This window comes from Oreochromis niloticus, linkage group LG12 (assembly GCF_001858045.2).
Source record: "Oreochromis niloticus isolate F11D_XX linkage group LG12, O_niloticus_UMD_NMBU, whole genome shotgun sequence".
Classification (NCBI taxonomy): Eukaryota; Metazoa; Chordata; class Actinopteri; order Cichliformes; family Cichlidae; genus Oreochromis; species Oreochromis niloticus.
In genome coordinates, this window is record NC_031977.2 from 27,340,018 (window position 1) to 27,583,810 (window position 243,793).

Below are 243,793 nucleotides of genomic sequence, written 5' to 3' on the forward strand. Positions count from 1 at the left end.
CCACCAGGAAAACACAGCACATCACAAAGCTCAGATCATCTCAAACTGGTTTCCTGAACATGGCAGTTAGTTCATTGTCCTCAAATGGTCTCCACGGTCACCAGATCTCAATCCAATTGAGCACCTTTGGGATGTGGGACAACAGGAGATTTGCATTGTGGATGTGCAGCAATTGTGTGATACTATTGTGTCAATATGGACAAAAATCACTGATTGTTTGAAGGAATTTGTTAAAATCTATTCAGTACTGTAGACAAAATGGAGCTAGCAAGGTGTACCAAGGTGTACCTCGGTAGCACTGGGTAGGGTCCAGTGAGTTCCACAGCTTATCCATATTTTATGGTAGGTTTTATTAATGTCCATTAATTCAAAGGGGAGTGACAGGAGACTCAACACACCAGCTTTTTATTCTCTTGTTAGATATCTGAATTTATTTTTGTTTTTATAAAATGTAGTTATCATGATATTACAATACCACATGCACATATAAGTACTGGCATCTGTAATCTACAACAACTGTTTATTACTGATAGCATACATTATAGAATATATTATTTTTTACAGTATGATATTGTCAGTGGTTTGGTTGCCAGCCATTATTGTCATTTGCTACTGTAAATAGTTTATTACTTTATCGTAGCTTAATGTCCTCGACCATGCAGCCTGAATTCATTTCTTGTCTTGATTGAGTGTTATCAGCTTTGTTGCAATTCCCCTGTCATGGTTATTCCCCTGCTGCTCATGGTTGTAAGAGACTGCTGCATTCAACATTTTAATAAACAGCCTAAACAATGCTGGCTGGGTGTGACTGATCACTACAGGAGTCACAGTCATGGTGGCCAACTGCTAGCTAAACCATAGGACTTAAAACCACATCACATATTCAAAATAACAGTGAAGCCTGAGGAAATTATCACAATGTTACTAAATTAATAGACTAAACTTAATCCTTTAGATTCCCATGATTCCTTGTGCTTACTACAGGAATACTGTATTATAGTGTAACCGTTTTTCATAACATTCTCACACAGCACACATCTTGAGCTACTAGTGCATTTTTTGAAACTAGTGAAAATAAAATGTAATTAGTTATATGTATGTAAATAAATGTGCAAAACAAAAATATGGTTTGTTTTGCAAGTAAAATTATTAGCTATTATCACCTAATATTGATAACTCTTCTGGCTTATTATAACTTATAACTGTAACTTATTTTGTATTTTAAATCTGATGGCAGAGAGTGCGTTTTTAATATCATCATATTTCATATCTCCAGGTAAGTCCAGTGAAGCACGCAGTGTTCTCTGAAACTTCAGGTTGAGATTTATGAAATAATTTGCTACCATAGGTGCACATGATTGTGCACACATGCAACAGTGTAAGGTAAATTTTGACTTGCATCAATTTGAATCATAGTGTGTGTTCTTAATATAAACTCTAATTAATTATGTTTCTGCTACGATTATACTTGGTAATATAAATAAATCTATGTGAGAAAAAGTGTGCCGTCATTATGATTTGGCATAAACGCTTTTTAAAAACCTGTTGCCTATTTCCTATCATTTTTTTAAAATTCCATAATCCATGATTAGCCTGGTACACAAGATTTGGAAATTGCCTGCAAGCCATCAGCCTCAAGTACTAAACTGAAATGAGACAAATTGAACATGCATGAGAGTGTGCATTCATCCGCTGCTGACACTTAAAAAGGAAGTAGGGGTCTAATTATGGAGTATTTAATGACATCTATGCGCATTGAATACAAATAATCTCAAATCTGTGTCCCATGAACACTTAGGCCATGTTACCCTAAGATAAAAGTGAAAGCTGATGTATCATCATATAGACATCTTGGGTTCCTTATAGACACTATGTTTCTGAGTGGTCTGAATCTTTTACATACTGATCAGTCAATGTCACTTTAAATTTAAAGCAAGGAGGATTTAACGGGTGTCCTTAATACAGGGGTATAGAAGGGGGAGAAAACTGTCAAAACAGGGTTGCTCTGAATAAGTAGCTTCACATCTCTGATTTGGCTCCGCTCTGCTCCTCCTCCAGATTCCTGTCAGCACATACTGGACCCAAACACATCAAGCAGACAGCCTGGCAGTCTGATGGGACCAGAAAGGTCATGCTACATTTCAGATGCTGTGTAGAAAGGGATCGGCTGAATGTTGGAGCTGTGAGATTTAATAAAGTCTGTAGTGGTATAGGCAATGTGCAGCCCCACACAGACGTCTGTGATAAAAAACTAAATGATGACTGTCTTTTGAAACAGTAAAAAGCCCGGGGTTGTTAGAGTCCTTATGATGCTTGTAGTTTAACAAGCAATAATATTAGGAGTTGTGAATTAGGAGCCTCAACCTTGACTGCTGCTAGTCAGAAAGAAATACAACTCTTCATAGTCAGCACTCTGTGGTTTCTGTTAAGATGCCGACTCTTTCAGTGCGTTTTAAAGTTTCTCACATTTTTATCCAAATTAACAGCTAAAAATGGAGTCTTATATAATCAGTATTCATACTTTATGTCCTGTAAAACATCAAGTATGGGTTTGCAGTGGTGGGGGAAATTATTGAGATTTTTTTTTTAAGTAGTGATCATCAATATTTTCATAATAACAGTGTTTGAAATGACAAAGTACAAACAATGTGCAAATGATCAATAGAGCATTATCGCTTCACTCCCTCAGCTTTATTGAGGGTTTTTTTTCCAGTCATAGATTAGCTTTCTAGCCTGCAAAATTACTGTTTGTCCTCTGACAAATAATTTAAATGCCAGCAGTTTATGTGACTGTGGGTTATAGCAGCCATGATAGTTAATGACAGGAAACATTAGGGAATTAACAAAGTCTACACAGAGAGGAGAGCACGATGAATAGTTGGTTTTTAAACCATTGGAGTTGCGGTTTGTACTGTTTTGGCTCCAATTTGAACATACATGCTGACCTTTTACCTTTAAAATACAGTTTTTGTATGCCTAAAACTAACCAAAGCCAAGTATATATTTTAGGAAATTGCTCTCTGGATTGTATTGACAAACAAATGGCCGACAGTCATGTGAAAAATTTTGTAAATATCTTAAATTGTTTGCCCTTTCCACATGTTATAACAATGTAATACTTCCTTTGATTATTAAATTGTGCAATGCTGTACCAAACATAAGGTTTATTTCTGGCAGTTTATCAAAACAAATAGTTTCAATTCAATTCAGTTTTATTTATATAGCACCAAATCACAACAACAGTCCCCTTAAGGCACTTAAAATTCTAAGGTCCCTACAATATGACAGAGAAATCCCAATAATCAGACAGTCGCCTGTGAGCAAGCACTTAGGTCATAGTGGGAAGGAAAAACTCCCTTTTCACAGGAGGAAACCTCCAGCTGAACCAGGCTCAGGGAGGGACAGTCATCTGTCGCAACTGGTTATGCAGAATAATATTAACAAACATATAAGAAATAATCGCACCCATTTATATATGAATTGATCATAAATTCAAAGATGAAAAAATTGATAAAAATGGATGAATTTATCAATTCATAGTCTGGGTTGAATAGGTGTCAACTGAATGTTTTTTTCACGGAAAGTTTTTATTCAAAAATATTTGCAATTCTGTAAATCTGATGATTTTTTTCCTAGTGGGGGCTGTCCAAACCATCCATCCATCCATCCTCATCCGCTTTATCCAAGGTCGGGTCGCGGGGGCAGCAGCCTAAGCAGAGAAGCCCAGACCTCCCTCTCCCCAGCCACCTCCTCCAGCTCATCCGGGGGAGGCCAGCCGAGAGATATAATCTCTCCAGCGCGTCCTGGGTCTGCCCCGGGGCCTCCTCCCGGTGGGACATGCCCGGAACACCTCACCCAGGAGGCGCCCAGGGGGCATCCTTGTCAGATGCCCGAACCACCTCAACTGGCTCCTTTCGATGTGGAGGAGCAGCGGCTCTACTCTGAGCCCCTCCCGGATGGCCGAACTTCTCACCCTATCTCTAAGGGAGAGGCCAGCCACCCTTCGGAGGAAGCTCATTTCTGCCGCTTGTATCCGCGATCTCGTTCTTTCGGTCACTACCCACAGCTCGTGGCCATAGGTGAGGGTCGGGACGTAGATCGACCGGTAAATTGAGAGCTTCGCTTTTACACTCAGCTCCCTCTTCACCACGACGGACCGGTGCAGCGTCCGCATCACTGCAGCCGCAGCACCAATCCGTCTGTCGATCTCCGGCTCCCTTCTCCCATCACTCGCGAACAAGACCCCGAGATACTTAAACTCCTCCACTTGGGGCAGGAACTCATCCCCGACCCGGAGTGGGCACTCCACCCTTTTCCGGCTGAGAACCATGGCCTCAGATTTGGAGGTGCTGATCCTCATTCCCGCTGCTTCACACTCGGCTGCGAACCGTTCCAGTGCGAGCTGGAGGCCCCCACCCGATGAAGCCATCAGAACCACATCATCCGCAAAAAGCAGAGATGAGATTCTGAGGCCACCGAAGTGAAAGCCCTCCGCCACTTGGCTGCGCCTAGAAATCCTGTCCATAAAAATTATGAACAGAATCGGTGACAAAGGGCAGCCCTGGCGGAGCCCATCACCCACCGGAAACGAGTCCGACTTATTGCCGGCAATGCGAACCAAACTCTTACAACGGTTGTATAGGGATCGACCCCATACTCCCGCAACACCTCCCACAGGACACCCCGAGGGACACGGTCGAATGCCTTCTCCAAGTCCACAAAACACATGTAGACTGGTTGGGCAAACTCCCATGCACCCTCAAGTATCCTCGAGAGGATAAAGAGCTGGTCCAGTGTTCCGCGACCAGGACGAAAACCGCATTGTTCCTCCTATATCCGAGGTTCGACTAACGGACGAACTCTCCTTTCCAGCACCCTGGCATAGACTTTCCCAGGGAGGCTGAGGAGTGTGATCCCCCTGTAGTTGGAACACACCCTCCGGTCTCCCTTCTTAAAGATGGGGACCACCACCCCAAACCGTTCTATCTTATAAGTGAAATATGGAAAGATTTAATGTCATGGTTTGCACATGGCTACATTTGGAACAGGCTCATTTATCATTACTGATTGCGTCTTATAACAAAAACAATGGTCCAAAATCTGTATCCCGTGCATAACATATTTACTGTTGATGTAAACTGGAAAGTGGTAGACAGACCAAGGCAGTCATCATAATTAAAGCCAACTGAGCATCCTACCAGCAGATGCAAAAATAGGGATGCAGCAAACATCAACTAAAAACAGCAGCATTTAGTTAACTTTTAGTTAAGACAGTGCACCACAGACTTGTGTTATCATTGCATCGAGGGACAAAATATTAGACTCCATTCCTTTTTATTTGTGTTCCTTTCATGTGTTCCCTTACTTTTGCACATCAAAAAAGAGGACATTAAAATTTCTGTTTGTGCAATGACAAACTGTGCGCAAATAGATGCTGTAAAAGCGTGATCTCCCTGTCATGTTTTGATCTCAAATTTTAATATTGAAAGTAGCTGAAATTCCTTTGTGCTGTGAGTGTACTTTTAGAAAGCACCATTTATAGAACAGATGAAGACCTGAATGAAATCGCACCTAAATGTACAGTTTAAAATGTTCTTATGAGATAATCATTACAATATAAATATCCAAAATTGCTTAGTGGACCCCTGAGCTGAGATTATTGTGTTGCACACGCCACCAAAAATGAACTTTCATTCCAAAATATATCAACCAGCTCTCACAATGCTGCAACTTTTGTACACTCTGATATCATTTAGCCCACCGCTTTCATTTCCATTTTTAAAAGCATTTTGCTGTTAGACTCTAGCTTTCCCAAAAGTTCTCCAGCGTTATAATTGCAGTGGAGCCACAAATATCCCTCTGGTTTTCGGGAGTTATTTCATATCATGAGAGACATCTGTCCTCCCTGTTGCTTCCAGAGGTGTTATGCATTATGCTAAATAGTATCAGCACACCACATGCTGGCTGTGCCAGCTGTTGAGTGTTGTGAAATTATGAAAATCACTCTAAATTACATGATTAAAAGAACTAAACTTTGCTAACAAACTTTGTACCTGTGAGGCTGTCATTCATTAGTGCTTGTTGTACATGTTTTTTTTTTTTCTTTTCTTTTCAAAGTCGGCAGGTGTAATTAACCCCTTCGTGCTAAACTATGTCCTGTTTTTGGAGACTGTGATCGCATATATCGGCATTATTTGACTCCTCTTTTATTTCTTGAGTCATAGAAGACAATTTATTATTTACTGTTTAAAATTCATCCTGGTGGATGGGTTGACTCCTACAGGAATCATAAAAATGAGAAGATTAAAATTAGTATGACAGATATGGGTTTTTTTTGTCTCTCACACCCTCAGTATTTTTGGGGGGTTTGGGTTGTTTCACAGCTTTTGAAACATGAGGTCACATTCCTTCAAATTACTTGATATTTTAGGTTTTCTTTTAATTTTGTTTTTAGACTGATTTCGACAGTCTAAAAACAGTCTTTTACACACTTTAAATCTGTCAGTTGACTGACCACTTTCGTCCAAATATCTGTGAATGAATTCAGTGATATATACAATTTCTGAAAACTGCAGCTTGTTTGCAGTTTTCTGGTATTGAATATCCTATGATTAAATGATTAGATTAAAGCCCTGTCAAATTATTCCAGTGATGATCTCTGTTAGACTTTTAGTACAGTTTCAGAAATAAGATCTCTCAACACTAACATGCATGCAAACAAAACACTGGGAATGAGGAAATACAATGACAAACAGTAAGACCAGAGATTTCTTAGCTTAGACCTATAAGGTCTAACTGTTTACAAGTAATACATGAGTATAAAACAGGCTCTCTGGCAGAAAAAATAGATTTATAGTCACTGGGAAGCAAAGGGAGGGAGAGAGATATGAGAGAGAGAAGAAAGCCACTAGATTGGAAAAAGAGTACCCAGACAAGATAGATGAAACCACAAAAGATATGTGAGCCTAGATGTAATGTTTTGGCTTAATTTTTGTGACTGATAAGACCCAGTCAAAAAGTGAATGTAAGTGGCTGCATCATTTTTTCCCCCCACAAGTCTAAAACACAGAGTTTTCAAACTAAAACTAGGTCAGTGATGGTTCCAAAAGTCTCAGTTTTACAGGCCTTTAAACACCAGAGAAGTGTAGCTGCTTAGTGTAAACACTGCATTAGCTCCATGTTTTAAAATGAAATCCCTAATTGTGCTGTTAAATCCTGGCTATTTTGCTGCCTTCCTTTATTGTAAATCTGTCACCCTGAAGTCCTTGTTTGATTTGACCCCATCCTGTTCATTTGTAAGGTTGGGGAGGTAGCCTACTATGATTAACTACAGACTCTTTCACTGTGATGTTATGTACTTTCCTCAAATGTGCCACATAAAATTTACACTCAGTGATTTTTAATGGTGTATAGACAGTGATTTGAGTAACTGTGCTGTACGTCTGGTGTGTGTTTGTGTGCTCCTGCTCCCATGATGCTACCAGTAACTATGGCTTAACAAGCTCCACAGCCAGCATGCAGTTCCACTCCTGTGGAGAAGAAGACATTCTGATTGGCTCATTCTTTGCTATAAGCCCACAGTCTTCCCAATTAGGCGCTCAGAGTATTGCAGTGGGAGGTGAGGGACAGGGAGCACAGGAGGTTGGGTCAATCACTGGGTTGAGGATGGTCAGCTCTGTATAGCTTGTTGCTTGTTTCTGTGGGCTGCTCAGTGGAGAAGATGATGTGTTATTGTTATACAGTAGTGTGGAAATGAAATGTGCAAGTGTTTTGCGAGGCAAATTTTGCTGTCTTTGACAGTGTGCAGCTGTTTTGGAAATCAAAGAGACTCACACAGTAGATAATCGCATTTCTTTTATTTTATTTTTTAGATGTGGACAAGTGCAAATGATGGGGTAGTACCAACATTTGCTTAAGCTGCAACATGGATCTCTTTTGAAATTAAGACAGCAGTATATAAAACTCTGGCTCCATTTCCCAGTGTTATCTCACACAGGCCTCGATCATCTTGTTCACCTGGAATTAGCTCTCAGGGATATTGATGCTGTTTTTCAGCAAAGTCATTTGCTGAGAGGGTGACATCTGCTTAGGATAAGCAAGGGGAAATTAAGTCGGAAACAATCCAGAACAAGGTAAGTGGTTGGCAGGGTTAAAAATGAAGCCAGAATGTGTTCATTAATAACTGAGTGAGGTGAAGCAAACAGTAAAGTTAAACTACTGGAAAATTTCTTACAGGCTGTGTTAGCCACCCTGTACACAATGATTCCCTTTGGCTTCAAACACATCGGTTTACATATGTGAACGTGACACAAAATGTCCTTTTATTTAACCAGTATTTATATCTGTAAAATCAAATCTAACAGAGTTCCTCTCTACTCAAATCCTTTGACTTATCTAAGTTTCCCAGACTGACTCTTTTGAATACATTTTAGACTTTGTAAGATGTAAAATTATCTGGAAATCCCAACAAAGTCCTTCACAGTAATCAACAAAATATCTCTTGCAACTCCCCTTCAGCATGTTCTAATGTTGTTATCAGAATGGCACAATTTGCCATTTTTAATTTGGCATTGTTTTCAGAAGTGGTAAAAATTAATAATGAAGAATAAATCTGCACTGATCTGGCAGTGTGAAGATTGTATTAAATTTAAGGTTTAAGTTAGAAAAAGCACAACTAAAGATAGGGGACCTTTGCAATTATCCTTACAATAAATGTTTAAGCCTGATATAATTTATTTTAACATGAAAGATTTTCTTTCATGCCTGTATTATACTTGTAACCCTTCAGATTAGTCTTAAGACCCCCTTGGGGCATGGTGAGGCAGAAGTACTCCTCTCTGTACCAGTGGTGTGAGACAAAAAGACTCAATATTTCAGTTGCAGGGTGGAAATTATTTAAAGGCAAGGGTCATTTTACCAAGACTATTAAATATACAGACTCGTTTTTATCTTTGTCTTGTTGTCATGCTGATAAGAAAAATGCTTGATTCTATTTTTCAGTTGTGTCACCTGTTTGCATGGACAAAAATGTTTTACTCTGGGGTTGAAATATGTGCTTCAACAAGAAATACTGTTTTAAAAATGTGCATGTGTTTTTCCAGCATGGACTCCTTTGGCTATAGAGACAACAATTTGATGAAAAGAAGTAGCGTCAGGTAGAGAACATTTTGGTGCTTTACTCTGATTTCCTTTGTGCAGATGCGCACATCAGCATGTTATTAAAACAGAATGAGACTCTATAAAAGGTCATGCATCCAGTACAAAACACATATTCTTCTTATTAACTGTAGCTGCCAACAACAAAAAAAAAAACAGCCAGTACATCACAGCAGGCATAAATTTTTGACCCTATTTTATTAAAAGAGAACATGAAGTCAGAGTCGATCGTTGTACTTCATCTGCAGTGGTAATGAACGCAGGTGTGACCCAGAGATGCATTCTTAGTTCCCCTCTCTATTCACATTTCACCCATGACTGCACTGAAAAATATGATAGGGACCACATCATTAAATTTGCAAGTAGCAAAGCTGATAGAGGGAATTCAAGATAATGACGAGTCGCTTTTACATTGAGGAGTTTGTGTGACTCACAGGGTAGTGAAGTGAAAATAAAGTTGATTTAAATGCCAGCACGATGAAGCAAATCATTACTGATTTAAAGGTAACCAGTAGAAAAGACACTCGTAAAGAGTCTTACATGTCTTTAATGTACAGACACTCCAAAAAAGTTTAGAAACTGAAGAAGATGGTGCTGACAATCATTATTTCCATATCACAGCCTAGTGAGAAGATATACTGCTGAAAACAGAAGGCCTATAGAGCAGGTTGTTAAAAACAGGCGCATTAAACAGCTCTGAAACACAGTTTCCATCTGTTGGTGTCATTTCTGTACTGATCGAGTGATTGTGACAGATGCAAAACCACCATGGTCACAGACGGATCACTCACTCTCATCAGGTAGATATTAATTCTGCAAAAGCTACTTGGAAATGGAGGTATTTTGCTCACAGCTAAATACACTTTACTCCCACGCTGTCCGGGTTTCAAGTTTATGTCACCTCTTTCCTTAAGTACAACAAGCTATTACCCTTTATGGACAGTTTAAGCTTTTGATTCATTTTATATTTGTCTTCCTGCTTGCGTGTTTCCTAATTTCTTCTTATTTTTAAGTCAACATACGTGGTTAGAAAGGAGCAAATGACTGAACCTTGTAAATCACATATATGTGCATATCATTTTAGATCACTATATATGATATATGGTGTATATATAGCTACAGGATGGTTACTCAAAAAAGTCATGTAATACACATTGTTTGTAGCTTTTTTTTAACTAATGCATTATGCTACTCAATTACTCGTAAGAAAAAGTAAATTGTAACACTACCATTTACATTACTTTTGCAGTACTCTATAATTTGTCACATAATTACCAGTGAACCACAGAAACCTTAGCCTGCAGTTGGGCACACTGAATCCGTGTCCTAATGATTATATACAGTTGTGGTCAAACGTTTAAATACTCTGATCATGGACATGAATGTAATGGTAAGTTTGGCCTTTTTTTTACATTATAGATTTCTTTCAACTGTACTTTTTCAAGGTTTCAATGCTTTCTGCACTTGAACTAAAATCAGCTGATTGGAGCTGAAGTGCACAGCAAGAAAAAAGAATGCCTGATGGTTCTTTCTCTCTAACCACAATTTATGCAGATAATGGAAGAACCAATGTTACCAATGCAAGTAGTGACAGAAGTGTAACTGTAATGAGACTACTGAATTTAGTACAGTATTGTTACATCACTGTGATACCAAAAAGTATAGTAGTGTATATAGTGTATATAGTGCAGTACAATGATGTGATATAGCACTGTTTGTTGCATGTATGTACATTTTTAATTATTTTTTATCATTTAAAGTGAGAAGAGTTTCATTCAGCTCATTATGTTTCACTGTGGCTGAGTCAATGGATTCAGTCCACTGTGAGCAGTTTTTTAATGTGTTCCTTGCCTAAGGTGCTAAGTTGATTGTAAAACCTGAACCAGCTTCTTTCATGTAATGCTCGGTGTTGTCAGTTCAATACTGAGCTCAGACTCCACTGCCCCTGAAGCCCCTGTAGAATAAGCAAAGACAGATAATGGACAAATCCCAAAATGCGAACCAGTTCACATCACTAGATACCTACAATTAGGAAACATGATCAATAGTGGCAGAGCCTGTCCTTGTGCTGAAAACCACTGCATTGATGAAATTGCTCTCAAAAAAGCAGTGCCAATGTGTAATTTATGCAGTACATTTATTTGTTATTAGTTAGATGACTAATAAGAAATAAATGTTGAACATTGAACCCTGATTTTTCTATGAGTCACACAGGTTTTTCACTTGAGAGGCAAACATATATCACTCGCTTGAAACACAAAACATTGCATGTTTCACAAGAAGCTGCATTACATAAGAGTAATGGAGCCAAATCAAGCTATTGTGGCTCCACAGCTTGTCATAAATAAATCAGTAAAAGCCAATCATTTTCTTCACAGGAACTAACCTTTTAAAGTGCTGCTCCAGAATTTCGGACCAAAGTACTGCTTTTCACATACATAACAACTTCAAGCTTGACAAGGTAAATGGCAGATTGGAAAGAGAACACGAGAGTGCTGGATTCATTTCAGGAGTAGGGGGTTCAAAAGGCAACAAAATATTAAAGTGGCCATCAGGAGTCACTAAGGCCAGGACTGCTTATCTTGCAAAGAAGAGTCAAATGCTCTGCTGCATTTGCTACAGCATACAAGATACACTTGATTTTCAGTGCTGGAAATTCAAGGTTATCTCTTCTCGGTGCAAAAGATTAAAACACACTGACACAACAAAATGTCCCTAAAAGTGTTGTGCGGTCAATTTAAAGTTGTGTCATTTTAGTTAATGATACGGAAACATAATTGCTGGAATAATTTCATACATTTTATTCCAAAATGCCATTTTCCCCATTCTGCAAGAATACACTGTAAATTAGAAGTGTCTAACACATCTCCTGTTGTTATTTGCAGGGTAACTATCTGCAGTGAAATAATGGCTGCAGCAAGTACCTACATTTATGTTTGACTGTAAATTAATAGCAGACCTATCATTTAAGAAGAGTAAGCCTAATGCTGTGCTAGCAGCTCTGTGAATTCATGATCCTTTCACCAAGACAGGCACAGACCATTAACACTGGGTATTTATTCAGAAACCAAAATTTTAACAAATTAAAATTTTGACCCCTTATTGGTGCCGATTGGCTTACCAGTGTTAATTGCTTGTCCTGAAGTATTGGGAAGTGTGCCAGTTTTCATCACAATGCTGCAATTGTAATAATTATGTTGCAGTCCTAGTTTGTGTCCTACTTATTTAAAATTGTATCCCACTAAATAACTTGCATTTTCACCTTTTTGGATTCATATTCTAACTTCGACTTTGTATTCCTATTTTAGTCTTTTTTTTTTTCACAGAATTGCAGACTTTCTTAAATCTCACACCAGCCAGTGGTTGTTGAGGTATTTCAGCCCTGACTAACTTAGGAAGGAATTAACAGACAAAACAACAGAGATGCTGTTAGCAGTTTGGCTGCATTATTCAAGAACAATATTATCAAACATTTTCTGTTTTTAATAATTTAAGGAATAACTCTCTCAGAAATCTGACTAATAATCCTTTCTGGCAATCACAGAGAACACCCACTGAGATATTCGGTCTAGATTATTGTTTGGCAACGACTTTATGACAGCCATTTAGAAATTCACTCTAAAGAAAATTCAATGAGTCTCAGTACTATAGATTGTTTCTGATGTTTATTACCCTTGTAGAAGTCTTAGTGTGAGAGCTACATGTAGTTGGAAAAAAAAATCAAGAGTTCGGTTACTTTGGGCAATAAAGTACCTGGTGCTTTGGAGCGTAACTGACTTCTTAAACCATCTTGGGAAAATAAGTGTGTGGATGAGTGGGAGTGGCGGGACTTTCTAGGTCAAGGAAAGTGAATCCTGGGAAAGCTTTTACTTAGAGCAACATGACTTGCTTATCTTGAGTTGCCAAAGCCATAATCACATTGTTACTCTGCAAGGCTCCACTATTAATAGGCTTTGCTATTTATATAAACAGCAAATTACCACAAAAAGTAATCACCTTCCAAAGTCATAAAGGCCAGGCCATTAACCTTGATGCTGTCCTCCTTCTTCTTCTTCTTTCTTAAAACAGACACTTCTCAAAGATTTGAGTTGCAGTATATGGAAAATGGAGACACAGTGACTCAATGGCTGTGCTGCATTTTAATATTTTCACTTGTGTGGATACCTTTTGGAGTTTGTCCAAACACATGCAAGCCGTTTGTACTGAAAATACAATTTGGTCCAAAAGTGAGAGTTTGAATGACTGTCTATTGTTGCCAGCCCTGTTATTAACTGGCAGCCTGCCCAGTGGTGATATACTTCAGGCCCCTGCATAAAAACAAGACAATGAATAATTTACAGTATGGAGGTTTACCACAGACATACCACTGGTATTAACTAAATAATATCACTGACGTGCTACCCCCGCCCTCCGTCTGATTCACTTACCATTTTGTATTGATAGAAAATATTTTTTGCATTTATTTACACACAAAACCAGACTTGAAATTCTGAAAAATCCACAGCGCCTCCTACACACTCTTTCATAGACAGCTTGCACATATTCCACTTCACTGTGTTTTGTTTTGAGGCCAGGATACTCCTGTTCAAGTAGTCTGTGAAAAACAATTGCAGTTGCCTTGCAGCATGTATTTGCTTTCACAGAACAAAGAATATGTTTGCCAAAGAATCACATACAGTGTATATATATGTCTGTGCTCCTCATCAGTAAACAAACGGTATCAAGGTTATGCGAGCCATATAGGAAGCTGCAGTTGATAAGATAAGATAAGATACGATAAGATAACCTTTATTAGTCCCACATGTGGGAAATTTGTTTTGTCACAGCAGGAAGTGGACAGTGCAAAAGTTATGAAGCAAAAATTAGAATAAAATAAAATAAGAATAAATACAGTACACAACTGTACAGAATAGAATAAAATAAAATACTATATACAGTAGAATAAAATAGAATAAAATATACAATAAGATAAAAATAGAATACAAATGCTATATACAACTGAGTAAAAAATACAACGATGCCAGGAAGATTATTGCACTTAGTGTTATTGCACATGTGTGTATGTGTGTGTTTGATCAGTTAAAGTCTTTGTTGTGCAGTCTGACAGCAGTGGGGAGGAAAGACCTGCGAAATCTCTCCGTCCCGCACCGTGGGCGCCGCAGTCTCCCACTGAAGGAGCTGCTCAGTGCTGTCACAGTCTCATGCATGGGGTGGGAGATGTTGTCCAACATCTCCCACCCCACGATCAGAAGAGATGTTATTTTCTCTTAAAGAAGTTCAGAAAGCACTTTAGTCTGAATCAGGTATTTGAATATTATATGGGAATAAGACAAGGTTAAAAAATATTGTAATTGCAACTGAAGCTAGCATTTGGTGGTGTGGGGCAGAGTTTCTCAAGAGGTTACAGTGAATTTAACATAATGATATGGTTTGGTAGGGTTGATGGCATAAGGTTTTCATTAGGAATCCTTTGTGCCTTTGCTCTGCAGTTTTACTGCCCACCTAATAAGTTCTTTTTATGAAAAGGGATAACAAATAGGCTTTCCTCTGAGCTTATTAGGGCTTCAAAGCTCTCCTACATTAAATCAAACAGCTGTTCTTCGAGTTTGAGCTGTCAAATCAGTTAAAATTGCAGGACACCTAGCATGATAACACACAGCACTTAGCTAGTGTTCTTCAGATTCTCTGTTGTAGAGCTGAATGGACAGTCTGTAACCTTCTGCTTTATTGGATTTTCTAAGTGTCTGTGCCAGGCATTAGGCTAAACAACTTCTATTTCCCCCCAAACCCTGTAATAGTGTTTAAGGACCTCTGTCTGCCAAAGGTCAATGGCTGTCAAAGACAATGGCAGTTAAATTAGAAATACGCCATTCTTTCACTCACTTGACCGCCCATGGTAGTAGTCCCATCAGGTATATTAGCCAAAAAGCAGTCACAGACTATGTCCCTCAAAAGTGGTTCAGCGTGTAATAGCATTTTGCTTTATACATCAGGGGTCTATTGTGAACAAAGATTGTGACCTTGTCTCAAGTCCACAGAAATGAGACAGTATATAGCAAAAAAAAAAAGTTTTTCTGTTTTCTGCATTGCGTGGTGCAAGCAAGAAATATAATTTTTCATACTTTATGTCTTATACTCGAGGGTCTTTACAGAAGGGCACTCCACAATTTCTCCGAAGAAAGAAATATCTCAAAATGAGAAATGGAGGATGGAGAAATTTTCTATCAAGGCAAGTAATGATGATGTGTTACCAGTTACAAAAGAAGGTTGGAGTAGAGGACAGAAGAGAAGGTGAGACTCCAGGGAGCATTGGAGGTCTGGGCCTTTAGGGTGCAGAACATTCCAATTTTCCAACTGACAATTTTAACATTGAGGCAAAAAGGATTTCTATTGTCATTACCAAACTATAAATGGTAGAGTAAAATAAATAAAACGTGACATAGAGTTATTATTGAAGTATTAAATCCAAAGGTATGCATGGCACAAATAAAACAACAGTATTGTGTGTTGTACTGCAATACAAACATTTGTAAAGGAGCATTTTACAATGCCAGGGTGGCTCAGATAGAAAACTGGATCATCCATTGGGCTTGGTGGTTGAAACCCTGCTTCTTCTGCACTTAGGTAAAAATGTTAATGAGAAGTGATTCATCTAATAGTTTACTGTTTTTAATTTCTGTCACAGTTTTTGAACCTGTCACAGTATCCATTGTTTTTGGCTTTTTAGTTTTAGAAGCTATGCTTAAAAAAATATTAATATTTCTTCAAGGGAAGATTCGAGAATTCAAGAATACCACAGTTTAGCTTGTCGAAATTAACTGAATTGAACTTTTCAAAACGGTATGTCAGTTCACAACAGGAAGTCAGTGTCTTATCCAATGAAATACACCTCCAAGTGTTTTGTGTCATGCTTTGGATGCTTAAATATAACTGGGATACATTTTATTGATTTTACTCACATTACTGAAAATAATGACAAATTACATTTTGACTAAATTAATTTTACAGTGACAGGCTGTATAAACAACATATTAACAGGACATTTGTGATATACATAATCCAGCATCTGTAATGTTACTTTGTTTTTCTAGAAACACAAGCTGAAAAAAGGATGGCAGTGTTTTGTATTTTTTTGCACTTCCTGCTTGTGCTGGAAAAAGAATTCTGTTTCAGTAGTGATGCAAATGGATCTTTTTACTGGACCACTGAAAGCTATTTGCTATATTCAAAAGATGTTAAAACATAGGTCCTTATGTCTGCCAGTTTCCTCTTACAAATACATGAATGAATTGTTCTTCTTGTCGTGCTCGGCTTGGCTGAGCTGATATGTTAAAGTTGTTTGTTGCCGAGAACACAAGCACAGAAAAGAAAGCGCTCATACATTGCCAATTTCTATCTTCCAGATTGAACTGTCACAGAAATCAGCATCTGTCCATGGGATTTACTGAAAAGAGGCAACTGCAGCAATGGGCCCTGCTACCTTTTTTTTTTGATAATTTAAGAGCCAGTGATTGTTATTGTAAATGTATTCATCTGCCATGAACCATTTTATCCAGTTAGTATGTGACTGGGGTCCCGCTGAATGGTTGCTGCGTCACAGCACTGAGCACTTCAAATGTCTTCTCATAGCCTCCCTCAATGGAGAGAGGTTCATATTTGGTTACACAAATAATGCAGAATGCCAACATTTATCTTCTCTGTCAGTTTGTTTATCATAAACTGATGTTTAAGAATACCATCTGACACTAAATTACAGTTGTTGAAGCTTTCACTGTGACCTCATTAGTGTTTTCCAATATGATTTGTGTGATTCAGGTGGCGTCACATTTACATATTTGTAAAGTACTAATAAGTAAATAAAATTTGACAAATTTGAGAGCCATAAGTGGTTACACTTAAACAACAAAGGCTGCTTTTAGCGCAAACTTTTTACTTCCCTAAAGCGCATACAGTATGCTATAATACTACTTTCAAACTAACTAAAAGTAACTTGCAAATGTACTTTCATAAAGGTGTTCTTTGATCTGCAGCAGCTGTCTAACTGGTTATCAGACAATGGTGTCACAAGAACGGAAAGCTCTAAGGTAATCTTTGTTATTCTGCTAGAAGTAGTGTTGCCCACAGGGAGAGGATTCCCAGACTGTTTAATCAGCCATATTAATCATACATTATTTATTACAATTACAAGAGCTGTTCTGTGTGCAGCAGTAGCCCTTGAAGGCAACAGCATGAAAAAAGAGTGTGTGAATAGATTAAACCGAGCCTTTGGCTCTTCTCAAAGAACAAAATGTATCATTCAGGACTGAGTGAAAAGACATCTTTCTATCAGCCCTACATGTTGTCAGTCCAGAGGCAAAAAGGAACGACACTACATTTGTAGTATATCAGACAAAATGTCAGAAATGCCCCAAACGCCTGCACTTCGTGGCTTTGACTGTTCTTCAAGAAACCAGGTTGGAGCTTTAAAGTTGATTATCTCCCACAGATACAACATACTGTGGTAGAATGCAAAAATTAAGAGGTGGGTGAAAAGCTTGAAAATGTAAAAGAACATGACTCCGTGGTCTGTAGTTCTCCTTCGGTTCTCTACCATACTTTTTGAGTGAACACCTGCTATGCCAAACAGAAAACATTGCACAGAGCTTGCCATTACAGGTATTTCTCCAGGCAATCCATCATTTTGGCGTAGCGGTGCTGAGGTATGCTTAGGTGAGCCTGATTAAAGCCAAGGATGCCTCCTGACCTGCTCCAAAGGAAATAAGGAGGGAGGGAGGACTTTAAGCCCCGCTCCATCCATCTCCCTACTGCTTTATTCATGTGCTATCTGGTTCACTGGCTTTTGGTTCGTGTTCCCCTTCCATTACTAGGATTCTACAGCAGGTGCTGGTGAATTGTGCATGTCTCATTTTATGTTCCACAATACCTTCCTCGCTGCTCTTTGTGAATAGATTATTGTGCCCTGGAAGATCTGTTTCAAAAATAAGAACAGAAAAAAATCATCAAGTTTTTGTTTAGTTATATGGGAGAAAAATACCACAGTTGCTATCATGCTGATCCTATTTAGAAAATATAGTTCTTTTTTATTTTTATTTTTATTAGAAAATACGAACCTTGTTAACACTATAATAATATTATTATAATGTTGATAATATTAAATATTGTACTTAAACGTCCATATGGATCTGAGTTTTGCTTATTCTAACTCTTATTATGGATATTATTGTAGATAAAATATCTTTCTTCAGCTTATTTATTGTTGATTATAAATTGCTACCAGGAGCAGTACTTCACTGTACTATTGTATAGTCCTGCATTCATTTTTTTATTAATCCAAACATAGTTGAAGAACCCTAAGAAAAAAAAAAGCACCCATGCAGCATGACCCATTCATTGCAGAAAAATTACTGTACACCATTCTGTTAAATTATACAGAAATTATTGTGCACTTCACTTTAATGCTGCAGCTGTTAAAGGTCAAGCTAATTATGCTATGTACTGGTGGGTAGCCTATGAAATTACCCCAAGGATCAGTGAAGTCTAATTTTAACACACAAATGATTATAGTTAATAAAAAATACAATAGGAAATTCTTAGAATAAAGCAATGCATGTAATAAATGTCCTTAAGTACAGTACTTTAATGAATGGACTATCACAACTAATTTTAACTGCTAATTTTAACCTGATGGGGAGAGGGCTTGGGAGGGTTGAATCTATAGGGCGGGTACATAGGTCACAAGTCTATCACGGGGCTAATTTGTATTTAATAACAAAAGAAATATGCAGTTTTTTTAAATGGAAAATGGAAAAGGCATCTTGAGTTTTGACATCTGGGGCAGTTGCTAGGGACTAACAGAGGGTTCAAATAGAGGCTTGCATGATTAAAATGTCTACTGTGTGCCTCAGGACAAGATTAAAGTGTGCATTAAAAGTAACCAATTCTAAGTGGTCTCCGTGAGGAAATGGCTAAATTTGAATGGTGGGATTTGATCTTCTTTCACAAATTAGAAACTGAAGTGGGGCATGCGGGGAAAAGATGGAAACTGAACAGAAAACCTGAGAAATGTTAAAAACACAAATTATATTAGCATGGCCTGCATTGTGAACTAAATTAGCAAAAGGTTTTTGCAAAAGTACTGCATTTTACTTTCTTTAAAAAAGGGGAAGGAGACAGCTTTGCACTTTTTCTGGTATTAACATCATCCTTGATTGCTATATTTTGTTGTAAATTCAAAGCATTTAGCAGCTGTTTACATGCATATTATATTTGTTGATATCCAGGGGTTTGTAACTAGAGGAATTCCCTGAGATTGTATTTAACATGGAAGGTTGTAAACAAACCGATGAATGATATGAATTACAACACCCACTGCTACTTTATTTTATTTTAATGTGCCTGCTCTGTTATTAATAACATAAGAGCAGGTGTTAAAAAGAAAAATGGTAAACTTTTCATTTTCAGTTTGCGAGTGAATTGTTTTAGATTGTACTGCATTACTTCAAAACCTTCTTTTTTGTTTTCATGATAAAATGAAAAACAAACAACTGTCCAGCCGCAGTCTGGAGGTGCAATGATGGAAGGAGCTTTTCACTGCTGACGTGAAGTGTTGGCAGTCATGACAGACAGCTTTTCACATTGATACATCATCTGTGAGCCAGTCAGCTGGAAGATATTTAGTCACATTTGTGATTGACTGCCTGCAGTCGATCAGGGATGGATTGTGCTGCAGGAAACCCGCCAGGAGAAAAGACTATCTTGAGACTCAAGATAGTCTCGAAAACAATTTTATCACATATCTTTAGCACAGAAACTAAAAACATAATGAGATCATTTTTTACTGTTATATTTTAAGGTCATGCGGGAGCAAGTAAATAATCTAAAGCACAGGGAATAAGACTGAACCTTGATGGGCTCCACATTGTAATGTGAGATTGAACAATTTCTATAGTGGGTGAGACTGTGGTAGCATTAACAAATTGTCAACCTCAAACCTTAGGAAACTCTGTATTCTGAAATGATTTACTAGATAGATAGATAGATAGATAGATAGATAGATAGATAGATAGATAGATAGATAGATAGAACACAGCTTGAGCTCTCTGAGGCAAGCTTTCTTGTAATTTCTTTAAGTAGTTTTCAGGAATAGTTCAGGCTACGTGAACAACATTCAAAGCCCGTCTTTTGATGTTGACTGCTTTATGTTCTCTTTTCTGTCAAAATGATCCCACACGGCTTCAGTGATGTTAAGGTGTGGGGAGGCCAATCCATGACCAATACTGATTCATTGTGTGTATTTTTCTATTCAGCTTTGCTTTTAGTGCATTTGCAGTGTCTTCATCATGTTTTGTAGATGAGTGTACTATAATAATAATGTTATTGTATCACTCTCCTGACCTCCACTATACATAATGACAATTATTTGAAACAAAAATTTTAAATTGATATTTTTAAGGTTCATGTTCTTGTGTATTTTGACATACATCAGCGTTTTCTCCCTCCCTCTCTTCCTTAAGAATGGCTTCTTGACTTTCATCTGTCTACGGAGACCATTTCTGATGTGGCTTCAGTAAAACCATAGATGACTCAGCTGAAAGGCCAGGGGCATTGCTTGATTCCTGTTTCAGGTCTTTGCTGATTTTTTTCCCTATGGCTTTGAGATATTTCCTATCTGCTGTAGATTGCTTTTTTTTTTAGACCTGCCACTTTTCCAGTTTACTCAGATTTTTCAAGGCCACACTGTACACAAAGATATGCCACATTTTAAGCTAATAGCTGTTTGGAAATCATCTTGTTGTTTGATTGTTGGTCAGACTGTAGTTTGGGCATTTTCCATGGATAGGTGATGTGCTTTTATAAGTGCCTAAAGATACAGTTTAACATTGGTTCTTTGCACATTTATCTGTTATTTGTAGAAACAAATTTCTTGTTCATTCCTTGAATTGTGTGTCTTTTTATGTTTGAATGAGGTTTGAATAGGTCAGTCACCAATTTCAGAGGAACCGCTCATCTGAAAATGGTCTAGTTCAAGGACTTGAATTTAGGCAATTCAGTGAATTTATCCAGTGAATTAGAACTAGTGAAAGGAATTTGTAAGAGGAGAAATCACATTGTCACATTGTTTTTAAAACTGACATTTGATATATTGTTAACATAAAAAGTATCTGTTATAGCCATCTTAAATTGATGGTTTTGAGTTTCAGGTTATATTTTATAGTGATTCCCATTTAGACAGGGTAATTTTAAATCAAAGTTTCCATCGACAAAGAGAAAGATTGCATATTTTTGCTGCACCCATGGGGAAGAAAATAAAATATTCCATTTCACACTCTCTATAAGAATGTATGAGCTTTCTGGATTTTGTTGGGTGCTTTTCAATTTGTTAAATGAAATGAGAACTTGTGCGATTATCACTTCTTACCTGTATGGATCACTGAGGCTTTCTTATGCACTGCTATCCAAAGACGTGGGAACGAGTCAGAGAAGGAGCTTAGGTCGACTAAGTTTTTTTTTTCTTGTTTTTATGCTTCTAATGAGCTGTTTCATCTCAAGAGGCTTATCCAGCTATTGGAGTGAATAAACCTAGGGTAATATCTGTTTGGAATTCAAAATGAGTTTAAGTTTCTTTCAGTGTTGTGTAATGTACCTCTGGTTAGGGGATCTAGGTCACAAAATCCAGTAGAATAGGAGAGAAGTAATTGTCCCTGCCTCTTTTACTCTACTTTATAGTAAGTGTCGCAACATTAAAACAGCCAGAGACATTGTGTGATAAGCTGTGCATGCCCCGCTTTGCAGTGACATTCAGTGAATGTCACAGATTCATTTTAAAGATAACATGCTAAATCAAACACACGAGTTAACAATTGTGGTGACCCCTTGTGAATAAGGGAGCAGCCAAAAGAAGCTTATTATCATTATTATTATTATTATTAGTACAAAGGAATAATTTCCTGGGTAATGGGTGAATTTTCAGATTCTAAGCTGAATGTTGATAAGATAAAAACATGAAAAAATATTTAGCCTGTTTAAGCGCCTGCAAAATATCACAATGAAAGCTCTTTGCTTCTGTTGGAGGGGGGGTCATCCGCATATTAACAAACGGAAAATGTAATTTTTGTTTAAAGGAGCATTGGTCCTTTGAGTACATCAGGATTCGTTTGGCAGTGGCAGAGGACATTAAGTCCTCTAATGACAGTCAGGCCTGGCTTGGCTCACATATTACTGTGAGGAGGTAGTAGCTACAGCAGATCCTGTTAGTTTCAATTTGCTTACTGCTGCTGAGCCAGCAGACTGAACTGAATGATAAGGGACCAGATTCAAACCTAATCCTTCTATCATGCTCCTTCCCTGTCTCTCTCCCTCAAACAAACCGCTACCGGTTGATCTGCCATCACCACTGGCTGTGGGAGGAAGCCAAATGTTCCCTTTGGGTGTGATGTAATGTACATTTTATTGTCTCTCATATTGACTGATTCTTATTTCCAACTAAAAGCAATCGGGGAAAAAATGAACTTAACACCTTGAATTTTCTGCTTCTGGTTTTCCCCTTTGCACAGGATTTAGAAAAGGCAATCTTCCTTTGGTGTATTTGAAATGATGTTGCAATGCAGAGATGGCAGACTACAAATAGCAAAATTTCAGACGTCTTTGCACCTGTCTGGCTTGTCATGTCATCATCATGGTCTGAAGAAATATCGCACACAAAGATTCGACTGTAATTTTAATGGGATTGTGTGTGGTTTATTTACAGAAAAGGTTATGGTCATAATGGCACTGGTGATTTGTCATATGCACGTATACCTGTTCAGCTGCTTTTTAATTTAATCAGCCTTCTAATCACATGGCACAAAGTCAGTGCATTTAGGTATGTAAAACGTCTTGATGCATTCTCAATCATCCAGGAAAGTAAATCTCCAAAAGTTGAACTTTTGGAGATTTAGGTATGTAGACATGGTCAAGATAGCCCGCTAGTTTGAACCAACCATCAGAGGGATTTTGAAGGGGACAGGGTTGTTGGTGCCGGGGGCTGGATTTGCCACCGAGTTGTCTTTAGAGTTTACAGAGAATGATCCAAAAAACAGAAGTGCCACTCAGGTGAGAAAAGTTTGCAGCACCTTGTTGAAACTATGCCATAAACAATTTAGGTAGTTTTGGAGGCACTAAGCAAGTTGTACCTAATAACGTGTCTGGTGAGTATATTTCGATGCATTCACTTGCTATAAACAGACACAAATGATAGGCTGCACTTTAATATAGCAATACATTTCTTACCCTCATACCACATCACTGTTAAGTAAGGGAAACATTTTATAAGAGTGATTCACCTTGAATAAAAACAAGTGGAGCTCAGTGCCGAGACACTTTTGATAACATATTGTTATTCCTTCTCCTCTGAAAAAGTGTTTTTTTCCTCTTGTTTAGTGTGCTTCATTTGACTGCTGTCAGAAACGTTTCATGTGCGTCAGCATTTGAATTTCAACTGAAAGGAAGAACCTCTGTCTGAACCAGAAACTCTGCAGGAAGCTCCACAGAGGAAGACAAATGAACCAGAAACAGACCTGCATATGAAGGTCTCAGTGGATGCATATGTTTGTGTTTTGCAGAGGAGTGCGTAAGAACAAGCTGATGTATATTAGAAGACCCATTTCTACATATGTGAGTTCTGTTCATACAGTATCGAGAGCGATAACTTTTCCTAATTTTGAAAGAGGTGGAGACAAAGACAATATGTGTATAATGTTTTTGTTATGGTGAGAGAGGGCAGGCAAAAACATGTTTTTAAGTGCTGGTCAGTTTTGATATTTTAGGCTATTTTCATCCCACTTTTCAGTCAAACAGTGGAATGAAAATGTTAAAAAAATATTTTAAGCTGTTGACTTTACCACTTATTCATATTAGTGCATATTTAGTGAGAGCCTCATTTCCATAAACATAAAATTTAGGAAATTTTGTTAATACTAAACTATTGTCTTAACTTAAGTAATCAACTTTTATTTGTTTCTCATTGCTTATTTAAAAAGATTTAGAATTATACAATACACACATATTTTAGACACTTTTTAACATCTTCCAGGATCTCTTGTTTTATTCTTGTCTGTATTTTGGCAGTTTTTATAGAGGGATTTTCTTATACCTCTCAAAGCCTAGTTTTATAATATTATTGCCTTCCTAAAAACAAGGGCAAAAAAGATATCTTTCTGTCTGTGTTTGACAGTAAGACTGTGTTTTCTGATATATGAAGTTTATTTGTTTATTTGTTTATTTATAAGGAACCCCATTAGCTTCCACAACAGTGGTTGCTAGTCTTCCTGGGGCCCAAACCATCAAATACCATCAAATAAAATGTTACACAATGAATTGGATGCAAAATATCCACATAATTTGGCTCTTATATCGACAATAAGGTTTTACAATCCTGAAAATATAAACATGTAAATATAAAAACAATATATAAAAAACACTCAAACAAAATACACAATTTCCATTACAAGTGACATTACCCTCTTACAATATTTACAAAAAAATTAAAAACTGCCTAAATAGGCTTTTAGGTGGTTTTTAAAATGATGAATAGAAGCCAATTCTCTAATTGCGGAAGGCAACTTATTCCACTGAAAAGATGCTCTAAATATAACAGAGTTATTCAAAAAGTTACTTTTAACTCGAGGAGTTACTAAATTGTGGTTAGTTAGAATCGTGTAGCATGATTATGTATTTCATCTGGATACTGCAACTGAGCATAAAAAAAGTGTGGTGTGTTTACCAGTATTGCTTTCTTTAAAAATACAAGTAAGCCATAGTATAATTTAGCTTGTACAGATAGCCAAGAAAGTTTATCGTGCATTTTATCAATATTTGTATAATATGAACACCTTAACACTAATCTGGCCGCCCTATTTTGGACTAACTGAAGCCTGTTCAGATCTGTCTTATTAGCTGCTGACCAAATGATTGAGCAGTACTCTAGATGAGATAATACTAGTGCATTAATGACACCTTTCATAATTGAAGAAGTAATATAAAAGGAGCATTTCCTAGCTATAGCTATGCCCTGTCCCATTTTCTTAATAACAGAGTTGATGTGCTGAGACCATGAAAGGTGGTGGTTTATGGTAACACCAAGTAATTTAATCTGGGTGACCTGTTCTAATACCGACCCAGCTATGAAAAGATTTAGTTGTGGGCAGTTGACTAAGCATACTCTACTTCCTATTAACATGGATTTGGATTTAGACACGTTTAAAATCATGTTGTTTTTACTTATCCAGTCAAACACGTTCAGCAAATCTTGTTGTAATACACTGGTCAATTCGGAGTAGCTACTGGCTGAATAAAACATGGTGGAATCATCAGCATACATTACAAGATGGGATTTATCCAGGACGAACGGCAAATCATTCGTGAAGACTGAATAGAGAAGTGGACCGAGGCAGCTGCCTTGGGGTAGACCACAGTTCATTTCACAGCCCTCCGAGAAATAACCATTGTAATAAACCTTTTGCCTTCTTCCAGACAAATAGCTTTCCATCCAGCACAAAGCAGCTGGTGAAAATCCATAACATTTTAGTTTATCTATCAAAAGATCATGATTTATCAAATCAAATGCGGCACTAAAATCCAAAAATACCACCCCGACCAAATTCCCATTATCTAAATATCTATACCAGTTATCTGTCATGTGAATGAGAGCTGAACTGGTGGAATAACCAGGTTTGTAAGCATGTTGAAACTGAGTAACTGATTTTCTGTTAGGTAATATTGAATTTGTTCATAGACAATCCTCTCCATAATTTTACTTAGAACGGGGAGTAGACTAATAGGTCTGCTATTGACACCATTAAAAACGTCATTCTTGTTTTTAGGAATGGGAATTATTTTCGATTCTTTCCACGGCAATGGAAACAAGCTGCATGCCAAAGATCTATTAAATATGTGACATATAGGAGGGGACACAAACTTGGCTGCAACTTTGAGTAGTTTACTGTCTATGTTATCAGAGCCGGAGGATGTATCGTCACTAAGTGATATCAATAAGCGCTCTACCATCTCCGCATTCACTGCCTCAAACTTAAATTGGCATTGCCTATTATTCATGATAACATCCTGTATAAGACGACGTGATAAGGTGGAATCGCCTCTGCTCATATTAGATTTTAAATTTGTTATTTTATTACTGTAGTAATTCACAAAATAATTGGCTATGTCCTTAGCTTTACTTATAAACGTACCACCCGTGTAGATGTGAGACACCACCGAAGCAAGATCTCTACCCATTATATTATTTAAAACTTTCCACACCTTCTTGCTGTCCTTATTGGCCTCCTTGAGCTTAAGTTGATAATATTCTTTCTTCTTGCGCCTATTCAATTTAGTTACTTGATTTCTTAACTTTCAATATCTTGCCCACTGTTGTGGACTGACAGACTTATGTGCTTTTGCTTTTGCTATATCCCTTTCTGACATTGCAGCCTTAAGTTCATTATCTAGCCAAGGTGCGTAGTTCTTTTTAACAGTAAATCTTTTTAAGGGGGCATGTTTGTCAGCCAGGTAGCAAAAGTTTTCAATAAACATAGATAATGCCAAATCAGGGTCATGCTCGAGGCAGATGTCAGTCCAATGAATTTCTTTTACGTCATTAATATACTTGTCTGCATTGAAATTTTTGTATGATCTATGAAAAATAATCTTTTGTGCAGTTTTCAGTGGTTTCATTTTCTTGGTCAAACCTACAAGATTATGGTCACTATAACCAACTGGAATAGAAACAATATTAGAGCAATGCTCAGGAACATTTGTATATATGTGATCAATACATGATGATGACCTATGACCTCCTGCGTTGACCGTGACCCGGGTGGGAATGGTGATCATCTGTTGCCCCGCAACAAGCCGACGCTGATGAACTTATCTTTTTCCTTAAAGGACAAGAAGGAGCTGACCAATTGATATTAAAATCTCCTAATAAGAACATGTCTTTGTTTTCCTCAGTTACTCTTTCCAGCATTTCACAGATTCGTTCTACATACAACATATTACTACTTGGGGGTCTATAACAGCAACCTGCTAATACAGGCCTGCCATAGAGCGGGTGTAACTGAACCCACACAATTTCCAGATCGTCAAACATTAAGTCCATTCGTAGTTTGCTTGCTATATTATCATTAATGTATAGGGCTACGCCCCCTCCAAATCTGTTTCTGTCTTTCCTGTACAACTTATAACCGTTTATTTCAAGTTCATTATTCTCAAAGGCATCGTCTAAATGAGTCTCGGAAATAGCCAGCACACTTATCGTATTTGTTGACAACAGTGACTGAATTTCCTGAATCTTATATTTAAGGCTACAAATATTGACATGAGCTACTGAAAAATCTTTACCGGAGAGTCCGGGAATAAGTATAGGGTCAGACATTTGCAGACCGAGCGATCTCAACAGCTACAAATGACAACATTGCTGAAGTCTAAATATTAATTCCGGTGTTCTGTGACCTCGGTTTAACAATTAATTTGTCATATTTCAGGACGGCAATATCACCTCTGAAGTGATAAAAAGAGATTTCCAAACGCTAAAAAGACATGCTGACTTTTTGTTCTGGAAAAGTTCTTGGATTCATAATGCCTCATTTTAGTATTTGTGGTAAAAAAAAATAAAAATCTGGAAACTTTTTTTTTATTAAACTAATGAATCTGTTACCTAAACCGTTTAACCTGTAGGTTCTCCCTTTAAAACAATATAAATGTGAGATCAGCTGATGAATCACAACATCAAAAGTACCTACATAATATTTCTGCTTCTCTTGTGTAGGTCATCTCCTGTTAGCAATGAATGCAAATGTGAAGATGTTTTGCAGTCAGCTGTCAAACTGGATTCTAACACCATCATCCCAACTTGTCAACTTGGATTTCTGAACTACAGTGGAGCTAAGAACATCACTGCATTTCCACGTAAGGAAAGGTATTTAATAACCTTCTATATTGCTTATTTGGTAATAGATTACCATAAATTAAACATTTTTAATTGACTTGAAAAATGTTTGGCAAAAACATCAGAACATTTCTATTTTGTCAGTGACTGATTTTTGGTGGCAAATTATGTTTCTCTGAGCTAGCTCCAACTTTGTTTTGTTAATTGACTTTTGAATACAGATAGCATGATTTGGAAGAATACTGTGAATTTCATTGTTTCTAACTTGCTAAATACCATATGCAGATTTTTAGTAATGTCTATATAAGAAATACAATCACCCGAAGCACAAAATAAATGTACCCTGATATTTCAGTTATGGCACATTACAGACTCTAAAGGATAACTAAATACATGAGTCAGTCCATTTGCACAAAGTTAATTGAGACAGAGGAAGTTAGGAAAAAATCTCCATAATAGGTAATATTTAGAAAGGTCAACATTTACATTATGGTAATACGTGCATTATGTGCAACAGCAGCAGATTTCACACTCACCTATATTTGTTTTATGTATTTGAACTGTGGGAAATAGCTGTATGTGTTTACTGTGGTGTGCTTTCAAAAGGGGGAAAAACAGCTACTGTCCCTTGGGCAAACATAAATACTCAAGAAACTCATTCGACTTATAATATAATATAATATTAGGGGTAGGATTTAGGTTAGGAGTTTATATTAGACAATAAATAAATAAAATAAATCATTTCTGGAAAATTAAGACAAGTCAATATAAAAAACCCCTGTAATCTAAAAACAACCATATATATGGGATAATGGTGTTAGAAGCCTGAGATAAGGCCTGAGGGAATCAAACCATCCCATAAGGGATTCTGAGGCAGATGGTTGTCTGCCTGGTTGTGGTGGGCAGCGAATCCTCCTGCCCTTGTCTCTGACCTGTGTCATCCTTTTCCAGTATGAAGGGGAGCTGAAGGCCAGTGATTTGTCACACTGGAGTCTGCCCTTGAAGCAGGAACACAGTGGGCTTTTTGAACCATGTTGTAAGGACACTTACTGAGCTGTAGTGTGAAACCTGGATATTTCTTTCTCATGACCCTCATTAAGTGGTCTTAAGAGATATTACCTTCTGCAAGTTTGAAAACATCTTCCAACACCCTCAGCTATTCTTATAAGCTATCTCAATTTATTCTTTGAACTCCAGATTTTACCTCTTTATTGCATCACAGATACAAGGCTTTGTTTTGTGGATACCGCCTTAGGTAAGAATTGGTGAGATTGCTTTAACTGGCCTTCTCTAAAATCCATACATTCTTTTATGAAGAGGTATTTCCCATTACTGTCCAAGATAAATACTTCACTTATGACATGCTACAGCTGAAAATGATGATGTCACAGATTATGTGTGGAAAAAAAATAAATCAGGGTCAAATAAAATATTTATGGAGCATTCAGAACAAATCCCATCATGTATTCACCTGTGCCATTTCCCTTTAATGTGAAGCAGAGTGAAAGGCACAGAAGCGCTAAGCCTCAGTCTCTAGAGAGGCCTGGAGACAAATGCTGGCAATATCAAAACCGCAGGGAGGGAGGTGACAATGTCGTCTGCTTAATTGTAAAGGAGTGCAAACTGCAGGCAGGCAAACAGTGTTAGAGGCTGACTGGAGGTGAATTCTGGCTTAAGGTTGTCCTTTGTGAGGTTTCTATACTGACACCTAATGGCTAGTGATATAAAATATTCAAATAACTGTGGATGTAGAACATAAATTTTATCATAACTGCAGCAGGAACTTCCTGAATAAATCCACTATGTGAAGGTTTTGGCATGGCCATGTTTTTCCTTTAACTCCTTTACTCTGTTTCATTTTTTGCACTGCTTTATTTACAGACAATGAGTCTGAATACTAATTAATTTAAAAATAAAATACATATGTGACTTTTGTCATAGATTCTTGTTTGTTTTATATGTTTTATGTATTTTGCATATTTCAATACTTGTAGCGCATGGGCACGTTTCCATTTTGCTTCAGAAACATACATCAACCACACCACTCTGAGTCTGAGTTGGAACTAGACCAGTGTTCAAAGCCCAAAACAGAGCCAAGAAATAGAACATGGTGCCTGACTTTTCAAGTGCTTGAAGGTTAATTATTCAAGACTCCCCTCTCCTCACAACAAGCCAAGAACAGCAGGATAGTGCGGTGAGCTGCAGCTTCTTCTTTATTCCCTTGGAGAGTGTCAGAAGTTTAAAACCACTGTTCAACTATAATTGAAATGCACACGTTGTCTGATGTCTGGTACCTTCAAGCAAGGAGAATGAAATATAGGACAAGTATAACCTCAGATACTTGGTAAGCAGAGCAATCAGTGAAATGATACCAATCAGCAACAAGACTAATCTGTTCTTTGTTATTGTGATTATGCATGCATTGTGAGCGTAAATTATGTGCGATTAGTTTGCTCATCTGTTTAAAGATAAAAAAAAACACATACAGGTACTTCATAATGAATATGTTGGGTATGTGAGCAACAACATAATGAGATTAAGGATTTTAATAATTAGGTTTCCTTAGTTTTATAAATCAATTAAAGCCTGCATAAGATTGTTGTATTACAAAAAGAGAGAGAGACAGAAGTTAGGTACAAAAAGTGAAAGTAAATTGCCTTCGAAAGTTACATTGTGAAATACCCACCCCCACCCCCAAAATAAAAGCCTCCTTTCCTCTTAAATACCTAAATACCTCATTTCTCAACACTGTCAAAATCTTCAGCAAGAGAAAAAGAAAAAATTTCGCTTAATTCTGATTCAATTCAATTCAATTCAATTCAATTTTATTTATATAGCGCCAAATCACAACAAAAGTCGCCTCAAGGCGCTTTATATTGTACAGTAGATAGCACAATAATAAATACAGAGAAAAACCCAACAATCATATGACCCCCTATGAGCAAGCACTTTGGCGACAGTGGGAAGGAAAAACTCCCTTTTAACAGGAAGAAACCTCCGGCAGAACCAGGCTCAGGGAGGGGCGGCCATCTGCTGCGACCGGTTGGGGTGAAAGAAGGAAAACAGGATGAAAGACATGCTGTGGAAGAGAGACAGAGATTAATAACAGATATGATTCGATGCAGAGAGGTCTATTAGCACATAGTGAGTGAGAAAGGTGACTGGAAGGGAAAAACTCAATGCATCATGGGAATCCCCGGCAGCCTACGTCTATTGCAGCATAACTAAGGGAGGATTCAGGGTCACCTGGTCCAGCCCTAACTATATGCTTTAGCAAAAAGGAAAGTTTTAAGCCTAATCTTGAAAGTAGAGATAGTGTCTGTCTCCCGAATCCAAACTGGAAGTTGGTTCCACAGAAGAGGGGCCTGAAAACTGAAGGCTCTGCCTCCCATTCTACTTTTAAATACTCTAGGAACAACAAGTAGGCCTGCAGTGCAAGAGCGAAGTGCTCTAATGGGGTGATATGGTACTACAAGGTCATTAAGATAAGATGGGGCCTGATTATTTAAGACCTTGTATGTGAGGAGCAGGATTTTGAATTCAATTCTGGATTTAACAGGAAGCCAATGAAGGGAAGCCAAAACAGGAGAAATATGCTCTCTCTTTCTAGTCCCTGTCAGTACCCTTGCTGCAGCATTTTGGATTAGCTGAAGACTTTTCAGTGAGTTTTTAGGACATTCTGATAATAAAGAAATTGAACATTTAAAAAACAAACACATTTGAAATTGTAACAAAAGGCATAAATCTTCAATATATACCCAAGTCCAATATATACCCTATCATTTAGAAACCACCAAGAGTTTACAAGCAACAATGTGTGTGGGCTCATCATTCACCAGGCTAAATGCACCTCACATAAAGATGAATAAATGATAGCGGCTGACCTTTTTACTACAAACAGTTGTAAACTGTGAAAGAGAACACTAGTGCTGTTTAAGAAATGTTATGTCTTAAAGGCGCTGCTAGAAGAGTTGTTACTTTGTCCATCAGGAATACACAGTCAAATTAGAAAGGCATCATCTTCTAACAGCTAGCCAGCTGGATTGCCTGTTTAACTGTGAACTGATTGCTCACAAACAAGCAATTACAAAAACTGCTATAATAACACTGGAAAACAATTCTCTGATAAGGTCATTGTAGGAGTGGATAAAATGTGTTTGTCAATATTTCCTTGGCCAAAGAACTGACACAATGCTGAATGTGACTCCATTAGTTAAAATGCAATAGTGGAATAGTAGTGGTTGCTACTGGCAACTGAATGTTCAAATAAAACCAGCTGCTTGTGGCAGAACAGAGAGTATTAAGACCTCCACTTCCCCTTTTGGTTTTACACTTGATAAATGATTTTATTTTTAAAAGTAGCTCTGTCAGAATATAACTGGAAAACTTGATGAAATTGTAGCTGTGAGCCTCAGGGCACATGGGTGGGTGCATGAAGAATTCCCGTGATGCTGAACAAAAGGAAAGCACATTTCACACTAAATAGAAGAAAGGATTTCAATCCAAATCAACAGTGGTCTAATGATGCCTATGCGCCATGTTACTCATGTCCCTTCTGGGCAACCATGTCAGCCATAATTTCCCAGTATTTAAAATACACTAACAACTCCTTAAGAAAAAGACAGAACTTTTTATTCAGCTCAGTAATGTTTTTATCCAAAGTGGTAGTAAGCCTGTGGTGTTCTTTAATTATGCAACTAAACTTGTTTTTATGTCTATTCATTAATTTCATTTTATTTTGCAGGAAAATCTAAAAGCCCACAGTGCAAAGACATCCTTGTTAAGGGATTGTCCTGATTTTGCCATAATTGTATGTTTGAGCGTGATGTCAGGTGTCAGGTCAGGTGTCAGGTCACCATTCGCCAGAGAGAGACAGCCGTCTCTCTCTGGCGAATGGTGACCTGTCCAGGATTTGCCCTGACTCTCACCTTACCTGACAGTTAGCTCACTGGATGGATGGATGGATGGATGGATGGATGGATGGATGGATAATCCAGTTACAAATGTTTTTATAGCACATATGATAGCAAAACAAATTTAGATACCTGTTTGTTCAAATTGTATTCAATACAATACAGCAATGAGAATGTTAACATACTCTTGTTCAAGGTGTCTATTCCAAGTTTCATTTAAACAGCTTGGAATGTAACTGGCACACATACATTTTCACCATTTCAGATTAAAATAACCACCCTTGTCAATAACTCCAATATGTTGGGCAAGAGCATAACAAAACAAGCAATGACCCAGAATCAAGATATCACCAAAATTCACCTGTTTATTTCCCTGGTCTCCACAAAAGTCAACATCAAGTCAACAACTTTATTTTCAGAAAAATCTATTCATTCTGCCCACACAGAAGTCACTTTGACTGTTTTGCTGGGGTATTGCTTATTCCAGTCATTATTACCAGTGCTATTACCCAGCAAACTGAGCTCATGTCTTGAACCAGTTCTGGACTTTTAGGCTGCTATCACTAGTTTTGGCCTTTATACCTTACTTTATCTATTACATGAACAAAATAAATGAATAAATAAATAAAACATAGTTATAATAATAATGTTATTCCTTATAATCTGAAGGCCTTGTGACACAATTTAGAGAAATTAAAAATAACAGTAAATTAATAAATCTGAAACTTGCTTATATCTATAGCAATTAGAAAGGTCACATTAAAACACTGATCCCTGTGGTCAGAACATAAGAAAACATTTCACAATGTTCATATTGACCTCATTAGAGTATGCCTTTGTGGTTATAAATTCCACTCTATGGAAAATCATTTTTTGATGCTTTTGTGTGTATGCTCAAATAACAAATGTACAAACCTATTGTAAATGCTTTGAACTGGGTGTTTTCTGCAAAGAAGAATCCACCCTGCTTTATGTTAGAAAAAAAGAAAAGAGTTCAGGAAAGGACAAATGACATCACTATCCTGTCTTGAAATTTTCTTTTTATTGTATTGAATACAAAAGATAAAAGTGCAGAAGAGCAGAACCCATTATGTCTCTGCCTACAATGTTGCATCAGAGTATCTGAGAAAAGTCATCATTTCTCGGATATTCTGATGCAACAATATACATTTATTTCAGTACTCTAAAATCCTTGAAACACAATTAAAGGAAATGGAAATTGCAGTAAATCCATAAATGGAATGTGTGTATGTGGTGCATCACACACTTGAAAACCTAAGATGAATTTAGACTACAGAAATAAGAAAGATCATGTGAAAAATTTTACCAATCACTCCTAGAGTCACAGTGATAATAGTGGCTCATCACAATGTGTTTGTGATGAGCAAACACATTGTTTCGAAATGTTCATAAATTCTATTCTTTGGAAAGTATTTCAGACTTATGTATACACTTAGCTTTGTGTAAATGCCTTGAGCCAGACATTTTGTTTAAATACTTTACTTTAGAAAAACAGTTTGGGGAAGAGCAAATGATGTCATTTTATAAAAAACCATCAACTTTATGTTGTTGAATAAATAAGACATACAAGAACAAAAGAGCAGTCTCAATTATACCCATTATATCTACAAATCTATCTATGTGTTTTTAGTGCACAATGTTGTGTCAGAATTTCCTGATGCAACATTATATACATAGACTATTCTGGTAGTGTGAAGGTTACAGTAAGTCATTAATAAAATGCGAAAAAGGACAGATCATAGTGGCCTCATCACAACGTGTCTTCGTGTGTGTGTGTTTGTGATGCTTCTACATCACATGCTTCATACAAGGTGCACTGGCCAAGTGCATTTCTTGAACCAGTCTCACTGTGGAAAGGGAAACCAACCCTATTTTTTGTTAAAAAAAAAAAAAAAAAAAAAAAGTTCAGAAGAACAACTTAAATCGAAAATCATTAAAAATAAATAAATAAATAACAATCTAGCTTGATATCGTGATATGTGATTGAAATTCCTTATTGAAACACATAAAATGAGGTTTGGCATTAGACTTTTTAATTAATAGACACAAACTTTGAAACAAATATCATGTGTTACATCACCCTCCCCTCACAGGAAGCACCGCCTGCAAGCTTGTATCAGAATATCCGGGCAACGTCATCAATCCTTACCCGGCACCTTGCACCGCTTGCAGTACATATAACTCAGACTTTATCTCTCGGTTTAAAGTGGGATAGCTGTAAACTTCTTATGGCTGAAAAGACTGTCGTGGATAAAATGAGCGAATTACAAGTGGACGAAGGCAAAAAGGTGAGACTTCAGTCTATGTTTTGAGTCATGTAAGGCGGTTTGCAGTTAGCCTAGCCTATCGTTAGGACCATGCTGTCATTTAGCCACTCAGTAAGAACTTTTCGGCTAGCTGGCTTTTATGGGGATTTTTGTGTTGGCTTTACTGAAATTTGTTTATCTTAAGGGAACTAGCGAAATTTTTCCATTATTTCATGTTTGTGTTGTGAACTTTACCACAGCACATTTAGTTAAGTCTATTTGGCTAAGTTGGTTTGGCTAATGTAGCAAATCAATACAAGTACACTAAGGCTTAAGCCGGACTATATTCAGAATTGCGACAGTTTAATATTTCTTTCTATGTTGGTAGGTTCACACACGTCAGACCAGCTTAAGGTATTGAATGACTAGCTTGGGTTCTTCTTCTAAATCGGCGCACCCAAGTGCTTTAAGTAGTTGTAACACAGCAGCTTGTGCAAGGTTTCGTTATGTTTTGATCTTACTGAATATGCTAAAGTAGCAAAGAGAAAGATGTATTTAACATTAATTAATAACCAATATGTATACATTTTTAATTTGCCCAATATTATCTGCATTCGTTACTATTATTAAATGAGCAGTTGGTAGGAGTGCACCTTTTACATTTGCATGGAAACTTTGTCCACGAGACCCTTCAACAAACATGTTTTTCACCTAGTTTCTTTTTATAAAAGTTAAATAATTACATGGTGTGATATGTGTACAGGAAGGAACTGGAAGTGGTAAAGATGGAGGAAAGAAGAAGGGTAAAAATGCTGCTGGAGACTCTGGAGGCAGGGCTGAGGTGAGTTATTATATTGTCAGGAGAGTAATGTTGTTTTGCTATTATTAGATCTTGTTTTTCAAGAACATGAATCATGTACTTGTGTAGATCTGTGTCATCTCAAAGCAACCACCCATTGGTTTCAAGATTGTGTTTTTGTTTTTGTTGTTGCTGTTTTTGTTTTTTTGTAATGACATTAGTACAGTCAAAACACAGATTCCCACACAGATTAGACCTGTTGATTGTTACATAAAAAATAAATACAATTAAAACTGCAGTGAGTGGACAAAAGAAATGACAATGAAAGACTTACTTATCTACTCTCTGTTACTTTTACTTTTTTTCAGCTGTCGCCACAGCCTCAGTACATTGAGGAGCGTCTTACTTTGTACACAAAGCTGAAAGCAGAGCATGATGCTCTGATGGCAGAAAGAGCTGCAAAGGATAGCAAACCTATCAAGGTTACTCTGCCTGATGGAAAGGTTGTTGAGGCCGAGTCCTGGAAGACCACGCCGTATAAGGTGGCCTGTGGCATCAGGTCAGTGCTACCGAATGTATTTTTTCAAAGATGACACCCTTTGTGTAGTTCCTGTAATCATTTTTAGTTTCTAGAGGCTTCACAACTCTAAAGGCAAAATTGGACGCAGCTGGAAATAACACTTGTCAACTTTTGACTGTCTGCTGAAGACAAGAAAATAATGTGGTAAAAAAGCAAAACTTGCTTTGGTTTTGTCGGAATGTTATCCCTTAGTACCCAATGTAAAGTGATTGTAAAAAGGGGTACACATGAACATAAATTTTGGCAGCTACATAACAATCATTAGGGGGGAAAAAAGGATAACCGTGTGTTTGGGGGGGGGGGGGTTTGGTGGTATTGAGGTTTGGGTTTTTTTCCCCATTTCATAATCTTTTTATAGATGACAAATGTCTCAGCCCCAAGACTTAAAAAGTAATTTAAGTATTAGTTTTCTTTAAATTGCACTGGACTGTCAATGGCATTATTAGCACACAGTGTATATCCCTGTCAGTAAAAAAACACATTGTAAGGCCAATATAAATACATTTGGAATGATCAGTTCTCAATGTAAAACAAAAATATTTAGGTTCTGTGTAGGGTGTGTAAATATCAGAATTTACTGGCAGTACACTTCTCATTACTAGTCATAGTGAAACCACCCAATGAAATCCACATATAATGAAACTTAAGTCTTTTAGTCCTGCTTTTCATAATACTGCAAACGTGTACATATTAACTACATCATTAACTATACAAAAAATATTGAGACATGCTTCTTAATTGTTGCATTCATGTGTTTTCACTCAGCCTTTACAAAGATTTGTGGGAGGAAACAAATGTTCTAGTTAGCTCATTAAATTTGAGTGTGATACTGTTGCAATAAGATTGTTCATGAAATTTCTTCCCTCTGAGATATTCGACTATCAACTGTGCCATTAAGTGGCAGAGCACGTAAAATTACAGACTGGGGTCACAGAGTGCTGAGGTGCATAAAGGTTAACAACATACTGTTGATTCAGTAACTGCAGAGCCCAAAGCTTCCTCTGGAATTAACATCATCACCAGGAGCTTCCTAGATTGGGTTTTCATGGCAGCTTCTGTAGTTTTGTGTAGGTGGCCCAGTACTTTTTGTAGTATGTCATTTAATATAAAAGTTTGCATTTCATCATATTTGTCTGACGTAACCCATATAATGATAAAATATGTGATGTTTTTGTCCTCTTGTTGGCCATTTCTCAATAAGGTAGAGCAGGAATTCTGCTAATCACAAGGGTATGGCAGAGCTATTCCCAAACTCCCTGTCCACATGTCTGAGTGTGAGAAAATAAAAGGCAAATTGTGTTGTGCTACGTAACTCCAGGCATTTGCCATTTTATTTCTGTGTCTGCACATTATTGTGATGTAGAATATTTGTGTCTTGTGGTTCAGTCAAGGCCTTGCTGACAACACGGTGATTGCCAAAGTAAACAATAGTGTATGGGACCTGGACAGACCTTTAGAAGAAGACTGCAGCCTTCAGTTGCTCAAGTTTGATGATGAGGAAGCTCAAGCTGTAAGTCAGATTTTTTTTTTTTTTCTCTTCTCTCCCCCTGTGTACTACATAGTTTAGAAGCATAGTATTGGAAATTCATTCTCAACATCTTCTGGATACACAGTGTCATGCTCGTTAAACATCAAAGCTTCAGTTACCTTTTACTTTTGCTTTGTAAAAGCCATATTTATATACTTGCAAATCTTCTTTTTTTCTTTTTACACAGGTGTTTTGTTTTCAAAGTATGTAGTTAAAGCCTCAGTTCTGAGTGTATCAATTTAAAATGTGCATTTTTTGTTTTGTCTTCTTTGTGCTTTTCCTTAGAATTCAATGACTGGTGTTCTTGGTGTGAATTTGATACGCAGTGTCACTAGTTCCTTGTTTCTAAACTGGTTTTGTAATACTGGCTTCATTCTTTTGTATTGTCAGCGTTTGGAAAAACAAGTCACTTTTTCTCTGCTCTTTGTCTTTAACAAGGAATCTGTTCAGTGTCACAACCTTGACATTTCCCCTTAAAAGTCTTAGTAACACAAAGGGTGTGAATACTCCTGTTTTCTAAATTTGCCAAAACTTCTTTATTTTCATTAGGTTTACTGGCACTCCAGTGCTCATATCATGGGTGAAGCAATGGAAAGGGTGTATGGGGGCTGCCTCTGCTACGGTCCCCCTATCGAGAATGGCTTCTACTATGACATGTTCCTAGAAAACAATGAGTGAGTTTCGTATGCTCTAAGTTCAGAGTTTCTGTCTAATTAGTGGTGTTAGTCTGCATCCAGTGATATTTTTGGTCTGTACCTCAGGGCTTAGCAGCTGTCAATCTGGTTTACTGTCTTCAGACCAGAAGCAAGCACAAAACAGACAGATTGTAACTACACTAATACTGTCTAGCTGGGGCTATGTGTGGGGACTGAAAAACATCTTTCTACATATTTCTGTTGGAATAACAAGTCTATTCAAATTAAACAACAAGAAACGACTTAAGGGAAGCTTTGAAAGGGGGATTGAAACACCTTCAGAAATTTCAACAAGTTTTCCTCATAAACAACTTCTTAACTTGACCTTTTTGGATTCACGTCTCTCTGCTTTAGGCTGCAGGAAAGCTTGAGCAGTGCTGTCTAATTAATTCTACAACCTCCTTAATGAAGCCATTTTATGCTAATGGCATTCTTGGAGACTGTTTTCTTTTTTACAAGGATATTTTGACATTGCGTAAGCCCTAAAGCCGAGGACTTTAAAGTAGTTGCCCATCCTTGGATGAGGTTATCTATATTACGAAGACTTAAGAATTATTCTGATGGACAAAAGTCTGTTCTCATGGTTAAATATCTGGTCACATCCACGCTGCCCTTTGGAAAGCGTGGCAGACTAAATTTAGCAGTGGAGGCAGTTTGCATATTAATGTGGGGTTTTAAGTGAGAAAGTGTTCGGTGTGCAGTTCTTGGTGTGATTTCTTGATGTTTTGGACAGGGGTGTATCGAGCAATGACTTCCCCTGTCTGGAGAGTTTGTGCAAGAAAATCATCAAGGAGAAGCAGCCATTTGAGAGGCTCGAGATAAAGAAGGAAACTCTCTTGGAAATGTTCAAGGTATCTTTAAACAACAGCACACGAATATAGAACAAAAATTAAATTGATTTCATAATTTTTTTTTTTTTTTTTTTTTTTTTTTTTTTTTAACACAATCTTTTGTTTTTTCTAGTACAACAAGTTTAAGTGCCGCATTCTGAATGAGAAAGTCACCACACCTACTACCACAGTCTACAGGTGGGTCAGTGAATGTACTAGTATTCTGGTGATATATTCTTTTTTTCTTTGTTTGTTTGTTAATCTCAAGCAAATTGAATCAAAAACCAGAAGCAGCTTATTACTGGTGCCTCAGACCTCAACTATCATCCAAAACTATTTTTAAAAAATACTGTAATGTGACTATGATATGACTATATATTATTTATTTATCTTTGAAAGAGATATTGATTTAAACTACTTAATTGGTTCAAGATGCTGTGGTTTTTTGTTTTTTTTTTTATTTCCAAGAATAAATCTTTATATATTTTCTTTAGTTTTTTCTGTCACAGACTGGGTAGACATTTCGGTGCTACGTTCAAAACACAACTGGTTCTCCTATCAGTATTTATTTTAAATATACAACAAAACAGCTGAGTAAGTGAACTAAAGTTACAATATTTTCCATTTCAGATGTGGTCCCTTAATTGATTTATGCCGGGGACCCCATGTGAGACACACTGGAAAAATCAAGGCACTCAAGATACACAAGGTTAGACTTTTTGCTATCAGCCGTGGAAATTTATTGAACAAACTTGCAGTTAACTATATATGTGGATATAAGAGAGATTTAAAATACTGGAGTCTGTGTCCTGAATGTCTGGCTGTAAGCACATTTGTCCCTATTTTTAGAGCAGAGTTACCCTTTGTTTTATCCCCAAGGGATTTGATGGACCCAAAAGAATGATGAAAAAGCTTACGTACTCCCTTTTGTGTGCTAGAATTCATCCACATACTGGGAGGGAAAGGCGGACATGGAAACCCTCCAGAGGATCTATGGAATCTCCTTTCCTGACCCCAAAATGCTTAAAGACTGGGAAAAGTTTCAGGAGGAGGCCAAGAACAGAGATCACCGCAAACTGGGCCGGGTAAGAATTGAAATGTAAATGAGCTGTGAGTTAGGAAAATGGTCTCTTACAGGTTTCATTGTTCTCAGTCTCTTGGTATTGCAATTGAAAGAAAATGTGAAATGTACAGAGTAAAGTACTCAAACTAGTTTTTGAACAGTGTGAAAACATGTATGATCTTTAAATCGGTTAATAGCATGTGTAATACCTGTTTTGTTTTGTTTATTTATATATATACGTTTTATTTTGTGAATTGTTTGGTAAGCTCATAAACTGATTGTCACATACTGACATTAATATAGCATGACTGAAAAATATCCATGAAGTAGATTTTAGTTTGCTGCTTATTGAAAGCTAACCCATAATAGTCAGCCCAGAGTGTAGGGTGATGTAGCCATATTTTCAGTGTGATGAAGGCGTGGAAAAGGGCACATACCTAGACAAACCCTATTTAAAGCTTAAGTATGTCATGAGGTGTCTTCAAATTAAAACCAGTGTGACTTGTTTGGTGGCTCTTTTTAATTTTCTGTCTCTAACAAACCTTATTTTATTTTTACATTCAGGAGCAGGACCTGTTCTTCTTCCATGACCTAAGTCCAGGGAGCTGCTTTTTCCTGCCTAAGGGAGCGTTCGTCTACAACACCCTGATTGAGTTCATCAGAGTAAGGCTGAGTTGTCAGACCCACTGATAATTACTGTGATCTAACACTGAGCTTGGAGATGTAGAAAAAGAGAAGGTATTAGGCAGAAAGTTTACTTTTGCAGGAAGAAGTAGTTCTGCGATGATGAAAATGGCTTTATAATGCACACAAGAAAAAAACTCTCCAATTTAAGCCATGTGTCATATACTTTAATACAGAGAACTAAAAAAGGATTGGTAATGTTTTGATAATACAGCATTAAATCAGTGTCTTAAGCAAAGGGCAAATGAATAGGAAAATAATTCATGTTTTCTTTCCACACCAGTAATGCTGTAAATGGAAGCTGACACATCCAATTTATGCTTATTTAATAAAATATTGTTTTGGCCAGGTAATAGAAAAGCATTGCTCAATGTGATGTTTACCTTCTGACACACAAATTCACTTATGAATCTCAGAAGAGCTTATTATTATCCAACATTTATTTAAGATATATTGAAACACTGACAGCATTAAAGGAAAGCTTTATTTACACCTGTTCTATTATACAGACACATAAAAGTCAATCTTTTTCAAAGCATTTATTTTCCTGGGTTTCCAGTCAGTGCAGTCATAATAGAAAACACATTCAAGGCAATTTCACTTAAATAGATTTCTGACTGAGCAGATTTGGCGTAATGAGATTTGTTTTGTTCAGAAAACAAAAAAATGGTTCTGCGTTCTGCTTTTACAAACAACAAAACACCAAACACATATCAGCAGATATCAAGAGTTAAAATAAATGACAAATTATTTTATAGTATCATCTGTCTTTCTGATTTGAACAAACCAATCAGCTCAAGGTGAATTAAAGCAATACAAAAGTGAATACCCTTATATTTCAGTTTTTCCCCAAAATCTTCATAATATATGAACAAACAGGAGAATGCAAATATGCAGCAGTATAAACATGTCCCAGTGTTTGCTTGCAAAGTTGTTTACCATTTTATTTATGCATACGTCCCTTATTAGAGAGTCTCCAGGTGTTGACAGAAACCACTTCAGCCAGTTGTTTGTAGAGGTGATGGATACACAGAATTATGAAGCTGAGCTTTTTGGAACAATTTGTAACACTTTGTGAGAAAACATTGTCATGTTCATTGCCAGAGTGAGTACAGGAAGAGGGGCTTCCAGGAGGTTGTGACTCCCAATATCTACAACAGCAAACTCTGGCAGACATCTGGGCATTGGCAGCACTACAGCGAGAACATGTTCTCCTTCGAGGTTGAAAAGGAGATCTTCGCTCTCAAGCCCATGAACTGCCCTGGACACTGGTGAGACTTCTGTTTCCTCACAATCAGAGTTGTTGTCAGGTATAGTTTTAGTTTTAAAGGGCAGCTACAAAAGAAAGAGTAAGAGAAAAACACTCCTTTTCATGCACAGTGTAGCAAGTGTTGCCTATAGTGTGAAATATTTATTTTTTAATACTTGTAATCAGAAATGACTTCTTGTTGGAGGAAGAACTGTGTATTACATACATGTCCATTACCATTAAATTAACTCGGACTGCTGTCACAAAAGAAAATGCTTGTCAGCCAGTTCAGCTTTTCAGTTGTTGGCATAGGACACTCGCTGCTGCATTGCAGTGCAAAGAAGCAGACTGCAGCTATTTGTGTTCACATCTTTTATCTCTTCCCACTTTTTCAGTCTTTTGGCTATCCACAAAGATGACCTCTTTGAAAATCACACTGTAATCAAAATTGATCTTCAAAGTGTTGAATATCAGTTAAATCAAATATTACACTCAGGTTTTCACAGCAGAGCAATTTTTAGGTATTGTGATTACTCTAGGTAGAAGTTGGCAGTTGCATCTTTGTATTTTATACATATGTTTGTTTTGTTTGGCACCAGTTTGATGTTTGATCACCGGCCTCGCTCCTGGAGAGAGCTGCCTCTTCGCATGGCCGACTTTGGTGTCCTGCACAGGAACGAGCTGTCAGGAGCTCTGACTGGCCTCACCCGTGTCCGCCGCTTCCAGCAGGACGATGCTCACATCTTCTGCTCCATGGACCAGGTGAGATGTGCATTGAAATGTGTACAACACACATTTTGGCCTTATATGAGCCCAATGAGACCAGTAAGGATTTTTTTACACTTAAAAATCTGTTTACAGTCTTGGCGTTTCCCAATAGGTATGTGGGGCGAAAAAATTATTTAAAGGATACGTAGGATACTAATTTCCGATTAGTAGAGTAGCTTTGCATCCTACTTCAGTATAATGGATATTTACGCAATACTGGGCTTTTGTGCAGGCTCTCAATGGATGAATGGATGATCGGTTCACTTTAAAGGCAGTTGTTACTGGTTGAGTGCGAAGCCTTCAGTTGAGACTGAAGAAAAGTAAAATAAATCTGTGAGTGTCGCATACACCCCTCCTGAACTGTCAGCAGTTGGGTTTCTTTTAACAAAAAGGAAAATGAAGGTAGAGTAAAAAGACAATACCCCTGACTCTGCTATATCAACCTTTGTTCCCTCCTTTAAAGCATGGCCATGTTCAGTGTTATTTGACTGAAATACTAAATTATTTCATTATTCTTTAGAAAAGGATACCATTCATACCAGTGTAATATTTCAAGTCACATTTATTACTGAAATACTTTCTAAAAATCTTTTGACTTTTTAATACATTTCCAAAGAACGGCACAGTTATAACTGGTGCAAACAAACAATATTTGGAAAGACCAAAAAAGTTTCTTAATTTTTCGGTTCATAAGTCTTATTACAGCAGCCGTGATCACACTGATTAATTTTCTCTTTACCCGTGAAGGCACTGGATTGGATGTTTAATTATTTTGATTGCACTTGTGCACAAATTATTTCATTTTTAATTTTTCTCTTTCATTGCAGCAGCTGGAAAGCACTGCTTGTAGTCGTTTTTGTTTGTTTTTTTGTTGCTGTTTGTGGTGGTGTGGTTTTGTTTTTGTTGTTGTTTTGGTTTGTTTTTTTTCCCAGTTTTTACAATTATGTAAAACAGACTGCAGGAGATATTCTCTTATGTTGCATTTGGCATTAAATTGATAATCAGTGACTTCAGCACATGGTTTACATCTAGTAAGAAAAGAAAGCAATCATTTTCCTTTCAGTTATTCTTATTGTGTTTTGTCCTTCACCTTCAAAGCACTCACTCGTTATTATTTATTTTTTTTAAATTATGATGAAATCTTTGTGGTTGTTCGTTTTTTGGGGGGTTTTTTTGCTGTTTTTTTTGTTTTGTTTTTTTTAAATAAACCAAAAGTTGAGCATCTTATCAAACAAAATAATTAGGGTTTCATTCTCTAGATATCCTAACACAAACAAACATGAAATCAGCAGCAGAAATTAAATTTGTAGCCATGTCCAGATGGATGATGCAAACACTATTGCTTTTTTGTTTTCTTTCTTTTATCACTGACCTCAGATTGAGTCGGAGATCAAGGGATGCCTGGACTTCCTGCGGACTGTTTATGATGTCTTTGGCTTCACTTTTAAACTCAACCTTTCCACGAGACCAGAGAAGTTCCTGGGAGACCCAGAGGTCTGGGACCAAGCAGAGAAGGTATTCAAAAGGCCTCTTGCTTCACTACATATAGAAAATAAGAAGACGCTCAGTCAGTGTCTCACTGGAACATTAAGATTCTGATGTGAGATATTGTTAAGATGGAAGTTCTAGAGCCACTCCACTGACAGCGAATGGAGAAGTGAGACTTGCAGACCCTAAGTACATTTATATTTTAATGAGGTTTTTTTTGTGGACTTGCAATCATGTCTGAAGAAGGGGGGGGGGATAGTTTTTTACGCTTTGAAACCGTCCACGTATTGTTGCTTTAACTGTCTGCTTTTGCTGCCAAATCAAGTTCACAAGTTCTGTATTTTACATCTGTAGTTCGGCTCTAATTTGCTCAGCTTGTCTTTTAAACAAGCATAAACAAATAATAGGAGTGAGTTGGACTGAGTCATAATTAGGCTTTATTGCTTGGTGTTTTGGGTAACAGCATTGCAGCTTTTCATGAATGACATCGAGCATCTCTGCTGGGACAACTTGAATTGTAGGAGATGAATCTGTAGAGACACTGTTAAGTGACAGTTACTAAATGCCACATATATACTGCATTGTTGTTCCTGCAGCACTAGTCCATGAAGGACATAAAGTGTTTATTTGTCTGGCAAGCCTTTGCTGGCTGCCTTTGAATGGTTGAAAAAGTTTGTTGACTGATGTAAAGCATATGTTGAATTTAACTTTCACACAGCCTTTACTCTTCTCTTTATCTGATTGTAGAGGTATTTTATTTCAGCAGTCAGATAACTATTTCATCTGCACATTGCCACACTTGATTCATGCCACAAGATGTTCAATTATGTTTTCCTCTAAGTGTTTTTTTTTTTTTTTTAAACTCTGTTGGAAACTCTCATCTTGCAGAATAAGCTGATACATTTTGTACCTTGTTGTCACCACTTCATTGATTTTTATCATGATTGTTTTGTTTTTTGGTGGTGGCGGGTTTGTCATTATAATCTAGTGCAGTCTTCTTGGTGGCGGTTCAAGATACATCCTCTGTTTTTTTTTTTATAACGGAAAATGTTCAAATGTTTCAAACCCATGAGCCACTCGAAAAAACGGTTTACATTTTTGGTCTCAGGCACTGATAAATTACCATGAACTGTAGCTACACTCATCCTTGAATAGATAGAACATAATAGCAGGGTAAAAGAAGAGAAAAGCATACTTACTCTTTATTACTGGCTCTGTCTGCCCTTCTGTTTTTCAATTTATGGGTATTGTATAAACCTGAAAGAGTTCCTTTTCCTTTCTGCTCCCTTTTTACAGTCACTGGTGTCATCCTTCAGTTCTCAGTCCTTCCGTTTTTAATTTAATTTTCAAGCATATCTTTTGTCTGCTGGGAGAAAAGCATTACTGATGGAAGTTATTTTTAGGCTATTTCATTATCAATAAATTGATTGGTTACAGTTACTATTAAAGTTTTAAAGACTATGTAGTTTGCTGATAAGTAGCACACTACAAATATAATTCAAATGCTACAGTATAAAAATTAAATGTACTGTATCTTAGTGACTGCACATGTTAATTATGGCCTGCCGCTATCTTTTTCTAATTAACAGTTAGTCACAGTTCTTAGAATAGAAATAAAAGCCATAAAAAATATCAGCCTGCAAGTTGAACAGCTGTCTTACTTAACCTGTCATCTGAGGAAAACACTCTTTTTAAATGCAGCACTGACTTTTAATGATTAATGTGTGCCACACAAAGGTGGAAAATTATACACACAAAAGTGACTGGGGAACTTGGCATCGTGCTTGGAAGAGAACTGCTGCATATTTCCCTCAGCTCGTTAATTCCCACAAGCAACCATAAAATATTATTGAGACGTTAGCATTTCTCAGTTCAGTGATTAGTTCCTGATGAAGAAAAGGTCAGGTCTAAAGGAGGAGCCTTGCTTAACACCTCTGTTTACCTGCACGTTTGTCAGAAACTGACATGGTAACAAAGCCGTTATTGTTTGTATTTACAGCAACTGGAGAATAGCTTGAATGAATTCGGAGAGAAATGGGTTCTAAACCCAGGTGACGGAGCTTTCTACGGACCCAAGGTGAGCTGTGCGCTGCACTAATGATGTAGCTAAACTGTGAAACTGCAGAAGGGTCGCTTTTGATCACAAGTGTTTTGTCTGCAGATCGACATTCAGATCAAGGATGCCATTGGTCGATACCATCAGTGCGCTACTATTCAGCTCGATTTCCAGCTCCCAATCCGCTTTAACCTCACATTTGTCAGGTAACTACAAGTTTTATATGTTGGGGAATTAATTTTATGGCTTATGGGATAAGCTAAAGTGTCGGTGAGAAAGCAGGAAATCCAGTAACCAAATAGCAATGAGTAATATTCTTAATATGTAAATAAAACACCCCGACTTGGAGACAGTTAACATGTCTGCCAAAAAACCATTACAAAATTATCTGTCTTCATTACAGCTTTATGACAATACCCAGTAATAAAGCTTATAAGTGCAAGACCAACAAAAGAGGAGCACCACCATAGCAATTATCTGTTTCTCTATATAGTGCTTAAAATGTATAAAGTCTAGAAGCAGAGCTCCCCCTAGTCTTTTTCTAACAATAATAAATTATATTTCTAGCAATAACAAAATAGTAGTACTTTCACTTTGCCTCAGTCTGAGAACACCTCAAACAGCTTCTGTCATTGTCTGTACAGCAGGAAGGAACAGCCAAGAATTACAGCTGTCACAGGTGATGAGCTCAGAAGTGACAGGAAATTCAGAGCTTCGTGCGACTGGCAATGTCAGTCTATGACCTATAAATGTGATTTTCACTTATTACCATAGTTCATGTGTGCAATATGATCATACTCACGTACACAGTAATGCGTACTCTTTTCCATTAATGGCATTTTAGGGAAATTTTACCAGTTATGCAAGTCTCGCCTATTATTACACATCTCACAATTCAGGTCATATTGTAGTCTTTTCAAACTGTCTTTAATTGGTCATTTTTTTCACTGTTGTTGCATCACTTCATAAACTGTTTGAATTACATTAGGTGATGTTTGTCAGTCGCTAATTAAATGATCTGTTGCCTTGAAAATTCGCCTTGGTAAATAATTAACCTGTAAAGCATAATTGAAAGTATTAGTAGAAGCTGGCAGTTTGAGTTTGAGTTTTACACATCATCTTGTTGCATGAGTGCCATCTTTCACAAAAGGGTAGTGACTGCATGAAAATTAATTTAGATGTTTTATTTCTGTCTGGGGGGAGGTGAATAAAGTGACATCACAATATAAATATGAGAACTAGATAAAAGACTCTCTAGTAATTAAATAGCATAAGCTGTCCTCACCTGTGTGTTAATTGGCCCTCCATCATTTTCTATTGATTGCTTTGTGTAAGTCCCTCACTTAAAACAAACATAAGTCTGAGTTTTGTCCTGTATAGATGGTTGTGTTTGCTGAGGTGAAAATTTCCCTTGATGTAATTTTTTTTTTTTTCCTTTCCAACAACTTTTGTAGCCATGATGGTGACGACAAGAAGAGACCTGTGATCATCCACAGAGCAATCCTGGGATCAGTAGAGAGGATGATCGCTATTCTCACTGAAAACTACGGGGGCAAATGGTTTGTAAGCAATCAGTTTAAAAAGGTTGATTTGTGAAGTAGCACCATTCTTGATTTTGACATTTTTGGTTTATTGCTGTTCTTTCAGACTGTTCGCATGATTTCTTGATTAATGAGCTAGAAATGGAAGCATGACAGCTCAGTTGGGGGGGGGGGTGACATTTTTTTTTTACACGGGTTTCTGGCAGACGGGCAGGTTTCTGGCCTGTTTTTTTAATAATCAGCTAAATGCAAATATGTCCTCCTCTGTTTCAGGCCTCTGTGGCTCTCTCCTCGTCAAGTGATGGTCGTACCCGTGGGACCAACCTGTGAAGAGTATGCTGAGAAAGTAAGAACTGACCTTGGCTACTTCCGTATTTACATTTAAAGGACATTACAAACAGCACCCTCAGGCTGTTGAGCACTCTAATTTAACTTTATGCAGATTTTAAAGCCTTTACATTGATATTATGGCTTTGGTTGGATCAATGTATGTTATCACAGACTGCAGTCATTTAAGTACTGCAGTATTTAAGGATCATTAATTCTGTCTCTATTATACTATTGCATGCTTTGCTGAAATTCAGCCTGCTTTGTTGCCTCAGCTTTTAAGTATATAATTTTTTAATATTTCGGAACCAAGTCATGCAGGTTTTCGTGAAGCTGTCACACAATGTTTTATTTAAAATTAAAATGAAAGCAATGCTCTACTATTTAATTAGGATGTTAGTTCATAAATACTAATGGATTTTTCTTCTGAACATTTTTTGTTTTGATTACAATTTAATTATTTGACACTGGCCTACTCATGGAGAGTACAATGTTATCACACCTAATAAAACTGACTATCAGGGCTATGAAAATAAAACTCAGTTTGTATTAATGTTTGTTTAGCTTTTAACATGTGTTGGGGACATTCTGGTTGGATATCGTTGGTGCTAAACACATTTGTAAAGGTGGTCTATAGTCCCAATAATGTAATGGGAAGAGAGAACAGCCCCACAGTCCACTGTGATTGTAATGGTTTCTGTAATATGAACTTTATTCTGTTCAGACTAAAACGTGTAATATCTACAGACTTTTTCTTGTAAGCAAATGAATTCATTTCCAAAACATTCCTGGACTGTTTTAACTGTTTGTTTTTTCTCTCATTAATGTGGCAGGTCAAGCAGGAATTCCACAGCAGCGGCCTCATGACTGACGTGGATCTCGACCCCAGCTGCACCCTGAACAAAAAGATCAGAAATGCACAGTTGGCGCAGTATAACTTCATCCTGGGTCAGTGGCAACACACATTTGTTTCAGTCATGTCTGTTATTCCTATCCTTATCGCTTTCTCACTGACCATCTAGATATTGATTTTCCTTCTCTCCCTTTTTGTCTTTGCATGTTTCCCTGTTTGGAAAGTGGTGGGAGAGAAGGAGAAGACAAGCAACACAGTGAACGTACGCACCCGAGACAACAAAGTCCACGGCGAGCACAGTGTGGAGGAGTGCATCAAGCGCCTCAAACAGCTCAAGACCTCCAGGTGTCGGAACGCCGAAGAGGAATTCTAAGAAATCAAAAGACAGTTCCTTGAGTAACATGATGGTAAAAGGTTGAAATATGTTTTTGATGGGGAATAAAACTGCCTTCAATGTTTTGTCTTTGCTCTTAAATGATTTTTCCATTACAACAATTGTCTTTTTTCTGGTATCTTCCTTTTGCTATTTCATTTCACCGTTTTCAGTTGTCAAATCACATCGTTAGTATAATTTTCCCTATTCATTGTTCTTAGACAAAATCCAGCTAGTAGGACTGTAATGTGGGGATGTCTTTGAAAGGTTTTCAGAACACTGCTATGAATAAAACCAGAGAACATTTTCCAAATGTAATGAAAAGAAGAGGATGAAATGGCTTGTACCTCAACTGTCAGTGTGTATCACTCATTATTTCTTCAGGGAATTGTACTTTAGTTACAATTTTGATAATTAAATCAAATATCCTTGACAGCTGTGCCCTGTGGGTTTGTTTGTTTTTTTTTTTTAAATAATGTGGGAGGTATTGTAGAAGCAGATTGTTGTTGGCCCAACAGTCACCCAGAAAATGTACAAATTAGACAAGTTTGAGTTCAGAAAAGTAAAAAAAAAAAAAAAAAGATCCAGCACAAAGTTACAAGTCAACAAGAATCTAAATTTCAAAGCTGAAATGAGATGGCTGAGGATGATGGTGGGGTGGAAGTACGGAGATTGTAAAGGGAAAGTATCCATGTGTTAAAACTAGATCCTTATCACCATCCTCCACTCGTGCATCATACTTTAAGACGGGAATCAGCAGTGTGCTGGCAGGTACACACCTGATGCTATTTATTACACGCTTGCCGAGCTTTGAGACCATTTACTGTGCCTGTCTGTGCTGTTAGACTAAAGCATGAGTGAAGGAGTTTTATTTAAACACTGGGAAATGCTTCCAGTTACCTATAACCAGTGTGATAATACATGCAGAGAGGATTAAACAAATAAATGTCACTTCTGCACTTTCACTGCATGTTGATTGTGTTTGCTGCACAATCTGTATTGCACCCAACTTGAGTTTTGGGATCATTATTATTCCGGCCACTAGTGGGTGCCATATCTGTGTTTTACTTACACAGCTGGAACAGACAAATGAAGACTTGTCTAAAAGTATGTGCTTTGTATCAATCCCAAAGTATTTCAATTGTAGAAAAAGTGGCACCAAACATTATGCACAATAATCTAAAAATACTTTCATTAACCGTTGCATTTATTTGTTCACTTAGATTTTGTGTTTATGAAGTACTTAACAGGTTTAGCATTTGCCCTTCTTCCAGGAATGAATGTAACTGTTCCTTTGTTTTATTTGGGGGAAAAAATGCTTAAGTCATACAAACATTTTAATTTAAGTTGGAAATAAAGCATGCACTAAAGTTAGAGTGAACGATGGTCTCATACTTGCAGAAGAGGTGGGCAAACTCTGAATACAGGCCAAAGAAAACATTTAATTTGGCTGCTCCACAAGTTGAAGGTAATTAAAATGTGAGAGAAGCCATAAGTTATTTTGGCCGATTTAGACTTTCAGCACCAAATAAAATATGTTCACAGGCTATATTTCTTGTGTAGAGCTTAATTTCATACTTCATGCACACTGATTGTTTAAATATCTGTTTTTTGTATATCCATTTTCTAAGTGTAAATGCATGAAAAGGGTCCTGTGTGTTCTGTGCAAACACAGTCTTGGCCATGACATAGTAGTTATGAATTATTAGTATTTGTTTTCATCTCTCCAAGGTGAGATAGGAGGAAAAAATACAACAAAGAAATCAGAGGATAAGGAAAAAAAAAGTGTGTCTGTGTAAAGGCACCCTCCTATCAAATCTGACCACAAGGGGGAACAGCTGAACCAGGATCTCGTGGGGGGTGAAAGGGAAGGGGTCTAATGTCAGTGGAGTGTGGGAGAGAAAAACATTTTGATAAGGGGTTAATGAAAAAGTCAATGGAGTAGAAGAGTGTCAACAGACAGAGCGAGACAGCTAGAAATCTCTGGGGATGCAGCTCGGCTGTTGACTCTCAGCTTGCCTGTGAATCCTCGCTCCCTCTTGGATCCTTCCTGTATGCTTCACTGACGACCTGGCCATGAAGGGTCACAATGCTTCACTGAACTGAGCAAACTTTTCTTTCTCATGCCATGCATGCATTTTAAGCTATTGATTCACATACTTAAAGGTCCCACTGCTGCTCTTTCCCTAGATAATAAAGTGATTCTATGAAAACCTTACAAGTGGTCTTATTATACAGTACTGTTTTAATACTTATTTTTTATTTTAAGGGTCCTGAAGTATTGTTTGATTATCATGTTTCAAAAATGATAAAATTCTCAAATTAATTATTTGAGAAGATAAAATCACATTTAGCCAGCAATGTGATGCTCAGACTTGGCACTGCTTAACAAACTGTGATGTATTCAAAGTTGAGCTGGCTTCAGCTGTTTTCACTGCTGCAAAGACATGATGATTTCAACCTTCATAGGCTCCTATGTTCACACACATACACACTCAAGTCTGTCCACTAGACTAGAGCAACACTTCAACACCGAGTGTGTGACAAAGTAGGGAGCACACACTGTATATAAAACATGGGCATCTGCTTCTTGAACCCAAATGTCACAAGTGCAGAGTAGATGTGACACAGAGGGATGCTGCATGCTCATACATAAAGAATTGTTACAGTTTTTTCTGAATGCTTAAACCCTAACTGTGATTTCCATAGCACAATTTCTAAAACTATTAATACTTGTAGCAAAACCACTCACTGAGTTTGCAAAACTAAAAGCACAAACACTGCTTTGCACTCAGTTTGCCATTTTGTAACACACACTTTGCAAAACTGTAGACACAACTCACTGCTTACACTCAATTACCAAATTTCCAACACACTCCTAGCAAAATTATACACATGTATGGCTATCATTAACACTATTTTGCCAACTGTCTGGCACACTTTCACATGTGAAAACTGTCTTAGATAATTAGTCCACTTTGCAATCAGCCTAAGCACTATAAACAGGCCACAGGTAAGCTGTCTATGTGGAGTACAATGGAAGGAGCAGCAAGAGTGAGAAGAGTGAGAATCAGAGGAGGCCGAGGGAGAGGACGTGGAGGTGAAGAAGTTGGAGGAAGAGGACGTGGAGGTGAAGAACTTGGAGGAAGAGGACATGGAGGAGCAAGAAGAGGACGAGGAGGGGAAAGAGGAAGGATAAGAAGAGTAAGAAACAGAATAACTGATGACATCAGAGCTACAATAGTGGACCATGTCATCAACCATGGGATGACCCTGAGGGAAGCTGGCCAACGGGTTCAGCCTAAACTGAGCCGCTACACTGTGGCAGGCATCATTAGGACATTTCGAAATGAGAATCGGTAAGTACTTTGTAGTACTGCCATACTCTAATGAGAAACACAACAGTACCATACATGCAAAAATACTGAAATTGTTACTTCACAGAATTGCTAGACGTCCAGCTGTTGGGGGCAGAGGCAGAATGTTCACTCCAGAGCAAGAGACCCATATAGTGAACATGGTGATTGCCAATAATGCAATAAGACTGCGCGAAATACAGCAGCGCATAATTGATAATGACACCATCTTTGAAAATATACACAGTGCAAGCATTTCTGCACTAAGTCGTGTACTTGCGCGCCACAGAATAAGAATGAAGCAAATTTACAGAGTTCCTTTCGAGAGAAACACAGAACATGTAAAGCAACTGCGATATGACTATGTGCAGGTAAGCTAGTGTCATTGGTTCTGAATTTGGAAGTGCATACTGTAGTGCTGTGCATGGGCCTGATGTGTTGCATTTGTTTTGTCTTGTCCAGAGAGTGATGGAACTAGAAGCAGATGCAATGGGACATGAGCTACTTTTTGTGGATGAGGCCAGTTTTAACTTCAGTAAAACCAGGAGACGTGGCAGGAACATTATTGGACACCGTGCCATCATCAATGTCCCAGGACAACGTGGTGGTAACATAACCATGTGTGCAGCTATAAGCCAAAATGGTGTTGTTCACCATCATGCAACCATAGGCCCATACAACACTGCACACATATTGCATTCCTGGACACCTTGCATGACATGCTCACTGTTCAGAGACCAGAGCAGACCCGATATGTCATCATATGGGACAATGTTAGTTTCCATAGGGCTGCTTTGGTCCGCAACTGGTTTACAGACCACCCATCCTTCATGGCACTCAACCTCCCTCCATACTCTCCATTCTTAAATCCCATCGAGGAGTTCTTCTCTGCCTGGCGCTGGAAAGTGTACAACCGTCATCCTCATCAACAGGTAGCCCTTTTACAGGCAATGGAGGAGGCATGTGGAGATATTGACCAGGCATCATGTCAGGCCTGGATACGGCATTCAAGGAGATATTTTCCCCGGTGCCTTGGACTGGAGGATATCGCATGCGATGTGGACGAAATTTTGTGGCCGGACCCAGAAAGACGACATGATGTAGGCTGATTGTCTTATTTTTCCTTTTTTTGTGAAATTCCTATTTTGTGTTCTGACTTTGTCTTGGTTTTGATGAGTGTGAATAAACACCAATACTTGAAGTTTGGATCCTTGTATGTTTACATGACACTATGACAAAAGTGTGACCTCAAATTGACATCTGTACACAGAGAAAGCAAAAGCCAGATGTGTTTTGTATTCATACCATCAGTGTGCAGGTGGCGCATTGTGTGCTTAGTAGATGATGGCTTGTGTTAACTGTTTGATACGAAAACACCATTTTTATGAAGGTGTGAAGAGTTAATCTAGCTGTGTTCGCTTTTGCAAGAGAATTACAATGTTTTGATAATTGGGTGACAGGTTTTCTTATTTGTGTGTAGAGTTTTGCAAAAATAGCCAATAGTTACAAACAATGTGCTTAAGCAATCAGAAAAAACTATAATCACAAGCTCTAAAGTAATGCTTTATTACATGGAAACTAATGAAAGCCATAATTTGCTAAATGAACATTGACCATAAACTCCTCAGAAAAGTGAGGACATGGTTCAAGGTAGCTGAGGGCTGATTCCCCATAGAAATGGTGTCCTGAAAAACTCGAGGTGGCTATGTACATCTTTTATATACAGTCTATCATATAGTAAATGAAACAAGTTTTGAAAATGCTGCTCTTTTAAAATAGAGACAAGTTCATTACAGAGCGTCTAGGCAAGTTTTGCTGTCTTTGGAATATGTTTCCAACCTGTGTGCTAAGCTAAGCAGAAGCTACGCTAATGTAATATTTCACATGGATGTATAATTGTGGTATCAATGTTCTTATCAAAGAGCTAGAAAGAAAGTGTATTTCTCAAAATGCTAAACCACATAATTTATGCCGAGACTTCTCATCCCATCTGGCTTTTTTTTCCACAGTAACAAGTTGTCATACTTGCTTTTATGTTTATTTTTCCTTGTCACCATGACAACTGAAAGCAGTTGTAAAGTTAGTCTGTATGATGCATGTCAGAGTTTTTTCTTTTTTTTTTCCTGTACTCCACCCCCTCCCACCCTTAAAAGTGACAATCAAAAGCCAGAAAGCCTCCCCCGCACTCATGTTCCTACCTACTCTCTGCCCTTTCATCCTCAAGACATGTTGTTTCTGGGCCAAACGAATGCATATTTGAATGCTTACCAACCGTTTTCTTCTCCAGAATACTTCTCTGTCTCTGGAGCAACTCCTATCAACCCTGCCACACACACACACTCATGCACACAATCTCCTACTGCACCATAACCCCTCTGCATAAATGCAACAGAACCCAAAATTATGGTCAGCCGCTCATGAAGTTAGTTTTGCTTGGGAAAACCAAGCTGCCAGCTTTAATATCATAATGTTACCAAATTATATGGTTCTAATTGGGAACTGTTTGATCACACTTTCTGGCAGCTGGAAAGCTAGCGTGTGACCATAGAAGGCTTTTTTTTCTCATCTCAAAAGTATGACCTCTGTTTCTGACCCAGCATAAATTAAGGAAACCACTTTACACCAAGGAGAGGCCTTTGGCACCAGTCACACCCTGCATGCAGCCAACAGCAACAGTTCACTGTGAATATCTGTGATGTAGGTCTGGAAGATGTGCAAACACAAGACAGCTGCATGTCAAGGAAAACTAAGCAGCAGTAGTTGGTTCAGCTTTAAACAGTACAATAGTATATCAAAGAGCAGAGATGAAAAACAAAATTCAATAATCAGATTTGATTTAGTAACTTTGTAACAGATTGCTGTTTTAGAGAAAACCTGTTTATTAATATCTATTAAGTGATATTTCAGTATATATTAATAGATTTTAGATAATAATTGAACTTCTTATCCATAACCTTTAACTTAAAGATTAAAAAATATCACACATTTGTTATTGTTGTACGCAGTGCTCACAGTTAAAGTAGATTTAATGCAGTCTGCTAGTACAACTCATGGGTTGGATGAGCTAGAATGACCTCAGGTGTGTGTGCGGGATGTTGTGCAATCTACTCTTGTGATAATAAAATTAAATAAAGATCACACAAGTATTTTCTTATCATTGTGAGTCATTTCATTAAACTGCTGTGCTGTTTGCCAATATATTGTATATCTATATGATTATCTTTTTGGGAATCACTGAGCTAGACCACTACGTCTTATTTCCTTTCAGGTCTATCTGATCTTTCTAGCAAACTCAGCCCAGCAATTATTTTTTAACAGGTGTTTAATAAAGTTTGACATTCTTGAGTTGCAATTGCGGTAGAAGCAATTAGCCCCCGACACTTAAAAAAGCCCCGACGTCTTTACCACAAATCAGAATTTTAATCTTAAAGGCAGCACCTTCAGCATCACATTAGCAGATGGAGTGGAGTTTTTTTTTTTCTCCTAATATACTCCTTATGGTAAAGACTACTGTAAATTAACCCCATCCACAGTCCACCTTTCTTTCATTCCTGTGTTTGTTGAAATTGGCTCAGAGCACTGGTCCAACATGAATTTAGCAACCTCATTACAACCAACCAAAACCCATTACTCTGCTCTGCCCACGGGGAATAACACCTTTTTCTTCATCAAGCAGCAAATAAGAGGTTTTACCCGCAGTTTCCATTACTTTAAACTGCACAACCTGATGCAAAATACCTCCAGACTTACTCTACTGACTAATTTTCAACACATTTTCCCCTTATGCACCTTATATTTACTCATGCAAATTAGCCTAGCAGTGAGATTTAATAGAATTTCCTGATGTGTCTTTTCACACAACTTTTTCCTGGTAACATTCGACCTTAAAAAATCTCATGCAGTCTCTGACGGTTTCCCAAGTAGCTGACCTGTTAGTTGGCTGTTTCACTATGAATTCCTCTTTTCTCTCCTTGCTTTAACCCAAACACAGTCTCTTCCTTATATGTAGCCAGCCAGATGTTTAGGCTGGACGTTCTCCACAGAGGAGGCCTCAGTGTTCTGCATGGTTGTTATTTATCTACATACTATTTTTCTCTTAAACAGTGTTTTTTTCTTCCTTTCAGCTCTCGGGGGTGGTTTACTCTAGCCCCATAGTAGGAGGTGCAGCGGGACTTTGGCAGCATACCCACAATTCACCAGTGGCTGACGGTGCTGATGAAGCTACATAAATCACTAGCTCATGGTGCTAATAGGTGGCAGTATAAAATCAAACAGAGACCACCCATGCTGCAGTGCAGGAACAGGAGCATCAAGTCATGTCTACCGTACCGTACTGCACTGTACAGCCATCCGAAACACTTAACCCCCCCCCCCTTGTTTCAGTCCAAGGGGCTCTCTTAGCAACACAGGAAAGGCGCGTCTGGCATCCACAGTGCAGTGATTCATATTTGGCACTTTCATAAAGGTTCCAAGCTGCTGGAGTTTTTTTCAGGCCTATTGTCAAATGTTTAACTCCTCAATCGTCTTTTCGGAAAAACCTATAAACTTTCCAAGACCAATCACCGATTAGGAGCCTGTGCTTTTTCCTCTTTCAGATGAAGATTTCAGTACATCACGCAGTCCCCCCCCCACAATTCTTCACAGTGAGGAGAAAGGCCTGCACACTTACCATCACCCGGATTTTTTTGTGTGTAGTATATTTCCATGTATAAATGGAGAAGGGCTTGAGCTCATTCAGCAGAGCTGCTAAGAGGGGTGTGAAGGTGGCTGTTTGCAGGGCCTCTTTCTTTGTGAAAGGGGAGATAAAACACAAGCAGCGCATGAGGGGTGGGCCCTCATTGAAAAAAGCAAAGCATATTGCTCAATCACAACGCTGGGATCCCCAGGTCAAGCACAACAAAACTTTATCTTGGCTGAAAGGCCCCCATGACCATGTATAAAGCACACCCCCTCTATTCTCACATGTTTGAACTTTTGTTGTGTTGAATGATTATCACATATGAAGGGTGTGCTTTGAGATTCAAGAGTATGCTTCATGGAGTGCAAATAGCATAACAATATACATAAATCAAGTGGATCACCCTATTCGTGTTTTTGTCCATTATAACTCTACGAGGCGCAATTATTACGTACTCAAGGCAGACTTGGCTTAGAGTCAAAGTTTAATTGGAAATATCTTGCAGGCCTGAATCAGTGAATGAAGAAAAAACAAACATATTGCTACACAGGCCAAACTTTTAAATCAGTAAAGCACAGTCCTGCATCAGTAAATCTGGAATCTGGAATATTAAACTAATATTTATTGTTCACTAACAAACATGTTGTATCTTGTGCAGATTGTTTTATTTTTATGAAGCTGCAGGCCAGATTGAGAAGGTCTGGGCATGTCCTCAGACCTCTAGCCGTATTTTTTGCCCGGTTATGCTCTTACACAAACCTTGGGCCACATTTTTCGAAGCCATTAAGTTCCATTTGACACGTCTTTTTTCTTTACTACCCATTCACTTCAGCCTCATCCTGAAATCGCTCACTCTGATGGACTTTAGCTGTTACAGGGTGTCCTTTACAGCCTATAAATAGCTTGAGGTCATCTGTCATTAAACTAGAGTGTGCCACAAAATAAATCCTGGCTGTGCTTCCCCCAGACGATAAAGTCCGAGTGTTTATGGCAACTACCTGTACTCCACTCTCACTCTCTGTCCAGGTGGGCTGATGAAGGGAAAAGAAAATAAATGATGTCAGTATTTGTAAGGTTGAAGGCTGGCTCTGTGGTTTATGTTACTGGTTAATATCCAGGTTTTGCAAATATGTGCCTTGCTTAAACGGTCAGTGCGTTCAGTTTTTTAGAGGGAATTTGCAGTTTTGGATGATTTTATGAATAATGATCTGTGATGGTTTTACTTGTGAATGAGAATTGGAAGGTTATATGTTTGATTATGTAACTAGATAACCTTTAAATGTTGCACTCGTTATGATCAAATTTAAATTACTTTTTTTTAACGGAGCATTACCAGGAAATAATGTTTTACTGTGAACTAGCTAAGGTATGGCTGTTAGGCTGACCAGTGACCACAGCTTAGCTGAAATGATAAAGGGTTTTTTAATGTAGTGGTTATTGCAGACTATGATTATTTGTTTCTATAAAATAATATAGAAACAATGCATGTTAGCACAGTCAACTTAATTCTGGAATTAAACGGCTTTTGTTTTTCATCATTTTTGTTCTCAGGATTTTCAGTGGGCAGGAAATCATAGCTTAAATCTCTGTTTGAGCCATTTTAAAACAGAGATTTTTCCACTTAGGCAGGAGTTGTTATTGCAGTATACAGTTTCCTTGACTATGTTTTTACCTCACAAACACAGCTTATACAACAAATACTGACACATATTGATGGACTGACGACCTGTCCAGGGTGCATACCTCCACTCGTATGGGATAAGTTCATGCCTTCCGGTGAGCCTGAATTGCATAAGCAAAAGAAAACCGATGGATGGATGGAAGTTCCTCATTGATGAAGAGCTCAGATCATGGTCAATAGCCGCCTTCACGGGTAATCAGCTGTTACTGGTGAATGAGAACCTGCTAACATCTGCTAACGCTGTTGGCAGTACATGCCAACCAATGAGTATAAGCTGATTACAGGACAACGCCTAGAATCTGGGGTAGCAGCATATAATCAACACTATGATTACAGTGCATAGTTTAGTCTAAAGTAGCTATACAAAAAAAATGTTGGCAGTGAAACCCTCGGACATGATTTTAAATCATGTAACATATAGTATCCATCTTCTGTGGGTTTGGTATTAGGACCTTCAGTGAACACGCCGCTAGCGCATTGGAGCAGAAAACACAGCTCAATCAGCCGATTCATTGTTTTGAAAACAAATCAGGCCGTTTGAGTTGCTAATTTGCTCGTGGTGGCGCATTTATAGTAATCATCGCCATGTCTGCTTTGGAGTAATTTTTGCCTAAATTTTTCAAAGCTGGAACTGTTTCCAGACCTATCTATGTAAACGCTTGTTTCCAAAAGTTGGCAAAATCTTGAGCAAATATTTCAGTTTAGTTAAGTAATCTTCAGGATTTCAACAAACGAATTGCTACTCATTACTTTGCCGTCAACGAGACGCCCTGCTCTAATGGAGTCTGATGTGACGTCCCACCCGAGTGACATCATCCCATGAGGAAATGTTACTTCATCCAGTACACTGAAGCGAACCTATCAGGCTGCCAATGACTTTGGGCATATTTTTTTAAATGTTGTCATGGGAGAGGTGACTGCATTTGCAAGAGCCAAACAAAAGGGCCCTTTGTCCCTCCACATACATCTGTCCGAAACCACCTCCCCTAATTACCAAGGTTAGTCTTTGGAATTGACAGCATAAATATTAAACTGTCAAATTCTGTCTGTTGGCTGCACGTTCCAGCATGAGTCACAGACTGCAGAGGCCGAAGGAAAACAACATTCTCTTTCTCTCTGCTAAGCACGGCCGGTCAGTGGAGAAGAAGAGAGCGCTTCACTTTTACCTGTTAGAGTACTCAGCTATAACATTTGTCAGTGGTTTTCAAACCACCCTACAGTATCTTCATAATCAACCTTTTTAGGTGCAACATAAACAAGCTTTAGATGTTGCAGTAGGTGGATTTTGTTACAAGTGGACATTGCCAGGGCAATGATACTTCCTCGGTCCAGCTACTGAGGAGGTGTCCCACATTCTCAAATTAATAGGTATGCTTTTGAAATGTGTTGCATCAACTATTACATTTATACAGATTAGCATATAATACGCATATAACTAAGAAATAATTACATGACTTAAAATACATTTTTTTCTGTAGTACCTATACAAAAGACTAAACACAAACTCAGTCACTTGGATTCTTGCAGGAGTTTTAGGCTTTTTCTTTCCTTCCATTTAGGGAGAAATAGACCATTAACCTTAATCATTTTCCAGTCAAAGCCTGGATATAACATCTGCGGAAATGTTCTGTCTACAAATCTATCACCAATGATCTTTTCAGATGTGAGTGATACCCTGAGACAGAAGAATACAGCTCTATTGATGGCATAAAACCTAAACAAACTATGCTGTCAAGAAAGAGAGCTGCGCAAACAGAAGATTAGAGAGGAGATGAAAGAAAGAGGAAGCCGGTTCATTCAGTTGTTGCCAGCAGTCTGTGGCTTTCTGCTACTGTATCCAGTGGAGGGTTTGAAACCTGAACTCACTGGAATCTGGAATCTTAAAAAAAGGTCCTTTTTGTCAACATTAATAAATATACAGCCATGTGTTTTGTTGATAGTGAAGCGCAGAAGTACTACTTGTTCTAATTAAGTTATTATGTTTTATTTATTTTTAGAGCTGCATAAGAACAAAACTCTAATCAGAACATTTTGTTATAAAGAAAAGAAGTGGCAGAGTAAGGAATTCCTAAGAATGAAAGCAAATCAAAAGTCTAAGTCAATAAATTCCTCTAAATTCAACAACAAAACATGTTTATCCATGCCCTCCGCAGTGGCACATAGATGTGTTTCTGATCTCATGCCCGTATCGGCAGGGCAACTTAAATGGTGTAATCGTGTTAGAGATCAATGTGTGTTACCATGTAAAGATGTGATAAAAGGTTTGTTTGTATGTAGGAAAAGGTGTTTTGTGCAAACAAATACTAGGGTTCATTTGAATCCTTTTTCTATATATACATTGCCACAAAAATGTCAAATAGCCTATTATTTCTGAATTTCTACTTCAAATCTGAGGTTCTGGCTGGACTCTCTGGGATATAAGTAGTATAGTAATATTAAATCTTCAGTTAACGTGTCCATGAAAGCCTCCTCAGGCAACAAATTTGCCAGAGTGACAAATTAATAAAATTATGGATGTCTCCTCTATGTTTTTATTTCATTTTAGTCCATTTTGCAAGGTCACAAAATCATTTCAGTTAGAATTATTTTTTATTTGATGTTCTTTTGTTTTTGCAAAAGTCTAATTTTCATTTTTATTTTAATTAACCAAAATATTAGACCCTTATGAAGAGAACATCGAAGGAACAGTTTTCCCTGCCCGGGATAGGGTTATCGGGGCCATGCCCTGGAGCCAGGCCCGGGAGGGTGCCTGAGGCGAGCGTCTGGTGGCCGGGCCTTAGTCCATGGGGCCCGGCCGGGCACAGCCCGAAGAGGAGACATGGGCCCATCCTCCCGCAGGCCCACCACCCGCAGGAGGCGGCATAGGGGTCGGGTGCATTGTGTGCCGGGCGGCGGCCAGGAGTGGAGGCCCTGGCGGACTGATCCCCGGCTGCCAAGACTGGCAATAGGGACATGGAATGTCACCTCTCTGGTGGGGAAGGAGCCTGAGTTAGTGCGTGAGGTTGAGAGGTACCGGCTAGATATAGTCAGGCTCACCTCTACGCATGGCTTGGGCTCTGGAACCAGTCTCCTGGAGAGGGGCTGGACTCTGTCTCAGTCTGGAGTTGCCCCTGGTGAGAGGCGGCGGGCTGGGGTGGGTATTGTAATATCCCCTTGGCTTGCTGCCGGTACGTTGGGGTTTTTCCCGGTGGATGAGAGGGTTTGTTCCCTGCACCTCAGGGTCGGGGAACGGGTCCTGACTGTCATCTGCGCTTATGCGCCGAGTGGCAGTTCAGAGTACCCAGCCTTCTTAGAGCCCCTGGGGGGGGGTGCTGGAAGGTGCCCCACCTGGAGACTCTGTTGTCCTGCTGGGAGACTTCAATGCTCACGTGGGTAACAACAGCGAGACCTGGAGGGGCGTGATTGGGAGGAACGGCCTCCCTGATCTGAATCCGAGCGGTGTTTTGTTATTGGACTTCTGTGCAAATCACAGTTTGGCCATAACGAACACCTTGTTCGAACATAAGAGTGTCTATAAGTGCACGTGGCACCAGGACGCTCTAGGCCGCAGGTCGATGATCGATTTTGTAATCGTATCACCAGACCTGCGACCATATGTTCTGGACACTCGGGTAAAGAGAGGGGCTGAGTTGTCAACTGATCACCACCTGGTGGTGAGTTGGATCAGGTGACGGGGGAGGACGCTGGACAGACCCGGTGCACCTAAACGCGTAGTGAGGGTGTGTTGGGAACGTCTAGCAGAGGCCCCAGTCCACGAGATCTTTAACGCACACCTCCGGCAGAGCTTCAACAGCATTCCGAGGGAGACTGGGGACATTGAGTCTGAATGGACCATGTTCAGCGTCTCCATCGCCGAAGCTGCTGCATTGAGCTGCGGCTGCAAGGTGGTTGGTGCCTGCCGTGGTGGTAATCCCCGAACCAAATGGTGGACACCAGAGGTGAAGGGAGCCACCAGGCTGAAGAAGGAGTCCTATCGGGCTTGGTTAGCCTGTGGGACTCCGGAGGCAGCCGACAGGTATCGACAGGCCAAGCAGAATGCGGCTCGGGCAGTGGCTGAAGCAAAAACTCGGGTGTGGGAGGAGTTCAGAGAGGCCATGGAAAAAGACTTTCGGACTGCCTCGAAGAGATTCTGGCAAACCGTCAGGCGTCTCAGGAGGGGAAAGCGGTGCTCTACCTGCACTGTGTATAGTGCTGGCGGAGCGCTGCTGACGTCGACTGAGAAAATTGTCAGGCGGTGGAAGGAATACTTCGAGGACCTCCTTAATCCCACTGACACGTCTTCCGAGGCGGAAGCAGAGTCTGGGGATGAGGGGAATGACCCGCCAATTTCCGGGAGCGAGGTCACTGAGGCAGTTAAACAACTCCTTGGTGGCAGAGCCCCTGGTGTTGATGAGGTCCGCCCCGGGTTCCTGAAGGCTCTGGACGTTGTAGGGCTGTCCTGGTTGACACGCCTCTACAATGTTGCGTGGAGATCAGGGGCAGTACCCCTGGACTGGCAGACCGGGGTGGTGGTCCCCATCTTTAAGAAGGGAGACCGGAGGGTGTGTTCTAACTACAGGGGGATCACACTCTTCAGCCTCCCTGGGAAAGCCTATGCCAGCGTGCTGGAAAGGAGAGTTCGTCCACTAGTCGAACCTCGGATACAGGAGGAACAATGCGGTTTTCGTCCTGGTCGCGGAACACTGGACCAGCTCTTTATCCTCTCAAGGATACTTGAGGGTGCATGGGAGTTTGCCCAACCAGTCTACATGAGTTTTGTGGACTTGGAGAAGGCATTCGACCGTGTCCCTCGGGGTGTCCTGTGGTAGGTGTTGCGGGAGTATGGGGAGTCTGGCCCATTGCTACGGGCCATTCGATCCCTATACAACCGTTGCAAGAGTTTGGTTCGCATTGCCGGCAATAAGTCGGACTCGTTCCCGGTGGGTGATTGTCTCCACCAGGGCTGCCCTTTGTCACCGGTTCTGTTCATAATTTTTATGGACAGGATTTCTAGGCGCAGCCAAGTGGCGGAGGGCCTTCACTTCGGTGGCCTCAGAATCTCATCTCTGCTTTTTGCGGATGATGTGGTTCTGTTGGCTTCATCAGGTGAAGGCCTCCAGCTCGCACTGGAACGGTTCGCAGCCGAGTGTGAAGCAGCGGGAATGAGGATCAGCACCTCCAAATCTGAGGCCATGGTTCTCAGCCGGAAAAGGGTGGAGTGCCCACTCTGGGTCGGGGATGAGTTCCTGCCCAAAGTGGAGGAGTTCAAGTATCTCGGGGTCTTGTTCGCGAGTGATGGGAGAAGGGAGCCGGAGATCGACAGACGGATTGGTGCTGCGGCTGCAGTGATGCGGACGCTGCACCGGTCCGTCGTGGTGAAGAGGGAGCTGAGTGTAAAAGCGAAGCTCTCAATTTACCGGTCGATCTACGTCCCTACCCTCACCTATGGCCACGAGCTGTGGGTAGTGACCGAAAGAACGAGATCGCGGATACAAGCGCCAGAAATGAGCTTCCTCCGAAGGGTGGCTGGGCTCTCCCTTAGAGATAGGGTGAGAAGTTCGGCCATCCGGGAGGGGCTCAGAGTTGAGCCGCTGCTCCTCCACATCGAAAGGAGCCAGTTGAGGTGGTTCGGGCATCTGACAAGGATGCCTCCTGGGTGCCTCTTGGGTGAGGTGTTCCGGGCATGTCCCACCGGGAGGAGGCCCCGGGGCAGACCCAGGACACGCTGGAGAGATTATATCTCTCGGCTGGCCTGGCAACGCCTTGGTGTTCCCCCGGATAAGCTGGAGGAGGTGGCTGGGGAGAGGGAGGTCTGGGCTTCTCTGCTTAAGTTGCTGCCCCCGCGACCCGGCCTCGGATAAAGCGGATGAAGCTGGATGGATATTTGTTCCCATCTGATTTTAGTTTACCATTAGTTAACTATAATAATCTTGCAACAGAAAGTAACAAATTTGTCATTTTTGCCAATTTGTCATAGCTAATTGGCTTATGATCACAAAGAGATTGGATATAATTGCTAATCTGGCCTCATTTGACCACAAACTGATAACAGACTGACTCACTTTTATTGCAGTTTTATCACAGTCACTTTGAAGATGGCAAGTAATTGCGAGTGACCACAGACCTGGTCCCCATCTTCAAAGCAACCATTTCAAAGATAGCGAGATTACAAGTTTACTGCATGTGGCCACAATAATTTTGGTCATGCCACCGTCTCCAACCACTGTTTTCCCTACTGTTACTGTGGCATAAGCCAAATTTCTTCTCAGTGGATGTCCTTCCCAAACTGGAAGTTTAAACAGCAGATGACCAGAACTTCCATCTTCAAGATAACAAAATTAGGAATTTCTCTCTCTTAATAAAGAGCCTAAAACAATCTGCCTGAAGCTGAATATTTAGAGTAGTCTGAAGCCTGAGCTTTTGAATCAGAAGGATTACTTGTTCATAAGGTGAGGTCACTTCAAACTCTGGCCATGTCTAATATGATGAGACAATTGATGTACAGACAGAAAATAATAAAAGCATAATTAACCAACTTAAATCTTACTGAATCACAGCCCACGCATGATACTACCAGCACTGGATCTAGGGCAGCGTCATGTCAACACATGACAGTACATGCAAGCTACAGCTACACTTGTAAGTCTATCATAAATTTTGGAGGATGTCAGAATTGTATTTTTTAGGCTCTGGTAGAAACCTTCAGCTGGCAAGAATAGGCTTGAATAGGCTTGAATAGTCACATCAGAAAATGTATTCACAGTTACTTTGATAAATAACAAATTACTGTAAGCATTTTCGTGTTTGCTTACTTTTTCTTACTATTTTACTTATTTATATGACATTATTACCAGTTCTGGTTTAATGTCTTTGCATAGCATTTTCCATCATCATTTTCTGCAGTGTTCTCAAAACAATATATGATTCACTGACTGTACCCAAACATTACACCATTATCAGATCAAATCTGAAGTAACCAGTTCAATATTATTTTGAAATGTCTTCTAAATACTTAAGTTTTTGACAAGTTTTTTTGTGTACAGTTCTACATTGTATATTGCGTTTGTGTGTATGTGTACACTTGGTCTACTCATGACATGGAGGCACTAAAGGGCACATTGTGGGATCTCCTGATAGCTCCTCCTCTTTAGCACAACAAAAGCACCCATCGTGTTGTTTGGTTAGTTTCGCTGTAACCCCCACATCCATTGCTCCATCACACAGCACCAAAACACAAATGAACAAACACTGTCACCCACAAGCGGTTGCTAAACAACCAAGGTAGGCATCCTTGGAGAAGAGCGGCACTGCCCTCAGTCTTTAGGACCCCTAGCTGCGCCGTGGGCTGGCCATGCGTTGCCTGCAGAGAAGTGTGACAGAGAGACCTGACAGTTCTGCTGCCTTGCCCAAGGACACGCTGTCACCGTGGCATAATAGGAGCGGACTGAGTGGCCCCCGGCCGTCAACAACAGCACATCCCCCGCTGGACGATTAGAAAGAACTTTTCAACAATGAGAAGGCCAACAAAAGGCCCATGTTAAATTAGGCATTTAATTCAAGACTCGGTCACAAGGGCAAAGTAATCAGAGGCAAATCAAAAGACATATTAAGGGGACAAGAACAGGCATAGTGTCAGATAAGCCCACAGAAATGACTTAGGAAGAAATCTCGAACACTATACCTGGTTGACTAAGTTCAAAACCAAGAGCTTTACAAAAGTAAAAACAAGAACGCGACATTAGTAAGACACAACACAGGCTTAAGACTCATCACATAAGAGAGTGAGGCTGGATTTTACATTTAAGGATTTCTTTTCTCGTTGATCTTAGTTACTGGGCCAAAGCCAATTGTGAAATTAAAATCCCAGCAGTACAAAATGAAACAGACAAGCTCGTGTCAGAATGTCAGGGTATAATGCTAACTTTTATATGCTGATCATTGTAGTAACATTAAAAAATGTGAAAGCCTGAGCCAGCAGGGCTCTAACGAAACTGTGAGATTGGTCTGTAGCTGTTAACCTGTTGAAACCTGTATTGTCCTAAAGTGTGTCACATTACACAGTGACAGGATGCTCGTACTGGTCTGCGTCTCACTATTTAGTCTTAGAACTGAAGGTTCAGTGCGTGCACAATAAAAGAATGATATATGACATAAGTTTAAAAACTGACATCAATAAAGTCATCTGGCATGCACCCGTTTCCTCAAATCACAGTGTTATAGCTCTCGTTTTGAAAATTCTGAATTTGCAGTTGTTGTTATTTTATGATTTAATTACAAGTGTAAAGCTTTTGAGGTTAAAGGAGAGCTGCTCTCTCAGCCCTTGTTGAGCTGGATAATTATATGGAGGGCAAACCTCGTCAGAGTCAGAGGAATCCACTCTGATTTGCAAGAGAGAACGGATTTCTTGTAAGCCTTAAATAAAATTTAATTGCAGTAAGCTGTCTAACACAAGAGACCCCCCAATCCCCCCTCTGGGAACTTTGATTACATTACAAAGAGAGAAAAAAAGGAGTATTAAGGAGCCCCGGTGGCCCCTATACTCACATAAATCACTTCATTTATATTTAAGGAGTTTTGCTCAAGTCCAAAACACGTACCACTTTCAGCTCAACACGGTGGCATGGCAGCTTACTAATTTAACATGGAAATTGATGTGATATATCAGCAAATGTTTTATAGGTCTAACAGAAATTAGAAGCTTGATTTTATGTGCCATACATGCTGAGTTTAAACACAAAAGTAAATTAAAAAGAAGATGAAACCTAATTGCCCTACTTTGGAATGCATGTTTCTGATATCCTTTGGCCTCCTGCCCTCATGTCTCACTTGTCAAGTCATGTTGTGGTATTTATAGATTTGATTATCCAGCTTTGCTCCTGCATTCTATCCTCTTTAAACCTTTAACGCCTTTGCCTACATCCTGCTTTAATGCATGAGTGTGTGTTTGTTGTGGCTTTTAATTGTCTGCAATTACTGTTCAAATTACTTTTGTTTTTTTTTTATCACTTCATAGGTACAGAAGGATGCTGTATAAATATCAGTAGTAATTTCTAATGTTTATGGCAAATTTCCTTCCAATTTCCTTTTTTGGTAACAACTGTGCAAATGATGTTTACTGTGAATCTTTATCTCAGGTCTGAGATGCTCTGTGCTTGATCTCTCACTGAACCTCAGATGCGAAATGCATTATTACCCACATTATTAGCAAAATGAAAACACGCAGCCTACTTTATATATACTGTTGTAACAACAGAAACAAGCAATGATAGAGTCAAAGTTTCCTTTCAAATCAAAACTGTAGCAACCAATTGCCCACAGAGACAGGGATGTACAGAGAGTTAGAAAGTACACTCTGATTGTCCCCGAACATGGTCAGTAAAAGTGTTAAATGAGCATTAGACAGGTGTCACTGGTCCTTAAAAAAGACAAATTTGCCCAGAGCATCTGGTATTAAAACTACACAGTATAGAGGAAAATATCTGGAAAGACAAGGAGAAACATAAAGATGAAATAGATGAAAATACTAATCTATAAGTACTGCTTTCCTTCTTTTATTTCCCTGATTTCAAATCTTTTGTCTTCTTTATATATACTTCATATGTTAGTTTGGTCAGTATTACTTTTCTGCGTTACAACTAAGAGAATGAGTGTTTTATTGCTATAACCTGTTTGTAGTTAAATAACTTCTAATATTGTGTATCTGAGCTCACTGAATAGTTGGGAGAGCTTGAAACTTTATGACTTAGAGAGTTACCACTTTGTTTTTTCCACGACCCCTGCACAAGTTGAAGCTTGCTGCATGGTTTCCAAGCCCAGAGGAGGGAAAAGAGACGCTAACTGAGCTGGAAGGCAAGGAGGGTAGGAGTGACATTCCTGCTGTGAGTCCAAAGCAAAAGTGTGTTCCTTATTTTCTAACTGGATCTTTGAGGATTCTGTCCGAGAGAACTTTGGGGGGATATCATCCAACTTTAAAGATCAAGTTCACCTTTTTCATAAATAAAAAAAAAGAAAGGATAAAGCGAGCAGCATAACATATTGGGTTTGGATGATCACCATTCAGATCCAGATATTCCTCCTTCATACTAGCCTACAGCAATCAGTCTATTATTGAAAGTAAACAGCTAAACTATGTTTTAAAAGGGTTGTATTTGATTTTTTTTTTTTACTTTTTGGGTGGTAACAACGTAGTCCTGCATGAACAGAACAACTTTAAGAACCGCCATCATTTTACCAAAACTAGTTAAAATGTGTCAAGCAGTCCCAGAAGTCTGAACATTTCCAATAAAGTCCTCTCAGCAGGCAAATTATTCAATACAGTAAAAAAAATCTAAAATTTAAACTGTGACATTTGCTCATCAAGATGAGATTATCTCAGTTGAAATTGCCCTTGAGCCTGTCAAAAGGTCTCTAGACTGCTTCTTTCTGTCTTCAGCAGCTCTGATGACTCAGCGGCTTCTCTCAACAGAAAGATCATTCTTCAGTTTCTCTATCCTGCAGGGTCACAACCTGCTCCGGACAGAAAAGAGCCTGCAGGCTGTTAGTCACTTAGTGGAAATTCCTGCATCTAACTGAAAGTTACCTCTCTCTGCAAGTCTTCCTTCATATACTCCATATCCATTTACTTATTATGTGTGGCTCTTTTGTGTGTTTTGAATTTCAAATACATTTCTGCTTTTTAAATGACGACAAAAACTCTTGCATTAGGCAACTTAACTTAACGCTACATATTCCTGGTCTTATGCAAAGAAAAGTTTCATTTTAAGAGAGATTTGGATTGGACTTTGCAGTCCTCGTGATGAGACGCGTATGTAGGTAACAGTGGAAGAAAAGATGAAACCAAGAGAAAGAGCAAACCACAGGCATCTCTGTGGAAAGCCTTAGATTTCCTCTTTCTTGATCCCCTCCACAAAAGAGAGCTTTGATGGGCTGATGTGCTGGCTTATAATGAATATCACTGACAACATCTTCACACCTCCTTCTATATAACACTGAATGACTCAGGCAATACATGCTCTCTAGTACAAAGTCAGTTCTGAAACAACTATATATACGATACAGTAAATGCATACGATATATAAATTTAGCTAACTGACTACCAATAATAGAATCTCAAAACATTAGCCACCTTTTTTTTTCCTTTTGCAAATGTGGCTAATCATAGACGGAAACCAGTGTATAAAGGGACAGAAACGAAGATTTATAGCTGGAGAATATTTAAACATGGCAGTAATACTTTGGTAACAATTACACAACCTGTTAACAATAAAGTTATTATATTGCAGCAATAGTTGGATTTAAAATGGAACTAGAGTAATAACCTAATAAAAAAGAGATAAGGTGATGATTTACATGATTTTAGGCATCCGTCAACTCAACACCTAACATCATATAACATTTCCCAGAAATCAACATTTGTTAAATTGTTATCCTGCAATATAATATATAAAGATCTGCATGGTTTGATTTTATGTTTGTCTATTTTATACCAGCCTTCCTGACGGCTTTTCTTCACAGCTATAATTGTCAATGTTGATGTTAATTAAATTCATTTTGTACTAATGTAACAGCACATTCACCTTTCACTCTCTTCCCGCACTGCTCATGAGAGGCTTCTAATGGCTTTGCTAATTTTCTGCTCATTCATGATGGAAAGACTGTTGATACACTTTTACAGGGATAACCCAACATGTCACTCACCTGTCAGGAAAGGCAGTACATTAATAGTCACCCTCCTCTTTGTTTTTTGTTCTTTTAGTTTCTAGTGTTTCTAGCTGTGTGAACTTTTGATGGTCGATTGCACAATTAGAATTTCCACCAATAACCGCCAATTTTATAACCTCTTAAAACTACTAACACAGCACCCTTAACCACTTACTAAAAAGCTACTAGCCAGTGGCCAGTGTGTGTGGTGTGGTAATTTTCACAATACCTGTCTGCTGTGAGAGTAACATAAAGCATTATTTTTGCAAATTAAGTATTCAGTTATTAAGTTAACTTGTAAAAATATCTACTAATAACTTATGTTATTACCTGGTTTCATTTATTGTCACAAAAAAATTCAATTTTTTTATTGTTCCTTGTAGGTAACTTTTTACTAAAATGTGTCCAGTCTCACTGTTGTGTCAGTGAACATGTGCAAGTCAGCTAGGGAGATGACAGAAAGGACAGCCTGAACATTGTGGAGGACTAAGCCTTATTTTTTGCGAGAGTGGTCAGTGGTGTCTGCAAAGAGCTGAAGAAACAACTGCAAACTCAGCAGTGTCACAACACTGGCACAGAGGCCATTTGAAGAGGAGAATGATGCCGGTGTTACAGCTCTGAAACAGAGCCACCATGCAAAGGTTAATTAACAGGCTTCTGAGGAGAGAGACAGAGAAAAATTATTAGACTGCAGCGTTTTATATTTTTTTGGGCCATAGGACTTTATGGTGGGTTTTAATTGTATTTATTTTGTATGGGACTCCTCTTGCATGTCAACAGTGCACATTACCATTCTTTGTCACTATATCAATTAAAGCAAAAACACACAAAAAAAAGTAGATCAGCAGGACCTCAGGCAATCGCGTCTTTTAACAAAAGCAACTTGTTCCGTGAGAGGCACAATTAAAGAGTGGGAGGCAGGAAGATTACACACAGACTTTATAGGCACCTCCAAATGACTCAAGAGCAGACTATTCACCAGCTGGTAAATTATCCACCATTGTCACGAAACATTCAAAGTCAATCATCGCCGGTAATGCACCCATCTCTTGCTTTTCCCATAAGAATAGGCCAGCTCTGTGGGGGTTGCAAAAGTGGAAGGAAGACTAAAAAAAGTTCTGACATTTTTGCATAGTGAGAAAAAAAAGGTCAGTCTTGCTGCTGTCAGAATAGATAAAGTCACAACAGTCTTAAAAACTCAGACACATCAAGCACAGTAGAATAGCGCTAAGGAATTAGGTAATAACTTCAACACATGACATCTACTACTTTCCAACACATATGATACTTCAAAGGGGGAATATGGTATTTATTGATGGGCCCATAATTCAGTTCTCTTCTAAAGTGGCTCCAGTTTCATTGGACAGGGCAGAGCGAATAGAAACCAGATGATAAGCGCTCTGGGCCTCAGCTTTCACTTTAGGCCACAAGATTGCCAGGTCAAATCTCAATAGGGGAGAGTCCCATCTTCTGAGAATCAGGGGTTAAAAATATGTAACAAACCAAATGTCCTCACCTTTTTTAGTCTGATCCACCATATCTCATTCACATGAGACTAAGCAACACAAACAATGTGTTGATTTCTAATTTGTTTTAAAGTGGGTGTCAAGTTCCACTAAAACCAGTAAAAGCGGGTATTGAAAAAGTATTGGTTTTCATACACCAGTCATGTTTTGGTCAAGTTTGGTCAAGTTTCAGTAGAAGCCTATAAACCTACATATACTAAACTCTTTATCTATTACTTTTAACTACACATTTTATTTACTTTAATCACTGGCTTGTTTTCATGGTCACTCCATGTCTGTTTAAACTTGTGCTTGGAGGCCCAGTCAGTGTAGCACCACACTTAATATATAGTTTTTCCTTGAAAATGGCATCACACACCAAGACTTTCATTTTATCTAAATACACCATCACTGCTCTGGTTAATATTGTCTGATATAAAACCTTCCTTCTTAATGAACACCATGAAATTAATAACCCAAACATGGATCTAAATCTATTTCACTTACACCACCAAAACCATCACCTCTTTTATTTTGTGTACTGTTTAGCTCTTTAATGCTAAATGAGAACGCTGATTTATTCAGTTGTGTACAGCTTAATGTTTACTTTTCAGCACCATCCCAGTAGCTACATATTTTGCTGAATACACACAGCCTCTAACGACACGACATGCAACACGTCACTTAGAGGAGGGCAACTGGCTTGTGTGAGCCATCTGTCCCATCTCACTCTGCAAACGCCAAAGGGATTTCCACAAAGCAAACACTGGTTAGCCTCGCTATTTAGTGTGGAGAGTCACCGCAGCCAACAACTTCACTTTCAGAAAATAGCTCAGTCTGCCCCTGAAACATCACCGATGTGAGTGGAGGAGTGTGTAATCCATATGATTCTGCACTGGCCCAGATACTGAAGCAGTGAATAATTCTCTGGCACAGATCCAAACTGGATGTGGTTTGACTATTTGCTGTAGATTTTCTCCCAAAGGGGGGGGATGGTGGTTTGACTATCAATTACAGTGGCTGGAGCCTTGCAATCCAAGATCCTCTGTGATTCAACCATGCCATGCCTGCATATTTAACTGATATTCAGGTTTCCTTGCAGTAATCACCCTACAGATAAAAAACAACAAAAGAAAAACAAATTCTGTTGTCATTTTACTTCCTGCTGTTACCTTTTTTTATTTCCAATCACAGCCACTGACAAAATCTAAGAACATATAATGAATGAAGCATTTAAAACAAAACCAGTTTCTCAACTACTTTAAGAGTTTCTTTTGGCCTGCAATTGGTTAAATACAGCTGTTTGTAATGTACTCTGCTTTTATACAGTGTTGTACTTTCCCACAGATAAGTTAGATGATGTAATGCGATTTGAACATACCGTATGCCCAGTGCAGTTTTAATGGAGTTTGATTGTAGAGCATTTCACAGCAAGCTAAAACATCTGCATTAAGTCCTAATTGAATTCTTCACAACTGAGAAAAAAAGGACTTTTGCAGAGACTCTGGATTTTATAGTGATCAAGAAACACAGAGTAAGAGACAGTGAAGAGACAATTTGGCTTTTGTGACAGAAATGTCCCCAGAAAAAGCCCCTGGAGTAACAAACCCAACGTTGGATCCTTGCTCTGGTTGAAAGTGAAAAATGTAAAAATACTTTTTGGAAAGTGATGGAAGAAGCATCGGACCTGACGGACTCCAAAGCAGATTCAAATAACAGCTACACACTATATTGTCTGTCACTTTGCATTGATCAGTTTTACACATGGATCCAATTATTCAAAAGCAGTGCTCTGCTGGTAAACCTGCCGTTCTGGCATTCACGTCTCTGTCACTTTAACACATAAAAAAATTGCTGCAGATCAAGCATGCCCTGTACTTTATTAACATTCGCCACTGGCAGCAGCTTGAGAATATAACTCGCCGCAACACAAACACTACTCAGGAACAGGACAAAGACCTTAAGGTGCCTTCAAGTTCCACAAATCCCAATCCTACAGAGCATGGCCTGGAACAAGTCCCATCCTTACACACTCAGAAAGCTAAAGGATCAGTGCCAGAGACCAGAGGATACCCCCAGAGGTCTCATGTCCATCCCTTGACGGGTCAAAACTGTTTTGGTGGCATGAGAGGACCTGGCTGGTTGATATAATTTATAATATTTAAGTCAAAATGGGTTTTCATTGCTGCTTAAAAAAAATGTAATTCTTCATTGTGAAACCAGGGAAATCCTGAAGCTATAGTGATGTGCAAGCAGCTTCATTTACATCACTCATTAGAGACCAGGGAGTGAGTAACCCGCAAAGAAATGTCAGTAGATGGTCTGTGAAACAGTCATTCAGGGAACATTCTTTGATTGCTCATTGGACAAATCGACATACAGCAAATAAAAGAGGGTCTTACGTGCAGACATTAATGCGCACACACACAGAGAGCTTCCCGTTAGTGTGCGGGCCTCTTATTGTGCAGCTCAGCCATCTGTCTCTCAGCAGTAGGTCCTTGTTACCTGTTGTACTCTTTCTTACCATGCTCATTCACCAATCCACGCTCAGTGCCAGCAGTCCCTTTCACCATCTCATTTAGTAAAGAGATCTCAACCAAAATTCCTCCCAGAAAGAAGGATCCAAGTGTCTTACAGTTTGACAAAGACCAGAAAAAGAAGCCTATCTGTGCTGCTTGTTCAAACTAAGTAAGTATTAGTTATTAAAGCTTCTGACCTTTTCAATTATTAAGGATTTTTTTGATCTGTATGGAACTAAATAAACAAGCAAACAAAATTTTTCAAGCTGTGTAACATTTCAAACATATGTCACCTCACTGTCAGAGCCTTTAGCAACTGGTGTGGTTGATATTGGGAGCAATGGGGTACAGATGCTTCTCCTGAGAGCATGTGAGGGGATTTGCCTTTGGCCCCCGCTCAGATGAGATGCAAAGTTTATGCTGAACTAGTCTGCAGTAGTCTTAGAAGTCAGTTGGATGTCCAGACCTGTACCATATGGAGCTAGTTAGAAGCAAGCCTTGGGCCCTTTTTGTCTCTGTACGGGACCAATCATTGCAGGCAGCGTGAGGCTTCAAAGATTATAGTCAAAGTTTATGTTTTTTGGACGCAAGAACAAAAAAGCTGGCATCTAATAATGATTCCCGAGAAGTGCAATGAAACTTGGATGGAATGTAATTAATATTAAAGTTAACTGGATTGCTGTTTACCTTATACATGCATGGTCCTTCATGCATTATTTGTACACTTTGTCAAATTCCGGCCACATCAAAACGTCAAATGGGAATGAATCAGTATGCTTTAGTTCACATTTAGAGATGCATTCCAAACAGCCAAAGAGGTTTTTTAATTAGCAACAAAAAAAACATTTTCATATAAATGTTAAAATAAATAAATACATTTATATATATATATTTTTTTTAAAGTCCCAGCAGCTGTTTGTGTGCCATTCCTTCTAATGACCTTTAGTTAACTTTGCACCTAACATCCTAATGTGGTCATTATCATTGAATAACAGGAAGTTAATTTTCCTGTTCCTAAACTACCCAACCTTTTCTGACCAATGACCTCTCAGAATAAGGGGCCAAGGCCAATTATAAGCAAGCTACTTATTGTGCTTTAGTGAGTCCAGATGTTGTTGCCCAGCTTAGTTAAAGTCACAGCAGAGAGTAAATGACCACAATGAGTCAAATCCAAACTCAAAATAACCTGAAAATAAAGACAATGTAAAAAAACAAACAAACAACAAAAACAACAAAAAAACCAAAAAACCAAAATGTGATTTAGCTACTGTTTTTAAATGAGCCTCTTACACACTATGATATGCAGTCTTCATTAAGTTACTTTAAGTCAATATTTTTAACAGTTGACTCCAGGCTTTTGACATTTCACATTTTAACTACTTACCATTTACAAGTCCATCTTAACACAAAACTCGTGCACACCATGTCAACTTAAAAACCACGGTTTCTATAGTAGAAAAAGCACAGCATTCTTAGAGGATATCCAAATTTCATAGGAATGCAGTCTCTTCCATTTGCTTATCTGTTCTTCAGCACTGTCCAAACTTACACTATTCTGGAAACAAAATAACTAAATAAATTAGTTTTGTAAAGCTATTAAACACATGTGCTTGTTTCACCATTTGAGGCAAAAGCACACCCTTGAGTACAACCAGGCTTGGAGGCACATGAGGGAGATACTAGCAGCTGGTGATGTGCGAACTGAAAATGTATAGATTATTTTTATGCACTTTCTCCATATGACCACAAGAGCAAACAATGAATGGAAATTGCTAGAGGGCTCACATGGCTTTAAAGGGGAGGTTTAAACAACTGGTTAAAAAGCTTTACCTAAAGTACAGCACTCAAGATGTGACAATATGTGAAAATATTAAATTATGCAGGTAACTAAGGAGTTACAAGGTTAACTTACTTTAGTTATTGTTATCTCATACCTAAAATTTCCAGGGAGAAACACCACTGAAGCTACCTTAGTGTTTGCATGACTTACGCATTCTCACTGTATATAATGCTGTGTCACTTCTATTGCACTATAATCTTGCTGCTGCTGGCACCTTGTTTCAGTAGATAAACACTGTGAACTGGGCTGTCGTTGGAAAGCTCATTGGAAAAGAAGGATGGATAATGCTCTTCATTTTGTTAGCATTAACGCTGCTGGCTGCATGCTGCAATAAATAATCGATAAAACACTGCTCGGTATTTCTTTTTATGACCATAAATATCATTATTGCAAAATTGGTTAGAAATCATGATGCAGTCTTACGGCTATATTGTCCACCCCTACTGTGGCTAAAAACAGAGACAGCTCATTATTAATATTGCAGTCTTGATAAGTGCACCGCTTTGCTGGCTGATGCTGTGCTAGCCTTTATTACACACGTTCAAGCTTAACAAGAAGGGAATTTTCAAAAATCAACAGCCTGTTTCGGTGGTGTCTAAACACACATCACATTTTCAAGCTTGTGTATTTTAACATTTCAGAATTGTGACACTGCTGCAGACACATTCGCACTAGAATGTAAAGTTGACATTTTAATCATCTTTTAGAGACACACTTCACAGTAAGTAACACAGTGCAGAAAGTTGTGGAATGACTCCTGCTGAGTGTCTGGCTCTTGTCAATCCACATACCAGACATGCAATCTGGATTCTGTGTTGCTGAATTTTTCTTTTTAATTTCAGTATGTACAACCTACAAAGATGCTGTGGTTTAATAAAATAAATAAATAAATAAATAAAAAAGAGCCAACTAAAATCAATCACTGTATGTATGTCATGTAAGAGGCTTGCTTCTTGCTACAGAGCTGCTTCTAGGGTTTGGGGTTTCCGAGGGTAGTCCATGAACAATTTATGTGCTTTTTTGTTTGTTTACTGTGGTTTGCCGGCCATAAAAATAAAGTCAGCTGAAGGAATCTCTCTTGCTTGCGTTCCTTCTCTCCCTGTGTTTTTCTCTCACTCAGTCACTCTCTTTCACTCTTGGCTGGCTGTCAAACCCTCCGAGCGATTTGGAACGCCACACCCACCGTTGGCCAGGACTGAAATTAATTGCTGACTAAAAAAGCGCCTAGCAACTCCATCGCCATGCAGCAAAACACATCAACAGGTTGTCACTTGTGATATCAGGCGTGTTGGCTCCTCTGAATTATAAGAGCTGACACCAGTAAATGATACACCAGCAAAAGAATTTACATGACATCATGGAGCCCAACATCTTATAGGAAAGAACATAAAGTACAATGGCTCTTACACTCATCATTTTTTCTTTTTCAATCGTTGTTCACCAGTTTGCACATAAACCTTAAGCTACATGCTCACACAGCGGTACAAACCCATATTCTAACACAAATATACCAAAGAGTTGAAAACAAGTACAAAGAGCATGTCACAGTAAAATGCTGTGTCCACAGTGATTGTGCTTTATAAATAGGCACAGGTAGAAATGGAGGCTACACACCTGACTGCTCATCACCGCTCTTGTTACCAGATTAAAATCAAGCTTTAGTACCTGCTTTACTTTACTTTGTGTAAAATGATGAAACCTTTTTGTTCACAGTGATTCTTTTGTTCTTTTCCATGATACCATTTTAGTTTGTATAAACCATTCATCACGAACAACTCCAACAACATGCCATGTCCCCTACAGTTTGCTGAGTGTACAGAAATGTTCACTGTAGGAAATTGAAAAATAGGAATACAAGCTGGGGCAGCGGAAATTAAAATAATGAAGTCAGGCATTTGGAGGCCTGCATTCAAAACCTGAAGGAGTTCGGTCTGAGACCTTTTTATTAACCTGGTCTTTGGTTAGAGGAATGCTTATGAAGTGCAGCTGGCAAACAGTCCCCAAGGCAAAACATGTTTATAATAGACCATGATAACCCTTTCCTTCTCTGTTTTGTTTTTTCTTTCTGAACACTGTGCATCACAACAAAATTCAGATCTTTGAATATAATATCTGTGATAGTTTTGATTAGTGACAATGATGGAAATGCACAATAAATACATTTAACAAAGGCAGCTCACTTAATTCAAAACTCACTACAGAGTCTACAGCTTATTCTGACTCTATAAATGCTTAACACAGTAAATTCCTTCAGTGATTTTCTGCCTCTAATTTTCACTTAAAAGACAACATGCATGTCATGACAGTTTTTCCTTATCGTTCCATCTCTTGCTGGTACCGTCTTCCACTTATGGCAAAGAATGTCTGCTGCGTTGTCAGAGTGTGCAGGTGGAGGTTGTACAAGCAAGAAGACACAGAAAAATACGCTGACTTAAAAGAGGGCTGACTTCAGACAGTCTGAAATCTCAGTCTGAAAAACTCATTGATTTCAGATAAGATTTTGCAAGTGGGTATATTTTTGCATCCACTGTTTCGACCGATCAAAACGTTAATATTAATGCCATGTTTGATTTTTAAATTGTCTTTTAGATCATAACTAAGAGTTAGCACATAATTGTTTTGCACCACCAACTGCAGACTACTGCTACATCAAACTGCAAAACAGATACATTTATGATCATCCAAGCTTCATTCCTTGTAAACAGGGAAATGTAGATAAACAGTTGTTACTATGCATTATGCTGGATGTCAGATGTATGTCTGAGCATATTCCAAAATGTCGCCAAATACAGTAGTATCTCAAGCAGCTAGTATTTGCCTTGTTTTTATACTGGACTTCCAAAACGGCAGACAGTCATCATACACCCCCTGGACACGGAAACCGAGGCCACAATTTGCACAAGCTCATGAAAAATGGACAACAGAAGGGGGAAAAAAATAGAAAAACATTGCTTGGTCTTACAAGTCTTGATTTGTGTTGTAAATGGTATGGTCAAATTTGGCATAAACAACATAAAAGCATGGATTCATCTTAACTTGTATCAACAATTCAGGCTGGTGGTGGTGGTGGTGGTGTAAGGGTGTGGGAGACATTTTCTTGGCACATTTTGGACCCTTTAGCACCAACTGGGCATTTTTAAAAGCCACAGCCTGCCTGAGAATTGTTGCCATTCACCATGTCCATCCCTTTATGACCACGGTGTAATGATACAACATGTCACAAAGCTTCAACTGGTTTCAAGTAATCTGCAGAGTCGCCAGATCTCAATCTAGTTGATGTTGGGATTGAGATTATAAACGGGAGATTTGCATCACTGATTTGCAGACAACAAATTTGCATCAACCATGTGATGCTATCATCCACTTTGATGATGAAGTATGCCATGATGAATAAAAGTACTCATGAAGGTAAAAGGGGATCTAATCCAGTAGAGTAAAGTGTACCTAGCAAAGTGGTTAGTGAATGAGTTGGACCCAACAGTATAAAGCCAGATTCAGATTCATCAAAACAGGTCTGAGACAAGGCTTGAGTCTTGCAGGATAAGGCCTAGTAATGTAAGTGTTTTCTAAATTACATACATTTGTCATTTTCACACATGCACTCAGCTTTTCTTGACATTATATGAAGGAACTGCATGTAAGAATGCAAATAATCAAAATAGTCAGACTAAATTGGTTTTAAGCTGCAAGTACAAAGTCTTAATATTTTCCAGGTTTGCTCCTGAGTAAACAAGATACAAACCATGTGAGTGGACACCATTTGCTGTGCCTCCTGCACCTTTACTTAGGCACCACCCCTCACCTAACCAAATATTGTATTTGGTTAGGTGAGAACACTTCCAAAGGCAGACTGTCCTGCACTGGTGTAGCTCTTCATCTACACAGAGAAAAGGTTTATGAAAATTCAGCTGATATGGATGCTGGAGACACTCACTTGTGTGCAATCTCATAACAAGCCAACGGTATGTCAGCCCTGGCTGATGACACTGAATGAAGTGTCATATGTGACAAACAAAATATAATCTTTAAAAAGATGGTACAAGCAAAAATGACTTGTTTAACAAAATTATAAGAATGCTTATTTCATTTCTAAATTAATCATACAGCTCTAACATATTTTAAGAGGATAATCCATGCAGGACAGTGAGGTTTGCTACTGAATACCACATAGAATGACTTTACTTGTGAATTAACTTGTCTAGCTCACGCTCACCATAATTCTTCCCCATTTGTAACACTTCCAGACATAATTTCCTGCACAGCTAATTGTCATAAAAGTACAAAGACTGAATTGATGTCAGACTTCTAGACAAGTGAACGTCTCAGCCCTCAGTTGACCCACGGCTGCTCTGTGTGTTCATTAAAATACTTTAGTAGCTGGAAGGCCTGAATGTAATTCTGATAGTTCAGGGTAGCACCCAGGGAGAGGGACTACGCTCTAGGGTATCATGGGGGAAAGATTTTATCTATGGCTCCATTCATGGGGAAATATTTCTGTCCATTTGGCAGAGGATTGCTCTCTCAGTGGGCTGAGCCAGAAGATAAGAGAGATGACTAAGGGCAGGAGACAAGCTAATGGGAGGGAGATTTCCCATGGATGGCCAAACCACTAGCAGCTGGCCATCTGCAAAAACACTACAAAGCATGAAGACATAATGTCCCCCACAAGTTAAGGCTATCATCAGGATCAGATTCACTTTTTAATGTTTTTTTTAAATACTTCTGAAATTATTGTTTCTGTGTGACACAAAACACAATTATTTGTCACACATTTCCTGTTGTGGATTGAGCCAAAACTTCGAGACACTTTGGACAAGACCCCTTCTTTGTCTTTAGTTCTAAGAACTTGAGTCAGATTTTCCACATGCCTCAGCAGTCACCGTTTTCAATATTAACTGATTACGATAAAATAGGCATGTTTTTACTTATTTATTATGACTTCCATACCAGTGTATAAAGATGAGAAAATGCTTGCAGTATGAATATGCTCAAAAATATGCAAAAAAAGATGCAGATGATCTACCGATTTACCTTTAACAGTTAAATGCACAACTCGCAAAAGAATCACTGCTTAAATTCCATCAAAATCGTGCATAAATTACTCACATTAACAATAAAATACACTGTTCAAAACAAAACTACAATAAAATGCCTTGCCAGTGAGCAAAAATACATTTGATCAGCGTACCATGGTGTGTTACTGCAGGTGACTTTCTAACTCATGAGAGTGGACCACAAGAAAAGATACGCCCTGATTACTAGCTAATCGTAAATTTGTAATTAGCTTGTTCCCCCAAAGCGTGCTATACTTAAACATCAAAGCCCTCCAAAACATCTAAACATACAATTAGAATTAAAATACTGATTGCAGTAAGATTTAGGGTGGAAAAACTCTTGTTGGGAATCGCAGACAGACACACACGCACTCTCTCACGGACACATCCAAAGCCACTACCGGAAAGCCTGTGGTCTATGAAAGAAAAAACGTCCATAAACACGAGTGTGGGTTTGCCTTGGCTAGAACATGTTACTGTCTCCCTCTTCACTGGGTGTGTAAATCTTTTCTGCCTGGTGTGCTGTGAATCTGTGTATAGCCTTCAGCAGTGCTGTATGCCAGCATGTTTTCCCCCCCCCGACAACTTTGCGGTGCACAATCGCTTCAGTGTTTCACATTTTTGTCCAAGGCCTCTGGCCAACACAAGGATGGAATATAGAGCCATACGCCAGCCAGACTAACGGCCATGGCCATTTCCTGTGGTGCTGCACCATGCACTGGGATTGATCATCAAGGGACTCTCCACTCTGAGAATCTTTCTGTGCTACATCAGGGTTCATATTAGCAAACTGCTGCAGACCTGTGCTCAGTTTTCACTTACATCTGCTTCTTTCTCTGTGCTCTTTCACCTCTCCCCTGCCCCAACTTCCTGTCTTACTCTGGCTTGCTGAAAGGACTTGAATATTTCTGCTTCAGAGCATGAATTTTAAGTGGATTTGAAGCTGCGGTTAATCAGTGGTTTATCATTTCTGTGACCAGTGATAATTTTGTGGGAAAACTGACCACAGCAAAGTCCACTTTTAAAAACAAATATTAAGATAGGCACAGCTCTGAGTCTTTTTGTCCAAAGAAACCAGACAAAAAATGAACTCCCAGGCTGATGAAAACTTATTTCTGTGCTGGTTATATGGGGACACCAGCAGGAAAAAAAAAACAAAAAATGATTGTAAGCCATCTGGTTTTCTGAGCTGCAGTTATAAGGCTGAAGTTTTAAGAAGATTCTAATAGACTGGCCTTCCAAGAAGAATAGCAGGATAAGACTGAGAAAAACATATGTTTACATTCAAGTAAATTTTTTTAGTAGCAGTATTGATTATGACAGGAGCCAAAGAGGAAGACACATGATACAATAAAGCAGCATAAAAGTTTACGTTCTTCTACTGTAGCATTAATAGTGCTTGGATAAATAGCAACAGCAGTTGTGTTTATAGTGATTGTAAATCGAGTGATGTTCAAAATAAATGAATACAGGTGGAATGATCGTCTCATCATTCTGAAGGCATTATCCATGTGGACTGAGTTATGATGTGTTTGGGTTTTTTTTAATACAGAGACCTCATTACTTCTGGCCACACGTCATTAACATCAAAGTCAAAATTCTAAAACATGTTTGCAATTGTTGTGACTCACATTCATTTTCTGACATTTTAATTCATGGTATGGCCCCATAAGATAAGGTGTAGGATCCAATAAAGCATACGTATTTGCACTGAATGGAGAGCGTGTTAATGGGTCATTGTTCCTAGCCAACACTTGACTCTGTAGAGTGCAACTTGGGGAAGGATATTTCTAAAATTGTTAATGTGAGGCAAAGGGCCATTACTTGCAGAGGACACCGGTGGGCTGACACCACTTCATCCACACTATTTTCAACCAGGGCTGTGCAGAATGTATTGCACTAATCAGTAATATGTAAAACCTATATACTATACTAAATAGTAATTATTTGCTAAAGCAGTAAATATGACTGAAATCATGATGCTCACTTCACCATTCTTCACAATTTTGTTACTTGTGCATATTGCTTTTTTAATCCAAACATGCATTTTTTTTAACAGGAATTTGCATTGACAAATAAGCAGGATATTATTGTACTTTTTTCAGCTTCATGCTTCCATCGTGTCTCTTCTAAAGATCTTCTAAAACTTGTTGTGATAGTATCGCAAGGCATGGGTCAACCAACCCATGAGAAGACTCACACCCACTTCCAATCTGATCGATTCAGCTGGAACACTTGACCCATATTAGCCTTTAGAGAAATCCGCATCATCAATATTTACATATTTTTCTTTTTACTGCCAGGAATTAATTTGATTACTATAGATGCAACTTGGAAGAATTTGAATGAAAGAAAAATCTAAAATTTCCAAAGGCTGTGTGTCACAACTGTACTGCACCCTAAGCTGAAATAACATGACAATAAATGCTGGATTTTATGTGCATGAGAGAGGAAAACAGAGCATTCATCCACACATCTTCTAATGAACAAAATGAGTAAGTGTTGAAATGCTGTGTTACAAAAGACGCCTAAAAGCACCTGGTTGCAAAATGTCTGCACACTTTCTTGCACAAACAAACCTTCAGGGTCACCTGCAGCAAAACGTGTTCTCTCTTTATGAGCCAGCTTTGGATAATTGCATATCTTTTACAGTACAGTTTCCATTTAAAAGTGCTTCACAAACAAAGAGATTTACTGGGATCTGGAGGGTGCTGCTACCATTAAAGGTGCATGAAGAGAGTAGTTTATTTTGGCTAGTGCGTAGCAGAGCACAGTAAAGCAGGGATTTGAAAGGAGATCAGAAGGTTTTCCCATCGTGGTCACTTTGTTTGATTGGACTTAATTCCTCTGAGTGCCACTAACATGTTTTCCTTTGTTGATAAACCGAGTGACAAAAAGCACACAAAAGCTGCTCATTAGTTGATAGTTACTGCTGATTGAAGGCATTGAAATCATTTTAATCCATGTCATGCTGCATGTACTAACCTGAGGCATCACCAAATAGAAGTTATCGCTAGTTTTTGAATGGCTGTGAAACCCAAACACAAGACAATTACATCAAGAATAAAAGGATAAACACAGCAACTAAAGGTCTTTTTTAAGAGGGGCTAAGATTACACAAGCAGAGGGTTAGAATGGTAAATGTGGCTCTGTGCCCTTTGCTCTTCTTCTTGAGGTTTTGTTTGTTTAACAGTGTTAGATCCTGGAAGCTCTTGAGGTGCTAAAGAGGGAGGGCAAGCTGAGTGTCAAGGATGATGTTGTGTTTCCAGAAAAGAAAAAAAAGCAGCATTTGTGCTGTAGGTTTGTAGAGGAAGTTGAAGCCGTTTCTTAATTTAACTTAGTGCTGGAAAAACTGACTTCAAAGATTCACTAGTTCTATCTTCCCTGACATGAGGATGTGTTGCTTTTCTTCAACAAATCTCACCGGAATGTGACAAAATGTGTACATTTCTTTCTGATATATGCCAAACGATTCTCTGAAGAAGACATAAGCATAAGAGATTGAACCATTTATGCAAGAAACCATGTGATCCTTTAATGGTGACAGTCTTCACTCTAACTTGAAACACAGCTGAGGCTCATGGCAGTTTCATTGATTTTGCCACAAACTAAAACATTCTGACCTAAAAACTGAGCTAAATGAAACAGAAAATAACGTTCACATTTATCTGAGATGCCCATTAATGTGGTGACAAAAATCAATTCACCAAACACTGAAACTGCTAATGCCAAACTAAAACTAAAAATTTTACACACTTGGTAAGAATATTTACACTTACTGGGCACTTCATTAGTTATACCTGTTTGAGTAATAGATAAGATAATCCATAAACCAATCACACTGCAGCATGCCAGTGCATGTAGGTAAAACAACCTGCTGAAGTTCAAACTGAGCATCAGAATAGGAAAGAAAGGTAATTTAAGCAACTCTGAATGTCACATGGTTGTTATTGCCAGATGGGATTTCAGAAAGTGCTGATCTGCTGGGATTTTCCCACAAAATCATTTCTAGAGTTTACAGAGGATGGAAAAAGAAAGAGAGGAAATATCCAGTGAGGAGCAGTTCAGAAAATGCCTTGCTGATGTCAAGGGTCGGAGGATAATGACCAGACTGCTTCGAGCTGATAAGAAGGCAACAGTACTTGTTATGCAGAAGAGCATCACTGAATGCACAGCACACTAAACCTTGAAGTAGATGAGCCACAGCAGCAGAAAGCCACACTGGATGCCGTTCCTGTCAGCTAAAGACAAGAACGGTGTTTTCTTGACACACTTTTGGTCCCCTAGTTCTAACTGAGTAAGGTTTAAATGGCACAGCCTCCATGAGTATTGTTACTGACAATGTCCATCCCTTCATGACCATAGTGTCCCATCTTCTCATGGCTGCTTCTGGCAGGATAACACATCATATCACAAAACTCAAATAATCTCAAAATGACTTCTTGAACACAACAGTGAGTTCATTCATGCAACAATGTGATTCATACAACAACCATGAGGGCTGTTTGCAGCGCCTTGCTGAATCTATATCACAAAACATTAAGGAATTGAGGTTTACCAGATAAAGAATACCATGAGTGTGTATATGCAGTAAAGTAACATATTCTTTTCATTTTCTGAGTCACGTTAAAATAATCAGACACCTCGTCAGTTGAAAATAAAACACAGGAAAAAAATCCAGCAAATTCTGGTCCCATGTTTAGCATCTGGTTCTCAATCATTTAAATTATTAACTCGTTTAAACTAAGTGAGCTAACTTTTGTAGCTCCAGTTTATAAATCATCTATGTCTGATTGAAACTACAAAGGCACATGACAACATATTGAGAAGATCAAGATAACTTTGTATAACTTCTAAATTTCAACACAGCAAAAGGCAACCAAAAAAAAAAAAAATCTAGAACTGAGCAATCTGCACTGTGAAGCACAAACATCATTAAAAATTAGCTTTTAATTAGCTTAGCTTTTAGGTGGTTTCAGGAAAGCTTTGATGACAAATCATGCATATGAGCTTGATCAGCAAACAATTGGAAAATCAGCAATGGTACAATTATTTCTGAGATGTTGTTCATCTGTAATGCTTCACTTGTCACATAATGCAAACTGTGCCATGTCAGACAAAAGATAAATTGGGAAGGATTTTTCTATGGCCAAATTATGGCTTCAACTTCAGCTCTCAGCAAACGTAGCATGTCAGCACCTTACAACCAACAGAGCGAAGAATCATGCAGAACAGCTGATAGCAGCCAGCTGGCATATTCACACATAATCAGAATAAGTTAGAATTTTAAGATGCCCTCATAGGAGCATCTCAGATCTATTAAGTGAAGACACACTAAATTAGAGAGAATTACTGTCATCATTAGGTTTAGATTAGCATCCTGTTAAATAAACTGGATCCAGTCATGATGGTGGCTTCCAAGATACACGAGCACCTGCACTTTAATCCTCGACAGGCATTTAACTAATTTTCACACTGATTCTCAAAAATAATGGATTGTATTATATATTTTATATTTTATAAGATTAATAAATATTATATATTTTAACACAGGTCCAAAAATGAAAAGATTTTTACTTAATTTAATGAAATGCAAAAAAAAGTTGCAAGTTCCCAAATTATAGAATCTAAAGTTTTCATTTCCTATTAATTTTCTGTTGACCAAAGTGTGAGTTATTGGGCAAACTGCTGCAGCCTTGGTGTTTAAAAATGACCAAGAAAAGGAAAGTTGTGACATTACAGAGCTACAAAAATGGAAAAGAAATAGAAAAAAGCAGAGACAGAAATGGAAATTCAATTTGCAGAGCTTTTATGAGGCAAGCTATCTAGCCAGTTCAACTTGAAAATCGCTCAACTAAAACACACATGGCATCAATGAAAATGGGCTTTATTTCAGGAAAATTGCCCCTTATATTTTAAGACAGACTTTTCTGCAAAAGCATTATTACTGAACGCACCAGTGAGTGTATTTTTACAATATCATTAACTTACAGTATGTTTTTTTCCCCCCTCAGGCTGAACAAATGTTTTGGCTAAGCTCAGCCAGTGAGTATACACAGGTATCTCATTAGGATCTTTTCTTTGGCTGGTTAACCACCACCAAACATACACAGCTTGGCTCCATGCCTGCTAAAGAGGTACTAATGTTAAGATTAAACATTGTGGTTTACCCCTAAAATGAGGACAGAGCACGTGCGTGTACTCATGTGCACACACACACACACCAAAAAACACACACTTCAAACAGCTCTGCTACTCAACCTGCCCTATAATGCTCTGCAATTAGCTTGTGTTTTGTTTGATGATGATCGCGTCTGCCCCGAGGCTGTTTGAGATACATGATGAAAATGTCCAACTAACCTCATCCTACAATTCAATCATCCAGCTGCAGCCCTCACTGTGACATGCCACATGTCTTATTAGCTGGCACAAAAAAAGTTGCATTTCATCACCATTTTATTACAGTCTACCGCAACACAAACAAGTTACAGGTTCCCAGGTTGTATAAAAGATCATCAGCTCTCCGTACTTCTTCTGATAGCCAAACCACAAACAAATGAATCAAAGGATGTTTCTCTACAGTGTTACACACTACTGTTAATTAAATTACATATTACATTAGCATTAATTAGAGTTAATAATATTAAATAGAATTTGGAAGTGAAGGTTTTCTGTTAATAATGAATTATCTTTTTTCTTTTTGTTTGATTTCACTGATTTATGGTGAAAAGAAATAGCAGTCCCAGCCTTCCAGGGAGTGAATGAAGCACAGTCTTCTATTCTCCTAAAGCCTGAGACACAATTGCAAAGTACATTACTCTTTTTTAAAGTTAACTTCTATGTTTTTGTTTATTTTATTTCCACATTTAGGTATTCTATTACAGATTTTTGTACTTGGTCTTCAGGGCTATTTTTGGGAATCTGACCCATATGGAAAAGATATATATAAATCTTATAAAGTTTGTACCTGTCTTGTGTGAAACTTGTATGAAAAGCATACAAGAGTGAAAACAGATATAAGATCCCTTAAAAAATTATATAAATGAAACTTGTATGTTTTGGATACTTACTAAAACAAAATATGAAAGTAATGAGAAAGTGGCCACTTTCATGAGTAAATCATATAAGCCTTATATGATTCACTATATGAAGTAGGCCACATCTTATGCAAGTCTTTTATTTTTGCAAATTTTTTAAATTTTTTTTCCATATGGGGAACCTCTGATTTAAAAAACGGGATGTTACATATTTATAAGTTTATTTATAATGAATTGTAAATAAATATGTGTTGGACTTTGTTGCCATCTTTATCAATGATTGTTGCTCATTTCATTGTGAGTATGAGATGCTACAAAATTAAATATGTAAAATTTCAAATGAAGTTGTCAGAAGTTTTGCTCCAGTGTAACAGAGCCACCTGTCTGAGAGGCCCACTGAGAGGCTGAAGGCCAAATCTCCAGCAGCTTGTCAGATTCTATGATTAACATTCCTGGCCGGGACTCATTTAACAGCTCTGTCAACAGGTGGACACAGAGAAAGAGGCAGAACACAGACAGAATAATTGGAGGGAATTCTGACTCTGTCCTTCATCACCGCTAATAATGAGACAGGTGAAAGAAGGAGCTCAACCTGTGAGTTTTCCTGCCTCTCCACCCCCTCCTCTCTGCACACAGAGAACACAATAATTTCCAAGTGAGCGTCCCCATATGGAAAACAAATAGAAAAAAAGTGTAACTTTCATCTACAAGTCTAAGATAATAATCATTTTCATAGATTGTCTTTCATGCTTAATGTTTATTATTATGTTGCATGAAAAAAACAAAATGTTAAATTGGGTTACTTTCTTTGTTAAATATCCTGTGTGACATACAAACATGTACATTTACTGTATATTTTTTTTGTATTTCTTTTCCATAAAATAAAGTGTGTAGGTGTCAGAAAAGGAGACAAAGGTCTAACTGGTGGGATCAATTTGGAGCCGTTTCCTTGGCAAGGGGATTTTTTGCTTTTTGTTCAAATTTTTATAAAAGGGAGGGTTTTTTTCTTTCCAAGGACCCGGGGTTACAAAATCCTGTGAAAGCAACAGCTGTTGTTTCCTTTTCTCCAAACAAAGGCCAAGTACCCAGTGGAAGCTGATACGCCATTCAGGGGCAGTTGTAAACTGAAACGGGCACAGAGAAATGAGTCAGTTCTTCTCAAAGCCATGATAATTTGCTGCTTCGGGCAAAGACGGTTCAGTGTGAAGAGGATATGAAACGGCACCCTTTTTCGTTTCAAGCATTAATCGGGGGGGAACAAAAAAAGTTAAGAAACTTGCGTGCAGAATCAGACAGAATGCTTAATTTATTCAGCTAGGCTGCCAACAAGGAGGCACCAAACAAATGAGCGAAGAAAAGCACAGAAAGTGAGGCGCACAAATGAGAATTTCCCAAATTGTGTTGTGGTCGTACTTCACAGCTAATAATTTGGGGGGTGAGGGGTCGGGGGAGGGGTTGTATGTCTCCAAACCAAAAGGGTGCCATTTTCATTTTGCAAATAAACAAACTTTCTTTTTTTTTTTCAGAGGTTGGCATTGCAAATCTGGAACTGATTGTCTGGTTCATAAATTCCACTGTAACCCTTGTCATAAAGCATTGAGAAAGATATTTTACTGCTGCAGCAACACTGCCTTGACTTTATCCTGATTGTTCAAGACAAACTGTGAAAAAATAGCTTTACAGCATAAATGATGCAATCTCTCAGACTTCTGCCTGAGGTGCAGCCGTAGGTCAGACACTAATCTAAATATTTATATTCTTCTCTCTACAAATCCAGTTTGGGGGAGGGGGTTGTTTGACTGTCTCAGTAAATAATTATGTGGCTCAAAGTCAAACAGAAGTCCATAATTCTCTACTGTGTTGCCATGTCGGACCACGCCAGCTAAATTAATTTTTGAACCCGACCACAAGCTTGACACAAGTGTTGTAATAGTTGTTTTTAGTAGAGGAGTCCACGGGCTTTCAGAACAATAGACAAATGTGGCGGGTATTTGAAGCTGCACTGTGGAATTGAAGGGAAACAATATCTATTCCTACTTGAGAGAGAGAGGGAAGAAATATTTGTGCTTCTCTGGAGCGCTTCGGGGACGTCTTATCACCTGTTTCAAACAACTTGGGCATTCTCAAAAACACGAGTGCCTAGGATAGATGCCACTGACTTAATTCAGCTGACAGTCGCTTGATAATGTACTGGGTTATCTGATTATCTTATAGAAGCGTATATGTCTATATTGCTTTCCTATTTCCATATATTTTCTGGAAATATTATGACATTTTGAGAAATGACTAGCATTCTTGCCTGGATTTAGACAGGGATATTTTTTTCCACTGTCATGCAGATACTGCATCGTGTTTTCTCATAGCACATCATATTGACACTGACTCCTAAAAATGCTGCCATTATGTAATTCTGTCATATTTTGATCACATTGTAAGTAAAGAAGTGAAATTCTATTTATGGAGCACTTTTCACAGACATGTAGTCACAAAGCACTGTACAATCAACATGATAAAGACTATATTGATATACTTCAGTCATAACTAATATACAGAGTTGAGTATGGATTTATGCAGGCCTGAAGAAGAAAGAGAAAGTACATAAACTGTGCAGTGAATTCTCATGTAAAGCAGACGGATGATTTTTTAAATTTAAAAAAAAAAAGCCACAGTCACTGTCAATAAAAAGCAAATGCAAAATAAATAAAGTTGAGTGCTTGCTGGACCATAATCAAATGCATCAGGGGAAGCTGCTGCAGAGGAAGTACGTTGGAAGGCTGGACCCTGGGCACTGGGATTACCATCATCATTTCAGTCAAAGTTTCTACAGTTGAAAGACATTTGTTTCCTTCGAACAAATTACCAGATGTCAACAAAGTGTTGGACTCCTCAGTGGTGCGAGCATTCACATTAACAAGAGGAAACCCTGCAATAAGCCTGTGGTGGTCATAAACATGCTTCTAGAGCTCGATGGAGGATTCCACGCTGTATGTTTAATGTTATGTTTTTGAAAAGATAGACCACCGACGCTGACAGCACTGTGCTTTACGGTATAGAATGTAAATTATTTGTTACTGTAGACCCACCATGAAGTCAGCTGGTGTTCAACAAGACTGTATCCTCTCACCTACATCGTTCAACATCTTCCTGGAAAGGATAATAGCAGAAACCCTGGAAGATCACACAGCACTATTAGCAAGGGGAGGGTAAATCACCAACTTGTGGTCTCCTGATGATGTTGCTAGAATGGCCAAAATTGAACAAGAGTGGGAACTGATGTCAGACTCAACCTCAAACATCTGTAAAGTTTGGGATGAAAATAAGGAAAGGGAAAACCGAACTGACGACAAACACCAAGTAGGATAGTGAACATCTAGTTCCAACTTAGAAATTGTATCCTGTGAACCACTTTAAATACTTATTCTCTGTCAGAAATTCTGTCAGAAATCTTAATTTGTCTTTGACAAAAATGGTAAAAATGGTAAATGGCCTGTATTTGTATAGCGCTTTACTTAGTCCCTAATGACCCCAAAGCGCTTTACACTACATTCAGTCATCCACCCATTCACACACTGGTGATGGCAAGCTACATTGTAGCCACAGCCGCCCTGGGGCGCACTGACAGAGGTGAGGCTGCCGGACACTGGCGCCACCGGGCCGTCTGACCACCACCAGTAGGCAATGGGTGAGGTGTCTTGCCCAAGGACACAACGACCGAGACTGTCGGAGCCAGGGCTCGAACCGGCAACCTTCTGATTACAAAAGACTAATTAGTGCAAGATTACAAAACTGCACAAACAACACGATCCTGGGCATATCATACACGGATCACATCATGATGATAATAATACTGAGGAGTTGCCATGGGAGACCTTTGCAGAGACTTTTTTTGCAAGTCAAAATCCATTATTGACACATACTAAAATCCAACTCTTTCTCACTCCCAGGTTTTCACATACTGGCACAATTAATTATGTCTGAAATCCTCCTAAAGTTTGTTCAGTTTTATGATAGCAGCTACTTTAGCTGTTAATGAGAGGAGGAGCACATGGCTGGTGCTGTGCGAAATTGTTTTTGCAAATTAACATTAAATCTGAGAACATTTTTTAGTCTCAATTAGTGTCTGGGAAGCCCCTTTTTTTCACAACCCTACTAGATTTAGCAGTATATTTATGGACAAACATGAAAGCATGTTATACATTTAATTTCAAAAGCAGCTTTAAAATGAACATTTTTCTGCTGCTAGAGTGGAGCCACAAGCTACTTTTATTTTTGTTTTAAACGTGTGACATGTGTGTTCAGGTAATTTGTTTTTTAAGTAGAGGGTTGGAGGGCTACAGCGGATTTTGCCCTCTCAGAGGTTTAACGGAGTGTCTACCTTGAGTGCCGCCAGCTCTGAACTGTTTCCTGCTGTTTGTTTAATCCACACCAGGGGCCTCAGTCCTGAAATAACATTATCATCTCATTACATATAAAAATAACACATTTAAAAAAAAAAACCAGTAGTTAGCGGTTTCATGATTTTTGGCATTATGGGAAGGCCAAGGAATCAAAGACTTATTTTACCTGTTAAATTGGGGCTTTTTTCATGTGTAGTGCTTTGTATTAGAAGATATAGTTAGTTTAACGTTGTTTCACATTTTGAGAAATGCGCTTATATTCCACACTGAATGAACACACAGACGCAGCTCAGGTTACCACAGTGTTTAAAAAAAATGTGGAAAAAAGGGAAACGGCTTCCTCACGAATAACAAAATCATCCTGGAAGTAACAATTCACAATTCATGTGAAATGTAAAAACTAATTGTGGTTTCACACAAAACAAGACCCTTTCTTGTTTTATGTAATGCTTCTGTCTCACTAACTAAAACTCACACTTCCATGCCTTTTCACTTTCCGTCTCAATCTGGCTTTCCCAGCAATACCCTCCCCCAAAGCATGCGTACACATACCCACACACACAAATGCACACGTGCACACGCACACACACGCCTTTGTTTCTTGCTTTACTCTCTATTGGATGCCCCGCCTCCTCCTGCCGTTTCTGCTGTGTCCTTAACATGACATATGAGCAGCTCAGGAAAAGACTCAGTCAGCTTTCTGTCTTCACTAGGGAGCTGCTAATCTGGATTTCCATGTGATGAGAAAAAGCCTTAAAATGAGCCAAGAAAAGAACCGTGGTAGAACAGTTCTAGCTTTTTGTTATGCTACTTTTACCTACATGACCAGTTTCCATTTAAAGTTCATAACCATAAGCATTTATGCAATCACCATATGTTTCTGCATATTTGCTTAGACTGCCTTGTTAACTCGGAGTGCATTGTCACAATGTTTAGCAACCATTAGGCTTGTTGCAAATGAGGATTATCTTGTCTGTAACCCTTCATGCTTTAGCATTGCTTTGTTGTGAGTGCTTCTATTATGTTGAAGCAGGTTAACAAGCTTCATGAGTGCACTACCCTAAACACACGGAGAACAACTCAAATATATGCCAAAACAATGAAGACACATCTGAAAACCTTCCTGTTACATCATGAAGTGAAGAACAAAGAGTGCTCTATAAATGACCCTGAATGACCAGTCGTGCCCTCAGTTGGTTTGGTAAAGCAGACCATTGTGTTTACAGCATTTGCACATCATTATGTGTTTAACTCATGTGAACCCAGTTTATTGCAGACTCATCGTCTTTTCTCTCTTTTTATACCTTCAGGACACAATTTGAGTTCGAACTACGGGAAGAGATATCAATGCCGTATGACTCATTTTCTAAAATGAGATGATAGTGTTGTGGACATTAATAAGAAGTTTAAGAACAAAACAAAAAAAAAAACCAAATCCTCGTTTGTTTACTTTGTACATTTCCCTTTAATCGAATAATTGTTTCCTGTTCCAAGTTATACACGGCACTTCTTTTGCTCCCACTTGTTGGACTTCAAACAGAGACGTCCTCTGCTCTGAACCTCTTTGAGCTGGGGTGAAGTGCAGCCTGCTGAAGGCTTTTGGGTGTGTTTGCTCTTGGGATTTCACTTGAAGATGTTTACAAATGCCTCTGCAGGAAGCACAACAGGAAGAAAAGAGATCAAACCCTGTGTTTTCAGTGACACACTGAGCTTATATGGATCATTTCACTAATCTGTTGGATAAATAAGAATTTATTTTCACTGAGAATTGTTTGTATGCAGACAAAATAAATATATCAAGAAGCTAAAATGCATCGTGATACTTCTGAGATATTGGATGTTATATAAAAGAAACACATTTTTAAGCTTATATACTATCACTACCTTTCATGGCTCCCTCTCTCCCATGCCTGGTTTTGCATTAATTACTCTGAAGCCTCCTGTTTGTATTCTAGTTAACAAAGCCACATCAACTCACTCTGAACAATATATTTATGACCTACAGTCTGTACCGAGGTTGTTCTGCATGCGCCCGCACCGCCGCCTTCACCCCTCTGTGAAAAGAGGGGGAGTATAAAAGAGGAAATGAATGTGTGAGGGATGAATACGTGGCCCTGGGGGTCAGCTTAATGGAGTGAGACCCCAGCCCCTATTGACTTCCACTGCCAAACTATTAACTCCTCACAACTCCCAAGCAACAGCCTCATTATTCATTTCAGTGTGAAAGCAGATTTCCTGTTTATATATTCTGTGATGTATATTTGTGTTTTGTTAGCAGAGGCATCATTTTGCAGAGTAGCACCAATATTAATATATTGGCTTTGAAAGCATAAAAACTGGTATAAAAATCCGTTTTAAAATGGCACATCACTGTGGGTTTGAACAACTATGGTCACACAAACTGTCCCACTCAAGTCAAATTAACTATCACTGAAAACAACTGCTTCACAGTCAAGATGATGATGTTTCTCACTAAAATTGATTATGTCTGATATAGTGAATTTTCTTAGTGCGGGATTAAATAAAGTCCATCTCTGTCTATTTTAATTGCATTAAAAAAAAAAAACACTTCCAAATTCTACTGTCACTGATGGGTGTCTTAGGGGTGTAACTGATACTTAATGTATTATTAAAATTTCTTGGTTAATTGCTTGGCCTATATCTTTCAAACAAAGACTGGTTTCCAATGGAAGCTTTGTTAATGTGGTAAGATTACACATTGCTAAGCTCTCCACACTTGTTATTTTCTTGTCAGTCAGACTCTGACATTACATTACCTTCGCTGATACTCAACATCACAGCAGCAAACATGTCTCAGCTGAAAAACATGTGTGCCTCCAAAGCACTGAAGTGCTCTCAGCAGGACATTTTCTTCGTGTTTTCAGCTGGCGAAAAACACTTTGGTGGCCAGAGTCCCCTAACATCCTGGTAGAACATAAGATTTAATATAGCACTACATCTTCTAGAAAAAAAAAACAGTAAAGCTCCAGTCAGAACTCCACTCTCCTTCAGACATCCACTAGATTGGATATGACTATGTAGATGGGACTTTGAAAAGGAACTGTGTCAAAAGACCTTTTCAGTGACGGTTTCATCAGTCTCTTAAATGTCTGTCAGTCAGACAAACTTCACATCATTTTTTACACTAACATTCCTCACAGCCTCATTCAGACATACCCACAACACCATGCACAAAAAGCTTGTTGCAATAAGGAAAAAAATGAATACACTTCTACTACAAGTGCGGATACATAGGAAGCAGAGATTTCTCTGCAGGAAAACAACTTCAGACACTGTTGCATTCCTAAATCTTCACATGTCATGCCTCCTAAGATGTTGCAAGAGATAAGAATCCCACCAATTTATGTGTGTGTGTGCGCGCGTGTGTGTGCCGTGTGTGTGTGAGAGAGAGTATATGGGGTGTTATCAATAACAAGTGAGAAGGGTATGTTTCTTTAAGACAAGCCCATAAATGGTGGCCCGGTCACCACCTCCTTCATTCTGAAGGGGCTAGCTGCAGTTTGAGTTTTCCTTGGCGGGTCAAGCCTGCCATTGAAGTCTGAATGGGCTGCCATGGCAGATTACACTGCACAGCTGTCCCCCTACCGTGGAAATTAAGTTATGCCCCGTGTCAGCAAGTTTTGTATTTTCCACTCTAGTCCCCGCCCCTCCCCCCTTTCCTCTCCCTGTCTCCGCTTCTTCCGTAAATTGTGGGGGCCCCTAAAAAGTGCATAGCTTGAGGGTGCGTTTGGAGGAGTGGATAATCATGCAAGGAAAAAAATATGAACAACCTCTCTATTTAACAAGGAAACTGAAGATTATGAATTCCTCCAGCATACTTCCACTAAGAGACACACTGTTGGTTGCAAATGAAAATATCTGCATACACACCCCACCTACACGTGTGTAAACAAAAAGACAAGCAGGCAAACAGAGCCAGCGCTGACTCGTTGTCTCAGTGCTTCTTGGACTGTGTCCTGCTGCACTTGTGGCCTCTGCCTTGTGTTTTGTTTATTTGTGGGTCAAGTTGTTTGTGTTGTGGTCAAAGTGAAAGGCAAACACTTCAGCTCCTCCAGTGATGTGTGAACATGCAAGGAACGTCCCCCTAGCCTGCAGAGCAGCTGGACCCGCTAGCTGAAGAAAGCTGAAGGGCCACTGGAGCCATACAAACAGACAGTAGTAAACTGTTAAATGTGTCAACTAGAGAGCTATTACTGAGTAATTAACTCCACAAATCACACTATATTTGAGGACAGTTGATGATCATTTGTGTCCAGAATTGTTCAGATAACAAAAGAGTGCCCCCCCCCCCCCCCCCCCCCCAAAAAAAACAACATTGCTTGAAGCTGCTTTCCAGGAGCAGTTAAACACAGAAGCCTTTCCAGATAGGCAGAAAAGAAAATCAGATTTAGTTTTATTAACAACTCTATAAGGCTAGGCTACAATGCACTTGAATGTGTTCCAATACACTGTATATAAAAGGTAGATGTAACCATCTTAACATCACCCACTGCACTCTGACTTTATCTTCATGGATACCAGTAGCTTGTGTATTTGATAACCCAAAGGAACCATATTTGGATGCGAGAAGGGCTAAGTTATCAGATAATGCGGGTAACCTAGATTACTAAGGCACATCCACAAAGCATACAGATGCACTGCACAGACAACCAATCATGTTAAGTCTAAGATGATTCCTCCAATAGGCCACAAGCTCAGTAAAGTGGTGAAGTTCATTGACTTGAGTTAGCTGAGGTGCACCTATCGGCTTCGGCCACTTGAGTCAGCACCAACTTGTCACCCAAAGTGGCGAACCCCCCAAATATTTGGGAGATTTGAAGCCAGCCTCAAGTGGCTATTCAGGCAACTACAGGTTTGGACAGTCCGGCATGGACTTAAATTTTATCTTCCCAAGGGTTTTCGATTGCATACGTCCTATAACCGTGCATGGACTTTTCTTCTGAGATACTTGATATTACTTTTAGAGCTTTTTCATTTGCAAATAAACGTTGAAATGACAGCTGCTGATTTCTTGTGAGGACTTTCTGACTATACGTGTGGCAAGAGACTACTTTTCGAATATTTTATTTCATTTTGTCAGTGTCCAAACACTAATGTTTACTCACATTATGTCTAGACTTAGTAGTAATACCATATCCAAAGCAGTTTTTTTTTTTACAAAGTAACAACAACATTGGTATACTCACTCTATACTACTTTACGACTTTACTTTGACAGTGACTCATTTTCTCTACAAAAACCATGAACATTTCATTGTTTCATTGTAATCAAATGTTTATTCCAAGACATTTTAGGATCCTTCCAAAATCTTATCAGTCCTGTTGAATACATAGGTTTTGGGGTTTTTTATTCATTGCATACTCAGTGGATGTGAGTTGTGTTCAAAGCACTTCAAGCCTTAAAAACACATTGAAACCATCCAGTGGCTTTCTTTTCTTTTGCAGCTAAACCACTAAGGGTGTTTTTTTCTTTTGCATCATCTTTTAGATTTTTCCGACACTACACCAGCCTTATACCTACTGCAGTACAACTAACAAAACCAGTGTGAAACACTTTGTGACCTTCTTTTAGAGACCCTCAACAGCAACATATTAAACAGTGAATATATCAAATGGCTGCCACAAATAGTCAGGTAGCAAGGCGTTCTCTTGGTGACAGTGGGATTAGTGCTGCAGGTTTTCTCTCAGGACCCAAGGAGCTGCGCGGCAGCTTGAGTAACTGGATTACAGGCCTTTTTCTCATTTCAAAGGGTTGTGAACTCAGCAGAGGTCTTGCATGATGAAATCAAAGTGGCAGCTGAAATAGAACAGAGAAAAATAACAAGGGTTTCCTGAAAGTCTCCTGGCATCAGCAACACAGCTAATGAGAGAGATGCAAAATCAATGATCTTTGCTATGCTATGTGACTGGCGTCTCCCGCAAAGAACTTGAATTCAGAGAATCCCCAACCAAAGGCAAAGACGAGAGCATAACCAGGAGAGCTGAAATAACTTACAGCACAAAAACAAATTCCAAGTAAGGATGAAAAGGGAACAACTAACACCTATTTTAAACCATCTTTTCAGCAAATGCCTAAGCTTTGGCTGCAGCACAGAGGGAAGTCAAGGTGGAGTCCACTCCATCAGATACCCTTTGGTAACTTCAAGGGATTATTTCCAAATCCTTTCAAATGAACTTTCCATCTCAGTGCCTCCTCCTCTGTCTCAGCCATTCCGACTGTCCAGCCGTTTCTACATCACTTTTTGCACAAACTTGTATGGAGCCAAGACCAAACCAAATGCCTCTGAGAAAAATGGTGAGGGGACATCCGGAGGAAAGAGCTCGCTTCAAGGTTTTAAAAAGCATTAAGCAATTGTTTTTATCGATGTTAAAATCAGGCACTAGGACTTTTACAGGTACCAGCATTTTTATGGATTTTAACTACTGGCAATTTGTTGGAATACAGTCAGTGTTAAAAAAAAAAAAGAAAGAAAAAAAAAAGAAGGAAGGATACGCTTCAGACCTTCCAAACCTTTTTATAAAGACCGAAAGAGTTGTTAAAGAAAAAAAAACACACTGACACATCTTGTTTTTGATTTAGGGTTTTTAAAGGTGAAACTAAACAGGCTGCTTTCAGGTTTTCAATTTTTCTCTCCATGAAAAAACACAACCGGTGCCAAGAATCAACTGAAAACACTGCTAGGAAAAGTTGACTTAAGGTTGACTTAAGGTCATATATATATATATATATATATATCCCTAAGAGTTGTAAAGACTTATTTTAATTAAATGTATAAACTTATTGCTAAAACAATTAAAAAAAGGGAAAAAAAGAAAGGACAGCATATATATATTCTAAGAATTATTATCAGTTTTATTAAAGGCAGCCAAACATCAAATCTCCAGCATCAGTGGTTGAAAGACTTGCTCCTTGTAAACATTGTGCTGTGATAAGCGTGAGGTGAAGGGGCGAAGGGATCTGCATGGGGTGTAGTGTGGGCCGTTTTGTTCAAGAGGCCAAAGAAACAGAGCTTGGAAGTGAACTGAGCTCACTGAAGCAAAGTTGATGGCAGAGATACCTTACACATTCTCAAAGAGCTGGAACACAAACAGCCACAGTTTGTAAATTAAACCCAAAACCACCACCACCCCACACCCAACACACACACACACACACACACACACACACTCTGCTCTATGTATGCGGAGGACGAGAGAGAGCAAGAGAGGAGTGTTTAACGACAGAATCAGCTGTGATAACTCTCCATTTCTGAGGCACTTTTTGTGGCTGGTTAATTTATTTAGTTTAACTACAATAATCCTTTAAAACCACAGAAAAAATAAATAAACTTTGGCTTGTGAGCTAAACACTATGAAATATATTCAAGCCCTCGTCGTACATCACTTCCATTTTCTGACAAGCAGGCAAGTTTCGTGAGATTTTTTGCACTTCATTCATCCATTCACACACACTGCACATTATTATAGCCTAATCAACGCATGCTGCGCCTTTTCTAAGTGCTGAAACTGCCTGAACAAATGCGAGAGGCAAAAGAAAGACAAGGAGGGGGAGGAGGGGAGGACAGGCTGGGCTACAGAGCTATTCTCCTGCCTGGAAAGCTTCATGCACGGTGGATCACATTACCGGCACTGCAAGAAACTGACAAGGTATTTCGTTTAGGCGCTACGGGATCTGGGGAACTCTTTGCAAGCAGCAAATATATAGACAGCATATTTTTTCTGCCTAATGTCACTTTTCTTCTGTAATATCTAAAAGATTGCAAGTAATCTTTTCTTGCATTAATGCTGTATTCTTATAATTTACTTAAAGCTTAGGTATCAAAGTAAACAAAGCAGGTAAAAAAACAAAAAAAAAAAAAACACCTTCAAAAATACACAGGGCACATTACATGCATATTCAAGATAAAACACCCCTCACTAGGCCTGTCATGTGTTTTCTTCTGCTGCTGTTCTTCTTACAGTGGAGGTTTGAGACCCAAGCAGCAGCAGATCGTTCCCACATGCTTCCCCGTCGTTCGGCTCTCCAGAGGTGTCAAGCCAGCCTGAAAGAATGAAGTGCCTCCCCATTGTGCTACCCAACTATTATGTGCTTAACATTTCCATGACAAAGATGCCACTCGACTTCTCCTCCATCCATTCAGCTAGAGTACCCTTGTCCCCCCTCTAATAAAACATTTTGCAGCAAATCATTGATTTAAAGTCCCCAAAGCTGACCGGAGAGGCATGGCAGATCTGCAATATCTCTTGCAAAAAATATTTCTGCAAATAGTACTACTACTAATGATAATTGAGCTTACAGTGCATACCCCCACACGTGTGATATTCAAATTAAAAGGTCAATAAGTATAATTTCTGCTAATTTTGTGGAACTGCAGCTAATTAATGAATAGTCAATACGCTTTCTCTACATGACTTAAATATGCCAGTAATGTCACAATGACATGACTGTAAATAGAAAATAACAACAGCATAATAGTCAATGTTTCTGATATGGTAACGTGTTAGTTTTTTTAAGCAATGCTCAGGCTTGAATATAATGCTAATCTAAAACAAAATATATGACTATTTGTAAACTGTCCTTAGTAGAAAAAAAGAATATAGACTGTGATTTTAACAGCCAGTAAATTCTGACACCTGAGTTTAGTGCCCTCGGGTGTTGTTGGAGGGAGAGGGTGCTTTGTTGATTTATGGCGACAGTTGCTTTTGACAACAGGCAGCTAAATCAAGACATAGCAGGTCATCAGTCAGCAGAGGAAGCTGGCCTGCATTTAGATGAGTTTACCGTCATCTCACAAACTGAAGTTGGGAAACGTAGGTTTGTTACACATTTGCATTTGGTTTTAAAATGAAACTATTAAGGTTTGATCACTGTTATGAGACAAAAATCTTTAAAAAAAAAAAATGTAATCAGCTCAACCACAGCCCTGAGTTTTTTTACCAAATCACTTAACATTTTATTATTATACCAAATAAACTGAATACAGCTTCTTAATAGCAACGTATGTAGCTATAGATCAATCTCTGATCAAAATGTGCCCTTTCAACCTTTATTATTATGCAAAGGTGAAAAGGATTTATAGAAATAAAAATACCAATGTGCAAAATAAAAATTTTATTTACTTATTACAGAAAAGTAGGCATCAAGCAAGTCACTCCAACTGATGTAACTTAAAGGTGGAGGGGTGTCATCTGGGGATTGTTTTTTTTTAAAGAACTGATACTTTTCTCTTTTCATAATGGATTTTGGGTCATAAAATAACACTGTTACTGTTCAATCTGAAACTGATCAAAGAATTGTGTGATAACGGTCACCAGACTCCATGTCACTTTTATCTGAGTTAAGGCACAATACCGTATAGGAAGTAATGTTGCAAAATTAACACTCACAGTCAAGAATGATATCTTCAAGTTTCCTTTATGCCTTCTATAAAGGTATATTCATTAAGGCAGTCATACAGTGGATTTAGACATTTCTTTCTCTGGGCTATAAACAGTGAATAAATCATCTCATAGCCTAAAACATATAAGATTCTCTGGGGAAAAAATCTATATAGGCTATACAAATATATACAATGTACACTATATTCAGTCAAAAACAAAAAACAAAAAAAAACAAACTTCCCTTTAAAGCTGGAATTCTCTGTGTTTATTCACATGATGGTGATTTGGATGTAACTAGGTGGTATGTAATAAATTAGGCTACAGCTTTACTTTAACACCTAATCTATTTACACTGGATTCCAACATTAAATATGTGTAAATCAAATGAATCAGCCTGATGCCAAGGGGCAATGGCCTGTCCTAAAAAATGTTCACACACACACAAAAAGATTGGCAGTGCAAAGCATATATTGATTATACTGATACCATTATACTGTTACCAAAACAAGCCAACTCTTTCTCTTTTGTGACAACTTTACTATCAGTCTGTGACAGAGAAAGTGGGCATTTCTATTTAGCTTATCACGCAAACAAAACGCAGCTGCAGAGTCATAAGTGGTGTGGTTTGATAAGAGAAACAGTTTAGATATCTTTCTGGCCTCATTTGCATAGAAATATCCCGATTTGATATCCTCCAGAGTCTTAAACTCGTTTCAAAGAAGGTTTGCTTGCGCCAAAAGCACTCCCCTTTAATCTTTGAGGCTCTATACTTTCACTATAGAAGCAGGTCAAGGAGTGACAAAAGTTTAGATTGCCTTTTATCCGGACAATAGACGGGGCAGTTTATGAAAACGGGGATTAAAAGAGGGGTAAAAGAGCTAAAATGGGTGGCAGCAGGGTCAAAACATACTGGGCAGCTGGGAGAGAGGCTCCGCTCTCTGGTTCTTCTGTATAATCCGTATACCCGTCTTCGTCATCTTCGTAGGACCCACTAGCCTCATACCTATCGGGCCTTTCGAAGCATAACGCCTTCATGCTGTTCTTGACAAACTCACAGATGGCCCTTTCTGTGCCATCACACACACACGTTTCCAGCTGCTGACCCTTCGGTATTTTACGCATGTTCGCGATCACATTTAGGCATGCGTTTGTGCACACTGCCCCGCTGAAAAGTTTCCCGCAGTGTTTCAAATACTCGGTCATTGCCGAGCTGCACTGAGGGTCTCTCTCGCACTGGTGCCGGGCTTCCGTGCAACCGGTGCTGGTAGTCCTTGGCAAGCAGGGCTCTATGGCCCGTTTGGTATTTGTGCACATCGAATCGCGGCCGCAGCTGCAGTCCTCCAGAGCCGGCCCACTTTTAGTCAGATTGAGCTGGATGAGCGAGGCGATGCAGTGGCTGGGACACTTCTTCTTTTCCCCACTCAACACTGGTTGACAAGCGCGAATGTAGTGTTCGTACGCGTAGTTGCATTCAGCCTCGCTTTGGCAGTTCATGATGGCTTGCCAGCATATCAGTCGCCGACCATGGGACGGCGAAGCCAAGGATAAGTAGCCAAAAAACAAAATCAAGCAGCCAAGAGGCCAAACAGTTCTGCAGACGCTCTGTACCAGTGCACCATTGTACCAGTTTGCCATTGTTATGGCTGCAAAGAAAAAAAACGATAAAACTCACAGCCGTGTCATATGTGAAACTTCTACACTACTTCCATGGATATTGTCTTCGTTGGAGAATTTTATTATATAATGTTATTATTCTGAGGCAGATGGTGTGTTATAGGCCCGTGTGTAGGCGTTCAACAGGCTGGCAATGCGTAATCCGGGCTCCATAAACCCGTCAGTGCTTATCCACTTGAGCCGGATTCTTGAGCGAACTGTCTGTTATCCGTACATGATTGGGATGGAAACTGAAACAGTTACTCAAAGTAAAATACACAGCAAAAGAAAAGTTGTCCATAAGAGTTTCTGCAGCGTCTCACTCCATGGCAGTGATTCGGGGCTCAGCGATTCCCCGTTGCGTTCCCTTGCGGATCTCCACCAACAAGCCAAGCGAAGTCCCGAGTGTCCTTACGTGGAGTGCGCCGGGTCCTGAAGCAGTCCGTGTGCGCACGGAAGTGCAAACAAACACTGCACGGGGAAAACAACAATCCTTGTGGGTCGCAAAGTGGTCCTCTACTCTCTCCCCTTTTACCAATTGTCCTTCGGTTATTCAGCCCCCTACATACATTAGCGAAGTGGCTCTCATTGGCTCGCCACTTGAGGGTTTCTACGTAGCGGTGGGCGGGAGCTGATGGTGGGAGGAAGATGGTCTTTGAGAAAACTTCAAATGCTTTGGAGAGAAGATTTAGTAGAGGCAACGGTGTTCTCAATTATCCAGGGAAATTATTTTAAGACCCTTTTTTATGCTCACTCAACTTACAAAATCACGTGACAGCAACGTCTAAAGGAAAAGCAAGTTTTTCAGGGAAATAATATTTGTTTTATCAACAACTTTGGTTAGTCTTTTTAATTTCAAATTTCCAGTATATTGGTACCCGTGATGGTACCCCATTAGGACATGCAGAAAAATAAAATACATCATTAAAAAAGGAGAAAAGATTTGGACATATGTTGAACAAATATTGTTTTCAGTATTTACATATTCCAATTTAAAGACGGAACGAGGGGAAAGGGTGTCGTTTCTTTCACTTTGTAAAGTGATAATAAATTTCAGCAGAGAGAAGCTGTATAATACCACAGTAACTAATTTACTTCTTTCAAATAATTTTGAACAGTGGTTACTGAGTTTTAAGTGGTAATATTGTTTAATTCAATATTTCACTAAAGGGTTTTTATTATCATTTATTTTTATTTCTTCCAAAAGAAAACCACAGGGTGAAAATGAGAGGAAAGAAAGAGGGTTGTAATAATAGTATCCTTCATGTGCTTCAAACACCAGACCATCATAATGTCCCAGCTTGCCCAACTTCTTATGCTACAATATCCTACACATAAGAGGAAATGACAGCGTGACTCCCCTACTAAGCATCGATAGGCCATGCAACAAGTCCATGCCTGCAGTGCTAATTATCTGTGCAGCATCATCACTGATTTAATCATCCTCATCCTATAAACTCTCCCTCAGAAGTGCAGTTGAGTACAAATTAATTGAGGTATAATATGACCCTCATTGAACATAATTCACTCTAATCGTTCATTATGGACAAATTTCTTCATGCCATTGCAGTAGCTCATATCAGTCTTTTTGCTGATGAATCAGATGATTGTCTCTTATATTAGCAGTGTTATACATTAATAATTACATCAGTTTAACCTGATTGGTTGATTAATGTGAACCTCAGGCATATTTCATCAATCAGTTCAACTTTGTGATGAAGTTACAGCTTGATCATTTTGTGCTTTTTTCTTTCATTAGTGAGGACTGTGTCAAGTTTTGATTATTCATATCCTTTATTTCAACAGCTTAATAGTTTAAATTAGATATCAAGATGTGGGTAGGCAGAAACACAAGCTGTAGATTTTTTCAGTGAGTGCTTCTACTTGCATGTAAATCACAACAAATATCTTCACACAGCCTTGCAGTCTGGTCAGTGGTGGATATTTGTGGCATATCTGGAAACCTCTGTTTCCTCTGTGATGGAGTTTTCATTGCTTAAATACTTAATGGTTCTCCAAATAAGAGTCAAGAGTGTCTGTGGCTTCTTAACTCTGAGGGATGAAGACCAAAATTTGAAGACAGCTATAAAGGTTTGAGAGTTTGAGAGTTTAAACCTTTCTTCTATGAAAAGCTGCATGCATGCTTTTATTAATTCATGAGCAAACAACAAAGCAAACCCTGAAAAGCAACATTTACACAAAAAGTTGCAAGCCCCTTTTCCCCTTTAAAGTAATGCTTCTTTAGTCTTTTTAATTATAACTCTCTTTTTTTTTCCATTTCACAGTAAGGTAATGTGATAGCTACATGGGAAAAAAATTACATTTTAAAAGTTTTTTTTTTCTGGAGTTAAAAGTCTTCTGTTTCACAAGTGACAACAAATTTACAGAATTAGGGTTAATGCATTAGGTTAAAAAACACACACACACACACAAGTTCCTGCATTTGTCTCACACAAATCTCTGGTTAAAAGTGGGGACATTTCTACATATTTGTTGGTACTGACCAACCTCAGCCCAAAAATGACAAAAACAATTTGGATCATTTTTAGTTAATATTCAGATTACTAAATAAGACCAAGAATTGGACCATGAAAACAAGGAAACTGCTACAATTGAGGGGAAAAAAAGACATTTTTGTTTAAAAATAATTTAATTATGTAATGAATCTGTGACTAATCTGCAATACATGTGAATCAAGACAAGTTGGGATTAAGGTTTCCTTTGTATCTTCTGATTCTGGTCAAAACGAGCAACATCAATCAGCAAATGTCAAAACATATATATTAAAGATGATGAGATGAACAGCTAAAACTGATGCTGTAACGTCCAAATTTTAACATCTGCAGACCGTTTTAAGGAGCCCTGAATGTGAAATTTTAAAATGTTGATATTTTTTATGACTTTATTGTAATCATCACAAAGGTTTACAAGAACAATACAAACCGTTTATGTCATAAAGGCTTTGCCTTTTTTCCCCCCAAAATCTTAGATAGCTTTAGAAAGTTATCTGCGTGGACATCATCAAAATGACACGTGTGTGTGTGTGTGTGTGTGTGTGTGTGTGTGTGTGTGTGTGTGTGTGTGTGTGTGTGTGGGATACGTGCATGGTTGTGAGTGTGTGTGGGTGTGAGTAAAATGATAGCCCACATGTTGACACATGAGCGAGAGGCGGCAGTTTAGTTCTTGAGGCTTGATGTGGATGAGGGAGTCAGGGAAAGAGAGCAGTGAGGGCACAAAGGCTGTTTGTGTTTCAAACAGCATTCTGATCTCAGGAATGTACCTTTAGGCCACAGCCATGAGCTCCCACTGCAAACAATGCACTCAATGTCAGTTACGGCTGGCTAGCACAGCCGCTGCTGGTGCTACTCCAAGGTCCTAACTCGTCGAAAATGATGGATACAGGGAACTCAATACTTCAGGAGTCTCTCTCCTCTTTTTTAAAAAATGTTTTCCCTAAAGCATGAAGAATTGAAACATTGTTTATTGCAACACAAGCTTTCCAAAAACTAATATCTTTACTGTTTCGTCACTGCAAACTCTAATAGAGGAAAAATTATTGAATCAATATTATATATGTTTTACTGTACTCATGTAACTAAAGACACGACTCTGTGGTTCTAAGTCCGTAATGTTGACAAGGGCTTAAATGTAAAAAGAACTCATTAAAATTTCACCAAGTACATAAAAAATATTTCATCTGAAACACTTACAATATGAAAAAAAAAAACAATGTATTGAATCATCAAACACTTTTGTCTCTGCCAGCAGCTGTATGCTTAAACCAGATGTGCTGCACTGAGAACTGAGCGCTATTACTTTGAAGGATCAATTAAACCCATATTCTTGCCGCAAAAGTCCAATTAAGGGACAAACCAAATGTGTTGCTCAGAACGCGGAGCAAATAAGACCAACGCTTTGGGGAGGCTCGCATGAGGCTATGCAGTTGGCTGAAATCATTTTTTCCACACAGCACCCAAGGATTACCGGTGTTGTTGAAGTTGTGCTTTTGACAAGTTTGAATATATTTCAGTAAAACTGATGTGAGTGCATTTCAGTAATTTGTGTTTTACCTGATGGTTCGAGGACTGAAACTTACTATCTTTTCACAGAGTTTACAATTCATTATAAATGTCCACAAGACTATTTTAGAATCTAAGGACCTTCTTGAATTCTTGAAGTAGATTATTGCTTCTATGTGCGGTAATGTCCCTGTGCAAAAATAAATCTAGAAGATAAAATGTGTTTTTGATGCCAGAGAACAGACATTATGAGAGTTCATCCACTGAACGTTAGCTCATTAGTGGCCACAGGATTTCCGTTGTTGGGGCGAGTTGTGTTGTTGTGAAGATTTTTTTTTTTTTTTTTAGTTATTGAGTGAGCTAAATCCCAGCAGGTCAGCAGCAGTGGGCCTACGCTGTGCTTTCCGAAAAAGGAAATATCAGAATACAGGAAATGAGTTGGCAGGAACTATCCATTCAAATTGCTTCCTCTTTGGGATTTCAGAGAAGTGATAATGGCAAATGATAAGTTATTTGGAACACTTCCAAATAAGATTACAGATTCATTTCCTTCCTCATGTCTGCCTATTAATTTGCCTCTGTTTTGTCCATCCTCTTCCGGGGATTAGTGTTGCTTTTTTTCCTGTTAAGAACTGCAGAGTGACACAAGTGATTAAACTCTTACCACTTCACAGATAATGGCAGAAAGTCATAAACGCAAGACCCAGCTTTACCATTTCTAGAATACCATGGCTGCAAATGTTGTAAATCCCTTGAAATGAAATAGAAAATCCCCAGCAGTACTAAACAGCAATAAGTTACAATAATTACATCACAGTGTTCACTATGGACCTTCCTATAAACCTAAACAGCAATACATATCTTTAGAACTTGTAGAAGTGGGAGTTGGAAATTCACATTTTTCTTTCCTATTGTGCTTCAAAGTATCTAAAAGGAGAAGATGGATCATGACTTTGCAATCTGTCTAAATGGGCAAATTTTAAAATGAAGTGTTATGGGGGTATGCTCCTTTAATCAGTAAAATTAAAGTCATCCATCAAGTGAAATAGGCAGAGATCCTCCTGACCCTTTTCACACAGTCCACTGCACTATAATTTCTACAGGACTGCACACATTGGAAGAAACCAACACTCAAATTAAGACTTCATCCATACCTTCTCTCCATGATTTTTAGGACTTAAGACAGCGAATGTTGTGGATTACATGCAATCTTGCTGATTTTATTGTATCAGTTTGACCAAAACTAAAATATACTGAAAGCCATTTTGAAACATGATTTTGAGTAAATTTTGGGAGAAATGACTAAATAACACAGCAGGATATAGTCCACATCTGTGTAGTTTAAGTAAGGGGCCTGCCTGGATGGATCATGCAGAGGAGAACAGACATGACAGCAACCTTATAGAGGTGAATGTACTCGTGTATTGGCTGTGCTATTGCATTAGGGAGGTCACAGATTAAAGTTTGCGAGCTCCAAAGACAAAAACTATTCACTTCTACAAACCAAGCAGCAGGTAAATAACTGGTGGTACCTTCCAGAGGAGGAGGTGGTACTCCAGTGGAATCTGCAAACAGCCTTGACGGATTGTGAGGTCTATCATTTGACCTCCTAACAGACTTAATCACCTTAACCATGATGGTATTTCTTATCTTGAACAACAAGTAGACCACTACATACAAGTAATAACATTTCGATCTGTAACTGCACCCAGGTAACATCTACAGTATTTACCCTGAAAGACCTCTCCTCACAGCCTCCAAACACCACACATCACACAAACAGCTGTTGCAACACATGCTGCTCAGCCATCAGCTTGTACATGCGGCTGTTTAAACAGGCCTGAAGGCCTTTCATATCACTACAGACAAAGACTAGCACATATGGACCAACCAATAAAGCCCTAACCTCCGACACAGACACATGACCTTAATCTCCCAAACGCGAAGTGCAGCAGGAAAGAATTTAACAATGTAAAAACACAACAAAGCAAACTTACACATAATCACTCTCACCACAAGTTCTAAACATTCCTGATCTGCTGTTGATGAAATGCTTAGCTTTGTTGCAGCAAGTGATAAACTTCAAAAGACACACTTCAAAACTGCATTATTGTTGCAACCTAGTCAATCCAAAATGCTTCTTTTTGATTTTTTTGGTTCAATAAAAAAACAACAACAACAAATAAATGAAAAGGAAAGAAAGAAAGTAGAAGAAAACAATGTGACTGACTGCAGGTAAGCAAGTTGTAAATGCACACTGAAAAAAACTGATAATAATTTCACTTTTTTCAACTCCTGTATTCAAAAGTAACTTATTAGTTTTAATGTTTTAATGTCTTTACATCAGCAAGTGCACAAATGTCATGCCCTGACATTTGTCTCCTTTAGATCAATGTTTTGTTTCCACCAACTTACTTTTAAAAAAAATCATAGCTGTTGACAGAGAAAATTCCTGCTTTTTGCTCCAGAATTTCAGAATGAGAAGTGTTCAGCAACCACAAACACTATATAAGCTGCCACGGTAATGATGCTGGTCAGAGCAGCGAACCATGAACTAAAACCATTTATAAAGTTTCAGAAAGCTGATGTGGACTGCAGACTTGTATAATAATGCTTTAAGTCAAATTCGACTTCTCTTCAGTACTGACATAGGGGGAGAAGCGTGTACACTCTGGACAGAACGCCGCTCCTTGCAGGGCCAACACACAGAAACAGCCATTCACATTCACATCTGTGGTCAATTTAGAATCACCAGTTGACCAAACCCAATGCACTTTTTTGCATTGTTGTAGGAAGCCAAAGGGCTCATGGAAACAAGTCCACACAGAAAAAACAAACAAACAAACAAACAAACAAACAAAAACAAAAAAAACGCAGAACCTTCTTGCAGGCAGGTTATAGTGCTAACCACCACACCACTGTACCAGAGTGGTGATCATATGAGCAACCAGTTTCACCTTGTTACACACTGTATCCCACTGTCCACTGGCATTGGTAAAATTATCATCAGCCTTTGAGCCAAGTTTTTGAAATGCTTTACCTTGACCAGATCCTAAAGGTATACTCCAGTATAGTTGCTCCATCCTACTACTGTAGAGATGCTTGAAACAGAGATTTATTTAATATCAAACATTATTCTCATTTGACTTTAAAAGCATTTTTTATATATATTAAGTAATTTACAGTACTAGATTGGGAAATTAATAAAAACAAAATCAACTTCACTGTTCATAAATTACATTTAGGTTAGCCACTCTTTAAACACATAGTCAATGCAACGCTGTAACACACATAGCTGTATATCTTCTCATCATTTTGTACAGTTTTCCATCACCAAACCCAATGCAGTTCTTTGGCAGGCCTCCAAATCATGTGGTCCAATTTAAGAGATTAGACCCACAGAAAGCACACAAGACCAAGACAAATGGCCCCCACCTGATCTCCCCCTGCATAGCTTTTGGCATCGCAGTCTGCTATAGAGACGTCAAGTAGTGCGAGAGGGAATGTGAAACCTTAGCATGTTCCCCATTTGGCACGTTCCTGAGGCTCCAACGCAGTTATGAGGCCACTTCATAGGAGTGTAAACTGTGTATTTAAAAAGCCGTCATTGTGGGACTAACACTGGCCCTGGTGTAGGTTGTTAGAATAACTGAATGACACAATGGTTTCTTTTCTAAATAAACAGATGTGGGCAGGCTGTTAAAACCTTCATTTTTTTCTCTTCCTCTGCATGTCTTTCTCCCCTCCTCCATCCCATCTGTATGTTGCCCCCCCCACACACACCCCCGCTCACTCACTTTCTCGCTTGGACTCTCACCCTCTCGTCCACCCTCCATCCATATGTCTAAGAAAGGCAAAGGGCCGGTTTCCTCATGCAGCTGTTCAGTACAAGCGGCCCTCTATTCCAGCCTCCACAGTGAAGTGATACTAGTCGTCTGCTCAGGCTGATTAATTGCGTGTCATTCTTAACTCCTGCAGGACCACTGCGGCTCTGCAGTTCCTTTAAAATACCCCACCACTCCACCTCCTTCCCCCATGCTGCACATAGAGGAAATGAACTCACCACAATCCTGCTGCCACTGGACTTCTATCAAATCTAATTCTCAGTGAAAGATTACTTTGTGGATATCAAAAAGGTTGAGGCTGGTCAAAATTATAATAAGTTCTCTAAACGGTTGGTGAAAAGCAGTTTACTCTACAACAACTCAGTTTCAGTTTCAGAGAGGGAGAAATCCTGATAATACTGCTTCAAACTGAAGCTGGAACTCAAATCAATATCAAATTCAGTCTCATTTACTTTCATTTCATTTTTTAAGCCATATTCTGTGATTTAATAAAAAAAAAAAAAAAATACAATATCTATGCACATACACTTGTTAGTGCATATCAGTATAAATTTTCAGTGCATCTGTTTTCCATCGGTCCTGTACAATATAAATCAATAAATCTTAATCTAAACTTACCTCAATGTACAAATAAAAGTGAAAAACTGTCAGGACCTTAGGAAATAAATATATTGCACAGCAACATACCAGCAGAAAACTGTACTGTCCTAAATACGCAGTCCCTGAACAGTTTCAGAAACATAATGTATGAAACACAAAACTTAGATTAGCCACTCTTCATGATTTAGTCAACAACATTTTCAGTTCTCTACCGATATTTTCTTTGTTCCTCCTCCTTTTGGGGAAATTAATTACCAGATGTAGAAAACTTTGCTTGACCTGATTTTTTTTCAGTTCTGTAGTAATTCATGACCTACTCCAGACAATCGCGTTTTTGAAGCAAACGTACAAACTGGAGCAAATAAAAGCAGAAAAAAAAATAAAAATTTCTTTTGTTTTGGAACTTTGGCTGGAAATATACCTGTAACTGAAAATAAGTTAGGAGCTTGAAAACTACCGAAAAGATAAGCAAACGTATTTATGAAAACTAAGCTTGAAGTGTGCTTTAAAAGTCACAACATTACAACCATTGTTTGCTAGTGTCCCCATAGTGCAAGAGTGCATTCCCAGCTGGTTCTGCTATGCTGATAAGGCAGTGCTGCTGCCTGGTGACCAAATAAAAAGCATATGTCTGACATAGCATCAGAGACGCATCAATCCTCTGTGAACTCTTGACTCTGTGGGGATTACCGTGGATAAGAATGATGATCAGTCCACGTACTGCATACTTTGAGGAAACACTAGAGATATTTTGGAGTATCAAAATCCATACTTGTACTTTGTAAGTTGATTTTATTTCTCATTAAAAGCCATAGCCTTTCCTTTAGCAGAATGTTTTTGGGCGTTTTTTGTTTTCCTGTTTTAGAAAAACTGTATTCAAGCTTTAGTTACTGTGGCTTTAAAATTACAATGAAAATTATACACTATTTTCAAAATAATAAACTCTGTCCGTTCTCTTGAGTCTATGCATTACTCCCTACATGTGGTTTAAGCAGCCATTTAAAGGACAATCAAGATACTATTAATTGCAAAGTTTCTGCTGAGCTGAGTTGTGGCTATTTGAAGTACACAGGATTTGAATCCACAAATTCCCTTTTTTCACCTTCCTTTTTTGTTCTTGATAAACAACTTGGCCTTTGGCTAAGGGTTTAGTGTAGACAGCTCATCAAGATGACATGTTTTAGACAAGAGCCGTAGGAAGAACAGAACAAAAAAATTGTAAAAAATACTCTGCTGAACCAAATGTCAAATACAGCAAATCTCTAACACGAGATTGTGTTCGCACAGCACCCTGTGAGATGTATTTTGGATTGTGAAACAGCAAAGGGACAAAGCTCTGCAATCATAACTACATCAGTTTTTGTGTTTTTTTAAGAAGACATACAGTAATGTGAAATTCTTTCCTCAAAATGTAATGTCTTGGCAAAAGGAGATTTCAATATTAATGCAAAACAGTCTACACACACATTGTAATGGACTGGGATTTTCAAAAGTACTTTATTAAATCATTTCTCAAGTACAGGTTCAGCACATTGGTTGTGAAATCTAAAATATCTAAGATAAGGTGGATTAAAATCCAGTACATCAGGATGAGTCATTCGTATACCCTGAAGGCCCACTCATAGGTTTCTCAGCATTTTTCTTCTGAGTAGGAATTCACACTTGCAAATGTTAAACAAAAAACACCTCAGTGCTGATGTTTTGTCACAACATCCTCCGTCAGTATCTGCTTTCAGCCGATAACAGCCAGGCAATAACTCTACAGGGGCCCCCAGATGGCTTTGGACAGATTCATCACAACTAACACCCCAGGTCAGCTGCAGGTAATCCATCAGGGCACGGAGCTAATTCAGCAGTGTCAGGTAGGAGCAAAATAAGTCTGACTTTTTCCTGCACTCAGTTCAGGCAGAGGTTATCTCTCTTCTGATGCAGTTTACGGCTTCTTCCAAGTATTTAGCCCTGTGCACACGTTGTCCCTTGATAAAATAGAGTTCAGTGAAACCCTTAAAGATAGATAAAGGTTTGCGTGAAAGTATGTGTAATCTGTAAAAGAGGTTACACACATGAATGTTTAAATCACTGCTATTATTCTCTTACAGCACCCATTTGCTCCCAGGAGAAAATGCTCTCATTTACTCTCATGAGTGCGCTGTGTGATGTGGTAATGGACTTCAATATCAGGAACAACTGACAAAAGTAAACCACTCAACAGCTTCATTACTCAGCACTCTGGGCAACTCCTAACATGGCTGTTAAGTGAGCCATATGAGCTGAGGAGGATCCCATGCTCTTGCATCTCAGTTGCTCACAGCAACTCCTAACAAACAAATCCCACAGCCTTCAATAATGATTGGAAAGAATTAGGCAGCAGTTCAATCTAGAAAAAAAGTCTTCTGTGAACCTTTACATCAGTAGCAAGAGAAAAATGACCAACAAGCCATATTTAATCTTCTAGCAAGAAAGTTTTTTCTCAAAAGTTCACCTATTATTCCTTATTTTTGGTAGTTTATGCTACAATGGTAGATGCACATATTAAACATAGCCAAGGTTTCAAATAATGAGGTCAACTTGCAATCCCTATGAGCCATAAGCTCACATAAGACACAGCTCCCAACAGCTTTTCTATTCTTAGATCTTTATGATGAGAGAAAGGGATACCCTTAATATAGCCATCTTCTGCTTAAATCTGTGGCTATGATCACATCAGCCTAGGAAGAGAAACTGAAATGACGTGTGAGAGAGAGCAGATGCACTGAGAAGCTGCACCAAAGCCTTAGGATAAATAAGGATTATTTCAAACTGTGAATCATACAAAGCTACTCTAGCACAATCCAATGGAAAAAAAATATTTTTTTTGCACTGTTGCAGGATAAACACATGATCATAACATATAATCATTAGGCATGTGCAAACACAACTAATGTGTTTTGAATTATTTTCATATTTCATGCTAAACTGCTTAAACATTCTTACTGTAACCATTGCTACACTGATTTATATTTATTTTCATTTGTACTATATAAACATGTGATAACAAGCAACAGTCTCAAAGACTCAAGCACAGCTTAACAAGTGAATACAGAAGGTAATGATTTCTGTCACCCCTGACAATTACATTGTTAGCTATATCTGACTAAACTTCACTTACATTGTCAATGTAAGCAGGGGTTAAGAGCTTTAGTAACAGTCACTGCACAAAACAGCTGAAGTCCTACTGAAAAATACTTCTATGACTATGAGCTTTATTTCTGCATGCATTTATAAACAACAAAAAGCAGAAAATATAGACTGCTATGCCACATTGTGCCATTAGAACCAACATATATTAACATTTATCATTTATGAACATGCTTTATAGGGATGATCCTGCAAGATGAGGATATTATTATTAAGATGAAGGGCCAGATTACTCAATGGGCACGTGCCCAGAAGCCAATGTACAGTTGAGAGCCAAATGAAATAAAACATTTCCAAAACTGTATTCTGTAGAATTGATCTTGAAACCATATATTAACAAAACATAATCAAAATGTATGATTGACAGAATACAGTCAAATACAGGAGTATGTTTATTTTTTCATCCAGTTCAGGATAAAAATGCTGCACTTAACTTTACACTTTCAGTTAACTTTGCATGCCGTCTTACTGAATGTGAACTAATCTGGTAGTTTAGCTGTAGCAGCAGCTCACAACTGCAGTGGATTTATGACTTGAAAATTTATTTGTATTTAAATGAAAGGGTTAGGCTGCCCTCACCAGTGAAGACCTGCTGGACCTTACAGTTGAAGAAGTGGCACTCTATTTTTTTCTATGAAAGGGGGGGGGGTATTTCTGTACTAAGTGGACACATCCCAAAAGTGCTTTTCCCAAGAAAAGCTCTCCGAGCTCTGCTTCATTATTGTTTCAACACTTATCTGGGAGCGGGACTGTGGTACTGGCAAGATGTGCTGAAAGAAAGAAAATAAGACAGACAGAGAATGAGAGCAGAAGAAGATAACAGGTGTGCATGTGCTTTGCACAAAAACATACACTAATACTGTATTATCATTAAAAAAAACAGTTCTGACTGACTCCATTTAAGGTTCTTAAAAGCATTTAGGGAAGTTGCACTATGACGGTATGACATTCCTGTATGTCTGATTACTGAAGAAAGAAGAACAAAGCAAAAAACTGAAAAGATCCTGGTGAGCATTACGCCAGAAAGAATAAAGTTTTTCTGTGTTGAGAGGGATGTGTAACAGCCAAGGTTTTTCAGTTAAAGTGAATACCCTTTATGAGACAAAAAGAAAAAAAAAAATGAACCACTACCTATGTCTCTGGGAACAAAGTCTTTAAATTAAGTCAGCAAACTCTTTAAATCACTATTTAGAACTATTAAAAGTAAATCAAACACCACATAAAAGCTAAATTAGGAGTAATAAGGTCCAATGGCATGTGTTTAGTTCAAAAGTTGGCAACACTAAAGAACTGTACTGGCCTGGATTGAAAGAAGAAAAAACATAGAAGTGCATCATTTGCACAGAATATGTAAATATCAGAAGGATATAGTTCTTGGATTTAAATATGAGTTAACCACAAGCCTTATTGTTTAACTGATAAGGCTTGTGATTAACTGATGAGAGAAGCTGAAACCTGAGGTGGAGTAACACTCTTGCTACCAGAGGAGCTTTTTCCTTTAAGGAACACAGCCTAACTCAATTGGATTGTTAAAATTCAGGGCCAGTCTTAACATTAATATTAAGAATGGACTATCAGACATTTTCTAGTAAAGACTCTTGGGACAACAACAACTGATAGAAGGATGCAGACTAATGGCGAGGCCACATCTCCACTCTATTAAATACAATATCCATCATTACAAGCGACACTGAGGCAAAGGGGACATTTGGCATAATTGTGGCCATTTCCTGGACCCAACCCTGCACCCTGGCTGTCTCTATACATGGAGTCTGGCAGTCTGGGCCCATATAGACAGTGCAAGCACACACATCCATCCAACACACAGTAGACCTCTAATCCAACTGTGAGAGAAGCTGAACAATCTGCTCCTTCTTCTGGCGTTCCCTGTCCAGACATATTTTCTCCTCCAATCTGTCCACCCCAAATGAAGATAAAGGGGAACACCACAGCCTGATTTATCAGTCAACATGGAACTATCTGAAAGTCCCTTCTAAATATTCCTGGATAATGTCAACTTGAAGACCCTTCTCTACCCCCGCTGATTTCTTTTAATCTATCTCCTCCAGACATATTCCTGACAATACTCAAGAGCACTAATGATAAGGCCAGAATTTCAAAGTTAGTACTCAAGGGTCTCTATTGATGTTGTTACTATAACAACATGGCTAACTGTGGACTTCAGATTACTGCAGAAGAACCTGTGATAATAACTATAAAAATAAGCTGACAGTTTCTTCTTAGAAGATGCCTGAAGGGATCTCTCATGTGAAGAATGCCAGAGAGTCCACAGTCAGGTTGTTTAAATTGGAAAATAATACAAAAATCGCTATAGGCTTCAGTTAATAAAGCTGTTTGCAGTGTTAAAATCAAATTTTGCCTGGGCATGTTTGCTGATCAATACAAATAATTTTACAATGATATCATATAATAAAATGTGAAATACAGTTTTCCATTACTTTTTACCAGAGGGCCACAGATCAGCTATCCAGTGAAGAGCTGATTTTATTTTTTTACTTTCAAACTCCACAGACGTAAACTTGTGCAAATTGACAATTAAATTTGTTTTAGTGACAGTGGCCCAGTAAATAACACAATATTTATGATGGACCTTTATTTTTTATTTTTTTTGCATGTATGATACATGCACAAATTTATCACACACAAGGGAGAAAATGAAATTGCTAGTTGTCACATTAGCCTAATTGATGTCAATCAGCACAGTTCAGTCCACAAAAATGTGATTAAATAAAGCTACCCTGATATTACTCGTAACTGGCATCAATTCTTCTTCATGCTAGAGATGTGTTAATGTAACATCCGATATCTGCTGAATCTCACAAACGTGTTTTGACAAATCTGGCATGCAGTGGCAGCTTTTGTTTTGTTTTGGAGTTTTTTCCCCAAGCACAGTCAGCAGATTGATAACCATGTAATCGGTTTAATCTCCTTTACGAAACATGCACAAGACAAAAACACAAAAAACAGGTTAATGTACAACAGTCGGAAACTGTCACAATTTGTGTCTTATCACTTGCTGAAATAGTGACAGTTCATTTCTGCAAATGGATGTTGCTGATTTCATTGGAGTATTGCATGCTTCCAATTCACTAACAAATTGGTCCACAAGCTTAAAAGACAGTAAAACTGAACCAGCAAAATTAACTAACTGTATGTTTCAGCTGTCTTCAGGTTTGTTTGTTTTTTTTACAATGATCTATCTACACTGCTAGGCAAAAACCTTGAGCCAAGCACCATTTTTTACATTTAGCCAGGAAAATGGGAAATATAAGCAGTGATTTATTGAAACATGAGCAAACACAAATGAAAATACATTACATAAGACAAAAAAAGAGTTTTCGTTGGCTGTTTTATTTTGTTTTCTGTCAGGGACAATTTCACACTGCTTTGATAATGTTGAGAAATACTTTAAGATGCCTTTTGTTCAAGACCACTTTAAAAAATTCTGAGAAAGCAAAAATACAAAGAAATAAGACTTTTCCACATATGCTGAACAAACACTCAACTGGTGAATAGCCTTAAGTTTAAAAAGACTGGTTCTACTTCAGCTAAACACTATAATCAATTCCTCCTTACACAGAAAAGGTCAGCATGCCTGGTCCTTAAATCTTTGATATGCACCACACTCAGGTCTTATCATAAAAGCATTTTCTATGGTTTAGTAAGTCTGCTCAAAGAGGAAGAAAGATACCCGGACTTTGCTTTGAACTTCAGATAACATGGTTTCCACATGTGTGCCAAGTGTGTGTGTGTGTATGCGTGCACTTCTACTTCAAAATAAAATTATGCATAAGAAACATTTGGCAGTTAAGCACAAAGCACTTTTCTAAATGTTGTTTTTTTTTGTCTTATACAGGCATTATGGAAAAGAAACACGATTAGGTACACTGTATTTTTAATTTGCTCGGCCACAGATGTTAAGCATCAGCACACTCACATAAAAAACATAGTAAACATTAACCAATTTGCCACATCGTGGTGCAATTTATCTTGATTATAATGCTCTTCACAATCTAAAATTCATTCTACAGGGCAAACTTTCCTGAATGAAGATTTCAGAGCCTAAAGCATTCTTTCTAAGTGACCTGATTTTTCCATTAGCCTCCACTCAACTTTCTGTTTTAGAGTTTTAGAAAAGCAAACCCTGATTCACACATCTTCCAGTTTCCCTACCTGACAGGAGCAGCTGCACCTCATGACATATAGACGATGTCATTTCCAAAATTCCTTCAGTGCTGCACTGCTCTCACCATTTCTGTCAACGCTCAATATGATGTTCTAATTTTACCAAGGCTGGTACACCTGTGCACACTGAGCATTCACTCTGTTGGTCTCTCCCCTATATTATCAGTTGAAACTGGCAGATCCTAAACGGTTGTATCTATGTATAAAAGGAATGTTTACTAACTTGACAAATTTAGTAGTCACTTAAATCAGGAAAAGACTCACACATATATATGCAAATATACATAGACAGATAAACCTACAAGTATTATACAGACACAGAGAGTGGCCTGGTACCAGATAACACAGGGAACCCCTTCGGAGTTCCCAACACCATATGCAGAGAACCAGAACCTAACATTTTGGCTGCACAAATACCATACATATAACTCACTGCATGAACAAGGAGCAAAGTTGCCAGTGCAAAATGCAGAAGTTGGACAATCCACAGGACAAGGTACTAAGATGAGAGGTAAAGGAATGACACTGGGGACCAGCACAAAATCAACCTTGACGAAGCCTGCAGGTATCTAAACAGAGTTTGTTATAAATAAATAATATCACTATTCAAACTTGTCTTCCACACAAACTAAGCAAAAGGGTCACCGACTCTGACACAGTTTGCAAACAGAAGACGTTATGGCTGACAAAGAACCAAATAGTCCAACATCCTGAAATTTCCTCACAAGATGGGAAGCCAGAGCAGGACGCAAAGACTTATCAGTACAAACCTTTGTGTTGCCAAGATGGTTTTGTATGCAAGAGACCCATGCACGACTAATTTGATTATGACATAAATCTAACTAAATCAGAAGTATAGTGATTTGCATCGTGGATTGTGATTTGACCCAAAAAAGATTGTGATATGATCTTTTGGCCAGACTGCCAACCCCCTACCTCCAAGGTCTTGTTAAGGACATGGAATGAGCTGTACAGTCCTTTAGGTAATGGCCTGGGGATGTGCTGGAAAGGAACTCTACCCTTCTTGCCATTCCAGGCAGAGCACAGCAGGACATGCTCAGTATCAATGGCAAAAGCAGGCAGACAGCAAGCACTGATGCATAAAACATGAGCGTGAGAAAGTTAGGGCAACTGAGTCAATTATCATTTTTGGAAGTACATGGAATAAGTTGCTGCAACAGATCGTATAAATTAGCGCTTGGAAAACCATATAACCATATAACGAAATAATTGGGCATTTTGAACCAGTAGCACAAGCTGAAACTCTAGGAAACAGACTCAGTCATCAGAAAATGCCAAACAGCTAGAGACCACAGACAATGAGACTTCAAGACTTTTGCATAAAAAAAAACAATAACTTGCGAAAAATGGCTTTGTTAAGGAGTGTTAATGCTAAGACAAACACATATAAACAAGCATGTAGTCAAACTACTGTGTAGTCCACAAAGATACTGCAGTTTTGTATAAATGCAGACGAGGCCAAGAAAGTTGTTTTGGTTGAAACCATATGGGACTCATTTGCAAGGGAACTTCTGGCATCGATTTCAGGGCCTGGTTTTGATGTGCAGATAGGCACAGTACACATTTCGGTCAACAAGAAACGATTCCAAAATAAATGTGTCACTGTCACTGTAATAGCGAGGAAAATTCTAAACCTAAACCATAAGCACATTCAAATTATTTTTATTATATTTTTCCATACCTCAACAGAAATATGAGGAATTGGCTTAGCCCATATTTTCTACTTATTCCATTCTAAAGTCAAGAAAGAAAGAAAATGTCAAAAGTTTCAATATATTTTGTCTTTAACGTTGAAAGCGGCTTTTTATGGCAAGATATTGCAGTAATTTGAGTTGATTTTTAAAAAAAAGTTTAAAAACAATTGTGACAGTAAAGTTACAGTGAACGTTTCACAGTCCAACTTTAACAGGCAGATTTGTGTCTGCTTTCCTCTCCTACTTGGATCAAAATTAGTCTAGGGGCCTGTTCTGGGAGAACTTAGGCTCCAGCAGGGACCAACACAAGGTTTAAGTCAAAAACTCTTTTGTTGCATCAGCTACTCCTGGAGTCACCTTAAATCTTTAAAAACTGTTTTAGATAGAAGCCTCTTTGTGACTGACGAAATTTAGCTGCGACATCTAAAAAATGGAGCCAAACAACCATTTGTGAGGGGTCTACTGATTCAAGTTCAGTTGGATTACCATATACTATTTTACTTAGGCTTTTAAGCCGTTTAGTTGAGTTTCTAAATATCTGAAAAGGCAAGGGTCAATTTGAACACAGTTCTCACAGTGAAAAACAAGCGCACAGTGTTGGCCATAGGTCCCCAGAGCACTCAAGTGTAGTTGCCCAATCAGACTCCCACTGTTAAAAATCCACATGAAAAACAAAATTTACTAGAAAAAGTACATAAAATTGCTGCAGATTATGGTGAGTGATGCACTTCTTTGATAATAGCACAACATATCTGCTTTCTTGTAATCTGGTGTGTTGCCCTTGAAACATGAGCGATTTACTGTAATGCCCTTACCATGATGGCCATGATGAGATTACAATCTGAGTAGCTATGAGAATGCCAATTGCTTTAGATGTGACGAATTACAAGGAAAACAAGGCATGCGCATACACAAACACACACATATAGTAAAAATGCAGACTGTATGGCACCAAAATGTGCAGCATTACATAGCTCACGCTTTGTGAGAGCACATACGGTGCCCCTGACTGGGCCATAAAAAGTAAACTGTACTTATAGTGCACTGAAAGAAGACACTATAGACGAAAACTAGATTAAATATTGAACCTTTCTCAAATTTCCATAAGCCAAGTTCTTGCACTGTTAAAGCTGAAAGAAACAGCAGAATCTCTGCAGCCAAAACCACCTTTAAGCTTAAGTAGTTTCATGGCAGATTCAGAAATCCTTCTCTAAACTCTGTAAGCAGTTTTCTTTGAAAAGGATAGAGCGAACATTTTCTTAAAGACTCAAATGAGTCAAAAAGCTTACACAGTCTTGTGCAAAAGCCTTGACACTCCCTTCATTTATTTCCCTAAATGTAAACGTAGTCTATAAGGCCAAAACAGTGTTTGTACAATTCTAACAAGCCTGAAAGTCAATATTTTGTATGACCACCTTTATTCTACAACACAGCCAGCCTGCTAGTAGCTAAGTAGCTTTCAGATTTTCAGCAGCTTTCACATCACTTATGCCAAGATTTCAGCTGACTGCTCTTTTGGAATTACTTCATTGGGTCAAAAATGCAAAAGATAACATTTTTGTTGTTTTTTGGCATTTTTCATAGATTGGTCTAAAGAAATGGAAACAAATTATGTGTTTTTGCAAGAGGCAGATAGCAACAAAACTGCAAAAGATAGCATTTAAAATTGGTTCTTTAGTATGTTATCTGTTGGTGCCTTCTCATTCTTTAATGATTCATATATCATTATCAAGTGGCACATAAATCCGAGGTACAAGGACATGACTGAAAATGAATGAAAATCAGCCAATGTCTAAATACAAACTTTGAAAGCCCTTCAGATAGCCCGGAGAGCCGTTGTTCAAAACCACTTCCAAAATTTTACAAGTCTGGCTCCGTGGAAGTAAAATATAAAGAAATGTGGGATGTCTTTATATTTTGTGTTTTATATTTTAGGTTCTTCAGTTGCACACTCTTGGCATTCTCTCGATGAGCTTCATGAGGTAGTCACCTGAAATAGTTTACTTTTCTTTCTTTTTTTTGTTGTTGTATACTTTCCCTGTAGGGAAATTGTTCTCTGCATTTAACCCATTCATCACTTGCTTGTGTTTCTTGGCCCAAACAAATCTCTTCTGCTTGTTGCTTTTCCTTAGTAGTGGCTTCTTAGCAGCTATTTGAGCATAGAGGCCTGATTCGTTCAGTCTACTCTGAACAGCTGATGTAGAGATGTGTCTGCTAGAGCTGCAGAGGTGACTCTTGGTCTGCTTTTCCTGGGGCAGTCGTCATGTGAGCCAGTTTCATCGTAGCGCTTGATGGTTTTTGCGACTGCACTTGGGGACACATTCAAAGGTTTATCAATTTTCTCGACTGACTGACCTTCAGTTCTTAAAGTAATGATAGAGTGCTGTTTCTCTTTACGTAGCTGATTGGTTCTTGCCAAAATATGAATTCTAACAGTTGCCCCTCTAGCAGCTGTGTACCAACCTGACTTCTGTGCACGCAACTGATGGTCCCAAACCATTAACAAGGCAAGAAATTCCACAAATGAACTCTGACAAGGCCCATCTGTGAAGTGAGAACCATTTCAGGCGACTACATCATGAAGCTCATTAAGAGAAGGGTTTGCAGCGCTGTCACCAAAGCAAACAGTGGCTACTTTGAGGAATCTAAAATATAAAACATTTTTAGAGTTAATTATCTGTTTTTTCTTTCCTACATAATTCCATACATCTTGCTTCATATATTTGATGTCTTCAGAGTGTATCTACAATGTAGAAAGTAGTAAAAATAGAGAAAAAACATTAAATGAGAAGATATGTCCAAACTTTTGACTGGTAATGTACATCACTTTAGTATTTATTAAAATACAGTTTAGCATAACAAATGAGGTCTAAAATCACTCTTAGGGTTTGCCTAGCAAAAGTCAGTTATAAACAAGTTACAGCAAATGTAAGAAATGAAGGTGTTGGGTTTGAAAAAGAACATTTGAAAATCCTTTCAACTAACTGCAGACAGAAGGGTAAAACCCTGCTGGAATTTCTTCACTTCAGCTGAATTTGACAGATTTAAATCAAAGTATCTCCACAAAACTTCTTTCTATACTTCATGACACCCTAATAAACCACAAAGAAGGCTTATTCTTTGAACAACAACAAAAAAGCATGCCATACCTTCTTATTCTGCAACCGATGTCTCTTTCAACCTGTAACTTCAGTCTACCAGCAGCTGCACACCCGCATGAAACAGCCTCCATTAGAGATTCACTGCCTGCATCAATCAGAAAGACAGAGAGAGATTAAGGATGGAGTGCAGGCTGCTGGCATGCACTCACAAGTCAGATTTCACATTAACATATTAATCAGATGAGATATATGGGATCTCTAACATGCACTGAGACTCTCACTATCTCAAATAAAAAATATTAATCTGAGGTCCTTTAAACAGTGAGAAATTACAGAGATCTTATTAGAGATAAGATAAAGATGAATACTCATTTTCTATGGAGTCTTGTGAAAAGCTAAGTGCACCATTATTGCATCCATGGGAAACAGCCAGTTCCTGATAATCAAATGCACTTGATTAAATGATCATCAGCAAGTGTGGCCATCTCAGTAAAGCTGAAGAAGACTGTTCAATTCTCAGAAAAACAAAAAAACAAAAACCCAAGAGCTACATCTCAGGCTTGACTCTGTCAACCATGGTGGTAGAAGGGTGATGATTTGTGCTTGTATTGCAGCCAGAGCACTTAGGCACCTTGCAGTATACTAAAGTATTCTAGAGTCAAATGTGAGGCAATCGGTCCAACAGGTAAAGCTTGGTCAAAACTAAGTTGTGCAATCAGAAAATGATGACAAGCACACCAACATCTCTAACAGAATGACTCTATTTCTTTTTCAGTCAATGTCCCACTCAAAGTCTCAGCATTACTGAAATGCTGTGGTGGGCCTAAACACAGCTGTACATAAATTAATGCGCACAAACATTAAGTAACAAAAGCGATACTGTAAAAAAAAAAAAAGAGAGAGAGTTTGCTAAAATTCCTAGACAATGATGTGAGAGAATAAAGTCATGCAGAAAGTGAGTATTTCAATTTATTGCTGCTCAAGGTGGTTCTATAAGCTACTGAATCATAGGGTGCTCTTAGGTTTTCATAAGACTGCATAAATTCCCTGTAAAAACCCTTCTTTTTCACATGACTACATTTATAGCAGCAGGAAAAAATCCACTGCCCACATTACTCATAATGAAGCAAAATGTCACTCAGTGCAAAGCTGTGGGTGATCAGTACGTGTGCATGCATGCCTGCATGCGTGCGTGCCTGTGTGTGTATTTTAATAGTTTTTGGACATGGCACCAAGCATTTAGGCTCTGGGCCCATATATGATACTAGTTACTTGGATAACTGCTTGTTGGTTTTGCTCTTTTGACTGGATTTTCTGTCAAAGGAGTAGAAAATAAGAGCTGTGAAAAGGGAAACTGCACCATTGTCAGTTGTTGGTACATATTTAGAGAAGTGGTAAGTTTTAAGAATTTTCTGTAGTTAATATCAATTCACATTTATGTCTTGAAAGTAAGGGCCAAATACTTGAAGGGAAACAGGATACCTAAACTTCTGTTGGTGACAGCTGGTCAGGGAGAGCCAAGAGAGAGAGGGGGGATGCAGCTGCAGCCTTGCTGCATGATGGTAGGGGTCTAGAAGCAGATGCAGGCTATAGACTGACTGCAACATGATAGCCATTTTGAAATACCCACATGTTTTTTTTTTTAAATAAATAAAATCACTTTTTTTCCTTTGTGTTCAACCAACCTTTTATCTTATGTTATAAAGCTTACACCTTTTATCCAGATGACATTTTGTTGTCCTTAAAACCACTTCCTGTACTTTTAACTTTACGTCTTTATTGCTCTGCTTATTGTGCTGTGTTAGAATCCACTATTTTAAGAGTTTCTGTCATTCTGCAAAGAAAATTTAGATTCCCATGACTAGAGGTGTAAAACAATTGTGTATTAAATTTCAGGATTGTAATCTTGCTTTTGTCCAATGACTGCAGGTTTGCAATGACTGAAGAACTTTGGCATCTGGATTGGAGGAAACCTAATATATCTCTGCCCCAAGGGGTTTTAGGCTATAGCCTCCTAAAGCCACACTCTAATGAAACCAGCAATTTTGGTTGTACAGGAATGTTACATGAAAATTACTTCAGGCCAGTCATAGATTATCTGTCTGTGAAGAGAAATAAGCTACTGATTACTGAAATTTGTAAGATGTGCTTCCCTGATAGCTTGTACTAGCTCTGTTGTCAAGAAGAACATGAATACAACAGAAAGAAAATAAAGTTTCTTAGTTGCTATGTTGCACTGTGCTCTTCAGACTTTGTTTCCACATTAATGAAACTACACTTTAAGTTCCAGCAATTGTCTTGCTATAAATTTCACATTATCATAAAGTATGTGTATTTCTTGCAGCACTGGGAAATTTCCATTAGCCTAAGTCTTTAGTCGAGACCAACAACATTATCCAGTAACTTTGACATTTTTTTCTGTAATTGCACAATAATACAGACGATAGTATCTCAAATCAAGCTCTAGGACTTGGAGCCACAGTGGGGTGAAAGAGATATTACAGGCTGAAAGTGATAAAGGAGAAACCTCCCTCACTGCCCTGAATGTGACCCAGACCTGCTGTTTCTCAGGGAGGTCAATCCCAGGAGTCCTGGAACCCAGAAACTCACACGAATTTTATCAACTCTTCAGCCAAATCTGTTTGATTACTTCTGCATTTCTCATGTTTGTCTTCTTTGACAGCTCTGGGAAAAGTGAAAACTGCACTGAACTCAATTTGGGAATATTACAAATGCCCTTTTCACATCACAGATTGTTTCTAAAAATATGACTATATCATTTATTTCTGTGTAAGTTTTGATAGTTAGAGGAATAAGTTTGCTTTGAAATACATTATGTCATTAATAATAGATTTTCAGCCAGTGATTATCAAGCACACGTTATTTTACAGACATTGACCATTTAATGTTAATGTTTTTAATGTTACCAGTTTAAACTTTCAGTTCAATACTTGATTGCAAGTCCTCCAAAAGGAATGATGATGTCGGTTGTTCTTTCTTTGTTACAACTCATAGGGGCATGATGCCAGCATGAGATATGCCTTAAATAAAGATGGGAAAAGCAATGGGTTACAACAGTAAATAAATATCTGCAAGAAGTGACGAAGGCAGCAGGCAGTTAGTTAGTTAATGAGTAAAGCAGATGTTAATTGCAGTGACAATGATAAGCTCTTGAGTAGATATACCAAATTTGATAGCTCAAAGCACTGCTGCCGACTTCTTGTTTGACAACCTCGCTGCAAAAAAAAACCTTTGCTGGTGTCAAATCCAAATACCAGATAGAGACAGAAACTAAGATTTAAGAGATTTCCATACTTTCATAAAATTCAACACTTTGAGCTTGTATTGATCCAAGGGATGTAATATATATCTCATTTCTGAAACTTAGGCATATTGTTCTAGATGTAAATGAAGTTTATGGTGCTAGAGTGTTTGAGATATAGACAGAGTCACAGTCCCTAATCACTGCACCGGTTTTCAAAGGTTAGTACACTACAGTTCTATAGGCTGCTCTAGATGCAAATAGCAGGATATAAAAAAGCAGTTTCACTATTGGTAACCTAAACAGCATCATTGCTTGCCCACATTTTTTAATGCTATGACAATGTTATGGTTAAGGTCTGGTTAGGCAAAGCCACAAAAATAACTTGGTTAGGCTTAGGGTAAGACCATGGTTTGGGTTTAGATTATGTGCTTTGCCACAGTGCAAATAGTTATTAGGAACGGGTTGAGGAGCATGACAAAAGAGTTCAGTGTTGACTTGGGCTTCAGGTTCTCCAAAATTGAATTCAATTGAGCATCAATGGATGCATTTAGAAAAATCCACAGAGCCCCTATCTCAAAACTGCTGCCACCATCTTGGTCCTTGAAACCACAAGAGACTTTTGGCAAGTCTTGTGGAGCCTCAACTGGTCAGAGTTCGCTTTGGCAGCACAAGGTGGACCCACACAATACTAGGATTAGGGACGCAGCTGGTTTTACTGTTGTGACTAATTAGTGTAAATGTTATCAATCATCTCATCTAACGTTTAACCCGGAAGATATTAAGCTTATTCCGCAACATTTACTAACCATTTCAGTCAAATATTGGTGTCTATTATATTTAAATTATATGTAAATTTTGATTATTCTTTCTTTACATAGCAATAATCTCTAAACAGCATGTAAATGTTTCTATACGTTACCCTAGGCTGGACATGAGTTACAGCTGGTATAATGTGGTGGCTGTTTCACTTTTATCACTCCAATTATAGTTAAAAACATGACGCCTACATAAGTGCCTGTTTGAATGTTCACTGGTCAGAGGGAGAGAAAGGGAGAGAGGCTGCTGCAAAGGGAAGCATACACTCGACATTGTGAAGTGAAGGTTTATGAAGAGCCTATCCCCTCAGCAGGAGATGTTTTATTAGCGGTGTTTAAATGACCGGCTTGTTAAACATCAAGCGGCAGGCGGGCAGCCAGGCTACTGCGGCCTTTAGGATCCGCTGCAATGCTACAACGCTGGCTTTTTTCACCCTCTTCTGAGCTTTATTTGACATGCTAGTGTGTAGACAGGGTTGTTTCAAGACACAATAATCACTTTCAACTTAATGTGAAACCTTATTCCCACCTGTGAGTGTGTGTTAGGTCTCAGGTGGTTCTAGGTAGTTCAGTATCTTCACAATGTCAGACAGAAAAGAAGCAGGACAGGAGAAGAAGAAGTAAGATGAACAATAAGGTTTTCCTGAGGTCTGTAGGATCTTAACACTTAGACACATGCAGGGAATGCACATAAAGCCTCTCATGGATATGCAGTCACGCACAAAAAGCTTAAATTAACATTTTTAATTAAATCAAAAGCCCCCTTTTGGCATGTTAGTGTTTAAGATGTAATGTTATTCCTTTCTAGACCATGGGAGCAAATGAAAAATAATTGATCCCCAGAGATGAGAGCTGGAGTCATGGAAAATATGGGCGATTAACTGTGTTCTTTGATGATGATGGTGCAGATGGAACATCAAGAAATAGAAAAAGATGTTAATTTATTTTAGTATACAGACCGTTATTTCTGCACATCCTGACTGATCACTTAATTTCTTTTGTTTAAGATTCTGTTCACTGCTCATGTCAAGTTCAGTCTTTTTGTGTGTGCATGTGTGTGTTCTAATAAAAAAAGAATCATGTAATTACTGATTAAAGACAAAACAGGCAATATTTAAATCAGTTTTGCATTTGGCCAGAGTTGGTGTCACTACTGGTATCCTGAGGCAATAGTTGGACCCTACAGAGGTTGCACAAGTAGTCCAACCCTTTCAGTGGCATATGTCAATATGGTGCCATTGCCATATGTCCCGTCTCCCCCAACACAGTGTCAAGAGGATGGAAGACATTCCAGGAGAAAGGTAGTTATTCTAGGAGAGCTGGACAGGTCCATTAGCAGGACTGGTATCTGCTCCTTTGTGCAAAGAGGAACAGGATGAGTACTGCCAAAGCCCTACAAAATGATCTCAAGCAGGCCAGTGGTGTGAATGTCTCTGACAATCAGAAACAGGTTTCATGAAGGTGGTCTAAGGGCCCAATGTCTTCTAGTTACCATGGCCTTAAAAGGCAAGTTCACCAAGCGGACTCTAAAGCAGGACCCAGGAGACAGCAACTTAAAGTTTACAAAGTTTATTAATACAATAGAGAGTTTCACTAGGGAATTGTGTGAGAGGGAGGTCTCAGCAGGGTCAGACTGGCCGCATGGATTCATGGTTCAAAAGAAGAGGAGATGGGTGCTAGGAACTGCAAAGACTGAGACTGAATGGCAGCACAATGGAATCACAGTTGTATTTTGAGATTCACAGAATGGTCTTACTTGAAAATGGTTGGAAGAGCACTGGGGAGGCAGCCACTAGGGTAACTCAGATCCGAGGTAGTGTGAGCAGACAAGTGAATACGGAAGGTGAGTAAGTGAGTACCCCTCCATATATCCATGGAGGGGCATACAGACCTCTACAGGCTAGGGAACATCATCCTGACTGTTGTTAAAGATTGGAAGGTTGGAAGGAAATCCTTGGATCCACTATCAGACCCTAAGGTGGTGCAGTGGGTCCTGGGTTCCTCCTAGTGCATAACAATGCCAGGTCTCATGCTGCGAGAGAGTGTAGGCAGTTACTGGATGATGAAGGAATTGATATTATTCACTGGCCCCCAGTCAATGGCACCTGTCTGTCCTAAATCCAATAAAACACCTCCGGGACATTATATTCCGGTTCATCCAAAGCTGCTAGACTGCACCTCAGACTTTTTACATTGATTTTCTGGGTATCTTTGAATTCAACGTTCTGTAAGTTGATAATTTTCATTTGCATCAATCATGTGACATCCTTTGTCATCCTTTGTTCCTGTTTTATTTTGATAAGTCACTTGTTCTGCGTAAATTATGTTCAGGTTTGCTTCTCCTGTCTTATCAGTTAGACTATGATTCCCTATTGTGTATATATTCTCTGCGTCTACATCCGTTGGGTGTTGTGATCTCACTTATTCCCCATATGTGTGTTCTGCCTCTTAGTTTAGGTTTCTAGTGTATTCCAAATGTTAGTTTTGTAAACTGTAATTCCAGCAATAAAGCTGTGTTTTTGTTTATTAGTTCAGTTTCCATCTTGCCTGTGAGTCTGCATTTTACATGACAGAAGACTGTGGCCACAATGGACCCAGCAAACGTAACCAAGTATTAGCAACAAGCAATTGCCTCCTACCTGGGTGAGTATGTGCCAGAGCACGAGTCGCCCTATTTTGGGACTCGTCTGGCCATAGGCAGCCCTTGGAGCTGCCAAACCTCATCCTCCGCTGCTTGTCCCCCACCAGCACCTCCAGTGGTGAGGGTGGGCAGTCTCAGTTTTCCCCCCACCGCTCAATCTCCAACCTCTCCAGCCTCTTCGTCTGTCTACTCATCTCCTCAGACGCCGCCAGCACCCTGGCCCCGAAGAACAGGCTCCAGGCTGTATGTTGCTGGATGCTGATCCAGAGTACTGGGATCTCACCCCAGTGTACACAGCCAGACAGTTTGTTGGAGGCATGTGCTGCCCCAGCTCTGTGAGCTCCCTCTTCCAGGAGGAAGTGAGGCTCCCGTCAGCATCCACCCTTGCCAATACCCAAAGTCAGCATCTCCACCTGCGCCTGTCACCATCAGGTCTACTGAAACACTTGCTCCAGTGAGTAAGACTGAGCTTTCTGTTCCTGATCCAACCTGTTTAAAGACTGAGTTTTCTGGTTTCCAGCTGGCACATAATGAAACTCAGTTTTTAATTCAGAAGCCTGCCACAACTCAGACTTTGTTTCATGCTTCTCAGCCAGCTGACTTTAAGGCTGCTTGTGGTGTGTCTGAGCCAGCTGTTTGTGAAACTGAGATTTTTTCCTTTTAGAGTTTTTCAGTGGTGAAATAATATCTGGTTTTCTGCAGCCTGCTAATGATAAAACTCAGTTTAATGTATTTGCACCTGCCGAAGACAAAACAATGTCTTCAGCTTTGGAGCCAGTAGATAAGGCAATGTCTGTGAGACTGGTTAATGACAAGCAGGAAAATTTTGCTGCTAAGCCAGGATGTTTAAAGACTAAACAAGGTGGTGTTGTTACAACTAAAAGCTCTGAGTTCACTGCTGAGCAAGCCATTCCAGAGCTGTTTCACCATCCAGGGTCCAGGATGTAATTGGCTGTTTTTGAACACTTTTGATTTTACCTCTACAGTTCACCTTTAAAAACTGTTCACCTTTCCTTGTTTGGTGTCATTCTTTTCAGCATAACCTCGCATGCCGCGAATTTACACTTATTAACACACCTGATCCAAAATCAGACAAAAAATATAACATCAGAGTAGAAAAGTTATATTTTTACTGTTAAAAACCACAAACATGTTTAACAAATCATTTTCATAACTTGAAATGCAAATATAAATTGTACATTTTAAAAACCTATGCACAAGTTTTGCAAACAACAAAGTTATTTGCAACTATTTACCTAAAAATGCAGCCAATGCCTCAGTTTTAAATGGTTATTTAAAAAAAAATGCCTATTTACAGAACAATCAGGTGGTTCTGCATCAAATAAGATGCCACACAAATTATTTTTGCCACTCTAAACAACAGTTTCTGTCCACTATAAGCCACCGGAGCATATCACAAGCCTGATACCTGCAGGCCTGAAAACAGGAGGTGCATCACTCTTCCTGTTTTCCACCTGGAGACAGCGTTTACATTGCAGTCTGCCTTTGGTGGCTTTTTAGCAGCACCTGTGACATTCAGCAGTCGCCTCATTGTTTTGACACACAAAACAAAACAAACGACTACACTACACACTAACTATACAAGACAACACACTAACTACACTCCAAACAGTATTCCAGTATTTGCCATCTCTCTCTTTCTTTCGCTCGCTTGCTCACACTCTCTCTCACGCCACCATCACTCCCAAAACTTCCCCTCTTCCTAAACAACCAAATTCCACATGTTGCCATATAAGTTTTTGATTGCTCGACATGGTACATTTTTCCACTAATAGGAAATGAGTGTTTATTTGGGGGGTTTTTTTGTTTGCAAGCAGAGCTTTCGAGCATTGTTCTTGGAAAATGCAGTTTTTACCATTTCTCCTCGCAGTAAACATGATGATAGTATTCAGGAAAAAACATAGTGTGTATTTTTATTTATTATAACTCTGTGTCAAGGCTCAGTAGCCAGCAATGAGAAACCCAGACCCAAAAGCAGATTCACAACGAAGGCTCAGTTTTAATATGTGGCAGTAATCTCAAAGCCTTTCAATCAAACAGTAGTGTCAACTCCAGTAAAGAATTAGATCTGAATAATAATATATAATATGATAAATTTAAGATAACATTTTGATTAAACTTCTGAACCTAAGTCGGTACAACACGGCTGAATAAATTTCAGAGGCCTCCTTAAGTTCTCTTAACTCTTTTACATTCAGGTTACCCTTCAATATGGATAGAAAACAGCAATGAGAACAACAGATAAGGAGAGAAATTTGGTATTAGACTTCTTCTGTTGATTCCATTTATCCATTTTTACTCTTGTATCGTGATTTTGTGAGCAGCATGGGACTACAACAGCATCTTATGCAACCTCGTCTTGCTGAATAATCAAGAATGTACCTTGAAATATTTTTTTAAAATCTACATTAAGTAGATTTTACCTATTGGGGTTTTAGGTATACAGCAGCCAAATAAATACATTTGGATGCTACAAAATTGCACTGAACAATTTTAGTACTGCAGTATTTTCTTTGCTTTTATTGTGAGTATGATCATTCTTGGTAGACAAGCCGCATGAAAATAAAGCTGCTTGCCAATTCCATGAATGACACCAACAAAAACAATCAATCTAAGACCAGTAAATTGCACGCTATCAGGAGGTGTGAGATTATACGTCTGCACTCTCTAGCCTACAGTAAAATAAAAGTTATCAAGGATAGTGCAACAAATCATTTCCAAATCCAGTTGGTGACTTTGTCTTTTTTCAAGGTGTTTCCCTCTATGTCTACTTTCAGTTTTATTCGTTATTGCAAGAATGGTTATGCAGTGCAGCGCTGCTTCAGGGTTGACTGTGAGGACAGATTTTGCTGCAGACAGAAAACTGGCAGAGGATACAATATAACCACAAACACTTTCAATAGTTTTTGTTGTGAATTTAAACAACCCTACAGATTATAGAAGATTAACTGAAGAATCACTTGGCATAGTTCAAGCAGTTTTAATATAATTATTATAAATTCCATTAACACATTTCTAATGTTATATTGTCATATTGTTGTTATTAGCTAGTGCCATTTGTGTCTTTCTGCACACACTTCTGTTGGTAAAAGAGTTTAATTATTGTATAGTTTGATTATTCATTTGTTTTTGTTTCTAGTTTTATGCTAGGCTGTATTTTCAAACCTAGCTTGAAGCAGCATAAAACAATAAAGAAAAAGGGACAAAGTCAAGAATTTGCCATATGCAAAAATGAGGTGGAGTAAAGACATACAACATTTTGTACAACAAAGTCCAGAATACCATAATCTTCTGTAGATAAACCCACAGTTGATAAACTTTGAAACAAACCAATGCAATTCACAGAAGACAACTTATCTACAATAATTCAAACAACACACTAGATTTAGAAACTGCATTACTAAATCCACCTAAAGATTAAAAAAAATAAGCTCTGTTCTTTTGTTAGACAGCTGGAATGTTGAGTAACACTTTGTGTTTCTTGTCACGCTGAATGCTGAGAGGTGGTCTGGTCTGTTAATCGAAGCCATTGCTGATAGTGCTATCACTGTTCCCCATGTCCATGTCTAAAATAACTCTTTGATAGAAATAACTGTATAACAATTTGTCTTCACTTTAGTGTAGTCTTTAAAAGACTAGAGGGATGCTAGTTGGTATCTATATAAAGCAGCAGTCTGACTTATGTATCGAGGTTAGAGTTATCTATCTGGCTTCCTTAAATCTCAATGTTAGAAACATAATGTTTGGCTTCATCAGAGTAACAGCATCTATTAAACATCTAAAACATGATAAGTGGGCTATAAAATGAAATGACAAGTCTGCAGCAGGAAGGTAATTGTTGATCTAAAGCAGTTTTCATCCATGTACAAATCCCTGAACCTTTTTAAATATTATCTAAAAAATGAGAAAACATAAGAGTAGTTTCTTCAGATAAATGCACAGAAATCTCTGCAAACCAAGAGACTATATAATTCAATTCAAATACATTTTACTTATATAGTGCCAAATCACAACAACAGAGTGCCTCAAGGCACTTTATTTTGTAGGGTAACTACAATATTAGAGAGAAAACCCCAAAAATCAGATGACCCCTAAGAGCAAGCACTTGGTAACAGTGGGGAAGAAAAACTCCCTTTTAAAAGGAAGAACCCTCTGTCAAAACAAGTTGATGGATTGGCAGCCATCTGCTGTGACCAGCTGGAGGTGAGGCGAGGGGGACGGGGGAAAAAATGCTTTGGAAGAAAATGCAGAATGGTGTATAAACACAGAGTGAGTTAAAAAAGGTGAAAAAAGAAAAACTTGGTGCATCATGGGAACAGGCAGAAGCCTAAGTCAACTGCAGCATAACTATGGGAGAATTGCCTTTTTCCAAGGAATATTTTTAAAAGTAGAGAGGGTCTCCTAAATCCAAACTGCGAGCTGGTTTCACTAAAGAGTGAAAGCTGAAGGCTCTGTCTCCCATTCTACTTTTAAATAGCCTAGAAACCACATGTAAACCAGCAGTGAGGTCTTTAAGATAAGATAGGAGGTGTTGAATAATCAGATCCTATGTGAGGAAAAAGAATTTTTAATTCAATTCTGGCTTTAAGAGGGAGCCAATGAAGAGAAGCCAATATGTGATAAATATGCTTTGTATTTCTGACCCATTCAGCACTCTTATTGCAAAATTTGGATCACCAGAAGGCTTTTCAGGTAGTTTTTCAGGTTTTTAGTACAATAACCTCCATTTTTATCTGAATTTAAAAGCAGGAAATTATGATCCAGGTCTTCGTGTTTTTAAGACTGCACTTTAACAAACTGGTGTGTGCTTTCTGGCTTCATGGACAGATAAATAGAGCTGAATATCATCTGCACTGCACTGAGGTCTAGCAGGACAAGCACAGAGATGAGTCCAATGTTGGAGGCCATATGAAGATCAGCTGTAACTTTCACTAAAGATGTTTCTATACTGGGTTGAATTTGGAAACCTGACTGAAACTCTTCAAATAAACCATTCCTCTGCTGATGATCAGTTACCTGTTTGACAACTACCATTTCAAGAATTTCTGATCTAAACGAAAGGTTCGAGATCGGCCTATAATTAGTCAAGACAGCTGGGACAAGTGATGACTTTTTGAGTGATTGTTTAATCACTGTCACCTCAAAGGCCTGTGTGTAGCCCATTAATAGAAATAGACTGACTCTAGGTAATATTGAAGCATTAACTAATGATAGAACTTCTTCGAGTAGTCTTGTAGGAAAGGGATATATAATAGCTTGATCTTGATAAGAAAAAAGACATTTTTCCACAGTAAACTGGATAAACTTGCCCCTAATTCACCATATCACTGATTCTTTAGTTTCTACAGAAAAACTTTGTTGTCAATATCTAGTGTTATCCAAAATCTGTTTATGATCTCTCTCTTTTACTGGTCATTTAATTTTCTGACCTTTTCCTGTAACACTGAAGTGACTTCTTCTTTTACAGGAGGGAACATAAACAAGCCTTTATTATCCAGTCCTGCGCTGTCCATTTGATAGATGTCATTTTGATCCTGCTAGAAAATGCTCAGGGTGGTTGTCCAGACTGCCTGCAATTTATCTGGTGTGTCTGGATTAAACAGTATACACTCCTGGCAGCCTCTGAGACAAGCAGTGCTCAGAACAATTTTAAATGTAAATACAACCTGACAATGAAAATCTATCTTTGCGCTTTCACTGTGTTCTCAGAACAAACGAGGGCAGGGAGCAGGAGCCAAGTGACTGACTGCACAGGGAGTCTGTCTGCAGCTAGTGAAATATGTAGATAGGAACTGAGCGTTGTGCAAATTTGAAAACTTGAAACTGAGAAATTGCACAAAACAGACAATTTCTATAGCTTGATACTACGTTATGCAAACAAAGTCTGACTGGAAAATGAAAACAGCAATGTGAAAAGAGAGTAAACGTTTCATCTTGTTTAAGCAGAACAAGCTGAGCTAGCCCTCCTGTACAGTGATTATGTTAACTCTGTGCTGTGTTCCTGTAAAACTCAATATCTATAAGTGAATGCTGGCAGCACAGACACAGTGTTGTATTAATGATCTGTTAGGGAGGGGTTTCAGTCCAAAACATATTTCATGAGCCAGAAGAATGAGTGCTGAGGTTTTTGGGTTTGGGCTCATCTAAAGAGTCAAGACCAAGACCAAAACATCCCTCAAGGAGTCCCCACAGGAAGTTCTCTCTAAGAGTGCAATAAGAAAAGGAGGTTCAGGTTTTGGGGGAATTTTCCTTTCCAAAACATAGCAAGAGCATCTTTATCTATAATGTCAAACAGAAGAAATACCTCACAGCCAACCACAGTAAAAGATTTGACATATCTCCAAAATGCATCATCTTGTATATTTAGTTACCACAGCAATAAAACAGTTGTGAAATTATTTTTGTAAAAAACAGAGATGTAGTCCTGATCATACTGAAGATGTTCCTTACATGGTCTGGGAACATGACTACTCTTCACATCAAGAAATAGGAGGGAAATATGGGCTGTTTATTATTTTCATTGAACAATGTAATATATATATGTACACACACACACACCATATAGCCTACTTAGACCACTCATATGTAGTTTCTTCAATAATAGGGACTAATACCCCAAAGTGAGTAACAACCAGAATGGAACAGTTTAATGCTGTGTTATTGAAACTAACATTAGCTATGATCAAGTGAACATAGTGAAAGTTATCAGCTCACTTCTCATAATTAGAGCCATCTATATCCTGATTTCACCATTACATTTTAGAGCTGCTAACCAACATGCTGAAACAGACCACAACCGTAAAACATAACTTTCCGAGTTCCACATGTTGGCGTCGTTCACTTTTATATGATCACTTACTCACAAAGCTGAATGATATCTGTTTATATGTTGAAGGGTTTGGCGTTAGCACCAGGCAGGCTTCTGCTTCATCTGATTGTTTATGTTCATTGTGGAGACCCACCACCTTCAACCGACATCAATTCAGGCAAGAGAGACAGAACCACCATGTGTGAGTGTTCTCTTACTGTAAATATTTCCTTAGCTATGCATTTGTCGGCTGCCCTCCCTGCCAGCATTGACATAGTAAAAAAAAGGGAGGGCTCAGACAGATTTAGACAGAGGTGGTTCGTTTGATGCAGTACATCAGGGACTGTTGAAGATTACTTGTCAGACTGAGTGATTTTCAGTCAGCGAAAACACTGTACATCTGGATGAGGATTATACAGAGAAAGAAATAGGTGCATTGGAACTGGTTAGTTCAAATGATTGATCTGAGATGATCTGAAGGCAGTATGAATGCACAGTAATCAATTCAACATCAAACAAGGTGATGACTGAGCCTCTTGGAACTTGACAGTGACCCAATCAGTGATATAAATAAGTAACAGCCTTGAACACTTCTCTTTGAATGCTCTGGGTTCTAGGTCCTACGGTTATTCCCTACTAGTGTCATCTACAGTAAACTAGTTTACTGCTTTAAGTTCAACAACTATTTTAAAATGGCCTGTATTTGTATAGTGCTTTACTTAGTCCCTATGGACCCCAAAGCGCTTTACACTACATTCAGTCATCCACCCATTCACACACACATTCACACACTGGTGATGGCAAGTTACATTGTAGCCACAGTTGCACTGGGGCGCACTGACAGAGGCGAGGCTGCCGGACACTGGCGCCACCGGGCCCTCTGACCACCACCAGTAGGCAACGGGTGAAGTGTCTTGCCCGATTACAAGACGAACTGCCAACTCTTGAGCCACGATCACCCCACACATTTTAAGTCGCAACAGACCAGGCACCTCTTCAGGGTGTACTGTGTCTCTTGCCCTGTGGCAGTCCCACCATGACTGAATCAGAGAAAGCTGAAGAGGATGGCTGGACAGACGGACAACAGGCATTAAGGGTTAATGTTGAGGTGGTGGAAACTATACTGAGAAACAGTTAAGTTGGAGTCCTGCTCTATACATTTTTAGACCATCAAGTCTGACGTAACTGAAAAAGAAAAAACTGTATTAAACCATAAGAGTGCACATTAGATTGCAAAGTTTATGCACCTGTACTACAAACAGCTGATTTCTCAAAAAAAAATTCTCTTAATATTGTAACAATTTTATACCATGTAGCTGGTGATGAAGCAACAAGTACAAGAATATAAGAACAAATGTATTATATGAGCAGACTGTACTCTAAATATGTAGAAGAAATACCTTCATTGTGATCATTACAAGGTTAGTGACTCTAGGATAACGTGCACCAGAATAGGACCTGAGTGTTATAATCAGATGTTTCTTTAAAAAAGAAAACACATGTGTGACTAATCATAGAACAGTCTCACTCTTCTTGCCTTCTTTCCAAGCATTTGGAGACTTTGTACCATTATTTTCCCAAACTATTTCAATGTGGGGGGAAAAAAACCTTTTTTTTTTTATTCTGATCCAAAAAAATAATAAGAAACCATAACACATTAGCTGAGTTTAGAAATGCATTTTTTTCACAATAAATAATTAGTTACTGTGGCTATGCTAAAGGGAAAATATGATCTTGTAGCATTGGAATGTCTCCTCTGTGTCCTGCCAAATCTGAGCTGGAAACACTTAGTAAGGAACCTGCGTGTACTAGGAACTGCTAATAATTTGCTTAAGGGAACCCACATCTGGTCGGACGGCTGAGGCAGAGGTTAAGAGTGTCGAAACTGGGCCACTGCTCCTTGCCAGTTGCAGGCTGAGAATAGGGCTTAATGTTAAACAAAAATCTTAACTGCAGGAAATAGGCCTGTTATCATAATATAACCATTTGCCTTGGCTGACAACCAGACTAAAATTGTTCCTTGTTTACTATTTTTGAGTAGGGCCAAAAGTTTATAGATAGATAAATCTTAAATCCTTAGCACAGCAACAGCAGTTCCCCCGTTGTTTATTTTTTAGTATCATGGCCAAAAAGTACAGCACATTGAGAAAGTGTGAAAAAAAGCAAGTTTGTTTCCACAGCTATCAGCCTTGTTTGAGGGCTAAGACGATAATCCAAAGAGTTCCACCCTCCAAGCTACTGAGAGCTGACGACTGCTCAAACGCTTCATAACTTCTTGCAACAGCTGCTTTAGGAAAACAGAAGCAAACACAGAAAAGTGTTTAAAAGTTACAACCTAGCTGGAACAGACGTGAAAACCAATTAAACATGAGAAAAGTGATGTTTTTTTTTTTTTAGCTTGCAGAGGTTTTTCCTGCCATTCTTGCAGCTTATGGCAGAACTGAATCTTAAAGCAGAGAATATCCAAAGGGGGGGTAGAGAACAGATGACATGTAAAGGTAAGATGAGAAGGAATTTTGACAAGGCATTTGTCTTTGAGCATCATGGACGAACAGCCTGCAAGAATTTTGGCCTTGAGGATCTCACCTGTGCTATTCAAACACTGTTAATCTTGCTGATGATGCATTCCTTTCATTTGTTAAACTCTCTGTGCAATAAACTAACTCAAACTGACAGCACTGCACAGTTTACCCTAGTGTACTAATGATTTCTTAACTTCCCTGTAAAGAAAACTTTAAGACGACAGGAGGAGGACCAGAGAAGGTCAGTGGTGACAGGGAACAAACCTTGAGTCAGAGGAGTTTCTTGGGAGTGCATCACGCCCTTTCTGTTCCTGTGTCATATTATTGCTTTCCATTAGAAATAGGCTGAATCACATTCATATGAATTGTTTAATATTTCTGATTATCAACAGGAACTCTGTTGGCACATTTATCCTTAGTTGCGTGCATGAGGAAGTTTCAGGCCTACATGAAAACACAGCACCTTTGCTACTGCAGCAGTTCCAGATCCCCAACGTAAAAAGAAAACAGCCAACAAACAGTAGTTTATTTAGTTTTTCCATGAGGAAAAATCTTTTTAAGCCTAGTGCTATTATAGCAGCTTATCTGTCATTTTGTTAAACCCGGATTGCTTGGTGCATTTCCTACTAAAGATAACGAACATCAAAACAGTGGAAAGGCTAATGTCCTCAGTGAAATTCTAATGGGCCAAAAAAAGCTAAAATTACTCCTGACAGATCTCCATTTTTAATACTCAGTCTGGTTTTAGTTTTGGGAAAAGTTCAGAGAAAGATCACGTAGCTGTCAGTTAAGAAGCTCAAATGTAGTCATAAGCTTTGTTAGCACTAAGCGTTGTTGTATAGTTACTGTGTGCAATAACTCACTGTTATTACCAGCTGTTTCTGGTGATAGGATAGCAAACTTCAGATTGATATAGTAGGACTCCAACTATTTAGTAGCCTAGTATTCCATCTATAACAAGGCATTATGATGGTGTAAATGTTAATAATGAATCTTAATTCAGTGTCCAACATAACGGCCCCAGGTCAGTGCTTCAGAGTTTTACTGGCTCATGTACATTTTTATTGAAATGCAAAAAAACTTTTATGTTAAAATTTTTAAATATTACTAAGTTTAAAAGACAAACTTTATTTTATTTCACATTAAATCTGAAAAATAATGTTACAAAAGCCTTGACATATGGTGTAGTACACCTCATGCCCCCCTTTAGACTCCCCTTTGTTTCTTCAGGTATCGATTGAAAACACGATGGCTGCCATCAGCCTTCAGCAAGCTGCCTAATTTAAACACGGTATAAGACTAAGTTCATCTGCATATTTTAATGTAAATTCTGTAGCCTTACTGGAGGTTTTTCACTGTGTAAAACAAACAGTGGTGGATGGCGCAGCTACAAAGTTCACTCTTCTTCATGTCAGAGTTTGTTGATCAGAAGCTTTGATGAAGGACTCCCACTAGGCTTTTTCCCAGTAAAGATTTTAATTGTGATTACAGGAACAGAGCTGCTGCTTTCTTTCACCCAACGTATTTGCTTTTCGCCGTGTGTGTAGACAGACTCCATGTTAAACTATGACAACATCATCATCACCGCTGCTGTTGTGTTATCAGTCTTTTTGTTGAAAAACTGGGGTCTGAGTGGGCTTAATGTTGTCATACTCTGCATTCACATGGCTGCTCCTGGATATGTTTCTTTTCCAACTCTATAATTAGTTAAATGGTGACAACTGAGCACTCCAGAGCTGTGTGTTACATGAAAACAACAAAGCAAGGATGTTTTTATAATCAAGGAATCGTTGCAGGGCTACATCACAGTTCAACTGACATTGTGGAGTCAGTTGACTGATTTTACAGGTAAAATCAGGTAAACAACAAACCAAGCAAAGAGACAGATTTGTTTCATTAACAATACAGGATGTTGTTTCTTGGACGGTAGAGGAGGTCATCTACTAATTGGAAGGTTGGTGGTTGAATCCCTGGTTACTCCAGTCTGCATGCCAAAGTATCCTTAGGCAAGTTGCTCTCTGATGCATTCACTGGAGCTTGAAATTTAAAAAGCACATAGGCAGAGGAAAAGTGCATGTATGAATGTGTGTGAATGGATATATGAGGCCTGTCGTATAAACCCTTGAGTGCTCAAGAGTACAAAAGCACTACATAAGAACCAGTCCATTTATCATAGCAGTTTGGGAAAACACCTTACACTACAGCTGTGACCTTTACATTTTTAAATCAAGAAATGAGTAGCAAACAGGCATACAACGCAAACGTTGGTGTGAATACAACATAAAAGCAAAAGTGAGTATTGCATGCAGTGTTTTGTCTTACTATCAATTACACCAACTCAGCCTGTAGACAGCTCCAGAAGGATATAATTAATGTCTCAGACCAACAAAAAGCAGATGTAATTCTGTTCACGAAGAGGCCACCATGCAGCCTCTACACAAGTATTACTGAGAAACTATTTGCTTCAGGCACTGCAGCATGTAGATTTCTCTTAACAAGGGCTTCTAGGCATAGGATTCTCTCATATAGTAACACAAAGTTGAGAAAACTACCACCAATGAAAATAGATGATATTGGTAGGAGAGTTAAACATCGACTTCTTAGGAAAGACCTGATCCTCTTCATGGTTCTGCTTTTGGAGTCTTTGTATGTCTTTAGAGTAACACAAGAACATGTGCTGCAAGTGAGATAGAGAGGAGAAGAAGGCATGGGGAGTTTTGATTGTTTCAGCCCTAAATTATTGATAGTAACATTGAAACAAATTTTCCAGTCTACCATAGCTCTAAATGACCTGCTATGATGATGCATATTGTAAGTGCATCATGTGAACACACATAGGCTTATGTAATGAATCATCTGCTTTTGAATAATTATTACCCTGACTTTCAGATATCTGAATAACTTTACCAGATTTCTGTTACTTTGTTGGATACTCTTGTGCATTTGGACACTTCACTTCTGTTACAAGTGTACAAGCTCTTTTCCCAGACAGAAAAAATGACCAATAACATCTGTAAGCGAGGGGATGCCAGCTTTCCAGCTTTTTGTTTTTGGTCACTCTGACTAATATAATGACTCACTTTTTAAAAGGGATATCCAACAAGTCTTTGAGGTTCACAGTGTTTTTTATTACAGTGGTGTTGTAAAGTAATGAGTTACTGTAACAAATCACCCCAAGTCAATCCATTACATGCAAACAGAGGACTTTGAATCAAAGGAAAAGTATCATTAACACTACCATTCAATCTTGATGTCTACAGTTCTTGCATTCTTAAATTGGAATAGAATCATTTTTATTCTTAAACTGTTACAACAAAATGAGACAGAGTGGCACGTTTCTGTCTGTAAACCTATCTTCAACATCTGAGGGAACCTAAAGAAGGGGGCTGTACCCAAATCTACAGACTCTTGTCGAAGTTCATTTCCCCCAGCCTCCTCCACTCAATGAATTCCAGATGTTTTGCAGACGAAAGTGAATTTTAAAGGGTGGAGGGATGCTGGCAGTTGTGAGGAGCTGTTCGTTTTTTGTACAGTAATGCATATATGTACCTAGAAAAAAAAAAAAAAAAGAGTCATATAGACCCCCTATGCATGGAAAGACTCCAAAGTCTTGCTGAGAGATTCTGCCTTTAATCTCCTAAAGAACATTCTCAGCATTCAGCAGTAAAAGTAGCAGCATAATTTACGAGTTACGATAAACGCAAACGCAGATGCACTTAATACAGCCAAAATAACAGAGCAAGTCCACACACACTGTACAATTGCCAACTTAGTTCAAGTAACAGCCAGAATCAGTTCATAGTCTAATGAAGTCCTGAGCAGCACATCTTTGGCAGAAAGTCCACAATTCTTCTAAAATTTACATACTAGGTCAGGCAAGCAGAGGAGGTGTTTCTGATCTAGTGACTGTGTGTGGTCTGCCTCACTGGAATAACCTAGAGTCATGACTGGAAGAAAAATACTGCTCTCCATTTTTAATAAATATCAAATCCTTCTTGCCTGAGGGAGAGATGAAAAGAAGCCTCAATCTAGTGTTCCTCTTGGCTCCTAATAAAGTGGCAGCCCCCATGCAAGACTCTCAGACAAGAGGAATCAAATGAAAAATGCATGAAATGTAATTATTGTCCCCGCAGCTTCTGCAATATAAAAGCATATGAGTACGAGTTGCTTCTACTTCCAAACAAGTGAAATGAAAGTGTTCACTTGAACATACTTTTAAATAGTCTATGCAAGTTAGCTATATGTAGCTATATGTGCTTTATTCATTTTTTTCCCCCAAACATGAAAGATGTCGTTTTGTGAATTACCATGGACTTCTCTGACCCCTCATCAAATCCATTAAGGTTTCCCTCAAACTGCTTGAAGCACCAACAAGTCTGACTTCTAGCTGCAAATCATGGTTTCACACTCGCCACTCTTTCGCCTGACTCACTTGACCAGGATTGCAGACTCATTGTTTGCTTTCCTTCCCGGTAGCAGCAAACGCTGGCGACCGCGCATGACATTGGCAGCAGATGTGGCGGGGCCCAGAAAAAATAAACTGGTCGACGATGATGCTGTCCGCAGAAGCTAAATATTGACTTAGCGACCTGTAATCAGATTCACACACATGACAGAATGGAAATAAACAGCAACATTTGCCCATGTCGCCTCTGCCGACCCTCCCACCACAACACAAGAACCCCAGCTCGCAGGGAAAAAATCGTACGCCTGGGGCTGTAAGCTCAGTCGATCTGGTAATGAGAACTTGCATATGACGCCAAGGGGTGGGAAAAGGAAAATTGTAGACATATTATGATGTATAATTACTTGTGTGACAGTCCTGCCTCCTACTAGCTCTAAAATCCTGCTTAGTGAAAGTTTTGGTGTGGACTCTTTACGGCTTCTAAATTTCTTCTCAGAAAATTTTCACCTAAAAAAAAAAAAAGTATATATTTTGATAAGAAACAAATAATAATTTCATGGTTGATTTGATGAGGTTTAGACCCCATGTTTCTGTATTTGACCAAAACAAATGGAGCTTGTTTAAGAGATAACCTTTTCTCCACATATGTTTATAAGATCAGTGTTAATCCAAGCATCTGTTTATCTGCCTGAGTCACAGTGTTGGCTCATTTTCTACAGAGAGAGAAGACATTAAGCCAGCATTCTCTGAGCTCCATAAATTAAGGTTCAAAATATAAGACCTTCATGTGGTTGGAATCTGCAGATTAAACAATGGTCATAAATCAGGCACATCTGGGGTGCAATAAATCTGTCTTTCTATTTTTGGACACCTCGCTCTGAGTCCGGTTTGCCAGGATTTGAAGAGCTCTCAATGCAGATAGAGGGATCAGTTTGGCTTGAGCATTATCTCACGCAGTTGTATTATTCATCCATGAAAATCACTTTTTGCTATGGATCAGCATGTACTTGGAATCAAATTGTCCATGAAGTTCATTACTTTGATATTACAGTCTTTTCCAAGGATTATTTTGGCTCTCAGCAAGAGTTCTTCTTTCTGCTGATCAGCAAAATGGCACGACTGATTCAGTGGTAACAAATACAGTTTGAACTGAAAAAAATTCAGGCATGTCCCATCTTGTGTGCTGTATTACAGAATAATAAATTAACATTTGCTTGACTCTGAATTATGAGTACACCTGCTGCCAAGAACCAGTCATCATATCCAGTCATTTGTGCATGAAGACTAAAACATGTACCAAAACTAAACATGTAACTCCTTCCATCAATATCACTATTGCATTTTATTTAAGACACCCATCGTTTAGGTGGACGCACACAGCCATTCCCTTCTTGAAATGCTGAAATCCTGCAGTCATTCTTTTATTATTATGTAGGGGTTATGATGTCCAACTTAGAATAGTGAATGTGTTATTGTATCATTATGTTGCTAGAGAAAAGCAAAGCTTTGATCTAGTTTGTATTTGAGTTGCACGCATAATTATTATTTCTCTCTATGTCTCCTTGGTTTATTTGCAGCAGATGTGTGGGAATTGATTCTGTATTACACCAAACCATCTGCTATTCATTCACTCTTCATTTGTTTTGTTTTCTATGAATTGAACACGCTCAGAATGAATGTTTGGAATCTTTTATCACTTGCCAGTTGTCCAAACTAATGAGGGATATGAAAGCTTTCTGCTGAGCTTTATATTTTGGGGCATAACAGCCTTTAACCACATGCTTTTGTAGGCTTTATGTATATATTTATATACACTCTAAATACACGCTCAGTGCATTTATATCTGAAGCCATCAATCTGAAGACCTAAAACTGAACAAAAGGGATGCTGGAGCCAGGAAGATATTCATTGTCTCTCATAAAAGAATTAGCTGAATAAACAGCTTTAATGCAAACTTGTGTGGAGTTCCAGTCTTTTCAAAAGCTGGAAATCCACACAAGTTTAATGTAGATATGTTTTACTGGCCTGCGTCAACATTACATGACTCTGAAGTTTTTTTTTTCTCTCTGGAAAGTGTAGAAAAAGCTACAAACTCCACCAGGAGTCGATGGTGTTGGCATACGTCAAATAAAAACTTTCACCAAGAGGACTGCGGTTTGTGTCTTATGTGGTATCATTACATTTCTGTAATTGTATTTTTAGAATAGACTGGGAAGAAAATTACATGAAAAAAAAAAAAACACAAACATTTTTGGTGAGGTTTATGCCCCAAAGCTACGATATTGTACAGAAGCCTTGTGAAACCACTCGGTTCTTTACATTTGCTAGGATAAAGGGAAATATTTGCATTGACTTATTGTGAAAACAGAAATGAAAATACAATATATACTACATTTCCAGGCTTTATGAAAGACATTCAAAGCTCTTCTTTGAATTAACAGTTCACCCCTTGATTTCTAGGTCCTCAGCCCTATTAAATGCTAACTTACAGAGGATCACCGGAGGATCGTTGGTCTTTTTTGCAAAATGTTGTTGTTGCCTTTATTTTAACCTATTAAGAACATTGACATAAATCTTTAACATAGATGGTAAAACTGAATTAATTTAATGTAACTGTTTCTCACCGCGACACTGTGTTTGTGTATTTACAGGGCAAAAATGAAGAGCACACTTCTACTGGTGTCTAGCATTTGTCGGCCAAAAACAGTTAATGGATACTTGTGGCTATTTTGCGTAACTGTGTTCACAGTAAGGCTAATAATTATGCATGTTGCAGATGCTGCTTTTTCCATATACCCTCTAATAGCAGGTTTTAAACCAAACCCAGGTAAGATGGCTGCCATATGGTTCCATTTGTGTGTGGGAATGTGTTTTGACATTTCCTTTTTATTGTTAAGATCTAAATGAAATATCCAACTGTTGCCTTTTATTCCAGTAGGAGGCTGTAATTGTCGGATGCCTGGATAAACTGTCAGCTTAGACCGATTTCTTCTGCAGCCATCTGGACCATTCACGATCTGGACCATTAGTCCCCCTTCAATGCCTGCACATTTTTGGCCTCACTACACAGGAGAGGAGATAGCGGCTCAGATGACGCCAAAGGTAATCACAGGAATTTGAATGGGCCCCTGCCACTGATGCACAGACCAGACTGATAAGTTGGACAAAATGCACATTTGAGGTTGAGGAGGAGATTTTTTTTTCCAGGACAGCCTAATTGCTGCTGAGTGGTGGGCAGTTTGGCCAGATAATCAAGATGGCAGAAAATTGATTAAACCCTAGCCAGTCTTTTGAATGAAGCCAAGTTTCCTTCAGTTTGAACAATTCCATCATTGAGGGGAAAAAAAGAAAGTTTTTCAGAAATACACGTCATGTGTGACTTCACGTGTCTTTCTGATTTGAAGCTCACTCTTGAGGTTGATAAACTAGGCATATTATATACATACTACAACAGTATGTACCATAACCTTTGTTCCAGGGCAAGAATTGCTTTAAAACAAAACAAAACAAAACAAAACAAAAAGAAAGAAAGAAAACATTTAATATTCCCAGCAATAATCCCTTGGAGGGAATTGAGCCTTCAAGAAATATTTAGCCATCTATACTGCTGTGAAGCACAAGAAATTAAATGCTCAGGTAAAAATCATGTTGTTTCTGTTATTCTACTCCACTGTGTGAAGTAGAGTACGAAGCATATAGCAATACACTGGAAACAACAGAAGCATATTATATTCACAGTAAGAAAATAAATATTCAGGTTTTGCTCTAATGAGAATTTCTTTCAGATAATTTTGTGGTGTGACATTTTTCTCATTATCACAACAAATTATCCTGCTATGTTACAAACTCCTTTTTAATAGAACACATTTAAATCTAAATTGAATTATAAAGAGATCAAATCAAAATCTAATAAGAAAGCCTTTTTTTCTATTTTTTGAATTAACACTAATGCATGCTCAAATGCACTACCTGCTCAACTGATCGTCTTGTGTTCTTTACGGTGATGTGCTCCAAAACACATTAACGAAGCAACATCCAAACCAAGAACAAAACGCCTTGCTCCTTTCTGACTGGGACAAAATAAGCTTCCATTCAGAGAAAGACTGATTCCTCAGCCACACATGATAATTTCTCTATGCCATTGTAAGTGACCTACCATTACTTTGGATGATAGTAAATGCTTGTGTTTCGTGTGTCAGCCTTTCCTGGCTTTCCTTCTGGGAAATCACCTGCAGAGTGTGTAAAGGCAGCTGTAGGAAAACTGAGGTGAGCTGCAAAAGTCATAAGCCTTTGTCAGCTCACATGTTGTTTGCTTAGTGATAACTTTTCAAAGAGAAGCTGTTTTGCGTATCCAGCTGTTTAAAGAAATGTCAGTGAGAGTGGCATTCCTGCATGCTTTTGAACTTTTCTAATGATGATAAATAGGATGTTTAAGGCCGTGCACTTGTACAGCATTAGTATAACTTCCTGGGGGGAAAAAAAGGCCTGGAGAATCTCATATGAAACTTTTCTACATTTTCCGTCTCTAAATAATTTCGCATGGATCTTTCTTCAAATGAAACTCCTCTAGTGCCTCAGGCAGAAGAAATAATTTGGAGTAGTGAATGTTTACTACTGCAGACTGCAACTGTACCACAACTTTCAAACACAATGTTCTCCAGCATTCATTTATGCTTATAAGTTACCTAGAGAAATGGTGTCAGACCTAAACACGTCCAGAAACAACACTTGATATGGATCATTTTTTGATTTAAATTACATGACTAAGAAATACACATAAAACTATAATGTTGGGATGGGTTAGTGGAACAAAGTGTACACATTACACTGGTTCATGATCTCACTTAACACAGGCGCATAACAAAAACAAGGTTCCACGCATAAAATTGAAGCATGATGATGCTACAACCCTTCACACTGAAGTTATACTCATGCAAAGGTACTTTGAGCTGCTCACCAATTTCCCAAGGGCTCTGGCACAGATTTTCCATCAGGTGCTCTTCCTGACACAATCCTCTCATTTATCCCAGCTCTGGAAGTACACTACCTAGTGACTCCTTGTTTAAAACCACCAGTGATGTCTGATATGATGTATGAGCCACACTCATATATCGTATTATATCATTTAATATTAACTGTCCTATTAGCTGTGCTTCAGTCTCCATGAACTGATACAATGAATGCTGCTAAATCTACAGCATTCTGGTATCGACTGGATTTACTACTGGCTATGGCAGCGCACAGCCTACAGCCTATAATAATGCTGTGCTTTATATAGATTAACTGCAGAGATCTTGACAGCTCCTTTTTCATTGCACCATTATAATATAAAAATACTGATTAGATCAGTAATAGCCAAATGAGCATGTAAGCCTCCTGGTTTCTTTCAGATGTTTGCGTATTAAATATAAGAAGTCTCCTACATCACTGGCAGTCCAAACTTGCTGTTTTTACAATGCAGGCATTCAGTTTCAGTTTCTACTTCATATCTATTTATTCATATGCTGTTTGTACATATCATTTTAAGCGGTTAACATCTTTCGTCTACTGTCAAACTGTGACAATACTTAAGGTCAGCCATGCAAAACATATAACAATGACCAAAACAAATGTTACCTAAAGTGGACAAACACTAAAATCTGCTTACAATGTCAAATTATTACCATTTGTGGTTAAACACTTTGTGAAGGGATTTCTGTGTCTGGTAGAAGCAGAATAGGGAGTGGAGTCACTGCAGTCACTTTCTGAAAATTACATTTAGATTGCACATAAACAGATTTGAGTTTCACCCACTCTGTTGTCAACAACTGCGGTGCATACTGTGGATTTAAGTTTCAGATTCACAATGAAGGCATATAATAAGCTGACCAGATAAATCTAATAATGCATCCTACTGAGATTTGTCTCAGATTAATCTGAATCCCTTCTATTTCCATTTAGGCATGGCTGTCAAAGATACAGTCCCAAAGGACATGAGGGACAGCAAAGTGTTGTTTATTCTTCAGCTTTCTCCAGGGCACGGAGAAAATGCCAACAAGGTTTCCATTGTGAAAGAACAGACATCCTTTGTGTTCCCTGCCATTGAGTTCTGTGTTTCCATAGCCCGATGCTCTCCACCCTCTAAATCATATAATATTCCTGAATTACAAAGACATGCGGAGAATAGGGTTTCTTTTTTCTCAGACATTTCTGTCAGTGTCTTAAAGTTTTGTCTTGGCCAAGAAATCTGAGCCCTGCTCCAGAGGCAGATCAACACACTTACCGAAGACAATGCCTGTCAGTAATTTATGGGTTTGAAGAAGTCTGGTGTAAAAGCCATAAAAAGTTTAAGTCTGATGGAAGAGGAACAGTTGCACTTGGTGTTTAAACGTGGCACAATTTGGTGCCAACTGTATTAAATATGGATTTCAATCAACTTAACAAGACTTAGAGGCTACACTCAACAGCTCTCTGGGCTATGATGAGGGAGAGCAGTGCCTTCTAACATAATACTGACATACTGATGTTTAACAGCTATATATATTTATATCTTCACCAACATTTTTTAGTGTGCTGGCATGGAAACATTTGTTTATAACCACTAAATGCAAAGTGCAGCTGCCGTTAATGGGATTGTCTTTAAATTAAAATTGATCTATTTAACAATGTTTTTTTATGGTGCATCTTAAGAGAGACTCGATAAAACAAATGAACTTAAGCAAATTTACAGATTGACTTTTTTTTTTTTGATGACTCTAATTAAAGCCACAAAACATAGATGTTAACATCTTGTTAGTACTAAGGGAAATTTAGGAGATCATCAAACACTCTAAGACGTATCATTTTGGAGCAGTGAATGTCTCTATACTTGACATGACAGTTCATCCAATAGCTGTCAATGTGATCAATGTGCATATTTCCACTCCTATGAGGCAATGAGAATAAATGCTATTGATTAAACACTATTCAGTTCAAGTTACTAGAATATTATAAATTCTGGGAATTGCAGATGCAGAAATAGCACAAAAAAGTTAAGTTGGTTGGTTAGTTGGCCGGTAATTCTGAACAAATAAATAAAAAATAAAATACAAAAACAATATACATCAATGAGGTTAGTATCAGACATACTAAAACTAATGGAGGTATATAAATGTTTTAATTCCAAAAGTAGAAGTTTAACACTTATCAAGACCTACCCTTTTATGTACAAACAAACAAATGTGCAAACTAAACTTATATGCTTAAATATAGTCTACATACATACTGTGAGATGTGCTATTGGTTCCCACAGCTGGTTTATTGAGCATGTAGTTTCCCCTCAGTGCATGATGTTTGCTTCTGTGCTTGACCTGCTGACAAATGTGCATCTCCACCTTGTTGGAAATATGTTCCATTACAGTTTATTTTTTCTCTCTCTCTGTTATTTTCCCTCTTCTTCCCTCTCCCCACAGCTTTCCCATCATTCCTACCTCTTCCCTTATTGGCTGTCAGGGACATGTCTGTGGTTCTGTGGGATCCTCCCATGTAAACAGGCATGTTTTACCGCCAGCAGATTGCCAAACCCTCTCAATTTGTCACTTCCCCAAGTCAGTTTGTGTTTTGTGGCTTGCAAGGTGCTAGCAAAGGTACTTAAAGGAGAAACCTCAGGCAAAGTGAGGCCAGAGATGGAAGAGATGTGGTCAATGGTTTGCGCTCTTTCGTAGGTGTGCTGAAAGTACAAAACCACTAGAGTGCCTTGAACAGTAACCAACACAACCTTCATATGTTTGCACTTCAGATTATATTTTTTTCTTGGTTGACAGATGTTGCTTCTTAGTAAAGCTCACCAGCAGGTTGTCATATTACTTACAGTTGTAACCAATGGTCACTGGCACTGCTCATCCAGAGCTTGGCATCTGTGTGGTCTGAGCCACAAACCCACCATTCATTAGCAGCACATGGCAGTGGAACGTTTATATACAAAGTACAGCAGCACTTAGAGGTAACAGTATCAGGATTTAGCAGGAATTTGTTTCAGGATACATTTACCTTCCATTTGTTTCATCAGTAAACAGTGTTCAGTGATAATTAAGCATACTTGATAAAAATAGGCCTACAATGTTGAGTGCTGAGGAACCCAAATTTTGTTTATAAAGATGATAAGTTCCAATAATATTCCATTTGTAAGCAGACTGGCTTTGACTACTACATTCCTAACATTATTATGCAACAGGATTTTTGCCATGCAAAGTATCTATTTTCAAAACAATCAATGGTCTGAAAAGGTAAGTTATTTAGCAGACTAAGAGAGAATTATTGAAAATTATATTGATTAATTAAATGTTTAAATAACGCTCATTTCCAAAATTACGTTTATTCTTGGACTCCACATGAGTAGCTTTGCATGATTCGCAGTTCAAAATAATCCTGATTTACCTTACACTGGCCTTTGCAGCAGCACCTCACCCCTGAACCAAGCCATTTTAGCAGCCTTGCCCCTCCTTTTATACAACATTCTTCTGGTTCAGTTATTTATCTAGAGCCAAATCACAACAACTGCCGCCTCAAGGCACTTTATATTATATGGTAAAACCCCTACAACAATACAGAGAAAACTCCAACAATCAGATGGCCCCCTATGAGCAAGCACTTGGCAATAGTGGGAAGAAAAAACTCAATTTTAACAGGAAGAAGAACTCAACAGTCTGAGAGTGAAGTGCTTTGTTTTCAAAGAAAATATTCCTCTTGAGGATCAGGACATACTGTACAATATCTCTAAGAAAGATTTGGACATTTCAGTGATAAATGTATGAAACTTACTGCACTGAGTAAGGAAATATCAAGGTAAATGGCAGTTATAGTTTTTTTAATGGTTCAAATAAATGTTATGAAACTTTGCTGATTATTTAATGCATCATCAAGCCCATGAATTCTGTGACACTGAAACAAAGGATGCAAGTCTAGCGTCCAGTCCATGTGGAGAAACCAAAGTTTTTAACACTTTTACCAAACTTTGCATCTCTCAATCTTATAAAAAAAAAGTCATCAGTGGCAGATTAATCCCAATCTCTACCTTTATATAAAAACATGAGCTGTGCATTATAACTGAACCAAGAAATTCAATAAAAGAATCAAAAGAAATCAAGAATTTGAAAAGAGGATTGTTTTTGTTAAAGCAAATATTTTAAACGCTTCCCTAATCAGTAAACTCTAACCAAAACTGAAATTATTCTGTAACTGAATCTGGATAACTGTGCGAGGTTTGTACAAAATACTCAGAATAATCATTCTTGTTTGATTCCAGCTGCTGTTGAGACCAAGACAGATTGACACTGCTGCTGATGAATCTCCGATCCTACTTTTACATAATGAACTCTGCTGCCACAAGGCACATTTGTCAGCTTTTGAAATGCAGAGTATGTTTCTGATATCATGATGGATTGGAGCATATAAAGAGGTTTCAGCAGCTGACGTTGGACAGCTTAGTGACTTGAGTGTCAGTGGTTTTGTGGGTGTCAGTTCAGTGTGGGTACAGAACCAAAAGCTCTTCCGAAAATACTTTCAGATGGGGTTTTTTTTTTTTTTTGACAAAGACGTGCAGCTGCCTTTGTCATCTGGGCATATGTGCACTCATGCAGATGGGCAAGGCCGCCCCCACATATTACATACACACACTTCTCCCATTACTTGTCTGTTGTCTTTCCACGGCTCATGTTCGCCAGATGCAGGAGAAAACAGATGAGAGAGAGTAACAGAGAGAGAGAGAGAGACTGATTTTGAAAAGCAGCCTGATAAAGTAAAATAGGAGTAAGGCGCGGCAGGAAGGAGATGGAGAGCGCGGAGAAGAAACAGATGTGTGTGTGTGTCTGATGATTCACACCTGCCAGGTGAAGAAAATAAGTAGAGAGGTGAAAGGGACTATCAGTCGGCGATGAGGAGAAAGGAGGTGAGAAAAGAAAAAAGATGACGTGTGAACCTCATTTGGCCAAGCTGTAGAAAAACAAAAGAAAACACATGATGGTCCTTCTTGTGACATCTTGTAAACATCTTCTGATGATGATGATGGTGGTGGTATTAAAATTCAGTACATGAATGAATAGATAGATGAATGAATAAAGGGAAAATGTAAAATCATGACATGCTGAAAACAGAAAAAAAACAGAACTTCAGCATTTAGAAATCACACAGGGCAAGAAACCAAGGCGGAGAGAGGGAGGCCAACAGGAATATTAGGAAAAATATAAAAAATGTTTCAGAAAGCACTTGGCACTTTCTCCTTACGCCTTCACTGTGAGCAATGTGTCATCATAAAGGAAGGACTTCAAAGGATTTGCTGTTGAAATAGAGAACAGAGGATCCACTATCCACTATCACAGAACAGCAGCAAGATCTTTTGTAATGGACTGTAAGGGACACCGAAGGGGACTTTAGGAGTTCCCTTCACTTTAGGAATCACTAACCCCCTCAGCAAATCCTTTTCCTTATTGGCAGGCGAAAGAAAGTTATTCTGGCTGTTCCTCTCTCCAAAGTTTGTGTTACATGTCCATTCTTAGGTCTTTTAACTCAGCTTTCTAATGTTAAATAGGTGATTTGAATGAACTGCTTCCTGTGATATAGTCTGTTTTTATTTGATCAAATCGTATGAGTGCTGAGTTAGACCCTAGCTAAAGGAAGCATTTTAATTCCTTAAGCATTTTAAAATCAAGTACGAAATTCTGTTAAAATGAAAACCCCACCGCTTGAAGGCTGCTATATCTTGGGACAAAGCTACTGTAGTTAGATGTGATTGTTACAAGACTGTGGATAGATAGATGATGAATAATTATTGCAAGGCTCAATGGGTCAGAGATGGGTGAAAGAGCTGGGGCAGAGCAGGTCAGAGTGGATGAAAGATGCATGGATAACTGGGCAGATTGCTGGCTGTGCAGAGCAGTGGGGGAACGCTAGGCGAACAGATGAGCATCCAGAGGAAGAAAAACTAATCCAAGCAAATAAAGAGCGAAATTTTAAGCACAGCAACCAGTGTTTGCTCTGTTTTTTATCCATCTATTCATCCATCCAGGCAGCGTACACATTGGACTTTTATTTTAGTGTAACAAAATTCATTTTTCCCTTCGATTCTGTACTTCTACAACAAAGTTATAAAAGTTAATTATAAAGCCGTGAAAACGTATCTTAAATACTTTTTTTAAAAATCATATTTGTATTTCTAAAAGTTAGATAAAAATTAACAACTTAACTTCTTCATGAAAAGAAGTTTGCTACAGATGCAGGCTGATGTCAAAATGACCGCCCTGTTATTTCTCCCTTTAACTTAATTCTTTGCAATGGTGAAAGTTTAGGTTTGTGCATCAGTAACAGAAACAACAACAAACACATCTATTGGAGATAATTTATCTGATTTTCAAGAGTGGGACCACATCTCCCAACACAACCCTTGTGGTTCTCGTCTATATATGACTCCCCCCCGCCCCCGGCACTTAAAGCTGTTTTTTGCCCCACCCTCCCTCCCTTTTTAAATTCATTCACTTCTCATTAGTACATGGGGATCTGCCCGGCCCGGGAGCTGCCGCCAGTCCCCACTGAGGCCTTCCCCAAACCGCAGTCTCAATCCATGCTCAAGCCATCTGCCATTATCTACTAGAAATGCTGTCAAACCAAAAATGAGGATGTGGTCCCAGCTAGTGAAAGAAGATGTTCTAGCCAATAAAAATTAGCAGATCCTTGGAGCCCAAATCCTGGTGAGTTCACCAAACACTCAGATGATTAAGAAGAAAGCTGCTGTTACTGATAGAAGCATAACTGGTGATAGTATTTAAGTGAGGTGAGGTAGAGTTTACAGAAGAAGGAAAGGCACACAGAAAAAGTTAGATGAGTTAGGCATGTCTGTTTAACTGCCTCTAGGCACTAACACCATTATGAAATGTAGTACATACCTAAAAATAAGCTTTTCTAAATCATGCATCTCATGTATCTATGCATCTGAGAGCTTCTACACAGCCTTTCATATGGCACTAGGTCAAACCAGAACACAGAAAAAGACAGGGAGCCTCCTCGAGATATCTAGAGAATGCTGAACATGGCCGACAAATGAAGACACAGCTGCCTTCATCTGAGAGCTCCTAGTCTCTCAGGAACGTGGAGTTATGAGGCCACTTACACACGACTATGTTTGCTTAGTCTCTGACACGGAAAGACAACCAACAAGAGAGATGGGAAGAGAGGGAGGAAGGAGGAAAAGGAAGGAGATGGGCGAAAGGCCGATGGTAAAGAACAAAGTTATAAAAACGATGGATTCCATTAAGAAGAGAAAAGAAAAGGTACGTTAGAAAGGTACTGGAAGTCAGCGCATGTAATCACACTTAACTGCTTTCAAAGCAAACGAAAGCCAGACAGAGTCAGAGTCATTGTCCCATTGGCAGTAATATTAACAATTTCAAACATCAGCCCCTTTATTATATATAATTTGTGACCACAGGGGTGCAACTTTCTTTCTTTAAATAAGTCAGAAGAGACTGCGCTTTAGTATAGTTTTAGTATAATCTCTTCAAGCTTTCTCAGGAAAATAAAAAGGTAAGCTAAAACAGCCAAACAGACTTTCAGCTGACTTTTTAGTGCAGCCCTCTTTGTAGATATTATTTTCATTTTTTTGTAACTCACGTTACTCATTTGGAGACAGATTTCTGCAACAAAAATACAGTTTTGTCTCACAAATGTAAAATCCAATATGTGTTTTTGTCTGTCCTATTGATTCACTGCAGATCACATTTTTTATTGACCTGTGCCAACAGCTTATCTGCAAAGAGAAAAACAAGCTGAAAAAGGTTATTCTGATAATAGAAAAATTATTCTATTAATGATATTACCTCTCTAAATGTGCTGCATGTTTATCTGATGGTATATTTGTTGTGAATTAATTTGCCAGATTTTAAGTAATAGTTTTATTTGGTTCATCAAATGTCAACCTTCAAAGATGACATATTCAAAATGTTTTGAATAGGCAGAGCAACTGTCCACAGACATATTCATACTATCACAGAACAAGCTGTAAAGTTAAAGATCAGAGAAGCTGGATTCAGTAGTCGTTTGCTTAAAAACTGTTAATTTTCTGTGTTGCTGCTTTAATGTGAAACAATTTTAGTCATCTATTGATTTTGTTTTTGCAAAGGAAACAAATTGTAGCTTCTTGATGGGTCTAGAAAGATCAACACACACTCATACACACAAGCATACACACACTTCAAACTTCAACCAAAGGGTGTCAATCATTGCTCTTGGTTGGTGGCCTTATGATGTCCATCTCCAGACTAAACCATCCACACAACTCATTCAGACACTCTCACAACAAAACACTTGAAACAGCTGGCCAAGCTAAACCTGTATCAGTGAAGGCAAGAAGCTCATTGGAGACAGGGGTTTTCTTTGAAGTTGTGTCGCTCGGTCTGTGTGCCAATCCTTTTGTGGCCTGAAGAAGATTTACAGCTTGTCCTGCTCACCTCTGCTTTCCTACAGCTGCTTCAGCACTATCTGCTGGTGACAGCCACACAGCTCATAAAGGCTCACATAAACGCCAAAAATATCACCTTGCTAATTTAGTTAGTGTGATGGTTCATCCAGAGTACAAGATTTGCTTGGTTAGCATAACCTATACATGTGTTATTTTTACTTAGTTTTTTACAGCTGCAACAATTAGTTGTCTTTGTTTCTTTTTTTCCAATACATTGTTGTTCCAACACAAGAAGTTGAAATGATAAGAAACCAAGTTTTGTTTCCTAAAGATGTGAGCATGTTGACAAATGCTATGAACACCTTCCCCATAGTAACAGAGGGAAACCTGAGTGTTAGACTCGGGCTTAAAGCACAATTAAGAAGTGAACTGGCACCCCCTGCTGGCCACCTGATCGGAGCCGCGCCAGCAAGACACCTGTTTAAAGGTGATAAACAACATTGTTATTTTTCTAATAAACTATTTGATTTACAGATATAAAAGTACCAAAAGCTATTTTTTATAGTGTTCCATGTCAAGTTGTTCCTACTCCTTATACAGCTGACCTGGCAGAAATGCTGGGTTCATGGCTGACTGTAAATTTTTAGTTAAATGGCATAACTGATTGATTACCGCAGTTATTGTCAGCATCTGGACATGTATTAATATGTAATGCAAGTACATTTAAATAAATAATACATTGATATTGAAACTAACCTAAACTAGAAATTTGTGTTATCCATAATTAAATTATTCATGTAATCTGTATTTAGTTGACAAAGGAAGGAGTGCCCCATTATTCAATACGCCAGTAATAAACCATTAATTAAGATATTTCATTACAAAATCTTTTATGTGATATAAATTAAATATTGTTGAGTTCTGGACTGCTGTTTGGACAAACTATTCAATGTGTAGTTCACCTTGTGGAAAATTGTTATTAACCAGTTCTATAGAAGTGTGACCTTCAGGGCTGCGTATACTTTCTTTTTTCCAAAGTATTTTCTAAATATAACATTTTCTAATTTTCTAAAGTTAATGTCTTCAAATAAGTTGAAAAAACAATTTCACAGCAGAAAAAGAAATTAAAGAAAACTAAAATGAGCGTTCATAGAGGAAATATTCATACCACGCTGACATGATGCACATTGACATGGATGGCAACAAATCTATTGCTCATCCTAAACTGTGCTGACAGCAAAACCCCGCTGTACCACACATCCACATATAAATTATTTATTTGCATTATTTAACAGCTGGCTGAATAATTTTCCTCCCCTGCTGCTTTCCTTTCCGCAGCAACCCTGTCTACCCAGATTTCAGGGCAATTTAGAGCCCACATTTATTTCTATTTGGAAAAAAAGATCTCACTGCATCCAGTCTAAATCACTGCAACAACTGAGCAGTAGTTAAAGGCCATTATTTATGTAGATCTCAGGAAGCCCGGTTGAAACTAGAGCACCTGTCACCCACAGCCAAAAGGGAAATGTTGAAAGTTTGAGGCCCAAAGAATTAATGTCACTATTACACAACTCTAACTACCTTTTTTGGCTCTGCACTGGAAAAATAACTTCTATAGTTCCCTGCTGTGATCAGGCAGTCGCTTCTTTTTAAACACCAAGGAGTCATCTCGTCAAATATTTCCACACCGTGTCACCTTGAAACAATCTGTTCCCACTCTGCTTTCTGCTACAAAGTTTCCATTAAACTGCTGGCTTCCTCCTTTCATTACATTTTATTTATTTTCTGAGCTCTTAAATGATTATACTGAGGTCATGGGAATACTGTAAGAGAAATATTTCCTTGGCTTTTGGTACTGCTTAAACTGTTTTCCTGTAAAGGCACTTCCAGTATGTAACGCAGACTGTAGAATTAGAGTTCAAACTTCTGTCAGCATTTCCCTGAGAGCCGCCACCATAAATTATGCGAGCCACAATCCAGAACAATAGAGCTTCAGCCATCCTTTGATGCTTGTGTAAGATGGGAAATATAACCAACTTGGAGAAAATGCACTCACTGGCTACTTTACTAGATACACCTTGTTATTAGAAGGTTGGACTCCTTTTTACCTTCAGAACTGCCTGAATTATTCATGACATTGACTCAACTGGGTGCTGAAAACATTCCTCAGAGCTTTTGGTCGATTTGGACATGATAACCTCACCCAGTTGCTGCAGATTTGTCAGCTGCACATCCAGCATGTGAATCTGTTCCACAACATCCCAAAGGTGCTCTATTGGATTGAGCAACAATACTCAGGTAGGTTGTGGTGATTACATGATGCTCAATTGGTACTAAGGGGCCCAAAGTGTACCAAGGGAATATGCGCCACATCATTACACAACCACCATCAGTCTGAATCATTGATGCAATGCAGGATGGATCCATCATCATGTTATTGCAGCATAAATTGAGACTCAATTTATTTATTATCAAAAAAGCAACATTTTTACAAATCTCTAATGTCCAATTTTCGTGAGGCTGTGCAAATTTTAGCCTCAGTTTCCTGTTCTTAGCTCACTTCAGATGGTGTGTCTGCCACAAGGTTTGACACATTGCACATTCAGACTGTTGTGCATGCATACCTTGGTATAAAGAGTGGTTATTTTGAGTTATTGTTGTTTTCGTATCAGTTTGAAGCAGCCTGGCTATTCTCCTCTGACCTCTGGCATACACAAGGCATTTTCATCCAGAGAACTGCTGCTCACTGGATATTTTCTGTTATTTTGGACCATTCTATGTAAACCCAATTGTTGTGTAGGAAAATCCCAGTAGATCAGCAGTTTCTGAAATACTCTGACCAGTCTGTCTGGCACCAACAACCATGCCACATTTAAAGTCACTTACAGTCCATAATTTGCTGAAAAAGACAATTTTTATAGTTTTGCCCCTGTAAACCACCACAGTGGTATTTAAAATCAATCAATCAATGTTGACTGGAGTACATTCATTCAGCTCAGAGTTTTGCTTTGGGTGGTTTTTTTGTTCTATGTAGGAATTCAAGCCATTTTTATACATAGTCCCACAATTTTATGGACAGGTGAAATCTCTTCTGTTGTCATTTATGACTAATGAAGTTGATTCAAACTGTTTCACTTATAGCTATATTATAGCTTTTCACTGTAATTTTAATTATAGGGCCTAAAGAGATCTCAGTGCAACTGGATCAATATTCTTTAAAAGCATGAATGCACAGAACACAGCTAAAGTGCATGACGATAAAATAATTTCCTTGGTAAATAAAAACAACTTTTCAGCATCAAACCACCTTAAACAATATCATCAAGGAGACCGGCTTATCATTGTTAAGGTTTACAATCAAGAGATGCCTTCATGAATGAACATACAGAGTGGCAGCACTGAACAGCATACAGAGAACAGCACTGTTTACACTCCTGAACAGGAAAACCAGTTTAGACTTCTAGACATCTAAAAGAGCCTGCACAGTCCTGGAAAAATATTATTTGGTCAGATGAAACCAAGATGTGGATAGCATGTCACAGTGCAAATGGATAATGAGCCAAAGTATAATCCAAAAACAAGTGAAGAGTTTCTCATGGCGAAGAAATGGGATATTCTTCGATAGCACCTGATCTAAGTGCAATAGCTCTTCAGTTCTTAAATACAAAACTAAATGCAAAAAAAGAAAAACAAAAGAGAAACTGAAAGCGACTGCAGCAAGGTCTGGCAGACCATCTCAAGAGAGGAAACACATCATTTTTATGATGTCCATGGATTCTAAACTTCAGGGAGTCATTGACTGCAAATGATTTTTGATAAAGGTATTCAAAACAATTCTTACAATTAAAAATTATATTTGCTTGTCCAAGTATGAGCCACTAAATGTCATATAAAAATGCAAAATTTTTGTAAAACCTATTTAATAAAGGTGAAACTCTGCCTTTGATTGTGTGATTTAAATCTACTGTGGTGGGTGTTCAGAGGCAAAATTACAAAGATAACGTCTGCCTAAATGTAAATCACCTGCTCTGTTTGAACTTCAGCAGGTCTTCTCAGCCATGTCTACATGCCTTAATGCAGAGTTGCTGCTATGTGATTGGCTGATTATACTTTTTGTATTAACAAGCAGTAGAACAAGTGTACCTAATAAAGTGACCATCCGTTACATGAGTTAACATTAACATCGATTATATGTACGTTCACATAAACTTGATGGAAGAAAATCTTTTGCTTTGGTACAGTCTGAATGCAGCACCAATTCCCGGCACAGCCAGTCACTATATGAACAATCGTATGAGTCACCAAGCCTTCGTGCCAACATCCATGGCACACCTGTTGCTCCAGTTTGAAAAATCCCACATCCTGTGAAAATTAGACATAACATTTAAAAAAGCATGCATAAATCCTTACACAAAAACGCAAACAAACAAAGCCCAAACAAAACTGGGGTCTCAAAATTGCTATGTTTGTAACCATCAAATTGCAAGGTGACTTAGTTTAGTTTATACAGCTATAAAAACATAATTATGCACTGTGGATTTATGAATACTGTGGTTTTTAAAATTAGGTCCCTAAGAAAAGCTAAAAACCTTTCTGTTAATTTGTTCCCTTTCCCCAAGCCTTTGATTCACCCACTGTGGTGAGATAAACGTTTATAAATCACCGGGTTAGCAACAGAGACACTTCCTAAAAGCACACAAGTGTGTCGGGCCAAAATGAATATGGTTTTGATTTGGAGTACATGCCAACACTCCAGCCAATGCTAATCGCTTGGGAAAGCTTGTGAAAACCATGATGGATTTTGCAGACATGGTTTTTGAGCTTTGGGTTTCATCACAAATCCATTTAAGCTTTTATGTCATTTGGTTAAATATACAGAATCCTTTTTATCTTTTTATGTGTCCATTTTGGACTGTCTAAAGTTGGTGGAAAATATGATATTGAGATGGACTTCTTTTATTAAACCTGAACTCTGCAGTGTGTGTGTGTGTGTGTGTGTGTGTGTGTGTGTGTGTGTGTGTGTGTGTGTGTGTGTAAAGCTGACAAAGAAAAAGAGTGAAGCTGAGTGACAGAAGGTAAAAACCAAACATTGTCTGTTATGTTTTCTTTATGGTGTTCTGCTGGCACCAGTTTGAGAGAATAGCTCAGCTTCCAGCTGCGACCACTTGTCTGATGCAATTTTCCCCACTGTCAGCAAGACAGCATGGGCAGTGACTAACACAGAGCTGTTAATGAAATCAAGAGTCGAGTTTTCTGTAAGTATGTAAAGAAGGATACCTGTACTATAGCCCAAAATAACAACCAAATGTAACTATTTGATCAAATGAAGCTAAATATCTGTCTATCGTTCAAAGATATCCTTGTGATTGAAGCATTTCCTCTAAGCTCCACATCTGGGGCTGCACATTTGGAGCACAGGCCCTTATTTTGAAGTCTTGCTTTGGACTGATGGAAGACTGAATGACTAAAAGAAAGAAAGTTCTCTATAGCCTCTTCGATTCTGAAACAATGACAATGAACACAGGCTGTCTTTAAGACAGCTGCATCAGATAATTTATCGGCAAGCAATAAAACAGAAAAGAAGTCAAATTCTGAATGGCATTTGAAAAACAAGGCTTTGAAATGCCTTTGAAATTTGAAAAAAGAATGTAAAAATAAAAATATCAGATTAGAAAGCTTGGGCTAAAATGAAAGTGGACAAGACTAAAAAAAACAGAAATGGCGTCTTTGTGGATATTGCCAAATTAACATACTTAATAAATTATGCCTCTAACTTTAAAGATGTCATTAAATGCTAAACACAATAACCCCTTTCAACTGCCCAGCAAAACAAAACAATTAATTGTCCTCTGGTGACAGCTATAATATGCATTATATTATTAAAATATAATTTAAACACCACTGAGTGTTTTTGCATTCTTAAAAATATTAAAGCAGTAAAATGGTAATGTGACAATTACGTTTGCATGCTTGCCAGAAATTTTCAAAAGAACAACATTAAAAGATTAAAATTACAGTTGTACTCTTTTCTTGGAAAATAGCAACCACTTCATGTTCTTTCAGCTTTGGTGGCTGTTCTTGCTTAGGTTAAAGTCTCTCATGAAGCTGTTGATAGCACCTAGATGGCAAATGTGTGGTCCTGTGAAGTGTACATGTTGTGTTGCACATAGATGTCTTGTAATTGTCACAGGTAACACATAAGGTTGTTTATTGTGTTCATGTATTAGAGGAACATTAACAAGTATACTTCTTGACATCTTTGTCAGACTGCTCTTATCCTTATGATGACTGCACTTTGTTCCTAAATTGAATTTAACATGACTCCCTGAATTTGTGAGACTAAGCTGTGTTCTTTTGATTACAATAAGAGGACCCCTTCATCACCCTCAACTTTCATCAGAATATCCTCATGTGCACGATTTATTTTTAATAGATGACATAGTCAGTTAAAAAAAATAATCGGAAAACAGTGGGTGACAGATACTTTGTCTGCAAGTGTTTGCAGCACTGTTACATCAGACAATCTATGAGCGCTGCACCACGAGCAAATTACATAATATGGTCTTATCATGAATGTGCATCAGAAAAAGTCAAAAATCAAATTTAAGATCACAATAAACCATGGCTTTGTAACTGGTAATAAAATCCAGTTTGATGCTGTGCAGCACACTAAGCAGCAGATTAGAACCAAAGGCAACATCAGCATGAAACAACTGTCTCCGAGCTCTGCAGTTAAGATGCAATTATGAGATGAAGAAAAAGCTAAAGCAAGCCAAGAAAAAAATACCCCTGAGTTGAAGTCTTTCTGTAAGTGTGATTCTTAGCTAAATATATCATGTGGGAGAAACCTTAAAAGCCACTGCTTCTCAAGCATGTAACAAACAAATGTGAGCTTTCAGGATTACATTGAAATAATAAACTCATACATGCAGACAGCAGACATATTGAAATAATATAGACTCAAATACCCCACACACACACCAAAAAAGAAAACAAAAAGCAGCTTAGGAGGAAAAATGTGCTACCAAACCTTTTCTGTTAAAACTATCATTCATACAGTATATTGGCCAAACAACAATGAAGTGGTTAAATTCATGTGGAGCACCCATGAAAACATATCACAGTCCCAATGGCAGCAGCAACAGCAGCAAAGAGCAGAAATTAGCAGCCAGCCAGATGTCAACAAAGAAACCACAAGCAAATCTGCCCAGAACATTAAACAGCCCGCATCAGCTGCAGCCTCAGCCTCAGCCTCGGCTTTTAAGACGCCTGTCGCCATGCCACGAGCACAAAAACTGACCGAAGAGCGCCGATGTGACATCACAAACTCACATTTTGCATATTAACACACAATTCTTACCTTGAATGAGCAGCAGGCCTGCAGCTGGGCGTGAATGTGCCTGATGTATTTTATGATTAAAACGTTCGGTTTGTTGATAGTTTAACCTTTCTAATGCAATGTAATACATACTGCTGAGAGCATAACGTTTGCAAAGGTGCCGTGTAGTAGTATTGGAGTACAATAATCTGCAGAGGCATTTGGAGATCAAATGACACGCCGTGCAAAGGTGAAGAGGTGCGTTCAGTGTCTGGGTGTAATGAAGAGGATTTCCCTCGTGTCGATGTTGCAGGCTAATGGAGTTTACAGGATCAGCTGCAAGCTGTGCTCCACAATGCTACTTCTGATAAAGAGGTTTTAAGGCATAATGTTTACAATTAAAAGTTCAAGCATGGGTTTATTTTGTCATTTAGGATAATAACTTATGATAATGGCTTACTAATTAGATGAAGTTTTAAGAGTATGCTTTAAAAAAAAGTTCACTGCAAGATCCGAGTTAGAATTCTGAGAAAGATTAAGATGTTTGACGCAGAGAAGCATGAAAATGCAAACAGATTATACTAACCGACACACACAACAAGAAGGCAGTGAAACAATGGCGTATCTAACGGTGTGTGTGGCCTGCTCGGTGGTATGACAGACAGTTTGGGGGAGTGAAGCTGTGGCCCCTTCTAGTGCTGCTGGTCTATATCCTGTGGTTAAACTGTTTGAAAGTGAAGATATCGTTCGGATTCTGGGGGTTTCTATTTGTTAACACAACTGTGCTCTAAATGGAGGATTAAAATTATGATTAAGGTGATTTTTCTTGGGGCAATTAAAAAATAGTGCAGTTTGATTGTTTGTTGTTGTTTGTCTTTTTTCTGTTTGTGCCCTCGGCAGGCCCAGTCACAGTAGCGCTCCATCAATCACGTAATGAATTGTTACACGTAACAAGTCATGTTTGAAATTGATATGGTTGCGGTTGGTGTGTGTGTGTGTGTTTGGGGGTTCGGTGCAGCCAGCTGTACAAACAGAGTCTGGATGACTCATGAACCCACCTGTGAGTTACTAATAGTCTGAAATGACACTGGACCCACTGTGATTCTGTAACTCAGAGTCACTGATAAAGCAGTGCAACAAAGCCTGATAAATATACAGTACAAAGAGGCAGGTGGGTGGTCTCTTATACAGACAGATAGGTAGTCTTGGCGATGCTCTCCATTGTAAGAATCTGTTGTCAATTTCTTATCACTCTGTATATGCAACTATATAAATGCACATCTGACAGCAACTTCTGCACTAAAATAATATTTTTGCACTGACTAAACTTTTGATTATTGTGTAACTATAACAGTGTAGAAAGAGAAATGTGAGGAGATAAAGCATATAAGGGAAGGAAAAGAAGCAAATCCACAGCTAGACTGTTTTGCAAGCTCAGCTAAAATCTGAAGATGTTTTCCGGATATTCTGCCTCATTCTTAGCTAAATAGATAAACAATGACCAAAAAAGGGCTTTTAGTTTTACTACAACTGTTTTAGCTTCATACTGTAAAAATATTTTCCCAGGACCTTCGTGTTTTGCCTTCGTTTGTTAATATTTTTATTTATTTATTCTGCTCTTTAATTCTGCTGTGATCTTCTTTGAAATCGCACCTGTACGCTTTTGTTTTGGGGGACAGTGATGTTACTGACCACTGTTTTGAGGGTTTTCTCTGAGCGCTGTTCTGTCATCAGCTACAGATGTTTATAGCAGTGAGCTGTTTTCTAGCTGTTTCAAGAAATTCATTGACAAATATTGTGATAAAAATAGAAAATACAATACTGGGATAGTTGATGGCAGCATGGAAGCAGCAGTTCAAATTGCAGATTTTTTTAAATCAATTATTAAATCATATTTTCTAATGATGCAGCCAAAAATATAAAGGACCACATGATGGCAGAATGGGACTGAATAAACAAGTGAGTAATCAATTTTTTTGTATGTCCACTCACTGTTACATGACCATGTGATGTATCTCAAATTACCATATTTTTGTTAGCCTGTCAAATTACATTTTAACCCTTTAACCAAACAAATATGTACTTTTGTGAAGAACAATAAAAATATCAGTTTAATTTATAACATTTTTAGAACTGAAAATAAAGATATAATAGTATTAAAGTAAAGTAAAAAGAAGAGAAATAGCAAAGGTTTGCCAAAACAAAATCTCTGAATGCACAAGATCATTCTTGGTACACCTTAATACCAGCTGAGCAATGTTTAACTGCCAGTCTGCCTGATGACCAAGTCCATCCCTTCATGACTTCAGGCTTCAAAAGCAACTTCAGCAGTCTCCTTAAAAACTATAATATGCCCTAAATAATGAATCATCATCAGAACACATGTTTAATAAGAGCTGAATTTATTGCACTGTAACCTTTTTCTCCTTCTTCACTTACACAAAAAGGAATCTCTTAATTCTTTTTCTCTCAATACATCACAAATATACGGAAGCGTAGAGCTGCCACCCAGGCAAAAGAAAAATAGAAGTATATCACGTTATAACGTGAAAAGTTTATTGTTCTAACAAGATACTTTTCACGTTTGAACAACATAATATCACGTTATTACAATATACATAAATATCACGTTCGTACAATATAATATTTATATTGTACGAACGTGATAATTATGCATATTGTAATAACGTGATATTATATTGTTCAAACGTCAAAAGTTTATTGTACAAACATGATAGTATATTGTACATGAAATTTGTACATGAAAAGTATCTTGTTAGAACAATAAACTTTTCACGTTATAACGTGATATACTTCTATTTTTCTTTTGCCTGGGTGGCAGCTCTACGCTTCCGTACAAATAATTGAACGAAAATCAATGAGGATCCTACAGATTCAGAAAGAGCACACATTACCTATTGACAATTACAAAAGGCATGCTGGTTTATTGTAAACCCATTAATAAGACATTCACCGACTGTTTTACAAGTCTATGATCTGATAACAAAAATGGAAAAAACACTGAAAAAAAAATTCAAATAAAACCATTACCAACAAGGCAAAAAAAACCCCCAAAAACAAACACACTGTGTTCCTTTTGCTTGCTGTTCTAATACAACACCTTATTAACACATTGAGGCATTGAAGGCATTCTTGTGGCAAGAAGCACTTCTGTGTATTGTATTTAAACAACGGTAAAGCTCTTCAAAAGTCACAACCACTGGCTTTTGATTCATCTGACTTTGTTGTCTATGATCTGTCTGATGTAATTCCCAGATTTTTTTATCAAGAATATTTACAGATGTAAAAACAATCCAAAAACCAAAGCATTTGCTTAAGCAAGAGCAAATGAGATGGATTTTTCCCAATTGGGGAAAAAAATGGTACAGAATTATAAATACTTAAAAGTTCACTATCATAGAAAACCTTAAAAAAATGCAACAGCTTTTTATAGGAAATACCAAGAGGTGTCAGCTTTCCCTGCAGAGTTGGATCTTATATAATATTTACATTGCATTTAGTAATTAATAGTCATGTTTATCAAATAATTTAACATTTGCTATAAAAATAAAACTGAGTGACTATGGTTTTTGTCCTGAAATATATAGTTTCCCGTTTTTAAAATCAGTCACAGGATGTAATGTGCTTTTACTCCCAGAAGGTGGTGGTAATGCACCTGCAAGCAGTTTGCAGCCACCATTGCACAAAAATGGAAACTGCCAACAACCCGGAAAGATGGAAAAGTCCAGCCATCAAAAATTTCTGTGAGGAATAAACGACAATGATGTCCAGTGCAAAATGGTCCAGGTAAAGCCAGCATTTTAGGGGTTAACAGTTCTGATACAGAATTTTCTTTTTGAGTTGCCATAATAAGACTAGCCTGGGTTAAGGCCGTATTTAGAATGACATAGTGCAAAAGTGCAACCTGCTCTGAGAAATGCAGACAAAAATAACACAGAATGGAAAGAAAAAAAAGCTCTCACATCGACTTCTAACAGAAAAGTGTAAGCCAAGAAGGAAAGGGAAAACATACAATCTTTTTGTCACAAATAACAAACTGTCATCAGTGTGAGAGTGTAAAGCTTCCTGTAGTATTTCCAGTATTTGCTGGTAAGCCTTGAAAAGCATAGCTCTTTGCAGATCTTTTCCTCAAACTGACCTTCCTGAATTGATTTTTAACCTCTCACTAGAACCCTGTTTGACCTCAACACCCGGAATGTCCAAAAAATTCAAAACTATGAAGTAAATCACAAAAAAAGAAGAAAAGCAAAAACAAGTTAATTCATTTGGTAAGACGTACCGCATACGGACCAGTTATTCGGCGGGTTTTTCTGATTCGCTTGCATGTGCACGCTGTTTATGCTTATGAAGTTTTAACCAGGTGGAGAACTGTTCCCCACAACTAGTGCATTTGTAGGGCTTCTCGCCAGTGTGCATCCTCATGTGTCCTTTCAGGTCGGTTTTGTGACCGAACACCTTATCACATACGGTGCATTTATATGGTTTTTCACCTGTATGTGTTCTGGTGTGCCTTTTCAAAGTCGTGTTGGTAGCAAATTTTTTCTTGCAGTAGGTACACTTGAAGGGCCTTTCCCCCGTGTGCACTCGCAAATGATTCTTGAAAGCAGAAGAATCCGCAAACTCTTTACCGCACTCGTTGCAAGTGTAAGGCTTCTCACCGGTGTGGATTCTCATGTGCTTCTTCATGTTCACACAGGAGCTGAAGCTTTTCCCGCAGGTGCTGCATTTGTAGGGCTTTTCCCCAGTGTGAACCCTGACGTGCAGGTCGAGATTATAACGTCGGTTGAACCCGTTTCCACAGACGTCGCACTTGAAGGGCTTCTCGGCTGAATGAATCACTAAATGTTTATTTAAATCCCAACTTTCCCGGAACATCTTGCCACAAGTCTCACATTTGAACGTCTTCTCAACTGTGTGGCTCTTCATATGAAATTTGTAGTTTTTGAAATTGGACATCACTTTGCCACACCGGTCACACTTGTAAGGATTTTCCTCATCTTTGGCATTACCACCATCACTCTCATTTGATGCTTTTAAGCGTTTTTCACTTTCCCTATGTCTCTTCTTTTGAGTTGGATCAGTACTTCCACTTGATGTTTTGCTCCCATTGTTGTTTTTCTCACTGTGTCTTCCCTCTGTAGTTTGGGTGGATTCCCCACTCTGATCCTTATGTCTTTTCCTTTGTGTTGGGTTGGTGCTTCCTCCTGATGTTGCGCTCCCATCATTTTGTCTTTTAAGCAGTCCTGCTTCCTTACTACTTAAAGACTTTGTGTCTCTATGTCTATGCTTCTTGTGTTTTGTTAAATCCCGGCTTCTGGTTGATGATGTTCTCTGATGTGTATGTTTCCTACTTGAGGTTGACGTAGTACTTGTAGTCTCATCACCAGGCATCTTATTTGGCGTTGTTTCGGTACTTTCAGCCAATGTAGCTTCGTCACTGTTAGAATTCTTATTTTGTGAAGCTAGTTTTCCTTCACTCTGCTTCTTTTGTGCTAGCTCAGAACTTGAAATTGAGGATGTGTTCCCCTCAGTGGATTGGCCGTTTTCTGCCTGATCTGGACTTCCATTTGATGCTACCTGTTCATGGTCACTAGTCTTATTTTGAATTGGCTCAGTATTTTCCATTGATATGTCGTGACATGTAAAGTCTGGTGAAGGCTCAGTGTCATCGTTTGTGTCCCAGTCTTTATGCTTCTCATTTGGCATTAACTGAGGAGTTGTACTTGATGACATTTTTCCATCTCTGGGTTTCCTACTTGCAGCTAAATCAGTACTTCTGCTTGGTTTCTTCTTCTCATCGCTACGTTTCTTTCTAGATGCATGCTCATCACTTGTAGCTGATGTTTTCTTATCACTGCTTTTTTCATATAGGCTGACAGTTGAGTTTGGTCCCCCATCTTGACTTGACTTATTTGGTGCTGGTTCACCGTTCCCTACCGGAGGGCTCGTTTGATCGCGTTTCTCATGTGGTGTTACATCGGGGCATCTAGTTTCTGTTGGGCTCTTTGTTAGTGTTTGTTCAGTGCTTTTTGTAGATGTTGTGTAGTCACCACTTTGTTTTGTGTTACTCGTTAGGCCAGCAGTTGCGGTTGACGTTTCATTCCCATCTATACGTTTCTTGTTCTGTGTTGGCTCAGTACTCATAGCTGATGTGGTCTCACTATTACATCTTACAGTAGGTGTTAACTCAGAATTACTGGTTGATGATATGTTTTCAATGTTACATCTTCCATCTGATGCTGGCTCATTGCTCTCATTGGTACACACCTGTCCTTCCTCTGTACCACTGTTTGCTGTGCTGCCCACATCATTGTTTTCCTTATCTAACGGCTGCGCTGCTGTAATAGCTGATGATGTGTCCGTATCGCCTCTTGTTGGTGTTTCACTTCCATAGTTACAAGTTATGTCAGCTTGACTCTCCCCTTCATCCGAGTTGTGACAGAAGAAGTGGTTGTCATCATCTGGAGGTGGTACTGGAGAACTCTCTCTGTCACGTTCATCTTCATTAGAGACTCTGGGTTTGGGATCATTACTTGCTGCAGGATTCGTTTGGTCAGGACCTGAAGGCTGAGACTGATCACTGCGGGCACTTTGATCAGTTGAAGCTGGAGTCACCTTAGAAGCAGCAGGCGCCTGCTGCTGTGTGAGCTGCTGTCGTTCCTGACTGATGCACATTTCCTCATGCTCATCTTTAATCCGTGTAATATCAGGCTGAACAGTGGAGTCACTCTCACTGTTACTCTGCTGCTGACTCAAAGAAGTCTTTGCAAGATCTAAAGGGAGGAAGGAAAGAATGGGACAGTGTTTAAAATACTATTTTTTGGCTTATAGCTGTTAGCTAAAAATGACACTTTCTGTATGTGCATTGTTTATTAGTGATAGAATTTAAAAGCCGTGCATCACCTTGAAAGTGACAGCATTCATCTCTGTGGCAACTTATAAAGATTAAACTGCTGATAAAAACTAACATGCTTTTAAACCGTACCTTAGTCATGCTGCAATAGGCTTAGACTGCTGGGGGACTTCCTATGATGCACTGAGCAGTTCTGTTTGACTCACCTATCTTCACTCTGAGTGTTTATGTATCACATTTAGTCATTAGTAATTATTTAATTTTGGCTGGACATCTAAATGTTGCGGTTTGCATTCTAATACTGTAGTCTCTTTCCCTACAATGTAAAGCGCATTGAGGTAACTTGGTTGTGAATTGGTGCTCCATAAATAAAATCGAATTAAATTTTAAAGGAGTTGTACATTATTAATTATTGTATTGGTTTCTGAAAAAGGAGCAAAAAAAAGTTTCATCCTGTAAAAAGCGTTTCCAAATACAAGAATCAGTAGTGCTATAGTGACTAAGACAGAGACCTGGACGTGGGTGTTTAGAGCTAAAGTCTATCTACAGAACTGATTAAAATAAAAGAAAAACAATAATTGCAGTATTCAACTCACCTCAACCTCAAAAATCAACCGACTTTCATTTTCAGATCTAAATTTAAAACTATAGGAAGGAAGCTACGGGTGACAAACTGCCTCTTTAAAATCTACAAGGCACCCAAGTGTAGGGAAACCAGACTCACCACCAAGCACACTAAAAACTATTCTGTGAAGTTAAAGATAGAGGCCAAAAATGTAGAAGGCAACCCCAATGCAACCTCACCTAAAGACATTATTTGGCACATCAAAAGTTATTTATCTCCTCGTCTGATCCTGTGGACTTGATCAAATCATTAATCTGTGAACTAAGAAGCAGAACACAGAACAGGACAAGTCCTGTGCAGTCCAGGGAGAGACCGTGCAAATTACAGCTCTAATAATTAATGAGGATGTGTCCTCATCATCATTAACGCCAGCTGAGACACATAATAGTAAGACACTGGAAGAATTTTGTTCTAGCTGTTAAACTGAAACCTGCTGGGAAGTTTGAATGCAAAAAATGTATTGAAGTCATATGTCACCAAAATTTTGATTAAAAATTGTATCTCGGTGTTGTATCCAATAACTCCGCTTGGTTATTTATTACCATTGCTTGCTGAGACACAGATCTGTTAATGATTGCCTTGTCCATAATTCATTACCCGCTCGACCTTACACGTGACATGAGACGACTTCCCCAAGACATGCATCATCTATATTACACTGATCTTTGGTTCAGCTGAGGATTTGAGGACTTTGTGTCAGCTTTTGTTACATTACCGAGGTACAACACCCAGCTATTAAAAATAAAAATAATTGTGTAATTCAGTGGGAACCAAATGGTACGTTATACCTGTCACACTGGTCTAACCACACAGTGACACAGAATTAAGAAATGAATATCCAAGGACTGATTCATTTTAACCAGTTATCGTTTCAGACATAACAGGATTCTTTTGAGGAGCAAGGTAATCTGACCGACCTTTATCCTGCAACTTAATCTCCGGTGTGAACACCGTATCCAGCAGTCTGCGTTGACGTGCGATTTCTGACTCGTACTCTTCTACTCTCTTTTCAAACGCTCCCAGTATTTCTTGGGCAGCCGCTGTTAGTCGATCACAGACAAACCTACGCATGCTTTGAACGGGATACATTGTTACATCTAAAATGTAGACGCTTTGACTTCGAAGCTGCCTAAACTTGCGCACTTTTCTTTTTATTTCCGCAAGTGATACTGGGCGATACACACATCCTGTACCAGTTCACTACTACCACCTACTGTCCCGGCGTGCTAAAGGCATGCATACGTGCATATGTCACACTTACATGTTACAAATAGTCAAATAATTTTTAATATTAAGAAAAACCATTTAAATAAATTACTCGAGTAAATACAAAATGCAGTTTTGCAATGATTATTTAATTTTTTAAGGGAAAAAAGGTCTCCAAACTTACTTGGCCCTATGTGAAAAACAAATTGCCCACACTGCTGACCACAAAAAACACACAGTGATCTCATATTTCCTCCCAAAAAAAACCCTGAACACTGTTTTATGTACTTTTGAAATTCTTCCTATGGAACTGGAAAGAGTACTATGATCAATATTTACATATATAAAGCGACACAGTGGTTGCTTTAATTAAATAGTTTGAAAGAAATATAAGAATTAAATGTATGAGTTTCTCTTTCCAGTATTACCTGATATGATATTCTATTATATTATATGATATACTACAGTATTGTTTGGACTGGTCATGTTGATGGTCGTTAAAACACGATGCTTTGATGTGTTTTACGTGCATAAAGGCAAGCATAGGTTAAGTAGTTATAGGTGCACAGATGCTAAAAACAGGTCATTTTGTGGGTCATAAGAACCTTGAAGGACCTAATATGTATCTGTGGGTCAAGTTTGGTTGATCAACTCCTGAGCTTGTAGGACAAGTTGGCAGACAGAGAAAGAAATACTTGTACAAAGATTTTAAATATTATAGTTCTTCAAACCAATTCCTGTTGCTGTGAGGAACAATTTGATGTTATGGAAAGATAACAGCGCTTTGGTGAGTGAGATAAAAATGCAAAACACACAAAGGGATCTAGTCTGAGCATTTAATGTAACATTACATAGTTATATAATAATTTCAGGGCAACAAATACTGCAAAGAACAAAATAAAAACAAAATGCCACAGACTTTCAGACTGCATAGATGGCTCTCAGGATTCTTTTTTGTATCTAAATATCTATAAACGCAGATGAATACAGTAAAACAAGTTATATAGCCTAAAATACTGACTGGGCAATGCCACCTTTATTGTCTATTGTTACTTCAATAAATCAATCCCCTTAACTAATTTTAAACAGCAACTATTAACTTTCTTCATTAGTTAAACAACACGCAAGTTTGATAAAGACATAAACATGTTGTACCTTTAGATCCAGCATCATGTATCTTAACTCTTTTTCTCTACAGTAGACATGACAAGAGGTTATCTAAAATCAGCCCTTGCTATTTGCTATATATATCTGTAATAGTACATTTGCATGTCAGTATACAATAAGTGAAGAGAAGAGAAGAAGAGAAGAGAAAAGCTAAAAAAAAAAATAAGCAAACAATACTGTAACTACTGTAAGTATTTCAGTTTTGTTGTTTCTACCATTTGTTAACAGGGAAACTGTAACGCTGATACAGTAAAAGGCTTTCTTCACTGTGTTACCTTAAAGTAGAAACATACACATGTAACTAATGAATGCTAGGCTGGCCTGAGCTATGTAGAGCAGCCTCAGAATAAAAACAATAAAGCCAGATATAAATATGTTGTAATTATCAAATTCATGTTGAGGGTTTCAGTGCTTTCAAAAGTTCCACAAAGCATCTCATTCACAATTACAGCAGAAATACACTGAGAGACAGCCTGCTGTTAAATGATATAATGGATCAATAATCAGGAGCAGTAAGCTAAACAGTCACTTTTTGTAATGAGAAACACCAAACATAGTCTGACTCTAATTCCTAAACTTTTAACTGGGAACATTTCAATCCAATCACCTTGTGTCACACTGAACTGTGCACACTTTTGCTCCTCGCTAAACAAAATAAAATATCTCCAAACATCAGCTGGAGTTGTATGAAATTGTGATGGGTATTTCGCAACACTGTTACTGGATACTTTTACCTTTGGACTTTAACAAACAAACAACACCAACACAAAAAAGCAATAAAATTACAAAACAAATATTCATGAGCTGTCGCAAAGAACACGTACAGTTGCATACGAATATTCAGGCACACAGAGGAAAATGGCGTATATTGTTACAATTAGAGATAATTTCTTTAGTACAGACACTGTGGCATATGCATGTCTTCTTGTAAAGGCTCATCTCTTTAGGAACTCTAGGCCTTGGAAGCCAGCTGAAGCAGCAAGTGGTATTAGTTAGCCAGCTGAAATTTGACCAGCTGATAAATACTGTGAACAGACTTGTAAAAAGAATTTATATGATGCAATATACGTATAATACGATACAATGGATATAAAGACATGAAGGCACTTCAAGCATGAAAATCTACTATTCCAAACCCTTATGTGTTTGAAAAGGAGCTGCAGGAAGGTTTTGCTGACACGTGGGTGAATGAGCATCATGCATCACTGAGACCTAATATGCCAACATGGTCCTGACGTGCACCCTCATCACAAAAGTCAACATCTACAGAAGTCATGTGGTGACTGGGTCAAGAAATCAAAACTGGGTTTTAGCAGCTATAGTCACCAAAGACGTGTTTGGAGACAAGGAGGAGCAGCTTTTGATATATCAGACCCCCACAACCAATCTGCAAGGTAGCGTGGGGAAAAAACAAATCATAAATCCCTTTTACAGTCCCCTCTAAAAATCCGCTGTGACTACGCCTTGTGTCAATGGAGCAGCCGAATGTAGTTTTCGATAAGTGGGACTTTTCTATCTGTGCTTAACGAATGAGTGTGTCATGACCCATTTGTGCCCACAGCTGATGGTTCTGCCTTATCTGTGTATCCCCTAAACAGGTTAATGCTTTTTATAAGGTCCTAACACTTATTATCAAATGTAAGCATTGAAGTATAAGATTGAGGTGTAATTAAATATTCCTGGTTTGTTTTAGTCTTGAAGGGAAAAACTGAAACTCTATATTGTATAATTTGCATATACAAACACTTAGTCAAACGAATGCAGCCTTAGATACTGTATCAAGCTCGATGCATAAAAGAATAATTTCACATAATTGCTGCACACAAAATTATAAAATTATTGCCTGTGCAGATTTTCTGTGCGCTGTTTCTTTTACAGATAGTCTGGCAAACGTCTGGCTTCACACATGGACTTGCAAGAATACGGTTGCTCGCCCGTGTGTTTTTTTCATGTGAACCAACAGACTAGAACGACTTCTAAGACATTTCCCGCATGTTTTGCAAGAAAAGGGCTTCTCACCTGTGTGGATTCTGACATGAGCATCCAGTATTGATTTCTGATTAAATCTTTTACCACAGATGTTACAAGAAAATGGCTTCTCGCCCGTGTGAGTTCTTTTATGGACGTTCAGTATTGACGCCTGGTTAAATCTCTTTCCACAAATGTTGCAAGAATACGGCCTCTCGCCTGTGTGGATTCGTTTATGAACTTTCAGTATGGATGTCTGATTGAATCTTTTACCACAGATGTTGCAAGAATATGGCCTCACGCCCGTGTGGATTCGCAGATGTCTGATTAATTTGGAATTAAATGGAAATGTTTTTCCACAAGTGTCACATTTGAAAGACTTTTTGCTTGCGTGTGCTTTACAGTAATTCATCAACATTGCAGGATTATGTATATGATTGCCTTTGTGACTTATTTTCTGTGGTTTTGTCTCTGCATTTCCAGTTGACATACAATCCTCAGGCTCGTCTTCTTTGTCAGGGCTTTTAGATAAATAGGAACTGTGAGAAAAGAGCTGGTGGTTCGTATTTAGCTCTGCTTCCTCTGAGGTTTTAATAGATATTTTGACTAAGGGCTGTTTTTCTGTTGCACTTACTAATTCACTCGGATTCAATCTCAAAGTCTGATCTTCAGTGTTGTCACCTTTCTCATAAGTAAGAGGCACAATGCAAGTATCAGTCTCCTGCTTCAGTACAAGATGCTCTCTGTCCTGACTAGTGCAGAATTCCTCTTTAACCTCTTGATCCAACCTGGGGTTCCTCTCCTGGAAAATGGGCTGCTGGTCAGAGGCAAGAACCTCCTCCTCTTTACAGGCAAGTTGATGTGGGAGCTCTGGAGGGATAAGTGAAACAAACAAACAAACAAACAAACAAACAAACAAAAAGTTACACACTGACAGAAACTAGACAGATTTTGCTAACCACCTAAAAAGTTCATAAATATTCCATATACTGGTGTGTGTAATCCAATCTCAGTAACAGAAAAAAAAAGTAAAATAAAGAAAACTAACCAATAAAACATGTTTGAGGTGGAAGGGATTTGATACAAATAAATAACATTGCAGTTGCCGCTCAATTTCATGTTGCCAAATCTGATATTTTAAACAATGTTGTAGAATAAACTTCAGATTTTCTTCCGCTTTGACTGATCAAAAAACTAAAAACATTTAAGAATTGAAAAAACTGCTTAGCAAACACCGACTCCCACTTTTTCTCTCACACTGATAAAGATTATAGACTGAGTTCGGTTCGACACGTGCTGTGGTAATAGAGGCACGTCCATATTCCCATCATCACAATCCTGTTGGGATAAAGAAAACAAACTAATAGGACTTTAAACGAACAGGATCTAATATAAGTATAAAGCCTCCTTTACTTAAATGCAAATTATATCGAACGTGCAATTAAGGTGTTGCGGACCTATCCTGGGTAACTTCACCGCAGGTTTCCAGGCGATGTCCAGCAGCTTGCGCTGACGGCTGATCTCTTCTTCGTACTCGAGGATAGTTTTTTCAAAAGCGCTGAATATTTCTTCAGCAGCAGCAGCTAGTCGCTCGTTGAAAAACTGTCTAAAATGCTGAACTGAAGGCATTATTGCCTTGTTACATATATATTGTTCCCACGCACAAGTCAATGTTTACGCCACCAGCCCAGTTTCTGTGTTTACTTCCGCTCGGTGTCACACTTTAAGATCCGGCTTTGGAAGCGAGTTCACCCTTTCACTCCTTTCCCTCCCCCAGTAGTTGATCGCTTTCACGGGGACTTTTAGTTATTTTTTCTGCGCTGCCGTAATTATATTATGTATCTTTAAGGCACTTGGCACGAGGTAGTTTCGTTTAAAATGTAACGGTGGAGATGCCTGAGCATCCACTCAAAGCAAATATCCCATCAGTAGTGCTCTTTCCGAGCATGAATTCATACTACTGCTGTCTGATTGCCACTGATCTTTTCAGCCTTCCACGTTACTTCCACTGGCTCGTACAGTGTTCCGACACTGAAAGTCAGGCAGCTCTTCGTTCCGCCTTGACTTGTTGTCTTTTCATTTAGCAAGAAGGCTGTGCATCTACTATGAATGATCTTACTCCGCTTTTGGTATATAGTCTACTTTAAATATGACCAATATGCGTAGTACTAACATTAAATTCCAAAAAATAAATGCTAACGCCCAAAAAAAGTATTTTCAAAGACTTTTGAAAGTCTTAACACAAAGCCCGTTCCTCTGCTTCCAGGGGGAAGTATTTCGAGACGGAACTACGTCCTGTAGCAAAGGCTAACTTACGCTAAGCTAACGAGGGGTAGTTGTTGTGGTGAAGGGGGATACGAGATAAACAAAGATAAAACTGTTACGTTTGGTTTTAGCTCCGATCTAGTTTCATCTCGGTTTCGGTATATGTTTGGTAACTTCCACAGAATCTAAATGGGTGCACACTACTGTGCCATTTGTAGACAAACAACATTCAACGGGAAGGGACACATTTTCGGAAAAACTCATCAAAGTAGACTCAGAGTGGTTCTCCTTAAATTCACAGAAAAGGTATGCAGATCATAGATTTTTTTTAACTGATATTTGATATTGAGAGTAGTCTGTGTTTTGTCCAGCATGATCAAACCCTGGTAGAAACGATAGAGGCAAACTGTTGTTAAAATCCTAGATTGAACTGTTTTCCTTCTGTGTAACATTAAAAACTATGATTCCCAAGTTGTGTAGCGAAATATTGTGAGTCCATTATCTTCTTTATTATATGTATATGAGGTGCGTCAGTATTCATGATAATCATGACTTTAATACCACCAGCACGCCATGCGCAATGTCCCCTGCTTCTGATTAAGTAGCTTGAGATCATCCTTTAATATCTAATGGACGATACAACTTAAATAACTTTAAAGCATCATTATTGTTGTTATTATTATTATTATTATATTTTTCTGATTGTGTATTATATATTTTAACAATTTGTTTTTACTCGATATACAACATCTGTATATATCATTATAATATTACTGTTATATTTCTATGAAATCAGACATTAATATAGTCTGATTTATTATCATGTATATTACATATATTTTTCTTTATCAGTAAAAATTCAGACTCGTTCCCTGAAACAATGTATGTGAACAAATATTTAAACAGTTCATGTATATATGTCCTCAAATAATGTAATGTGCATACTTGCATGGTATGTCTTTGCATGTCAGTAATTTTTGTCTGTTTCATTTGTATATACGCTGTAGTTGGAGATTTGCACATGTTAGTAGCAGTTGTTTGGGGATTTTCTTGTTATTTATTCCTGTCCTTTTTACCAGTGAAACAAATACATCCTCATTATAAAGTTGTTTTCAAGTCTTTTAGAGTTTTATCACATTATCTTGTATTTAGCCAATGCAGCCTTGATCTGAAACAACACAAAAACAACAGATAAACACTGACATACTGCCATTAGTAAATGTCATCTTATTTAGAGATGGGAGTCAACAAGGCCAATCTGAGCTGTTTAAACTTCCTCTGTGAACTACTGTCAGCTTTTCCTGAATCAGCTCTTTTAGTTCTTTTGTTTTGTAAACATATATATAAATGTATAACCCTATATAATTCAACAGCACCACAAACTACACTCTCCAAACTGATCATATATATATTTTTATTTTATTTTAATGAAAGTAATATTTAAATACAACAGTAGAGTTGTGTGAAACTGTTTTAGCTCCAATCAGAGTCTAACTTTGTCAGTTTTCTATGTCTGTTTCATCCACTGTCTCCCAGGTGAAGGAAGCTCGTCGAACACTTAAGAAACCCCAAGTAGAAAAGTTTGATTGCACCCAGCACAAGCAGACATTCTGGTGCTACTGCTGTGGGTGTGAAATTGAGAAAAACGTTACAGACGGCAACATGACTGTCCTTTATGGAGGCCTGTTAGAACACATGGCCACGTGAGTCTTACTTATAAGGTTTTATTCACTGTATTTTGTTTTGTCTGGAACCATTTTGATTGCCTTTGATTGCTCAGATTGCTTCAATTTCCTTTGTTGTTTTAAAGCAATCCATGTCTGGAAAAGTGTTTTAACACAGTTTCAAAAAACAGTTTTGTTCATATAAACTGCATTTAAATGTGTATTACTTAACTGTCTGTGTATACACATGCTGTTGTAAACAAGAAGGATAGGGTTAGTTGCTTACGTGTGATGAAACAGGAAAGATCCTTAAGTGACTGATAAGACACAATCAGGAAGAAAACGCTGACGCCTGAATTACTGTTTCCATTTCTTCCTGTTTATGTGCCAACTTGCAAGTTGAGTTTTTAAAATATCTTTAAGATGTTTCCCAAACCTACACGTGCAACAAAAATATGTAATATGTCCGGAGGTCACCAAGACCCATTTGACCACGAAAGATACATTTCTCAAACATTTGCTGAATTAATATAGTACACCCGCTTTATTTTTTCATATAAATTTATATGAGAGTGTATTTAAAGTTTTTCAACTATATTTGATTTCAGCCCAGAACACAGGAAGAAAACACACAAGTTCTGGTGGGATAATAAAGCTGACCCGAAGTTTAGAGACAAAGTCATCGTCACAGAAGAGGAAACGGAAAGGTAGACCTACTGAGCCAAAAGAATTCAGACATTATTAAAGTTTGTTTGCAAAATTATTGACTGTTCTGTATTTTTCTTTAGGTTTAAAGCTGAGGTGGCAAAGGCATTGGAATCATTTGTGGAGAAGGAGGATGAATACATTAAACAGGTATTGTGACATTGTTTTTAAATGAACTCTACATATAGCGTGCTGTTTTTGGAGTAGTGAAGCACAGTGTTGATAAATGCTAATATAGTTACATATATAGAGGTGAATTAAATTTTCAGTTCAATTTATTGCTAATTTAGCCAGCATCTCAACATCTGAAAGTCAGCTCTGAAATGCAGATGTAGTTACTTAGAGACTGTTTTCATCCATAGAGTTGTTTTTTCAGCATTATTAGTGTCTTAAAGAATGGTACATTATCCAGGTTTGAAATATTTTGTTGGTAATTATTTTTTGTTTTCTCTCTTTTTTTGTGACTGCAGCATGCTGAGCATATACGAGCCCAGGAAAAGCATCGCCAGGAGGTCTTACAGTCGCTTTTAGAGGTTTGTTTTCCAACGATGCAGTGGCAGTATCCATCACTGTGGCATTAACTGTTGTTTGTTTGCATGTAAGATTGCAAATTCCTTCAGCTAAATTCTTCAGCTAAATAATTGTAAGCTCCTGTTTAACTCTTAAAGAATAGTGTGGCTGGTTAACCTTTTGGTAAGAAGAAGGGCACGAGGTTTATGTTAACATTTTGGGTAATGTTGTGTGTAAGGATTGTGATGATAAAAGCTGAGATGAAACATGATTAGGTGTCAGACTTCCTCTGTGAACCACTGTTGGCTTTTCCTGAATCAATATCAGCGTGATGCAGAACCTGAGTTGTTGAACGGACCCAACGGCACAGACTCGTCTGTAGAGAACTCTGTCAGGTAAACCATTGTCTCATCTGCAACACTGTAGCTATTCTACACTCTCACCAGTCTCACTTCAAATGACTTGTGTTTTTGTTTGGGTATCACCTTCTCCTTTGGGCAACAGCTCACAGTTTATGTGTCAAGGATCAGACCAGCAGGCGGGGAGCAGCTTTGTCGACTCGATGGGTGAAATGCCGTGGACTCCAGCAGGACACGGCCTGACATTCATAGGTTATCAGGTAGACTGGCAGCTTTTATTCAGAAAGTATTCACTCATCTATACATTTATATATGCAATGTTATCTTATCATACAAATGCAATGACCTCACATGAACGCTTGTTTTCTCTCATACAGGATTCATCGAACAGTGGAAACGTTCATACAGGTACTGTGATGTATTTGAGGTGGTGGTGAAAAAAATACATATATGTGGTTGTGCAAAACAACTGCTTTTGAGAGATACGCAGAACTTTTACTGTTCCTACTATTTATAAAATGAATACATATAAATTCAGTATATATACTCACTGGGCACATTATTAGATTCTCATGCTAGTACCTTAATTCCTGGTAGAATAGATTCAACAAGGTCCTGGAAAGATTACTCAGACATTTTGGTCCATATTGACATGATATCTTGTGATCTTGTCCCCAAACTTGTACATCAGACATCTGCTTAGTCATATTGCACGATGGATTAAAAATAAGTGCTTAATGATGTTGACCTGACTGCAATGTGTATCAGTGGACAAACCTTGGTTTCTGTTAAGCTAATACATTGTTTACTGGTTTCCTGTTGTGTTTTTCAACCTTTCTGAAGCTTCTGCATGAAACTCTTTTGTCTGCTTGATGAAGCATTTTAACCTGTGTGTGCTGTAGGTGCTGTCCCTCCTTGGCTCCAAGATGATCCTGTAGAAGGGACCTCCAGAACTGCTGCAGAGCCAGAGATTGGCCCATCAATCCACGAGTTCCTCAAACATAGTAAGGAGGATGCTATCATCAAATGACATGTAGCAGTGTCAAGCATTTGTTGCATCACTGTCATTTATAACTAGCATTTTCGTAAACACTACAGCTACAATCATGAAGCTGCTGTTGCTGGAGTTAGTCTGAGGGATTCAAAATAACATATCCACATAGACTTGTATAAAACCAGTTAAAAAAATCTCACTGTAATGGGAGTATAATGACATCTCTCTTTTGGCAGAGGAGCAAGAGAAGCTGAGGAAGCTTCCTCCGAACAGAGTGGGGGCCAACTTCGATCACAGCTCACATACAGACGCCAACTGGCTTCCTTCCTTTGGTAGAGTGTGGAACAGCGGTCGACGCTGGCAGTCCAGGTTAGTTGACAAAGCTCTTCATTGCACCTGGTCTCCATATATGGTGTTTTGGGACATGTTTGGGCAGACGAATGACTACAGAGACAGGAGAAAATATCATTCACATATTTTCAGTGTTTTATGTTTGTCTGCACTGCTAGCCAGTAGGCCACATGATCATCAATGTGTCTAAAATCTATGGTACCAACAGTGTTTATATTTGTGTTACATTTGCTTTCATGGGGATGAAATCATGCGATCACTTTTTAAATGTTAAAGATCTCATCAACACAAGGGAAATTTAGCCCTCCTGTTTAGATTCATACAGAAGACCATAATATTGTTTAATATCCACCGGATTCTTGACTGCAAGAGGCTGATGCGTTAAACGTTTTAAAGTATGACAGTCACATGCCAAAATGACCGGTGATGTAGGAAAAGCTGAGCTTCAGTGGACGTCATCTTATCATTGTTGTACTGTAGAAGATGACTTGAATACTAACGCCATTTACTGCAAGTCAGACAATACTAAGTTTTGTTTCTGCATTTTATATTTAGTGTGTAATTTTGTATTTTATCGCCTGGAAACTCAGGAAAGCTGCAAAAAAAGCCTGAGACAGTTTAGCACTTTACTGCTGAGCCAAATTTGTCTATATAGGTTTTTTTTTTCTGTTTTCCCTGTTGTTTGAGATTCAACTCAGTAAATTAGCTTCTCTTGTCAATGCATGTGAATATTTTTTTGTTTTTCCCACAACAGGCACCAGTTCAGGCAAGAGGAAGGGCAGAAGCACAGACAGAAGAGGAGGAGGGAACATGGCACAGAAGGGTCAAAGAAGATAAAAACAACTGATCAGCTGAACACTTAAAATTTAGCATGGCGTGTGAGAATAGAGAAGTGATAGTGATGTATATAGTGTGTGACTTGTTATTTATGGTTATACTGAGTGTTTAAGGAGCTGGACTGGAAATGTTTAGGTTGATAAGACACCTGTACATGCATGGCAGTACATGTAATTGTATTTAAACATCTTTACAAAAACCCAAATTTCAAGTATTGCTGTAAAGACATTAATTTTGTATTATAAATATTGGCTATTCTTTATTAAAGAAAAGTAAGCTCTGTTTCTTGTTTTATTTTTTAATAAAAAATAAGCTGCATGTTGCACTTATAGTATAAGTCGGGACATTGAAAGCAACTGGTGCTTATTTAATCAACTGTAAAGACTTTAATCAAGTCCTGGTTTCTGATCAGCAGTTTGCTTATGCTTAGATCTGAGGGCAATACGACTGTTACAGCAAGTAAACAGAAGGGGGCGCAAGGAGCTAAACTAAAAAGCACCTTTGTGTGCCAAGATAAATCTAACACAGGCATGGTGCAGTTTGTCATTCTTAATGATATGGTTCTTTTCTGTCTTTATGTGACAGGAAAACGTATGTGATTAAATACTACTGTGCTTTTTGAAGCAATGCAACTGTGAAAAATAATAACAGCTGTTTTTACCAAATAATAAGGTTTCATTTCCTTTTTCAGAGAATGAATTACTGGAAAATGTTTGCAGACACCACATGCAAATTTTGTCGCTTTTGGATAAATATCTTTAAAAAAATCTGTCATGACTCCACCTTTGTGGTCCCACGGCCAAAACTAAAAATAACCATGCACCAAAAATATTCTGTTAATGGGAAATTTCAAAAAGAAGTGGAACAAATGATTGATACAGCAGCACTTCCTCTTGCAATGCATTATAAATACACCAATATTAAATATCATCTTTATTAACGCAGAACAGAGAGCACTGTGACGGTTTCATAACATGAGTTGTTATGTGGTTACCACCATAATACCCATCAAGTGTACGCTGGGTCTGAGAGTAATATATGAACAATAAGAAATCTCTATTGTGTGCCTGTGCATAAAGTTCAGATAACTTTCAAAGAAGATAGGAATGCTGATATGATACTCGGAAAAGGACATTTTCTCTTCGCCATACACAAAGGGGAGTAATCCACTTTTCCTCAACACATGTGATTATGTGGTATACGTTTTTTAAACTCATGCATTAATTATTTTTTGACAGATTAGAATTGTGTGGTAATTAAAATAAGAATAAATGACTCATTGACTGACTGATTTAGTAATTTTGAGTTTATTCAGAAACAGACACTGGGTTTATTACTAAGAGGTAAAGTACTAAGAAGTAACAGCCAAGAGCATTAAATTCAGTATCCTATATTCCAGGCACAGAGCTTAAACGCAGTTTTTTTTTTTTTTTTTTTTTTTATCTTTTTAGGCTGCATCGTCGTCACAGCACAGTATAATCAGGCCCCAGTGTACTCTGGGTAGATGGGCGTGGAGTTCAGTGCAGCTGCAAGGCAATATGGGGATACGACATGTTGCTGAGCTATTCTTAGCTCTGTGACAACATGGCTATAGCTGATTTAGAGCAAATGGAAGGAAAAGAAGGGGGTTACCTATAGTACTGTGAATTTAACCAGTGCATAAATACAAAAATAACTAAATAAATTACCACGCATCCGTGACAGTAATTATTAAAGTCTTATTTTTTAATTTTAATTTCCTGTCAAGTATTATTTTAAACATTAATCGATAAAACAACTGTCGGAGCTCCAGCACAAAAAGCTATCCTTGGCACTGAAGACTAGGAGGGAAGAAAATGCACGTGTACTGGGCGGCTCTTGAGGTAATCCTTAGGCCAATCAGAGAACAGTATTTTTGAATAAATCTGCATAGTTTAAAAAACTACAAATGATGATTGGTTAAGGGGAATCCAAGCGGCGAATCGCTTAAATGACAGGCGCTCAGCTGGTGAATAAGCCCCGCCTTTGGTATTTTTACACGCAAACCCCGGAAATCCTGTTACTTAAAGGGACAGAGGAGGAATTTAAGGCAAAGGTTGAAACACCGAAAACAGCTGGGAGTGCACGAAAAAGACTGGCACAGAGAGGAAGGGAGGTAGCTTTGTTAGCTAACAAACTATTTGGACTATAGAGTGAGAGGACTAGATTAAGACTGCTCGAATATTTTACCTATTTGATATACGGTTAATGTTGCTAACCTCTTTTAGCTTCGAAGTCGATTTTCGGCCCTTAACATCAGCTACCTAGAAACCGACAACGCAGCAGTCAACACGGCAGACAGATAGCAGAAAGGCCAAACTCCCAGACTACACGGACGTCACTTCAGACTGCCTGGCTGTGTTTGATGATCTGAGTCTATATTTTTCGTGAGGTGAGTAGACTTCGAAATATTGAAATTTGGCTGGTTACCTTCCCTTTAATCTTCTGCATTGTGTGTACTTTAAAGGTAGGGGTGTGTTGAAGTGAGTTAAGTTACATCTTTTGCATTGTGATCATGCATAGAGATTCCTTATCACAATTGTGAGTCTGGCAGAAGAATGAGCGAAATCCAGCCTGAGCCAGCTGATGACCTGACAGTAGCTTGCATGAGATAGGGGGCGTTCCCCTGCTTTGTCTGCCTTCCTCACACTTTCTTTATGTGTGTACAGTCTGCACTGGTTGGGGACAAAGTGCTAGAATTTCCCAATGAAATCCCAATGCATAAATCAAAATTTATAGTGTGCGTGGCATTAAAATGGTTATGAGATTAAATGGTTAAGATTTTTTTTTTTTTTTTTTTTTTTTTTTAATTATTGTAACTGCACACTGTGCTCCTGGGATTGTGCAAATGTGGGCCAGGCAAGAAGGAAGGATCAACCAGCAGCGGTATATCTGTGAGATTATGACTGTAGCTCAGCGGGTGGAGTGATGATGAACATTGTACAGCTAATAGGAGAGGGAATATAAGTGAGTGCAGTGGGTGTATTGTTCCCTTGGATTGCACTTGGGAGTTGCATTGCATCATGCATTGAAGAGAGTATTGATGATGGCACAGAACCTTTGTCACATGCATATGCAAAAAAAAAAAAAAAGAAGAAGAGGAAATAAATGTAAAAAATCAATGAGTCCTATATTGCACTGTTAATATGCTAGCTGCAGTGCACCATCTCTCATTGTCCTGACAAGCAGAGCATGAAGGCAATGACATACACATTAGGCATTTGTGTGCAGTCTCACACTGTATCATCTATATAGCTCACATGCATATGGGAAAACAGCAGCTGTCTTACATGTAGGTAAACTACAGATTTTTGCACACACATGCAGCACACACTGCAGCACCAAATACAGCTGCGGCTCATTCTTCTCCTTCTCTTGCTTGTCCATGCATTGCTCTGACAGCCACCCCCCACTATTCTGTCTGGGAGAAAGCAGTGGGCTTTTGTCCTCAGCTGAGTGTGACGTCATGCAGATCTTTGCTGTATCCAGCCCCGAAGGCAAGATGCATGTTGTTCAGCAGGCCTGGGTCTGGGCTTGTCCCATGCTTAAACACCTTTTACTTAAGTTCCCTCATGCTTAGGGCACACAAGGACAGTAAAAAAACACAAAATTAATTCAGTCTATTCAGGTGAAATAGAGAAACTTGGATAATCCTCTCACATTCCAAGAAAAGGAAGAGAGGGAGTGATCAAATACAAGAATGGATAAGTGTATCAACCTTCTTGCATGAAAAGAAAATAGCCAGAGGAAAGCCCCCACCGTGTTGTTGGGGGGTTTTTTCTGCTTCAAAATATATAACAACCAATACATTCAGCCAAATTAAATGAAATCAAATTGCATGTTTCTGTGCATACTAAGCAGGCAAGAACATTGAGTTAAGCAAGAGTAGGATCATGAGTAACAGTCTGTTTTCCGATGGTAGTTTGGAGGGCCACCAGTATCTATTTAAGCGAAGGGAATGATTGGTTCTGTCTGAAGAGAATAAAATAAAGTCCACAAAAACAACAATACAGACTTTTGCATACACTCTATCTTTGAGCAAATCAAAAATAACTTTTGTCTTATGGTGGTTTTCGTCTTTGATCGCAATTGTTCTTTAGCGTCTCTACCTGGCAGCAATTTGATTGTCTGTGTAAAAGTGGGGGTGGCTATTAAAAGCTTTGAGCAGATGAAGGCTTGTTGATGAAGGCTTGTTGTCAACCCTCCAGTGTGTCTCGGCAGGATTTGATGTCAGAGATTACAGATGATTGTGTGGGTTAGATCGAGTACTCAGCACTGCTCTGGGGCTATATTGATCTCTAGTGTGTATGTGTGACTGAGTGTGCCCAAGCACGACTGTGCTTTTATCCTTATGGGAGCTAAATTATGTCTATTGAATAACAATAAACAAAAAATACTAGGCATAAATGGTTAGCTTTAAGAAAAGAGGAATACAACAAATAAATTTAGATAATAAGTATGCACAAGAATTTGATGTAACTTTTTGTACTAAACCACAGAAACCAGTGATCAGCTGACGGGAACAGTGTTTCTCATGCAGGGAGATTACACAGTTGGGTCTTTTGAATGTTTTCTTTTCTGCAGTGCTACTTTGGGATTCTACTTAATATAATTAAAAAACAAAAAATCTATATGCAATGGACAAGATCAAAAACAAGGATGAAATCTCTGTGATCTCAGGTCGTCAGGTAGCACTGCACTGGTGGCACATATGACTTTGGAAATGACTGCATAGCCTTGGGAATACTTCTGACAACCACTATCAGTATAACATGATTCATCGCTACATCTGAAGTCAAAATTCTACCATGCAAAAGAAAACAATAATAATAATACATTTGATTTAAAATCACCTTTTAAATCAAATGTAAAGACACCCAAGAACACTTAACAATAGAATAAAACACAGGAAAATGTCAAAACAAAGAACAATAAAAAAAAATGTGCATAAACAAGATTTTCTCTGGGACTGACCTCATTTATAAGGGACTGACACAAAGTTTAAAACTATCCTGTGATTTTTATTAACCAAAGTATTCATTCTTTTTTAGAAGTCGGTCATTATTTTTCCCAAGGCTTAATAGGAGAGGCCACAGTTCAAAAGCCAGAGTCTGTAACAGTGTAGGAATCAATTAGTGCATATAGCCTGGGTGAGTTGCACATCTGTGAAGGTACCATTAATGCCATCCATATATCTCTTTCAGGGAAGGCCTTCAGTATTGCATAAAGATGATGTACAACCTCACTCAGAATGAGGAAACATTTTTGCTTTTAAATGTACAGCAGCTGGGCTCCTTATTTCCCAAACACTTACAAAGTGTTGTAAAAAGAAGAATTAATGCAGCAGAGTAGAGAAACATGCCTTTGCCCCAGCTTTGGAAATATCCATACCTGACTTTGTCCAGAGAGCATGTGTAAAAAGGACTTGGTACACACATTAACCAAACTTAGCTTCAATCTTACCATTAAAGGTCACACAGTCCTCCTAACAGTCTACCAGTAAGAGGAAGTGGTTGGTTCTCTTGCAATCATACAGTGTCCCTGTGTTTCTATTACTGTAGTTTTCAGAATAATCGATGTGGAGGTTATTGAAGAAAATGCCAAAGAATTCCATGATCCTTGGAACAAGTTAGCAATGTTACAATGGTGGTCAAGGATAGTCAGAACTGTGACAGCTTTGCAATAATGAAGACTCAGGAATTATAAACAGGTGAAGTGTATATTAAATGTTGCTCAAGTTGCTCAAACAGCCTAAAAGTGTTCACATGTTCCAATTTGCCTTCTTGTCAATCTAAGATGTTACTTTTGATTCCTCTTGTAAAGGGAAGATACTGCGTATTATGCTGGAGTGGCTTGAATGACAGATCTAAGGTTTCATTTACACTGGAAGCAGTTTGCAGTGATATGGTAGAGCAAAGTGAATTACATTCCACAACTTCAAGTAACTACGAGTGAAATAACTGCTGGTGATCAATATTAAAAATAAATAAATAAATAATCTCAAATACATGTATTTTTGTTATATCAAGCTGCTTCAGTGTCTGCTCTAAGTTAAGTATGTAACATCTTTTATAAATGACAGGCGTATACACAATTCTGTGTATAAGTGTGTTATATGGGTTTTATATGGGCATTCTAAATAACTCTATGCAAATAGACAAACCAAAAATTATTGTTGCAGTATGTACAGCTCTAGAAGAAACATAATGATGCATTCTAAAACTACCTTAAATAGTTGTCAATTAACTTCACAAAAAGTCTGTTAAGCAATAATGGGAATTCAAGATACTCAGTAGGTTTTTCGACACATGTTGGAGAATTACACAGTTCAGTTTTTGGCTTAGGGTAAACTCAAACGAACTCCATGATGTTGAGATCAGTGCTTAGGCCTTATCCATCTGTTACAGAACACTTTGTTTTTCTTGTCACTGAACATAGTTTTTATGACACTGGCTGCAGATTGAATTTGGATAAAGTCACAAGCTTCCATGATGGTATTGCATCATCTAAAGTACTTGAAGCGTTTGTAAATTACTCTAAGCTGTTCATCCCGCATTGCTGCTTGCTTGCTTTACATCTTAGAGGCTCAACCAAGACAAGCTCAAACTTTTGTTCCTTCTGAGGAAAATATCTCCTAACCTAGACCTTTTCAAGACCATTGACAACACAATTGTGTTGCCAAGTTTGATAAGTGACCTAGGAATGACCGTGGTATTGATAGATTGTTATGCTCTGCAAATATTGGTGTGACAGGCCACTCCTGTTGATGTATTTGCCTTCCTCCTCGCAATGGAGGTTGCTTAGGTGTCATCAGGCTTTCACAACTAATCTAGTAAAGTGTTGCCTTTTTGCTATTAAACCTCCCATGTTTCTCCATAGCACTTCTTTGTTCTTTACAAAGGCGTTCTGTTTCTGCCTATATCTAGTTGAAAACTCTAATGTTAACTTAAAGGGAAGCAAGGAAAACTGCTCCTTGTTACCACAAAGCTTATGTATTGTTCTGAGTTTTAACCATTTCACCCTCTTCTGTTCTCGGTCCAAGGTGGTGGAATGAGCTATTGGAATCAAAAGAGCTTTCACTGCAGGCAAAAATTCACCAATACTGACATTTTAAATCTTTTTCATTGTTGCATATGGCTCAAAGTGTCAAACTTGTCTTGATCTTTGACCCAAATATTATGAGGATTTAAATCGATGTTCTTCCACATAAGTAAAAAAGAAAGTTGCAAGGCACCAGTGAAACAGATTAATCATCTAAAACAGTCTGGCTGAGCTGGTCCTGTGCGGTATCGTTTTGAGCTGCTCCCCAGTATCCTCTGAAACATGAGGTGAGGCAATACAAAGAAGAACTGATTGAATCAGGATAGGATCCTATCCTGTCATCTGCAGCCACTGCTGAGCCTCATGAGGGTCTGAAGGAGAATAATGGATTTTGTTGCTGCTGTAGCTTACCTGCTCCAAGGTTTGATCTGTTGTGCATTCAGAGATACTCTTCTGTGTGTACTGGTTGTTATTTGAGTTATTGTTGCCCTATTACCTTGAAGCAATCTCCTCTGACCTCTGACATGAACAACAAATTTGTACCCACTGCTAGTCATTAGATATTCTCGCTTTTTCATCATTCTTTGTAAACCGTAGATGTGGCTGTGCTTGAAAATCCCAGTAGAAAATAGTTTCTGAAATAACAGAACAGCCTGTCTGGCACGAACAGCATCACCATATTATGAGTCACTTAAATCACCTTCCTTTCCCTTTCTGTTGCTCTATTTCAACTTTAACGGGTCATCTTGACCATGTCTTCATGCCCAACTGCCATAAAATATGCTTATAAGATATTTACATTAACAAGTAGCTGAACAGCTATACCTAAAGAAGTGGCCAACGAGTTATCATTTAGCATTTATAAATAAGTCGCCTTGAACAAAACATCTAAATGCATTGTATTAATGTAGTCTTTTCATACACTCTAGAATTAGTGAGTTAGTCTAGAATTAGTGAGTTAGACGTGTAATTCTGTGCATTATATTGGTCAGTTATGAGCTTTCCATTTTGTTCTTACTGTGTTGCCATTACTCAAGGGAACAAGTGTAGCATCAAAGCCCTTCATGTATGCATAGTACATACTCCCATCTGTCTTGTGGATTCTGGGTATGTAGGACACGCCTGACTTACATGAAATTTTACACTAAATGAAAAAAATGACTCCAAGGCAGCGACGCAGAGCCGATGTTTGCAGTATAGCTGTATAGTATAATTGGAAGTATGTAGGGTTTAATTTAAACAGTTTATTGTACATCACCTACCAAGTCTTAGGTCTTCCAACATTAAACAAATATCCACAATAGTGTATTTCCTACAGCCTTGAAAACATTATAGCACTTTGTGTTGTTTGTATTTCTAAAATAGGCCTATAAGTGATTATCTCTGACTTTGTGTACTAATGGTTTGGTTGTGTTGGTATGCCATGAAACAAATGTTCTGTCTGTATGTGTGTATTACTGGCTCACCTTGCATGTTTCACCAGAGCAAGTGAAAAAGCCTTTTTGTTTTCTCCATACTGCATTGATAGTAGTTCTGAGCAGGATCCCTTCTGTGTATAGCCTGATGCAACATGCGGAGGACAAGCAGCCACCAATTAGGCTGAAGTGGACACAGGAATTATAGCAAAGGAGAGAGCTGAGGAATGACGTGCAGTAAACTTGAGCCAGGAGTCAAACCGACGCAGCTTGTGACTTACTCAGCCATCAGGGTGCCTCTACTGTATGTTTGGTCAGTTTTCTATAGACACTCCTCTCCCACTGCCTGGTTTTCTTTGGCGATGGATAATGATCCTGATACAACTCTAATATGTCGCCATATTTTTACTTTGTGCCATAATATTCACAATATTTTTTTCCACTGCCCTGACTGCTTTATAATTCGAGTTAGTTTGTTTATTGGCCTGAGGAAAAAAAACATATTGCTCATAGTTCTGCTCATTTCTGCTCTACCTACATATTGTGTTTTTACAAAAAAGAAATTTGCTGCTTGCTATTTATAACACCACAGACCCGATGTACGCAAATAGTCAATGTAAAATGGATTTACAAGTGTGTCAGTGTAGAGAGATTATTTCTGAAATTATGCTAAAATGCTTTTTTGGAACCAGATCATGTTTATTTTTAATTAAAGTATCTTAGGGTGGGTGTAGCCTAAAACAGAGAGCAACAGTTATAGTGCCAAAGCTTCTCATTATTAAGTTCTGCTTAATAACCGCAAGTGCTTGTGTGGATGTGTGTTAAATGGATCTCAGGATTAACCCTAGTCAGACGTCACTCTCTACTTTACACTGAAACATCACCAACATTTAAGTTGATGAGACGTCCTGTGAATGTGTGTCTACCAACATGCTGTTATGCTTCTGAATTCAACATTTTTCTCTACGTTTGTAAGCTTTGCTGCTTGTGTTTTCCTTTTTATTCTGCTGTTGATTACACACTTCCTGGAAAAGGTGGGTGTCAATGACCTCTAAGTGCCATCGTAATCTTCTCAGCCGTCCGCTTTGGTTAGTAACCAGTTATCTGTTGGATTAACTGGTTAAATAGTGACAGTATGATTGTTGGATGAACTACATGGTATTTGTCCCCCCCCTCCTTTCACTGCCCAGATGGTACTACCAGTCAGAATGGTGCAACACCACCATGCTGTGTGAATTTCCTAAGCACGAAAGGCAAAAAATGAATTTGTTCATACTGAAAGAGGATGGACAGGAAAAAAGTACCCGAAGGCTAGGAGGAGGAGGAGGAGACAGAAACACACAGTCACACACATACATATTTCCTGTCCTGTGTGAATAGGCAACATATTTCTCTGGAACATTCCATCCTCTGAGCTGACCTAGCCTGTCACCAAGACTCAGGGTGCCACACTCCTCCCCATCATATTTTCCCCATCCACTCGATTTCTTTCCTTTCATACTTTTTACATTATCTCACAGTAATATAATCAGAGTTCTGAAATGCGGTACGATTGATACACAGGGTATGGAAATTGGTTTTAAAATGCCAAACAAACCAACAAAGGGAACTAATGTTATTTCAGGAATGATGTATAAGAGTTCAGAATGGGTTAAAATGAAATAAATAAATTATCTTTTTTCTTTCTATTTAGTCTACAGTTTATTTATTTTATTTGGGAAACTTACATTTTTTTCTACATGCTCTGGATTTCAGTTCAGTTACTTTGAATATAAAAAGTGGACACCTCGTTGAAGTGCCCAGTCTCATTAGTCCACTGATGTGTACAAAGATCATTAAGAATAAGAATGATCAACATACAGTATAGCTGTGTTAATGTCAATGCTTTAAAACTACTTGGGCAGATAAACATGGGTGTATTTTGTGAAATATCCTAAAGCGTTAATAAGCTTCTCAAGTTTTTGACCCACTGGCATTAAAAGACATGTTGCATCTTCCCTGCACTCATCAATGAGCTCTTTCTTATTGTGGGTTCTCTACTGTCAATCTGGCCTGACTTTTACATGACAATACGTGACTTGAGTAAACAGACTGCCCCTGTACACATCTGGGTTTTTTTGTTTTGTTTTTTAAATCCTGTTGCTTCCATCATCCTTTATTGTCATATTTACTTTTTGACGATAACAATTGTTTGACAACATGTATAATCTGGTTCGATTATACAGTTTACAATGTGTTTAATTGGTCATATAGATCTAGCTCATTTGCTAGATCTATTTGCATAAATTCAATTGATTACCCTACAAACAGAGAAAGCACCTGTACCTGAACATGCTATCTGTGGTAAAGTCTGCTGTGGAATTATAGCACTCAACTGAGCAGGTAAAAACCTCCTTCAAAAGTGCTTGTTGAAATAAGAGCTGAAACGTTTGAAAATAAGAAACCTATTATTGCCACTATGTATTTATAAACCTCTCTGCATTTAATCATGTTGTCTTCCTACCCTCACTCAAACTGGTCGTGGCAGATGGCCGCCCCTCCCAAGGCCTGGCTCTACTGGAGGTTTCTTCCTGTTAAGAGTTTTTCCTTCCCACTGATGCCAAAGTGCTTGCTCATAGGAGGTCATATGATTGCTTGGGTTTTCTCTGTTGTGTCATCGTAGGGTCTACTTCACAGTATGAAAGCAGAGCTAATTGTATCTACATACCAATTAGGTCATTAGTTTTACTTTCCAGTTGCAAAATTTAATTCTTTAAGTTCTTAAATTCTTTAAAATGAGATGGTATTTAAAAAAAAAAAAAAAAAAAAAAAAAAAAAAAAAAAAAAAAGAAAAGAAAAGTTTTAAATGGCTTTAAATGTACTTTCACATTTCACCAGAGGACAAAAAGTGTGATAGTAATTATCAGCCACCCTACAATATATTTACCTTATTTTTCTCTTTACTGGCAGACATATTCATGTAATTGTTACAGTCAAATCAGAGGCATTGCATCATGAAGTTTGAGTGTATTTAAAGAAGTGAATCATCAACATGCACCGGTGTTTGTAATACCCTTGCAAATATTATTTGTAAATATTTTTTTTAGCTTTATTGCTTCTTAACGGCTTTACTTCCACACACAGACATGGATATCAAAACAGGAAGGGGTCTGTGCGTCTTTAAACATGCTCATTATTGCAAAGGCACCATGCTCTTCTCTTCACACATACACACTTTTTTCTACCACCCTTCCTGCACCTCTCCTTATTAATCCTTCCTTTTATTAAGGCCCAGTTTGAGTGAGAGAGTTAAGGAGCTTGTTTTAGATATTTTGGTTTAGAAACACAAATTATTTATTTTTATGTGTTGTTTGTTTGTTTTTTAATGCAGGTGATATGTATTGTAAATGTTGTTCCTGAGACTATATTACAAGCCATGTAACCTATAGAAACCCGTTTAATCCACAAAATGGAATAAACACAGCTGGTGTCACTTTGAGGGGCCTACAAAAACAAGACATGTGTCAAGCAGCATTTCTCATATCAAGGCTGAAAGTTCAGCCCCCTACGCTGCCATGTAGACATCAAAACAAACACTGCCATGCGCTCAAGTCAAAATTGCATCAGTGTGAGTTTTTGTTGGAATGTGAGTGTGTGTTTTCAATGCATCGTTTTCTTTGGCTCCACTCAATGCCATTGAATGGGGGAAGGTGTTCAGAGGGAAGACACACCCCTTTATCGCCAAATATGGAAAGCAACGTTCACTCTTAAAGGGACAGCAGCGTGTAGTTGTCTTCGTTTGTTTGTGTTGAAACTGAGAATCTTAAATAAAGTGCTATGTAGGAACATAAAATCCCATTATTAGATTTCTTTACCAGCTTTTCCGTGAAAAGTAGCAGACAAATCACCTGAATCTCATTTCAATCTTCAGTTGTCAGTTTGTCTTGCTCTGTTTCTTTTGCTTCCTCCTCCTCTGTCTACCTCCCTCCGCTCCTTCGCTCTCACCCCTATCCCCACATCTCTATATTTGGAGCTATGTGGCTGAAGACGTGTCTTGTTTTTCAAGCCTCCTCTCTGCTAACTTTTACTGTTCACACACTCAAAAAACCAAAAACAAACAAACCAAAAAAACAAGTGCAACCATACTATCACTCAGCCAAGGATCCACCTATGAATAAGTACATGTCAGTACATGGTCTATGAGGCAAAATGGTTAATCTTGTTAATGTAAACTAGGATGCTTGTCTGCAAGAGTGGTAGAGATTAATTTTGTATGCAAGTATATGCACATATTTATTCTGGTGGCAGGTAGGAACAAATCTTGTGTGTGATAGATTTTTATTTTGTACGAGGATTTTTTTTTTTTTTTTTCAAGCATTAATCATTTGTTAAGGAGCCTTAACCTTAGAGTAATTTGTTAAAAGACACACCACAAAACCTATGCCCAGTCCACCCTCCTGTAAAACAGACAATACAGAAACTCAGCAGTAACTTGGCAGGAATAAATATCCCATCTTGTTTTGGAAACAGAAGAAGGATGTTACAGATGGAAACTGAGTTGGAGGTAGACATGCTGTAGATCAGGAGTCCTAGAGAGAAAATGACAGAAAGTGAATGAAATTTAAAGAGACAAGTAGCTGTCAGTATGTTGGTCTCGCATGTCTCAACCAGCACACATCTGATAAAAAGTCAACCCAGTGTTCCAAAATAAAAAAAAAAAAAATAAAGGATCTACAGGGAGGTGTGAGTGTGCATCTCCAGGAGCGCTGGAGAAAGAAGTGTCCTAAATATGTGTTCAATATGCGCTTGCTTGACAGCCTCAAAGATGTATGTTGTGGACAACGTTCTGTGCAGTTTCCACCCACTGTATGCGTGCTTGTGTCAGTAATGCACCGTGCTGTGTGGACTTCAACAACACCAAACTGAAGTAGTTCTCGGGTAGTCGACATCCTGCTCCTTATTAGCTCACAGATGCTGCAATAGTCACACACACACACTCATAAGCACACAGCTGAGGGCTGCTCCTGGTCCTCTACTGATAAACTTTTTCACATTCACTTATTGCTATATCAGTCCCACCACAGATAAGCCTTCTGCTTTTGCTGGCTGTAGTTCATGCCTGCCTTTAATGTTCCACAGAGGAGCATTATAAGAAATAGGGCAGCAGAGAAAGGGGGAGGGAGTGATTGCATAGTTACTAGCAGGTTTATTTTCAAAGACATTAACTTCTTTTATTAACTGTTATTCTTTAACCAATTCAAGCACACATGCACAACTTTACATGTGGTTGACTGTATAGAGAAACATGCTTGGAGATGACTTAGGTTTAATACACACTTTTCGCAAAGTGTTCTTAAGGCACTTTACTTCTGCAGAACAGTCAAAGCTTCAGCAGGTGGGCGGGCTTATGGATACTCACACCTCCTCCCTCTTTGCTCCAGCCAATCAGGGCTTCAGCCACTACAGCTGACCCCCCTTCTGGTGAGCCAATCAGTTGGAAGCATCCCCCCCCTTCCTCTCCCCTGTATGCCTTCACTGCTGAGTGAGCAAAGCATGCCTCGCTCTATCAGCTGAGAGGAAACCAACAGAAAGAAAAGCACACACACACAACATAGAGGATAGGATAGCTAGAAAGCTTAAAAGGAGGGGCCTGAAAGTACATAGAGGAAGAGGAGAAGTGGGAGGTGAGAAGGGTCTGTAGCATGCCAAATCGCTTTTGTATTCAAGATACTTTGGAGGTGTGCGAATGAGAGGGAAAAAAAACGGGAAAAGGGAGGACTCGAGAGAAAAGGCAAGGGAGGGAACCAGTGAGACAACGGGGCTGCGAGTTGTTGATGGGTTTTTCATTTGTGTATGTGTGACTGAGAGTGGAGAGAGGTAGACGGAAAGAAAACAGGATGCATAGGGAGTGGGATCATTAGTGCATGCAGAAAAACTACTTGTCTGTCTTTCGACATTACCTATTTAGACGGAAGGAAGCAAAGACAGACGAGAAGCCGGGAAGCTGAGACCAATAAGGCACCCTAATCTAGTAGAAACAGAAATACACAGAGAAGAGACAACAGAGTCGCCCCTCAAGAACACCTGATGAAATAGAGGAAGGAAGGAGAAAGACCGAGTGAGACAGCGAGATAATCTTTCTGCAAGGGTGAGTGAGACAAGTTCTCTTGGTGTCAAGTCAAGTGTACTAAAGCTGTTCCTGTTGATTGCTGTCATATTGTCAGCTGGGCTCGAATGACTCAATGTCTCCTAAAATGGCCACATGAAAGGCAGGCAGACAGATAGGCAGAGGGAGGGAGAAACAGAAACAGACCCTGTGTCAAAAAGGCATTCTCAGCAACTATGTCACTGAGCCAGCTTAGTTCAGACTGCAATTACTCTTCAGTCAGAATGCTGTGTGTGTGTCAACTCTAACGCTTTCTCACTCTCGTTTATCAGTTTCACTGAACTTTACCTCTCTGTTGTGTTCGGTCTTTCTTTGCCACTTCCTGTCTTCTGCCTTTTGTTTAACATAAACACATTCACAGACTTAGTGAGCTGTCATTCCAGTCCCTTGTGAACTGAGACTATAATAATCTAATCAACAGCTGGTTGTTTGTAGAAGCACCCAGTAACTTTTTTCTTGTGGTGCTTTTTTTTTTCTCTTCTTTTTTTTTTTTTCTCCTCTCTGTGTTTGTTTATCAGCCTTCAGGCAGACTACAGGCATGGGAGTAGTTTGGGTGGGGATCTGCTAAAACTTGGTGAGACAATCAGGACATTTGGGAGGCTGCTAACTTCATGCTGATGCTATCACGTCTCTAGATTTCTATAGAGGATTGACCGAGGACATAAAGAGGTCAGAGTGCATCTGACCACCTAGAGATAGGGTTTCACAAAAGCCAAAGATGTTATGTCACTGACTGAAAACAAACTATTTCACCTCTTTAGAAGGGTGGGCAATTAACCCTATCCCATGGTCTTTTTTTAATCTTGTAAGCTGGGAAAAAAATCATCGATTTTACACAGTTGGCATAATGCCGCTGTGAAGTGTTTGTCTGCCTCTGGAAGAAGAGAGACTAGAAATTTACCATTAGCTATCCCAGTTTATTTTTTTGCTTCATGCTTTTCTCTGAATCCGAATGAATGAATGAAATGAGGGAGCAGGACAGCAGTGCAGTGGTTAGCACTGTTGCCTCACAGCAAAAAGGTCCTGGGTTTGAATCGAAGAGTGTGGTTTCTGTGGGGAATTTGTGTCTTCTCCCTCTGCCTGTGTGGGTTCTCGCGGAGTACTCCAGCTTCTTTCCAGTCTAAACACATGCAGTTTAGGTTAACTGGTGATTCAAAATTGGATGTAGGTGTAAATTCAAGTGTGACTGGTTGTCTGTCTCTCTATGTTAGCACTGCAATAGACTGACGACCTGTCCGTGGTGTATGACGCTTCTCACTCTATGATAGCTGGAATAGAAAAAAGTGATGGATGGCTAAAAACCCAAAACGTGTGCTTTTGCTGTGTTACCTGCAAAAATTCCCAGTTAACAAAATGTTTGTATTCTAATAAAAGCATTTCTATACTAAAAGAAGTGAATCTTCGCAGCCGCAAGAAGGTCAGCTGTTTTCATCTGAGGACTCCACCTATGAGAAATTGTAACTGTCAAAGAGCATGAAGTAAAAATATCTAAAGTATACAGTAGCTTTGTTGTTCTTCAAATCAGTTGAGGGTTGAAAACAAACCCAAGCCGTTGCAGGATTAAATTGCTAGGTTTTGAGTCTGATCTTTGACATCTCCATACATTTAACTGGGAACTGTTTTTCGGTTACATGATCACTTACCTCTTAATGACACCTTTCTGCATTCATTTCTTTATGTATAGCCCAGTGGTTTGACATCCCCCTTGTTAGAGGCCAAAAAGAGTTCATGCCCCTCACCACACAAAAATTCAAGCCACAAATTCCACAATTTTATCAGTTTCTAAGAATAAAAAAACATCCATCCAGCTGCATCAGGAAACTATTATTGGTTTGTTTTCTCTAAAATAGTTTATTCACCTTAGCTTCAATTCATGTTTTCTTTTCTATGGGTTGTCTTGACCTTACCACGAGTGGCTCCACGTCCCAACATTAATGCCCACCCCACCTTTTGAACATGACTGTTATAGCTTGAGTGCATTTTCAAGGATATAGTCCATCCATGTGCAGCTTTGTTTGCAAGAAGCCACAGGGTGTTAAGTGTGCTTTTGCCTGTTTTGCAGATGTTTAGTAGTTGCCACCCACATTACTGATGGGTGTCTAGTCTCATAAGCTCTGATTAGTCTTTAAAGTGGAACTAAGAGTGTATGTGTAAGCCATATGCCTTACCGTTAGCATTTACCACATCCCTAACACCAGCTCGCATGATGATCGAGTTAAACTCTTCTGGGCCTCTTGATGGGCTATAAGTCATCTGACCCAACACTGTTGGCATTCAACCTCATGACCACAATCTTCTTTGCCCTGGAGGATGCTCATAGACTGACACAGTCGTGCCTATGTGTTGAGTGTTGTGCATTCCAATGAACACATACTTGTACATATTTCAACACACATAACCGAAATGTCTCAAAGGAACTAAACTTAATACAAACACTAAATAACAATACATGATAATGCGAGTATTGCTTAGGTTGAAACATTGGACAATGGTAATTTTCCAGGAGGTTTCACTCTGGATCCCAATTGTTTATCAAAATTAATAGGATCGGTGAGTATCCTGTCTCACTGTCCTTTTGTTGTATTGGAAAATTATTTCCTGCTTTAATAATAGGCAAATTTCCTTTTAATGTTTTTCCGTGCATGACTCAGTCTGCTGTTGCTTTGATCCAGATCCAGGGCCGAGTCAGACAAACTAAGCTTTTTGTTCAGCAATTTTTATTTATTCATTTTTGTCATCCTCTTTAACATTTTACTGCTGTGTTTCTTAAAACTACTCCTACTATTTTAAGTTCATTTTAACATGGATTTGAAGCAAACTGAGTAAAACAAGATTAACTTCAGTTAATTCATGACTCATTAGTTGTTTGGGTTTATTTATTACAATTTTTGTTTTGTTTTGTTTTTACTTCATATCTTTCTTTCTTTTTTTTTAGCTTATTTTAAAGATATTCAATTTTATTTTATTCTAGTTTTTATTTTATTTTATTTGTGCAATATTTATGTTGGAAGATTTTTCTCCATTTTCAAGTAGTGTGTTGTTAGTATTAAAAAATTATATTTGAATATTATTTTTTTTAACATTGTCTTTCCATTTTATATGCTCTGAACCAACTGGCCTCATAACTGCTCGTTAATATGTAGCCATGAACATGCCAGGTTGCCCCTGACACTTGGGGGTGGGGCTCTATTTATACCTTCCTCAAGGTCTTTGGCTTGGCTGAAGCCTCTCTCGGTTCCCCTCATCCTTTATCTCTTTGCTTTCTCTGACCGCTGGTTGCTGTCAGGTGTTTTTAAGTCTTTTATCTTTCATCTTGGCCTTTTCAATATCTTTTGTCTGTTTCTGAATGCAGATAGATATATAGTCAATGCTGCACAGGTTATGTTGTTTGCAACTGGCTCACCAGTGATAGGCAACATCTTTATTACTTTTAGCAATGCATTCTTAGTGAAATGTAAGCAGTTCTTTAAAAAAAAGTTTAATTAAAAAAAAAAAAATCTAACAATTCTTGTGTGGTGATAAAAATGTATTTAATTTGCTTATATTTTGGAGAAGAGTTAATTTGGACATTTTATAATAAATTGCATATACTTTACGTGGGCTCTTACAGTCACTATAAGTACAGATTTTTGCAAACTGAACTGTGTGAGAAGCACACAGTTCAGATTGCATAGGTCATATGAATTTTAAGCAGATCAGATTTAACCTGTAGATGTGAATATGGTTTTCATAGGTTCTCTGATCTGAACTGGCACCATATCCAGGAACCTGAGACATTTTTGGGCTGAAGCCAGACCTTTCCCTCCTGTTGGTTACTGGATTAAGCCTGAGAAGGGCTGGGCAGCATCTGCCAGACTCCTGCTCATTCAAAATAAGGTCAAAAATCAAGTGGGATCCTGCATAGAGCCAACTGGGCTATGCAGTAGGCTATGACTATAAATACTGTTGCTGACTCTTCTCTCATTCTTCTCACCCCCCAATTGCTGAGTGTATATTTGTGTGTCTGTGGGTATAGTTATGTGTGATATAATTACTCGCAGTGAACTTTTATGATGTCTCTTTATCTTACTTGGTAAAAACACCAGGTCTGGTTTGGCACTCCCAACTCAAATATCAACAAAAAATTGAATGACCTTGGCTAGCAGGATTTATATTGGAAATGTCCTGTCATGGTCCCTCTTGCTTATATATTCCTGTTTATAGTTAAGAAATCTTACACCAGTATGGGTAGTTTGTTATGAACTTTACCTCTTTGTTATGTGTACCTCTGTGTTTACAAACACTTTCCGCTTATGTAGTTTCTTACTGACATGTTTATTAGCAGCATATTGGCTGTTTATTAATCATTTGTTACATAAAATATATTAACATTTTTATTGCCATTAAGAGAGAGTTATTATTCTTGTGGTGTTGTCACCTAGATTTGTGTTTTATGCTTTGTTTTTGAACTTAGGCGACATTACAGCTTTTACATAAGCGGCCAATAAAGTTACAAGCATTCATACTTGTGTATAGTGTGTCAACATTGTTCTGCACAGCCACTACCAAAACACTAGTTGGCAAGATCATTTCTGTCTTTGAGCTGATCCATTTTTTTCCAATTTGATTTGCATCCTGGGTTGTTTTTTTTTTTTCAAAGTAAAGTAATCCATTCTAACTACAAAGGTTTCACTCCTGACCATGTGATTTGTTGTATGAAGTTATGTATGCCATTAGATTAGACGTTTTGTATATATATAAACATCTTGTAATGTAACACAGCATGAAGGTTTATTGAATGTAGAATTTGTTTTTTAGAGCAATATGAAATTTAATACAGTACATGCTCATAAATGTTATTGTTCAGTAATTCAAACACCTGCTGAAGGTCAAGAAGAGTGCAGCCAGTCATATCATTAAATAGTATAGCCTTTGGGGGATTTTATTCAGCATCCAGTTCCAGCATTGGAAACATTACACCCGTATTTGCCTGTGGTGGAAAATATGCATGAACACTCCAGTTCTTTTCTGTTGCTTGATCTTTAGGATTGTGTCATCACTTCTGTTCACGTTACAGATTTCTGCCTGCGTCATCGCAGTTTCATCATAATGTTTTAAATGCAAAAAAAGCTGAAGTACCTGGTTTCTGTAATGTAGGTCTCAATGGGAACCAACTATACTTCTCTTTTTATATGAGTGCCAGGGGAAAAAAGTCAGATTAGAGTTCTTCATTTTCAAGCTTTGAATAAAATATCTAAGCATTTCATTGAACTCCTTTTGATAGCTTGATACAACATAGGCCTGCGTCACAGTGGCCTGAAATTTTTAGTTGGCTGGACACATTTAATGGAAGCCTGCTATTTTCTAATGTTTCACAATTTTTTTTTTTTTTTTTTTTTTTTTTTTGAGGAGCATCTTTAGTCTGCCCCCACCACCCCCTACCCCTTGCACCCCCTTACCCCCTGCAGCCCCTACCATCCACCCTGTCTCCTTCACTCTCTCTAGCTCAGTGTGTCTTTTTCCCTCTTTGTGGCCAAGCACAAAGGAGTCGTTATCCTTGGACTACTGGTTGCCATGGTGACGGCTCACTGTGCCCCCGCTCCCCCACATTCCCAAATTGTAGTCCAAGTAGGTTTGGAAAGAGCTTCCCCTGGCCTAGAACCATTTAGTGTCACGTTAGCTCTACGAATGACTCCTCCTCATTTCATCCTGAAATGGGATTTTTTTTTTTTTAATACAGATAAGAGAGTGATGAGACAATTTTTAATCTGTTGACTTTTTGGTAACATAAAATTAATAGTATGGATGGATGGATGAAATTAATAGTGAAATATATTAAATGGCTTGCTTTTTAATTGCTTCATGCTTAAATATTGACATTCTAACTTACCCGCTTCTCACTCTAACTCTCTCTCACTCTCTGTCCTTCTCACTCCTAAATCTTTAATTTAATTTGGTGTCCTGCCTCTTCACAGATACTGGGTGGAATGACCCTGTCATGATGCCTCAGCCATGCCACATCTCACGCCTAGGTGACCAAGGAGGGCGTGTCTGGCTTTCAGCCAATCACAGAGGGAAGCCCATTAGAATTAGTAACAACTTTGAGATATTTCTTCTCAAGAGCCTGCTACATCACTGACACTCTCCACCACTGGTAAAGTTCAACCTTTGCTGCTCAAATCCAAATCTTATGTCTTTTGCATACAAAGAAGCTTTAAGTGGTTCATTGTATATTTGCTAACATGGTTTCTGAAGCTAGGTTGTAGTACTGAAAAGGAAAAAAAAAAACTTTTTATCCTCTTAAATTTGAATCAGCAACTTTGACTATACAAACATATACCTGTAATGGTGCTGATTTCTTTTGTCACTGACAAGAACACTGACCTTTGTATTTTCTCTCAGGTCTTGGCTCCTGTGCCTACCTCCCTCGCTCCTATTTGTTCTGGACTCCTTGGTGTTTCCTGTTCACATGTTCTGGGATACTGGCTTAATTATTTTGAGAGCTGCCATGGAGTTAGATGGGTTCCTTTAGTATGCTGTTAGATACAGCTTTCCGATGTTGTGCCAGATACAGCTTGTCCACACAGGCAGAATTGGACAAGGACAGGCACAGAGATGAGCTGTTGATCTCAGGTATTGGCTTGAATATAAGTCATCTGGTTTGGTGGCAGGGCAGGCAACCTTAGCTGACTAAAACTAAGACAGTAATCACATTCTTTTAAATTTTGTTAAGCCATTGTGTCTGAACTATTAGAGGCATGCCTTTTCTATGTAGCCAAAGTAAGTAAAAAACATAGGATGGGATTTTTGGCATCCCTGCTTAACTGTTTTTCTTTTAAAACTTGAGTCTTTTAATCATTTCTTTTAAAAAATTAGTTTTAATGTAAGTTTTAAGTCTTCCTGTTTGTTGTTTGAAGTAGTCGGCCAAATATATATGTATATACATATATAACAAAACAAATGTCAAAGAGCCTAAATGACAAATATTACAAAATAATCTCTGCTTTATTAAACTTTTTCCTGAATTGTAAAATTGTCTGTTGTTTCTCTCAGGAGCTTTGTGGCCAAGTTCCCTGTGTTTGACATCACTGCAAGAAGTGTAGGACTTACCACCCCTGTGGATCATCTTGCTCTTGCACTTGTGAGGATCTACGTGACCCTGTTGCACAAAACTTAGTTTAGACTCTTATCCTTGAGCCGTCAAAAGATGCGGCACATTCACGTTGAGTTAGCCCACAAAAAGGCTCCACTAGAGCTTCCAGCACAGGAGGGGGACCTGCCTCCCTCTTCACAGGGCCTAGACCCTGGCGTCAGACCGGGGGCACCCAGGCACCTTGACCAGGAGGAGTTGAGACTCCAAAAGGTCTACCAGCTCTCTATTTTCTCTCAGTTGGGGGGATTTACTACCTCCACAGAATCCCACACTGATGCCCAGCAGAGGCCTATTCGATCAGGTGTGAAAAGGGGGTTAGAGGAGCCTCAGTTAACTCATAAGCGCCCCCACCTGGGGGACTCCCCAGACAGGGAGGGGCTAGAAGGAGGGATGCTGTGTGGGCCAGCCACAGCTCAAGGTGCAGGAATGGGGTTAGCTGGTGGGCCTAGTGGATCTGGTTCTCTGTACTCTTGCATGCAGATGGAGCATAAAGACCCAGAGGAGGGATTGTTACCCAGGTCTCCACCCCTTTCCCCCACCCACAATCCTTCCCGACGCCCAGCTCAGTACAATCAAGATAGGCCATTTCCTGATGTATTTGCTCCACTCTCCCCTAAATCAGCCCCAACGTGTGACCAGGGTCATTCCCTTGGAAGCTCAACTAGGACAGAGATACCTAATGGGAGCCGCACACCGACCCACTCACTAGGTAGCCCTGGAAATGACAGCTGTAGTAATGGGTCATCTGGAGGCCAGCCCAGCCCCCATTTGTATGAAATGTCCACATATGAAACTCCTAACCCAGCCAGCCCAACCAGTCCCCCAGGTCCTTTTTCTCCACCACACCATACAGAGCTGCAGGAACCAGGGGAGGCAACAGAATGGGAAGTTGGACTTGAATCCTCCCCACCTGAGCGAAGTGCCACCCAGGCTGCCACCTCCTCTAACGGCCTGGCTTCCTGTGAGAAAACTCCTAGCACTAATGGCCACCGTCTCTTCTCTGGAGGCCACTGGCCTGCCAAAAAGAGGTTGCTGTCTCCAAGTGATACAGGGGACTCGTGTTCAGAAGATGAGGGACCCTCCACATCAAAGAGAAGCAGGCTTTCATTGCTCGCTCCAGGACTGGGGCCCGCTTCATGTCGTAGCACTGATGCTAAAGCTGCCCCTTACTGGAACCACCTGCTGCCCTCTGTTTGGGACCGGCCTAAGGTTAGCACACATCATCTTTATCATATGCTTTGAGTAATTGAATTCACCAAAACAACTGCTTTAGCATTTTGTTCAAACACCTCTCACACACAACTAGTCACGTATTCAAAAATAATGAATTAATTTTAGTTAAAGAGCACCAAATTAATCATCATATGGTCCTATTTTAATATGAATCACAAATTGTAAGCAAATTGGGGCTGAGGAAACAAGCTTGTCCAGGTCTAATTCTCTACCACAAGAAAGAGTCTCGTGGTCATTTTAATGCAGCACACATTAATGAACAGCAGTGGCACATTTACATGAAAATGTCATCGTTTTAAACCAGAAACCTGTAGAACTTGTATGCAGAGCCATCAGAGACTTTGAATTGTGAATAATGAAATGCATTTGAATAAGTATGGGTAAGAAATCTGCTAGTCCTGACAGTCCTGTATAAGGGCTTGAGGTATTAAAAACACAAAAACTGAGAGAACAACTAAAGGTAAAAAGAATGAGGTGATGGCTGGCTCATTATCATGCCACGCTGGAACAGGGAGAGCAGCTCCAGAATAAAGCCCATTCAGGGAGGGTCCATTGTTCCCCCACATGAGTATGCTGTGTCTCTCATGCACATATGTATACATACATCCTGCTTAAAAATGGTTCTGGAATTGAATTTTTTAACACTGGGAGGCCAGAAAGTGCTTTGAGTTTGTGGTATGGCGAGTATGCTAATGGTTACAATAGGGTTCACTAGTTTCACTGGTTTCATGCAGTGGTGGGATCATTGTGACTGCAAGTGATTAGTGTGTTTGTGTGAGGGAATAGCAGGGAGAAACAGATAGACTTAAGAAAACACAAAACAAAGCAGGAAAGGGAATCAGTGACAGATGAGGCAGAGTTAAAGAAAAGCAGCTAGGATAGACTGTCACAGGCAATATTTCAGTGAATAAAGGCTGGAAATAAGATATTTTAGGTCATACGGAACGGTGGGACAAGATAATTTTCAAAATGCCGTCTTTGGATTTAACCGAATGTGAGTACGAGCTGACAAGCTGACAAAGAACTTCTAGCTCTGAAGTTAGTCGCTAGCTAGTAACGATAAGTTAATCATGAGTGAGAGATTTTCTGTGAGAAAATGGCTAGCAGGCAGCATGGGTTTGGCCAGTGGCGAGTCACCTGAAAATAGGGTGGCCTTTATGGTCAGCGGAAACCTGGAAATGGGGAATGTATGCATGCGTGACACAACAACCACTAGTCAGTGCACAGTAAGTAGAAGGACACCTGAAATATGTAATTACACTTAACAGTTTAGCTCACAGGACCACAGAAAAACAAGCACTCCTTTATGATTATGAGTAGCTTAATGATAAGTCAGGATGTTAACAGAGGGGAAAAAAACAAATCATACTGTTTCCTCTATTTGTCTTCGCTTTTTTTAGACCTCCACAGACTGCACAAGATCAGGAAGACGACTAAAGAATGGACTGCGGTTAAAAAGGTGAGTAATCCACTGTATTTGTACTCGAATATTAGTATTAAAAAGACAGCATATACTAAAAATGAATTTGGGCTGTGTTCAGACTGAACGTGAAGAAAAGTGTTTTTGGAAATCCACAAATATTTGTGCGTGAGAGTCCTGCAGTTTGGCTCACTTTGCTCCAAGGCCTCTCCTCACTGTCCCAAAGTAGAATCATACAGCTGCAGTTGCCCAAAAACTGTAATAAGGTTTAGGTCCATTTCTGATTGCCAGGAGAATCCACAGTCTATGGCCGAAACTGAGCAGAAAGTCTTTCACAATATTTGGAACTTGCACTGATGGATATTTCCCTCTATTCAAAATGTCTGATGCAAATTTGTGTCAGTTGGCATCTCTGAATAGACTTTGTAAATGCACAGCGCTACTTCACGTTTGGTCTGAAGACTCTATTAACTGTTTTCACCCACCTACACACATGGGTGCACTTGTATAGAAAAACTCTCAGCCAATGTCATACTGACTTCACCAAAATCAACATTGGGAAAGGAAGTGGGAGTTAGAGTAGGTCTTCTGTTGTTTTTTTTAAATGAAAGGGTTTGTGCCTGTACTCGAATATTCAGACACACTCGGAGGCATGTGACATATTGGTTAAGACAAAATTAGTGTAATCTTAACCACTAACCACCGGTCACTTTTGTGTGTGTGTGTGTGTGTGTGTATGTGTATGTGTATGTGTATGTGTATGTGTATGTGTATGTGTATGTGTATGTGTATGTGTATGTGTATGTGTATGTGTATGTGTATGTGTGTGTGTGTGTGTGGTCATATTCAGTCGGCAGCTGCGCAGCGGCAGTCACACAGACACCGGCCGTTCCACACGTTCCAGTGGGCCTACATCGTCCATCAGCAGATCCCTCCTCGGCAACTTTGAGGTGCGAATTTTATTTTATTTCTTGCAGCAAAAACAAAACATTAAAGAGGACCAATTATGATTGTTATAATAGGTCTCATTATCTTATCTTCATGCATCCTGTCAGCTCATTCTCTATCTGACAGCAACAGTTTTAGCACTTCTCACTTAAAAAGTATCCTCCATTTAAACCATTTATTCTTACTGCTTCCCTTTCACAAACAAGACTTGAGCTTCATATGGGCGGGGGCTGCTGTGCCTACAGCGAGAGCTGTATGCCTAAGATGACCATATTAAAGATATTTGCACTTATTGGCATACTACACAGCCAAGAGTAGAAAACTTTTCTTCTGAAAATGAGCATAAAGAACACTCGGAACGTTTGTCTTAAAGGAATTCCATGAGCGTACACTTTAGCCATGTTTATTATCCACCAGTGTAGTAGTATATATGACAAAAACCAAGCTGAAACATAATAGGTCTCCTTTAACTAGTGTAATGTGTTCCACATGGAGATGGGGATAATCTTGGTTCTTGGTACACTTGGAGAAACCTTTAAGGTACATTTTTGCAATGTAATGTAATTCAGTACAACTTTAACCTGTAATTCCAACTCAAAGCCATTTGGAAAAACAAAACAAGAATTTTAGTGATATTTTTCCTTCCCATTCATTTACACAACTTGGGGGAAAGTGTTTGTATCACAGGTTTTTTTTTTTGTTGTTGTTGTTTTTTAAAAAACACCTGTAGTTTTTAGGAGCATTTGGGAGGACGTCCACATGCTGTAGCCTCTGCAGGGCATGGCCATTTTAAAAGTATGGCTCTCTGCCAAAACAGTTTTTCCTTATTCTGAATTCCCCTTAGACTGGAGCCAGGTTTCTCAGCCTTGACAGACTAAAGCTTTCAAAAATGTAAAATCCACATAATATAAACCCGACAACCCGACAGTCACAGCCCGAAGGTCATGTTTGACAACTTTGGTGGAAGGAAAATGTGATCTTTAAAAAAAATACATATAATAATTTATTCTTTAATTAAATCCAACATGAGCTGGAATTAATAATAAACCAGAAGAAAGTAAATTTTGAACGGGACATACTGAAATGGATAAATATACCTCCAATTTGAAACTGATTCTAGAGTGCTGAAAGTGCTGATATAAAACTGGGTAAAAAGAATTAGAAGATCCCTCGACCTTCCGGTTTTAGGTTTTACCACGACTGCAATGACAGAAGATTTATTTTAATTATGCTCTGACAGTGGATTTTTTTCATACTGATGCACCTGATACGGTGATCATTTGCATTTTGTAATCTGTATAGGGTTCTGTTTAGACAGTTATGATTTATTATTGGCACTTTTTTTTTTTTTTAACTGTTTGATTGTCTGCGTGTAAGAGGACTTGGCCTATTAGACAGTTGAAACAAGGATAGAAGCTGGTTTACGATGACATGTGTTCTCGTGAGAACACTGTCAAGATGTTACTTTTGTTTTTCACTACAGCCTCTACATTTAATTGTCAATGAAGAGAAATACTTCCACAGTTGAGACTTACTGTTGTAATGTTGAAAATATGTTTAACCTCATTCACATATTAAGATTTTAAAAACAGTCATAACAATTGTAGCAAATGATGATTTTCTTAAAAAGAGGGATTCTCAATCTCAAGAGTTTTGTTTGTTAATTAAACAGACAAATACATAAATAAATAAATAAATATTGCTGTTTCACAGTTTTATGCTTTTAAAGTTGATCCCTTTTTGGCTCAGTGTTGCTGGCTAACAGATGCATATTTTAACACTGTCCAACTGAGCTTTGGTTTCAATTAAAATAAACAAATGAAATATGGATTTTTATGGATTTCACAGTCATAGGTTTTTCTGATTCACCACCCAGTTTGACTCTGAGTCAAATTGAAATTTACAGTTTTAATAGACTCTCTATGCCTACAACCCATTTCACCTTCTGTTGTGCTTCCCAGGAGTCCATTCTGAAGGGGCGATTCTCCCCCTCAGGCCGAATTGAAGGCTTCACAGCAGAGATCGGTGCCAGCGGCTCCTACTGCCCACAGCATGTCACCCTGCCTGTGCAGGTTACATACTATGACATCTCAGAGCACAGCGCACCCTCACCCTTCCTGGTCAGTGTGTGTGTGTGTGTGTGTGTGTGTGTGTGTGTGTTGTGCCATGTTTTTGTGTTGTTGTGTATATCGTTAGTCAGGAGGAAAAAAAAGATAAACGAAATGTTTTCTGTGGTTTGTTGGTTGGGGAAAAAATAAACCCAATTTAGAGATCAGAACTACCAAAACAATGCGTGTCTGATTGATGTTGATTTGCCTCTTCACAAGCAGATGTGGAAAATGTCTTTCTGTGCAAATGCTATGAAGCTGTTCTTCACATCTCTTCAGTTCATCGGGAAATACTGTACATTTATTGCATATGCCAAGAAAGCATTTTAGCAGTGTTATGAGGAAGCCCTGATGTGTAAACAGCTTTAATCCTGCTGGAAAAATGGAAAAGCAGCTGTTTCACTTTTAGATTAATTCCTCATTTCTACTTTGATCTGTTGTGTATAAAAGTGAAGGTCAGGCCTCCTTTGATTCACTTCTTTGAACTCTTAATTTGACTTTCCATGCAGCTGCCTTTACAACTGCGCTCGTAGTTTTAGAGTTCATAGACTTCCCTTCTGGATTTTTTTATGTTTTTGTGTTTTACATGTGTTATCAATACAGATATGCAGATGATCTCATCTGTTTTAGAACAGAAATGGAAAACTACGGTTGTATACTACTGCTGTCATACTGCTGCCCCCTACGTTTTATTTCATGGCGCACAGTCTTCATGTAGATCTTAAGTATTAAAATGTTACAGATTATTTCATCATTGCAGTGACTGAGGATATGTATTCTGTTTCTCCTTTTTCTCACAGGGGGTAATATCCCTCGAACCTCTTGGAAAGAAAGGATACAGCATACCCAAAGCAGGGACCATTCAAGTGGTAATTTTATGTCATTCTTTACCTATACATAAATATATATATTTTAAAAATGCAACATTTTGATGCTGTCATATTGATACTTTTAAGGGTCAGATATCTGTCATTATTATAGCTAAACCATTTAATTTATTTTAAATCATGCTGAGCTATCTCATCTATTCCTGTTGTGTCCTCAGACCTTATTTAATCCCAACAAAACTGTGGTGAAGATGTTCCTCGTGACCTACAACTTTAACGACATGCCTGTCAATCATATGACGTTCCTGCGACACCGCATCTTCTTGGTGCCAGTAGAGGAGGGAGCTGAGGGGAAAGGCGAGGCGTCTCCAGGAAGTGAAATACTAGATAGGAAGAAGATTCTCTGCTACCTTATACATCTCAGGTACAACTAAGGTTTTATATGCGTTTTGCTTTGTTTTTTCACTCTTTATGCCAGAAAAGGCTAAAATGCTCCATTATCATGTGACTTTAAAAGCTTAGTTGAAATGTCTATATTAAGAAAGAGGAACTAAAACGTTAATAAAACTTTGTGTTATATAAATTTTTCATTGAATATTTAAAAGGTTTTTTGTGCTTTTAGTCATATTCTTGGCTCAAGTGGAATTTATTTATTTATTTATTTATTTATTTAGCCAACCTCTGTTTTTGGTCTGATTTTTCTTAGATTCCAGAGCTCCAAATCTGGAAAGATATACTTGCACAACGATATCCGGCTGCTATTCTCCCGCAAATCCATCGAAGTGGACACAGGGATCCCATATGAGCTGAAATCTTTCACCGAGGTGCCAAGAAACCCAAAATACTCCCCCCGTGTGTGATCCCAGCTTGACCTTTTGACGTTCCGTAATGCCAACGCAGTCCCTCGTGTGCTTCCTAAAGAGGAGAAGGGAAACGGACTTCTAGAATATTGGATATAAAATTTTCAAAAGACTCATGAGAAATACCAGAAGCACAGAAGACACATGTGCACATATGTCACAGTGTTGGTAATTGGAAAAGACCTGCTTTTTATGCATTTATTCTCCACTGAGAGCCTAAATGCAGATCGAAAATGTCACAGGAACAAGCATGGGCACCTTCAGTTGCTGAAAAGATGAAATCTTGGTGTCAGGGTAGTCTAGCATGGATGGTATTAAAAGCAGGACTTTTCCAGGACCTTAATCTGTTTAAAAGAAAAAAGTAAAAAAAAAATGCACAAACACTGACGCAGACACACAAACACACACCAAAACAGACTGACAAGACTCATGCCCGGGACATGATACAAGCATAACAGCAGAAACACTTCTGGTGGTGACTCTGAGTTCAGTGTTAACATGCATGCCTTGTGACTTAAACACCTGAATTTTCCTCTAGTGCCGTATCACACTGTCCTTCACTCTGCCTGCAGCTCCAACTGCCTCATTGGACCAATAATTGTAACAGCAATTTAAAAAAAAGAAAAGAAAAGAAAGCCGTAAACAACAGTCCCATCCCCTGATTGTGGGGGTTATTTACCTTCTGAGGAGCAGAGAGGAGATGAACAGAGACACAAACACTAGTGAAAGCAAGGGCTGAAATTGAATCAGCCACCTTGACTGGATGTCTTATATACAACACGACATGACAACAACACGGCGACATGATCTGACCAAACTCAGGACATTTGTTGAAGAAAGGAATTCTCTTTTTTTTGTTTAGTTTTTGTCTATCTGTCACGGTACAGACCACTGTGTATACATGCGAGTTAAAAAAAAAACAATGAAAAAACTAAAACTTGGAATCCACTTCATTGTATGTAGCCAGACTGAGGGACACTGTGCTGTTTTCTTTCTTTTTTTTTAAAATTTCCTCCTGTTTAGATTCTGTTCTCCACAGTCAGATGTTGGAGCAGAAATTGGGGAAAAAAAAAAAAAAAAAAGACAAGCTGTAGTTTTGTTTTTCTTTTTTTAATTTATGTTTTCGCAAATGTCTTAATAAGCAATATGCTGCACAAAGTAGAGTGTGTTTTTCAGCCAGACAAGCTTTCTCTCTGGAGGCAGAACAAAGAAAGCAGAGAAATGAGGGTGAGGGAGGGGAGGGATAATGAGGGAGGACGGGTTGTGGGGTATTTAATATGAGAATGGGATAGTCTATGTATATTTAAAATAATAAACTCTGCGACTGGCAAGTAAAATCCCAGTGTCGTCTCCTTGTTTGAATGCCATTGCGAAGACACTTCTTTTTATAACATTATGGCTGATGTTTGCACTCATACTGACTTTGCCATGTGAAATGGTTAGAGGTCGTGATGTAACTACAGTCTATATCAAAAGTAGTTTTCCTCATCAGTCACAATGCAAATGGGATGTTTAAATAAGGGGTTGCACTCATTGATAATACTGTCGGATTTATCACTGCATGTCAGGTGTTCAATATTTACTCTCAACTGGCATTGCAGAAAGTATTCAACTTTCCGGCAGATCCCTCTCTAGGGTTTATGAAGAGTGGTCTGAAAAAGAGCATTTCTCTGAGAAAAAAATGTCCGGGAATGCCTGTATACTATATAGTATAGGGGGAAAAAGCTGAGTAGAGGTCGCAAAACAAAGCCTGAGCATAGTTATTTCATCCATCTGAATCCAGCGCTTGCAAAGTGTTTACTATCTTGCATGAGAGAATTCTTCAAGCTGTAATGTGCTGAGTGGCTAAAAACAGACTGCCTTTGCTGTTCTGGGCAACTCTGCAAATATGAATGTCAAACTCTGTGAATGCTATTCACACAGCACTACTGAAGGAAGAAAAATCCATGGCCTGTAAGTATTCCCCTGGTAAAAATACTGAAGAACCTCTATATATATCACACCAACAATACAAGCAGTCATTCCTGAAATACACTGGTTATAGTGTGGGAAGATTTTGGAGAGGAGAAAAAAAAGTATGCAGTGATCCTACACCTTATTCAGGAAAACATTGAGTGTCTGCACCTAAAGAGTTCATTTGTGCTACTGCTACTGCCCATCACCCCTCCCAAGATGGGCTGCCAAAGGTAGATCTCCAGAGATTTTAATCCTTCCTTACGGTGTCAATAAATATGTTAAAATTAATGTGGGGGATTCAAAGGCAGCTTGCCTCTTTTCCACGTTGCTTTGAATGCATCTTTAAACATCACAAAACAGACAAATTAGATTTACCTCCGTGTAACTTACAACAAAGCATATAGGATGGATTAAATGAGAGTGAATAACACTGTTTAAATTTTAACCAGATTTTATAATTTGACTAAATTCTTTTCAAAGAGACTTCTTTGATTTTCTTTTTTGTTTAATACATTTGCTTAATTTTGCATTGTGCATTAATTCCTGGAAGAATTCCCTCAAGGAGAATGTGAAAGTGCCTCTTCAGCCTGTTTGACTGGGTTTGAAACGCTTGACCAAATTTTGGTCAAGTGTCCAAGTATTTTTGACCCCTGCTGGTAGGAGTCCGTACTGCAGCTCCACCACTGGCAGGAGGCCTATGAAGTGCTCATGTTTTCGTTGACTTGTAGCTTGTCAGTGCGATTCAAACTGAACCACGTGTAGAGAACTTCAGCGTTTTTTGGGGGGGGGGTTTGCAGCTGTTACCTTGCGTACAAATGATGTAACCTCTTTAAAACTCAGATCATCATCTTTTATTTTATGCTGATTGCCATAAAATCCTTTATAACTCTTATGTTGCTGATAGGGATTCATCACACAAACCTTTGCACCAGTGTTTCCAAGTAAAATTTTATTGCTCCATATGCCATTACACCATCCAATAGCATAACCATTCCTTTATGGGCCTTAAAGCCAGTTCACAATGCAGCATTCTGTATGTTTGTTTTTCCTAATTATGAGACAGTTGAGAAGTTCAGAGGTACAACTTCATAGGGCTCCTAACAAATGATAAAGTCTTGGCACATGCTCATTACATATGTTCAGCTGTTACTGTTGTGAAAATATTGCTGACAAATGTGTGTGGGGAAACGTGGCACCATATGCTCAAGACTCAAAAGCTTTCTTTTGACAAGTAAAGACAACATTTATATCATACATTTATAGGGTACAAGACCTAGTTTTCTACCAAAGAAACCAAAGTCATCTTTACATTTGTAAACAAAAGAGAAAAATTAAAACTGTGGTCTAATCTCCTTTGATAAGATGTTCCTGCCTCATGGTGACTAGTGCCCCAAACACATTTGCCTTTCAAGCTTTCTTTCCTCCATTTTTATTCATTCATTTCTGAAAGACTACATAAAGTAATCAAAAACAAAACCAACCTCTATTAACAACAGCTGGTATAGTTAATCTTGCTAAAAGCCAATGGCATTTTGATTAAATTCCTGAGTTAGTGCAGTTACTTCCTCCAAGTTTAAGTCTGCATGTCATCAGTCAGTGTGCTGGCGGCACCCAGTATGGCTTGGCTTAATACTGACAGGTGGTAGTGAACTTTGTCCCAGTCGCTGGCCTGTCCTGATGACTCAGCTTTAGCATAGGCATCAGCTAGACCTGGGAAGGTTCGTTTGCCAGCACTGCTTGAGGCCCAGATAACATGCCTGTGTAACACACAACAAAATAAAGATTAGCTCAACAGTGTTATCTAATGTGTTTCTGAGTTACAATGAAACAAACAATTGTTGTCACTATACTTGGTATCTCTTGTCAAAAGACTATTAAATGTAACAATCAACAGAGCGTAAGAGCGGTCGGCCAAGATTGAACCTACTGGCACTGCCATATTCAAATCACTAGTGCTGTTAAAACACATTGTCTTAACGGATGCTACTTTATTCCATGCGTTTACCTTCTGCATATTGTTCACTAGCTTCTCACAATGGCTCCTTGCCCCAGAAATGCCGTACTGCTGCATTCCATTATTGTGTATCACTATTACTTCTTTTACTATAGGTTTTAACAACTATGCCAGCTCCAGTGGCTCCATAAACTTTTGCTGTTTGTGGAGGTTAAAAAGTTTTTTAAGGCCTGAGGCCTTATTCTGGTCCTATTTAAGATAGTAGGCATAACCATCGTAATCATGTCTTGATTAACAAGTTTTATTAACACTGGGACTTCACTAACCCCCACAGTCCTTCTTCTCTCATTGTGTACAGTGTCCTGTATGACACAGAAGACTCCACTAGGCACTATAATTTTTTTTTTTCTAAACCCACAGAAATCTCTGTGTAATCCACTGGGCCACATCCTTACCTAAATCCATATTTATCTGGGAAAGCCAGAGGGTTCAAGAAAGCTCGATCCAGAAGCATGAGTTGGTCATTGATCCATCTGACCTTAAGCGGCCTAAGGAAAGAGACATGGTAAAGCAAAGGGGGCTGGTATTCATTTCTGTTTGGATGGATGTGGATATGACTGTTCACATACTGTATGTAATGTGTGCACCTACGTTTCATTTGCCAGGTCTGGACTTTGAATCACCTTCTGCAAATTAGAAACTGCAGCACGAAAGCTGGTCACTGCTTGTTTTAGGGGTTCTGAAACAAGATACAGATGATTGCAGTCACCCAGTAATGATTGTATTCTTTTATTCTCTCTAATTACACTTGATTATTGAGGTAGAACATAGATATACAAGACAAAACATAGATACACAAGACACTTTCAGAGGGTATCATTAAAGTATAAGATGTGTTACCTAGCTAGAAAAAGATCCCCTCCTCCCACATCTCTCAAAAGATCTCCTGTACTTACCCATTGAAATCTTCATAGTTTTAAGTTTCTCCTCGTATAGGTTCAAAGCAGTGGTGAGGTATTCCTCCAGACTTTCAGCGTAGTCAGCGCAGTTTAATGGCAGGATCAAGCTATCAGCCAGTCGGATCAGGACATTTCCTGCAGTCCTGGCTACAGCTTGATGACCAACAAAGCCTACAAGAGAAGATACACCCTAATGTTATAAAGGAATTAATTTGATTCTTTTCAGCTAATTATTTCTTTTCAGTGATCAAATCTGACAACAGAAAAACCACAAATTAGAAAATATTTGCTTGAGAAATGCAAGGCTTTTTCTTTTTCTATATTTCATTGCTAGCAAAATCTATAGCACTATCACAGGAAAAGGGTTAGATGAGGAATCATTTATTCTTCTTACTGTGCAAGAAGTAGACTACTAGGAAAAAAAATAATTTCTCACCAGGATCAATGTACTTTGAAGCATAGTCAAAAGTGTCATATGCTGTGTGGTATGCAGGATAAATCCGAGCATTTGTTTTAGTCTGTGTGAAGACAAATATATATACAATAATAGTTACAATATTATCTTAATGAGCTCAGTTAACACCTGCCTTCTCCTAATATATGTGAATGCCAAAATAAAACACTTTTTGCAGCCAGAGCATTTAACTGTATCTACCATCCTTATTTTTAATACACAATCAGTGCACGCTAGTTAAAGCACGTTTACTGCGACTACACAAAAAGGCTCTAAAAGCACAACTGTTCAGTATTATTCTGTCTACGTGTCAAATCGTGAGTTTACAAGTACATCTTTAGTACCTTGTCATATGTGTATGAAATGTCCATGGAGGTGATTCCTAGATAATGGCTGAAGGGAGCATAATCACTCCCTGCTCCTGTTAGATATCCCATCCTGTTGAAAGAAGACAGAAAACATCACATGTTTCACTGGGAGCACATTCTGAGGTATTTCAGCAGGGAGACATGGGATAGAATTAAATATGAATATAAAATGAAAACACTGCAAAATTCTGTGAAAATACATATCACAAAGAAAGTAGGACTTGGCCAACCAAACCAACTGTCTGTTAGATAATTTCAATGATTATGATGACATACTACCAATAAAACTAAGCAAAAAATCTAATTCTGTATCTCATACATTATTGTGAATACACAACATATGCAAATTGCATATCTCAACTGCTTCTGATTAGGCTTTTTTCTGAGGAGCATTTTAAGATCAGATTGTCTTTTACATTTTAACAATGAACCAGCTAACACTACTGTGGCCACTGGTAATTTATTAAAAAACTAAAAAGTTTATATCTGAAACATGCGGAATAAAATCTATGATGTCAATATAATATCTAATTTTTTTAAACTTTCAAATAGAGACAAGTGATTTTGAATAGAATCCCAGACAACTGTTCTTTTAAGATTTAATGCAAGATTAACTAGATGTGGCTGCAGTTTATTACCTGGGAATTAATCCATGGCTGGTGCTGGTTTTGTTTGTGTACTGTAACCAGTTGTCATAAACAGATTTTTCGTGGCCAGGTGCTTTGACCTAGAAAACAAAGGTAAGAAAGGTCAGTGTTGCAGTAATTCATATGATAAATAATCCATCTTGATTCACAGACTATTGCAATGTAAAGTCGGAAAGATACTCTAGAGTAGTCTAGGACGAGTAAAGATTTTTGTAAAAATGGAAAAGTGCCTGTAAATAGGACCAATATGAGTTTGATCTTGGGCACAATTTGGACGAAGACCTATTCGATGCTTATTGGGTTCAAATTTCACTAAAATCTAACCAAAACGAGGAACAGTAACGATTCTTGTGAATAACGGAATTGACGCCTCACTATCACATAAGCTCATTGGTTCTTCATTGATCCAGATTAGCTAAAAACCACACTTCTGAGCAGTAAAAGTCTTGGTTTTGTCTAGATAGTAGTTTGTCAAAGGGCTCACCTGTTGTGCAGCTTTAAAGATGACATTCTGCACTGATGGCATGCCTGAAGCTCCGAGAGTAGCATTAGCTGAAAAATGCAAGACAACAACTGTTTTGCAAGAGCATCACTATTAAACCTGTAAATTCATCTTAGGTGTGTTAACACAGCGTTTCATTTCATGCAGAGTATGTGCAAAAGAATTAGATTTAGGTTTATATTTTTAACATTTCTTCAAAAACTCCAGGAGCATTTTTTTTTTCTGTTAGCTGTTTGTGTTGTACCGGCTGATTGGAATACATTTAAATTTACTTCTGATGTACAGGTGCAGTGTGGAGCTTCTTACCAAAGACTGCAATGTCCACGTTTATGTAAGCAACACTTCGTTCACTGAGTGCTGCAAAGTATTGCTGGAGCAGAAACAAGAACAAGGTCAAGTGTAGAAGAATGTGCACTTTATATCTCATATATAGACTTTCTTTAACACAAATGGCATGGCCATTTTACATATTGCTTGGAGTTGAGGGTAGCCTTGTGGATAAATTTCAAATCACCTCTGTGTATTCTGCAGACCCAATAAGGCCAAACTCCTCAGCTCCCCAGCTTCCAAAAATAATGGACCTACGAGGCCTCCAGGTGCCTACAATAGAGAGCCACAGAGGTCAGTCTTTATCTAGAACTCTATGCAAACAGTCATTTATTCCAGCTCCTCCTCACCCTGTTTGACCATCTTGCCCAGCACCCTGGTAATTTCCAGCATGACTGATGTGCCGCTGCTTGGATCTATCGCGCCATGAACCCAACTGTCCCTGTGGTTGCCATATATCACATACCTGTCTGTGGATATAAACACACCACTTACACAAAATAATCTCAACATTAAAACAGCTGATCTTAAATTGCCGATCCAACCTTAGTCTCACCTGGCTCCACACTTCCTCTGATAAAACCCATTACATTAGAGGAGGGTTTCACCTCTTCATAGTTGTAGATGTCCAGTTTTACATCACTGAAATTAAGGCAACACAGAAAAGGGACAAAGAGGCTTTAATTGCTGCTCCAGAAACATGTATTTGTGTAAATGTAATTGGATATTCAAGTGTAAACCATCTGACATAAAATTGTATAGTGAATAAAAATGATCAAGTTGGCTGGCAATTCAATTTTTACTACATTGATTCTAAATTATCTAATTGAATTATTCAAAAATAGTTAAGTTGAAAAGGTCTGTAAGGTTTTTTACTTTTTTCCATTTTTTACTTATACCGTTGGTTACCTGTTGTTGAAACTGGATGTAGGTTTGAACCCTGGACCACCAAAATTGTAGGTACAGTTGAATCCTCCTTGCCATGCATCTGGAGCTGGTTCTCCATCCAACTCACTGAAATGACCAATGGAAAAAATATGTTACTAAAGTAATCATCACCTGTGTTAGGGTGTATCAGTTACACATGCAGATCTATCTTGTCACAAACCAGATTAATCGATAGGCGTCCTCAAATCCGATTGGTTGAGTTGGAATAGGAGGAATGCCTGTAATGTCTGTGGCATTGATTCTGTATGTTTCCTCTGTGAAATAAATGATTACATTTAAGAATTTATACAAAAGTGAAATAATAAAAAAGTAATTAAACATGATTTGAATTTTCATAGTGTATGTGTTTGAAGCTATATAGCTTGTATCTTATTGGAGTGTGGAGAAGTGCAATTGTTAACCTTTGGCAGCCAAGTGAGGTGTCAGCAAGTCTCCAAAGTCGATGTTGTAGGAACCTCTTTCCACGCCAGTGGGTGGCATGTACCAGGAGTGAGGGTACGTTTCACTGGCGTCTGACATGAGACCATCGTTGATGTCCAAAGGATCTGTATAGACAAGCACCCCAACGACGCCATATGGTGCTGCATTGATGGCCTGGATGAGACACATAATGGATTTTGTAAACAGTAATTTGTTGGTTTACACTTTTATTCTTTTATAATTTACATTTCAGTTGTCATTAAACCTGTCCACTCTAGAGGACTTTGAGATGCAAAATTTTATGAAAAGTGCTATATTAATAAAGTTAGAATTTACTAGAAGTGTGTGGCGTCAATCTTCATTTTATTTAGCTCATGTGATGTCAGCGTATTATATTTTTGATCTTATTATAAAAGTTTGTGACTACAGAATAGTGTTTATGTAGATTAGATAAAACAATTATGCCACTTGTTAAAGTAAGAGTTCGAACTAACATGGAACTAGTGGCAATAAGAATTAACCCTGTTGCTTAGTTGATGGTTTTTGCGTATAACCAAACAAAATTGGGCTTAAAGTGTACAAATCAGTGATTTAATGATGCATTCTGAAACTCACTTTAGCCGATCTTCCTGCTCCACCATATTTGGTGATAGCAATAGTTCCTCTGAGGTCCACTGTCTTGTTCAGTTCGCTGTAGTCACTTGGCTTCCCCTGATTGGCATAAACCAATTTCCCCTAAAACCATGAGAAATATAAACGCTCTGTGAACAACAGAAACTCAAAAAGTGAATTGATATGAAGAAAATGTGATTTAAATCTTTCTGTAACCAAATTTTAAAAGATCTAATGTTTATGTAATGATCTGAGGTTTATGCTCCTCTTTTATTTGCCACTTACATTTTGTATCTTTGCTATTTTGCTTCCCGTCTTTGTCTTTTTTACCCCTTAGTCATTGTCTGCCTTCCCCTCATTGGCTCTGATTGTCCAGAACACTGATATCATCAATATCAATCTGGTATCAATCATACACCATACACTGTATGTCCCTGTTTGAACCTTTATGTAGCTCTTTGCATTCAAGTGTTTTAGAGCAATTTTTACTATTATCTAAACTTTGCTTCAGTTTCCCTTGATTTTACTTTTTTCAGTTTCACTGGAACTTATGCTTTGCATTTTGCTGCCACCTTCAGTTGGCGTTTGTTTGCCTGCATTTATTTTGTATTGTCTCTGAGGAAAGTTATTTTTTTCAACTTGTGTGTTCTGCATTCATAAAGTGAGTCGGGCTAGAACAGTCGATTTTCCTAATCAGAGTATCAGTTTTTTATTGCCATGAGAAAGTTTGACAGTGATACATATCTTTACAGACTGGCTCTTGACGTTTTGCTAACGCAGTCTACATCATAACTTGTAAAATTATCAGTACTTGGCAAGTCTATGAAAGACATTTTAGCCTTGGAGTTGACTTTTATGCTGAGAAGTTTATGGCACCAATAAACGAGCGCTATTGCCTAATTTACTGAAAAGTGTGGCACTAAAATAATCTGTGACTGTGATTGCAGCACATTTATTCATTTATTTATTTTCCATTCAATGTTAAATTTTCTCATAGTTTTTGTCAGAAGTAAATCCCATCTCTTTTACACCGGGAAATATTTGAGGTATTTGTGTATAATACTCATATAATACTCATTCCCTGTTTGTTTTTAAGGTTTTCACATGAACACTCTATGTGAACTAACCCCAACACTGTTAGCTTTTGTTGCACGACAACTTAATAATTGTTCAGAGCAGAGGTTTTTTTATCATCTTTCTTGAATATACAGTCAAGCAACTGCAACAGTTAAAGGTATACTGACTGTATTTCAGTAAGCATACAATTTACAGCCTCAAAGGTTACAACAAGTGAGCTAATTATGACTATCATGTGATTTTATTATTTTATCATTCTTTCAGTAATTTAATGGTCAGAAATGGTGTAGGAGTTCCATAGGCACAGAATATTTCAGTGTTTGTGTACAAACACACAATAAAACACTGGAGGTTTCTTTGAGGACTGTTTTGCCGTATTTTCCCATTTCAGGAACAGGATGAAAGGTGTTGGTCAACTCTGTTTGATTAATGAGAATAAAGGTGCTATTTTAAATGTAATATAATTGCTGTGTTTTCAGTTTTATTTTGAGTGATTTGCATTTATAAGTTAAATTTAGTGCTTGATGCATAAGGCTGTAGCTTTTTACCTTTACATGTCCTGGAGGGGAGTATGCTGCGTACGGCTGAACCACCTCGGGATCGCTTTGGTCCGGAGTGTAAGGCTTTTCTTTTTCTCTTATTGTGTGCAGCACCGTATCGGTTGGGCTCACTGAAATTAACAAGTCATGGTGAAAGGTCTGCTTGTGAGTCATCAGGGCACTTGCAGATTGAAGAGCTTCTCAGTGTTAGAAAGAGTGTTAAATACAGAGAGTGGATAGTTTTAGCTTAATACCAGTTTTCTTGGTATGTTGGATTGAGTATGGAGTGGAAGTTTATTAAAAGGCAAAATATGTATGTATGGACAAAATTATACAATATAACCAAAATGTAACAATGTAAAAGTTCTTAAAGGATTTTGTCTTCCATGGAATAATCCTATGGATGCTGATGGAGCAGCTTTCACTGCAGTTAATCATACAGCACAAGCTAACTAAACCATTCATTCTTATACTGTAATGTTTACTTTGACCAAGATAATGTAACCATTCCCTCTGTCATCATGCATTTCACAAGCATTTCACTCACCTACAGTGACCTTATTAGGGTTATTTTTGTCAGGGAAGGACAGGTAGACCCAGTACTCCTCTCTCCAGGCCTTGTCTAGTCCAGTTTCAGGGTCTTGCCATCTCTTAAGCATTATCTGTACAGTCTCCTCATCTCCAGCCGTGGTAGCCATATGGGGCACTTTTGTCAGGCTCCTGCGGAGGAAGATGAAAGATAAAAGATAAAACTTCAATGGCAATTTAGCCTTTGAAATACTTCTCAAAAATGAATGGTAATGGTATTAAATTATACTCTTTGGACTTTAAATGAGGTGCTGGTGAGATTTTATAACATTGTTTAAAAAATAAGGAAACTGACTTGAGATTTTCCTCAATCTTGATGTTGTCCACCTCCGACATGAACTTCTCAATGAGGCTCTCATCCACATCCTTCGCCACATCTTCCAGCCACAATGGTGCAGAGGTCCCGCTCTTGGAAATACCAAAGTGACCAATTAGGATGCCTATGGTCAGTGCGGCAGCACCACACACAACCCCAATTATCACCAGTTTTATCATACTCCTCCCTGAGATGAGATCCTCCTGTGAAAAAGTTCAACTTTCTCTTTGGACCTGAACCCTGACAGTGAGCCTTCCCCAAAGATCTTTTTTTTGGACCTGTGAGCTTTTTATGAATCCCGTCTTATGTAAGACAGCATTGTTAATTCCTGAACATAATGACAGTGCAGCCCCTGAAGTCTCCTCCCATGAGACATGGTCATTGTAAAGTTTACTCATTAATGTTTGCAGATGCGGTGGACTTTATCCCTTCATGTGTAAGTGTGTGAGGGGACTGAAAATCATTTATTTTCAATGTTTGCACACCTTTTTCCTTTTCTTCTTTTCTTTTTAAACATGTCATTTTCAACTCAATTCCCAATTTCTTAACTTAATATCAAGTTAATTTATGTATGTATATTTATATTTTTAAAAATTCTTAAAGTAAAAAATATATAAGAGTTAGAATATTGTTAAAAAATAATTAAAAACTATATCAACAATATAAAGATTACAAGACAAACAAAAACAAACAAAAAAATATCACCAATAAAGGAAAATCAACTGAAATCATTATATCCAAGTAGGATTTAATAACCGAAGTAGTTTAGCTCAAAAATTGTACCAAAATGGGAATGTTCAAATATTCCTAATACGCAAGAGATCAGAGACTGTTGCCTGTGTCTATAAATAATGAATGAATGGATCTTGTGAGACTACGTTGAGTTATTTTGTATCAGTACTAAATGAACACAATCTTTGTTGGGACTAATGACTTTCATGCATGACTTCCTGTTACTTAACTGCATCATGATAGCACCAAAAAAGGAACCTGAAAGAATCGAATTTTATGTGGAGAACAAGGGTGGCAAAAAAAAAAAGTGACACTTGTACACAGATAACGTGGACCGATTAAGGAAATTTGTCACATGGAACTAGAATAAACTTGAACCTTTTGCATGCTTTGTTTTATTTTAAAAGCATGTGAGATGTGAAACTGTTTGATTCGTTTCTCAGATGATCTTTATAGGAGCAATAACATAGTCATGAAGCTAAGCTATCATATTTAAAATTTTACAGAGCATTCAAATGTTACAGAACTGAAGACAATGTGATACTCACTACATCTGATTTAAGGCCAATAAAAAAAATTGTCTTTTCAATCTGTGTAAGTCAGCCTGAAATGCTCAGTCTATCTTACAGTAAGCACTGTTTGGATGTACCATTTGAATTCAGAGGTAAGGAAAGAAATGTGTCAAAGATATGCAGAAATCCTTCAGTCTTAAATGTTGTCGTGCAACACATTAACTAAACATGCTTTGCATGCAGGCTATTTTCAACACTACTTTGTAAAAGTCTTGAACAATTTCTTTATGTTTTGCAAGGAAGATGTGAATAAGTGCAGTGATTTATTGAGACAGGTAAACATAACTGGAGTTATGTACAGTTTATGAGGCAAAACCAGAGTTTATTCTGACAAGCTTGAAAGTCTTTTTGTACAACCACCTTTATTTTTTCAACATCCCAAATATCACTGGCTGAAATACCGAATGAAACGCCTCCACTGTGTTTTACAGACTGTTGTAGAAACTCACTGTTGTACCTCTGTGCTGACTTCGTCGGTACATACTGATGACAGAATCTCACATTTGGATTTGTCACTCTGAAAGATCTGCTGCCGCTGATTTTCAGGCCAGTTCTGGGGAATGTGGCATACCTCAGTCTTCTCTCCCTGTTTCCTTTCCTTAAGAATGGTTTCTTTACTTCCATGAGACCATTTTTGATGGGGCTTCAGTGAAGACAAGATGGATCAACTGTAGGTTCAGATGCATCTTTCAGGTCCTGTGTTCGGTCTTTTGTTAGTTTTTACTGTTTCTTAAGGACATGGCTTTCAGATACTATTTTAGGTCTGCCACTTCTTCTTTGGTTTTTAAGGACAGGCTGCACACTGTGCTAAAATATGCCAATTGTTTGTGCAAAAAAAAATATTTCATTTTTGTCAAACTGTGTTGTGTTTGATATTTTGATTCAACTAAAGAAAGTTAAACAAAATGTGCAACTTTGTAACAAGAAGCTAGTAACAAAGTGCCTAAAGATGCAGTGGGTTCTTTATTAAGCCGTCTGTTATGTGCATACATCAAAGTTCAGTGCTTACATTCCTCTGAAAATGGTCAGCAGACTGAAAATCAATGAAACAGCATCAAATACCTGTTGAAAAACTTTGACAGACATTCTGAAGGCATGGAGAACTATTGCTGCAGACCAGTGACTCCTTGGAAACAAAATATAAAGATATGTAGGGTGACTCAACACAGTCCTATAGAACTCCTACATTAATCTCAGATAGCAAATAGCTTGCATATGGTAAATATAAATATTCTTATGTAGCCACATTTCTACTCTCCCCGAGCACTCGAAGCACTTTAAACATGCCTCATTCACCCATTCACACCAGCACTTTCTTCTACGCTGAAGTGCTTTTTTAAATCTATCAGTCACACACATTTATACTCAGGTGAATGCATCAGAGAGCAACTTGGGGTTAGTATCTCGCCAAAGGATATTTAGCATACAGACTGGAGCAGCCAGGGAACAAACTACCAACTGTCTGATCAGTAGATGACCTGCTCTACCTCCTTAGTTACAGCCACTCCATGAGCTTGAGCTCAACTAATTTTAGTATTCATGACTCATTCACTTTACTTGTTATGTTCAACCAGAAAAATCCTAACAATAATGAAAGATTTATCTTCTGTCAGTCAGTGAGATACACTGACATCCAAAGGAGGGTACATGTGGTCCATAACTGTAGATCTGCAGGTGAGGGCATTTGAGCCAAGCGTACACTACTATTTTCTATCTGGAACTGATCCTCACTGAGGATGGATCGGTGTTCCTCAAAAGAAATAAACTTTAACACGTTATTTAATCTCGGATTCTTGCAAAATGTTCGATGAGGACCAACTGAAAACCAAAAATACAAGAGCGTTGAGACAGTAAGTGCACGGAAATAACCGTTAATCGAGGCAACGTTGCCCTCTAGTGGTTAAATATAGTTACTGCGGGGACTGTAAACACGGAAGTTCCTGTTTCCGTCCATTTCCTATACAAATTGCGCGTGCGTTTTGTCCACTTTTATTGTGATGGTGGAATAACACAGTCAGTAGTTTAAAAATGTGCACCAGAAATGTTTGATAAAGAAAAAATAGGCGCTATGTTTTCAGAACTCACAGCTGGAATGTGCGCATGAGCTGCAGACATGACAGGATACCCTGAATTTTAAGCGTCTTATCAGGTCTTTTAGACTCACAGTTACAGCCACAGCTGTAAGTGAAATTAGCTAAACTGACACCTCAGCTTAGTGAACCTTTCCTTCGTTTTCTCCCAGCATGCAATTCCCCCTTTCTGTGTTTCACTTTCATTTTTGAATGATTTCTGCTGAAGCTGCGTGCAGGGGACGAAGCGGTAAGTTAGCAATTTTTTACATATAGCTCACATAATTTTTAAAATAATGAGAATATAAGATAAGACGTTTTATGGCTTCTGAAAATCTGAATCATTTTGATTGTAATGCGTGATTAGACAACGAATCCATTTGTGTGAAATCGAAAGTAATGCTTTTCCCGGTCCTTTGTCATGTATTACAAAGTACCATGAGAAGCAGTAGTTTGTTTAACAGTCCAGCTATCCCTGAGATGTTAGGTGTTTACTGTGTCACACTACACGTAAGCGGAGAAATATTGCATTTAGTTTTCTGTGTTTGTATTTCAGGTCCTGCCTCTGTTGTCACCATGTTAGTGGCTCCTCTCCTGCTGGTGCTGTTCGTTCCCTTTTCTCCCTCATCTGGAGCACAGTTACCAAATCAAGCCAAGGCCAAAGACCTCCCTATTGCCACCAATGGTCAGCCCTTCCCCTGGGACCGCATGAGACTCCCCACAACCGTCACTCCACTCCACTATGACCTGGCCATACACCCCAATCTGACCACCCTGGACTTCACTGGCGTTGTTCGTATTGAGCTTGATGTGCATGAAGACACCAACACTGTGATTCTCCATGCCAAGCAAATGCAGATATCCAATGTGTTCCTCCTGGCACCTGAAGGCATTAAGCGCCTTCAGGTGTTGGAGTATCCTCGCTTCCATCAGCTAGCCTTGTTGTCAGATTCAATGCTCATCAAAGGTAGGAAGTATGAAGTTCATCTGGCATTTGCTGCCAACCTGTCTGACAGTTTCCATGGTTTCTACAAGGGAAGCTACCGCACCAGCAGCGGGGAGGTCAGGTAAGGCCATGAAGCATTTTGATTATTCTCTGTGTTTATTTTACTAATAATACTAAATTTCTCTTTTGACAAATAACTAAAATAACTGAAGAACATAAGATAAAAAAATGAATGGCATCCTTGTTCAACTCCATTTTATTGGCTGTTATCGGATACTGAAGTAAAATCTTCCTTTTTGCAACAGAAAACAAAGAGTTTATTGTAAATGTAGTGCAACTTTAGAATTGGCTATAAAATCAGTGGAAGTAAAAGATTAAATTTCACTAAAAAAAAATTATTTAGTGCTGAAAACTCCAAATCACACCAGCTTTAATCCACTTTCACTTTGTGCTTAATTACATTTTCAGAGTCCTGGCATCCACGCAGTTTGAAGCGACTTTTGCTCGTGGAGCCTTCCCCTGTTTTGATGAACCCGCCTTCAAAGCAAACTTCACCATACGAATTATTCGAGAGCCACGCCACATAGCCATATCCAACATGCCAATGGTAAATGTAGACTGACCAGTCCCAGTTTACTTTAAACACAAATGAGTAATTGCCAGAAATATGAATTACAAATAGAATAGAATATGAACAAAATAGCAACATGCTTATATACATACAACTATATATGCACATCTGCAATATTATGGACCTCTCCTTTCTTTTCTTAATTATTAAAACACACCTGCATTTCTCAGGTTAAAACTGTGGAGTTGCCGGGCGGTTTGCTTGAGGATCACTTCGACACCACTGTGAAAATGAGCACCTACCTGGTTGCCTACATTGTGTCGGACTTCAAGTCTGTGAGCAAGACGACCCAGCATGGTGTCAAGGTGAGGCACACGAGATGTTTCTTATAAAAAGACTTATTTCAGTCAGCAGTTTGACTAAAATACTTTGCATAGGTGCTGTATACATCTACACGGTGTAAAGCATATAAGACGTGTCATCTAACGACTGTTGTACTAACTGAGAAAACTTGCTTGTTCTTTGTTCTTTACTGTGATTCGCCTTCAGATTTCAATCTATGCTGTCCCTGAGAAGATCGACCAGACAGCCTTTGCACTGGATGCTGCTGTCAAGCTGCTGGACTTCTACGATGACTATTTTGACATTCCTTACCCACTTCCCAAACAGGGTCAGTGGAAATCACATGGTGTTTCCATGTTAAGAGACAGACACTGGTGTAGCAGTTGTTATTTTGTAACATATTACAACAGCAAGAAAAGACTTGATGGGTCATAAGTCTCTGTCTGCTTGTGATCCTTTATTCCCCTGTGTGGAAACTGTGCTTTGTGCAGACATTCAGGATCACATGATACCTCATATCTCAACGCTTTGACAGGACAAATATGTAAATTTAGGTGTAGACTGCTCTGTAGATGTATCAGAGGAGAACGTAAGCGATACCTAGTCGAACTGTGAGGTGACATGACTGTACCATATTATTTGTGATTGTGTTCCCTCTGCAGACCTGGCAGCTATTCCTGACTTCCAGTCAGGTGCGATGGAGAACTGGGGACTGACCACCTACAGAGAGACCGGCCTCCTCTTTGACCCTGAAAAGTCATCAGCTTCGGACAAATTGGGCATCACCAAGGTCATCGCCCATGAACTTGCGCACCAGGTAGCTGCACTGATTCTGTTTGTTTTTAGTTAAAAGTAAAGTGTTAGGGGATGGCTTGGCTGTGCAGACAATCCATATGCTGTAAGGCTAATCCAGAGGTCTGGGTTTGAATCAGTGCCGAGGCCATTTACTGCATGTCTTCACCTGGTCTTTCTCCCAGCCTTGTCTTTTCTCTTCAATGTTCTGTCACAATAAAGGCTTAAAATCTAAACATAAATAAATAAATAAAAATAACTCATTAGTGTCAGAGTTCATCAGTCTGTACCAAGTTTTCCAAGTCAGAGCTTTACAAAGAAAATTTGCTTAAATTTATTGTCAGTATGATTGAGCGTAGCATGTGCAGTAGATACAGGTTTGTTTGACTTTTCAGTCGTTAGTACAGTATAACAACACTAAAGGTGAAAGAGCTTGTTTAATGCTGTTCTTGCATGTTCTCCTACCTGTCCAGTGGTTTGGAAACCTGGTGACGATGGAGTGGTGGAATGACTTGTGGCTCAATGAAGGTTTTGCCAAGTTCATGGAGTTTATTTCTCTCGACATCACGTACCCAGAACTTCATGTGGTGAGACTTTGTTTAAAACTCTATTTAAAACTGACTAATCCTAGGTCCTATTGGAGCATATAGATCAGTTAAAATGATTTACTTAAAACCAGAAGGACATTAAACTCACAGTCTCATAGTTTTAGTAGTGTACATTAGCTGAACAACTCCTATGTTTTGCTGGATAAGGCTACAAAGATGTGCATAAACATGATTCCTCTCATTCTTCCAGGATGATTTCTTCTTGGCAAAATGTTTTGAGGCTATGGAAGTAGACTCCCTCAGCTCCTCCCACCCAGTCTCCACCCCTGTGGAAAACCCCACACAGATCCAGGAGATGTTCGACGATGTGTCATATGACAAGGTTAACCTCACCTGTTACATTCTGTTTCATGTTTCTGTACTTGTGTAGGATATTTAAACTAACAATCATCTCAGTATTTCATCATCAAGTAAAATCAGTTAATATTTGACATAAATTAGATATTCCCAAAGCTGAACCTACACTGTGCAATTGAATCAAAACACTGAAGGACTTATCTACGTTTCATATTGTTACTTTTTTTTTAAAAGCATGTATGCATTTTGTTTTCAGGGTGCATGCATTCTGAATATGTTGCGGGACTTCCTCACTCCTGAGGCTTTTGAGATTGGCATCGTCCGATACCTGAAGCGCTACAGCTACCAAAACACTGTGAACAGCCACCTGTGGGAGAGCCTGACCAATGTGAGTGATGTGTGAGCGGTCTCTCTTTTAGAGGACTGATTTTTCATCAGTCATTTTTCTTTTTATGTAACTGTGAATGCTGAATGTGTCTTTGTTCATCATGATATACATCTCTGTTAAATGTGCTTCAGATCTGCAGCTCAGATGATCTGGATGAAGGTCGACTGAAACACACAGAATTCTGCTCTAAACGCAAAACTCAGACCGGAGCCTCGGTAAGTTGTTGTTTGATGCTTGGTAGCAAACTTGTGCAACAAAACTCTCTGATTGTGAACATATTTTAGTTCTTTTAACTCCTGTGATGTTGTTGCATTTATACAACATTATGTTTGTCTGTATACACAGAAGTGGTACTCTGGTGATGAGCTAGATGTCAGGGCCATCATGGACACCTGGACTCTGCAGGAAGGCTTCCCACTGGTCACGGTGGAGGTCAGAGGTCGGGAAGTCAGGCTCAGTCAGGAGCGTTACTTGAAGACAGACGACCCCTCCCCGAGTGAAGGGTATGCTGTCAGGAGCGTTTTCTGTTATAATACAAGTTTACAGCATTAAACTGTCTTCAGCCCTGAACTCTGGACAATTTTGAGAGAATCAGGTCCAGACTCGGCTGAAGATTTCCTTTCTCATGTAGCAGGAGATTTATGCCATTGTGTCAGATGCACTCTTAATTCTGACAATCCCAAGTGTGGTTCCGATGAAGGGTGGCACCTAGGCGGAGCGTGCAGGAAGCGGCGCGCAATATTTAAACTGTAGTTTACTGAACAGTTCCTGTAACTCTGTAGCTGTATTTGCTGTATTTGATTTACAGTGAAAAATCATTACTTTTATTTCTCTGGCCAGCAATAGTCTTACGTCTTTACCCCTTAGCCGTAAAAGGCTGATGGGGTATTATCATCACCCAGCTGGGCGGGTGGGCGGCGTGGGCACCTACGTTTGTGAATGTGATAAATTGAGAATGAGGAGCTTCCAATTGATAACATAAGTGTATCTACTAAAAATATTGGACGCCTTAATCTCTCAGTGACCTTGACTTAAAGGTCAAAGGTCAGTGGTCAAATTTTCCCAAAGTCTTAGATGAGTTCGATTCTCAGTGACATTGACCTCAAGGTCAGTGAACTCTGACCTTGAACTCGTGGTCAAGACTTGATCTTGACCTAAAGATCAAAGGTCAGAGGTCAGGTTTTCTAAAAATCTTGTGAATGAAATAACTTGAGAACAAGGCGATGTAGGATTTTGAAATTGATACCATAGGTGTGTCTACTATGAGGCCGAGGGATCGCCCTGGCGGTCTCCAGTATTTTTGTTATTATAATAAACAGTTTGACAGTTGCTTATCTTGATTTAATCATGATTAAATAAAGACATTACCATTAATTAATCATCATTTTGTGTGTCTAGATTCCTGTGGCAGATCCCGCTGACGTACAAGACCAGTGCCTCCAACACTGTCCACCGCTTTCTGCTTAAGACAAAGACTGGTGAGTACTTTACTCATTTTGGTGATATTAAATAGGTTATACGAAGATCAAATAGAGAAAAGGGCTAAATTCATTAAGCAGAATTACTATGAAAATGGTCCTAAATCCAAGAGACTCCTTGCTTGGAGGATACGGAAACAGCAGGCTGACAGATTCATTCAGAAAATTAAAAACCCAGCAAATGATAAGATATGTCATGACATGAAAAGCATAAAAGAATCTTTTGTAACCTATTATACCCGACTGTACGCAGAACCACACAGGATAGATGTGCCCTCTGTTAATGTATTTCTTTCCTCACTTGATTTACCATCGATAGGAACAGAACAAAATAAAAGAGTCTTGGTTTTCTGTTAAACTGCAATATTTATTTAAATTTCACAAGTCATCATCACTTGAAAGCTTCTCTTTACTCTTCTGTCTTGTTCAGATGTCCTGTTCCTGCCAGAAGAGGTAGACTGGGTGAAGTTCAATGTGGACATGAGTGGTTACTACATGGTTCATTATGCAGGCGAGGGGTGGAACTCTGTTATCAAGCTGTTGCAACACAATCACACAGCCCTGAGCGGTAATGACCGTGCCAACCTCATCCACAATGTCTTCCAGCTTGTCAGGTCTGTTTAAACATTGCATATTAACAGCAAAATTAGCTGTTTATCCTTTGGTATCTAGTTTTAGTGAAGCAGTCTGATATATTGAGTAAATATAAGCTTTGCAGGAAAACAAAGTATTATACATTTCAGGATTGCTGTTTCCCTACTCTTTGTTCTAAACCCAAGAATTTTGAAATGTATCAGCTAAAGTTATGTTTAGATCCAAGCACACAGTATGCTACAAAGGAGAAAAGGGCAGCAGGATGTTGACCTGACGTCTGTCTTGCAGTATAGAGAAGGTGAGGCTCGACACGGCTTTGGAGCTGTCGCTTTACCTGTCCAGAGAGACCAAGATCATGGCTGTGACTCAGGGCTTTGGAGAGCTTGTACCGCTTTACAAACTGATGGAAAAGAGAGACATGAAGGTGCTGGAGAACCAGATGAAGGTTAGTTTGCTGGCACATTGCACATAACTTGGCACATTAAACCAACATATGCGAGTGGCATAGTGTGACCAAGCTCAACAAAGCACAGCCCCAATTAGGGGGAAAAAAACCAAAAACCTTTGCCTTTACAGTAGTTTAAGGTAAAACTATACATTCACCCATCCGAATCATTGACTTCAGGTGTTCCACGCATATCAACCACTGGACTGAAAAAGAATAAAAAGGCTTTGACTTTGCACATGTTGTATAAGCAGAGTGCCCCAGAGTGCCCCGGGTACAATATGATAGGAAATATTATGATATAATTTATTGTCCAGTATGGGAAATTTATCATGGACTCAAGTACTCAAGATAAGTTATCTTGAATACCTGAGTCACAAAACAAAACTACAGTCCCAAAATCAGTGTAATAAATGATCCATTTTGTATATAATTTATTTTATAATGTGAAATGTTTAAGAAGCAGGGTTCACACTATAATTATAATTACAGTTTGTTAGAATTTTGGTTTCTAAATGAATTATTTAGTCTATAAAATGTCCCACATATTGATAAATATCTGTCCCAACTTAACAGATTCCTAAATCACATCTTCATCTCACTACATTAAAGCCATTTAACCATCCAACGCAATGGACAGGGCGCAGGAGAAATGGAGACGAGAGGGTGGATGGAAGGGGAGGGTTACAAAATGTTAGTGATGTTTGGGGATGGTGATACTGATAAAAAAAAAAAAAAAAGACAGGAGGCGGAGCTGAAGAATGGACAGGTTTAGAAATTTCACTGCTTAACTCAGGCGGACCAGTTTGGACACAAAGATAGAAAGGTAAGGCTGAGATGGTTTGGACACGAGCACAGACGGTATAGTGGATATGTTGGAGAAAAGATGCTGAAGCTGAAGCTGCTGTGCAAAAGGAAAAGAGAAAGACCACAGAGAAGATTCATGGATATAGTTAAGCAGGACATGCAAAGGGTTAGTGTGACAGAGGAAGATGCTAGGGAAAGCACGAGATGGAGGCAGATGGTCTGCTGTGCCAAACCTTAAAGGAAGCAGCTGATTTCTGTCTAGTCTTTTCTAATCCTTACTCAAAAATACTGAAATGTGAAAAAATTGAGGAAAAACAAAGTCATGCTTTTGATTTATTAGTGACAAAAATATCATATTTAATATCTGTTAAGAGCCATTTCGCTACTTAATTCTTTTTATTTATGTCTCCCCATTATTAGGATGAATTTGTAGTGATAATTTTCTATTTCAGAAATGACTACTAGAATTAATCTTCTGTTAAAAATTGCAGGTAAAGTAGGGACCAGGAAAACCGTGATACACAGGTATCACTTTGCTAGTATACCCCTGAAGCCATTCGCTAGTATTACTGCATACACTAAAGGCAGTGAATCTATGCTACCTTAAATGCATTTTCCTGTTATTTTCAACAATGCCCATTATGATTGTATAATAAAACTCCAATTTAGAAAAACTGGTTAAAAAATGTTTTTCTTTTGGTTCAAACATCTTTCGAGGGGTGTCTGATGTTCCTCTTTGCAGGAAAACCGTGTAAAAACAAACATACAGTATGTGGAGTGTAACTGTATACTCTCTAAGGAGGATTTAATGTCTCTTTGTTTTTCAGAGCTATATTGTAGATTTGTTCCAGGATTTGATTGACCAGCAGGAATGGAATGACTCCGGCTCCGTGTCTCAGCGAGTGTTGAGGAGTTACCTGCTGCTGTTTGCCTGTGTCAGGAACTATGCTCCCTGTGTGACCAAAGCCACCCAGCTCTTTAACCAGTGGAAGGACTCTGATGGCACCATGAGGTTTGGAGTCATAGTCAAAAAATAGCACAAGAAAATCTGATTTTACTATGTATATACATCTGAACTGAAAGCCTCCTTGTTTTTTTAGCCTTCCTGTTGATATCACAATGGCTGTGTTTGTGATTGGAGCTCGAATGCCAGAGGGCTGGGATTTCCTCTTTGAGAAGTACCGCCATTCGCTGCAAATGTCGGTCAAGAGCCGCATGAAGACTGCCATGGCTGTTAGCCCACTGCAGGACAAGCTCAAGTGGTGTGTAGATTATGGGAACTGGGACACATCGGAATTTCTTAGCTAAAGCTAAGGGGATATGATTACCTCTGCTGTCCCTTTACTCTTCCCTTTCTGTCTGCAGGATGATGGAGCAGAGCCTCATCGGTGAGATAATGAAGACTCAGGACCTCCCAGACGTGGTCGTCTCTGTCAGCAAGAACCCCCATGGCTACCAGCTGGCCTGGGACTTCCTCAGAGCCAACTGGCACACTATGATCAAGAAGTCAGTCAGCCCATCACACACACGTTTTATCATCCACAATACACCATCAGCCTTCATCCTCAGTCTTGTCAGTTTTGCACATATTGATACTTTTGTTTAGCCAGGAGAGAGCACTGCTTATGCCAAGAGTATTAAAATTGGTAGAATAGCCTATAGTATAAACTTTATTTGTATACAAAAAATGTTGTTTGTTTTTTATTTATATATTGATATGAAGTTATTCCCTAACAAAATAGGGAATTCTATCACTGGTTAAAAAAATCTGAACTTTAATGTTTGTTTGCTTTGATGTCACAGGTTTGACCTTGGCTCCCACACTATATCACACTTGGTGACTGGGGTAACTAACCAGTACTCTACCAGAGAGATGCTAGATGAGGTAAGTATGGCTGCATGTCTACATTTGTGTTCATTATTTCGATCAGAAGGCACGTCCGTATTTCGGATAACAAGAATATTGCCTGGATCTAAATATTAAGGATGCTGCATCTAGAATGTGGATTAAAGTCTCCCTCCTTTACACCATATTAGGTACGAAACTTCTTCGGCTCCCTGACAGAGGAGACGGGCTCAGAGATGAGGTGCATCCAGCAGGCCTACGAGACCATTGAGGATAACATTCGCTGGACGGACAAAAATCTTCCTCTTCTGCAGGCTTGGCTGGACAAGCGCAACCGTCGAGTGTTTCACGAGGATTTATAGCTTCAGGAGGGTTAAAATAAGGAATAGTAAATAATTACAAACAGAAACAAATTTGTGTGAACTCAAACCACAAAATAGTTGAAGTTGATCACGATGACGGTTGTTTTTCAGCTCAATTTGTCTTTAGTAGCAATAAGTCCTGACTTAAATTGGATGGTAGGTTTTTGTGTCAAAAACTGTTTAAATCTCTACCCAGTCCCACAAGTTTACAAAAAAATGAGCTTGCTTTGGGAAAGATTGTGGGTCATTATAAGTATTATTTAATACCCTTAAAACTGACTGACCACAATAGTGAGTTTTTTTAATTACACTTGTTTAAACTACAGCCTAAAAAATTGTTAAACAGGTGCATTGCAGATCCAAACAAAACTAATGAACCATTCTAAGAATGTCCTAAAAGTCGCCTTGCTCTCCAGTCCAACTGCATTCAACCCTCTGTGCCCAGGTTTGCTTCAGTTTGCTTCAGCATCTCTCTCCCTAAATCTGTTGGTGTGTGTTTATGTTGTCCTCTTTCAGTTTCAAGCACACCTGCTTTCTAAAAGGTTTCACAATGAAGTTGATTTTAAAGTTTATATGGGTTAATAGGGGACTTTTCTTTTTTGCATGGTTACCAATCATACAGGAGTCCAACTAAATCACATGTGAGATCTGGGACCTAACTCTTAAAGTGAGCACAGGCACAGTATGTTCAACCATTCATTCAACAGTGTAAGTGTGCCAGGGAATGTTACACAATGATCAAACCAGTCAGAACATTGGGGGTCAAACTGTGCACAGGCATGGTGCAAAACACCATGTGAGTGCACTAACGTAACAGTCCTCAGTAAGGGGAAAAGCAGCCTTAGTTAGCACCTTAAAAAAAAGAAAGAAATTTTAGCATATAACATAATTTTTAAATGAACCTCTATTGTTGTTTGTAATAGTCTTCTTTTTCTGAAGAAAAGATCTTGGTCTTTTTCACAGAGATGTTTGTGTGTGCTGAGTATGTCTTTGTGCACGTGTGCATGTTTAGCTGTGAAGTTTAAATTGTGTTTTGGCTGGATGAAGTCACAGTTGTTGTTTTTTAACAGTAAATGTTGAATTCTGCTTCAGTGCGAAGCAGCATGAAGATTATACAATGTGATATAAATAGTGCAAAAGAAATGCACTGAAGATCTGACTTGTTTTTTTTGTTGAAAAAAAACTAAAAATGTGGGCATGTCTGTGAGTGAATGCTGCAAAACCAATGAAACGGACAATGTAGTTCACTGTGCTTAATATATTTTTACAGTTTATTGGTTGTCGTTAAAAGATTAGATTACACTTCTGTACGTTTATATCAGAGAGTATTTTTCCACAGTTTGGGTAAATGTTAATACTGAGAAGATAAACATGGATTCCAACAGCACTGCTGTGTGATTTGGTACAGTTTATTTAAATGCGTAAGCTTGGCAAGACAAAAAGCACTGTAAGAAAAAATGTTTTATCTGTGTGTGTTTTGTTTTTGGTTTATTGAACAGAGCAGCATATTTCCATTTTTATGCTCCTGTTACTAAAACTGCTGTTGAAAAAGTAAAGATGTGTGTTGGTTTGATTAAACGTTGGACAAATAAAGTTTTTCTTTTGAACTAATATGCATTTTTCTCACAGCACAGTGTTCTATTTCTATTAGTAGTTTGATAAGGGTTATATGTTCGGTCCCTGTAAGTTTTATGGATATAACCTTTGTATCTTCTCATCTCTCGGATCAGCAGGTGTTGTTCCAGTTTGGGAGTGTTTCCTGTTTGAATTCTGGGCTTTCTTCTCAGTCATACACACACACCAGAAAGATTTTATAAATGAGGATCAGCGGTGTATTGATCCTGCCTATACATAACAGCTGCTCTGAAAGACTCACACAACAGTGAGTCTATATTGAAGTGTAAAATTGAATGGTTGGAATAAACCTTTTAACAAGACTCATCGTGACACAGCACCTGAATGCATAGTGAAAGAAAAATCAAATGCTAAGCGTGTCCAGATTAATTACAAATTGTTACCAAAATCTTTCATAGTATAGAAGTGCATATTTTAATATACCTTAAAGTGACGACTAATGAATCATCAGATTTAACTTCTCTTGCCCACAGGTGACAGGAAACACAATCCTATTATAAAAATCTTTTATTCCACTGCTTTCCTTACTTTCATTCTTTCTCAGGCAGTAAATTTCAGCTAAGACCTTGCAGATAAAATTGTCTGTTTCTCTTTAAACCTTCTAATGCTGCCATAAATTCTTTGGAGGGACCTTTAGCACATACTAATAAAAGACACTGATCAACTGAGGAAACAAATACAGAAATTCAGAAAGTCTGCCCATAATCACAGGTATACATTTTTGTTGTGTGTGTGTAAAATGAGCAAAGGCGAAAACCCTGCTAACAGTTAAAAATACTACAATTCTCAGTGTATTTCAGGTGCTATTAAACGTGCCTTCTTTGCACTCGCCCCCATGCTTAAACAGACTGTACACACCGCCCCTTATCAGGACACTCATAATAAAATCTGCACTCTGCTCCAGTGAGTTTTCCCTCCCAGTCTCATACCTGAGAGAACTTGTGGCTGGATCGAAGGTAAGCGCACAGAGCTGGCCTTTTTTTCTTCTGATTCCTTGTTTTGAATATTCTGCTCAGTTACGGGAAGCTGATAAAACTGAATCTCATAACAAAAATCTGAACATACCAGAAGCTGTTTGTTTTAGAAGCGCAGACTAGGCCGCTTTCCCGCTGTGCTTACCGATCATGTGCTCACCTCTCCTACTTCTCATGTGATTGTTTTGGGTTCTTTTGTTTGCTTTTGTTTAATAATTTATATATAAAAAAAAAACTTAATGCTAAATCACCTCAGTACGAGCAGAGTTTTTGTGGCTTTACTATCACAGTTTCATTATGTTGAAAATCTTGTAATCTGTCTCCCTCCCAGCATTTTACATTTAAGAAAATAACAATATAATTTTGGGAAAACCCTAACTTTGGCAACAGAGCCAGCCTTAAAAGCCATGTTTAGCACAGTGACCTACTTTTTCAATTCAAGGCTGCGAATCAGTTAAACAGACCTTTCTTATTGTGGATACCTTGATTTGATTTTTGGCTTGGTACAGCAGCTGTATTAGTATTTTGTGTTTTTTAAGCCACTTTATATGGAAAATAATTTGATAATATATCTGTCTTTCCATTCCATCTGATAGTGAATTCCTAATTATTTGATAAACAGGTCTAATATTAAGATTTACTCATGGAAAAAGGAACTGTCACAAATCTAATTCAAGGTTTATTTGACAGACACTTCATTCTTATAATCATGTTGTATAAAAACAATGTTTTCTGAGTTCATTTACTTCATTTAACATGACTCCACAAGTCAGAATTTGGTAACTTGTGGAATCACTCATCCATCAAACCTCTCTGATTCACAGTTTTGAAATCCACGCTCATTAATATGTCAACAGCCTAAAATAAGCTAAGATTTGATTTGCTATCAGGCTATGAAATTGATACCTCTAACCTATTTGTAATCAATTTAATATTCCAAGTCGTCACCTGATTGCTTTATGGGTATCATGGAACAAGCGCAGTCATCCTGTCTTTGTGTAATATCACTGACAGCAATAGCTAAACTAAATGACTGCAAATTATATGAGGCTACTGTAGTACAATGTGTTGCTTTATAAGAAATGCGCTTCTAGAACCTCTTATCTATCCTAGTACAACCAAGACAGGCAATAAAGGCTTCTTGGAGATTTCACAGTACCTATGACAAGAAATTGGGTTTAAAGTTCAGTATACAAAGTTCAATATACACATTTTCCAACTGATACGGAAAGATCTAAAAA

At 38.5% G+C, this 243,793-nt stretch overlaps 9 protein-coding genes and 1 long non-coding RNA gene across 15 annotated transcripts; 5 read left to right on the forward strand and 5 right to left on the reverse strand.

Moving 5' to 3' along the window:
- The first annotated feature begins 35,110 nt into the window (after positions 1-35,110).
- Positions 35,111-50,532, forward strand: tars1 (threonyl-tRNA synthetase 1). The gene is made up of 19 exons (XM_005459805.2): positions 35,111-35,300; positions 36,022-36,099; positions 36,426-36,616; positions 38,024-38,147; positions 38,715-38,839; positions 39,594-39,711; positions 39,824-39,888; positions 40,321-40,399; positions 40,629-40,775; positions 41,318-41,416; positions 42,542-42,708; positions 43,286-43,448; positions 44,832-44,969; positions 46,942-47,019; positions 47,104-47,204; positions 48,453-48,557; positions 48,813-48,885; positions 49,700-49,814; positions 49,944-50,532. Exons 1-19 carry the CDS (start codon positions 35,241-35,243, stop codon positions 50,090-50,092), a joined length of 2,175 nt encoding a protein of 724 aa, XP_005459862.1. The 5' UTR covers positions 35,111-35,240; the 3' UTR covers positions 50,093-50,532.
- A 2,764-nt stretch (positions 50,533-53,296) lies between these two features.
- Positions 53,297-54,642, forward strand: LOC102080587 (uncharacterized). The gene is made up of 3 exons (XM_013277605.3): positions 53,297-53,451; positions 53,537-53,819; positions 53,911-54,642. Exons 1-3 carry the CDS (start codon positions 53,360-53,362, stop codon positions 54,313-54,315), a joined length of 780 nt encoding a protein of 259 aa, XP_013133059.1. The 5' UTR covers positions 53,297-53,359; the 3' UTR covers positions 54,316-54,642.
- Positions 54,643-102,957: 48,315 nt separating this feature from the next.
- gas1a (growth arrest-specific 1a) lies at positions 102,958-105,469 on the reverse strand. Its single transcript, XM_005459808.4, has one exon. The coding sequence runs from the start codon at positions 104,872-104,874 to the stop codon at positions 104,098-104,100; it is 777 nt and encodes a 258-aa protein (XP_005459865.1). The 5' UTR covers positions 104,875-105,469; the 3' UTR covers positions 102,958-104,097.
- A 9,942-nt stretch (positions 105,470-115,411) lies between these two features.
- Positions 115,412-167,299, reverse strand: LOC106099049 (uncharacterized). The gene is made up of 3 exons (XR_001225360.3): positions 166,798-167,299; positions 125,604-125,700; positions 115,412-117,303 (listed from the first exon to the last, which is right to left on the reverse strand). It is a non-coding gene; the product is annotated as an uncharacterized LOC106099049 (long non-coding RNA).
- Positions 167,300-169,698: 2,399 nt separating this feature from the next.
- LOC100710702 (zinc finger protein 37) lies at positions 169,699-175,447 on the reverse strand. 3 transcript variants are annotated; one of them, XM_025897082.1, is made up of 3 exons: positions 175,172-175,447; positions 174,434-174,483; positions 169,699-173,549 (listed from the first exon to the last, which is right to left on the reverse strand). In XM_025897082.1, the coding sequence occupies exons 2-3, from the start codon at positions 174,453-174,455 to the stop codon at positions 171,070-171,072; spliced, it is 2,502 nt and encodes an 833-aa protein (XP_025752867.1). In that variant the 5' UTR covers positions 174,456-174,483; positions 175,172-175,447; the 3' UTR covers positions 169,699-171,069. The 3 variants fall into 3 exon arrangements, with proteins under 3 accessions (XP_025752867.1, XP_013133058.1, XP_005459858.1); XM_013277604.3 differs by having other exon boundaries at positions 174,434-174,515; XM_005459801.4 differs by lacking the exon at positions 174,434-174,483.
- An 835-nt stretch (positions 175,448-176,282) lies between these two features.
- LOC102080173 (zinc finger protein 568) lies at positions 176,283-180,596 on the reverse strand. 2 transcript variants are annotated; one of them, XM_005459802.4, is made up of 2 exons: positions 180,014-180,596; positions 176,283-179,465 (listed from the first exon to the last, which is right to left on the reverse strand). In XM_005459802.4, the coding sequence occupies exons 1-2, from the start codon at positions 180,222-180,224 to the stop codon at positions 178,528-178,530; spliced, it is 1,149 nt and encodes a 382-aa protein (XP_005459859.1). In that variant the 5' UTR covers positions 180,225-180,596; the 3' UTR covers positions 176,283-178,527. The 2 variants fall into 2 exon arrangements, with proteins under 2 accessions (XP_005459859.1, XP_005459860.1); XM_005459803.4 differs by having other exon boundaries at positions 180,053-180,591.
- Positions 180,597-180,896: 300 nt separating this feature from the next.
- cenatac (centrosomal AT-AC splicing factor) lies at positions 180,897-186,562 on the forward strand. Its single transcript, XM_005459804.4, has 11 exons — positions 180,897-181,166; positions 182,397-182,563; positions 183,133-183,231; positions 183,313-183,379; positions 183,700-183,762; positions 184,067-184,134; positions 184,244-184,358; positions 184,476-184,506; positions 185,001-185,102; positions 185,329-185,461; positions 186,198-186,562. Exons 1-11 carry the CDS (start codon positions 181,050-181,052, stop codon positions 186,304-186,306), a joined length of 1,071 nt encoding a protein of 356 aa, XP_005459861.1. The 5' UTR covers positions 180,897-181,049; the 3' UTR covers positions 186,307-186,562.
- Positions 186,563-188,274: 1,712 nt separating this feature from the next.
- Positions 188,275-216,764, forward strand: atosb (atos homolog b). 3 transcript variants are annotated; one of them, XM_019365583.2, is made up of 11 exons: positions 188,275-188,414; positions 188,527-188,690; positions 206,854-207,032; positions 207,281-207,511; positions 207,932-209,240; positions 210,665-210,723; positions 211,535-211,634; positions 213,594-213,752; positions 214,541-214,609; positions 214,786-214,991; positions 215,274-216,764. In XM_019365583.2, exons 5-11 carry the CDS (start codon positions 208,086-208,088, stop codon positions 215,425-215,427), a joined length of 1,902 nt encoding a protein of 633 aa, XP_019221128.1. In that variant the 5' UTR covers positions 188,275-188,414; positions 188,527-188,690; positions 206,854-207,032; positions 207,281-207,511; positions 207,932-208,085; the 3' UTR covers positions 215,428-216,764. The 3 variants fall into 3 exon arrangements, with proteins under 3 accessions (XP_019221128.1, XP_005459856.1, XP_005459855.1); XM_005459799.4 differs by adding an exon at positions 200,702-200,881 and having other exon boundaries at positions 188,289-188,690; XM_005459798.4 differs by having other exon boundaries at positions 188,289-188,690.
- A 1,551-nt stretch (positions 216,765-218,315) lies between these two features.
- Positions 218,316-227,448, reverse strand: naaladl1 (N-acetylated alpha-linked acidic dipeptidase like 1). Its single transcript, XM_003455294.5, has 19 exons — positions 227,074-227,448; positions 226,738-226,910; positions 226,200-226,321; positions 224,578-224,697; positions 223,944-224,136; positions 223,703-223,796; positions 223,504-223,608; positions 223,151-223,236; positions 222,945-223,064; positions 222,782-222,867; positions 222,574-222,637; positions 222,250-222,317; positions 221,757-221,845; positions 221,095-221,188; positions 220,733-220,814; positions 220,294-220,467; positions 219,989-220,076; positions 219,793-219,885; positions 218,316-219,140 (listed from the first exon to the last, which is right to left on the reverse strand). Exons 1-19 carry the CDS (start codon positions 227,271-227,273, stop codon positions 218,957-218,959), a joined length of 2,235 nt encoding a protein of 744 aa, XP_003455342.1. The 5' UTR covers positions 227,274-227,448; the 3' UTR covers positions 218,316-218,956.
- Positions 227,449-230,373: 2,925 nt separating this feature from the next.
- On the forward strand, positions 230,374-241,554 carry erap1b (endoplasmic reticulum aminopeptidase 1b). The gene is made up of 19 exons (XM_013277619.3): positions 230,374-230,717; positions 231,024-231,534; positions 231,882-232,020; positions 232,215-232,349; positions 232,534-232,654; positions 232,989-233,143; positions 233,592-233,705; positions 233,917-234,048; positions 234,280-234,411; positions 234,543-234,626; positions 234,757-234,914; positions 235,810-235,889; positions 236,320-236,503; positions 236,772-236,928; positions 238,563-238,747; positions 238,836-238,997; positions 239,101-239,241; positions 239,539-239,620; positions 239,773-241,554. The coding sequence occupies exons 1-19, from the start codon at positions 230,681-230,683 to the stop codon at positions 239,941-239,943; spliced, it is 2,880 nt and encodes a 959-aa protein (XP_013133073.1). The 5' UTR covers positions 230,374-230,680; the 3' UTR covers positions 239,944-241,554.
- The last annotated feature ends 2,239 nt before the right edge of the window (positions 241,555-243,793 follow it).

Coding starts and splice junctions, on each gene's coding strand:
- tars1 (XM_005459805.2), top strand. CDS start 35,241: ATGGCTGAAAAGACTGTCGTGGATAAAATGAGCGAATTACAAGTGGAC. Junction 36,617..38,023: donor AAGGTGGCCTGTGGCATCAG/GTCAGTGCTACC, acceptor CTTGTGGTTCAG/TCAAGGCCTTGCTGACAACA. Junction 41,417..42,541: donor CCCTGATTGAGTTCATCAGA/GTAAGGCTGAGT, acceptor GTTCATTGCCAG/AGTGAGTACAGGAAGAGGGG.
- LOC102080587 (XM_013277605.3), top strand. CDS start 53,360: ATGACCCTGAGGGAAGCTGGCCAACGGGTTCAGCCTAAACTGAGCCGC. Junction 53,452..53,536: donor ACATTTCGAAATGAGAATCG/GTAAGTACTTTG, acceptor GTTACTTCACAG/AATTGCTAGACGTCCAGCTG. Junction 53,820..53,910: donor TGCGATATGACTATGTGCAG/GTAAGCTAGTGT, acceptor TGTCTTGTCCAG/AGAGTGATGGAACTAGAAGC.
- gas1a (XM_005459808.4), bottom strand. CDS start 104,874: ATGGCAAACTGGTACAATGGTGCACTGGTACAGAGCGTCTGCAGAACT.
- LOC100710702 (XM_005459801.4), bottom strand. CDS start 175,343: ATGTATCCCGTTCAAAGCATGCGTAGGTTTGTCTGTGATCGACTAACA. Junction 173,550..175,171: donor GATTAAGTTGCAGGATAAAG/GTCGGTCAGATT, acceptor TCCTCCCTTTAG/ATCTTGCAAAGACTTCTTTG.
- LOC102080173 (XM_005459802.4), bottom strand. CDS start 180,224: ATGCCTTCAGTTCAGCATTTTAGACAGTTTTTCAACGAGCGACTAGCT. Junction 179,466..180,013: donor CACGTTCGATATAATTTGCA/TTTAAGTAAAGG, acceptor TTATCCCTCCAG/AGCTCCCACATCAACTTGCC.
- cenatac (XM_005459804.4), top strand. CDS start 181,050: ATGGGTGCACACTACTGTGCCATTTGTAGACAAACAACATTCAACGGG. Junction 181,167..182,396: donor TCCTTAAATTCACAGAAAAG/GTATGCAGATCA, acceptor ACTGTCTCCCAG/GTGAAGGAAGCTCGTCGAAC. Junction 184,135..184,243: donor TCTGTAGAGAACTCTGTCAG/GTAAACCATTGT, acceptor TTTGGGCAACAG/CTCACAGTTTATGTGTCAAG.
- atosb (XM_019365583.2), top strand. CDS start 208,086: ATGCGGCACATTCACGTTGAGTTAGCCCACAAAAAGGCTCCACTAGAG. Junction 210,724..211,534: donor AATGGACTGCGGTTAAAAAG/GTGAGTAATCCA, acceptor GGTCATATTCAG/TCGGCAGCTGCGCAGCGGCA. Junction 211,635..213,593: donor CCCTCCTCGGCAACTTTGAG/GTGCGAATTTTA, acceptor TGTGCTTCCCAG/GAGTCCATTCTGAAGGGGCG.
- naaladl1 (XM_003455294.5), bottom strand. CDS start 227,273: ATGATAAAACTGGTGATAATTGGGGTTGTGTGTGGTGCTGCCGCACTG. Junction 224,698..226,199: donor CCCCTCCAGGACATGTAAAG/GTAAAAAGCTAC, acceptor TCATGGTTTTAG/GGGAAATTGGTTTATGCCAA. Junction 223,237..223,503: donor ACATCCAGTTTCAACAACAG/GTAACCAACGGT, acceptor CCTTAATTTCAG/TGATGTAAAACTGGACATCT.
- erap1b (XM_013277619.3), top strand. CDS start 230,681: ATGATTTCTGCTGAAGCTGCGTGCAGGGGACGAAGCG. Junction 231,535..231,881: donor ACCAGCAGCGGGGAGGTCAG/GTAAGGCCATGA, acceptor TTACATTTTCAG/AGTCCTGGCATCCACGCAGT. Junction 236,504..236,771: donor AATGTCTTCCAGCTTGTCAG/GTCTGTTTAAAC, acceptor TCTGTCTTGCAG/TATAGAGAAGGTGAGGCTCG.